At 38.4% G+C, this 288358-nt stretch overlaps 1 protein-coding gene across 1 annotated transcript; it reads left to right on the forward strand.

Moving 5' to 3' along the window:
* The first annotated feature begins 59785 nt into the window (after positions 1–59785).
* On the forward strand, positions 59786–180961 carry CDH7 (cadherin 7). Its single transcript, XM_042962757.1, has 12 exons — positions 59786–59832; positions 71571–71977; positions 114535–114829; positions 118551–118670; positions 125691–125858; positions 128759–128946; positions 144326–144579; positions 156942–157078; positions 157880–158001; positions 158656–158773; positions 161848–162099; positions 178351–180961. The coding sequence occupies exons 2-12, from the start codon at positions 71768–71770 to the stop codon at positions 178842–178844; spliced, it is 2358 nt and encodes a 785-aa protein (XP_042818691.1). The 5' UTR covers positions 59786–59832; positions 71571–71767; the 3' UTR covers positions 178845–180961.
* The last annotated feature ends 107397 nt before the right edge of the window (positions 180962–288358 follow it).

The raw sequence follows: 288358 nt of genomic DNA on the forward strand, positions 1-288358 counted from the left end.
GTGGTTTTGATTTGTATTTCCCTGATGATGAGCGATGTTGAGCATCTTTTCATGTGCCTGTTGGCCATCTGGATGTCCTCTTTAGAGAAGTGTCTATTCATGTTTTCTGCCCATTTCTTCACTGGATTATTTGTTTTTGGGGTGTGGAGTTTGGTGAGCTCTTTATAGATTTTGGATACTAGCCCTTTGCCAGATATGTCATTTGCAAATATCTTTTCCCATTCCATTGGTTGCCTTTTAGTTTTGTTGATTGTTTCCTTTGCTGTGCAGAAGCTTTTTATCTTCATGAGGTCCCAATAGTTCATTTTTGCTTTTAATTCCCTTGCCTTTGGGGATGTGTCAAGTAAGAAATTGCTGCGGCTGAGGTCAGAGAGGTCTTTTCCTGCTTCTCCTCTAGTGTTTTGATGGTTTCCTGTCTCACATTCAAGTCCTTTATCCATTTTGAGTTAATTTTTGTGAATGGTGTAAGAAAGTGGTCTAGTTTTATTCTTCTGCATGTTGCTGTCCAGTTCTCCCAGCACCATTTGTTAAAGAGACTGTCTTTTTTCCATTGGATGTTCTTTCCTGCTTTGTCAAAGATGAGTTGGCCATACGTTTGTGGGTCTAGTTCTGGGGTTTCTATTCTATTCCATTGGTCTATGTGTCTGTTTTTGTGCCAATACCATGCTGTCTTGATGATGACAGCTTTGTAGTAGAGGCTAAAGTCTGGGATTGTGATGCCTCCTGCTTTGGTCTTCTTCTTCAAAATTACTTTGGCTATTCAGGGCCTTTTGTGGGTCCATATGAATTTTAGGATTGCTTGTTCTAGCGTCGAGAAGAATGCTGGTGCAATTTTGATTGGGATTGCACTGAATGTGTAGATAGCTTTGGGTAGTATTGACATTTTAACAATATTTATTCTTCCAATCCATGAGCACGGAATGCTTTTCCATTTCTTTATATCTTCTTCAATTTCCTTCATAAGCTTTCTATAGTTTTCAGCATATAGATCTTGTACATCTTTGGTTAGATTTATTCCTAGGTATTTTATGCTTCTTGGTGCAATTGTGAATGGGATCAGTTTCTTTATTTGTCTTTCTGTTGCTTCATTATTAGAGTATAGGAATGCAACTGATTTCTGTACATTGATTTTGTATCCTGCAACTTTGCTGAATTCATGTATCAGTTCTAGCAGACTTTTGGTGGAGTCTATCGGATTTTCCATGTATAATATCATGTCATCTGCAAAAAGTGAAAGCTTGACTTCATCTTTGCCAATTTTGATGCCTTTGATTTCCTTTTGTTGTCTGTTTGCTGATGCTAGAACTTCCAACACTATGTGTTGAGAGTGGTGAGAGTGGACATCCCTATTGTGTTCCTGATCTCAGGGGGAAAGCTCTCAGTTTTTCCCCATTGAGGATGATGTTAGCTGTGGGCTTTTCATAAATGGCTTTTATAATGTTTAAGTATGTTCATTCTATCCCGACTTTCTCGAGGGTTTTTATTAAGAAAAGATGCAGAATTTTGTTAAAGGCTTTTTCTGCATCGATTGACAGGATCATATGGTTCTTATCTTTTCTTTTATTAATGTGATGTATCACGTTGATTGATTTGCAAATGTTGAACCAGCCCTGCATCCCAGGAATGAATCCCACTTGATCATGGTGAATAATTCTTTTTATAAGCTGTTGAATTCGATTTGCTAGTATCTTATTGAGAATTTTTGCATCCATATTCATCAGGGATATTGGCCTGTAGTTCTCTTTTTTTACTGGGTCTCTGTCTGGTTTAGGAATCAAAGTAATACTGGCTTCATAGAATGAGTCTGGAAGTTTTCCTTCCCTTTCTATTTCTTGGAATAGCTTGAGAAGGATAGGTATTATCTCTGCTTTAAATGTCTGGTAGAACTCCCCTGGGAAGCCATCTGGTCCTGGACTCTTATTTGTTGGGAGATTTTTGATAACTGATTCAATTTCTTCGCTGGTTATGGGTCTGTTCAAGCTTTCTATTTCCTCCTGATTGAGTTTTGGAAGAGTGTGGGTGTTTAGGAATTTGTCCATTTCTTCCAGGTTGTGCAGTTTGTTGGCATATAATTTTTCATAGTATTCCCTGATAATTGCTTGTATTTCTGAGGGATTGGTTGTAATAATTCCATTTTCATTCATGATTTTATCTATTTGGGTCATCTCCCTTTTCTTTTTGAGAAGCCTGGCTAGAGGTTTATCAATTTTGTTTATTTTTTCAAAAACCAACTCTTGGTTTCATTGATCTGCTCTACAGTTTTTTTAGATTCTATATTGTTTATTTCTGCTCTGATCTTTATTATTCCTCTTCTTCTGCTGGGTTTGGGGTGTCTTTTCTGCTTGCTTCTATTTCCTTTAGGTGTGCTGCTAGATTTTGTATTTGGGATTTTTCTTGTTTCTTGAGATAGGCCTGGATTGCGATGTATTTTCCTCTCAGGACTGCCTTCGCTGCATCCCAAAGCATTTGGATTGTTGTATTTTCATTTTCATTTGTTTCCGTATATTTTTAAATTTCTTCTCTAATTGCCTGGTTGACCCATTCATTCTTTAGTAGGGTGTTCTTTAACCTCCATGCTTTTGGAGGTTTTCCAGACTTTTTCCTGTGGTTGATTTCACGCTTCATAGCATTGTGGTCTAAAAGTATGCATGGTATGATTTCAATTCTTGTATACTTATGAAGGGCTGTTTTGTGACCCAGTATGTAATCTATCTTGGAGAATGTTCCATGTGCACTTGAGAAGAAAGTATATTCTGTTGCTTTGGGATGCAGAGTTCTAAATATATCTGTCAAGTTCATCTGATCCAATGTATCATTCAGGGCCCTTGTTTCTTTATTGACCATGTGTCTAGATGATCTGTCCATTTCTGTAAGTAGAGTGTTAAAGTCCCCTGCAATTACCACATTCTTATCAATAAGGTTGCTTATGTTTGTGAGTAATTGTTTTATATATTTGGGGGCTCCCATATTCGGCACATAGACATTTATAATTGTTAGTTCTTCTTGATGGATAGACTCTGTAATTATTATATAATGCCCTTCTTCATTTCTTGTTACAACCTTTAATTTAAAGTCTAGTTTGTCTGATATAAGTATGGCTACTCCAGCTTTCTTCTGACTTCCAGTAGCATGATAAATAGTTCTTCATCCCCTCACTCTCAATCTGAAGGTTTCCTCAGGTCTAAAATGAGTCTCTTGTAGACAGCAAATAGATGGGTCTTGTTTTTTTATCCATTCTGATACCCTATGTCTTTTGGTTGGAACATTTAGTCCATTTACATTCAGTGTTATTATAGAAAGATATGGGTTTAGAGTCATTGTGATGTCCGTAGGTTTCAGGCTTGTAGCGATGTCTCTGGTACTTTGTCTCACAGGATCCCCCTTAGGATCTCTTGTAGGGCTGGTTTAGTGGTGATGAATTCCTTCAGTTTTGTTTGTTTGGGAAGACCTTTATCTCTCCTTCTATTCCTTTGATGGACTTGCTGGATGAAGGATTCTCGGCTGCATATTTTTCTGTTCATCACATTGAAGATCTCCTGCCATTCCTTTCTGGCCTGCCAAGTTTCACTAGAGAGATCACTCACGATTCTTATAGGTCTCCCTTTATATGTTAGAGCACATTTATCTCTAGCTGCTTTCAGAATTTTCTCTTTATCCTTGTATTTTGCCAATTTCACTATGATATGTCGTACAGAAGATCGATTCAAATTACATCTGAAGGGAGTTCTCTGTGCCTCTTAGATTTCAATGCCTTTTTCCTTCCCCAGATCAGGGAAGTTCTCAGCTATTATTTCTTCAAGTACACCTTCAGCACCTTTCCCTCTCTCTTCCTCCTCTGGAATACCAATTATGTGTATATTATTTCTCTTTAGTGCATCACTTAGTTCTCTAATTTTCCCCTCATACTCCTGGATTTTTTTATCTTTTTTTTTTCTCAGCTTCTTCTTTTTCCATAATTTTATCTTCTAATTCACCTATTCTCTCCTCTGCCTCTTCAATCCAAGCTGTGGTCATCTCCATTTTATTTTGCAGCTCATTAATAGCATTTTTTAGCTCCTCCTGGCTGTTCCTTAGTCCCTTGATCTCTGTAGCAATAGATTCTCTGCTGTCCTCTATACTGTTTTCAAGCCCAGTGATTAATTTTATGACTATTATTCTAAATTCACTCTCTGTTATATTGTTTAAATCGTTTTTGATCAGTTCGTTAGCTGTCGTTATTTCCTGGAGGTTTTTTTGAGGGGAATTCTTCCATTTCGTCATTTTGGATTGTCCCTGGAGTGGTGTGGGACTGCGGGGCACTTCCCCTGTGCTGTCTTGAATAACTTACGTTGGTGGGCGGGGCCGCAGTCAGACCTGATGCCTGCCCCCAGCCCACCACTGGGGCCACAGTCAGACTGGTGTGTGCCTTCTCTTCCCCTCTCCTAGGGGTGGGATTCACTGTGGGGTGGTGTGGCCCGTCTGGGCTACTTGCACACTGCCAGGCTTGTGCTGCTGGGGATCTGACGTATTAGCTGGGGTGGATCAGCAAGGTGCATGAGGGCAGGAGGGGCAGGCTCAGCTCTCTTTTCTTTCAGAGATCCGCTTCGGGAGGGGCCCTGTGGCACGGGGAAGGAGTCAGACCCGCCCGAGGGACGGATCTGCAGAAGCACAGCGTTGGGTGTTTGCACGCAGCAAGCAAGTTCCCTGGCAGGAACTGGTTCCCTTTGGGATTTTGGCTGGGGGATGGGCGAGGGAGATGGCACTGGCGAGCGCCTTTGTTCCCCACCAAGCTGAGCTCTGTCGCCCGGAGCTCAACAACTCTCCCTCCCGTTGTCCTCCAGCCCTCCCGTTCTCTGAGCAGAGCTGTTAGCTTATAACCTTCCAGATGTCAAGTCACGCTTGCTGTCGGAACACACTCCGTCCGGCCCCTCTGCTTTTGCCAGCCAGACTCGGGGGCTCTGCTTGGCCGGAGGGCCGCCCCTCCGGCCTGGCTCCCTCCCACCAGTCCGTGTAGCGCACACCACCTCTCCGCCTTTCCTACCCTCTTCCGTGGGCCTCTCGTCTGCGCTTGACTCTGGAGACTCCGTTCTGCTAGTTTTCTGGCGATTTTCTGGGTTATTTAGGCAAGTGTGGATGGAATCTAAGTGATCCGCAGGATGCGGTGAGCCCAGCGTCCTCCTACGCCGCCATCTTCCCAGAAGCCTCATTTTTAAGTTCAATTTCATGATGTCCTCTTTTTAAAATTTTTTTTAGAGAGAAAGAGAGCACAAGAATTGGAGAGGGACAAAGGGAGGGAGGGAGGGGGAGAGAGAGAGAGAGAGAGGGAGAATCTTAAGCAGGCTCCATGCTCAGTGCAGAACCCAATGCAGGGTTCAATTCCACAGCCCTGTGATCATGACCTGAGCTGAAATCAAGAGTGGGACGCCTAACCAACTGAACCACTCAGTCACCCCTATGATGTCCTTTTTTTAATAAAATGTAACTACTTATGTGTCCTTTTTTATTTTTGATCTTCTATTTTAGCCATGTCTTCCCTTCTGTGTTCTATTGGATCATTTGCTGACTCACAGAGTCTCTATATGAATGATGACCACAGAAATACTTCTTGCAAGGCTTTATATTCAGTTATATTTTAGAGACAAGGTGTCCTACTTAGATTTCTGTCATTCAACCATTATTAGATATTTTTAAAGGCTCTTTAATTACTTCCTTTACTTATGATGGGACTACAAACCCATCGTAAGTTGAAAATACACTTAATACATTAAACTTACCAAACATCAGAACTTAGCCTAGCCTCCTTTACACATGCTCAGAAGACTTACATTAGCTTACAGGTGGGCAAAGTCATGTAACACAAAGACTACTTTATAACAAAGTCTTGAATATCTCATGTAATTTATTAAACATTGTACCGAAAGCGAAAAAACAGAATGGTTGTATAGGTATAGATGGTTGTCAGTGAATCAGTCATTTACTGTCGTGATTACGTGGCTGGTCTGGACCTACACCTCGCTGCCACTGTCCATCATCATGAGAGAGCAATTGTACCTCATATCACTAGGTCAGGAAAGATCAAAATTCCAAAGTTGAAGGATTTGGTTTCCAATGAGTGAGTATGGCTTTTACGCCATTGTAGTCAAAGAGTAAGTCAAACCAACCTAAGTCGGAGACCATCTGTATATAAAACTGTGCTTTCTTTTTTGTATTAGTTTTCTAGGGCTGTTATAAGAAAGTACAGGAAAACAGAGTGGCTTAAACAAGAGAAATTGATTTTTCTCTTACCCCCAGAGGCTAGAAGCCCAAGGTCAAAGTGTCAGCAGGGCTGGATTCTCCTGAGGGCCGTGAAGGAAAAGTCTGTTCCAGGCCCCTCTTCTCTGGCCTGGAGATAGCTGTCTTCTCCCTCTGTCTTCGTGCCTTCCCTCTACCTGGGTCTGTGTCCAAATGTGCTCTTGTTGAAGGACACTAGTTATATTGGGTTAGGACCCACCCTGATGACTTCATTTTCAGCTTAATTACCTTTCTATTAAACACCCGATCGCTAAGTAAGCTCACACTCTGAGATACCAAGGATTGGTGCTTCAAAATATGAATTTGGGGAGAGACACAATTCAGTTCAGACACCGTGCCTTAATTCAGGCAGAATGGCATAATGAATAATAACATGTATAAAGTGTAATATAGAGAGTAAGACCAATTATTTGGATAGTTTCAGGGTTAAATAAATAAATAAATAAATAAAAACAAAAAAACAAAAAAACCCAAAACCTTGATGGTTAAACCAAGATCATAGTATTTACCCTGCAGTCGGAATCAGTTGAGAAGCATCATATAGTTGTTGTTGTTGTTGTTGTTGTTGTTGTTTTAGATTATTTTACTCTCTTCCAGTTCTATTGGCCAAGTTTAAAGCCACAGGAAATGCGTAGACTAACATCAAGTTTACACATTTGTTGTTAAACAAAATGCCTTCTTAAGAGCCACAGCAGACCTTTAGCAAATTATTGCTGAGCTGTTACACGCAGACACTGAAAAAAATTCAATCAATTTCTGCTATATTCAATTGCAAAAAAACAAAAATACCATTTCTGAATAGGCTTGGTTGAAAGCAATCCCATCCTATTTAATAGGGTTATTGTTTGGCAATATTTCCTACAGAGAATTGGTTTGGCTGGAAATAATCTGAACAGAATTGTGAAGATTCTTCAGTCATATTCCTTGTCATCAGTTATTAAATGATCAGCATTTTGCCATGTTGTTTGTAAACCACTGATAGCATTTAAATATAGCTAATACCTTTATTTATTTATTTATCTAAAAATTTTTTAAACATTTATTTTTGAAAGACAGAGAGAGACAGAGCATGAGCAGGGGAAGGGCCGAGAGATGGGGAGACACAGAATCTGAAGCAGGCTCCAGGCTCCGAGCTGTCAGCACAGAGCCCGACAAGGGGCTCGAACTCACAAACTGCGAGATCATGACCTCAGCCAAAGTCAGACGCTTAACTGCAGCTTAACCGCGGAGCCACCCAGGCACCCCCCTAATACCTTTAAATAACAATCCTTTCTCTGGATAGAAGACAGAATGCGCGGCATATTTTAACTAAGAGTGAGTCATCTTAACAGATTTATGTAGAACATCTCTAACAAATGTAAAATAAATGTGAAACAGCAGTTTTCTTTTGTCATTGACAAATAAGACTAATGGTCAGTCTTAGTATAAATTTATTTTATCTTCTGTTTGATATAATATAAAACCTCCATCTTATAAAACTTTTAAAAATCATAAAAACAATCAATTCATATAAAAAATTGACAGGATCATTAAATTTTCAATTCAGGGAGATCATATAGTTGGAAAAAAAACACATCAAGGATTGTATAATTTAGCTCCCTGTTCACTAATGAGATACATACTATGAAAGATAGAAAGGAGAACTTTATATAACTTGTCTTCCTTAAGAATTTATAATCTATGCAGGGGTGCCTGGGTGGCTCAGTCGTTTGGGCATCTGACTTCAGCTCAGGTCAAAATCTCACAGTTTGTGAGTTTGAGCCCCGCATTGGGCTCTCTGCTGTCAGCTGGGAGCCTGGAGTCTGCTTCTGATTCTGTGTCTCCTGATCGCTCCGCCCCTCCCCACTTGTGTTCTGTCTCTGTCTCTGTCTCTGTCTCTCTCTCTCTCTCTCTAAAATAAATACACATTAAAAACATTTAAAAAAAGAATGTATAATCTATGTAGAAAGGAAGATATAAGTATGTTACAAGTTAAATAAGGCAAAGATAATCGTCGCAAAGTGAGGTAAAAGTAAAATCTTTTGGGGCGCCTGGGTGGCTCAGTCGGTTGGGCGGCCGACTTCAGCTCAGGTCATGATCTCGTGATCCATGAGTTCGAGCCCTGCGTCGGGCTCTGTGCTGACAGCTCAGAGCCTGGAGCCTGTTTCAGATTCTGTGTCTCCCTCTCTCTGACCCTCCCCCGTTCATGCTCTGTCTCTCTCTGTCTCAAAAATAAATAAACGTTAAAAAAAATTTTTTAAATAAAAGTAAAATCTCTTGAATCACATATATTCAATTTGTTAGAAAATGAAACAAACGTAAGTCATTTCTATACTAATCTCCTAATTAAGGCACTAGGGTTAATATATTAAAGAGTGTTTTTATAGATTGTCTTGGCTACAAAAAAAAAAAGTAAATGGGAAAATGTCAGAGATTTTAAAGTCTAATCTGTCCTCACATTTTAAAGATATCAGATTACATGGCTTGTCAAAGATCAAAAGTTAGCATATTGAGAACTGTCAGGATTGGAAGAAATCATCCAGGCATTCCAGTTACTGACAAACTTCTCAATGGCTGAACTGAAACTGGATCATTTGACTTCTAACTGAGCATTTTGCGTTTGTTTTTGTTTTTGTTTTCTGCCGTAAAGTAGGTTATAGATAGTTGCTTTGATTTGGGGAGGACCAAATTGACTTCATCTGAAATGCCTTTCACCTTTGTTCTAGAATGCCCTCTAAAACCCCTGAAATAGAAGACATAGGAACCCCTCACTGTCCACTTTCAGTTGCCATAACAACTGTGAAATTTATCCAAACCTCAATGTCTCCTGCATCAAATCTGCATGCTCATGCAAGGCAAATATTCAAATTGGGTGAATCCAAGGAAGAGGCTGTGAGGCGAGCTACAGTCATAGCTCCTATGTCCTCCTCATGGGATCGCATCTTTTATTTGTGCTTTTGTGCATTAGTATTTTTTAGTATTTTCATAGGCCCCTTATTTTTAAGTAAAAACTTAAAAAAAAGTTGTATGAAGGGTAAAGTCCTGAGAATAAAGTGACCTAGAGAAACTGATTGAACCGACTAAAATTTGGTAAAGAAACTTATTGAGATGAAACTCATGTAACATGGGGGGCCAACTATACTTCCATTAAAAAAAATTATTGAGAGAGGTGTGTACCCATGAAGAAGTTTAGCCGTGCACAAGTTGCGTGAAAGTTTTGTTGATTCTGGATATTCTCTCTAAGATACTTGAACACTTTGTAATATTTTTGAAGCCCCAGATAAACATCATTACAGAAGATTGAAAAGCCATAGGCAGTGGGGGTACCATTGTATATCTTGTGGATGTTGGAGCAGACATGTTGGAAAGACTTTGAAGAGCTGAAAAAGAAAAAGGTAGCAGAAAGAAATGATTGAAAGACTGAGTTCCAAAGCAGCTTTGAGATGGTTTGGGAAATTTGAGACTACTTCGTGATTATAATTTGAGGATCACAGGTAAAACAGCTTATGTACAAAATTAAGCTACACCACACTCTCCCAGTAGCATGAGTTGGCTGCACTGCAAAGAAGATATTCTGATTTGTTAATAGAGGGGTCTTTGGGAATATATGACAATTTTTTTTCTGATAATATCAGAATGTGAAAAAAAGTGTTGGCACCTTCAATGCCCAAAGATAGGCTCACCCTGCTCTCGAGTAGAAATTATGAGGATGGACGTAAAATGTTTGTTGGTATATAACTCCAAAAACTGCAAGACCCTTTAAATAATATTGTAGAGCACACAGCCTGTTATATAGAATTCAAATCATAAAGCCTAAGTGACAAAGGAGGTCATTCAATGTTGAAGAAATGTATAACACAAGAAGGAAACTCTTAAAGCTGTACTCTTTGACAATAGCACTTCAAGGGTGTATTGATTTACAAAGGATTTATTGATTTACAGAGATAATACTGAAGTGCATTGTTTTCCTCATAATACACGATTATCGTAGCTCTTTGGACCAAATTGTCTTCATAACGTCCACAGCATATTCTAAACTGTGGTTCAGCTGCTAATGGAGATGATACTGATTCAACGAAGAATTTACGAAAGAGCTTGGGTATCAAGGAGACACTTTAGGCTTGAAAGAAAAGCAGCAGAATAGAAAACAGAGAATAGGAGAAACTATTTGCTGTTTTCTTGATTTCCAAGGTGTTGAGGAACTGTCTGCCCAGCCTACTCTCAAAGAATTGAATACATCTTAGATCTGGAAATGGCCGGATTTAATGCATGGGGGGGGGAACATGTTGCAAAACTGTTAACATCAAATAATGAAGAACTCACTCCTGGGGTATTCACTTTGATTCATCTCAGTGATCAGAGAACAGGAAGATGAGTAGTCATGAATACTGAATGCCAATAATTTAGTTGAAATTTTAAGTAATGAAAAAAAATCTTAGTGAGCATCATCATAACATGAGCCGATATATCACATTTAAAAAACTGTAATGACAAGTTGGTCTTAAGCTATTAGGATTCTTGGAGTTATCAAGAGTCTTGAGTATAGGTTTCTTGGATTTGATCATCAGTGAGCCTCTGGGATTTACTGTTGGCCTGCTTCCATCACTGGCACTTAATCTGCCACCCATATGCATTGTGACTGTTTACTTTGTCTCTCTCCTGTCATTACCAAACCTCATTGAAGCAATTCCACCATCATGAAGTAGCAATTTTACTTAGTGTTATTTGAATCCTTATGTATTCTTAACATGTTATTTTGACTTTTAATAACATTGGTGTTGGATGACTATCCATCACAGTTTATGACTATAGTCTTAGTGTAATTTTAATACCACATCACACTCAAAACTGATGTGGTTTGTGTATTAAGTGACAAAATCGTAGTACTTATGGCAGGTATTTGTTGTATTTTAGGAAAAAAGTGAATGTGTTTGATCGTTCCATGCCAACAACAACAACAACAAATTTCTAAGTTCATTAATTGATAAATAATTGGGTAATTTGTGTTTTATGGCTCCACTGTGGGCTTTGCACAACTATTTTACAGTGTTTTTAAAAATCTTTTTCAATTTGTTTTTATGTATTTTCAATGAGAGGGAGAGCGTGAGCAGGGGAGGGACAGAGAGAGGAAGAGAGAGAACTCCAAGCAGGCTCCATGCTGTCAGCACAGAGCCCGACATGGGGCTCAATGCCACCAACCGAGAGATCATGACCTGAGTCAAAATCAAGAGTTGAACGCTTAACTGACTGAGCCACCCAGGCGCCCCTGTTTTATAGTGTTTTTAAGCTATTTGAAAAAATTTGAGGTTTTATGTAGATTGGAAATATATGATCATCGTTCCTGTTCAAATGAATGGTATACAGATGGAGATGACCACTGTCTGAAAATTCGTTACCTAGTTAGTTTTCAGGAACTGATTAATTTTGATACGTGAGGAATACTTGGACTACCATTTGATCAGAAGGTGAATCACAGATTTATAAAATAAAATCACGGCTCACTGATCCGTATGTATTGCAATGGAGCATTATTGAGTTTGTTTTGTTCATGGAAATAAAGTCCAAAAGGGATGGGAAGTCCAATCCTTTTTACCCAGTATCTCTGACTCAGTCAACAAATAGAGTCAGGGTTCCTGGTCAGCATCCTGAGGTGAAATTGAGGGATGAATTGTATTTATGGATAATTAGATTAAGACACTGTTTGTTTTTATCTAATTTGTGTGACATGCTATTTTTTTCTTTCAATTATAGAACTAGTAAGGGCAAATTTATTAATCTTCTTGGAAAGAAAATTATTTTGTTTTGTTTTCCTAACGTGGCCTGGATTAAGTCTACTGGCATGACTAACAGAAAGATAATTGTTATAAAAATGTAATGGGTTATCAAGATTAGTATTATTGAACTACCGTTATACGCTGACACAGCTTTCATTTAAGTGCACAGAATAAATGAATAGATCTCTTCTGTAACTGAGATTCAGCTGGGCTTTTATTTGATCATCTCATTGCCTGTAATAAACTAGGGCTTATTCAAACAGAGTGAGCTAGCTCTTCTCTTTTTAAATCTGAATTAGGAAGCATTTTAATGGGTGAAATCATGGAGCTTGCATCTAGGATGCACTGCTTCCATCGGTGGGGGAAAAAACCTGATGCCGATTGAGGACATAGATGAATTAGCAATACTTTCTCCTTTTATTAAAAAAAAAAGAGAGAGATTTGCATTTGCATCATAAAGACATGCATATTTGAAATGGATTCAACCTTCACATAAATGTTGATGTTTCAAATTTCATAATTATTTTATTGAAGAATTAACGAATCTACTCATCACATGAAGCAAGAATATAGGTGCTGCTTTCTTAGGGCTAAGCTTGAAGAAATTATGGCCGATTTGTGATCCCATTAACCATTCAACTCGTAAGATTCAGTGGAGGTATCTATCCATATCTCGTACCTGTATCTGTATCTGTATCTATCTCTATATCTATATAATCATCTATATCTATATCATCATCCAAATCTATATCATCATCTGTATCTGCATATTTAGTTAGCTAGCTAGATGAGATTGGTAATCATGTATGAGTGGCACTTCTTGCCAGAATTTGACTTGTCCCATTAGGTAAATTGGTGACCACTGGCAAAGAAAAAATAATATGTAGCCAAGGTAGAACTGAAAATTATGTTTTAAATTAAAACATAAAATATCCCCTGTATTCCTAAAGCAAAGCCTATAACCAGGCTCTAAATTTATTTGTTTCTTTGTCAGGTTCACTGATTCACTTAATGTGACAGTCAATTTCCGACAGGAAGTGCTATTCATACATGATTACTAGTGTGCTTAATAGTCACCAAATAATTTCAGCGATCATACATTTCAAATTTCCAATTGAGGGGCGCCTGGGTGGCACAGTCGGTTAAGCGTCCGACTTCAGCCAGGTCACGATCTCGCGGTCCGTGAGTTCGAGCCCCGCGTCAGGCTCTGGGCTGATGGCTCGGAGCCTGGAGCCTGTTTCCGATTCTGTGTCTCCCTCTCTCTCTGCCCCTCCCCCGTTCATGCTCTGTCTCTCTCTGTCCCAAAAATAAATAAAAAACGTTGAAAAAAAAATTAAAAAAAAAAAAAAAAAATTTCCAATTGAAATGTGTTGGACAAACAATTCATTACAGAGTACAAATGATGATAACAAATCACCTTTTCTTCTGTTGTTCCTCATCACCATTTTCCTTTGGCCAATAAGCCTATTTAGGGGGAAAAAAATAAGTCGGTTCACAAATAAATAACCAATCTTTAAAAAGACCTAAGGAAAGTATCACATCTGTTGATATAAATGTATAAAACAAAGAAGAGAAAAATATTGTTATTAGCTCTATATACATATATATTAATTCACTTATTCAATTATTCTTTCAATTGTTCATTCACATCTTCTGTCAATGAATATTTGAGGAACCCTACCATGTGTAAGCCATTGTGCTGAGTGTTGTGATATAAACCGAAGTCTGCCATATACCTAAGCTTTTAGGTTTTCCAGATTTGAGCAACATAAATACATAGGCAATTTTAATATACTAAAATAAGCACTAACATAGAGGTAAACTCAGGGAAGAAGCTACTCCATGAGCATAGGTCACGTGTTTGACTTGGGTCCGCCTGGGCTAAAATCAAGATATAGTTGGGATGTGTTCCTTTTTGGAAGCTCAAGGTTAGGATGTGTTTGCTTGTTTATTCTAGTCATTGTCAATGAGGTCCCCAGTTCCTTGGTGACTGACATCATTTCTCAGCTTCTAGAAGCCACCCACATTCCTTGGTTTGAGGCTTTCTTCACTTCAAAACCAATGACACAGTCCTTCCCATTGCTCATCTCTCCTGTTTCTTCTTCCATCATCAGATATCTCTGACCAATTCTTTGTCTTCCTCTTCCACTTTTTAGGGCCATTGTGATTACAGTATTCATAGATTATAGGGATTAGGGCATAAATATCTTCACATGACTATTAATCCGCCTATCACACTATTCCTGTTCATTTTCACTGTATATGCTCTTAGGAAGATATAATTATCTACTAATGCTTTAATATAAAAATCACATATTCTTCTAAAGGTTGACAAACTTCTTACTTGAAATAATCTCTCATAACTTCACTGCACATTATCCCCTCAAATGCAAGAAGTGATTCTGCTTCATTAATCATTTGGTGTCAAAAAATACTTTTTTTAATTTATGGTTTTTTAAATTTTTTTAACGTTTATTTATTTTTTGAGAGACAGAGACGGACAGAGCATGAGCAGGGAATAGGTGGAGAGAGGGAGTAACAGGTTCCAAAGCAGGATCCGGGCTCGGAGCTGTCAACAAAGAGCCTGACCCTAGGGCTCAAACTCACAAACCACAAGATCATGACGAGAGCCGAAGTTAGACTCTTAACCGACTGAGCCACGCAGGTGCCCCAAAAACTATTTTTTTTGTATTTTAAAGTTGCTTTCCCGAGTTCCTTCTGTTTGCATTACCTCAAAGTAGTATTGATTGCATATATTATATTGCATATATTGCATATATTATATATTGAATAATATATTTTATTAATATAATCTTCATTACTCTGTAAACTATTCATATAACCTTTGATTTTTACACCCTCTTGGAACAAATTAGTTCTTATAATCTTAATTAGTACATATGTGCTTTTCCCATCTACTTTTATAATTTCAGATTAATTTTGTTTTTCTCTCTTATCGAATCATTGTTTTTGTTGTTATTGGTATTTGTTGAACACCAGGTCAGTCTACCCAACCAGAATGACTTCCTGTCAACAACAGCATTCTGTCAATCACATAACCGCTTTCTATCTTTCGTGTATAGATTCTAGAAATTAACCAAAAGCTATCGTTACTTGAGAAAGAGACATTTTGACAGTGTTTAATCAACGCAGTAATATAACGACACCCTGTTTTGGGAATCTTTGCCACACGGAGTAGAAATAGGATGGTTACATCTGCAAGCTTAGTGACCTGAGAGCATGTTAGGAGGACTGTCCAGCTGCAAAGCAAGAAGGTCCTAGACATGAAACACAGAGAAAGTATCAAAGAATGTTTTAGATACCAAAGCGGGGAGAGTCAGTCATTTCATATTTGATAAGTGGGGAAGAAAGGAGTAAAAGTTGAGTCTCATGTCAGTGCGTAGTTACTGATGGTGACTTCTCAAAAATAAGGTCAGAGAGGAGCAGGCTCTTGCGGGTTAGGTAAATCGAGTTTGCGACATATTCGGGTTCTGGTGCCAATGAGAAATGCAAGTTGAGCCCTGGATTTGGGAATCATCCATTCAAATCCATTCAATCCATAAAAGCAATTAAGATTATGCAGGGAGACAGAGCAGAGGAAGAGAGAACATGGGGAATGCTGATATTTAATGTAGGGGCAGAAAAAAGAGAATTCAGAATGGCATATGCAGAGCACAGTCTTAGGGTGGTAAGTTACATTGTAGGCAAAAGTAGGAAAAACAAATCCCAGTAGACGCGATCTTCTACTGAAGGTTTCAGTTAGGTCAAGGAATTTGAAAATTAGAATGTAATTATGGACATTGGTAAAGCTCGGGAGCTATTAGGTTTTTATCATCTTTGGTAGATGGACTTAGGAAGTTTAAGTAACATGCCTACAGTTACCCGGCCAATAAACCAGAGAATATCATTTTAGCCAAGGTTATTTGACTCCTTGATCTTAAACCTTAGAGAAAAAAAAAATGCTCAAATAAACACAACGCTAAGATAAAGGAGTGACAAACATTTATTGGTTCCGGTGGTGGAAAGAATTTTCTAAATGTGAAAGCTTTTGAAGAAAGCTAAATTAGAGGGGAAACTTTTTTTCATAAAAATTGATTCCATATATATATATATATATATATATATATATATATATATAATGGCAACCTAAGAGGGAAACATTCACATTTTTAAATGACATACCTGTGAATTTTAAATTAAAATGTACTGAGCTTCTCCCAACTTTTTAAAGCACCTAAGGTGACTCAGACACACCAAATCTTGCAAGAATACCGAAGACTCTCTAGCATTACAATAATCTGAGAGGAAGTACAAGGCCTACGGGGCTGAACTGAGAATCACAATTGGCAGCTGACATGGGCCTTGCCAACTGGAGCAGATGGTACAGATATGATTTGGTTCCGTGCCACAACCTCCCCCTGGTAAGAGACCAGACTTCATGCCAACGGAAAACTTGGAGGCTGCCCTCCCACTGCACAGATAGAAGATTTTCAGGGGATCAAAGCCGACCCGCCTTCCTGTTGCGACCCTGTGGCAGGCAAGGAAAATGGAAAATTCTAAAAACAGGAATGAAGGCGGAGAGCCTGGGTTTGGTAAATCATATCCTGTGAGGCATTGACACAACGTGTTCAATTCCGTGGGAAAGATCAACAGATATGCCACTCGTGGTATCTGCTGGAGGCAGAAGTTTGTTGTTGTTGTTGTTTTGTTTTGTTTTTATGTTTCGTTTTCTGAATTCTTTTTGCATAGTGACAGAAAAAGATGCCATGGCTTTTTGAGAACATCCACCTCAGTCAAGTAGAATTAAAGAACCTTAATATATATAATATATATATATATAATATATATACCTTACTATATATAATATGTATATTATATATAATATGTATATTATATATAATATGTATATTATATATAATATGTATATTATATATATAATATTTTTATATATTATTATATATAATATTATTATATATATAATATATAATAATATTATATATTATATATATATAATATATATTAGCACAGGAAATAGGTCTGAGAAGCCTGTCAACAATCTAATGTATACAAACCAAGAAGCACAGCGTTGTTTGCTCTCTTCCTTCCTCTCTACCAGACAGGCTGGTGTGTGAGTTTTCTGGTCAGAAAACAAATGCTTGGTCTCCCTTAGTCCATTGGCTTGAACCACACAAAACTTCGCCAAATTGAGGCTTGAATATGAAAACATAAAGCTTTAGTCCAGCAATTCTTTTCTGATGCGATCTGAGAAGCATACCCAATGGACAGTGAGAAAACACAGGATAAGCCAGAACACTTTTGTTTTTTCTTTTTTAACTCGAAACACTGAATGTGCCAAGCAACGCTTCATTTTATGCAAGCAAACAAAGCCAAAGCTCCATGTGAGACTTGGCGGGGGCTGGGGGGTGAAGTGTGGGGCCGTGAATAAGGAACAAAGTGCCTTTAAGATTCAGAGGAAGATTCTGTACACAAAGATTAACTTTCTGAAATCATACAATCAGACATCCTCTACATCCCGATGTTTCCCGCTGTTCTGCCCCATCATTGCCTTTACTCCCGATTTTCATCCTCATTGAGGATGAAATTCCATTTCCTTCCTCTAACGCAGTTTTTCTTCATTACTTCCTATCCAGTATGTATACATATATGAAGAGTATGAAAATAAATCACATCATTATAAATATGTATTTATCTCGTTATAAATATGTATTTATTATGTATACCATATATATGTCACCTTATACATACATTATATGTATGTATACATATATTTATGTTCCTACTCTTTATATAGTTGTTTCTTCCACATAGAGTGGAGTGGTTTAGCCATTAAATTAAATTTAGTCAACTCTCTTGAGACTCATCCTGATCTCCCCCTCCCTCTCGGCACAGGACCTTGCTTTACAAATTGATGAGTCCTCATCAGATGAGAACATGTTCCACTTTTTATCACCAAACTTAAAAACTGTATTGTCATTAGTCTTTATTTCTTCTTGTTGTAGAGGGAAAAGTGTCTTTCTTGTCCAAATAGGGACACACAGTGGGAGCAGCACCACTTCTAAGACGGATTGGATGTTTTAGGGGATGGCTATGAGTTGTCATGGCTGATGGATGAATATTACTAGCATCCACTGGGTAGAAATCAGTGAAACAGGAAGTTCTAACATTTTTTAATGTTTATTTTATTTTTTTTTCAAGAGAGAGACAGAGTGTAAGCTGGGGAGGGGCAAAGAGAGAGGGAGACACAGAATCGGAAGCAGGCTCCAGACTCTGAGCTGTCAGCCCAGTGTCCGACGCGGGGCTCGAACTCACGAACAGTGAGATCATGACCTGAGCTGAAGTCGGACACTTCACCGACTGAGCCACCCAGGCACCCCAAGACGTTCTAACATGTTAAGGGAAGTCCCTTCATCGAAATGGCCCATCTCTTGCCATGACTTTCAAATGTCTCTCTGGAGTTCAAATAGGTGAAAAATTTGTTTATGAGCATAGAGCCTAATCTGATTTAGGTGTAGCACATCACTTCTTGCAGGTGTATAATATACTGAGAGTTCCAGAAGTACAACTATGATAAGTGTCCTGGGAAATTTTATATGTCTTGTTCAAATTTTACTAAAAATTGTTCAACTTTTCCTTTTGGGGTGGATGTTCTGTTCTTATTATACCTATGGATTATGTGAGAAAATGATAAGGGCAACAGAAAATAAAACTAAAGTCAGGAGAGTGAGGAATCCTAGAGATTTGTAATTTAAATGGATGTCGGTTTAGGCCTAGGAGAAAGTGACTTTTGAGCCCGCTTTTGAGGAAGTGGAGGAGGTATCCATTTATGAATTAAGGAATGCACAAGAAAGAATAACCTCTAGTAGGAACCTCACACACTCATGCCCTTGAAGGTCTCAGTAATGACAGCTAGAATAGCTCTTGTTACTGGTACAGTTAATAGGATAATCTCGGTTTGAAAATAGAGCGTGTCCTAAAAGGAATCTGTACATTTATGTCATTCATCACAAGAAATGTGATTACTCTGCAAATACTGAAATGCTTAGTTCAAGTATTGTAATAAAATATAATAATGAAAATTTGAAAACAATCTAAATGCCCATTTAAAAGCTAAAGTATTATGAAGTAATTGCAGTTTTGTTTAATAAACTTTGAGGAAATAAAATATGAATTTTACTTTTTCTATAGTTAACAGAAGTTGTTGGCTTACTACAAAGAGCAATAATAAAATATTTCTAAATGGACTTTAAAATTTAAATGATAAAGTAACAACAAAGTTTTCTCGTTTTATTGTAAATGATTGTATTAGGTATTTATATTTTATTAATATTTTTGGTTTTCATTTTATATGGTTAATTTCATATTATAAGCATAATATATATGTATATATGTTATTATATATCATTATTGTACTTCACTATTTAAGTATGTAAGGACTATGAATAATTGAGACCAAATGTTTGTAGACATCCTATTGACATTTTCATTAACCAATAGGATTATTCCTATTGTAATATTTTTTTAATTTAAATTTTTTTTACATTTATTTATTTTTGAGAGACAGAGCACAAGTGGGGGAGGGGCAGAGAGAGAATGAGACACAGAATCCAAAGCAGGCTCCAGGCTCTGAGCTGTCAGCACAGAGTCCAACGTGGGGCTCGAACTCACCAACCGTGAGATCGTGACCTGAGCCAAAGTCGACGTTTAACCGACTGAGCCACCCATGCGCCCCTCTATTGTAACATTTTTATTAAAAAATAAATGGATACCTACTCATACATTTAAATAACAATGTTTGCAAATTGCAGAACACTGAGACTACATAATAGATCATACATTTATAAAGATTGAATTTCAGGTTATATTTTTGTATTTTAAATTGACTGTGGGTGTATTGAGGGGTGATATAAAAGAATGAGGAAAAAGCACCCCATCATAAAGACTTAGAAATAAGCACCCCATCATGAAGTCTTAGCAATAAGACGTAGGAGTTATATCTGCTTCCTCACCGCCATTGTTTTTTACCCAACAGTTAAATGTTTGTAAGCATTTCAAAAATTTCTCAAAGGATGTCTGTGCTCCCTAAAGTAGATGTCATTTGTGAAATAAAATATAAATATTCATAAATTTAGTGTGTGGGTATATACAATATTGATTTTTTTAACAAGATCTCAAAGTAGACCATTGTTGAAAGAATAGTGAAATGCCAAAGGAAGAAATGTTTCATTGTCTATTATACATTGGCACAAAAAGAGAGGTCACCGATGTGAATACTCTCTTTTCTTGTGGCCAAAGAAATTTTTAGTAAAGAAAAAATAAGCTAAAATGCATCTGTGAATCTTAATAGAGATTCAGGGAGACATTTTACAGTTTGCTTAATAATGTTATGCAAAGATCCTTCTTTAAATACAAAATAAAAGTGTAGCAGATTTATTTGTGATCGAGATGACACTGATTACTCATTCAAATCAAAATTAATTTCTTTCAGAATGAAAACATACCTTTTGCGTATAGTAAGTGATAATTCTGTTACAGTTGTCTGCAGAATCTCAAACCCCTGAGTGAAATGTCTCAAATTCTAGTGGTTTGGCCTCTTATAAATATTTTTAAATGTTTATTTATTTTTGAGAGAGAACGAGACAGAACATGAGCAGTGAGGGGCAGAGAGAGAGAGAGAGAGAGAGAGAGAGAGAATCCAAAACAGGCTCCAGACTCTGAGCTGTCAGCCCAGAGTCCCATGTGGGGCTCGAACTCATGAACTGCGAGATCTGAACTGAAGCCAGACGCTTAACCAATTGAGCCACCCAGGGGCCCCTGTTTGGCCTCTTATTAACCAAGCTATGGATACAACTGATTAAACTGTTCAATTTTCACTTAAATATTTTACAATTAACTAATACTACTCTAAGTTAGTGCGTCATGGGTGCTATATCCCGCTGCTTATATTTTCTTTAGAGTTTCAAGTGTTTTTGTTTCCAAAGTACTGATATTTTCCCGAAGTGTTCCAACATCCTGTTATTATCTTTTACTTGCTAATGTAGAATGTACACACGATGTATATGCATAGTGTTCTTTAAACACTCATTTTTTGCAACAGTGCTCTATAAATAATATAATTAAAAATAGATATGTTTTGTGTTGAGCATTTTATTTTAACACATTACTGTACCTTTTTGTTTTCTTTTGTTTGACCTTCACCCACCTTTCAATCATCCCTTTTTAGTTGGCGAAATGAATTTCGTTATTCACGTAATCATTTCATTTACTTAGCAGAGCATTCTTTTGGTAAAAAAACTTTTCTAGATATAAAAATAATTGATGGCATATGATCATGTTATCTCCGAAAGTCAAGTGGCTTTAAAATGAAGGGGACCCTTGAGAGGACACTGGAGGCAGTGTCTGAGAAATTGTGCAGAACTGCTGACTGAATGGACTGAGTCTGCTGTGTCCCTGTCAATAATAAGGGTATTGTGGATTTTCACAATGGGTCATGTGTTTGAGCCGAAACCGAGCTAAACAATGGTTAACTCAAACTGTCTGACTTACTGCTCAATCATTATTTTTCACTGTAGCTATTTTAGCTGTAATTGTAGAATTAGTTGTTTAACTGACTAACCCCATTAAAGGGTAGTACGTTTTAACATATAAATTTATTTATCCCCCCCTTTTTTAAATTAATTTTTATTTTATTCCAGTATGGTTTCAGGTGTACAATATAGTGATTCAACAATTCTATACATTACTCAGTGCTCATCATGACAAGTGTATTCTTAAACCCCATCACCCATTTCACCCATACACCTACCTACCTCCCTTCTGGGAACCACCAGTTTGTTCTCTAGGGTGAAGAGTCTGTGTTTTCAGGGTGTCTGGTGGCTCAGTCAGTTAAGCGTCTGACTTCGTCTCAGGTCACGATCTCGCGGCCCGTGAGAGTTCAAGCCCCGCATCAGGTTCTGTGCTGACAGCTCGGAGCCCGGAGCCTGCTTGGCATTCTCTGTCTCCCTCCTTCTCTGCCCCTCCCCCACTTGCACTCTGTCTCTCTCTTTCTCTCAAAAATAAATAAACATTAAAAAAAAGAGTCTGTGTTTTGGTTTCTCTCTCTCTTTTCCTTCGCTCATCTGTTTTGTTTCTTAAATTCCACATATGAGTGAAATCATATGATATTTGTCTTTCTCTGACTTACTTCACTTAGCACAATACTCTCTGACTCTATCCATGTCATTGCAAACAGCAAGATTGCATTCTTTTTTGTAGCTGAGTGATATTCCACTTCTATAAAGAAGCTGTAGTAAATACATAAATTTATTTTTTGTGGTTTGTTCCTCTTTATTTTTAAATTTCATTTTTATTAAATTTTTTAATGTTTGTTTATTTTTGAGAGAGAGAGAGAGAACGTGAGCAGGGAGGGGCAGAGAGAGGGAGACACAGAATCCGAAACAGGCTGCAGGCTCCGAGCTGTCAGCACAGAGCCCCATGTGGGGCTCGAACTCACGAGCAGTGAGATCATGACCTTAACCCAAGTCAGACGCTTTACCAACTGAGCCACCCAGGTGTCCCTAATTTATTTTAATAAAAATTGCACATATTTAGATTTTGATTATGACATGTTCAGAAATTTAAAAGTCATTTTGAGAATTCCAGTTATTTTGGATATAGTAAATGAATATCAGTTTGCGTAAGTTACTGTTTTTTTAATGTTTATTTATTTTGGAGGGAGACAGAGAGACAGTGTGAGCAGGGGAGGGACAGAGAGAGAGGGAGACACAGAATCTGAAGCAGCTCCAGGCTCTGAGCTGTCAGCAGAGCCAGATGGTGGGGCTGGAACCCACAAACCGTGAGATCATGACCTGAACCGAAGTTGGACGCTTAACAGACTGAGCCACCCAGGTGCCCCAAAATTAAAGATAAATATTTTTGCTCTGATGACATGTTGAGAACATTTTGCAAATGTTTTTGATAAATTCTAGTTATTTTATAAATAACAAATAAGTATTTATTTGGGGAAATGTTTTAAATATATATATTCCATTCTCTGTAGCTACAATACACTTAGTTTACAAATAGGACAGCACTCATATATTAATATTTACATAGAATATATGAAGGTTTATGTGAATTAATAAAATTTGATACTTCTGTTTATGAATGCGATATGATCTCAACCTGAAACATGGTATTAGAAAAGGGATTAGTATAAAATGATGAATATTTTATTGACTACTCAAGAAATAAATATCAACATCTTACATTAGAAAAATATGGTCTTAATATTATAAACTTTAGACAGTTCATATTTGCTTTATAGGGAACCTCCCTTTTGGATTAGTTTCACATATCAGTTGTAAAATTTTACAGCCCTTCAAATCTAACCTTCTAAAGGAAAATATTCATTAACAGGAGCAAAGAGAATTTTATGAATAAATGCTAAAGAAGGTGGCTTCAAAACTAAAGTAGCCTGTTAAAGGCCGTGGAATTTCATTCAAGTACATTGTTAAATTTGCTTAATTCCAATGAATTGATCAAAGTTGTATTTGCAGATTGTTCGTAGCATCCATGAATGGCTAAAAAATGGAAGGAAAACTAATAATGTACTAATTTGGCATTACTCCCTTCTGAAACATAGGAAACTTTTGATATTTCAGTAAAATGTCTTGAAAATCTGCCATATTGTACACAGAGATTATGTCAATCTTAATTAAAAAGGGACACAAGTCCCTCCAAAAGTAATGGGTTCAGAATGATTTTAATAATTTAAATGTCTTGGAGATACACCATTGTAAGATGCTGACATAAAAACAGAATAGACAGATGGAAAACAATAGAGAGTCTAGACATAAAACCACACATATACGGTTAACTGGTCTTCAACGTAAGTGCCAAGGACACATTGTGGAGAAAGTATGGTCTCTCCATCAAATGATGTTAGAAAAACTGGATATACGTATGCGAAAGAATGAATTTGGAATAGTATACTTACACCATACAAAACAAACTCAAAGTAGATTAAAAACTTCACCATGAGACCTGAAACTATAAGACTCCCGTAAGAAAACGTAAGAGAAAAACTGCATCACCTTGATCTTGGCAACGATCTCCTAGACATGACACCTTAAAAGCACAGCAATGAAAGCAAAAATAGACAAGTGGGATGACATCAAAATAAAAAGCTTCCGAACAGCCGAAGAAACAATTGGCAGAGTGAAAAAGCAACCTTCAGAAGGGGAGAAGGTATTTGCAAACCACATACCTCGCAATGGGTCAACATCTAAAATGTATAAGGAACTCATACAGCATAATTGTAATCACAAACAAAACCAAATGACTTGAATAAAACATGGTCAAAGGACTTAACTAGATCTTCTCCACAGAACACATACAAATAGCAAACAGGTCTATGAAAAGATGCTCAACATTATTAATCATCAGGGAAATGCAGAGCAAAAGCACAGTGTGATGTCATCTCTTACCTGTCGGAATGGCTATCGTCGAAAAACACCTGTTGGTGAAGATGTGGAGAAACGAGGTGCACTGTTGGTGGGAGTGTGAACTGCTATACCTGCTCTGGAAAACAGTATGGAGTTTCCAACAAAAATTAAAAACCAGAACTGCGATGCAATCCAGTCATTTCACTTCTGGGTATATTTCCAAAGGACTGAAATCACTATCTTGAAGATATATCTGCACTCCTGGTTTTATTGTAGCGTTGTTCACAATAGCCAAGACGTGGAAACAACCAAACTGTTCATTGACGAGTACATAAACAAAGAAAATATAATATATATACAAATGTGACTGGTGGTTGTAGGGACCAGGAGGTGGGGAGAATTGGAGTTCAATGCGTGTATTGAGAATTGAATGGAGAATTGAGAATGGAGAATTACTGTTCAATGCGTGTATTGCTTTAATTATACAAGATAAATAATTTTTAAAGATCTGTACAGCACTGGGCCTGTAGTTCACATTAGTGTATTGGGCATTTAAAAATTTTTCCAGAGGGGCCTCAGTCTAACTGTCCGCAACACAATATAAATGAATGAATGAATGAATAAATGAATGAATGAATGAATAATAAACATTTTAAAATTAAATACAACTATGTAATGAGAACACTCGAGAAAAATGCAATGATATAGGCATTCTACTTCACAGCTAGTAACTGTATAAACTAGTATGCTTTTAGAAAAAATTATTTGGTAACATGTCAATATGTTAATTGAATTAACATACAGTGTTATATTAGTTTGAGATGTATAACATAGTGATTTGATATGTATATGCGTTATGAAATGACCACCAGAATAAGTCTAGTTACCCCCGTCACCATGAAAGGTTGATATAGTGTCATTGACTATATTCCCTATGACATATATTACATTCCCATGTCTTATTTATCTTCTAACTAGAAGACTGTACCTCTTAATCCCCTTCACCTATTTTGTCCATCCCCTAACTATCTCCCCTTTGGCATCCATCAGTTTGTTTTCTATATCTATGAGTCTGTTTCTGTTTTGTTTGTTTGGTTGGTTGGTTGGTTATATTTTTCCATTCCACGTATAAGCAAAACTACAGTTTTTCTCCACCTGACTTATTTTACTTGGCATAATACCCTCTAGGTCCATCCATGTTGTCCCAAAGGCAAGATTTCATTATTTTTTTTTTATAGCTGAGTAATATTCCATTGTACATATATTTCACTTCTTTATCCATTCATCTATCAATGAACATTTAGATGGATTTCGTATCTTGACCGTTGTAAGTAATGCTGCAATGAACATAGGGGTGCACATTCTTTTCAAATTAATGTTATCATTTTTTAAATAAATACCAAGTAATGGAATTACTGAATCATATGATAATTCTATTTTTAACATTCTGAGGAAACTCTGTACTGTTTTCCACAGTGGCTTTGCCAATCACATTCCCATCAACAGTGCAAGATGATTCCTTTCCTCTATATCCTCAGCAGTACTTGTTATTTCTTTTGTTTTTGATACTAGTTATTCTGACAAGTGTGAAAATAATATCTCATTGTGGCTTGATTTGCCTTTCTCTAATGTTAGTCATGTTAAGCATCTTTTCACGTGCCTGTTGGCCATCTGTCTGTCTTCTTTGAAAAAATGTCTATTTAAGTGCTCCACTCATTTTTTTAACTGGATTTTTCGTGTTAAGTTGCTTGTGTTCTTTATATATTTTGGATATTCACCCCTTATCATATACATCATTTGCAAATATATTCTCCCATTCAACAGTTTGCCTTTGTGTTTTGTTGATGATTTCCTTTGCTGCGCACAAGCTTTTTATTTTGATGTGGTCCCAATGGTTTACTTTTGCTTTTGTTCTCTTGCCTGACAATGCTAGAAAAATATTTCCACACCCGATGTCAAAAAAATTGCTGTGTGTGTTTTCTTCTAGGACTTTTACGGTTTCAGGTCTCATATTTAGATCTTTAATCCACTTTGAGTTTATTTTTGTGTGTGGTATAAGAAAATGGTCCAGTTTCAGTTTTTTGCACATCACCATCCACTTTTCCCAACATTGCTTCCTGACGAAATGCTCTTTTCCCCATTGGATGTTCTTGCCTCCTTTTTCCTAGGTTAATTGACCATATAAGCATGAATTTATTTCTGGGCTCTGTATTCTGTTCCACTGATATATTTATCTGTCTTTGTACCAGTGCCATACTGTTTAATTACTATAGCTCTGTAGTATATTTTGAAATCTGAGTGTGTGATACTTACAGTTTTCTCTTCTTTATTAAGATTGCTTTGGCTATTCAGGATCTTTTGTGGTTCCATGCAAGTTTTAGGATTATTTGTTCTAGTTTGTTAAAAAAATGCCATTTGTATTTTGATAGGAGTTGCATTAAATATGTAGATTTCTTTGGGTTGTATGGACATTTTAACAATATTAATTCTTCTAATATATAAACACAGTATACCTATTTGTGTCACCTTCAATTTCTTTCATCAGTGTTTCATAGATTTGGGGGGATAAGTTTTTCAGTTGCTTGGTTAAGTTTATTCCTAAATATATTGTTATTTCTGGTGGAATTATAAATTGGATTGTTTTCTTAATTTCTCTCTCGGAGAGTTTGTTATTAGTGTATGGAAAGGCAACAACTTTCTGTATTTTGATTTTGTATCCTGCAACTTTACTAAATTTCTTTTTTAGATCTAACAGATTTTTGTGGAGGTAGAGGGTTTTCTATAGATAGCATTATGTCATCTGCAAATAGTAACAGTGTTACTCCCTCCTCTCCAATTTGGATGCCTTTTCCTTCTTTTTCTTGCCTAATTGCTTTGGCTAGGACTTGCAATACTGTGTTGAATAAAAGTGGTGAAAGTGGATATTGTATTATTCTTGGTCTTTAGAAAGAGCTTTCAGGTTTACTGTTGAGTATGAAATTAGCTGTAGGTTTGTCAGTTATGGTCTTTATTATGTTGAGGTGTACTCCCTCTACATACATTCTGTTGAGAGTTTTTCTCATAAATGGCTGTTGGATTTTGTCAAATGTTCCTTCTACATTTATTTAAATAATCACATAAATTTTATCTTTTGTTTTCTTTTTTTAAAGTGTATTTATTTTTGAGAGAGAGAGAGCAAGCATAAGTTGGGGAGGGGAAGAGAGAGAGAGGGAGAAAGAATTCCAAGATAGTTCTGCACTGTCAGCACAGAGCCCAGACAGAGGGCTTAGCTCACAAACCAAACACTTAACCAACAGAGCCAGCCAAGTGACCTCTTTGGTTTTCCTCATGTGGTCTATCATGTTGATTGAGTTGACTCATGATTATGTTTGTTGATAAACATAAAGGAATTAACTGTAAGTTAGAAAATTACAGACCTGGAAAAGGAGACGCTAGCAGATGAATGTAGTGGCATTTGGTCATAAAACTCATGAGAATCCACATGATTTACACATTGGCTTACTTAGTCTTTACAATCTTTTATATTGTACATTTAGTGTTAGAAACCAAACAGAAAATGACTTATATAATAAAACTGATACCAGACAGCATTTAACTTTTTTCATTTATAAATATGTTTTAATATCAATTATAATACAATAATAATATTCAAATCTCATTAAAATGTTACACATATCAGAAAATTTTAGAAGAATTATCTTAGTCTACAAATAGTACTATTTTCCCTTTAAATAGGCATTCATTAAAATTGCTAATTTGAATTTGGAGAAACTAAGACATAAAACATTCAGAAAGTCAGTGATATAATTATCAATAAAATGGAAAATTATTATTTGATAATATTTAGATTTTCATAGTGCTTGATAATTCAGTTCACTTGTCTGTGTATAATAAGGTGATATTGAAAGTGGGTGTGAAATTATATTTAATAGACAATAAACTGGGAAGAGAGCATTTCATGACCAATTCAGTTTTAAGACCTGATTGTATAAAAAAATGACAAGGCAATTAGCATTATAGATTTCGTTCAGAGTACGAAATCCTGAATGGCTGATTCTTCCCAAAATACAGAGGAGTGTTGTAAAAATTGGATTCCAGAAATTATAAGCCATTCCATTCCCAATAAAAGTAAGATATAAGTTAAAAATTCTATAGGATTTCAAATATAAATGAGCAAAGTGATCATAAAGTTATGCTATTTGGCATGCAACATATAAAGGGATGCTTTGTAACAACATAAAGGAGGGCTGCAGGACAGAGGTATATAGGTTGGTTCATGGATTTTGTATGCTATTGAAATTTAGTTGGTATCTATTTTAATTGGACTATGATTAATTTTGGATGTTAAATGTAATCCCTATGAAGATATATATATATATATATATATATATATATATATATATATACATACATAATATTTTTAAAATATACACAAAAGGAAGTTTGAAGGAAATCAAGGGTTCACTAAAAATATCAACCAAACACAAAAGAAGGCATTAATAGATGAAATAAGGGACACCTCCCCCTAAAAAAAAAAAAAAAAAAAAAAAAAAAACAAAAAAAACAACAACAAAACAACTATAAGATATATAGAAAACAAATAGCAAAATGGCAGAAGTAAATCCTTCCTTATCAGTAATTGTTTTAATGGAAATGGGTTAAGCTTTCCAACCAAAAGATAGGGGTTGGTAGATGAAATAAAAAATTAAAAAAAGTAAATAAATATATGCCATCTACGTCTACTAAAGGCATAGTTTAGTTCCAAAGACACAAATTGATTAAAACTGAAAAGATGGAAAAACATTATATACAAATAGTTACCAAAAGAGAGCCGGTGTGGTTATACCAATATCAGACAAATTAGATTTAATAAGGGAAAAATTGTTACAAGAGAAAGGATATTATACATTGATAAAAGTATCAATTTATCAAGACAATATAACAATTAAAAACACATGCACAAGAGGATTCTGGGACCTAGGAAGCACCAGGAATTTGTCTCCCATCTAGACAACAATTGTATTAGCAGAATCTGTCTAATGTAACTCTTTTGGGACTCCTCTGGAATGTATTGGAGGCTTGGAACTTACAGGAGATGTCATGGAGGGAAGACTGCAGTTAATTTCAGTCAATTTTAGCTCTGAGAACAGTTGTAGGTACAAACCCCCTACCCTTCAACCTCCTGGCTAGGAACTATGCATGTATTCCTGGATCAGCTTGCACACACTTCGCAGGAGCTAGGGTGGGCAAAAGGATCCTGTCCTAAAAATGTGTTGAGCCTGTGCTCTCTTTGGTGATTGCTGCTTCTGATTACAGAGATAATAACAAAGAGGTCAGGTAGGCAGCCACTTTTGTTTGCATCTGCCCCATTGTTACAAGCCCCTCCCCCTTCTGTTAAAGTGACTTCCAGGGAATTCAAAAGGTCAGTACTCATTATCTGCCCTTTCATTTTTGTCCTTTTTTTTTCCTGTTGGAAGCCAGACTCTGAAGACTAGACCATTCAAAAACAGCTACGTATACAGGATAAATTAGAAAGTGATTGCATACGCCCAGAGCAAAATACCAACTCAGAAGAAACTGAGAAGACCTATAGTTTACACCTCAGACTGATTCTTGGAACAGAAACAGCCTATAATAACCAAACAAATACAATTTTTTTTACACAAAACAGCACGGACGATGTGATTTCCAGAGAAACATAATTAGATTCAAATATCTAATATTAAAAAAAAATCCAAGATATACAATAAAACAGGAAAGTGTGCCCTATTTAAAAGAAAGAATAAATAAATTAACAAAAAACTATCCCTGAAAAAGACCCACTGGCAGATTTACTAGACAAAGACTTTAAGACAGCTCTCCTAAAGATGCTGAAAGAACTAAAGGAAGATGCAGAAGAAGTCAAGAGTACAATATATAAAGAGAATGGAAACATCAGTAAAGAGATACAAAACTAAAGGAAAAAGAAGAAATTCCAGAGTTTAAAATATAATAATGAAATGAAAAGCTCACTAGAGAGAATCAGAGGCAGATATGAGTAGGCAGAAGAAAGAATCAGAGAACGTGAAGACAGGATGATCGAAATGATCAATTCTGAGGGACAGAAAAAAGACAGATTGAAGAAAAGTAAACAGAACTTAAGGTAATTGTGGGATACTATCAAGCCAACCAACATACACATTGCGGGAATCCCAGAAGGAGAAGAGGTGGGGAAAGGGGCAGAGAGGATATTTGAAAAAAACTAATAGCTGAAAACTTCTCAGATTTGATGAAAGACCACTAATATAAACATCCAAGGAGTTCAAAACCCAATATGAAATAATGTAAATATTGAAAAAGGTCAAAGAATTGCAAGTAAGATGAACTAAAAGGGTTTCACCTCAGGAAACACTATAATCAAATTTTTGAAAGACAAAAACAGAAAGAGTTGAACATCGTTGGCAGGAATGAAAAATGGTACAGCTGCCATAGAAAACAATGTGGTAGTGCCTTAAAAAGATGAAGATAGAATTACCACATGACTTATCAATTTCACTATTATATATTTACCAAAACAAAACAAAACAGTTATAGATGGTCTTGGATTTACAATGGTTCACTCAACGATTTTTCAACTTGACAATGATACAAAATTGATACACATTCAGTAGAAACTGTACTTTTTTTTAAAAAAAAATTATTGTTTATTTTTGAAAGAGAGCATGTGCAGACCTGCCTGAGAGTGGGGAGGGGCGGAGAGAAAGGGAGACGGTGGATCCAAAGTGGGCTCTGTGCTGACAGCAGAGATCCTGATGTAGGGCGCCAACTCATAAACTGTGAGATCATGACTTGAGCCGAAGTCAGACCCTTAACCAACTGAGCCACCCAGGCGCCCCCTTTCAATTTTGAATTTGGGTCTTTTCCAGGTTAGTAACATGTGGTCAATACTCTTTCATGATGCTGGGCAGTGGCAGGGAGCTGTAGCTCCCAGCCAGTCATGCAAATCACAAAGGTAAACAAAGGATAGAATTACAACTGTTCTGTCCCCATACACCATTCTGCTTTGGTTTTTTTGTTTTTCGTTGTTTACTTTCAGTATGATATTGTTGCATGAGACATTCAACACGTTATTACAAAATGAGCTTTGTGTTAGATGATTTTGACCAACTAGAGGCTAATGTAAGTGTTCTGAGCACATTTAAGGTAGGTCTGCCTAAGCTATGATGTTTAAGTAGGTTAGGTGTATTGAATGCATTTTGTACTTACAATAACTTAACTTATGGGATTATTGGAACAGAACCCCATTGTAAGTCAAAGAAGATCTGTACAACAATGTTAACTGCATGATTATTCATAATAGCCAAAAGGTGGAAACAACCGAAGTGTCTATCTACAAATAATAGATAAAGAAGATAATGTATATACATAACCGATACCAGCCTGAAAAAATGAATGAGATTATGATACATGCTACGGCATGGATAGATGTTGAAGCAATATGCTAAGTAAAATAAGCCAGATACTAAAGGACAAATATTTTATGACTCCGCTTATATGAAATATCTAGGCGAATCATATAGATAGTAAATTAGAGGTTATCAGGTGCTGGGGGAAGGGAAGGATAGACAGTGATTTTTGTTTGGGTTCTTGATGGAACCTTGGAGATAGTGGTGATGTTTGCACAACATTGTGGATATGTATAATGCTACTGAATTGTATGCTTAAAATGGTTAAAATAGAAAAATTTGTGTTATATATTTTGCGCCAATAAAAATAAATGAAATCCCCCAATTTACCAAAATATAACATAAGCAAACAAAACAACAATAGCAACAAGCATGGGAATCAAGAATTAGATGCAACAACATTAGAAATCTTTGACTTATAGAAATGTACCTATAAAAAAATTTATTGACAGTTAGGGTGGTTGGGTGGCTCGGTTAAGCGTCCGACTCTTGGTTTCAGCTCAGGTCATGAGCTCATGGTTTTTGAGATCAAGCCTGGCATCGGGCTCTGAGCTGTCAGCGCAGTGCCACCCTAGGATTCTTTCTCTCCCTCTCTCTTTGCCCCTCCCCTGCTGAGGGTCTCTAGCTCATGCTCTGTAATAGACTCTGGGACTGGAGTTCTTTCTTATCCCGTAAGAAAGCAGGACACAGAACTAAGAAGCGAGAGATGGCTAATGTCCAGGATGAGACAAGAGTCCCGATTAAGGGTCCTTGCTCCGTTTTTATTAGGATCAGGAGGGTTACAAACATGGTGATGGACATGTGCAAAGAGACAATGAATCGGTGATCATTCACTCATGGGCGTGAGGGAAAGGGCATTTTGAAGATATAGGGTGTTAGGAGCTTGGGTCAATATAAAACAAAATCCTGGCACCGGGCAGATGCTTGTTAACAGCAGACATGAGGGGCCATGTTTATCTTAGCTGGCCCAGGGGATGAGACCAAGAGAGCCTGCTACCTCAGGGTCCACAGGGCACCTTTCTTTTGCTAATTAGCTCTTCTCTGGGCAACTTCACCCCACAGCAGTCTATAGCCCTACTTACCGGTTTACCTAATTTGGTCCTTCCTTCCTGGGAAAGCAGCTTTCTGCTATTGTACTAAGTTGGGGGCGTTTCCCCCCTGAATACCTAATCTCCTTTACATCATATACCTTTGTCCTATACTGGGGCCTTTGCCCCACCTGCCTTACCTATTCTTATTTACCTAATCTTGTTTACCCAAACTTGGGTGTGAGCATCCTATGGCTTTCTAATTCTTTATGCCTTGTTAACCCATCTGTGCAAGCCCAGGGAATTCCTCAGCTTATTCCCCATAGCACGCTCTTGCTCACTCTCTCTCTCCCTCTCAAAAATAAATAAATAAACATTCAAAATATATTTTTTAAATATATAAAAAATGAAGTTATTTAACAAGAATAAAAAAGGAGTTGATTAACAAGTTATTTCATCAAATGTAATATTTCACATGAAACAAAAACAAAAATTATCTCCTATGAAATCTGATTTTGCTGAAATGCATTAAAAGCATTACAATGCATGAAATGCATTTTAAAAGCATTAAAAATATGAATTCAGTATAAATAAATACATAAATATAAAATATACTAGGGGTGCCCGGGTGGCTCAGTTGGTTAAGTGTCCGACCTCAGCTCAGGTCATGATCTTATGGTTCCTGAGTTTGAGCCCTGCATTGGGCTCTGTGCTGATAGCTCAGAGACTGGAGCCTGCTTTGGATTCTGTGTCTTCCTCTCTTTCTCTCTCTCTGCCCCTCCCCCACTCATGTTCTGTCTTTCTCTCTCACAAATAAGCATTTAAAATTTTTTTAAAAATTTAAAAACATAAAATAATCTATATTCAATAATGAGCTTCTAAGGGCAGGAATAGTTTCATATTTTAAAAATTATTGAAGACCTTAGGAACTTTCAATAATGTGTGTTATACTTACCAATATTTGCTAATTGTAAATGTAAATAGACATTTAAAAAATATGGCTGTATTAACTAATTAAAAAAATAGAGATCCATTCATGTTAACCTAAGTACTTTGTGTAAAAATATTATTTGAAAAAATATGGACCTCATTATTTTACATTTTTGCAAATCTATTTAATGTCTGGCTTTAAAAAAAAGACACAGAAATTCTAATATTTGCCTCCGTATTCTATTTGTTACGATGTGTTGTTTTGCTTAAAGAATATGAGAAAAATCCAACCTTACATGGATAGGTAGCCCGACAGGGAGAATCTAACTGACCCCAGAAAATGTCTCAGAGACCCCAGGGGACTTCCAGCCACACTTTGAAACCACAGATCTATCTGTAAACAAAGTTATCCAAAAGTCATCATCATTTATGACAGAGACAGATTCTAGCTAGAGTTATACTGATTCTCCAGAACTTAATACGAATGACACATTTGTCTGGAGACAACCTCAGATATTCATATTTCAGGATAGCTAAGTCTCTTCTGTTTTCCCACAAATCCTGGCTTGTCTCCATCCCTACTGTATCATAAGCAATTTTACTTAAGGTTCTTCTCGCTCATCAGACCGCCAGCTCTCCGGGGACTTCAGAAATACTGTCCTTTCACTAGTTGGGATCAAGTCACAAGCGAAAGGCACAATGAATCAGTCTTTAATGAATGCACGAGCTAGCAGATGAAGGAAAATGTTTGAAATTCTGTTTAAAAGAGAATACGATGTCTTCTTATAGGATTTGGAGATAATAGAAGTGTCCGTGTTCTGAGAGGATTGGGAAAGACAGAGAGTGAGAAAACTGTATTCATTGACACTGGTGAAGAATTTGATATCTTCCAGACCTCTGGCCGTTATCCCAGACAGTTAAAAACAAGTTTTTGTTTTGTTTTGTTTTGTTTTGTTTTGTTTTGTTTTTTTTCAGTATGCTAAGGTGGTTTCAATGGTAGATAGCACTGCTTTAATATTGATCTCAGTGTGTACAATCTGAAAAAAAAGAATTATAAAAACAATTTAATCTAAAAATAATTCTCTAAATTGAAATAATATGGTAGAAGAAATAAGAAAGGGAAAAAAAAACAACGTATAATAAAAAAATACTCTGTCTAGTCCTCCAGCTAGATATCTAATAGTAAGACTTCTTACACCTCCATCCAACCCCTGAAAGGATGATTCCATCATTGTGTTTCATTTATTTGTTCCTTTTCCTGCGGTTTTGTATTGACTGTAAACTTAGGTCTCTGAGTTTGTGTACACGTGCGTGCACATGAGGAACACAGGAAAAATAACATGCGGCCTACAGAACACACATACAAAATCTTGCAATTTTTGTAGGAATTTTACCTTTTCCCAGTTATGTTATTGTAAAGTTTGTCATTTCTCTCCCTACACTAATACATGAGGAGGGAAAACATAACCCTCTATGTTTTAAAGATACGGAAACAGGGGTCACATGAATTGTCCAAAAGCATTTAGCGAGCCTAGAGTAAAAACTTCTGCATCTGTAGTTTTGTTTTCACTTCACTGCTTGCCTCTTTCCTCCTCCTCTTACCGGTCCAACTTTATTAACCTAAATGTGTGTTTCCTCTTCCCTATCATGGTTTGGATGAATGCATAGCTGACTTTGTAGATCTTCTTGTATGATGAAGCATCTGGTGGTGGCCCCGAAGCTTCTGGCACTCTGGTGAGTTCGCCCCACAGCTCAGTGCAGATGGCAGAATTATTGATGGGAACGACAGCCTCCTGTGTGAACGGCAGCCACAGGGACAGCTTCTGTCCTTGTCTTCAGCACCAAACCCCACTCTCTTACTCATGGGAGCTGTTCACCAGGCAGCCGTTGGGTGGGGCAGAGGTGAATCCTTTGTAAGAGGACAAGGACTTAATTGACAAGTGTGATAAAGTGTTGTCCCCAGTTCCTATCTGGAAGCAAACTGGCAGTCTCAAATTCAGATGCGGAGTTAATGTCCCAGGTTTCGTTATCTAGGATACCTTCTGTATAACGCGTTAATTGCAGAGATCTTTATTGTGTCACACACACACGCTACACAGTCCAAGGACTAAACATAATCATTAATTCATATAATAGCGAGCAGAATGCCAATTTATCGTTGTCATTGATGATAAAATTTTCTTTCTGATAGATCTTATTCGCTGGGCCATTTTTGTCTCTTTGAGTATGTATGTGATAATTTTGCTTCAGTGTGGCAATTTACAAAAATGATAGTTTATTGCATTTTTTCTCCTTACTTCTGGTGCTTTGTGATTGTTGGAGTTACATTCATCAAACAGCACATTCATACGCAGCAACATAATTGTGGCCGTTTAGTATCTATAATCACTTAAAGAGAATGAGTGGGGATTAGCCCTTAGCTGGAGTGTTTAAAGAGGGAAAGAGGGAGCTTTAGTGTTTAAAAACAGATGAGCCATTTTCTACCTCCAGATTTCTTGCAGGATTTGTGCCTCGTCTGATTTTCTTTAGATTGAGGAAAATGCTTGTATCTATGAAGAATTTAAATGAGTACATTATACAAATGTTGGATTCAGGTGGAATGTAGTATTATATAGTAGTCTATTTAGGGGATTCAATGCCTGGAAATCCAGCATGCTGGAAAGTTCCATACCCTCAGACTTTTGTGTTTTAGAGACAATGTGAAAGAACTGCTTGAAAAATTCACCTCACATATAAGAGAAAGCCCCCCTCCCCGCCCTTCTCATGCATGCTTGTAACAAGTGTGGAAATAACAACTGAAAATGGTAATACCACAAGAATATTGGCGTCAGATTATAATCAGGTGATGTTCTAATGGAGAAACATCAGTGAGTGGTGTTGCTGAATGTATGATTTTGTGTTTGTTTGATTTTCCATCGGAGACACAACACTCTACCGTCTTTTCAATGTGAGGAGAAGGGTGCAGGGGTATTGGAGTATCTAATTTGGAAAAAGAGGTCAATTTTGAATGGTTTTTTCTTTTCTTTTAAAATTGTCTTCCTTGGGGTGCCTGGGTGGCTCAGTTGGTTAAATGTCTGACTCTTAGTTTTAGTTCAGGTCATGATCGTGCAGTTCGTGAGGTTGAGCCCCACTTGAGGCTCTGCGCTGCTTGGGATTCTCTCTCTCTCTCCCTCTCTCTCTGCCTCTCTCTGCCTCTCTCTCCTCTCTCTCTCTCTTTCTCTCAAAGATAAATAAATAAACTTTTTAAAAATCTTAAAATACAATTGTCCTCATTTGCTTATTGTCAAGAATGCCAGCTTTAAGATGAAGTGTTTCACAAGAAATATCTTCTTTTTTTTAAATCTTTTAATGTTTATTTAGTTTTGAGAGAGAGACAGAGACAGAGACAGAGAGACTGTGAGTGGGGGAGGGGCAGAGAGAGAGAGAGACACGCAGAATCCGAAGCAGGCTCCAGGCTCTGAGCTGTCAGCACGGAGCCCTATGAGGGGCTCAAACTCACAGATTGCGAGACCATGAGCTGAGCTGAAGTTGGACACTTCACTGACTGAGCCACCCAGGTGCCCCAAATCCCTCTACTTTCTTTTTTTAAATTCTTTTTTGTGGGATAGAGAGCTTTATCAATAACTATAAGCATAGTGAGCAAACAAGATATTCAGCTTTTCCATATATATCTCATTTTGCTTAAGCATGTTATGAAAAGTGTCGGAAATAGGTGAAAATTGCATTTAGCAATCAAATGCTATCTTCAACATTTTCACTATCCTACTGCAACTGAATGGATAGCATGGTTCTTCATCTGTCTCATTTATGGCCACTGCGTAATTCTACAGGATGCTTCAGTAATAACTTCGGGATCTAAAATAGGAACAAAATGACCCATCCAAATATATCATGGAAATGTGATGACTATAAAGACATGAATAAGGAAAACTAGAAAATAAATGAGGATTTAGGGAAGTAGTGGTAGGAGTAATAATAATAATAATAATGATAATGATAATGTCTAGTTATTCATTGAACTCTGTGCCTGCTTCTATACTAAGAGATGCATATGCCTTAACTTTAACCCCCATAATTCTCCAATAAAGGTTTATTTTTTTAGCAGATGGGAAAGCAGTGGAGTGAGGAAATGCAGCTTGCCTAAGATTTCCCTGAAATGGAGTGACAGGAGACAGATTCCAAAGTGCATTTATTATGACTATGAAATTGAATGTAAGGAAAAGTAGATATTTTACTCTTGTCCAATGCCCTACAGTCCACAAAGTGCCATCATGCTACCATTTGCTCCTTTCAAGAACTCAAGGATATACAGATATGACTACCCCAGTTGTACAAATAAATAAATACTTAAAATAACAATAATCACACGCTAATAAGGCACCAAGCCTCAAGTAGAGACAAGTGCACTGTCTTCTGTATGAAGTCAAGCCACTTGGCCTAGAGAATGGACTGAAAGTAAAGAAGAGAGATATACAGGGAGAAGCAAGATATACATTCTGGAGGCCAATTCAGTTGAGGATTTGTGGGTTTGTGTATTTATTCTTGTTCTACGGGTTACTAGAAGAAATGTGCCTGGAGGGGTACCATGGGAAGAAAAAATATTTGAGGAAATAAAGGTGGCTTACAAAGGCTTTGTGTGTCGGCAGCGTTCTGGAGCAGCTAAATCCGCCCCCAGTGAAGGGAGGCAGTGAGTTACGAGGAGAAGAGAGCACTGGGTCTGACGGCAGCTATGGTGGGTTCCAGGCCGGGCTCAGACACTCCCAAGCTGAGGGATCCCGGGGACTTATTCTCCCTGCTCGTAAAACGAGAGGGTTGAATTCTATGATGTCTAATGAACTGGACGGCTCTAAAAAGTTGTTTCGACCCTAGAGTTTCATTATATTTCAAGCCTCATTAAGAAGTTATCGCAGATATCGGACAGCTCAGCGGGCTCTCCAGAGAAGGAAGAGGCCTCTGAATATCTCCCACCTGCTATCATGGGGCCTCCACCGAAACATCAACTTGAAGCCAGGGTAGGCTGTAGTATTAGCCTGCTACTTTGTCCCCAGTGGTCTGCCTTGCCATTCATTCTGGTGAAAACAGAAACATTCAGAGGAAATAGAAAGATCAAGGAGAGAGAAAATGGGGTGCAAAAGACACCCCTTGATTTTGTAATTCTCAGAGGATTATCTGCAGGCTGCTTTCACACAAGACCATAGACCTGTAGAAATAAACAAGTAACAGCATATTCTTTAAGGCGGGCGAGTGGCGGTGTTTGGACAGTATGTGTTCTTCCCAAACTTTCTGATGATCTTAACTCCAGGAAACCTCCGTTCTCTCTATTCAAGGGCTGATCAGGTACCTCTCTGCCCTTAAATACAGCAAAGAAAGGGCTGTATGTTCTTGAGACTCAGTGTTAGGCACTGTGTTTCTTCTGAATGCATCACAAAAAGCCAGGGATACGTTTTCTGGATCCCCCAAAACACAATCCCTCTGCCCTTCCGAAATGCATCTAAATCAATCACTTGCCCTGTAGGCACGCTGGAACTGGTGAAGCAGTCTTGCCCCACCCCACCCATTTCCGTATGGAAATGTCCATTATTTTAGTATAAATTGCTTTTTCTGTCTCATTTACTTTTTGTTGGAACATCATATCGATTTTTTTTTTTAGTTATTATAAGTGTATAGGTGGGTTTACCATCTATGAATTTCATTTCAGGATATTAAATGACCATTAGAAAGCACTTATTCAGGAAGAAATCACTGGGCCTCATAGAAGTCAGGCTCACTGGTATAGAATAGCTTACATTATTTACTGGAGTTTTCCAAGTTGGGTAGGCGATGCCTCCGTGAGCTCCAGGGTTTCCTTAACATCTTTGATTAGCCAGCTTCCTAATTTCCAAGCTTAGCTGGTCATCTGATTTTTTGTTGTTGTTGTTGTTCATAGATTAGGAACACATGGGCAAAAAAGGTTGAAATCAGAGTTGTCCCCTTCTAAGCCCTGTAATAATCTGCTTAGCTAACATTTACTGAAAACATACATTGTGAAAGCTATCTGTTCAAAGGATACCACGTGGTCACTATCTCAAGAAGGTAATACTTATCGTTGGCAGGGTAGAGAGAGACACGTGAACATAAACCATAAGCCATATGTGAGAAAACAAATGACATGCTATAAAACTGCAGGAGAAACAATTCTTACAACAGCATTCAGGGTAAGTTTTAGGACAGAAATAACATTTGAATAGAGGCTTAAGGGTCGAATGAGGTTTTGATATAGTAGGAGAGCAAACAGTCTGAACAAAGTTAATTGCCATAAAAATGTGGCCATGTCCAGGGAATAATAAGCAGTCAATATGAGCACTGAAGTGTGTTCCCAGATGGGGCTCACAGGCAGGATGTGGCCAGATCTCGGGCAGTTTTAAATGCCACACTTAGGAATTTTAACCTGTCCCCTTGGACAATAAGGAGATCCTGCATGTTTTGGGGAGAAGGTGCTGGCATCATTGAAATTAGTTTGGAGAAGTTGACTGGCGGCAGTGTAAGGGATAAAAAGGAGAGCAAATGAAAAGAAAAGGGGCAGGGAGACGATGAGGGGTTGCTTCCATAATCCAGCGGTGGGATCACCTGGGTGGCCCAGTGGGTGAAGCCGACTGACTGTTGGTTTCAGCTCAGGTCATAATCTCATGGTTCTGTGAGTTCAAGCCCCGCATTTGGCTTTGCACTGCCAGCATGGATCCTGCCTGGGATTCTCTCTGTCTCTCTCTCTCCTCTCTCTCTGTCCCTCGTTCCTTATGTTTACTCTCTCTCTCTCTCTCTCAGAATAAATTTAAAAAACAAACAAACAAATAAACAAAACCACACATAACCCAGAGGTGAGTTAACACAGCAGGACTGAAGTTAGGCACTGAAGCAAGAGTGGGAAGGAGGAAGGCAGATGGGAGGGAAAACGACATATCCTAACTGTGGGTGTAGGGGGCAAGGAAAGCGAAAGATGAGGAGATGACCCCAAGCCCCCTCATATGGATGATATTAATAAGTGAAGGAGACAGTTATCACTCTGGAGGACTGAATATTTAGGAAAAGGACAATGAATTTGGTTTGGAACACACTGAGTATCCCCCAAAGAAGCTTTCCCCTCAATGGAGGTACCATCAGCACTGAAAGCAAATACCACCCCCCAAGTCAATACTAACTTGTTTTCATGGCCAGTCATGGCTGGCTTAAAAAGTCACTCAAAATATAAAGGGGGTTCTATTAGGATTTACAGAAGAGGTCATTGAATCATGGGGGCATCAGCATCATTGGTGGACTTGATGAGCAAATATAAAACAAAGTTCTTGAATGAATGCTACCCTCGAAAACATGTATTGTGTACATCATCTGCCAATAAAACGCAGCTGTTCACACTCCTTGACGTGGTGGGAGGGGGGATGTGACAGGATATGACACTATGCTGAGGAATACAACAAAGTTCACGCCAATGGAGCAGATACTAATGTGCGGGCACATCCTCACTCCGCTTTAAGAAACTCGCTCTGAGGGTAACATTCTGTCCATCACCAAGTGTTAATATTTTCTTTTTTTTTTTTTTAAATTTTTTTTAACATTTATTTATTTTTGAGACAGAAAGAGACAGAACATGAACGGGGGAGGGGCAGAGAGAGAGGGAGACACAGAATTGGAAGCAGGCTCCAGGCTCTGGGCCATCAGCCCAGAGCCTGACGCGGGGCTCGAACTCACGGATGGCGAGATCGTGACCTGAGCCGAAGTCGGACGCTCAACCGACTGAGCCACCCAGGCACCCCAATATTTTCCTTTCTTACTCTTGTTCCTCGGAAGCATTTCGGGGGCCCCTCACTGAGACAACAAGACTTGTTTTTCTGTGATGGCCTAATTTTACTATCCTATAAAAATAAGTGACTGCAACGATCTGGCTTTTATATCCGAAATGACCTACCGTCTCTTCATCTCACAATCCCAGGGAAATGTTCTTGCTCGGGCTTCTGGCACTGTTCTGAGTGGGCGTGGTGGGGAAGGAAGGACTTCGGAACTGGAGACCCCCCCCTCCCCAGCACTCGGTGGATTGAATTAGTTGAATTAGATATCAGCGAAGCCATTTCGTCCATTTATTTTTTTTTAATTTATTTTTATTTCTTTGGAGAGACATAGAGCAAGCAGGGAGGGGCAGAGAGAGAGGGAGCGAGAATAACAAGCCGGCTTCACACACTGTCAGCACAGAGACCAACGTGGGGCTCGAACTCATGAACCGTGAGATCATGACCTGAGATGAAATTCAGAATCAGGTGCGTAACCAGCTGAGCCACCCAGGTGCCTGTGAAGCCATTTGAAAGAGAGGACAAGAGCACCCAGATGAGACAGGGCTTGGGGAAAACAACACGTAGCTGATGGCTGTAACTAGAGAAGTCAAGTGTTAATAAGAAAAAAAGAGGCTAGTCGGAAATGGAAGCACAGTGGTAAATACTAAGCTATTGGGGTTGATACGCGCGAGTCTATTTTAGCCAGACGCCTTTACACTTTTAAATCCCATATTCACAGTCTTCAATCTGACTTCATGCTCACCAAGTAGCAGGCTGATAATAATGTGGCTTCCTGTGTGGTATGCCGGCAGGTAGACTGTCTGGTTGCCTCTCCAATTAGACGGCTCATTATAAATTGATAAACTGGTGTACATCATTCCTTTTGAGCCTGGAGAATCTGAGATCACCCCTGCTTCTGGTATGTTGATAAATCAGCTTTGTAAGCCACCTACACTTAGAGCCAGTCCTTGAACCATAATGAATTTAAGGCTGCCTCCCTATGAAGCTTCTTTGGAGATAGATAGAAATGCGTTCCTTTAAGGCTGCCAATATCTCATTGAGCACAACTTTTTTTGAATTGAAGTGCAATCATTGTCACCGTTGGTAGATTGAGAGTCAGGATTAGATAAACTACATAGCGGCACCTCGGACCCAGTACCGTCTTAAAGCCAGGGTAAGCGTGCAATGTAGAGTTCGACGGCAGGTCAATTTGAGGGTGAAATGGAACACTCACCAAATTTGAGAATAGGATAAAAAGAGAAAACAGTTTTCAAAGAGGACTGTTCTAAGAAAACAATGGTATATGGCCACCCTACTCAACTCAAATCAATCTTGAGACTGAAGTTGAGATTTTTCTTAGGATTCTTTTGTGAATCTATAATGAACCAGTACCGAAAGATACAGCTTTTTCTCTCTCATCCAAACATGAACCTCGCTCAAAACTTCCTGGGACAGCTCCCTTGTGGCTTCTGCACTTGGCATTCCATAGGACAAGCAAAATTTATCCATTATGATGACCTCCCAACCTGGTGACCTAAGTTGTGCACGTAGGTTATTCCCTATCTGCTATGTCTTATCTGAGCACATCTATTCTCCAGGGAGAAAAAATCAAGTTTAGGTCTATACAAAATTGCCAAAGATTTAAAAGTGGCTTTCTTTGGAGAGAGGCAATGGGAATCCAAAGGAAGGTGAACCATTTACTTTTTATTTATAATTTTTGTACTACTTGAATTTTCTTGAATCATTTGACTTTTTTCTTGTTTTTTTCAAAATGTTTACTTATTTATTTTGAAGAAAAGAAAGAGTGCATGGGCGAGGGGCAGAGAAAGAGAGAGAGAGCGAGAGCGAGAGAGAGAGAGAGAGAGAGAGAATCCCAAGCAGGCTCCATGCTGTCAGCACTGAGCCCAATGAGGAACTCAACCCCACCAATGGCAAGATCATGACCCAAGCCAAAATTAAGAGTTGGATGGTTAACTGACTGCACCATCCAGGAGCCCCTTGAGTTCGTTTGGTATTTTAATGACAGTCTTTAAAGAAAAAAAGTCACCTTACCCTTTCTAAAATTCTTACGGACTTGTGCAACTGTGCAATAAAGGCCCCTATAGGAGGCCCTCGTGATTCTGAGGAGAGCGGAAGAAATAATAGGGTTTATTATTTTTAGTATCCCAGGGTCTTACAGAAGGTTTTAGTAGAGAGAAAAATCATATCTTAAAAATAATATAATATGTATAACAAAATACTAATATGCATTATATACTTAATTTTATTTATTTTACTAGCTTATTTAATTATAGCAATGTATGTATATATTTTTGTCTATGTGCATAACATATATTACATATATGTAACATACTCACATATTATGTTATATATAAATGTATATAAGCACGAATACATATGCAATATATATAATGTAGGCTATATATATTATATATATGTATTCAGATTTGCTACCTCCTACTGTGTCATTTCTACACTGGATTTCCCTTTCTCTCCTGATTATCCTTAGTTCAGGTTTATCTCTGAGAACAGTCATGCTGACGTCCCCATGGTATGTAAAGTGAGATGTCTGGATACAGACTTCATTTGCTGAGTAAGATTCCTCTGAGCATACTTTACAGATGGAGACAGCTGCTATAAATCATGTGGAATTAAAGAGTACATTTTAAATTTCTGAAAATGGAATTAATTAAAATGAAAATATAAACATGTGGGTGCATCAGTATAGAAAAGCAATTTAAAACTCAACAGCAAATTGTTATGGCTTAAAATCAACTCCATGTTCAAGGTTGCTTTCGGGTACCATATCAATGATGGTATAAAATACATTATGAAGGTGAAATCTAAGGAGAAAAATTCCAGTATAAGTGACTCTGACAATGGAAATCATGGAGATCACAGCCAAGAAATAAGTTGCATACACATCTTCTTGGCTTCTAATGTAGATACTGTAATTCCTCTGAAACAAGTCGTCTTCCAAACTTATTGACTTTCAATATATGCCCAATCTTAGATAGATTGTGATCAGATTAAGAGCACCTCAGTCTAGTAGTAGCAAAAGCAGAGGAAGAAATTTAAAAGGGAAATACTAGAAACTAATTGGGGAGGATATATTTAAATGTAATATGTTGCATATATTTAATGCATTTTTCAAAATATCACATTTAACAAGTAAATAATTGTATTGGTACTATACTTACAGTTGTTTAGAGATTTTGAATTCCTATGACAGAAAAACAGAACCTGTGAAAATGAAAATTGTTGATGCATTAAGATAGATAGGTAAGATGATAATGGAGAACACCCAAAAGCCACGGATCAAAAAGATAGAAAGTTATTTGTCTTTCATGTTTAGAGAAGATGAGCAGGTTCTGAGCAACAAAATGAGCCAGTGTCCTGGGCCCACAATGGCTCTGCCGTATTTACCACAGCTTCCAAGGCCACTCTGGACACAATCCTTTCAGACAATGGGAAGGGGAAGAACAGAAGGGTAGAGGCAGGGATTCCCTCATACGCAAGAGAAGTGGACGTTACACAAATCAGTTCTACTCACATCCCATTGAGGAGACCTTTGGGCTCCTGACCTTGTGCAATTCAAGGCAGACTGAAAAAGGTACCCTATTCAAAAGCTTACTAGAGGAGAAAGATCAGCATGGGGAGTTGCCAGTCTTAGCCTCACGGGCAGGGTGGATATTTTTCGTCCTTTCCTTGTATTATTAGTATTTATTCAGTAAAGTAATAAAAAGTCAGTGGGAATTGGGAACCATCTCCAAAATAATCCACGATTTGTTCCTTTGGGTCTTCAGTGGAAACTCAGAAGTCTTTCGGAGTTGAGAATCGGTTGTGACATAAAAGTAAAGATCACGTGACTTCAACTGCCATATGCAATCCTTTTGTGAGAAAAAATATGAGTTGCCATTCTAAGCAGACAGAGGGTGCATCTCATCTGGTGGCCAATACCAGATGTTTCACTAAGAGGAATAAACCTCCCATCATATACTTAATTTCGCAATATTATACCATGGGGGGGCATATCTTCCTGACCCATCTGGTGAGCAGTTTCTGCCCTCAAGCATGAAGATTGATAGCGGGTGTAATTCTATCCTAGCTCGTGTACTGTAACTGCAGATGCCAGCCTTCCTCACATGAATCTCTAATTATCTTTAGGATCATTTTTTCTCATTCGCCTTCGCTTGCCTGGTATACAGGTTAAAAATGTTGCTAATTCTTGAACATTATTCTAAAAAAAAAAAACTACTTATGAATGTTTAATATATTATTCTGTCTTGTTTTATTAGCTACAGGTCACCTGTGTCTTTTTTTTTAATGTTCTATTTATATTTTATATTGCCCCCAGTGATTTGAGAGGTGCATTGACAAAATAATTTTTCTCAAAATATATCATTGTCTCCATTTCACCTATGCCGAATGTCTTTGTTTATTTTCCATGACAATTTATAGTCATGAACTAACTTCCTTGCTGCTAATTTCACTGTAAATTTCATTGTGTTACCAGACACCCTCTGGACTCAACTCTAACAGATCAATACACTGAATTTATATTTGGTACGGAGCTATTAGCACCAGTATCAGCAGGGTAATTAACTTCCCAAATAGAGATATCATTCCCCGTCCTCATTATTAATAGCGTGTATATCTTGAGGAAATACTTCTGTTTCCACCTAACACACATCAAAAGAACTTGTGACTCAATTCCAACGTCCATGTGAATTCTAGACTTTGGGGACATCATTTCTTGGCACAGGATAATTTTAAGATCTATTAGGACAGGAATAGAGAAGAATAGAGAAATTGCCCGTCATGAAAAGAGCTACACACAGAAACAAACTATAGAGGCCGCATGGAAGAAAGAGCTCGATATGAAAGACTACTCAGCATTTTGATCATCCTTCAGAAATAATAGTCAATCCCTATCTAAATGACCATGAAATTCACTTGAAGGTCAGCATTCACTTTGGTAAAGCAAAGGCCGATGACTTCTCATTGACAAAATAAGTTGCCCTTCATAATTTAAGAGGTAACTACCTTAGTTGAAAAATATGCTATATGCTTAATGATAGTTGGAAAAAATGTGCAATGTCTTCCACATATGTGCATCTGTTTCTTTTTTTGTGTGATGGCATTATATACTAATGTAGTATAAATTAATATTTAAACATGCTTCATGTAATGAGTGCATAAGCTATGCAAGATTCTCTACTGAATTCTTTGAATAGAACTCAGCAATATTACCCATCCTCGTCGGGATAAGAAGAAAAATATTCTGAAGCAAAAGTTCTAACATATAAAAATTTCACCACTATCTATGGATGGGAGATCTGGGATTGAATTGGGCTCATGGAATAATTGCCCTGAACTCTGACTCACTAATATATGTTGAAAACTGAAAAGTGTGGAATTGACAATACGAATTTAAGGAATATAATTCCACCAAAAAAAAAAAAATCTCACTTATACTTAGGGAATATTTGCCTAATGTTTTTATCTCAATGAATGGGTCAGGAACATTTTATATTAAAAGTAAATACGATTTGGATGTAAATTAAAAAACTAAAACTAAAAAAAAAAAGTAAATATGAGATCTTTGAAACAAGTCCTCCTAAAATTTCTTTCTTCCCCCCAACCCTTTCAAAGGCCCTGATTTAAAATGAGAGTGCCATTTAAATCAATTTATGCTCATTTTCATGTAATTAATTTCTGTTGTTATTCGACAATATTTTCCTTTACTCTTTGTTTTTGGAATAGATTTATTAGGTTTAAACTGCTTATATACTCCTATGCTTAAATTGGGAGACAATCCATCCAACTTTGCCTAACCATTGCTTTGCTTAAGATCGCTTCCTGCCTAATGGATTTTTTTTTTCTTGATAAATGTCTTTAGCCCTCTGCATGTGTCCTGTGCACATAATGAGTTTGTTGTCGAAGTGACAGTGAGAATTCCACAGATGTCACGAAGACACAGAAATGTAAGGCGCTTGATAATTAGTTGTAACTTCATAAACGCCCAGGTACTGTTTTCTCTTATGGTCATTCATAGAACTATCTTGTGTCATATTCTTGACATATCTTGTGACATATTCTTATGTCATTATGGCCTCCCTCTCAATCTGGCCATGTCTTAATATCCAGTGTATCAAATCTAATCCTACGGTTTATTGTGGGCCACCCCAGTTGGTCTGTTCTGAGCTCTTTCCTCCCTTCTGAATGAATAGGAGTTATACTTATGCCCTGCTGGTGGCTTGAATCACCTCAATTTGTTCTGGCAATCAGAGGCGGCCACTTCACGGGAAAGGCGTGAGGACCACTGAACACCACATTAAGATTGACCTCAAGCTAAATGTAAAAGGCTCAGTCCTTTCTGCCAGGCCAGCAGAGCATGTGCAAACAGATTGGCTCAAGTGCGAAATGGTCCAGTGATGGAAAGCAAGTCTTGGTCTCTTTTCTCTGTTTCATTCTCTCTCTCTCTCTCTCTTTCTCTCACTTTTCTTTCTTCCTTTAAAAATGAAACAGGATAGTGGACAGGCTAGTATAATCTTTGCAACATCTGTTGCCTTTCACAAGGGTCTTAGCTAAGGACAATAGGTTTCAAAAGGGGACTGAGATCCTGTTGATGGGGTAAAATAAAAGCTCTCCACTGAAAGGAATACATGTTTCCCCACACAGTTGAGCCCTTTTGTGCCTTCGGTAAGAATGGACACGAAGAAACCTTTTTTTTTTTTTCCTGATGAAACTGCCAGGAAAAAAAAAAAAAAATCTTTCCCAATTAGTGCTTAATGGACTTAAAGAAGTGAAGAAAAGTTACATTTCCCCCCTCCTTGCTTTTAGTCTCAATACCTCAATCTTAAGCTTGGTTAATCAGAAGTGTGAAGGAATTTATGCTTTCCCTTCTTTCACATCTGTTCTGTTACTTCTGAGCTTTCTAACTTTTTTATACTAAGTCCAGAAAGTTTAGAGAGAGAATGTTAGGCTCTTACATTTTTTTTTTCTTGGCCAAAATGAGTATTTCACAGTGATTATTCTTTCTTTTGAATTTGATGTGTTCATCTGACTCCAATGATCATCCACTGGGCATTAAATTTACATAATTTATATAGTATCAGTAACCTGCTTTTTGTTGGCAAGATATTTTTCATAAGCAATTTTGTTCACTCCAACCATGGCATCCTTTCCTATAAATGAGATACGATACAGCTGATGTGTGTGTAACTCCTGCAGCCTTCTGTTTCTTAAAACAAAAAAGCAAAGCAAACAAACAAAAGTCAATTGCAATATCTATACTTTTATTGACCTTGTGTATGTTTCGGAACCCTTCTTATAGTTTTGAAAAAAAAATAGAGAATATCTAGACTTAGAGATTTACATCTATCAAGAGAATAATAGGTTTGTATAGATTTTAATGATTATGATCCATGTTTTATTTATAACAAAGATATATAAATAATTCTGAACAAGTGTGAACGAATTCAAGTTTTTTTTAAAAAAATAATGTAGGGGCGCCTGGGTGGCTCAGTCGGTTAAGCGTCCGACTTTGGCTCACGTCATGATCTCACAGTTCGTGAGTTCAAGCCCCGCGTCGGGCTCTGTGCTGACAGCTCAGAGCCTGGAGCCTGCTTCCCATTCGGTGTCTCCCTCTCTCTCTGCCCCTTCCCTGCTCATGCTGTGTCTCTCTCTGTCTCAAAAATAAATAAACATTAAAAAAAAAAAATAAATAAATAAAATAAAAATGTAATGGTGGGGCACCCGAGTGGCTCAGTCGACTTCAGCCCAGGTCATGATTTCACGGTTTGTGAGTTAAGAGCCCCACGTTGGGCTCTGTGCTGGCAGCTCAGAGCCTGGAGCCTGCTTCGGATTCTATGTCTCCCTCCCTCTTTACCCCTCCTCTGCTCACACTCTGTCTCTCTCTCTCCTTCAAAAATAAATAAACATTAACAAAACTTTTTTTAATAAGATAAAATAAAACAATATAATGGGTCCTTTGACACTCATATGCTTTTACCAACATAGTATATTCATACATGATATATGTAATAAATGTTTAAAATGCCCTTTAAACATATTAGTTAAAATGGGTATAATTTATTTTATTCCAAAATGATAATGTAAATGCCTCAAAAGTTTTAAAAATATTCCTTGTAGTTTAAATGCATGATTATATATCCAATTCTATTTACATAGGCACTATTAAAAATATAAAATACAATGTTGTATCCATATCTTGTATGATTCTTATTACTGATTATCAAGTCATCCTATTTTTAAAAAAGCTTTAATGTTTACTTATTTTTGAGAGAAAGAGACAGAGGGACAGAATCAAAGCAGGCTCCAGGCTCTGAGCTGTCAGCACAGAGCCCGACGCGGGGCTCTAACCCATGAACCATGAGATCATGACCTGAGCTGAAGTCAGATGCTCACCTGACTGAGCCACCCAGGTGCCCCTCAAGTGATCCTGTTTTTAAACTCAAAGTAAAAATAACAAAAGAAAGTCAATGTAAGGAGTGGAATTTAGGAATATAAAGACCATATATTACAAATATGGAAGAATATGCGGGGCATGATTGAAATGACTATATTTTGCAAAAAAAGGGATCTTTATAAACTGGGCTTTAATTAACATCTGATAATCCCATGAGGATAGGGGAAACTAAAATTACTTGGGAGTATTTCAGAACTAGTCTTCATGAAATGAGATAAATCGCGTTTTGCTTTTCTCGCTTCTGATACTTTTATGTGGATGCTAAGGTCCCATTTAAATCAATAGGAGTACCAAGACTAGAAAACATTGATAGCATAAATAAAATAAGGGAAAAAAATAGATCAGAAGTCTTTTGCAAACTTACATATAATAAGGTAGATATGTCCCAGTGGGTGGTACTAAGATTTTGCAGGTAATGTAACAGGGCAGATAGACTAATACTGAGGTTTTCACTCACTTCCAATATATCCTACAGGTAACTTCTATCACAAGAATGACAAAATCTCATTATGTCTAGTGATTAAATGAAAAAAAAAATGTCTGAAGACTTCTTTAACTTTTTCATTTTGTAAAATAAGACACACTTTATAAAAATTCTTAGACTTTTAAGTCTGCCTACTCACATGCTATGCTATGGACTGAATGTTTGTGTTCCCCGCCCCCTACCCCCCAAATTCATATGTTGAGGCCCTAATCCCCAATGTGATGGTGACTTTGGAGCTGGAGTCTTTGGGACATAATTGGATTTGGATGAGATCACTGGGGTGGAGCCCTCACCATGGGATTGATTTCCATGTAAGGGGATAAAGAGGGCATATCTCATTCTTGGCTACATGAGGACACCACCAGAGGGTGGCTGTCTCTAAGCCAGGAAGAGAGCTCTCACCCGAACCTGACCATGCTGATGCCTTGACTTGAGACTTGTGGCTCCTGGAATTGTGAGAGATTAGTGTTTGCTGTCTAAGCTACAGTGTGTGGAATTTTCTTATAACAGCTTGAGCAGACTGAGACATTGTACCCTTGACACTAGGGATCATTATTTGTACACCCATAAACTGCTACCAGTTAAATTAAGGACTCAGATGACTGTGGTAAACAGGACTGTACACGTCCCATCTCGAGGAAACAGAAAATGCTCAAGTTCAATCATACTTTACAATATGAAATTGCAGCCCAGCTTGGTCAGAATTTTGGCGTATAAAAGAGAAGTCAGAAATAGGGACCTGGATGCATGATCTTCCAATAGCAAATACGGGAAGATACTTATGTAAAAAATGAAAACAAAAAACTCTGTGGGCCAAAGTCATGTGGAAGATGGGCTCCGTGTAAACCAGAGGAACCCTCAGTTGGTACACCTTGGTTACACAAACTAAAACATCTGAAACACTATTGGCCTTGCTCTTTTCTGGTATTCACACAAACAGGAGACACAATCTAAGCAAATTTTCAAGAGCAGTTAAGGAGCTGTTTTTCCAGAAATTTAGAAATATTTATTTTGTCTTAATCTATTGGGGAAAATTGGAATGTTTAAGGGAATCTAATAATTTTCTATAAAGTCATGGAGCTATTTCTATTCCTAACTATGATTTAAATAAACTTACTTTTTTGTTTAAATTTGTTAACTTTTGGGTGGAAACTACTTGACATTTCATATGATAATGGAATTGAATTATCAATAAATATGGATTCTAACAGCAAATGGCTTTCTTGCCATGAGCTAGTCCTTTGCCTTTTTAATTCTCCACCATATAGGCATTTTGCCCTGAAGCAAATGGCTCATTCAATTCTTATTCTCATAAGAATGAAAATTATGATGTATATTTGTATTTAAATAAAATTTTAAGGTGTGATGGAAATCCATGTTTTCAGATTTATAATATACATTCAATTTTTGTAATTATACAGTCACTACAGTCTGAGCTGTAAATATCATATTAAAAATGAGAAAGGCTACAACCAAATTATTTTTCCATTGCTTAGACACACTATGAAATGTAAACAAAAATCTTTCTTGGTATTTGAAATGCAAAATATCAAATAATTAAGTACCAGTATCTAAGATCTTTAAGAATCCTGCTTCGGGTATTGCGGGATAGACCAATCAGCATGCTTTCATTACCGGGTTTTGATTCTTACTTCCATACTTGAAATTTATCCTAAGAGTATGAACCAATCTCGTTCCCTCTCTGAATTTCAGTTTCATCATTGATAAAGTAAGGGAATATGATTAAATGTCTTCAAAGGTGTCTTATGTAGGTCATTTCATGCATAAGGTATTGGTTCCAATTATCCTCAGTGACTGGTGGTAATTTAGTGGCTTGCCAAGACCCATTAACCCTTTCAGACCAGCATCGGTATCCACAGATATATTTGCAAGGAAGTCTTTAAATTACTTACTATAACATTTTTTTTGTCTGTCAACATTAAAAGTAAAAATCCCTAGCTAACAAACATGGCATAATGAGAACTCATTTCAACCACAACTGTTCTCACACGAACACGTGAAGGCATTGGGAAATATCGTGCCTTATTTCGCCCATGAAGTATGTTTGTTCCTATTGGTCCTAATGTAACTGCATCAGTCTGAATTGGGTTTGTTCTTTATTTAATCATTTGCAGTCGGGGGACCTCCTTTAATTTGGACTTTAGAGTGACCATTTTGTTAGATGGGGAATGAAATAAAACGGAGACGCTTGTTCTATTCATTTTTAATCATTCGGCCCTCAAAGTGGAAAGGGAAACCATTTGTAGTTCACAAAGATAATGACTGCTTCAGATTTTGCCTTTGTGCGTGTAGTTCAAGTTCATAAAAAGACTACTGCTCTCCTTAACCCGAAGTATCTTCTAGGGCGGTGGTTCTTCACGACTTTATTAAGCATGCTTGACTTCTTAAAAAACTCACCTTCGGAGAAACTGGCTCATTTCATCTAAGCTTTCTCACTGAGGTATATAGTTTCCTCTCCTATTTTCTCAGATTTTCCTTCTGAACATGAGGGTGGCCTCAAAGTCACGTAGCTCCATGCAGCCGCTGGAGGCAGGGTCATTCCTACATGCACAGTTTATGTGTGTTAGGAGAGCACTAAGTATAATTGAGTGGCACCAGCTGTAAAATCTGCAGAACCTAGGGCACGCCCATTCTCTGGACCTCCATGCAGGGAACAACCAGGTCAGCGTTGAGCTCAGTGGGCTTGGGCGGAGGAATAGTGTCCCAAATACAAGTGGAACAGCTGAATGCATGCTTAGGGAGCCCTCTTTCTGTCTCGGTGAGAAGAGGATTACGTAGAATCTAATTTTATCTGAAATTAAAAAAAAATCCCTTTGCTCCTTGGAGATGGTTTCCAGTTCTGTGAATAATGTCCTGATTTGCTGTTGACTCCTACTGGCTCTAGTCACGTCCTAGACCCAAGGGAAATGCCATACTTTTTTCTTTTTAATTATTATGTATATATGTATGTATGTATGTATTTAGAGAGGGAGATGGGGGAGGAGTAGAGAGGGAGGGAGAAAGAGAAGCTTAAGGAGGCTCGATGCCCAGCAGGGAGCCCCATGGCGGGGCTCGATCTCACAGTCATGAGATCATGACCTGAGCCGAAATCAAGTCAGACTCTTCAGTTAACGCTCCAGTAGAAACTATTATCTCCGCCTTTCAAATCTGGTAACTCTCTGTGTGTGCACTGTACCCTTCCTGAGTTTAGCTTCATCTCTCCCTTCTTTTATATTTACGTGCCGGGAATACAACTGTGGGGTCTTGGCCTTTCTTTCCCTTTTGGTTCCTGCGGTGTGTGGCACTAAACCTGGAGCGCAGTTCATACTCAAGAAATATATTTGAAATGAGTTTATTGAGAAAATCCACATTTGTCCAGAGATTCTATTGCTTATCACAGAAAGTGCACTGTTTAGCAGAAGTTTGCATTGTTGCTTTTCTCTCTGAAGGTTTTCGAAGGCTTTTATGGAACCACTGTGATTCAACAGACAGCGCAGGCCTCGCCGTATTATTTCTGACAATTTTGATTTGAGCTGCTTTTTAAAAAAGTCATTTGTGTTCCGACTATTTTCAACCCTGAGATACAACTGCATTAGTATATGCCATTTAAAGAAGTAGGTGTTCCCTTGCTTTGGCATTTAATACCAAATCCAAATCAGATGTTTATCTGCTAGAGTTTGTTCTTCAGAAAGAAAGTGTTGAGAAATTTGACATGTAGCAGGAGAAAATTCTGCTTCTACTTACAAATCATACCCAATGGCCGAGAACAGCTCAGCTATTCTCAAGCCTCGACGGGAAGCCCTGGATATCTGGAGGAAACTGGATGGATAGTCAGGACCACCTCCTTTGCTTAGATCTGGGGAAACACGAATTCATCACTTTTGTATGCCATTCCTGCTACGTCCTTTTGTTCCCATTTTCTCTCTGTGGGTGTTTTTGTTTTTGTTTTCTAAATGGTTTGCGGGAGGAGTGAGCCACCTGCAAGGTCACAGCCAACATGGAACCTTTGGCGGCACAAACTGAGAGTCTCAGGGAAATTTTCCATGTAGATTTTCACTTGCTTCCTCCCAGATCACGGACCATTGAGCATCCTGCATTCTTTTTCTTTTTTTTTTTTTCAAATTTTTTAATGTTTATTTAGTGTTGAGAGAGAGACAAAGCTTGAACAGGGGAGGGGCAGAGAGAGAGAGGGAGACACAGAATCTGAAGCAGACTCCAGGCCCTGAGCTGTCAGCACAGAACCCGACACGGGGCTCGAACCCACGAACCATGAGATCATGACCTGAGCTGAAGTCAGACGCTCAACCGACTGAGCCACCCAGGCGCCCCGAGCATCCTGCATTCTTAAGGATTCAGGCTCCTGAAAGTCCTGTTGCCCTCCTCTCCACACGGAGAAACTTCTAAGGGATGACTTCCTTTGGCCCCAATAGACATCTTTGTATTTTCTAAATAATTCTGTGCTGACTTCGTATCTCTCCTGTCCGCGAATCTCTTCAGGGCCCTTCAACTGAGTGCCACACCCTGCAAGTATTCATTTTTGAACAGACTGACTTTCTGGATGATGAAAAAGGAGCCCTTGAGAATAGCCTAAGCAACAAAGTTGTATTACCTCAGACTTTGGATTCTTCCAGCCCAGTGTTCTGCGAGGGATACTGTCACCAGTAGGAGGTGATTGGGGGCGATTCCACGATGCTACTTGTAGGCACATGTCTATCACCTTTTAGTGTTCATTTATGCTCCCTTATTGATAACTATATATCTATAGATAGATGATATAGATAGATTTAGATACAGATTTTCTGATTTCAAATCCAAGAGATATTCAAACATTAGTGTCACAAGTAGAGTCCAGGCCCAGATGTTTCTTACCCGGATTTCTGGAATAATTTCCTAAACATTTCCTAACCTCTAGTCCAATAACGTCTTCCAAGGCTGCCGGAGTGTTCCTTCTTCTACTGGAGTTATGGTAATGACTCTCCCTCATAAAACTCTTAGTGATACCTTATTGTCCTCATGGCACACCCCAAATTATTCTCGCATTCAAGACTTTCTGTCATATGGCCCCTTTTATGGGCTCCCACACTTGACATTTATGCATGCTTCATCACAACGTTTATCATGGTATATGGAGATGTACCCCCTGCCTGATTTTCACCACAGGTTGGAAGGTTCCTAAGGGTAGGAACTACATCTGAAATTCATCTCTATAGTCCATCCTTCAGCGGGGGTTCAATTCATGCTTACCTAATTGGCCAATGAGTATATTGAGCTAGAACCTCTCCTCCTAAAACCTTCATTTTCTAGAAGATGGAAGCATGCTTAATTACATAAAATAAATTGAAGAACATAGACACCCTCTGGAAAATGCTAAGCATTACATAATGAAAAAAACCCCATATTTATTAGCCACTGGCTTATGTTGAAGAAACTATAAATTCCTCTACTTGACAGTTTGCCTGATTTAGGTGCTTCTTTCTTCCTGTCGCATCTATGTTTTCCTACCGGAACCCCCTGAATTTCTACCGCTACTCAATTCTCAATGGTTAGCTGTCTTCAGCTCTTAGCTGCAAGATCCCTGAGCCTCATTTGGTTTTAGAGGAAGTCTAGGATAGAATGAATATAACCTTATCAGCAATCTCATCAGAACCTTCTTACTTGTACCAAATCTGCTTTGAGAGATAATATATGTAGGGAAGTACCTTCCATGGTGACACAAGACATGACAGAGTTCGCCTACCTTTTCTGACTTCTCCTTTTCCAAAATATAGCTCTGGTACAGCTGATTTTATTGATTTCATCAAGAGTAAAAAAAAAAAAATAAATTGAAAGGAGGGTTGCTTTTTTCAACAGAGAAGGGAACATTAATCAAATTTGTGTATACCATTATATGACACTGAAGAAATAAAACCTTCCACTGAAGGGATTGGAGAAAGGTTATTATATATAAGAATAGAAATATGAAAACATAAATTTGAAAATTATATGGAAACATTATGAAGTTTCTTAAATAAGCATGTGCAGTTATGACTTACATTTGTATTTCATGGAATCTTAAACATTTGCCAGGCACCTTAGGATTTGTCTAGTACAGTGAATTTTTATTTGTGTTTCTCAGGAAACTAGGTTTTCCAACCAACTAGAGTTTTAGGAAAAGGAGGGGAGAGTAAAAGAATCTAATAAAACAGGTCTTGTCCCTGGACTTGACCACAGCCTAAACCTGCGGAGTTCTTGTCTTACTGGCCATTCAGAACAAATGTCAGGCTTCTTTCTGAGAATAAAATAACGAACACCTTTCAGGGACCTAGAGGGACCTGGGAATGTGTCCCTGCCCCAGCAACCCCTCCCCCCATCCCCTCCCCACTTGATGCATCTAGACTTTCCCCTTCTTACAATACTTCAGGTTTCTCAAACACGCCCAAAGCTTTCCTTCTGTAGATATTCGACTTTATTCCGCCCAGGTTTTTTCCTTCAGATCTTCACAAGCGCGACTCATTCGTATCATCACCTCGAGCTTAAGTGCCACCTCTGCAGAGAGGTCATCCCAGATGTCCTAGGAAAAGGGGTGTCCACGATTCTTTATCTTGTCCCCAAGGTAGAGAGGCACTTAGACCTTCCTCTATGATGAATGGCTTGTGACTCTAAGGACCAGAACTGGTATTCTGTTTAACTGAGCTCATCTCACCCCTTCTACAATCCCTGTAAAAGTTATGGCTTCAGGATTGTTTTGTTTTGTTATTTATTTGAGAGAGAGAGAGAGAGAGAGAGAGAGAGAGTGAGCGCGCACAGGAACGAGCAAGGGAGGCGCAGGGAGAGAGGGGGACAGAGGATTCAAAGCGGGTTCCATGCTGACAGCAGAGAGCCCAAAGCAGGGCTCAAACTCAGTAACCAAAGCCCAAGTTGGACACTTAACAGACTGAACCACCCAGGTGCCCTAGTTTAAGAGATTTTTTTTTTTTTTTTTAAAGAAGGCAGATTACATGGAAGCATGTGGTTCAGGATAGAAGCCAAATTTGTGATCAATATTTATGGGGAGTCACAAAAAAAAAAAAAAAAAAGAAAAGGGTAAGTTGTGGGAAAAAAACTTAAAAAAAATGATCTCCAATTTGTTTTCCTTTGATTAAAACAAATATGGCACAGTACCTATTTCCTCATATCATCTCATAGATGAAAGACCCAGGAGATCAATGAGCAGGTTACAAATAGCATGGTGTCCTCAGGCTTGTGGTAATTGCTGGGTGAGATACAAACATTCTCTTCTTTATTTAACAGATATCTATCATGGCCCAAGTCTGTGCGGTGTCTTGATCCTACTGAATATCAATGTGAAACCTTTGTTCTCCTGAGTCTTTTAGTCCAGAACAGTTATAAGAATTGGTCCCATCCCAGCAATGCGTTCATAAGACAAAGCAAGGCGCATGCACGTATGGCCGTCAGAAAAATGTAAAGTTCTAGATTGTATGGTATTAGCCAGAATAATTAAGGATTTTAATACAGGAAAAAAACAAAACAAAACATGTCAAAGGCCTCAAAGATGAAGCCAATGTTTAATGTCTGGGTACCTGGAAAATGATAATGCCCTTGACAGAGAAGAGAATACTGGGGAAATCCAGTATTCAGATAGGTCTGTTCTGAACATCCTGAGTTTGGGTGATGACACAGTTGAGTGGAAGTGAACTATGAAATGGCCACCCAAGCGGGCCTGGAGTTGGGGAGGTTTCGAGTGGGAGATCGAACTTTAAAAATGAAGCAATGTTTAGTAAACAGCAACGCTAGGCATCTGGAACTCAACAGGAGTTTAAAAAAAAAAAATTGCTGGTGGAATTGTTAGCAAAGGACTGTTTTAAAGACTAAGAAGATGCAAGCTGAACGGGCAGGATGGACCGGATGGGGGAGAGCCAGTGTGCCTGAATGAACAGGAAAGCAGAGGGTGCTGACAAGGACAAGCCTTGCACCCACATTCGCTGTTAAGGATGGATAAGAGAAGCAGGGCACGTTCCCCTGACAGAATAGGAAAAACGAACGCACTCAGAAAAGATCTGTTCACCTCCCGAACCCTGACGACAGAACACCTAGCCGTCAGGTGAAATCAAGCACCTGAGCCGAGGAAAACAAAGCGGGCTCAACTCTCCTGGCTGCAGCGCGCTCTCCGCACAAGCCCGGATCCCCTTCCCCACCTCCCGAGGGTCCTTCCACCCCACCCCGCGCGTAAATCGCACCCCGCAGAAGTTCTGCGTTAGAGAACGCAGCGGGGAAGAACATTTTCTGCAAGTAAAGAAAGTAAAACTAGGGCAGTCCGAGGAGATTGAAAGGGCAACACTATCACGCAAGAAAACTGTAAGTTCTGATTACTTTCATGACTTTGCCTTCATGCCTCAGGAGCTCAATTGATCACGGCTTCCACGACAGGTTGGGGGTGGGAGGGGAGGGCGCTCGGGAAAAAAAAAAAAAAATCTCAAAACTCTCCTCCAGCTTCCGCGCTCTCAGATGCAAATACCTGGCGGAGAGATGGATGGGCCGCAGCCCCTCCTACTTTCCCCGCTCCCCTTGATTTCCCCGCGAAGGACTCCATCTGTACGGAGCCGTCAGGAGGGCGCTGGAGGAGGGGTGCGCGAGTGTGCGCGCGCGTGTGTGCGCGCGTGGCGGCGGAGCGGCTTCCTCTCCAACAGCCCTCACCGGGTCTCCAGGAGGTGCCCAAGTCTCAGTGGCTCCCCGGGCCGGGGTCGCCCGGCGCCGACCGCAGGCCTCCGCCGCCGACCACCCTCACCTCCTCGCCTCCCTCCTGCGCTGGCCCGGCGCCCTCTCGTCTTCTCTCGGGCGCTCGCCCTCTCGCCCTCTCTCCGGACGCGCGCTCCCGCTGGCTCCGGACCTGGCGTCTGAGCCGCTCGGGGAGAGGCGGCCGGCCCCTTGGAGCGGGCGGCGGCGGGCCGGGGGCGCCCGCGGCCCGGGCCGGGGCAGGGGCCCCGCGCCCCGCGCCCCGCGGAGAGGGCTGTGATTGGAGCAGGAGCCCGCGCCCGGCCGGCCGCAGCCGGTGCCGGGCGGGCGCCGCCAGTCCGCCCCGCGCGCCGAGCTGCGCGCACTGGGTCCCGAAGCGCACGCGGGCGCCCGGCCGCTGAGCGCGCGCCCTCTCGGATGCCAACAGCCGGGTCGCTGGCGCCGGACGCCGCCGGGAGGGCAGCGAGGCCCCAGGTGAGTGCGTCCGCCCGCGCGGGGCCGGGGAAGGCGCCGCCGGGCAGGAGCGCGCGCCCTCGCCGTGCGCCTCCGGGGGCCGGACTCGGCGGTGAGCGGCAGGCGGGCGGGGGGATCCGTGCGGAGTTTCCCTCGGCGTCCCCAAGTTTCCGCTGTGCGGCCGGGAGACGTGGCTCGGCGGGGCAACACAGACGTGCGTACCGAGCCGCGGGCGCTCGGCCCCCCGAGAGCCCGAGCCGACCGCCGCCGGGGGCGGCGCGTGTTGGCGAGTTCGGGGCGAGAGCGGATCCGCGCACGCTCCCGACGAAGCGGTGAGGCCGGACTCTTGGACCGCCGTCCTCCAGGAGGGACGCGAGTGGGCCGCCGCTGACCTGGGGTGCAGGGGGGGGGGGGCAGGACTCCGCGCTGGCGGGGCCGCCGGCTCCGCGGCGGTCTGAGACTGGAAGGGGGGTGTGCGCCGGCGTGCACGGGAGTCCTTGTAGCCGTCCACGCTGGACTCCTTTTACCTTTGGAGAAGGTGCCACTCGTCTAAGGGTGTTTTGCTCTTGCCTGTAATTAGTATTCTGCTGCGACGGTGCGTCTGCAGGGCTTGCCTCTGCTCGGCGCCCCCGCTTCCCCTCCGCCTGGCGGTACCTTAGGTTTGCGCTGGGAAAAGGGCACCCTGTTTCTCTGAATGCGCGGTGGACGTCTTCGTGGGTGCACCTGCTACGCGGCTAGTTGCCGGTATCCAACCTCCCTGCGTGGATTAATGAGAAGGGACCTTTGGTCTGTATTGGCTTCACGTTGTAGATCGTTAACCTTTTCGGATTTCATAGATATAGTTCAGGTGAGTAAAAGATTGGCCGTGAGTTCACCCAGCCTTGGGCAGTTGAGAACTGTGAAGAAATCATCAAGGACTGGGTGTCTCAAGGCTTTGGAGATCTGCAGATTGAACCGTGAATATACTTAGGTTGCAAGAAATATCTTCCTTTTATTAGATGAGTGAAGTGAAATATCTTTAAGTAGGAGCCATCCTTCCTAATTCCTGTAACCAGACAGGTGTTCAGCAGATCATTTTCCATACAGAAGTAGATAAACAGAACTTTATGACAAGCGTACATTTAAAAGATCAGGTTCACGGCACAAAAGGACACATTTTAAAAGAGTTTAGGGGCGGTAACATCCCGTGTTTTAAAGGAAAGTTTGCATTGATTCACTGCCAGCAACATCTAAATAGTTTGTGTCTTTATAAAGACAAGTTGGTGGGCGGCGGGGGGGGGGGGGAGAGCTAAGGAAAAAAAGTAATTACGTTAGGAGGCTTTCAGTAACTCACCAGGAATTACTTTTTTTTCCCCAAAGAACTAGTCAGACTTTATGTTTACCCAAGCTCTTGGCTCGTTACGGTATGTGACAGGAAAATACATCAAGAATCAGTTTCTTCATTTTTAGGGCTATTTGGAATAGTATGAATGAAAATGCAAAAGAATGGAGACCACGTAGCGAAACTGACAACTTTGTGGAAGTCTTGTTTATAGGTTAGTGTTTAATAAGGAGTGGAGTGGGAAAAGCAATTAGGTGGCCTTCAGTGTTAATAGTCTTATCTGGTAATGTCTGTGGACAGAAAAATAAAACAATAATCAGTAGTGCAGACCATCACCCTGCAAAAAGCTATTTCGGATTGCAGCTTTAATAAAAGGGCATTGTGTGCTTACAACGTGAGATATTATTGTAATTAAGGGCTGCAATAGGTCATTGGAATTGTGTGGACAATCAGCTGACAGGCTCACAACTCTCCTTCAGTCTACTTTTGATACAATAGCACAGAGCTTTTCCCTTTTTTATAAAAGGGGAATTGTAAAGCATCTGTATTACTGCAGTTTACCCTTGAATTGACTCTAGTTTTTAGTGTCCAATGAAAAAGACAGGGTGGGGAGCATACTGAGTTTTGGCTACTGTTCAGCCTTCCCTAAATGTAAAAAACCAACCCCACTGTGTCTCCTCAGGCATGATTTCTTTGCTGGTCTCCCTATCGTTCAGCACTGTAGTTAATTTGACGGCAAAGCTGTTTTAAACTTCTCTGCATAGAGTCAGATACTTTGTCACGTCTTTCAGAAATCTTTTATAAAGTAAAAGCTCATAGATTGTTTAGTGTTGTGAGTATTTATGCCTCAGTGATCTTAAGCTTCCTTGATTTCACAAGGTTTTGCATTTGTTGTGCTAGGGGTTTGTATCCTATCATGGTTCTCTCTCACACGCGCACACAAACATTTTTTTGCTTGGTTGGAAGGCTTCAGAGCCTTAGTTTAAAATGGGAGCTTCAGGAACTTCTAAAATAACTAACACGCATTAGCGTGTTGCAAAGGGATTGTGATGGGAGCTTTTCTCCTTGGCGTAAAGGAATCCGTTGCTTCCAAATGGGGGGATAAAGGGGAGCTGAGGACAAGGAAAAAGACATGTGATCAGAGTCCTGTGTGTGACCATCTCCTCAGCCTCTGACAAGCAGAGCACATTTAGCTGTAACCAGCAATACGCGAGTGCCTCCTCTGGGGATTTGCCGGTTTTGCAGAAAAGCTACCCCTGCAAACATTTTCCCCCTTGTTGTTCGCAAGACTCCTCCCTGACAGAATTATCAGTGCAAATGACTATGCAGACATCTGTCCATATATTCATCTCAGATTATACTCTAGATTTTCATTCTGGTAGAATTTCTTTTAGGTTGTTTTGCAAAATGTTTATTGAAACATGGTGCCTTTAAAAAAAAAAAAAGAAAAAAACATGATGCCTTTTATTGAAGTCACATACATCATACCTGGCTCAGTGTAAATGCTAAGGTAAATTACACAGTAAAATTGAGATGGCTGGGATGTTGTAGAAGATGGCTGGGATGTTGTATAAAGGAAAAACACTATAAGTATATTTTCACTGTTATAATTGTACATGCATACGTATGTTATGTATAACATATAAATAGCTCAGATGGACTGTGGGATGTCATTTTGTTTTCTTTTTAATTTGCATGGGCTTCTTCTAGTTAATTATAAACTCTTGCTCCTCTTTTCTTTTTCATTCCTTTTACCCGTGACAAGTTATTTGTGCTTCGTTGAAATCGACTCTGTAATCCACTTAGAGAAGTTTTCATTCCATGTCTGATAGCCAGATGCACGCTACAGGCTGTGTGATTCATTTCCAGGGCCCCTGCCTGAATATTTAGGCCAGTTAACGGTGGGAGGCTGTGGTCTGTGGTTGTAATGTTATCTGGCCCAGGGAGCTAATGGAGTTGATCACAGTTTCTTTACGTGAGAAGTCGCATATCACGGAGGGTCCCCAGCCTCACTAATTAAAATGTAAAAAATTATACCTTTTAAGTTAAAAAAAAAAAAGAAGAAGAAGAGGGCTGTTTCATCAGTGTTAGCATTACTGAAGCTAATCCTAAACTTTCAATGGTATATGGATAGAGAAGTTAAATGATAGTATGTTTTATAATAGAAGCTAAAGATGACACTATTAAATCTAAATAGTAAATGGCTATAGATAGGAGCAGACAGTCCTTTCAAAGTATAGGATTTGTAGCAACAACCAAATAACCATACATATACATCCTTACATCTTAAGATATTGAGTTGGTAGCCTATTTCTACAACATTCAAAGAGCTATTGTTTAAACTTCAGTGGACATCTATAGTGTCACAGTGTGGTAGGTATTCTTTGATCACCAGATTTGGAAAGGAGAGGAGATTTTAAAGTTGGATCTTCCTCAGTGTGCCTTTTGGGTAATATGGAAACGACAGTCCTAAATGGATCTGTTCCCCCTTATTCTCACCCTGCACTCATGACCCTTCTGGATAGAATAATCCTGCTTGGAGAATTCCAACTCATGGTCCTATAAAAATTGGAGTATGATTAAACTTACTTTTCTTGGCTTTTGAAGAATATAATCTATTCCAAAGAATATAATCTATTCCAAAGATGATAAATTAGAAGGATCTTTAGTATCAGAATGAGAAATGTTTAACATTTTAAGTTTTCTGGTGTAACCAATGATGCCCAGTGCCATTAAGAACTTGTCGCGTGACCTTGGGCATTTCACTAGAATTCTGTAGATACCGTTTTTCTTAGGGAAAAAAAAAAAAAAGAAGAGGCCACCTTAGGTTTTTCTAATGTCTGTTCCAGTTTTGTGGTTCCACCACTCAAGGAACCTTCAAACATCAGGAGGAACAGAGGGTTTAGGGACTTCTTTATTTATTTATTTTTTTCTTTTTGCAGCATGAACCCTCAGGAGAGCCAAGCGATTACCTTCCTCAGCACTGAAGTAACATTCTCTCTGTCCCATAAACATTATCCTTGAAAGCTCTGCTTATATGTGGTGGTCGGAAAATGTGGCCACAGATCTTGAAATGCTCCTTGCCCTGGATTACTTTCTGTCTATTGTGGAATTATGACATCTGCCCATTCATGAACAGGAGATTAGACTATCTTTTCTTTCTTTTGTATTCCCTCAAATGTATTCAGTGGTTCTACTTTAAAAATAAATACAAGTAACAATGAACAAGTATTATCCTTTTTACCAAGCAGACTGCTCTAACTTTATGGACAGAGATAAGTCACAGTGAGGACCTCAGTGGTGACAGGTGGCTGCTGTCCTGGGGAAAGCAAGGGCAAAGGAAAGTCTTTTAAGAAGGCCTTGGGTGAATCAGGAGGCAGTCTTTTCGTTGAATTTAAATAATGCTATTAAATGCTCAAGGACTATTTTAAAAAGGCATATTTTTTTTTGTCAGACAAAAAGGTACAAAAGAACAGATACATGGAAGGTTATTCTTAAGGCAATGGTAGTATTTTCATAGTGCCCTCTAACCACTGCTGTGAAATGGTATCATTTCCACTTTTGAGCATGTATATTGTTCTCTCTTCATAAGGATCCATTAAAAATATGTTGCTTGTCAGAATGTAGTTCCACTTTCAATCAGTCTGGGAAATGACAGTTTCTTCCCAAAAGGCCAACAGCAAGATTTTAAAAATTTTTGTTACTGTTGCAACTGTGATTTCTGGTACTGTTATGTTTTGTAGATTAGCGAGCAAAACATCTTAGGGAATATCAGTTAGAGTCGAGAGATGTTGGACAGTCATCCATTATGGATTTTTCGCATTCTCACTGATTATTTTCTGTCAAGTACACGGAGTCCTCGAATGTTATTCTTACCACCGTTTTTCTAGAAAATGCAAGTAAGAATTTACTTTGGGGATATCACGATCCACATAATTGTGAACCGTACCTGTTTTTAAAGGAGAGGCACAAGTTGTTCGAATCTTCATTGACTTACCAGGAGATAAGAAATTATGTGTTCATGTGGTATATAGTCAGTACATTTCAAAATAGTTTCAGACCCGTGTGTGATGCAGCTCCAGACACAGAGAGCATGAGTGTCTGTCCCTTGCTTGTCATTTAGAGAAACTGTTGATAGTATTGAACTGAGCTAAGCCAGCGGTTACTTACATTGAGCTGCAAAGAGAATATTCCACCCTAACTTTGCCACAGAACCTAAAATACGAATATGTTTCCCTTTAACATAACTGCTCATCCTCTTTCATAGCTCAAGTGATTTCTAGAAGGCATGTAGCACTTGGAGAGAAGCAGTTTAGCATGTATAAGTTAATTGGTAATCAGGCATGTGTTGAAAACTACTCTTGTGTTTGTATGTTAATGTGACTGGCTGAATACGATCCATTTCATGCGATTTGTCCTGCTTTTAGCATGTCGCCTGTAATTTAGATGGAGCAGGTCCGGGCAGATTTATGCTTTTGCTGATTAGCACTTGGGATGCTGATGCATACAAAATATTGTTTTGTCGTTAAGGGATTTTTAGTCCTTGTGTTGAGGTATGAACCAAACATTGTTTTGAGCCTATGATAGTCACTTGCTCTGATTTTGAAAAGTGGTTTCCCCGAGATGTTAAGTAGAGCAGAAAATCCAAGAAAATTTTATACTAATGAATTTGTTTGGGTAAAATGATAGGAGCTATTAAGGTTAAGTGAATAATAAACCATCTACTTGGAAATAATTCTTTGCCACTTAGTTGAACAAAAATAATTGGAACCAAAAAGTAGCACGGTAAAAGTGGTGTCAGGTCAAATAAATGATGTTGACGCAGTAAATAACTACTTGACGGATCCTTACCACGGACCTTTTTTTCTTTTCTTTTTTCCTTTTTGCTTCCATCCACTTAAAATTTCCTTTTGGAGGTTCTCTCTTCTGTTCTTTTGATTAAGGTGTGTTGTGTTGTGTTGATCCCACTATTATGATTTTCATGTGCTTTTAGTTTGGCAGAAAAAAAGAAGTTATATGTTAAAAAACACGGGTTTTTATCAGTTTTATTTTCTGATAGGGATTGCGTTCAGTGTGTAGATTGCTTTGGGTAGTACAGACATGTTAGCACTATTTGTCCTTCTAGTCCGTGGGCAGGGAATGTCTTTCCATTTCTTTGTCTCCTCTGGAGTTTCTTTCATCAGTGTTTCATAGTTTTCAGGAAACAGGCCTTTTGCCTCTTCGCCAAGTTAGGTTTTTTTCCTAGGATATTGGGTGGTTTTTGGTGCAGTTGTAAGTGGGCTTCATCCCTTACAAGTTTTAGCTTTAAAATGTCAAGAGGAAAACATTTTAAACCTTACTCAGATATGTGTGTGTGTGTGTGTGTGTGTGTGTGTGTAATCTAAAATTTAATGTATGTATATATATGTATATCTTAAATTTTAGATTATATATATTAGATATATATGCATACATTAAATTTTAAATTACCAGTCCGGTAGCAGCCACTACTGTCTTTCAAACATCTGGTTGGCTCCTATTCAGTTCTTTTCTCCTGAGGTAGAACCTGTTGTTTTTCTCCCCACAGCTATAATGCTACCCATTTGTAACTGTCTGGAAGTTGACATAGATCTGTAGAAGTTACCCAAAGTGTGTATATATCCCAACACATCGTTGTTCTGCACTGTCTTTCTTTCTGAGCCAGCAATAGTGAACAGGTCAGACCTCCAGTGGGTCACCACCCCAAGCTTTCCCACGTAGGACATAATGACACATAACACTGCTTGGATGCAGGGGTCTCTGCTTGTTTCTGAGGGGACTTTCCCTCTGTTAATGGGGACTGTTTCTGATGGGGAAACAGTGGGGACTGTTTCCCTCTGTTAATGGGGACTGTTCCCTTGTTTCTGATGGGACTTTCCCTCTGTTAATAGGAAATTCAGGAGGTGGAAAGAAGGGAAAAGACTAGAGGGATGGAGACCTAACTAGGCAGGGTGCAGGGTTTTGTTTTGGCGCACAGATTTGCGAGTCCAAATTTAACCCTTTGTGAGAAATGGCAACAATTGTGATTGGTTGTGTGCTCAAATTCATTTAAATGTAAAAAACAATGTTATTGGGGTGCCTCTCTAAGTGCGGACACTTGTGGGATGATAGGAAGCCTATTTGCAGTAGGGAATCTCAAGTTCATGCTTTGATGACTTCTCTTTGAAGACCACGAATAACGGAAGGTTTTTCATAATGCTTCAGAGCCTATCATTTCCTTCATCATCTCTCAGGTCAGGTCAGGATTAGTTGGGTTGACCCTCTGTACTGGTCTTTACCTTGAAAACCAGATCTGGTCGTAAAGGAAGGCAAGGATTTGGGGAAGCCTCATGATGAAGGGTCATCTGCCCTGTGACTTTCCCCCTGCTGTTGTCAGTTGTTCATTCCAGGCAGAGTTATTAGTCACTGTCAACAATGTTGATCAACAATGAATCTCCCCTAGTCCAATCACAATCATTCACATGGGAGATTCTGACTATATGAGTGCATTTCACAGAGGGTATTGTAGAATCATCTGCTTCATAAAAATGAGAATTTTATCCTCCAGTAATGTACACAGAGTCCGTTAAAATATTCTTGTACACTATTAAAGACCTTTAAAGAAAGGTAAATGAAATTTGGGTCAAGAGCCTTCAACTACTGCAGAAAAATATAATGGACTTTTTTTTTTCCAAAGTGATTTTGAGTCATAAACATGGAAGAGTTACCAAGGAATTTATATATTGACCTACATGGTTAATTTCCCATATTAAAAACATGAAGTTGATCGTAATGAAAAGAAAATTTGTAAATATGTTCTCAGCGTCAATTGCGTGTGTCTACTTCTGTTTCTAGATACTAGGGTGGGTCTTCCTGTTCACCAAGGTTTTTATTAATCCCTGCTTTTAAAACACTTGGTTTTAAATAGGAAAATACAGATCTCCGGTCTCTTTCACAAATATTAACCCAGTGACTATAAAGTAACCCATGGTGTGTTTTATAACTCACTGCTTTTGTATGTTCTGGCTCGTTTGGTAACTTCACAGTCTTGGGTGGAAGAGAAAAGGTCTTCAAGAGGCAAGAAGAGTAATTTAAACATCTCATGTTAAAATTCCTGCTAAATTTCATAAATGTAAAAAAATGCTTTTATATTCCTATGACTTTCTTATATCATTCTGCCCTTTCATTAACAATGCGTGCTTTTTCACAGCTTAAAAAAGGCCAGCAAAACCAGTTCTATATAATTGTCAAAAGCAGAGAAGTTACATCTGTTAAAAAAAAAAAGACTTTATAATTTAGTTCATCTCCCTCATTTTGCAAATGTGGAAAATGAAATCCCAGAGGGATCTAAGGTCATATGGCAAATGGTGGAGGTTTTAGGGCAAAGACCCCAGTGATCCTGTTCCTGGTCCAGATTATATTTCTTTTTCTTATTAGTGAACATTTTGAGTGAACTCAAATCTCTCCAATTCTGATACCAGTCTTTGACGTATAAAAATCACAGAGGACATGCCTTTAGGAAAGAAAGTACTGCATTCTTTTTTTAAAAGTATTTTGGTGCCATTGTCCATATTCATCTAGATTTTTGGGTTCATGATCCATATAGTTCTCTGGCGGTGACTGGAACTATCGAGAGTGTTTTCATTCAGTGTTAAGAGTTGTCTAAAACATCTTCCTATAAAGAACATTAACATGAAAACTAACATTACTTCACAAACTAACTTTAACATAACCAGTATTAAACTAAAAAATATCATCACAATAATAGATAATAACCCAACAGCTTTTTTTTTTTTTTTTTAAGGCTGTTAGTTGCATCAGGGATCATCCTTAGTTTTTCATGATTTGCTTATTTAATCCTATGAAGTAGATGCAGTTGTTATCTGTTTTGTAAGTTAGAGGCTTACGGCTTCCTCTCTGGAACGCATGTTAGAATTGAAATAATGTGTCCAAGGCTGCATAGCTAAGACAGGGCAGACTCGGAATTCGAATCCTTCTCTGGTGTAGGTGCCCACACTTTTTCTGAGTGTATAATTTTAATAACTCCCCAAATACTGGATTCCATTTGCCACTCAGGTTCTTAGAAGTTGGATGTATTTAGGGGCGCCTGGGTGGCTCATTTGGTTGGGCATCCGACTTCAGCTCAAGTTGTGATCTCAGGGCTTGTGAGTTCAAGCCCCGTGTCGGGCTCTGTGCTGACAGCTCAGGGCCTGGAGCCTGCTTCGGATTTTGTGTCTCCCCCTCTCTCTGCCCCTCCCCAACTCATGCTCTGTCTCTGTGTCTCCCTGTCTGAAGAATAAATAAAACAGTAAAAAATTTTAAAAATAAAGTTGAATGCATTTCACCGTGTAACAGTGTTCTCAAGTTCACTTGAACCATAAAGCGGCCTTAATAATATAACTTAACTATGTTACCTTAAAAAAAATTGTCTTCAGGACCAAAGTATTTATCTCCTTGTTTTTCTGAGAAAACACATTCTCTCTTGAGGAAGTAGAGCAGCGAAACTGGAATATTCTTTGGCCCCAGGTCTCCTAAGCTCGACAGTCCTGTGACCACACTCTAACCATCCCCCTCCGCCCCGGAACATGGTTTTTTGCCACTGGCATGAAGGGAACCACATGACCTTGGCCCTCCCCACGATGACAGCCATTCCCACAAAAGCCACTCAGTATGAGTTCCTGGCTCATCGTAGACTAGTCCATACTAGTTTCTGTTTCCCAGCAAAGAAAGAAACACCTATGTGCCTTCTTTAACTACAGATAACCTGTGTCTCAGGTGGGTTAGCTCAGACCTCCCTGCAGTGAACTTTCCGCCTGATGGGGGAGTGTGGTGGCTACATGGGAATACAAAGATACGACCTCACATTACTTCTTGTTTATAATTCTAAGTCTTAGAACAACTAACCCTTCCAGAGTGATTTCTAAATGGACCTTTTTGATGCTGAGATGACCGATCTGGATTTTAGGAGAAGGTGTTCATTGCCCAGGTTATGGTGAATATGCTCCGATAATAATTGGCCTATTCTGGTAGTTCTCCACATATGTCAGCCGTATGTTGGATTATTCTGCAGTGCCCTCTGGAATTTCAAAAGTTGATAGACATAGTTTTAACACGAATGTGTTCATTAGAACAGAGATCAAAGTGCAACCTGTTTTTACAGGTGGGTGGACTATTTTAATGTATTTAATACGTTTAATGCATTTCATTTTTCTTCTACAAGATAAGACATTTTCCATAAGCAGACTTTACTGTCAGAAATCATCGAATGAGTTACAGACACTCTTGTTACAGGAGAGACAGGTAGAAAGATGGAAAAGCTTATAAGGTAAACACAGTGTATTTTCTACTTTGATTGGGAACTATCTTTTGGCTTCATGTTCCTAAAACTGTATTTTACCTCCTCTCCCTCAAAAAAAAAAAAAAAAAAAAAAAAGAAAAAAGGCAAATATTAGCCTTCACCTTCATTATCCTATTGATTTATTTATAGGTAGTCGAATGAATTTACAAACCAAAGTGCAGCATAGTGATTTAAGCATTTTGCCAGAAATCCTCATTCCTCTGTGTTTTGGGGTATGTTTGGAAGTTTCTCTTGTAACTGACCTTGTATCTCTTGCATCGTCAAGAATTCTGCATCCGACACAAGTGGACTTTAGAAGAAAAGTTATTTTATTCCCATGCTGCTGCTGACGCCTTCTGGGTGCACGCTTGCTGTGAGTGGGGCTCACAAAGACAGCTGAGTCTTCAGACCCCTCTAATCGCTTCGTAATCTGTAAATATTTAGGCGAGAAGGCCCTACTGTGTGCACAAGCCCTGCTCTAGGATGTTCGATAAATATTCGTGGGGTAGCAAATAACGGCCATCCTATGGCATAACGTACCAGGCCACACAGCCGACGTGACAATAGGTTTGAAGGGTGGAAAATGGAAACCACTGAGCTTTTCAGCTGATCACAATCAAATCAGAACACATCAAAACAGCTGGTGTTCTGTGACTCAGAATCAATCAACCGGTTTTGAATCACCTCATACCTCTTTATTTCTCTTTACAGTTTCACAGAAGAGATTTAAGCCAGCATATGTCCTTCCCATTTGGTTAAATCCCTGCTTTGAGCAGCTTGGCTTTCATATTCTAATACCAGCGAATGAAACTGACTGTAACATAAAAGAAAAAAAATAGTGATAAAGGCTGGCATTAAGATGATTTCTTTAACCGGCGTTGCTCCATTTGTATTAAGTAAACCGGGTAATCCTGCATGAGCAGTCTTGGTGTGGTTTAGAAATATGGCACCAGTCGTTGTACGTCTTGAAGTTCATCATCAATATTTTAATGATTATCCAACTCCCGGTATCTGGGGCAAGATCAACAGTAAGTTAGCAAATGAGAGTTAAAAGTTATGATGTATTCTGGTTTCTGACACTGGCTCTTCCTTTTGTTCTGCCAGGTACCTATTACACCATTCTTTGGCGAAGGTTATTCAGCAGCGGTGACCCCTTACAATCGAACACTCTACAAATTATTATCTCTGGACTCCCAGCTGACACCCTGCCGGAGGCAAGAGCTGCTGAGCCAACTGGAACTGTGCCTTTTCTCTTGTCAAGGTTTTTTTCTTACACAGGAAAAAGGAAGAAAAAAAAAAAGATGAAGTTGGGCAAAGTGGAGCTCTGCCATTTTCTGCAGCTAATAGCGCTTTTCCTGTGTTTCTCGGGGATGAGTCAAGCAGAGCTCTCCAGGTCCAGATCAAAGCCCTATTTCCAATCAGGGAGGTCCCGGACCAAGCGCAGCTGGGTGTGGAATCAGTTCTTTGTGCTGGAGGAATACATGGGTTCAGACCCTCTCTATGTAGGAAAGGTAGGGCATTTGGCCTTTCAAAGTCGCAAATGATTATTGTGAGTGTCTGCGATTGGATGGAGAACTGCTCTTTTTGCTTTGGGGATGGAACACGTAAACTTGTTGCTGCTGTGAAATAGTTCGTGAAGTTTTTGGCATTCGTTCCTCTGAAAGGAGAGCCTGGGTTGGTGTCCGTACGGTGAAGCCATAATTTAGGGAGTGATGCTTTAATCCTGCATCCAGATGAGTCCGCAGATGTCTAGTTTACCAGGATTGTGGCACACTGATAAAACTTTTATTTCCAAAATTAGAACAAGAATATTCGCTAATAAACGAAGAGTGGTGGGTGCTTCTAGCCAGTCGATTTGTTTTTTAGCTTCATTTTTGGGGGTCGGTACGGTACACACAACTAACTTTATGCGTATCTTTCCTTTTCTGATACTTGCATTTGAAAAACCGCCAAGTGACATTATTGGGTCTGTTGTCCCTCAGTCATGAGCGGTTCTGACCCCCCTTTCCTTAGTGGTGGTCTTGTGTTGGTGGATCTGTGGTTTTGTTTTTTAGATTTTCTTTTTGGTTAAAAAATGAATGCGAACAGAAGTCAGTTTCTAATGGATATTAGACCAAAGGTGGGCACCTTGTGGTACGTGGGTTCGGTGGTCACGTCCTCGTCGGAGCCAAATTGGGATGTTTCCCCTCCCGCCACAGATTCTTTCCCTTTGAATACTTGGGCATGGGATTTGCATTCAAACGCTTTCTGAACTGAGGGGCCTTTGGAGAGAGCATGGCCTTTCCCCCTACTATCCTTGTATCCTGTTCCCAGTCTCTAACCTACTGCAGGTTTGGTAATGTTCATATTTGTAAAGATATTTGGAATTTCTCGTTTTGGTACTGGTAAAAAGTTTCTAAGTAGAATGCACTGGCAAGATGTCTATACATCCACGTTTCTGTACTTTGCCAGTTTTATGTGTCTATTCTTGATAAAATGGAGCGTAGCACACTGATGAACTTATCTGAGAGAATTTTCAATTTTGAGTGCTTGAGGAAGAATCTTTGCCGTTTATTCCACGGATCATTGTTTCCTTTGAACTCACCTTAAATAAGAGTGAAACATCTGTTTTTGTTGATGAGTATCTATATAAGTCAAGGTAATCTTCATTATGTTATTTTTCTTTTAATGCCTCTATATTTTACAAATACCGATACTATATTATAAACAAAAAGGATGAACAAGTTAAGGGTTTCCAGGGATGTGGAGTAGGATATGCCCAATTGTAGCATTTTTCTGACCTAACAAAGAATATGTAAGTACACAGAGCCATTCTGCCTTAACCAGTAGGGTACCATCATATATACTGTGCATGTACTAAATCTCTCTGTCTCAGTCTCATCCATATTCTCGTAAACGAAGTGAGAGCAGTAATCATTATGCGGTGTTACTGACGAGGAATCTAGCTTTTAATTTCATTCATTTGTAATGAATATTTAACAGATTCATCAAAGTTTGTTTTCGTTAGATAGGTGTATAAAAATCAACTAATTCATAAAGAATCAGTAGTTATTAGCTGAAATCACACTTTTATGGGAATGTAAAATTTTCTAAAGGCAACGAAAATATTCCCATTAATTGAGTTTTAAATGGAGTTGCTTGAATGAGGTTGAGATTTCGAAATCAACATTACTTAAAATTTTAAAAGTGCTCTTATTTTAACTTTTAAAGTTTTCACATCATAATTGAGAGTGCGTATATCGAAATAATCCCTGTAAGTCCATTTCGAATTCTGGAAATGCATGCCCCTAGGTTAAATTCCAAATGCACATAAAGCTACTGGGCAATGCTGATGTCATTTTTCTAAGAGAGATTGTGGGATTCCTTGATTGGTAATGTTATCTGTGCTTCTCTTTCAATTAATCAGCGACCATTGTTTAGTAGATTTTATGTGACAGGAAGCAAATTTGTGTTTATCTCTTGCAGGCTATATTGTGGGAGTTCAGTATTGCCATTCACAGTAAAAGAATGTCCAGGGTGGTGAATAGGTTAAAAAACCAATCAACCCATGACTGAAAAAATACAGAAAAAAAGACAGTAAAATAATTTGAGATGGAGAGGGAATTTATAGACAAAGCACCAAAGGCTTCAAAGGAACAATTTACATTTGCTTAGGAGGAGGTGGCAGAGAACTTGAATACTTTTGGATTGTATGTATGAGATGCCAAAATGAATCTCCTTGGTTTGCTGGTCTGAATAAGCAGTTATAACAATGAGTTTGACCTTGGTACATTTTCGATCACTTGGGGTATGTGGAATAAATAGATTTTCCTTTTTTTTTTTTAACTTGAGGAAGGTAATGGGTGTGACCAAAAGTTTTCATAGGACATAGAAAATGAAAAATTATAGATGTAGACGTGGAAGAATGGAGAGACAGATGTTCATGGAAAGGAAAGAAGGAACGCAATCGTTACTTTTTCTGGATGCATATTTAACCTGTAGTAATTGGATGGTCAGACTCTTCGCCTTCCTGACACGATCCAGCTACTTAATTTGGAAAATATAAATAATGACTTTGATGAACGTGATAGTCTAGTTTGATCACATAATGGATAAATACAGTGTGTGTCAGATCGACTTCAGTTTTATTGCGGACTCTATGACTTCCTACTCATTGTGGAACTTTGGATAAATTGCCCAATATTACTAAATTTTACTAATATTATTAAAATTTACTAAATATTACTAAAATCAGCTCTAAAATGGGAATAATGAAGGGCGCCTGGGTGGCTCAGTTGCTTCAGCATCTGATTCTTGATTTCAGCTCAGGTCATGATCTTGTGATCATGTGATCGAGGCTTGCGTCAGGCTCCATACTTGGGTGTCTGTCTCTCTCTCTCTCTCTCTCTCTCTCTCTCTCTCTCTCTCTTTCTCTCTTTCTCTCTTTCTCTCTTTCTCTCTTTCTCTCTTTCTCTCTCAACCCCGTTTCCCCACTCATGCTCTTTCTCTGTCTCTCTCAAAATAAATAATAAACATTAAAAAAATAAAGACAGTGGGGTTAATAATACCTATAATCCAAGTGTTTTTCTGAGAATAAATGAGATCAAAATATTTGGAACATATATTAATTTAATCTAGACATTCTATTTATCTACTTTACATATACTGTTTATAAAAACAACTGCATTCCAGATGATCTATTGTGTGTCCAGGGTTGTATTTGTTATCCTTCAAGTGAAAGCAGACATCATTTTATGTGCTAAATAGTACTTAAACTTTTTGCAGTCATTTAGGAGAATGGTCTGTGTAGGGTGTGCTTAGAAATACAGCACATCTTCATATTTCTTTCTGAGTAGACTATGGCAAAAATATGGTTAGTAAGCAGGTGATTCTTTAAACACTGGGAATTCACATGTCAGAGAGATCGTATCTAATTCTTTAGACCTTCAAATTTGGAGACCATATTTATGGATGGTGGGCAACAAGATGTGTTAAATGAAATTTGGTCATTAGGACATTGAGGCTAATGTGGTTAGAAGATGGCTGGTGCTATTATTATTATTTTAGGCAGTTTCCTGGGTTTGTGTAACATAACAAGTCAAGACCAAAATAGAACAGTCTGTGGAAGGGGACCAGCAGTGCTTCTAGAACCCTCATCAAGAGACCTCCTTGGTACATACTTCTGGGCTGTGTTAGAATCTGGCATTTAGCATTAGCATCCCACTTTATTCTTGTGATACAAATTGATAAACTCGTGGATCTAAATATATAGACTTAAGGAAAGAATCACTAGATGTTATTGTGGCAGGACTTTTTTATTGAGGCGTAATTGATATATAACGTGTATGTATGTAAATATATACACATATATACATGTGTACGTACATATACATACATATATATAACGTATTATATTGATATATAATATTAGTTTTAGGCTTACAGCATAATGGTTCAATATTTGTATGTATTATGAAATGTTCAGTATAGTAAATCTAGTTAAAATCTGTCACCTTACACTTTACATTGCTACAATTTTATTTTTTTCTTGTAATGGGAACTTTTTAAGATTTCCCCCCTTAGGAATTTTCAGATATACAGTGGAGTGTCATTAGCTATAGTCACCATGCGTACGGAGTACCGTTTCAAAGACTAATAGTGTGCCCTTCTCTAAGAGTAGCTCTTAATTACCGTCATGACTGTTTTCTTGTCCTTTTACAGGGAGAATTAGGTGGAGAGTCCTCCCCCGCCCCTCCCCCCCCCACCCCGTGACTTAATGTCACCCTGAACTGGCTTATTTGAAGTACACAGGAAGTAGCAGTTTCCAGCCTTCTCATTGCATCACAATGCACTTTTCTAGATTAGTCTTTTCCTTGCCTTGGCATTTCTCACTAAATGTCCCCTTAACCACCTGACACACAAAAAAATTTGTCTTCAGATCCACTCGGCCTCTGTTCCAGGTATTAAGTGTTTTTCATCTCTTCTGCCCATAATGGGCTGCTAGCTGATGGCTGTGCTCCGGGCTGTTACTTTCCCTGAAATGTGTGCTTCGTGCCTGTTCTGCGGTCTGCTCTCTAGCTGTTAACATCACTCTTGCCTTTTAGGCTACTCCCCTCTCTTCCCTCCTCATTCAGGCAGAATTTATACCTGTTACCCTGGTCGAAATCAAATATATAAGAAATGCAGTGTGGGATTCACTCTGCTTTAAATTTAAGCTTGCTGGAAAGCATCGGTGAGCATTTTCCGTGCATTTGATTGCACCTCAGCAGTATCTCCTACCAAGAGATTCTCTGTCTCCTGATAACTGAAGCTATGTTCAGCGTTCCAGAAAAGAAATATTCATCTTGAAAATAGGTTGTGTTTAAAAACTGAGTTCTGCATTAGATTCCTTAATGGGGCGAATTTATATTAGATGCACAAAAAGAAAATAATCACAAATATTAATTCCTTAGGAAAGAGCATGTTCATCATAGTCAAATTTCTATTTTATAGATTTGGGAGAGCAAGAATGCAAAAGTGTCCTCCAAATCTATAGATGACTTAAAGTTGGCTCCGGTCGTAGAAGACAGCAAAATACAGTTCGTTTGCCCTCTGTATGTATGGAAAAACCCCCTTTTCGTATTGTCTTCATAAGCAGAGTGAATTAAGAAGACTCTTGTTCTTATCTTTTTGTTTCTTTGCTAATAGAAATGGAGGGCTCCTGTGGCTTCAAAATGAATTTGGACTTGGATCAGCTCTATGGGATACAAATACGTTTAGATATTTAGAAATACTCTTTTGACAGTTATTTTTAGCTTTTATACTCCAGCATAACTAGTAAGTAGTAAATGCATTTTCTTCGCATAAGATCAATGATTCAGAGTCTTTGTTTATTTCCTTTAAACTATGATGGAAATAAAACATGTCAGTTTTTGCCACTAAAATGAAAAATCCTACCATTAATTTAGTTTAACATTGGTCGTTTTCTCTTTAAAGTTATCTTAGGTTAGAAATGAAGGTTACCATTGCCAAAGGCTTTGTCAGGGGAGGCTGCACAGCTCTAGATGGAGGAGAGAGAACTCACAGTTATCAGCCTAATAATAGTCAAACTAGATAGTGTAGATTGGCTCTAAATTTTGTGAGTATCTGTGTTGGTCAAAGTCACTTAAAAATGCTGTCATTTTTAATGTGGTTTTTTTTTTTTGGTACGTATTTTACTCGTTGCCCATTGATGGGAGAAGCAAAAATTAACGTTCATTCTATACCACTGTGTTTTTATGTTGTATGAAGCTGTGTTTTTAAGTGCAAACGACAAGAGATAACGTAAAATGATGTTATCAGGCACTTTCTATACTAAGTGCACTGTAATTGTTCGACAAGCTCTATATGCAGGGCTCATTGATAGAGTCACAGAAATTGCAGCAGTCTCTGTAACTCACCAAGATAATTGACAGATTTAGATAAATAGCAGGGCGGTCACTGAACCTTTGCTGGTTCAAGCATATGGATAAGAACTGTATTGGAAGAAATTTCATCCTGATCATTTTGCATGATTTGTATTGATTATCTGTCATAATGATTATGGTCACTAGAGCGAAATTATAGTTTGTATGAATATGCTTAACATTATCTCCCCCAAACTCACTTTGGCATGCTATAAAGCCTCTTACGTTCTCTTCTTTTTTCTCTCTCCTTTTTCTTCTTCAAATGCTTACCAAGGGCCTATGCTATGATAGGTATTGTGTTAGGTAGAAGAGTTAAAACACACACGCACGCACACACACACGCACGTGTGCACATACACACACACACACACACACACACACACACACACACACCCCACTCTTCTTCATAAAATTTAGTCTCGTTGATAAGCCAAGAAGGTAACCAGATGGCATGGGGAAGCAGTAAATTCTACAGGTAATCTACAGCTGTGGAGGTGGGAGAAACAGAGGAACTAATTCATGCATCCGTGAACAAATGCTTGCATGAGGATACCTGACATACCTCTGTGATTTCACAATCCTTTTATACAATCTTCAAACCAAAGCAATAAAAAATTACTTTCTTTTAATGTAGGACAGAGTCTTTTAAAATTATATTGGGGGGAAACTTTATGCAGTAGAAAGATCAATAAATAGAAACCCTAGGTTATCTACTTACAAGTTCCTTGTTTTTGAGCACTGTTCTAAAACATAATAAAATGTTATCCTCACAAATATAAAATGGAGATCAAATAGGTAAACACTTTAGAATTTTTATTTTAAAATAACTTCGGACTTACAAAAGGTTGCAGAGTACTTTTCCCAAACCCAGCCTTTCCAAATGTTAGTATTGGACATGACTATACTTAATATTTAAACCATGAAATTAACATGGATATATTACTATCTACAGCAAATTGTAGTCAAAAATTTCCAACTATTACAATAAAGTAAAGCAAAAGTTTGGAATTGCGAGTAGCTTGTTTTGAGAGTATCCTGCAAGTCGAGCAAACGTTTCTAACAAATTTTAACTTGATAGATGAGTGATGTCTTGCAATATGAGTAGTGCGTGATGCCGAACATCACACGATCACAACTGTGCCAATGGTTCTTGAAATTTGCTTTTGCATACAAATGCTTTGGATTACAAGCATGTTTCCAGAACCAATTAGGCTTGCAAACCAAGGTTTTACTGTACTTTGTCTGATAGGAGCCCACCTAGTATCACATTTCACACTTATTTTGTGATCTGGGTCTTTTCCAGTCTGGGATGGTTCATCAGTCTTTCATTGTCATTCTTGACCAGTGATTTGGTAGCATATTTAAAAAAAATTTTTTTAATGTTTATTTTTGAGAGAGAGAGAGAGAATGGGGAAGGGACATAGAAGGAAACAAAGAATCTGAAGCAGCCTCCAGGCTCCAAGCTGTTAGCACAGAGCCCGATGTGAGGCTCGAGCCCACAAACTGTGAGATCATGACCTGAGCTGAAGTCAGACGCGTAACCAACTGAGCTACCCAGGAGCCCCTTGGTAGCATATTTTCTGATCTGGCTTAGTTTCATGTTTCTTCCTCATGGAGATATTTTAGGTGAGGTATTGACAAGGATGCCACAGAGGGGATGTTGTTCACTTCTCAGTGCCTTTTGTCAGGAGGACGTTGATATGATTCATTAGTGTTGATGTTGACTTTGGTCACTTGGTTAATGTGCTGTCTCTAGGTTCTTCTGAAAATACATGTGAAAGTTTTGAAATCTTAAAGGAGGTATAAAATTATTTAAGCTGTCACTATGGATTAGAATAAATACTACCACTGGTTTGAAGGGGCTTCTTGGGTGACGGTCCGTTCATTGTCCATTTTTAGGGATGAGGGGGTCGTTTCATGGGTCGAATTTAAATCTATAATACAATCAGGTAATGTCCACAATTTTACATAGAAATTGATCTTATTCTCCCAAAGCACATCAATTTAGTATGTCTCAGGGAAATTGATATTTTTTTTTCTTTTCAACCAGGCAACAATAATCTCTAAAGTCCAGGATTCCAATAAGATGTTTACTGACATAGAGTTACAACAAGAGCTTTCTCTCCCATTGTTTACAAAAAATAAAGAGCTGTTTTACATTGGAAGGTATGCCACAAATACTTAACCCTCATAATTGTAAATTGTAAATTGTAAATATCGTTTGAGAAAATAATAGATACTCAGGTTTGGCTAAGGTGGAAAAAGTAGCTCAAGAGAGTGCCATCAGATGTCTTACATTTTAATATATTCACAGGAGAATTGAAATCTAAACAGTGAAGAGAATTATATTTAGTGTTTGAAAAGATTTAGAAATGACAGTTTCTTCTAATGATTCTCTTAAGAGCCTATAAAATTTCTGTTTCATAGTGAATGCTGATTAAATCTTCAGCATTAGAAAGGAACCATTCTTATATCAGAAATGAGATTATTGATACATTTGGAAGTAAAACAAGAAAGGGAACAACCATTAGAGCTATAATTTAGAAGAGTTAGAAAACAAATATGGATGCTTATATCAATTCTCAGAAGTAAATTTCTGGAAAAATGTTAACAAGATATTTTAGGTCTATAAAACATTTTGTTTTCTTACAAAGTATCAGATTCAGTTGTGCTACCGCTGAGCCCTTTTAACAAATGTGTTTGAAACTTCTGCCTTTAAAAACAGCACGTGTTCAAGAAGGAACAAATACATTTACAGTGCTCTCAAATCATACTACTTACTAAAATTTAACAAATCTTGAAGGTGAATATGGTTGGAATGATAAGCAGTGGTAATAATGGAGAGATTACGTGGTATTTAGTCAGGATGCAGAAATATTAAAAATGAACCCTAGAACTGAAATCTTCAGAATAGGGTTGCAAAGAGAACAAACTATTGAGAGTCTGGGAAGAAAATGTTTAGGACTTTTATTCCATTTTATTACAAAAAAAACTGCCATCCTTCAAAAAATCTCATTTTTGGATACAATACACTTCGGGAGTTTTTAACTGATAAAAGTACCATTTCAAACAAGCGGGGTGACCATTAGCCCAACCCAGAAGGGGTTGTAAAAGGGAGATCAAGGAGTGTTTGTAACCAGTTGGCCCTACCTACACTGCAGCACAGTATTCCACTCCATGGGACGGGCTCGTGGAGCATTTGTTAGGTTGGCCTGGACCAAGATAGGTTCCCAAATCGACGTAGCTTACTTTTGCATCTCATGGCTTAACATTTCACTGGAAGGGAAGGTCTGAACATACCTCAGTCGGTGGCATCTAGAGAAAAGGAAATGGCCGGGAAAATACTCATGCTGGACTCAGCCAGCCTTGGGTCTTCTTAGGCCGAGAGCCTGGGAGTTGTCTTTAGAACTGTCACCACACAAGCAAAAGAGAGCCCAAAAGACGCGTGTTTGGTTGGGGGGTGGGGTGGGGCAGTGCAATAGAGTAAGGTGAGGCCATCTCCATTCCTCGTTAAATTAGAATCCTTGTCTTCTGTAAGATAAATGCAGACTAATTTCTCAAGATGGGACTGTGTTACCGGAATGGCAATTACAAGAACCAAAATGATTAACATCATTCCGGCAAGTTTTGTGTGTAAACAGTGTGCAATTATCTGATAAGAATGCTTCCCTTAGAATATTTACTTATCTTCTTAGTTAAAATGCTGACATGTTTTAAGGTATTTAACTGAAAACACACAATCAAGATTTGGACAACACATACATAATGCTCTCAACAGATGTGGGTTTGAAAGATTTGTGATGATCATTAGTGAAATTAGTCAAACCCTACTTAAATTAGATTTTGCTCATTTGTGAGTCATCTAAGGGTCCACACTGGAGCAGAATGTGTGTGGCGAGTAAAAGATTACACATCCTGCACTTGGTTTGAAATGAAGAAGAAATAAAAGTCAGCATTTCCTTTTTCACAACATATTGGAAAAACTCAGTTCTGTATCTCACACCCACTCTATCCTTGACACAGTTTATATAATTTTCTCAACTGAATCATAACAGAGCTGAATTTAGGCCGCTAGCTAATTTTGCTTATTCAGGGGAAGCAGATACTTGTGAGCCATAGTCTTTGGGATTCAGTGTAATTATATATAAGAGAAGTGAAGCTATCAACAGTTAAGACTGATTGCTAGTCACACATGGAGTCTAAAGAGACCCAGAGCCACGTCGAAAATAAGGTGACTGGAGTTGTGCAGCAGATGCACGACCTCGGAGATGTTGTTTTTTTTTTTACAAAGATTGGTATCGAATGATGGCATGGCATCGTGAAGCTTGACACTGAAATTAAAAACACAAGCTTTGTTGCAAAGGCTAAGTTACCTTTTTGGCTGATCCTTACAACATCTGCAAGTAGACTCTTACCTGTGGCATAACAGCTCTGTTCGGTACATTTGGAAGAGCAGTTGTGGGGTGTAACGATCCGAAACAAGGCTGTTTGTCCCATTGATTAGATCGTGTGTTGGAAACGTGAGTACAATTGATGATGGAAAGTATATGCCAATGAATGAGGACTCGCAGTAAGGGTCAGAGGGAGGCGATGCGTTCGGTTTCCGATCCAATTAAGATTTCACCGTGGCACCGATGCTGAAAAACATAGAGACTAATATTCAAACTATTAACATCTTGTAACATACGCAGTTGAGTGCCACTCTCTTCACACCCTCTGTGGCTTCTGACTTATGTTTAAGTTTGAGTCTTCCATAAATTCTGGGCACACTGACCGAGTCCAGTCTGATACAGTACTCCATTTTTTGTGTTCTAGCCAGAGCTAAAAGGATGTGTGGGAGAAATGGAAGCTTTAAGGAGGAAGGATTTTAAGTTACTCGAGAGGCTTCACCAGTTATGCAATAGCTTCTTTACTGTTTTTCCAAGCCATGACCTCTCTTGGAATTTAGCAAAAAAAAAAAAAAAAAAAAAAAAAAAAAAAAAAAAAAAAAAAATCTTGTGTGTAATTTTGGCTATGAAATATGCATTATCGCCTTTTTTTACATGCATCACGTGTATCATTAATGTGGAAATCCAAATATTATGTAAGTATCAGATATTTTCAGCAAAAAGAAAATAAGACCCTTATTTTTACTTGTTTTTCATATTAGAGCTGCCTGGGGCTTTCAGGCCCGTTTACTATAATCTCTGAATTTAGAATTTATTTTTAATGTTTGTTTATTTTTGGGAGAGAGGGAGAGAACGCTGGGGGAGTGGCAGAGGGAGACAGGATCCCAAGCAGGCTCCGCGCCGACAACAGAGAGCCCCACGCGGGGCTTGAACTCACGAAACACGAGGTCATGACCAGAGCCAAAGTTGGACGCTTAACGGAGCCACCCAGGTGCCCCAGTTCAGAAATTTCTTATACAGTTTCTCTGATGGCTGATCAGGGAGATCAGGTAGCTTCAGGTCTCTTTTAGTTGGGGCAGGAATGGTGGTGGAAACACACATTTCAGTCCTGTGCACTGGGTTTGAGTCCTGACTCCCACCCCTGGAGACTGGTGGCTTTGAGCAAATAGGTTATTTTTTTGATTCATTCACTTCTAAAATAGGAACAAAATATTCATCTCACAAGGCTTTTGAAAGCATAAAAAGTGTTAATATGAAAGCATAAAATAAAGTATGAAAGTCAGCGAATATATTTACAGAAGTGGCTGAGCTTCATGAAGAAAGGGGTCTTGTCTGCTCCAAAAGTCATTGGCAGCTATTAAATGTGCTGGAAGCTTCTGGAATCGTGAGGTACCAGAGTTGTATTGAGGAGAGTTTTAGGACCAATAATACGGACGACGCTTATTTTTAGGAACCTGAATTACATCTGGCTATTGAAATGTTTGAAGGCAGGTATTTCCCAGCCCACCTCCCATTTGAAGTAATGCTTGAAAAGATTAAGTAACGTTATCTCAAGCATTCCTTTTTTTGACATTATTTCCAGAATTTTCCTCAGACTTAGCTCTCCTTGTTTCTCAGTGTCTCAAAATTTGACAACCAGGATTAAATGTCAGTAATTCATAACTGATCCATTAGGTTCAAAACAAGAAAAATTGAGATTTTTATTCCCGTTGGTATGAATTCCGTCATCAACACAGGCCATGATTGTATTACTTTTCTTTTTTAATTTTTTAATGTTTATTTTTAAGAGAGAGAGAGAGAGCGTGAGCAGAGGAGGGGCAGAGAGAGAGAGAGAGAGAAGGAGACCCAGAATCCGAAGCCTGTGAGCACAGAGCCTGATGTGGGGCTCAAACTCACATATGACAAGATCATGCCCTGAGCCAAAGTCGGAAGATTAACTGACCGAGCCACCCAGGTGCCCAGCATTACTTATTATTCTTATTACTAGTATTATTATTATCGTCTCTTAGAGAAAACAATGCAGAAAAATCAGGGTTTAAAACTCAATGTATATGATCATAAAATAGTGAATATACAAAAGGAAGCTCTAATAAAATTGAACATTGACTAGGAACGCCAAAGTTGATCTCTCCAAATTGTGTTCTCCTCAGAAAAGTGTTAAATGAGCCTAGTTTCTCTTCTTCCAGAGCATACACTGAAAACTTCCTCCCAGGCTGCCGATGCGGGCTTTCTCATACGCTTCCTTTCGGGTGTCTGCATTTTCCTTTGGTTTTATGAGTTATACCTCTATAATTCCTATGATGGCTTGGCCCTGCTTTAAAATCTGCCATGAAACTGGAACAAGAAATACATAAAGAGAATAGAGGTGAGGGGAAGGAGATGGGTTATTTTGGAGCTGTCTGGAGGTTAAGTGCAAAAGATAGAAGGAATAGTTCAGTTGGTTTTCTTTTTTTTTTAATTTTTTTTTTTAATGTTTATTTCTGAGACAGAGACAGAGCATGAGTGGGGGAGGGGCAGAGAGAGAGGGAGACACAGGATCCGGAGCAGGTCCAGGCTCTGAGCCATCAGCACAGAGCCTGATGCGGGGCTCGAACTCCTGAGCCGTGAGATCATGACCTGAGCCGAAGTAGGTCGTTCAACCGACTGAGCCACCCGGGCGCCCCCAGTTGGTTTTCTGATAAATATGTAGAGGATAAAAGGAAACTAGGGTTAGACTCCACAAGCAAGGGCTTTATAAGAGTAGGATGGCAATTGTTGTTTGTTTTTTTGTTTTGTTTTCTCAAAGGGAACTGGAAACTCTGCAGCTCTTTACACATTATGTGGTCTTCTTTGGGTAGACTACCTAAAATGAGTGGTAATGAGTTGATAAATTATGCTAGGGCATAGGGAGGAAGTTTAGCCTAACTGTTAAATCCTACTTCAGGCTCATAACTCGGGAAGATCTGAGTGGGAATCTCAGCAGCAGCATTTACTGGGAAATTAATCCGTTTCTGTCCGCTTCATCTCTGTAAATGGGTTAATAACAGGCCTCCTATAATACAGTTGTTAGAACTAAATAAGGTAAATATAAGTGCTTCCTGTTTGAAACGCGGGGAGCACTAAGGGTTATCTGTTATTGTTAATAATAGTGAAAATATTTTTACTCCACTTTCAATCTCTACTTTCTCAGTTTGGTGTTTTCTTTTTAAGGAATATGTATTTTAAACAAACTATAGTCTAAGGAGAAAACAAGGAGAAACCCAAGCAGGATTCATCACATTGTTGTACTTTGTGACCACAGCTAAGTCCTTTATATATGTTTTTGTTTGTTTGAGAGAGAGAGACAGAGAGAGAATCCCAAGTAGATTCCACACCTGGTGCAGAGCCCAATGGGGCTTGATTTCAAGACTGTGACATCACAACTGAGCCACCCACAGAAAGGTCATTTAAATCACCTTCCTTATTCTTTTATCTATCACAGAGGGACAGACAATCCCCCTGGGCCACAAAGTAGACCCCAAACCTCCAGCAGATGACCTGTATTAAAGTGCTTTGAAATATATGAAGCATGAAACTTGAAAGCTATTTCTGATGGGGAGAAAAATTACCAGTTATAGTTATAAAATATTAGGGTAGAAACGGAATTTGCAATTCCTATGGATTTTTTTTTTTTTTTTTTTTTTTGGTAATTGATAAGTGATACTTTGATAGGTACTGTGAAAATGCTTTCAGGATTTTGCTGCTGTTTTAAATACTATATATATTCAGGATCAAATCAGATTTAAAATTACATAAGACAGCTTTTCAGACCGTACATTAGCCGAAAGGTTAGAGCGTACACACACACACACACACACACACACACACACACACACACACAGGATTGCTTTATTCTCAAACTCTTTCCAAATCTAGAAAGTTAATGACATTTTTGAGAGTTTAGGAGGCAAGAGATTCCAGTGGCATTAGAATTCTACTGAAGAAGAGGGATGTTGGATGGAACTAGGTAAATGAGGTTGCTTGTTAATCTGCTATTTTTTTCCCCAATCGGCTATTTTTTTGACCATGCTTTGGGTTCGAACTTCATTTTTATTTGGTCGGAAGTTTGGCTGGAACCAATTGCTAGGGTGTGCCCATCTATTACTCCATGGAGTTCTGAATGCAAAAACTAAGTTAAACTAATTCATTTTAGTTCCAAAAATGGTCGCATTTACACATCTCCAGCTTAAGTATTGAGAATACTGCTTGCATAACATTTTTGGAGTAGTAAAATTCTGACATTTTGAGAGAAGAAAAGGTATTGGACGTCTTGATGTAATTTGAATATTTGTATAAACATGTATTTTTTCCCTTCTTATCATTGGATAAATAGAAACCAAATGTTTTGCAATTCTGATAGTTTTGCCAGGGCACAAGAGGTGGGATAGAAAGTGTTCATATTCGGAAATACTACCAGCTTCTAGGAACTGCCATTGCAAAGAATCTGTTCAGGCTGGCAGGTGTTCAAGAATATGATTAAAGAAAAAAAAAAACAGAGGGGAAAAACAAGGCCATAGGTTATGTTTCTTTTTTTTTTTTTATAAATTAAAAAAAAAGTGAAAGACGAGATTTTGAAATAAGTGATCCAAAGGATATGTGTTACAGAGGGAGAAGGGCGTTTTTAAATTCAGTTCTACAATATAAAGGTGAAGAAATGCTTCTGTAGCTAGAATTTTTTCATGTACAGAAATCATGATTTCAGTTCACTGTATCCAAATGAAAGCCATGTGAGTTTTAGGGCAAGTTGTATACAGTTTAACCATGAAAAACCACAAGGTTTCTAGATGAAATGAATGCTAAAGCCACCCAAAAGCTCCTAGGATGCTTATTGATGTTTGCAATGAGGCTAGCTTATGGGCAAAAAGAAAAACTTCTCAGGCTGGAGCAAATTCATCCATTCAGAGGGATAAGTTTATGTTTTATCCATCCAAACATAAGCATCTAGTTGAGTGGAGAGAATACATATCTGGACTTCACAAACTCTTTTTTTTTTTTTTTAATTTTTTTTTAACGTTTATTTATTTTTTTTGAGACAGAGACAGAGCATGAATGGGGGAGGGTCAGAGAGAGAGGGAGACACAGAATCTGAAACAGGCTCCAGGCTCTGAGCGGTCAGCACAGAGCCCGACGCGGGGCTTGAACTCACGGTCTGTGAGATCATGACCTGAGCCGAAGTCAGACGCTCAACCGACTGAGCCACCCAGGCGCCCCTCACAAACTCTTTACTACAGATTGACCCCGTGACTTAGGGTAATTTTTTTCCTTTATCCCCTGCCCGGAGGAAGTGAGAATTCTACTAAGGCATAAGCTGCTCTCACACACCACCAGACTCTAACTGTGACTCAAGTTAACAATAAGTGTACATAAAACGTGACACGTTCCCGTAAAAATAAATGCACACAAAACTAGTCAAGTGTCCCTTTTGGTGGATCTGTAACAGTGTCTGCTTAAAGGAAATAAATCCTTTACTTGTGTCTATTTTAGTTTTGATTATATCTCCTTGAAAGGTGTCATCACCCTTTTAGTGATTTTAATCTGTTTTTTTTTCAGGGAGTCAGTGACTTTTCCTTTGTGTTTACTTTATGCTGATCTGCAACTAAATGCTATACCTAAGTGTCTGTTATTGCTTTAATTGAGAACTGATGCTGTGCTGATTCAACAGTACCTTGCACTGAACTCACATACACCTGCACAGAGAAAACTGTTTTAATTTTGTTGCCAGGAATATACGACCTCCCTCTTTTTTTTTTTTTATTCTACCACCAGAACTCGCATGAATGAGAGTAAGCACTTCTTTATTTTTTTATTGTTTTTATTTTTCAGGGAAAGAGAGGGGAAGAGAGAGAGAGAGAGAGAGAGAGAGAGAGAGAGAGAGAGAGAGAGAGAGACACTGAGTGGGAGCGGGGGAGGGGCAGCGAAAGAGGGAGACACAGAATCCAAAGCAGGCTTCAGGCTCTGAGCTGTCAGCACAGAGCCCGATGCAGGGCTCGAACTCGTGAACCACGAGATCATGCCCTGAGCCGAAGTCGGACGCTTAACCGACGGAGCCACCCAGGCTTCCTGAGTGAGCACCTCTTTAAATGTTGTGCCCTTGGTGCCTCATCCTTAGGATGGCTCTTGCTCGCAGGGAAACAGAAGGGCAGGGTTAATACTTGCCTAAAACTGAGAGTGAGTTGGTCCTTAAATCGTGTGCCCTTAACTGCCTAACTCGCTTCCCGCTGGTCACGACCTTTTGGCAGAGAGGCAAAAAAGAGGACTTTCCTCTCTCAATCTCTGACTCAGTTGCACTAGTGTGGTCTACGTTTGAATCACATATGGTCTCACCAAAACTTGTTGGAAGTCAGTGGAACTATAAAGTATAAGCACAGAACTGCTTAAGATGCGACAGAATGGGAAGCATTGACCGCCTCTTTCAGTGTTTTAGAAGGAACATCTGCCAGGCTCTAATTCCGTCTCATGGATACACCATTGCCGTTTTATCAGAGAGTTGACAGTGAATCCTCCGATTTGATGGACCTGTCTAGTCCCCTTTACTTAGATTGGCCCCGTTCAATCTTTTGTTTTCTTCTGTCTCAGACGTGCTGAATTTTATAGCAATGACAGTCAGTAGATGATAAAAAATAATTGAGAAGAGAACCCTTGACTTAAGTAAGAAATCAGGTTAATAACACTTAATTCTTTCTCTCAAGTCGCATGAATATAATCTGACTGTACGTGTACATTTTATGTAAATCTATGCAAATGTACATAGAATAACTATTTTTACTATGAAGTACTATTTGTGGTTTCTTGGTACAAGTTTAGAGCTATTTCGCTTGAGAAAAAAATAATTTTGTGTTTACAAGTTAACCTTTTACACATTTTAAGGGGCAGTGCTGTCAGAAAGAAGGAAATATACAATAGAATAGGTGGAATTCAAGCTCATTTTTAAGCTCTTTTTACTTTCGCCATTTCCACTCTTCTCTCTTCCCTCTGTCCATCCCTCGTTTCCTTACACCCTGTCTACCGCATTTTAATATCTGACACTCAGGAGAAAGAGTTACTATCTTAAATAGGGCAAAGGACCTTGCTTTCTACCCTGTTGATTAACTTTTATCTGTATGTAGAAATGGAATTTAACATTAACAGAAGTCTTAAAGTGGAACACAATTTTCCATTGGATGGGTGGTTATGCAGTTAATGCTTACTATTTATGGTAATTAAGTTTTTTATAAAATTGCCACAAACACCGAATTAGAAAATACTGAACCATTGCTCCTGGGGAAACCACCTAACTGGTCACATTTTCATCTTGTGGTCACCCTGTAACCTTGTTTTATGAGTTTCTGTTCAAAGACACCTAGACAGATAGATATGTAGTTGGTGGATCATTAGCACTGAGCACATGTCCAGCGGCACTAACTCCTGCCTTAACAAAGCTTAACTAATGTACATTTTTTGCCCCTGAGGCACATCATAGCCCTCTTGCATCTGGAAACACTAGACAGCACTTTAGCAGTATGTGGAGGTGGCGGGGGGGGGGGGGCAATTTTAAACCTCAAAGGCACCAACGAAAAGCACAAAATATGAAAATGTGGTACTATATAGACCTGAAAAAGTACACTTGTTTGCAACATGAGAGCTGAAACGGGAAGGCAGAGCAGTAACTTGTTCAGCCGTAGTCGGGCACCGATGAACAAGGAGACTCCCAATTTATTGCTGCTCGGCGCATGTCCACGAATGACCAAGAACATGTACATTTTAGTGAGGAGGCAAGTTCACAAATGCAGAATCTGGGATATTGAAGAATCACTGTATCCACTGTAACAAAGAGAATACGCACAAGTCCTATTTTGAGCACGATGCATGAACACTTTAATACTGTCATTAGGCAACACGTTTCTGCAAGTAAACAAACCAGAGGAAAAGTAAATTGATAACGATGAAGATAATTTAAATAGTTATGAAAGAAGTAGCAGTGGGAAATTCTGAAAAGCCCAAAACATCGCTGACAATACATTATCCTTTCTGGAAACGGTAGGGTTTTCAGTTAATTACGTGCGAATATTCGACCTAGGAGGTTGGCAAAAATGTGCTGTTTCATAATAACCACATTTCTTATAGAATGGTGTGTTAGAATCCATAAACGATAACTGTATTCTAATTTCACTGTATAAATACCAAATTTATTTAGGGGCTAGTACTAACCCCTAGTGGTATAAAAGTTTGTATGGAAAATTTAATGGTACAGAAATTCCTACTGAAATTCTGACCCATCTCCTTATGGCCCCTCCAGAGAAAGTTGGTGGGCTGAAGAAAATACCTTGAGGATCTTTGACTTAGACGCTGCAAAGAGTGCTCACAAATGTCTGATGTCATATTTTATCACCTTGGTCTTTTTGGTGGAAATCCTGAGCAGAGTAAGTCAGGCAAGAGTGATATCAGCTGAAAGTACCCACGGAGAAAGGCCCCAAAAGTGTAATGGAGCGTACATCCTAGTAGGGGACAGAGGCAAAATCAAGTAAAAATAACGTGACCGATCCTAATATATCATGTAGAGAAAAATACATAAGGGGGTGGGAATCAAGAGTATCCATAAAGCGGTGACCATTTTTTAAAGGGTAGTGAGCTTGACTAAAAAGGGCATTTTTACAAAGTCCAAGAGGAGATGCAGAATGAACCCAGAGGACACCCAGAGAAAGTAAATTCCAAACAGAGAAATAGCAAGAGTAGTGTCTTTTAGCCGAGAGTGGCCTGATCCGTTTGGGGAAATAGAAGGGGCCGAGGTGGCTGGTTGAAGTGAGGAGCAGATGATGGCAGAGAAGAAAGGGGAATCGGATTATCGGGCCGGCTGTGCAATCCCTATGTAATTCCTGTCCTCTGGTGTAACTGGTGAGCTGCAGTTCAAATATACTATGAGAAAATAAGTCCTAGGAAACCTGTCCGTGTGTCTGCTATGGAGACACTGTCCTTGACCTGCCAGAATGCTTAGAACTTAAGTGGTTACCAAGTTTTGGTAGCATCTTTTAACTCCTTATTACTGAGTCATTTCGTTGGCACATTGGGTTCTCTGATGCTGCCTTGCTCTTCTCATTATATCCTTATGAGCCATCGTATGTCCCTTCTGGAACAAGGTATTCAGTAGATAGACAGGTAGAGAAATAAAAAGATGATAAGGGAACTGAGGCTTGTGTTCTTTCATGGTGGTTGCAGCAACTGCAGTTTGGTTAATGGCTCTTGGATTGAATTTTGGCTAATTAGAATTTGGTTAATTTATTATAACGATCCTATTGCAAAGCAGTCCTTTTAAACTATTATTTGACTGATTCCAAAATATTATATCTGACCTAATGTTTATGAAATTAATTATTGGAGAACCATGGCTACGTTCAAAACAAGCACGTGTGTCGTACGTCCTTTGAAAATACACGTGAGTGTATTGGGTACTTCTCAGCCCAAAGGGACATGTATATAGTTCTCTATAGAAGCAGAATGAAAACTGGATCATCTTCTTAAAATATGTGGCCAGCATGGTAGAGAAGATTATATACTGTCTTTAGTTCAATTTAGTTAAAATATGTTTGGTTAAAGTGACAGTGTGAAATTCATTGCCTCAATTTTCAGGCAAAGTCGGGTCATTTGATCCAACTTGACATACCTATTTGTAGAAAATTCATTCATTCTTAGCCTTCCAAGACCACCGTGCCCAACGTAGTAGATATTATATAAAGGAGAAAATATAAAACCCTTGGAGGTGAGGAACAAATGACAAAATTTAACGAAAAAAATATCTAATGGTGTTTAGGGAACTTAATATAATTTTCCTGGTGGCATTAGTTTTAGAGTTCATTATACACATCATGGGTGGTGTACTTACTCATTTTATTCTGATATTGGGCCTAAGAAAAAGCATGAAAGTTAGGATGGTAAAGTACTATGATTTAGAAGATTTATTTCCTACACAAGAACCAGGATGAGGATTACAACAAAACTGAACTTTTAAGTATACAAAATGAAATTTGTGATCATAAATAGAGCAACAGAAATTTTAAATCACATAGACACTGTGAACATCCACTTTAAAATGTGTTATAAATAATGGTACTGCTCATTGCAAGTACAAGTCTCTCCTACATTGATTGGCGCGTGAAATCTTTGGTTCTCTAGGTCCAGAGATGGGACTTGGCATAAAGTAAATGAGGGCCGTTAATCTGAGTTAAAGCCGCCCATTAATAGGATCTGAATTGGTACATATAACATGAATTGGTAATGACGACGTTCTCCGTGTAGCGTTTAACATATTCGGGCTTGTGTTTCTACGGTGAATGTACCTGACTATGTCATGGAAATTAATGAGGAAGTCGTTTTCAAGCCAAACATTTTGGTATGACCTATGACATTTCAGGAGCATACCTAACATTGAAAAAAAAAAAACAACAACATGAAAGATCAGAGTTTTGTGGGTCCTAAAGCTTCTTAAGAAAAAAAATCTAAAAATTGCTTTTGGATGTTTTACAAAATTGTGATTCCATTTGTGTGCCAACTCTCCCCCCGCCTTCCCCCCCCCCCCCATCCCCACCATGTCTGGGTCTTGGGAATGGCTTGTGCAGGTACACAGCCCTGAATCTTAAGGTGCATTCGCTGCAGAATAAATCCACCTTTGCATCGCAAACCATAAATCTCTACTGAAAATGTTTAATTGGATATATTAATATCTGTCTGTGAAGGGCTTGGTTTCTTGTTCCGAATGATGTTGTAAAAGGATAGCTTTAAGGGTTGATAACTCTCTGGGTCAGATAATTTCCTTGGTTTCATGCCCATCAATGAAAACCTATTATTTCTGACACGAGACTGTCATATTTTATGTGTTTCTGCTAAAACGATTTAAGGGTCATTATCATAAGCAACATTTTTCTGACACGTGCAGGTCGAGAGCCATGCATAAAATACTTAGAAAAATTTTATCAGAAAATATTTTTAACTTTCAGAGAGATTTTATACTTATGTATATATATGCATGCATATGTAAATATGTAAAGCCATTTACATTTTTTTCAATATTTTTTATGTTTATTTATTTATTTATTTTGAGAGAGAGGGAGAGACAGAGCGTGAGCAGGGGAGGGGCAGAGAGACAGGGAGACACAGAATCCGAAGCAGGCTCCAGGCTCTGAGCGGTCAGCTCAGAGCCCGACGGGGGCTCGAACTCACAAAGCGCGAGATCATGACCTGAGCTGGACGCTCGGCCGACCGAGCCACTCGGGCGCCCCTGCATATGCAAATATGTCAAACGAACTTGTCCAGCAAAAATACTTGTCTAACGTTTCGAATTAAATTGTGCCACATATGTTTAGATGCCTGTAGGTCTAAGAAGGATTACTGAAACTTCGATTTGGAGTGGCAGTTGTCAACTATTCTGCATTGCCGTTTCCCTGCTATGGCTGTGGCCACAGGTGCTGGTGCTCCTGCCACTGGTAGAGTGGTCTCAGTTCAATGTAACCGAATAAGAATTGACAGAGTGTTTGTCGTTCCTTCTAGAAGATACGACAGGAGTCTCCTCATCGTCCTCCCCTCTCCCCCTCCTCCCTTCTCCCCTTCCTTTCCTCTCCCCCCCTCCCTCTCCTCTCCCCCCCTCCCTCTCCTCCCACTCCCCCTTCCTCTCCAGCCCCCTCTCCCTCTGGCAGTCTCCCCCTCCCCTCTTCACCCCTCCTGAGAGAGAAAGAGAGAGAACACAAGTCCGGGAGAGGGTCAAAGGGAGAGAGAAAGAGAGTCTCAAGCAGGCTCTGTGCCCAGCATGGAGTCCAACGTGGGGCTCGTTCCCATGATCCTGGGATCATGATCTGAGCAGAAATCAAGACTTGAAAGCTTAACCTACGGAGCCACCCAGGCACCCCCTATAGGAGTATTCTTTTTTTTTTTTTTTAAGTTTGTTTATTTGCGATACAAAGCACTAACCGGGGAGGGGCAGAGAGAGAGGAGGAGAGAATCCCAAGCAGGCTCAGCCCTGTCAGTATGGAGCCCGACACTGCGCTCAAACTCATGAACCGTGAAATCCTGTCCTGAGCTGAAGCCACCCAGCCGCCCCTGATAGGAGTCTTCTCAAAAGCATGAACAGGGAGACTAGTTTTCAGAGGTCAGTAGCACATTTGAAGGAATTCATAGTCTAAATTTCAGGAGATTTGGGCTAAGTGTTCAGGGCGTAGGTGGAAGAACAAAATTAGAGCTGCTTTAGTTTTGAATTCTGTGCCATGAAGGACTGGATATACTGTCCAGATATATAAAGGCAGGGGCAACAATATAATAAGGCAGAGCTGTAACTACCTGTTTATTGAACTGGCTCTTCTCTTGGATGAACTCTTCGAGGGAAAATGTGTGCCTTTTATTTTTGCATTCTCAGCACTGAGCAGATGGTCTGATGTAAGTATTTTTGAAATCTATTACGCAGATGAATATAGCCAAGAAACTACAGTTTCTAAGTAGACTGAGACTAATCGAACTCTGCACTCAGGAGATATATGGGTAATATATTTCCTGAATAAGTTGGTGAAATTCAAGGCAAAATAAGCAGTGTGAAGAATGGAGAAGAGTAAATCACATTTGCTTTTTAGCGGGCTACCTCTTGGTGAAACAGAAACCCTGAAACCGTGCCTTAAAATTAAGAAGAAAGGCAGATAGCAGCTGCCAGGATTTTTGTGGTTTTTTTCCTGTATTTTTACTGAACTCTGTCCTCCTCTTGAACACACTGAAAGCAAGCTCTTATAATCAGGAATTGATTCAGATTCATTAAGTGGACAGTGGATTAAAGTTGAATCATCTGGGCAGTGGCTGGTTAGGTAGAGAGGTCCAGTTACAACAGGCATCCGGAATAACGGGTGGTTATTTCAATAAACGTTTATTAAGTATCACTAATGCACACAGTTCTTTCCCCTCCGAAATCTTTGAACACGGTGGAAGTTATTAGAGCCACTTTACTACGTGCCAGATTCTACACTGTTGGCTCAAACCATTACGTAGGTTTAAAGACCCAAGCAGTTAAAAACAGGCAACCACTTGAGATCAGCATCACTTAAATAGCTGGCTTTGGAGTGCTTTATGGAATCCATGCATCCTATATAACACACAGGATATCTGAAATTAAAGAAGGGTGGTGAGGGGAGAGGAGAGAGAAGGGAAGAGGAAGGGAGGGAGCTGAGGGAGAATGGCGGGAGAAAGCCTATCTGTCACAGTATGTGTGCAGTTCAGTTGTGCAGGTGTTAGTGGGTGTATGCACAAATGCTCCAGAGTAGAACTCCTCGAGACCGTGTGCCGTCTGCTCAACTAATGCAAATGCACGAGTTCCCAGAGGCTCGCAGACTCCTGAAGTTACCAGCTCACTGATGAGACAGACCTTTCACATCATGCCACTTGCCAGATACCTGTGTAATCCAGAGAAGAGCAGAATGAACGCCGTTTTTGTGTGTCCTGCCTGGGAAGAAAGAGAAGTGTAGTTGTGTCTGCTTTCACTAAGATGCAAGTCTTAGCGAGTCTAAGATGGTTAGCTGGGTGGTGAGGGTCAAAGCCTTCAATAGGAATCTACTCGAGACAGTTTCGCCCTGTTCACCTTTAGATTTTACCTGTAGCCTAAGATAGTTTGCCTGTTGAAAACCAAACTTACGCGATAGGGAAATGCAAAAAGAAAAGAAAAAAAATTCATGGTCTGCAGTTATCCTGGAAGAAGTCATGTCATCATGATGATTTTAAGCTATGCGTTAATTCGCTCTTCGTTCAGACATTTGTACGTGGGCTGTATGCTCCTGTCGCCATATACTGGGGATACAAATATACAAAGAAAGACTCCTGTCCTTTCTGTGGGTCACAATGACATGGGGCAACTTACAGACAGGCTCAGCGTTGTCTGGTAGTGGATTTTATAAATGTGCAATGAAAGATTAAAGGCAAGAACAGGAAAATCAGCCTGGGGAGATCAGGCAAAATCTTTAAAGAGGGGATAATTTTTCAGCTGAGGCTTAAAGGATGAGAAAGTGGTCCCTAAACAAATGGGATATGAGAAAAAGAGATTCCTGTTCCAAAGGAATGGTTTGTGCAAGGCATGGCTCTGTGAGATAATATAATTTCTTTAGGGGTCTGTAAGTGATTCAGGTGGCCACAGAGGACAAAAGAATAGTGGCATCCACGAATCGAGGGCCACGCTGTGAAATGTCAGTATCCTTGTTAAGGAATTTTTTGTTGGTTTTCTCTTGGTTCTTGTGTGTGTTTTGGTACATCAGATGGTTGGTTTTGAGCCAGTTGGGATTTCAGAAAGGCCAACTTTACTAATGTTAAAGACTTTTAAATTAAAGGAGGCCAGCCGGAAGGCAGAAGACTGAAGACATCAAGTCAGCAATGATCAACTACTCCAGGCAAGAGATGGTAGGGACTGAAATATGGCAGTCGGAATGAGGATGGAAAGGAGAAAATGGATAAAAGTTATTTGGAAGGTGGAGTAGGTTTGATGTCGAGACATAAGAGCGGAGCTAGGAAGGTCTGGAGGGATACAGAAGGGGAGAAGAGACGTTGCCCGTCTTAGTCACCGGTGTGTCTGCAGCATTAGCAAAGGTACCTCTGACACGGTGTTGTACGGTGAGTGGTGACTCCCTTGTTTCTGGCGCAAGACAGGAAATAATCTGATTAAGTTGCAGTCTGACACTGTTGAATTTGAAATTGCCTGAGGGGTATCCACCTGGAGATGTTCATTAACGAAACATTCAAATCCCGAAACGTAGAAGACTGGTGAGAAAAACAACTTCTTGCACCTGGTTGGGGGTGAAGCATGTAGGATTGACGTCTCAGCGACGAAGAGCTGACTCTTACGCTTGATCACAAACAGGACCTTGGGGAGCAAAGGGTAGAGGCGAGTGCTCTACAGCACGCTGAGTTTTACATTCACTCACTGGCTCTTCATCGTCTCTGTTTACCCAAGTAGCCAGAAATACTTTAAGAAAACAAACGCGACATTAAATCATCGTACTACGATTTGTAGAAAGCCCACTGTTACGGACTATTTCTGAAAGGCAATTGGTTAGTTCAAAACGCTTCCGCTAAATGCTGAAGTACGTACTGTATGTAGTCACTGTGTGTAATATAGTACATCAGTTAGACACCTTGAACAGAAGAAATTCTATTTATTTACAAAAGGGCTCTCAGAACGATGAACAAAAGTTTAAAGATTTCGTTAATGTTCTTGATTTTCAGGCAGTGATCTTATAAATTTGCAAAATGCTTCATGAAGGATCTAATCTGAGAACTAGGAATGAAATGTCTTTTTGTCTGTTCAGACCTTTAGTCCTTATCATCTCCGTTTGAAACCTAAAACTCTGAGTTTATGTATGAGTGTATGTGTGTGTGTGTGTGTGTGTATTGTGTGTGTGTGTATGTATATATAGTGTGTGTGTGTGTGTATATATATATATGTATATATATATATACACATACACACATGTATATATGTGAGTGCATATATTTATGTGTATAATTTGCATGTGGATATATTCCCGTGGTGCACATCTAATCTGCTTTTTGCATTTGTATATGCATACAAATTGGTAAGGTATTTTGGTCCTGAGACTGTCCTTCATATGTGGAGTTCTTAAATAGCACTAACCTAACAAAAATTTGCTATTTATTTCATATTTTGTAGTTTGTAAGCTATATTTTTGAACCCATTCTCTCACTCGAGCCTTACAAAAACTCTTTGAAGTTGGGGGAAACATGAGTGGCAGTTAACTTCTATATATGAGAAAATTAAAGCTAGAAGAAAGTTACGTACATAGCTAATAAGTGATGGAGTCTGGCCCTGGCCCCAGGCATTCTGCTCACAGACCATGCTCTCCTTTCCACTGTTAGCCACTGTCTGTCTAGATGATGCCAGACATGGCACTAGAATTCTTAGGGGATGTGCTAAATGATGTAATATGTAATAATAATTTAAAGTTCACTCTGGGAGTCTGTCCAAGGAGTCCTGTCACAATTTTTTTTTTAATTTTTTTTTTAATTTTTTTTTAACGTTTATTTATTTTTGAGACAGAGAGAGACAGAGCATGAACAGGGGAGGGGCAGAGAGAGAGGGAGACACAGAATCTGAAACAGGCTCCAGGCTCTGAGCTGTCAGCACAGAGCCCAACGCAAGACTTGATCTCACGGACCGTGAGATCATGACCTGAGCTGAAGTCAGACGCTTAACCGACCAAGCCACCCAGGCACCCCAATTTTTATAATTTGTTTAGAATATGACAGAATTATTGGGAAAACAAACGCAAGTCGACTCATCTGGATTCCTTCTGCCCTGAGAGTTGTATGTATTCTCCACTCTTTCTTTCCTCTCTCTCTCCCTCTTTGGCCTTTATTTTCCATTGATGTCTCTGGCTTTTAATTAATGACATATGGCTTTCTCTGTTTAGCGTGCTAATTTGTGTATATGGTTCTTGGATATTGAGTTTTGTAAACTACATTAACTAGTTCTTTTAGGGTATATGGTAGGTATTTTTCTGAAGTGCCCCTGATGCTGACATTCTGTGCACTAAAAAACGACTCTTAGAAATTCTAGCCACGTTCCGTGGAGCCCCAGCTTGGCTGCTGAGGCCAATCTTTTCTAAAGAGTGGTGAAACATATGGAAGACTTCTTAGAGAATTTGGAAGAGAGGAGAAAAGGAAAAGGAGGGTTTTCCAGGCTTTGTACTTCAAAGGACTGAATTGACATGGCCTCTAGGGCTCAAAAGGGGGTTAGTGTCTGTCGAGTACAAGTGCAAAGAATGAAATGCCAAAAGGGATACGTGTGGCTTTTCCTTCTCTCTTCCTTCATGGATCATCCAGCTGTGATTTCTCCTTCTCTTTTGTTTGTATCAAGGGAATTAGTAATTATTCTTTATCACATGGGTGTTTGTGAGAAAGAGGTAGATGCCTCAGTCTTTTTCCCACAAAGATTTTGAGACATTTCCTCGACATAAATACAGTTGTGATAAATGCCAGTGAATACACATTTCATTACAAAGCATTTTTCACTGGATTAAAAGCCTGTATAACTGTATTATCACGGTCCAGTTTATAGATCGGAACCCCAGGTATTAGAGTTTTCATTAATGGTGGTAACTATAAATTGCTTACAACATCGGATCACACTGTACTTGTCACAGAAGTTTACTGCCACTTGGTGTGATTGCAGTGGAGACTTGATTGTGTAAAGATAATAAAAATAAGATTATCTTAAAAGATGTTCTAGAGAAAATGCATGCTGTGGCAGTACTAAACAAAATGCTACCATTTATTGAAGCTTTTTCATTATGTTTCTTTGAGCAACAGATCATATTCAATGCTTCGTGTGCTCTTTTTACTTTTACTTGGCTTTCCTTGATTTTCATGTTAGATAAATGTGAAATAGGGATAATTTTGGCCTGGGATCTGATGGATTTGATTGTAGAAAGCCTTAGGCAGTGTGTTCTTGCTTTGAAAAGCCCCTTGCGTTTCAGAAGGGGGGAGAATGTGGGACAATATAGGAGAGTTTGAAGTAGGAAGTAAGAGACACAAACCAAAAGGCAGCACATTCTGCATATTTTAAGATGCATTTTTTTTTTTCCACATTTTGCCCTCAGAAATTGGAGTGTCAGGTAGAATGAATGACATCTTAAAATTATAATAGCCAGGTTTCTTTTTGTGTTGAAATAAAGGATTATGATGCATATTACGGTCATTGGGGTCATACCATTGGAGAAAGCGAATGCTAAGCTAGACATCGGAGTGGAAAGTTGTAGGGAACCTTCCCGTAACCACGAGCCAGAGAACAGTGCCATGAGTGTGGTGTCGTCAGGTGCATGTGGCAGCCAGGTGACACTATGTGCTAGAGATGGCAGCAAAGGGGAGGACAAGTGAGAATCTGCACGTTTTTCATAAAAGTGAATTTCTTTGTTGTTGTCATGTATAAGAACTAATGCAATCCAACCCGGGGCCGTAATAGGCGAAGCAGTGACAAACGGACAGAATTGGTGAACCATTGAGGTGGAATATGGGAAATCGACAAGTAGGGGTGGGGCGAGGACGCAGATGCCTCAGACACAGAACCTGGAAAATTGGGTAGCTGTAAATTCCTGTTTTGACTTACTAATCGCCGGGTTTTTCACCTAGGGGAGGGCAAGAATCCAAGATCTTCTAGGCCATTCGTCTCTTGTGGGGGGAGATGGGTAGGTGCCAGTGCAGGATAGATAAGAACGGGTAGAGTAGAGACTTTGTTGTTGGGAAGATCTCCCATCAAATCTGGGACATTGTCGTGTCAGCTTGAGTAAAGCATTTAATCCTGTTAAATCCCAGTTTCCTCCTGTGTAGAACCAGGCCGATCACGGCCACCGCAGACGGCTGGTAAGTGAATTAAAGGCCCCTTTACCACAGTGTCTGGCACATAATTACACTCAATAAATATTAGTTCTCACTATCAGCTATTTGAATAAAAGAGCTATGAAACAATATGTGGAGCAGGGCGGCTAAGAGGACTGCAAATATAAAGCAAAGAAACGTAAGGTTACAGGAGGGAATCGAGAAGTTATGTTCTTTAACGGGAGTCATAGCATTTTGAGTTAGACTTGGATGAAGCCTGCAGGAAAAAACTTCTGTCGTAACTCCGTGGTCAAATAGGTCCCTTTCACATAGTATCACAGTCCAGAATTAGCTGGCCGTAGTGGTCACTGTTTTATATTGGGTGTGACAACACACATCCGTTTCATGATGGGATTCTTTATTTACTTCAATCACACGGAGTATAAAAGGAGGGCGATTCAGTTGGCTGCCCCTTCCCCTCAGTCTCCTCCTCCTCCTCCCTCTTCTTCTCCTTTTGGGGTCCACCGCAAAGGAAGTTTTAGTTAATAGGAGCAGCAGAGAAAACAAGGGCGGGGGGATAGCCACCCACAAAGATGCCCTCCAGGAAGGTTTCTCTGTATTAATGTCTCTCAGTAGCAGGCTTCTACCAGGAAATCATTATCGTCACAGTACAGCTTTGTACTCTTTCAGACTGAAATATAATAATACATCTGGACCATGTGTCTGTAATATGACAGGATGAAGTACGGGGAAGATGTATAACATTGTAAATCTCAGGGAAAGAAAGAGCAAATGGGTTTTTTTTTAGTGTGTATATATTTTAAGTGATACTAATTGAATTTGTGCATATCAGACAAATGATAAATACCATGACTCTTTCCTTTTCAACAGATGTACTTGTCCAAATGGTTGTGTTTAGGTAGCATGTTACTTTCCCATACCCTTTAAAGATACCTTGTGCATGTTGTTGACACAGATCTTTAAATGAAAAACTAATTCTCTTGAATTATTTTAACCAAATTGCAAGCTGTTATACGTACATAGGACGAATTCTCCCAAGTGCCCGGAAGTAAATGTCTTAATGTCTTTTTTTTTTTCCACGAGCCATTACAAAACAGACATTTTGAAATTATAGAAAAGAATCTTATAACCTAAATCTATGGGATTTTCTGAGGATATAGTAGTCTGAGCGTGTCCTAAAACACTCCCAACTTTCCCAAGGTGGCATAACTACGCAATTCTTACATGTGATCTTATAGATTCGTTTAAGCTAAGGCATTCTCATATACCTAAAACTTAAGTCTCAATGTCTTGTGCGGTCCCCAGAGTAGACAGCATATGTTAGGAATCTGGATGGATGCCTGTGGGTCACTCGTGTTTACTTAGAGGTGATATGTAGAGTTTTAGGAACGAAAGGGGAGCTCTGAAGACCTCCTAGTTCAATCCATTTTGTAGATGAATGAACTGAAGTTCCAAGAAGGTACCAGTTTAGCGTTGTCCAATGTTAGGGCAGTAACCCGTGGCTCTAGTCGCAGGTTCCCTGATTCTCGTCCTGTGCCGTGGTGCTCCACGCAGACGTGAATCGGTTTCAATAGGCTTCTGATTCACTTTCCCGATTGTGATTGTGCTGCCAAAGAGCTTCTTTTATTCCTTTTCAATCCCAGGCCTGTGAAATAATGGATAGCAGAATAGAGTTCCAAAATTTAATACCCTTTTTAGGAGAAGGGATAAAGAGTCATAAATGTGGCTGTTAAGAAAGTACTCAGATAACTGACTGCATTTTGAAAATTAGAACGTCTTCGGTTTCAAAGCTAAACGGAACTGCAAAACTCATTTTAGGCAAGGTAATTACTCATCTTCCTTCGCTGCACTTTAGCAGGGAGGAGGGAGGACTCAGCCACCTGTGTGTGTGTGTGTGTGCGCGCGTGTGTGTGCGTGCCCACATGCATGCCTGTGTGGGACGGTGGAGTCCTGCTGGTAATACCAGAACAACCTGTAAACAAAGACAGATAGCCTCGAGCGGTGTCTCCTGGGAAAACCCATGAGGCCTTTCCAGAGTCTGCGACGCTAAGTGCTATTTGAAGATGTCTTGCTCTTGTGTCAACTGGTTATTGACTTGGCTTTCTTGCTGCCTGTCCTTCCACCGCGCTCTTCCTCCCTTTTTCTCTTTCCTCGTCTTCCAGCTTTACAAATGTTGTCACATTGGCTCGTGGGAACTTTTATCCTTCGGGCCTTAAACACTTCCTGGAGATGGTGAGCGGTAGGGAGCCGGGGCGTCGTGGCCCTGTGGTTGTAGTGGGCCCAAGAGGGCTCTGAAGGAACGTTGTTTTCCTCCTTTATTTCCGAGGGATCTCTTGCTTTAGAGGCGAAAACATGGCTTAGCTCTTCTTAGGGCACCCGAGCTGGAGAAAGGCCCTCTTACTTCTTAAACCCGCTATATTTTAGATGAGGCAATTACATATCCCAGGGAGAGTCCTGTCATGTGAAACCAGTGTACTTTTTCATTTTAGGAAGCTTTTGTGTTCATTGAAATTTCGCCAGGGATTTTTTTTTTTTTTGAGGTATGATTTTAAAATCTGCCACCCTTTCAGCAAATTATTGGCTAAGCTCCACAGACATGCTTCTTTTCTTTTTTTTTTTCTTTTTTTAATCTACTTAATAAACCTCTTTTTTTCCCCTCTTTCAACGTGATATCAGTAAAATGGATGAGCGTTTTCCTCAGCTTGTATATTTCTTTCTTCCTTTTAGGCCAACGATTCTTACATTGGGTGTATAATAGTATGACCTGGAGAGCTTCTAAAAATAATTAAAAAATAAATAAAAATAAAAGCCTGGGCCCGTGGACGCGTATTCTGCTTGAACTCTTCTGTAGTACGTCTGGGCATCATACCGCTCGCGTGAACAGAAGTCACTCGCCCTGGGTGTGGAGAACAAGCGTGTTGTATGAGGAGAAACACACGCGGACTTAGCTCTGGGCTCACTGAATTAAGGACATTCTGCTTCCTCCTCTGCTCAGATAAAAACACAGTGAGTCCTCCTCTCTCTGGTGACCTGTTCATGCACAGTATGAAGTTTCTAGAAATCAAAGCCGCTGGGAGCCCGGGGGGGGAAAATAAGCGTATATCGGGTATAAACTGAAAGAAACAAGGAGCGCTCTGTCCAGGGTTGTGTCTTTCGTGTATGTGGCTGCCCCGCGGCTTCTTCAGCTGCTGCTGCTTCTGATCTGCAAGTGCACACCTCTCAACAGGTTACGGAAATGCGCTTCTCACTCTCCTGTGCGTTGTAGGAGACTGTGTGGGATGCATGAGGACAGATGTCTGCAGGGAGCTGAGCCCCGCCACTCACTAGTTGCTGAGTTAGTCTCCTGGGGGCATGCTGCAGGTCAGGTCACGGGAAATGGCCTCGGAGACCCGGATTTGCCTTGAGGGTAGTTATTGGAGGGCGTTCTTGGAATTAACACCTGGAAGGGGGGGAGGGAGGGTTGGGCAATACAGTTGCAACCTACAACTTGGCTGACCTTTGGGGAGCAGTGGAGCTGGAAAGTTTCTTCACGGGGTTCCTGAAGTAGGAGAGAAGGAGGCGCGTTAAAGCCCCCCATCACTAGTGTAGATGTGGGATGCCCCCAAGACCGAAGGATTACCTCTGACGAGGTGGCTCTTTTTGCCAATTTTGCAACTTGTCAACTTTGTAAACATCTCAAGAGTGGCGATTTTGGGGGCAAGACCTAGTTGAGAAAGGTCAGTCGGCGACACTTCCCGTGTTGACTGATTCGGGAAAGGAGTGGACTCAAGAGGCTGCCGTGACATCCCTTAGAGGCCACCCCTGCCCCACTAACATCCCTTTGCATCGTGTAGTCCATTCAGAGCACAGTTCCTAGGGAGACGTGTTATATCTCTTTTCTTGGAGGAATCTATAAGACGGTTAGTAGGATGAGGTACAGCCTATGTTGTTGCAGCTGATTTTCAGGTTAACACTGTCACCCTTTTCCCCTGTCCCAGTCTGGGGTCTTGCACTTCCCCTTACCATCAAAATGGGGCAAGGGAGTCTCAAGAGACAGCTGATGTCCAGAGGCGATGCTTGCTCTTTCCCATTGTGTGAGAGAAGCCCACCTCTTCCTGGTGAGCGAGGCCAGTTGCACCTACTGGGATGTTGTTCCCGTGGTAGTGGGAGTTCAGAGACAAGGAGAGAGCATGTTCTAGGAAGTGGAAGGCACACAGTCCTCAGGTGGGGCGGGAGAAGTGAGGGATCACATGGCCGGGTCCACTCGACCCCTTTATTCTCTGGTCCTGTCTATTCTCCCTGCCCCAGGAAGCTCTATGGCATTAGATGGGGGCATTTTTCTCCCGGAGAGAGAGAGTTTTCATAAAGCAGGTGGCGATGGGCCGAGGACGCGAGGATTCCAGGACCTCCAGCACTTGAGGAAGTGTTTCTGCCCATAGGGTGAAAGTGGGGTGCGGGAGGGGTGCCACACCACAGATGCCTAGACGGATAACCTCTGAGGTCTAATTGAGATCATAAGTATTTTCTTTCTACTATTAGTTTCTTTGTTTGCTTTATATTTCCAGCCTTTTAATAATAAACACATGGTAGTTGAAACTATTAACTTTTCTGAGCCGACATGGACTATTTCTTTAGGAAAAATATAGTTACCACCAGAGGCTCCATGGATGCCATTACTTACAGTTCTTGCCCCACCTTGAGTGTTCCCCTTGCCTTTCTGACTCCAACCAATGGAAACGTGTAAAATATAAGCAGGACATTTTATTATTCTTAGTTTATCTTTCTGGCCCCAGAGGGATGCATGCCGGAAATCTAAGACAATTTCTGCATCTTGAAAAGAAGTCTCACAGGGTATTGGATGAGGACATAAGTATATACTGTGTACTTTTCCCTTGTAAATGCATAATTAAATCAAGACAGAAAATTTTATTCAATCATCTTATATAGAATAAGTTATACATACAAGCTAATTGAAAGTACTGAACTGTTTTAAGCCATGACATTATTGGTCTAAAGAGGCTGCTATGTGAGTGGTGATATTTATTAGACCAAAGGTTTTCTATCTGGGATGCTGGTTGAAAATCCATATTTTCAACATGCTGGTTGAAAATCCATATTTTCAGTGGTTTCAACTCAAAGACATTCTGATTCCGTAGATTAATACAGAGCCCAGAAATTGGCATTTTAAACCAACATCTCAGGTAATGCCGATGCAGGAAAGCTACATACTGAACTTCAATAAATATTGACTTCAGCATCCAAACGGTAAGATCAGTGAACATTCTGTAGCCTTTTAAAAACAGTTATTTAACCAGATGTTTACAGGATATTGGTTGTAATATATTTACCCTATAAAGACTCTTTCTGCGTATCACATGCCAAAACTATCCTCTATTATAAATTAATGGATCCTGTGTATTACTGTGTGACTATTCCTAAAAAGAAATTTATTCCATCATGAGTCAAGTGCCTTTCTGGAAATCAAGCTCTGCCCTTCATCGTCAGACTATTTCTTAGTAGTCGTCAGCTTGTCTCAACTTAAATATCATTTCTTTAAAGAACACTTCCCTGAACCTCTGAACTCCGTTTGATTTTCCTGCCACATGATTTCTTGGCATTCTGTGGGTGCTTTTTCAACGCAGAAATGCGATTGTTTGTTCGACCTGGTCCCATGCCTGCTGCATTGACAGCCTTTCTCTCCGTGAGCTCATGAAAACAGGCCACTGTTGGCTCTACACTCTAGGCTCCCCTGGGCCATCTTGTCTTCATTCAGACACACGCACACACCTGGCCCATAGGAGATACCCGGGACTCATTTGTAATACATGTTTAATATAGGTGGAGTTTCTAGAGGAAGACAGAAACAGACTGGATTCAGTCTCTGTTTCTCCAGGACAATTCAGCTTAGGCACGAGGACCATGTCGATTGTATCCCTTTAGTTCGTGCGTAACAGCTGAAATGCTACTTCTCACGCGGTACGCGGTGCTTTTAATAACAGCTAAAGGGATACTTGTGACTTTATAAAGATGCCAGAAAAGAGTCACTAGACGAACTTTAAATACTCAGAATATTTGAAAACAAGTGTACCAAGTAGATATCACAAATTACAAGTAATGTACATTCTTACTGTGGGTATAAAGTTTAACCATCAGCCCTCCTTACTAAGGTCTTACTAATAAGTGCATGTTGAATGACTACTTACTGGCTGTTCTCTTCTTGGACTAGCTCCTTTCCTCTGTTCACCCTCCTACGCTCATGTTATCTCTGAAATTCTGTTTCTCTGGATCTTTCTCCACATACTGGCCTCCATCAGGTTACATTGGACCTATACTATGCTTGTGTCAGAGTTGATACGATAGTGTGGAGTATTCTCTTTTTAGATTACACGAGTGTCAAAGCTTTCTTCCCCAAATGGAGACTCCAGAATTATATTTCTATTAACTGTTATCGTTTCATACTTTTGAAGGCACAAGGCAATACCCCTCAGAGGACTTCAGGAAATACTTGGCAAACACGTGCCGTTGCCCGCCGCAGCTTGTACACGAATGCCTTCTCCAAGATGCCATGTGCAAAACATCTGTGCAAGTCTTCAGGCTGGCCTCCGGCAATTGCCCTGTCCCTCCCTGGGGGCTAGCATCCTCGGGTTTTGCACATGTGAGGACAGTAAGAGAGTTCTGGACTGATGGTTTATTGCCTAGAAGCATTCAAAAGAGCTTTCACATAGGCGTTATCCACTGACCCGGTGCTTCTCAACTGATCCGGAGGGAAGGGCCAAGTTTTTGTTATTTGCAAGCTTAGTGTTTTTTGAAGAACACAGAACATGCTCTATTGTAACCCCCTAATAATTTTGTAACTGTGTTAAAAATGAATTATTTAGATATAAAACTCAGCCCTCATTTTTCCGTTACTGTTGGGCTCAGCAGACATTAGATTGCTCTGTAAAACAACTCTGGAAATTGCTAAGCTCTTCTACTCATTTTCTGTACTTGCCTCGACTTGGACAGATGGCACCCAGTCCTTGGACCCCGTGTTGAGTAGCACTGCTTTAGCTTCCTGTGACATTTTCTGCTCAAGCAGCCCCATTTAAAAAGCAAGATTGAAAATTATCCTCTTGAGCAAAAAGCTTAACGTTTCCAGGGGTTTGCTTTTTATCTGCTTCTGGTTGACTACTTGGAGTTTAGAACTCAGTGAGTAAAGTACTACGGGGGAGCCCCGAAGCAAAGAACATGATGTGCTCACAATTACCTTGGACGAGGAGCCGGTTTTGATCAGGAGGAGTTTTGATCAGTAACAATTTGACTCAAGGCAGATTTCCTAAGTTGTTTGAAAGTTCTCGATGTGGCCTGGAGACAGCAATCGGAGAGAGGATGAGATGAACGCTGTGGAGATCTCTTTAGGGAGGCGCATGTAGCTGTGTGGGATAGAAAACACTTTTCTGAGTTGGTATCGTTGGGTCCCTGATGAAAAAGATGCAGCCCTTAATGTGAAGTTCTCAGTAACCACGCCCCAGGCGTAAGTGTAGAACCTTTGCAAAGAAAAGGAAGATTCCCCACCCCCACCCCCCCCCACCCGCCTCCGCCGCCTTAGGGGATGCAGCTAGTTCTTTTGTACCCCTTCTGTGTAGATTTGCAGATAGGGAGAGAAAGTTACATTTTACAGAATACGCCCAAGTGCATTACTTCATTTTATCCTCATTTCAACGTGCAAGGCCAACTGTACCTTTATGGATGCTGGTCTATAACAGATGAATAAACTGTGATTTGGGAGTGATCAAGGGATCACATAAGGGGCAGAGTGGAGATTCAGTGGCCATACTTCTGGCTCCTTGGCAATGGACACCTAACAGTTGTCCCTTTCAGCTACTAAGTAAGTGAACTAAGACCCCAGGAATGTTCATTGCCACTGAATTAGTGTAGACTTTTTCCAAGGGGGGAAAAAAAATCTGAATAGGTCTTCCTTTTTACTTATAGTTGGCTAAAAAAAAAAAAAAAAAAAGATTTTTTTTGTGTGTGTGACAATTTTAACCTTCGCTAAGCACTTCCTGGATTGCATCCCTTTCCTCTATTACTCGATGTGCTGTAATTAATACCTTTACTTTATAAACTGTGCATCTTCATCAAAAGATGCTTCACAAGTAAATTGTGTTCCGTTACCCTGGACCACAATGATACGTATAAATTGGAAATACTTCAACCAGAAAGAAATGGCTCATACACTTGTTTTCCTCTATAATATTTCTTCAACAACCTGGTAATTACACGGTATCCAGTGGCATGTGGAAAATATCTATTAAAAAGCATAACGAGAAAAGAAAACTCACATGGAATATGTATATTCAAGAGGCTTTATTTCCACCGGTCATTGTTTCAATCTGTCCTCTATACTTACGACTTCAACCTTGAAAAGTTTAGTGAATCATGTGAGTCCTACCAATATGTAATGTATTTTTAAACTTAAAAACAAATCTAGGAATCTATCATCAGTAAACCAAGGCTGGGAAGTTCACCTTAGAAATCCTTTACTAATATTCAATATAAATCATCCATAGATTGCGATCAACTTGCTACTCCTCCATCATTGCTCTATTTTTGTGTACAGGTGTAGTATGAACTTTTATATTGTTGTAATAATACATTTTGCGCTCATTCAAATGTTTGTTACAAGGAACATTGAATATCAACTATGATTATTTCCATCGTCATCACACATAGGTCAGTGAGGGTCACAGAGACATTTGTTGACGTTAGTTTTATTTTTTAGTGTCAAAGCTTTCATGATAAACACGATCTCTTTTCCAAGTAGTTTCATCTTCTGTCTAGATTTACAATTTTTTTTTCATGTGAAAATTTTGTCTGTTACCTTACACAGCACAATCCTGATACTAGAACCTCTCCAATAGTTCTACTTCCGTATGTGTTCTACTCTAGCCTCTCCAATAGTTGTCACAATTGTTCAGTGAACTCCAAGTACAGGTGTTTTCTGCTTCCATTTTGCAAAGGAGGTGACTAAAAGGCAAGATCATTAGATCAAAAAACAAGCAGAATTTAAGCTGTTCATAGAGAGAGGAAAAGTTGACCAACATATTGATTTTTTTTCCCTTCGCCTTTGCTGAATTGGGATTTATGCACCATATTAAGACTCTTCTTTAAGCAGATAGGTTGACAGTTCTACAACCAGATAGTTCGTATCAGGCCCTCTTTGATTAAATAGATATAAGAAATTTGTCAAAACTGCAGGGCATTGATCTATTTTTAGTTTTGGTCTTTATAATCTTAAAAACTAAATGGTGTATATAAAGGTTAAGGACATTAAGATTCTTCCATCCAAAGGGATCCAAAGGTCTGTAAAACCCTCTACCAGCACGTGTGTGTGTGTGTGTGTCTGTGTGTGTGTGTGTGTGTGTGTGTGTGTGTGTGTGTGTGTGTGTGTGTGTGTGTATGTACTACTGTGTAAGACTTGGGAAACAGGAATAAGAAAGTGTCTGGCCCTACAGGGTTCTGTCTCCTGGGGAACACAAATGTGTAAATTTGCAAGTACAAAATAATGTGCCAAATGTTACCATGGGCATACAAGATGAGGTATCTGAGCTCAATCTAGGCAGTTCAGAGGATTAGGGAGAACAGTCCAGAGATACAGGATGTTTTTGTTTAGTTTTTCTTTTTGCCTAATGCTATTAAAACTTAAAAGGATAGAAATTGAGGAAAAACAAGCACTGCTCTTTTACAAAGTGGATTATGAATTGACTCCATTTAATACAATGAACTGTTTATTGAGAATGTAGATTTGGTATTAAAAAAGAACCTGGCTCTTAAGGAGTTTATAAATCAAAGGTTGGATATGAGAACAACTAAACCAGATTTTCAATATAAAGCAGAATTAAATGCATTCTGCCACAGAAATGCAAACAGCAGGCCATGGGGAAAAGATAGGAAGATTTTTAAGACTTCAGTAAAGGGGATTTTGCATTAAGCTGAGTTGGAGGTCGGTTGATGGAGGTCAGTTGGAGGCAAGATGATGAAGGATTTGTGTTGAAAAGGATCGTGCTGCCTGCTCTGCATAGCCGGTGTGGTCCTCGTCCGACATGCCTGAAACATGGAGTGCCTTCTGAGATGTGATGCAAAAGAGAGACTAAAGAGATAGCATATGGCTACATGGAGCCCCATGCTTAGAGTTTGGGGTAAATCCCTAGACCATGGAGAGCCATTAAAAGTATTTGATGAGGGGTGTGATATAATTCAATATGAATTTTAGGGAGATAATTTCTGACACACAGAAAATGGAGAGTAACTGAAGAGTTTTGTAACTAGTGAAAGAGTTTAAGATTCCAAATTAAGATTATTGTTCTGAAGACTGAGAAGAAAGAGTTGCTCTATTGGAGGTAGTGGGTAGGTATTCTGTCAAGGGAATGATGGAACCATAATGGATTATTAAATCTATTACATTTTAGGGTGCATGTCGTGGGTGCTTTGATTTTCCGGCATGTGTGGCTTATAAAGGATCCAGTACGGTGTGATATGTTCTCACATTGTTACCATACACAGTGCTGACATAATGACATAGAGAAAACCCATAATGATTGTACCTCCTTCTCTACTGATTCTTTTGCCTTACCATGAGGTAGACCCAGCCAAGAGGTGTGTGCTCCTCACTGTGTTTATTTGGAAAAAAAAATATTAATGTAAACGTCTACTTCGGAGTCACAACAAATATTTTTAAAGGGATTTAGGAATCCATGCACTAAAGGTGAGCTTTGTGTGGTGATTAATGAATCAAGGTGTTGTTGTTATTGTTTAGATGAATCACAAGATCATGTTTACAAGGGTATTTGAAAATGAAATAGACGTAACATTGTGAAGTTCTACTCTGCCCAAAATATGAGAACAAATATTTGTTTTTGAGCGTGGTTTTCATTTATTGTTAATTCCATTGCCATATGGTGGGACCATGGAATGCTTATCTATTTATTTTTCTGCACAGAGGTTTTTGCTATGGAGAATAGTGCTTCTTTAGTCTGTAATAGTCATTCACAAAGATCACGTGTACCTGTGTGTGTGTGTGTGTGTGCGTGCGTGCATGTGCGTTGCACACGGGCATGTTTTACCTAAGCATGCCATTAAGTCATTCTGCACTTGCAAGTTTTTCTTTGCTGAGGTTTTGTGTGGTTTCTTTGTTTTTGTTTGTTTTTTGTCTTTTTAGTAGAGGAGAATAGTAGTTTTTCCCTAATAGCGTGGGTTTCAGTCCACCTCTTAAGATTAGTATTAGCGCACAGTGTTTCACAGATTAAATGTCTGAATGCATCTGATAATCGGGTAGCCGTCTTAACATTTCAAAGTTGGTCACCCACTTGTAACTACAGATGCTTACACGAACCTTGCGAGGACACTCGAAGCAATTTTCTGCTTGTGAATTCTGGCAGTGATTACAAGCGTAGTGATGCTCCAGAGAGAGGGGTGTGTGTGTGTGTGTGTGTGTGTGTGTGTGTGTGTGTGTGATGGTGGTAATAATTGTGGGCGGGGCGGGGGTGTAGACATCTGATCCTCTAATGATTAGAGAAACCAGCGATAGGAATCATTTTTTCCTTTAAGTTCTTAATGCTGTCGGTTGACCATCAGCTCAGGATTTAATGTGTGTTATGTATTGAAAAGGAATGCGCCTTCTCTCCCTTACCACAGGAGCATCGTACCCCCATGCCATGGAAACAGCAACTAGTTGACAGGAATCAGTTAAATGAATCGTAAGGGCTGGTTCTTCTATATATGGTAGTCCCTAATGAGACTTAGAGACACGGCAAGCCTTTGATTAAAGACACGACCTGTCTATCCCTTGAGGGTCTCTGTGGTCATTGGATCATCCTCTGTTGTTTCACACCAAGGTCAGTGGGAGCGTATAGACTCTTCTAATCCTTGGAGGCAGGGATGCGGTGAGGAGGGGATAAAAAAGTAGCCGGGAGAAGTGCGCGGAGCTGTGGGGGTCGCTGAGGTGTCAGCAGCTTAAAACAACCTGTTTTCATCCATCATCAGCGCTTGTCTCGGGACTCCAGTTTTTTGGTCTGTGTTACTGAGGGTGGTGGAGCGTTTTGCTGTTCCAGAATGCCAAGGAAGGAGCCTTCTGCCGAGTTACAGAGTGCGTTGACGGAAACCACTAGAAGCGCTCAACTTCTTTAAGACTTGGGGGTGATCAGGGTGGGGGTTGCATGCACCCCTCTTTCTCTGACTTGTCCTTTGGCTGCAGCTTTTGATATGTCCACCCCACGGGACAGCGGCTCCTCTCTGGATGCAGGGTCTTGTTGCCTAAAGTGGAGGTTGAGCCTTCCAGCAGCCCCCCTCCAAACCCCCTCCCCCGATGTCATGATCCTGGTCGCAGTATCACCATGTGACCTCAGGCGAGCCACTAAGCCTTTCTTGATCTCAGTGTCCTTATCCGTTACCAGGGAGAGTGAATCCATTCAATGTGAGCGTGAAATGAGTTCCCAGGTAGAGAACATTAAGAAGAGTGCTCGACCCCTAGGATGCGCTCCGTAATTCAAACTACTGTGATTCCCAGCTTTCCTGAGAGAGAGAGAGAGAGAGAGAGAGAGAGAGAGATGGAATAGTAGCCCTGAGGATGACTTCAGAAAATTAAGCAATCCCCCGTATTTCAAGAATGCAGCCTTTCCATATGGTGGGTACACATGCGGTACAGTGACCCGCCAGATAATTCCGCACTGAGCAGGGCTAAATTGTAACTTGGCGCCAGTAATTAATTTTTTTGTATGAGTGAGTCCCGATATAAATTACAGAAACTAAAAGGTGAATCAGCTATTTGCGTGTTCTGAAGCAGAGTATAAACACAGCTGTCACAAGGTGGTAGATGGAAGGATCGCTTACAGAGACAGTGGTGCAAAAAAGCGATACCTTCGGCACCTACCGCGGCAGTAAGGAAACGTACCACGGGCACACTTCCCTAAGTAGTTTCCCGCATCTTACATTTTTGAAAGGGTGCAAACACAGTTCTGGGCGGCAGTGAGAAGCCTTGTTATTTGGTAAATTGGCTGTTTGCATTCATATTAATCGAAGTCCAGATGATAGCGGTTCTAGGGGATGAAAGATTGTGGAGATGACAGATTGGGTCCTGTGTGTTGCGGGTTATGAAGTTCAGGAAAATGTGTAATTATGTCTGAGTTTCCTAAGGTTCTTCTGTTCAACATAATGTTCTGACATACAGTGGGGACGGTTCCGGATATGAAATGCAAATTAGTAGGTGCTGGCCGTGCTGCTGATGCCGGGGTTAATCATGCAAATCTAATGCAGTTCTTGGTATTTCAAGAAAGGTTTGAGCTCAAGTCTCAGGCACATACTGATTTAACATTCCTACTTCAGAGAGCAGTGTAATTTTTTTTTTTCGGCTTCACATTTTCAAATATAGAACAGGATTTGGAGGCGGATTTAGTGGCTGGACATCCATCCATACTTGTTAATCATGAAAGGGGGTGGGAGGGAAGGGAACCCTTAAAGAATGTGGGGATTTCTAAGCAGATTACATATTTTATTAGATCGAAATTTACAAGTGTTCTGTAGCAAGTCCCTTTGCTTGGAATAAGATCAAATCAACCGATTATACATGTTTACTGAATGCTCTGTTCAAAGAAGATGGCCAAAACTGGCAAGGACAGATCAAATAAAAATTAACACCACCACAAGTTCCTAACTTTGGGAATTCTAGGAAAAAAAAATACCTTTGGAAATGAGACTGTTTACAGGAAGAAATGAAATTGTCTTGCTCACAAGTGCAAGCTGACGCATTCTAATAGCCTTTCTGCTGTGCACAATAAGCATCAGCTTATCTTTCCAAGAACAATAAAATTTCATGTACTGCTGCCTGACATAAGAATTATTTTTACCTATCTCCATATCGCTGACGCTCTTGTAAGTTAATCTCATCTCACATGAATTTTTCACCAGCTTCACTCTGATGTTGATAAAGGAGATGGTTCCATCAAATACATCTTGTCAGGCGAAGGGGCAAGTTCCATTTTCATTATCGATGAGAACACGGGGGATATCCATGCCACCAAGAGGCTGGACCGAGAGGAGCAGGCCTACTATACGCTGCGAGCCCAGGCGCTGGACAGGCTCACCAACAAGCCCGTGGAGCCCGAGTCCGAGTTTGTCATCAAGATTCAGGACATCAATGACAACGAGCCCAAGTTCTTGGATGGCCCATACACTGCAGGAGTTCCTGAAATGTCGCCTGTGGGTAAGTCAAGGCATGCTGGTCTTCAGTGTCTGGTCTTAGGGAGTTTGTATTAAAATCATACCATTGGGCGGCTCAGTCGGGTAAGCGCCTGACTTCGACTCAGGTCACGATCTCACAGTTCATGAGTTCGAGCCCCATGTTGGGCTCTTTGCTGACAGCTCTGAGCCTGGAGCGTGCTTCGGATTCTGTGTCTCCCTCTCTCTCTGCCCCTCCCCTGCTCATGCTCTGTGTCTCTATGAAAAATAGATAAGCATGAAAAAAATGAAAGAAAAATCAAATCATTGTAGGTACTGAAAAAAAAATCACATTAGTATTGGTATAGCAGTTGCCAGGGAGGGTGAGGGGGAAGACTGAGATGTGTTAATAGCCAGTGCCTACATCTAATTATTCAAGTCATTATTTTATTTGGAAAATTAGGCAAGTTTTTCGTTTCACACAGAGATCTCAAAATCTTCAGTAAATTATTCAAGCCTTGCCTTTTCCTTTCAAATGTAATATTTAACTTTAAAAAAGATTAAAATTACACCTAAGAAGTTAAAAAAGAATATGCTTCCAGACTTTGCCCTGCGATAATCTCTTCTTTCTCCTGATTAATATTAATGATTCACTCTTCTGAGAATGCTTCTGTGGCCGAGGTATCAGGCAGGCCATCTAACGTTTAGGTCAGCTGGTCTACTTGCTTGTAGAGTGTGCTTGAACTCAAAAATGCCCCTCCATATGCCACCACTAATTTTTTTTGTAATTTCTCCAGAAACTTAAATGTATGAAAATTTATGCTGAATTGATCATAATGGTAAAGCGATACTCCGTTTGAGATATATAAGAGAGTCATGAAGTCTATTCTATTCGAAGGCCTTTTCACATTGCCCCATTACTGGAAACATAGAAAGTAAAGTACTATTGGTATGTACTTTACTTACATCATATGATATAATTTCAGTTTTAAACTATTTATTCAGATACCTTTGGAATATTTTTTTAGCCGGTATGTAATTTTAGATGATCTTGTAAAACAATAAAAAAAAAAAAAAAAAAAAAAGATGGGAGCTTAAATAGACCAGTTGAGTTAGGTATTTATTTCCTGTCATTTTCAGTTTTGAAACAAGACATGCATTTAAAGTAGTAATTGGCCTTGTATTTTAACATGTAAAAATTTTACCCATTGTGATTTGTTTTATTAAATAAAGGCCACTTTATTCATTCCAGCATCAGTCAACATGTCTACCGTGGTAGTGGAAAAGATGTGTATTATGTGTGCCCTTGAGGAGAATCACAATTTAGTGCCCCTAAATTTCTGTGTCTAGCAGATGGAAAAGGAAAATTATTTGGGGCACCATTGCTCTAGCTGCTAAAGAAATAGAAACTGAAAATGAGCCAGAGGAATACCATGTTCATGGTCAGGAAATATTCTGAACTACGACGGCAGGATCTCACCATAGTCAGCTTGCATGGAGGAACTTCTTTAACCAAACAGGCATGTTCATACTTTCTCAGTACTGCCCACGTCTTCGGAGTGCTTCTTGCCGTTGCTTGACCGCACAAACAACTAGGACAACAGCAGCCACAACAAGATTTTGGAGGTTTTAGAGAAAAGAGAAGGCGCATTGTCCTCTCCAAAGCACTAATGTTTGGAAAAACAGGAAGCTTTGAGGCGTGTTTAAGCAGTTTGGTTCAACTCTACAATTTTCACGTTGACATGTTGGGCTTTCTTTGTTGGCTTGCTAAGGTTTTCCTTTGCTACATAGACTGTAGCCACGCAAACTGGAGTAATGTGAACTTTTTTCTTTTAGAGGCTAAATAATGCACTGTAGTTTTGGTTTCAGTGGTACCACTCTTATATCAGACAGCATGATTATTGTGCGCACATGCAAGTTATTTTAGCTCTTTGACTCCAACAGGTTCAGGGCCTTTTAGGAAATGATTTTTAGTGTCTTCTGGATTTAATTGACATTAATTGGGACCACTAAAATAATATCAGAATTTAAACTAAGAACAGTAGATAGCTACATTAAATATGTTATGTGGATCCATAGTGAGCTGTAGTTTATCAAAGTGTTTAATTCTAACCAAATACTTGTATATATACAGCACAAGCATTCATTGTTTAATATTCATGGGTGTGGTTTTCAATGGATGCTAATTTTAGATTGAAAACCTGCTAATAAGTCCTTAGGATAGTTCATCTTCTCCAGAAGAGCATAGATAAGCATGGACAATTAAAATCATTTAAAAGTATGTGTGCATGTGTGTTGGGTGTGCGTATATATGAGTCTATATATAAAGTAAGTTTCTTAGTGAACATTTTAGAAAAAAAAAGTCATATACAACCAAATTTACCAAAATGGTTTTATTTTGTTTAGGCTCTTTCCCTTTCAAAAGAATTAGAAAATCAATACTTAGGCATATTACCAGAGTAAATATTGCTGTAAAGCTGGTACAGTGTAGAGAAAATAGAGAATATCAAGGTCATTGGTTCTAACATTTTAAAATGATCTCAATTTAATTCTTAATATTTTTATATACACATCATTCACTATTTGGTTCTGCCAGGCATCCGCACGGCACAATCAACTAAGTCTGTCAAATTAAAAAAAAAATCAGAATTTAAACAACAGTGCCATATACATAGCTTCGTAATATGCACCTGTTTTTTTTTTTAAAGGAAATGGGATTGTTCATGAAAATCATAGTGTTGAAAAGACGATAGATTTGTAACAAAATGGACACCAATGACTTTTTTAAAGGGCTTAGAGAGGGAAATCTATTTATAAATATATCAAGATGAAATTTTAGATTAAAAAATATTTTCAAAACATTTGAAACAAACTTAGAAGAATACATAAAGAGATTTGCCCCATTGTCATCAATAGGACAGAAATGATAAAACAGCATGTGCTTAAATATATAAACTAAGTAAATGTTTTTAAGATTATACTCCAAATGGAAATAAAAAGAACAGATCACAGTAAGTGCTTTCCATGTGGAGTAAGTGAATATATAGTAAAATGAGGAAGCCGCAAAGCATTCTATCACTCACACACACACACACACACACACACACACACACACACACAACCCTGCTGATGCAATTTTTAAAGTTGCTGTGCTACGAATTTTCTTCTTGGGGCGTGTGGTTTGCATTTGATTTTATGCTTTTGTTTTTAAATCAATTCATGGAAACAATGAAAACTAAAGCTGAAGAGATGCCACCTAATATCCAGTTAAGTGTATCCATCAGAAATTGTTTATTCAGTGAGTGAAGTTTCCTTTTCTGCCTGGCTCTCCTCGGCTCTAACAGTGAGACCGCCTCAGCGACTTGGGTGTCAAGATGCTGTTACTTGTCACACTGCCTTCTGGATGGTAACTGAGACTTGGAGAGATTGCTTTTGATAAAAACTTGTTACCTGCCCCTGATGGATGAGAGGCCGAAAATTTGAGTCCCATCCAGTTCTGAGTATACTCGTAATGTGCATCATCAATCTTACTTTTTTGCTAACATATTTTTGTACCCCTTAAATATTTCTGAGGGCTTCATTAGCATTTATCATCGTTTTGGGTGTGTCATCTACAAACCACATGTCCATTTTTCATTTGGCTTGAAGTAAGAAAAAAAAAAGAATTCAAAACAAATCTAATGGAGAATCTTCAGCAGTGTGTGGGTTCTTCTGTGTTGTGGCATTTGGAAATTTTTAATTCATTGGTTTTTTGGATTGGCATGTAGGGACCTCAGTGGTACAAGTGACAGCAACGGATGCTGATGATCCTACATATGGCAACAGTGCCCGAGTGGTCTACAGCATTCTGCAAGGACAGCCATACTTCTCAGTGGAACCAAAGACAGGTAAAAAGTGAAATGTGCCTCTTCGTGTAACGTCATCTTTTATCTGTTGGCATAGAATTAATATTAGTGATTTTTTTAAAAAACCTTTTATTTATTTTTTATGTTGATATATTTTTGAGAGGTGGGGTGGGGAGGGACAGAGAGAGAGGGAGACACAGAATCCAAAGCAGGCTCCAGGGTCCGAAGTGTCAGCACAGGGTCGGATGTGGGGCTCAAACTCACAAACTGTGAGATCATGACCCGAGCCGAAGTCGTATGCTTAACCAACTGAGCCTCCTGGGTACCCCATTAGTTGTTTTTATGCGACATACTTGGTACTGATAACGGACACTACGTTATTACTGGGCTTTTCTCAGTGGGTGTCCTGTGGTAAGAAACAGCCGATGATTTATAGTGGCATTAACATCTTTTAAGAATATTTTATTACATTTATCAGAATTTCTAGCAGAATTAAACAGAGTATTATGTATTTAAAAAGTATTGTAGGTGCTGTCTCCTGACAAGAGAAGAAAATCTTGATTATTTATGTCACGTGTTATTTTTGTCTTGCCTCCTCTAACTCATTCACAAAGGAATCGCAGGCAGTTAAATTTAAATCTCAAGCAAAAATCTCCCTGCCAGGTAGTGGAGTAGGTAGGTTCTGTTTATCTGTCTGGAGTCTGGTTTACTCAGGGAAATTAGTTTATGTTTTTATTTTTTATTTTTGTCAATATATGGAATTTATTGTCAAATTGGTTTCCATACAACACCCAGTGCTCATCCCAAAAGGTGCCCTCCTCAATACCCCTCCCCCATCCTCCCCTCCCTCCCACCCTCCATCAACCCTCAGTTTGTTCTCAGTTTTTAAGAGTCTCTTATGCTTTGGCTCTCTCCCACTCTAACCTCTCTCTCTTTTTTTTTTTTTTTTCCCTTCCCCTCCCCCATGGGTTCCTGTTGTTTTTCAGGATCCACATAAGAGTGAAAACATATGGTATCTGTCTTTCTCTGTATGGCTTATCAGGGAAATTAGTTTAAATGTAGCAATTTGGATGATGAGCTGCCCAATCAAAAATTAAGTTGATTCTTTTTTTTTTTTTAATTTTAGAAAAGAAACATATTTTTATGAGTTGCGAGCCTGATTGTGTGGAATAGGTGGTTGGTTGGCTAGGTGTTCTGTTTTGCTCTGGAGCTGGAATAATTTACATTAAGTAAGACCATAATTTGGAGCGCTGTTATCTTGGATAGAAAATAATGGTTTATCTGTTCTGCTTTTCTGGCTCTGGGTGTTGGTGGGGGGGGAGGTGTGGAGATGGGTGGTTTGAGCCGATGATTTTCCTCACCACCATGAAATCCAGAATTTCTCCATGTTGTAACTGTTTTGTCTTCATCATGAAGAAAATTATTTTTCAAACAGCCAAGCTTATGATTAGGAATATTGGAGAGTACCTGTGACCTTCGATGCTGATTTGAATGCTACTCATACTGTGTTCCATATTTGTAAATGGTGATATTGATTCATTTTCAAATCACTATGGAGGATCCATAGTGTAAGTGTCTTCTGAGAACGACAGGGGTAAGGTGCAGGAACAGAAAAATAAAATTCGATCCTAGCTCACCATTAGGATTTTTACAGAGACCGCGTTGCGTCTTTCATACCAATATGGTGGTAGAGTGTGGAAGCCACCTGGACAGTCTAACAGAGAAGAAACAGTTCCGATTAAGCAAGTATTGATGGAGAAGTAAACAAAAGTATTCGATTGGTGATATGAATCCTGTGACTATGGAATATGTGCTTGGGGTGGATTTAACGATAGATCTGAGAAGCCTAAATTCACACACCCACCCATTCCCTTATATATCTACTCTTTACAGCCTACAAAGACATTGACAAGTTTCTGACAATTTGCTCACAAATTATACACTTCTGCATTATATAACCTGTCCAAAAATAGCAGGCACTAATCCCTAGGGTTCAATATTTTGCGGGAACTCTTGATTGGCCGGTGATTTTAGGTTTGTGGTAAGATAACAGTTTTTTTTTTTTCTGAAGTCCAGTGGGGGTAAGGCCTCTGATTAAGTGGACAATAGTCTGTGTCATGGGATCACATGATTAGTACTTCAAATTAATTTTAATTTCAGAATCTCAAGGATCGTGTAGAGTAGGAGATGAATTTAGTTTAATTTTGTTTAGACTTTTTCATACTGTAATTATGGTAATCATTGGGACTTCTCTTTCTAGAGTCATTAGTGCAGAGAGATTCTGGGAATTTTTATCCTCTGCTAATTTCTCGTATGGATAGTGTATTATTTGCACAAATGTATTTTTTTTGACAGAAATGGAAAGTTTTCAATCCTTAAGGGCATGGAGATCTGTAAATGAAGTTTGACTTAGTCTTCGTATTCTGTGTCAGTCTGATTTGTGTCTATGTGAGAAATAATGTGATTTTTCTAAACCTTTAAATGGAAGAGTTTTTGAGAAGAAAGTAAAATGTTTAATAGGAAAAACACTGAAAATATGCTAACTCCAGTATTTGTGAAAATAAGGCACAGAGCATCACTATTAGGTACATTTCCATAAGTTTAACTTCGGTTTTCTCTTTTCTAATATTGACAATACCCACTACCATTTATTAACCACACATCATGAACCTAGCATGGCTAAAACCTCCAATCACATATTTCACCTGTCGTACTACTCACAACCCATGTGACCAGAGGGTAGCTGTATTTTCTACCTTCATTTCTCCATCCATAAAACAAGAACGCAAGTAGCTGCAAAAGCCAATGTTAACAATTTGCTCTAACAAGCGAAAGGAATGGCGCTAAGAGGAGGATAAGGCAGCATTAAAAGGACTGTAGAGATGCCCATCCCCTGTCTCCATGATGGCGACAAACTTCTAAGAAGCTTGTGGTCATTCTGAGGTGTTCATCTACTCTGTCACCTGCAAGCAAATAGATCCCGTGTTTCTGCCTATTTGATATGGGGCAGGACTGGCTACATAATTTGCAGTTCAAAATGGAAATGCAGGCGCCGTCTTCTAAAATTAATAGGATTTCAAGATGTTACCAGCAGAGCAAGAAACCAAGCATGGGACCTGTGTGGCTGCAAAGGGCACGTGGCCAACGAGGCTGGCCCTGAAAAGTGGATTGAATGGGCAACGCCACTTGTCATTTACGAGTTTCTTCTTAAACGTGAGAGGTGTGACTGCGCATGCCTACTGGTTAAGTCGTAATTTTACGCAGGTAATTTAGTCATAATGAAGCCTGCCTCCCAAGTATGGCCTTCGACTGCGTTCCATTCTGTGGTGTGGCTCAAGGTGTGGAGGGCCCTCACTCCCATCAGGGCTTGCTGAGGACATCCTCTCACAGGTTGGAAGAGTCCATTCCTCAGCGACTCTTCATTTGAAGTTTACTGCTTCAGAAGCTTCCATGTTTACTATCATTGGCTCTTCTCTGGCTTTTTTGGTTCTGTTTCACATGCTTCGCTTATCGATAGACCAACCTAATATAAACAAGGCCTAGAGGCACAATTTAGGAAAGAGTGTAAACTAATAGGAAGAGATTCAGCAGGTACATCTAATGCGTCCCAGATCCGCACCGCATGAAGCCCCGCAGGCCCGGGTCACCTGGGTCATGTGGTTGCCGAATCAACTGAGACCAGCCCAAGGCCTGAGTGTGCAGACGCCCGTGGCCTCAATGATTGTTTGGTTCTCTAAACTGGGGTCGATTTCAAAACCGGCTCTTATCTGTTACATTTAAGACATATATAAATTCTTTAGAAGATTTCATGGTAAAAGAATATGCTTTAAAAAAACCAAAAATCATCAGTGGCTGGTAGGCAGAGAATCATCTGAAAATTTATTCCCAGACTCAAAAGCCAGAGAGATGTTCAGCAGTAATGAGGATAAATTTATGTTTCCTATGCCCAGTACTTTTTGTGACCATGGATTATAAACAAATGAAAAGTTCTGGGTGATTGGGTCAGACGATACATCTATAGAAAACTGATTATTTCAGGAAGCTTAACATCTGAGCTCATCTCTCTTTTGAAGAGCTACAGGATATATTCTCATCATAAGGGGGTTAAAATGACTGATTATTGAAATTAAATAATATCGTCTTCCATGAAAATCTCATGGAGCTATAGGGATCTGGTTAGAAAAGACTAGCCTTTACGACTTCAGAGTTACAGAGTGAACAATTTGCCATATGTGTGTGTCCCTAATATATAGCAAAGTGCAAATCAAATCCAATGTATGAGAATTCTTTTCCAAATATAGACAATTTTACTTAAAAGTAAAAAGCCAGCAAAAGTCATCGAACTGGAAATATATTTTGCATGTCCGGATTTAAATTCATTTCTCTCCCAATTATCCCAGTCTTGTCAAAAATATGCTTAGTATTTGAGGTATTTGGAAATTACCTTTACTACCTGGATTACTCTGCAAACGTTGTGATGATTTTTGCTTTAGAAAAGTGCTATTTATAGGATTACATGTAAAGAAACAATTAGAGGTGTGAAAAATCAGTGAGTAACTTTGAATACCAGACTTTCTTAATAGTGCTATATTTCCTTACAAACATAATGCCACCAAGCAAAACCATGAAAGGATACAGTGTTCTCCTTGTTGAGTAGTTGAGATATTAAGGGCTCTCTCCACACGATAATAAAGGTTCAAGGACGAAAGTTCACTTATACCTATTGATATTAGAAGGAAAAATAAGAGATTCATAGAAATTTAAAAAAAAAGAATGGGAAATGATTCTAAACATAACTCATTAATATTTTGTCATCTAATGACACACACTTAATACTCCAGTATTCAAGATGGCCAATCCTCAATTTATTTAGAAGAAAAAAAAAAAAGGTTAGAAATAAATAAGGGATGATTAACATGAGAAACATAAGAAAGGAAAACAAAATGAAGAGGTTTAAGTCCCAGAACGCTTAGACAAAGATTATTTATGCTTATTATTACTGAGATCAGTGCTCACTGTTTTATGAATTGGGGTTCACAGAAGTATTGAAGAACAAATATATAATATTCATAGAACTGTGATGACACCAAGAAAAATATGTATTAGACACTTACCAAATGACTGTTTCCTTCGATTTTCATGTCTCTTGGATATGTCCTATATTAAACACAAGCAGTATGTAGAGAGCCAAAGACTTCAGTGAAGGAGTTACTTAAAGAGACCTTGTATTGCTGTGTTTGTAGCAAAGGGGCCCAATAAGAGAAAGTGGTTAACGTTTAAAAACAAAACAAAACTGCCCAACTCAAAGAAGTGTAATCTAAGCACTTAAAATATGGATGTGCTGTTGATGTGTGTATGTGTGTGGGGGGTGTGTATTTGCTATCTAGTGCTCAGACTAAACAAAAGTATGGTTACTTAAGATAGTTTGAGTGCTGTTTAACTTGGAATCTTGGAACTGATAACAAATTGCTCAACTTTTAACTATACTATTGAAAAGCTTTTCTCGTCTGTTTCCCATGCCTAGAACAGTTACCATACTGTAGAATATCGTAAAGTATAGGGCAGGCCTAGTTTAGTGTCACCTAGGCTTATACTTCGTGCTAAAATATAACACAAACTGTATATGAGATGTAACGCGTATTATATATAAAATGTAACGCGGCATTATTACATGTGTACGTTGAATTAGCAGCCTTTAAACTATTTAAATTGGCAGCCCTGAAAAAGTTATAAATTTGGAGAATATAACTTTTTGTGCTAACCATGAGGAAAGAAAGAACCTCCGTCCCAATTTAAAGAGCTGTTTTCAGTTATTTTATTTCCAAAGAACCGTCCTCCATCAAGCAACTTGGTATGAGAAGTGCAGAGTACTAGAGTTTCTCTTTGTCAGGTCTGAATCAGTGAGGATTTAAATTCTGACTTCCCCCTAAAAGGTAGATTCTGTTTAATAAAATACATTAGACATCTTTCAAGCTATGGTCCTACATGGATTAGTAAGACAGTCTGTGGGAAAAGATGAAGCTGCAAGACATCTTAAAGATGACCTCATATTGTGAGTTTCAAGGTCTATATAGATCATTTTTAAATAGGTTTTTTGTTGATATCACCTTTGAGTACATGTACTAAGTATGTTAGGTATATAACACACATATAATTTGTATATTTACCTATACATGATTAAACTAAATTCCACCCCATAATTAAATATTATTGCCTAACATACCTATGCAATAATTAAATAGTTATTAATATAAAACAACCAGTTCAGTGCAACAATGATTATTCTGTCAAGTTTCTCCATTGAGTACCATGAAACCCTGGAATCAATTTCTCATACATCTGAAGCCTTAAGGGTGATCAGTATTCAATGCAACTGATTAGAAGCAAATAACAACAAAACACATGAATGTTTTCAGTGTTGCTGATTTATATTAACATAGTTGTTCTCATCTGTAGTGCTTTGTCAGATCTTTCAGTATAGCATAAGATCATCCTGCATCATAACCACATCCACAAACATAGCCATAGGTTGAAATGGTGTTTTTGTTAATAAATGTAAATCATTCTCATTTTTTGCTTTGTAGACTATTTCAGTTGTTTTGCTCAAAGAGAGGTGGTAGGAACCATAGCTGAAAGGTTTTTGGTGATTTCACGTCACCTGTGAATGAAGTTGTTAGAGAGCGTGAAAGAGAAGAAAAGGAGAGTTTCGTGACCATGTACCTACATGGGTAACTGCCCATCATTGTAGATGAGGACTTCATGTTATTTATTTATAAGCTGGTATTTCCCGAACCATATTTTCATAAAATCTAAACATCATCTCTCTCTCTCTCTCCAGTATCTAGAAGCCCTGCTTGTCCATGTTATAGCATTCTCTATGTTTTGTAATATTGTATATAATTATTATACCCCCTGGTCTTTAATATGTGTTAAGATTATTTAAAATAAGCAAAACAACAAAAGGCAACAACTCAAGAGCGACTTGCTACCTCTGTCAGTGTTCTTCGCCAGTATAAATGCAATGATTCATGATGCGTTTTACTGGGATTTGAAATTTTACAGGAGTCATCAAGACCGCCCTTCCAAACATGGATAGAGAGGCTAAAGACCAGTATTTGCTTGTTATTCAGGCAAAGGATATGGTTGGTCAAAATGGAGGACTCTCAGGAACTACGTCAGTCACCGTGACCCTAACTGATGTCAACGATAACCCACCTCGCTTTCCTCGAAGTAAGCTGGTTTGTTAAATGTTCCAAGTCCCCTAATTTTCCTTGCCGGTCTATACAAATGTCTCTCAAAGGGAATTTTTCCAAATGCTTTTCAAACAAGTAATTATCTTATTACAGGGGCGTGGTTTTAATTCAGAAGTGTGGAAATCCTATCTTTGTATTACTTCTGTCTTCAATATATTATGGGTTTTCTTTGGTTCACGTTTTTAATACCAGACAGTTACCTAGTTTGTTTATAGATTCATCTGTTCATTCTAAGATCTTCTTTGCACACATTCTGTAATTATGAGATTGTTGCCAATTAGTAACATTCAAATACATACATTCTGTACACCGACAGTATTGATTTATTTTTAAAGAGAAACATAGAAGAACATGCAGCATTTTCATTTTTACTCTACACTTTTTTTTTTTTTTTTTACCATTTCATGCACATTAAACATTCCTACAGCAATTCGACCACCTCTTTCTTGTGCAAACATTCAGTGTTTCAAAAGTCAGTTCAAAGAACCAGAAAACCATATGGCCTCAATTTAGTTTCTATGACCAAAGTGGCTTTTGACTCAGCCAAGGAAAAGGAAAAAAAAAAATCTAGGTAGATATGTCTTGATTATATAAAAGCATTTCATCTCAGTCTCTTTTAGTTTTTTTTTTTCTTTTTTTTTTTTTTTGTGTGTGCAATATTTCTTTACAATGCTCAGGAAAATTAGGGAAATTGTATAGACTACAATATCTCTAAAATGTTTGTTCTATAGCAATGGGAAATTAAGCTCCCTTACAAACAGATCTCAGAAGCCAATAAACTCAAACAAGGAAGCTTTCTCTGTAAACATGAAGTCACTATATTTTCCAGCAAATATTCCATCTGTCAATGTTTCATTTTTATTTTACACATTTTTTATATTTATATTATTGTACAACAGGCATTTTAAATTTTTTTAATGTATGCTTGCTTGTTTGTTTATTTATTTATTTATTTATTTATTTATTTACTTACTTACTTACTTACTTACTTATTTTTGAGAGAGAGAAAGAGCATGAGGTGGAGAGGGACAGAGAGAGACACACACAGAATCAGAAGCAGGCTCCAGGCTCCAAGCTGTCAGCACAGAGCCCGACGCGGGGCTCAAACCCATGGACCATGAGATCATGACCTGAGCTGAAGTCGGATGCTCAACCGACTGAGCCACCCAGGCGCCCCTATACAACAGACATTTTAATATTTTCTTTTTTTTTTTTTTTTTTAAATTTTTTTTTTCAACGTTTTTTATTTATTGTTGGGACAGAGAGAGACAGAGCATGAACGGGGGAGGGGCAGAGAGAGAGGGAGACACAGAATCGGAAACAGGCTCCGAGCCATCAGCCCAGAGCCTGACGCGGGGCTCGAACTCACGGACCGCGAGATCGTGACCTGGCTGAAGTCGGACGCTTAACCGACTGCGCCACCCAGGCGCCCCTACAACAGACATTTTAATGCCTCCACACAAAATCAAGTGAAATTACTCAAAATTCAGCATTCATAAAAAATGAACTTACCCTTAACTGTGCCTTTGATACCTTATAATGGGAGAAGAGAGGAAGGTTGTAGAATAAACAAAACAATCATATAATTATATTGGACTCACAGTCAAATTAACTGTTCTTCTTTAAGCCTACAGTGATAAGAATTGATACTTAGAATTTGTGTTATTCCAGTTGTCATGATTGGATAAGACACAGTACAGGTTTTCTAGCTTACTCTAGATACTCTCCTGCTCATTAAAGTGAGGGAAGGCAAGGAGGGAAGGCTCAGATTTTCTGGACTGCCTGTAGCTACTATTCTAACCTTGAAATTTCTGGATTTTACTAAGGTCTCTTACGGATGTGTGAAAGAGATCACTTGAAAGTCATCAGCATCTCTTGTCATTATTTTTTTTAATCAGTAACTTGTCACAAAATTTAGAAAATTGCCAACGATAGTAATTCTGAACTGAACACGTGGTCCCTTCATATGGATACATTTTCCTTTTTCAGTTCCTCTCGAAGAGAGTCTTTTCATAAGAAAGTGAAAATGCACCGCGTTTAACAACCAGAAGGGAATGGAATAGGTGGAAAAGGCAGGAAAAAATAGAAGATCAGGGAAAACTGTTTCTGAGGAGTTTTCTAGTTTCAAAGGGATGGTTCATGGTCATGGTCATCTGCTTCCCAAACTTTTTTTTTTTTTTGACTTTGAGGATGGTGAAGAGGAATTTTTACAAATGAAAGTTTGAAAAGCTTCTCTGTTTTTGCTTCTCTTTCCTTTTGTTTGAATAATACGGCCTCTGCTCTCGTACCGTTGTGTTCCAAATCACTTCTACATAAACCCACACAGGTAATCCTTCCTGATAAATCTATGAGCTAAAACAAGACCAATATTGTCTTTCATCAACTCCCTGGCCCAGTTTTCTGACACTTTCATAGTAACAGACACTGTGATGTAAATTCTAACAATAATTCATCGGTACTATTTAGGCCTGTATTTGCCCATTGGAAGCCTAAGCTATACAATTTTTGTTTTTAATATTTACAGTAATTATATTTTAATTATGTCGATTCAATGGTTATCTAGTAATCTTCTTCATAATTGTTTTAAATATATGTTATTATTCAAAGAAGCGTATTTCCCACCACTAGAAAAACAGGAATCGAGATTCTTCTCACACCTTTCCTCAGACTGTTTCTGCTGTTATATAGTGATTATCTGACCATCACCATGAGATTTCTCGAGTCTCTATGAAACTCGTCATTTATCTGATATTGCCTCAGCATCTTTTTTATGAACTATGAACACAAATTAAGCAAAGATGATGCAAAAGAACCAAATAGGTTTTATTGGTTAGCTTTTGTATAAAGCTTGTTCAATTCTTGATTTGAATTTCACAGGGTCTTACCAGTATAATGTCCCAGAATCATTGCCAGTGGCCTCTGTTGTGGCCAGAATCAAAGCAGCTGACGCAGATATAGGAGCTAATGCTGAAATGGAATACAAAATTGTGGATGGTGACGGATTAGGGATTTTCAAGATTTCTGTCGACAAAGATACACAGGAAGGAATCATTACTATACAGAAGGTAATATTTTCTTTATTCTTATTTTCTGGGAGGGTGACACCACAGAGCATGCTAAGAACCATGTTTACTTTGATTGAAGAATGTATTAGACAAAATGAATGGCCATATGGAAATACTGTTATGTTATCTTTAGGAAGAAAGCTATGCGTTTACTTTTAGGTGTCAGAATCATAGAGAATCGCGAATGGCATTCGTAATTATGCCCTGCAAGTCTGTTCTCTAAGTAAGAGAATAGACTTATCGTAGTTCTGTGACCGTAAGGCTCACTGGCACATTAACTGCAAACTGTCAGCACAAAGCCTGCCACCAAGTTTGAACTCACAAACCATGAGATCATGACCTGAGCTGAAGTCAGAGGCTTAACCAACTGAGCCACCCAGGCACCCCACAAATGTACTGTTTCAAATGTCCTAATGGAGAGGGGAAGATGTTTCTTTGTTGACTATTCCAGGAATGAAACCCTAAAATCAACCACAAGTCTTTGTTAGCAAACTAGACAAACACTCCATCTCTGTGAAAAAAAGTATAAACTTGGAAATAGCAACCAAAGTGTTGAAGACTTGCTACATTATCAGTTCTTCCTTTTTAAAGTTTATGCTAATTGAAGTACTTAAAGAATTCATACAAACAGAGCATGAAAAGTTGTGAAGCCTATCATAATCCCTTAAGTATAAGTACAGAGGAGATAGAAAATTATTATAATCCTAACTAAAGACTGTTTGTCATAGTATATTTAAATTAGCTCCCAACACTGATTAGATATGGGAGAAAATGAGCTGTTTACTCCCTTTGCTCTGTATAGACATGATCTTTGACAACTGTTAAATTAAAAAAAAATGGAAAAAGGAATTATTACAGAATATAGTCTTATTGTCTCAACTAAGTACTGAAAATTAAAACGTGAAAATCCCACCCCCTAAATAATGGAATTTCATGCTGGTCTGACAATCCAGGTGTATAACTCTGTAATTAACACTCCTGAATAATTAACACATGTCAATAAAGAAAGTTATATTTTTAGTTGTTACCGGAAAACATATGTTTGATTTCAGGCCAATGGGCAAAACATTTCTGCAATTATTTCCAGTGGACAGCTGCTGTTTTAGCTCAGCTGGTGACAATCTGTGTAAAAAAGTTTTAATAACTAGGACAGGCCAACTGTTGGCAAATGTTTTGCTGTCTAAAATAAAAGAAATGCAGTAAAGTACAGTGCTGCTCAGAGATTTCAAAGATTCAGCTGAAATATTCATCTGAAATCAGTCTGTTCATACTGAAAAAATTTTAATATATAGAAATTATTTTTGTTGCACACGTGCATTTCATATATTATAAAGAGAGCCTAAATCGTTGAAAAACATATACACAAATATATATTTGATATGTGTTGCAGTAATAAAATTATGTCCAATTTCTTAATATTTTTTGAAGTTTTAGAGAGTTGTTAATTCTGGTCACAGTCAAATAGGATACTTTTTTTGTTTTCTTTTTTAAATTTAAAGCTCTGAAGTCATTTCTAACTTCTCTTCTTTCTCCTTTTTGAGCCATATTAGCTCTTGGCTGTAGGTTTATTTGTATTTTTCGATTGTCTTTAGCACTATCCTAAGGTTGGTCATCATTACTCACTCCAAAACTATTTTAAAAGCTCCCAAGCTCACAACCTGTTTCTAGCTTCTCAAATCCATCTTTTGTTTAAATTGCTGTTCAAAATTCAAAACCACTTTATTAGTCCAACTAGATTGAAAACCGTCTCCCTTATACTAAGGAAATAGGAGACAGTGATGCGACAAAGTGATAGGAGGCAGTAAAATAATCATTAAAGAGGTTATATATTTAGAAATTCCAAGGAATTCATTGAAGGATTTTTAGAATTAACAAGAGCTTTCAATATGAGAGCTCCAGTAGTCAGTCAGTTTCAGTGATATTGGGGTCTGTATTGCATTCCAGGTAAAATGCTTCCAGAAGTGCCTCACAGGGAGTACAGTGAGCAAAAACCTGTATGAGTCCCATAAATTCAGTATTCTTTCTGTACTAGAGAGTAGTGAAATCATCTGTGAAATCCAGAATGGATTTTTGAAACTGACTCTCAAGAGCATTCTTACTAAAACCGGGAAATTCTGAAAGAAGACAAAGGAAGCATTCTTCCGTTGTTCTTAGACTATTTTAAAATTTTCATTTAGAAAAACAGTAGAATGCTATGGGGAATCCATAAAAATGACCCTTGTTGTGATAGGTTTTTTTAGTCTCTCCTAACTATAGGAAAACATTTACAACCAGGTGCTGCTGAGATTTGATGTATGTATTTATTCTGATGATTGTGAACACCTCTAAAGATTATTTCACATTTGGACAGCCGAGTCCCATTGTCTCCATTCAGATAGTCATTTCTCTTGGAATTCGGTTATTTTGTACCTGTGAACCATGCTTCATAGTCACCTGAACTTGTTTTCTCTCGACTCTGTAGTATGATAAAACTTCAGTTATTTGTTTTTTCATAAACAATGCACTGTCATGATTATAATGGGATTTATTCCAGTTTGAGAAAATTGTTGTCATATTTTGAGACATTTGCATATGTTACACTTTGCACAGAGTGAACTTAAGAGCAGAGAGCGAAGAATAGGAAAACTGTCTTTTTAAAGAAGATACATTAGTAAAAGAGAAATATGTACAGAACTGTGGAAGATTACTTTAAGTTATGCTATTATTGCCCCCATGTCTTGTATAAAAAATGTTTATAAATAGGACCAAATAGGCAGAATCCACAAGGCTAAAGGTTTTTGTAGGTATTGCCACAGAATTAGTTTTCCGCAACTTAAATATTCCCTCTATACATTAGGAATAAACATGATTACATAGTTTAAGTGTTGTTTAAAAATTATGACAAAAATACAGTGTTTCACAGTTAAAGTGCCGTACAGGCTGGTTCTTTGGCCATTTATGAATGATTTAATGATAACCTTGGCGAGCAGTTCTACAGGGCTTCAAAATTCACCAAGTGTCAACATAAATATTCCTCCATGTGAGTGAACACGGTTTTTTTCCCCACTTAGAAGTTTTTCTGCTTGCAGTCTCATATCCTAATTTACAGGGGGTGTCCTTTAGCTTTCTACTTTTCCTTTGAGATACGTCAGTCCTGTCTCTAACGTACTTCAGTTTGCAAGACGAGACCTCAGCAGGGGTTAACGACGCAGTTTTGCTTTTCTAAAATTCATTACCATAGAGTCACAGTGCAGTAGAAAAGGATGTGTGTTCAAGACGCATTTCCTGTGAAGGACAAGTACACATTCCTCTCTGGCCAACAGATGGTGTTTGGTGGGTCACATGGTCACTGTCAAACAGCATATTTAAGCTTCTTCTGGCCGATTCTGTGCTATCTTCATAATCTCCTTATATTCGTACCTTAAGAAATTCAGAATGACGCCAAAGCCACGAAATAATAAAGCATTACTGTAGAAGGATCCTTAAGGTGGCCCGCACCCATCCACCGCTGGGGAGCAAGAGTTCAAATACGCAGTTTCCTTTGAACCTTCAACTCGGCCGCAAGGATTTCTGAGCTCCCGGGTTTACCATCTTGTTATTGAAACGTGTCCTTTGTCGACTACTTGAAGTGCTGAGGGGCTAATCCCCAGAGTCAAGTTTGTATTTCAGCATTTCATACAAGGCTGTTGATGTATAGTGGAGGAAACTGACAACATTCACAATTCTTCTTTTTTCTTATTATTACATTTTTCTTTCAAAGATCCAATTCAATTAATCCCACTGTGGAGGCATGTTCCTCAAAATGGAACAAAGATGTTTCCCTTATTTGACCGTGAAAGGCACAAATTTGGAATTAAAGGCTGACTGTCATAAGGTTAATACAGTAACTCTAGTTGACTTCTGAATTTCAGATTATATTTTCCAATTAATTCAACCCATTGTTACTGTATATATTTAAGTAGATCCTTCTGTCATTTTAATCATTATGCTCATGTGTGCATATGTATAGGCTCTCTGCTTATCAACGTATAAACTTACCTGTGTGTGAATAGCCAAGAGTAGAGATGAATTTAAGGTCTTAAAAAGGAAGTAAGAAATTGACAGTCTCTGAAGGAAGTTGATAGTAATGTACATGTCAACGCATGATAGTCTTGATCAAAGAGGCAAAGGCCATGTTCGCTTGGGAGTATTTTCTGTTTGCTTTGATTTTTGATAGTTATCAGAGCAATGTTCTTGGAATATATGTATGTCAAAGACATTTTTCAGTGAGTCCATCACTATTTTTTTTTTTTTTTGCTTTGTATAAACAAGTCACAGATAACGTACAAATTTTTCCTTGACTTCTGTCTTTTTTTCCATGGTGTGTTGTTTCCTAAATTAGCTTCAGTGGGTAGGCTTCCAAGAAAGAGATATTTAAGAAAGAGATAAGAAAGGATTTAGTGATTGTGTAAGAAAATTGGAGAGAGAATTTAAGGAGAAAACTAATGTTTCTAGCATGGGTAACTGGGTAAGTGTGTCCTTGAATAGGGGTGTGCAAATGATTAATATGGTTTGGAATACACGTGAAGTGCCTATGATATCTGGATAATAATGTCTAGGAGGTCATGAATAAGGATTTGCAGCTTAAGGCAGAGGCCTGGAGTACAAACTTAGGTCTGGGAGGCATTACCATATGCATGACAATTACAATTAAAGGGACACTGGAGAATTCCCTAAAGCATGTATGGAAAGTAAGGGAAAGAGGTGCCTGGCTGATCTCAGGGTTGTGAGTTCAAGTCCCACAGTGGGCATAGAGCTTAGTTAAAAAAATAAATGAATCAAGTGAGGGAAAGAATGCTTTAGACACTGGTGAAACTGAAAACTTTAAGTTAGAAGGGCAGAGAATAATTCAAAAAAGGGAAATTGTTTTATTCTTCCAGCATTAAGGTATTTGCAGAGAGTTTAAAAATAAGTAGTCAAAAAGCAAATTAAATACATATATATATACATATATACATATATGTATATATGTATATATACACACATATATATACATACAGGGGTGCCTGGGTGGCTCAGTTGGTTGAGAGTCCAACTTCAGCACAGGGCATGATCTCACGGTTTGTGAGTTTGAGCCCTGCATTAGGTTCACTGCTGTTAGCACAGAGCCTACTTCAGATAGATCCTCTGTCCTCCTCTCTCTGTCCCTCCCTTGCTCGAGCTCTGTCTCAAAAATAAACCTTAAAAAAAAGTATACACACACACACACACACACACACACACGCACAGAAAAGTAATTGCATATATTATCAATAGAGAAGGGAACTGATGGAGCCTGGAATCTATTTTAGGTGATAAAGACAGAATACAACCAATCAGAAAATGATTAGAAGAGTCAAGGGCCTGGAATTCAAAGAGATCACATGTCTAGACATGACCCCCTCCCACCATTTCATTTGGTCATTTCAAGGCTAGTTTGATTCACTTTTACTGGCTATGCTGTCATCACCTGTCACAAACTGAAGCCACCAACTTGTATTCTGTGTCTCTCCACAATTGTGTCAGCCATCCATTGCGACTTAACCAATTACCCCCCAAATGGACTACTTTAAACAACAGTTTTTCTTTAGGTCATGACTTTGTGGGTGAGCAATTTGGTGGGGGGTTAGCAGAGTGATTTTTCTGCTGGTCTTAAGTAGGCTCATCTAAGTGGTGAGCTCTTGGTCAGCTTGGTGGCTTCTCCATGGAGGTGGCTGTCTGTCTGCTGGGACAACAAGAGGGGAAATGTGGCTCACATCATCCAACAGCTAACCTGGATTTATTCCAAGAACGGCAGGAAGAGAAGCTGCAGGGACTCGCGGCGCCAATGTCTAGAATTGGCTCATCACTGCTGCCACGTTATATTCATCAGAGCAACACAGGCCAGTCCAGATTTGAGCAGTGAGTGGGAAACACACATATGTACACACGCACACGAAAAGAAAGGAGCTATAAAACATTGTGGACGCTGGCAAAGTAGAAAAAAGATTTTGAGTCCCAGCTGTGCTCCAGAGAGACTCAGCTCAAAAAATCTTCACGGTGCACATAGAAGGAATGGTGGAAGTAAGAATCTCAGGTCGGCTGACGTCTACTCTCGCCTTCTCTCCTGTGTCAGCTTTGCTCACAAAATAATTGCGTGGATCAAAATAAATCAGTATTTGCCACCGTTTGGTAAAGGCTCCCAGGAAAACACGAGCTAAACTGCCTTTGGGTCATAATCTGGGTTCAGCTTGCCTGAAAATGCGTGAGACCCTTCTGTAGGGCGTCCCTTGGTATCCTCAGTCGTGCATGCTGGGAAATAGAGACCTCTGCCTGGGCTGTTGCGTGAACCAGGTGTTAGATGCCGGGCAGGAATGTAGTCTTTTGCAAAGGCTTGTTTCCTGTTTTCTGCTTATGAAAATCAAAACAGTCTAGTAAATTCACAGTAGGAGGTTCTGGTACACAGAACCCTGTGCCTTCCCAGAGAGATCTCTACATCCTAATCTCCGGAACCTGTGAATAGTTTATATTACAAAAGGAATTTTGCAGATGGGATTAAATTAAGGAACTCAGGATGGGGAGATTATCCTGGATTATCTCCTTGGGCTCAATGTAATCACAAGGTCTTTATATGAGGGATGCAGGGAGAGTCAGAGTCAGAAAAGAGATGTGATAACAGAACCAGAGAAAGAAGTGATACGTTTTAAAGATGGAAGAAGGCAGGTGTGGGGGGGCGGGGGGGCGCGTGCACCTGGGTGGCTCAGTCTGTGAAGCGTCCGACTTTGGCTCAGGTCGTGCTCTCACCGTTGTGGGTTCGAGCCCCACGTGGGGCTCTGTGCTGACAGCTCAGAGCCTGGAGCCTGCTTCGGATTCTGGGTCTCCCTCTCTCTCTGCCCCTCCCCGAGGCCTTGAGAAGGAACACATCCCCTGCCAATACCTTGATTTAGACTTCTGCACTCCAAAGTGGTAAAACAATACTTTGATGTCTTTTAAGCCGCTAAATTTATGGTGGTTTGTTACCGCAGTAGTAGGAAATTAACACATATGTCAAATGGAGCATTTCTGTGAGTGGAAAAGCTAATCCAGACAATAACATAAAAGAGGAAGCAAGACATTAACTAGTCTGGGTAATTCCTGATTTAGGCATTCTGTGCTCAAGTTGAAATAATGTACAATGGCAGTGCACATTTTGGTGATAACAGCCCTCACTTTCTCTCACTCAAATCTCACCCGCCCCCCAGTATGGACTGCTTGTTTCCAACGTCAGTTTTATAGGATTTCTCTCCCTTTCTTCCTTTTGTCATCGTCCTGAGATTAACTCCTACTACTTTTGTGTGTTTGTTTTAGATGATCTGATTTATACTTCCAGTTCATTCTGCTTTTCTTTCTTAGTCTGTGGGAACAAAGACACTGGAGCCACCCTGTGTGATTAGGAGCAAGAAAGTCAATCTGTCTTGACTCAGTTCTAGATTTGTTAAAAAGATCTGTTAGAAGCTGTATTATCTTGTGAGAATCAATGATGTTAATAATGCTGTTAAACACTTAGCATGATAACTTGCATATGGTAAGGCTATATAAATGTGTTGTATTTTTATTTCTTTTATTATTTTATAAATTATTTTTTAGAGAGAGCATGAGTGCAGGAAAGAGGCAGAGGGAGGGAGGGAGGGAGAGAGAGAGAGAAAATCTTAATTAGGCTCCACACTCAGAGCAGAGCCTGACATGGGACTCGATCCCACGACCCTGGGATCATGATCTGAGCCAAAATCAACCAACTGAGCCATCAAGGCGCCCCATCAATGTGTATGGTTAATGGGGAATACATCGAGCAGCTTACAGTTCTACCTCTTTGTGGATTAGTTCAACTAAAAATCTGAAATGTATGTGCATTTAACTGATTGTCTCAGATTTTTTTAAGTTACAGAATGGAGATGTGTTATGATGCCTGCGTGAATTATCTCTTTTTTTTCATATCAAGATTAAGATATGTTAATTTAATTACTCATAGAAGTCAAAAGACATCTGTTTGGCTAGATAATGGAGATAGTTACTCCCGATATGTATGTCTTTATTTTATTCCTAATGGGTTGACATAACTTAATGTTTCGGGCTTAAACTTTTCTGCAATTATTCGTAAGATCTTTGGTGGGGTACCAATTTACCTATAGAGTACCAAAAATTTTCTGTGTAGTAATAATAGTATATTAGCAAAATGTGAATATTTGTATCAAGTACCTGATAAAGAGCTGCGTTAAAGTATAATTTTTTGAAAAGATAATAATTCTCCTAGAAACATAAACTGGACATGGTGGTATCTCATAATCTTTTTTTGCTTAGTCTAAATTTGCTTATACTTATTTTGCGACATTTCGGATTATTTGTCCTTAAATATTTTTAATGCATCAACATAATGCATCCAAGTATAGAATCATATAACAACTTGAAACCTGTGTTTCCCTTCTCTTATCCTCTATAAAAAAAAAAAAAAAGTACTCTATTGTCCAAATCTGAACATAGGTTTTATGATTCACAAAAGTTTTCAAGGCAAATAAAACCTTCAGAAGATGCTAAAATCACTTGCACCTGTCAGCAAAAATTGCACTGGACAAATTTAAACAGCTTAAGACAGACTTCAAGGATATTGCAGTAGGAGAAGGAGACCATAATTCAGTCTAAACTCAAGTCAGAGGAGGGCGCCTGTGTGGCTCAGTAGGTTGAGTGTCTGACTTGATTTCGGCTCAGGTCATGATCTCAGTCTTGAGATTGAGTCCCATGCTGAGCATGGTGCCTGCTTGAGATTCTCTCTCTCCCTCTGCCTTCCTCCCACTCCCGTGCACACTTACTTTCTCTTGCTCTCTAAAAAAAATTTTTTTTAATAATAATAAACTCAAGTCAGGTGAGAAAGAGGGCTACCGAGTTAGAATTTAGTATCTACGAAGAGAGATAACGACATTTGTCTGTCCTGATTGGCTTTACCCAAAAGAAAAGTAGATTTTCATGTACCTTTATGACAGGGGGTAGTTTTACAACTTGGAGTAAGGCTTAGACTGAAGGTTGGCTCCTACCCTCCACAGCAGCCAGCAGCTAGAGGGTCGGTCTTCCTTGATAATGACATTTCAAAGAGATGCCTCCCCATTTCTTGAGGAAGACATTTCTGGGCTGTAAAAATGGCAAGATTTTTTTTTTTTTTAATTTACCTCTCAAAGGGGCAGAGAATGGGCTTATGATACAAGCTGTCTAAGAAAAGGGCTGTCAGGGGCCAAAGTCAGGAAGAAGCCTACCTAAATTTAGGCAAGTGGGAAACATGAAGGCCTCCTTGGGCACAACCCAAGAAAGGGTGAAAATAAAGGCAATAATGCAGTTGCACATGATAAAGGTGTGTTTTGCTTTTGAAAAGTACTTGGGGGGAGTAACTTTAGAACTCTTATCATTGTATTTAAATGCTATTTAAATTTATCCTTGCTGAGAGACCTTTTTCAAGGTTGTAGGCCATTTTTAAGGTTTTGGACAGTAGGTTTATTTGAAATCATTGTAAAGGGAAAATTGTGAGTGGGGTTATTTTTCCATAGGTATGGCTTCATTTAGGCCCACTTACTAAAGGGAGACAAAAGGTTTCTGTTGGTTTGATCAACAAGTAGGGAGGATATTGAATACAAAACAATATGCTTTGATCCAAAAGACGGCTGGAATCTCCAGAGAAAGAAGTGTTTTACAAATGACAGTCTTCGTGCTTTTGCACAAAATCAACATTAAATATAAGACACTAAATATATAGACAGGGGGACACACACACACACACACACACACACACACGCTCTAATCAGCTCTTATGACACCACTCCATGTTTAGAAGAGCAGAAAAAGAACAATCTGCAAAGGAAAAGGTTAACCTGGGGGGTGCCTTGGTGGCTCAGTTGGTAAAGTGTCCGACTCTCGATTTCAGCTCCGGTCGTGATCTCATGAAACATGAGATGTCATGAGACCGTGAAGCCCTGCGTCAGCACAGCCTGGTTGGGATCCTCTCTCCCTCTCACTCTGCCCCTCTCCTCTGCACGCATTGGTGTGTGCATGCACACGTTCTCTCTCTCAAAATAAATGAATGTTTTAAAAATATTTTTTAATGTTAATTTATTTTTGGAGAGAGAGACAGAGTGTGAGTGGGGGAGGCGCAGAGAGAGAGGGAGACACAGAATCCAAAGCAGGCTCCGGGCTCTGAGCTGTCAGCACAGAGTCCGATGCGGGACTCGAACCCATGAACCATGAGATCGTGACCTGAGCCGAAATCAGACGCTCAACCGACCGAGCCACCCAGGCACCCCAATAAATATTTTTTAAAAAGAAGAGTTTAATGTGAATCAATTCCTAAACATCAACTTCTGCATTGCTCAAAAGAAGAAGAGCTAAAAGGAGGCCGTTGAGCTTAATGAGAGCACCTTTGGCTATAGACCAGTAGCCAAACTATATGGAAAAGAAGAATGTAGTGCATTGATTTTATTAAATGAATTCATGACTATGTTTTAACTTAGGTTCTACTATTAAAAATGCTAAAAATGGCAGGGGGAACTATGGAGACCCCACTCTATATATTTTTTTAAAATCCAAGCCACCATATTATAAAGTGATTTTACTGAAGGTGTAGGTGTCATGGGGGTGTCCTCTTCCAGAAGAGGAAGGCATGGTCTTAACTGTCATTGGATTTGCTCATAATCTAGCAGGAAATAATGGCACTAAGAATGATAATGACCAAGTGAATATTTGTACAGCGATTACTCAGTGTCGGGCAGTGTTCTACGTATTTTAAAGCAAGGAATACTTTAAAGCAAACCTTTGAGGTCGGCGACGTAAGCAGGTGCCTAAATTTGATAATGCCATACAATACGAAGCCCTAATTGCTCTTCAAGCCTGCTTTTTGTAGCAAGAAGGGAATAGGTGGTGGGTGGACATGGCCTTGAGTTCACATAATGTGCCTGCCCTTCTACACATGTAACTTTACACTTCCATTGTAACTCCCTGCTGTTTGGTTTTCACATCAATTAATAATACCAGCCTTGCATCGTTTTCAATGTACGTTAAAAATGTGTATAAAACTTCTTGTTCATGGTTAGCCTTCAACATAAGGTTTATTATGTGTTAGGTACGGGGATTCTGGGAACACTCATAAAAGAAAAGGTGATCACGAGTATCCTTGAGATTTCAATAAGAGAAAGAAGACAAAATTATGTGGGAAAGAAGGGCCAGCAGGCGATATGAACTGGAAGACGAAGTGTGATGCTCGTAGTGAATAGTTCATTTTAATTGTAGTAAAAAGGATGGGAGAAAGAAGGGTGAGCATCTAGTCTGGAAAAATAAGCTTATTCTGTTGGGCTCCCTAGATCAGGGGTTGACAAACAACTGCCTGTCTGCTATTGTACAGCTCCAGAGCCCAGGGTGGTTTTGTGTTTTTAAAATGATGGAGAAATCGGGAAAGACGGATGTTGTGTGATATGTGAAGGTTATATAAAATGTAAATTTCATTGCCTGCAAATGAAGCGTTATTGGCTCACGGCCACACTAATTCATTTGCAGGGGGCAGAGAATGCATACCCTGCAAAGCCTAATTATTTAGTATTATTTCCTTACAGGAAAAAGGTTGTTCACCTCTGCCGCAGTTATACTGCTTAGTGTTTAATTACGCTTTTTATTTTCATTCCCGTATAGTTAACACGTAACATAGTGTCATATTAGTTTCAGGTGTACAGCCGGCTGATGGGACAGTTCCGCACATTCGTCCGTGCTTGTCAAGATGAGTGCACTTTTCAAGCCTTCATCCCCTTCGCCAGTGTCACCACCCCCACCCCACCTGCGCTCTGCTAACCATCAGTTTGTTCTCTGCAGTTTTTTTCTTTTTAATCCTGAAGTTTCTCATCTCTGATGGCAAAAACAAACAAACAAACAAAAAACACAGCCCTATTTTATAGTCTAGGAGATAAGATACCCAATAAGCTGCTTCTTTCTCTTGGTGTCTCCGACATACAGGTCACTTGACAGATGAAACAGCGGCTTCTACAGGTCCCAGATATGTCTCTATGACATCACTCGTCTGGGTCTACGTGATTTCCATTTGAACTCAGGTTCTCATTAATCCCACATCTTGCTTGCTATTGTGGGCGACAGCATGAACAGTGTTTTGGTTTGATTTCCAGTGACATACGGTCTCCAGTGATATGTAGCTTCTAAGATCGAACATAATCTCTTCAGATGTTACCTTCATCTCCTTCCTTTTACTTTGCCTTTCCTCACCTGTTGCTTTAACATTTCTTTCCCCAAGTAAAACCCTGTTCGTTAAATCTAATAGTTACGGAATATGTTGCTTACATAGAAATCAATAAGAAAAAGAAATAGGAATCAAAATTCTGTTGCAAAAGCTTTTTCTTCTATGTGTTTAACAACTCTGTCTGTTACCCCACACCTCTCTTTGAAAAATATTGTCTGGCTTATTCTGATTTGCTCTGAAAATCATTTTGTGTAGCAATTCTTTTGTCTGTAATCTTGATTCATAGCCTTTCATATGAATTCTTTTGTTGCTCTATTTTCATAATAGCTCTCAGGCAACCAATCATCATGTGTGATACTGTGTTTCATTATGATTCAGTGGCATCCAGATGTCTGTATCTCATGTTGTTGCCTTTTAGACAGATTAAAAAAAAAAGTTGCTATAAAATAATTGCATTCATTTGTGTGGTAGATTTTAAATTATTGTTTCATATATCAGTCACACTTTTCCTTGAATACAGAAATACTTGTTACCCCTTTTGATAAACCTGAATGAATATCTTAAAAGTTGTGGTTTTGAATTGATTTAAAAGGAGATGATAAACAGGATTTTTAAAACACATTCTACATACACAGATACATATTATATAAAAATAAGATTCCTCTCATCATTTGTCAGTTCTATAAGTAATAGAAGCACAAAGTAAACAGGTTAATATCTGAGCTGTTTGTGCGTATGTTTACAGTCTCTAAGTAAATGCATTTAGGTACATTTTTTTTTTTTTTTATTCTCAGCAGTACCCAAATTAAATAGTGGATTGTATGTATGGTGACAAGACCGTGTTAATGCAAAGATCAGGCTTCTTACAAGAGGGTTTGCATCACAATTACCCAGTGAGCCTTTTGAAAATGCGTATGGTTGGGCTTCATCCTGGATCTGCTGAATCAAAATTTTCATTGAAGGAGCCACACGTGTGTCAGAAAATTCCTCTGGGTAGTCCTAAGTCTCACATTTGATTGAGAATTATCGAGCCAGAAATATTTTTAGGTAATAGACAAAAAAGGTAGCCTCATAAAAATATCACTGAATTTGCTAATAAGGACTTGTTTAGAGCACTGTCATGTGCCCCTGAATTTTCATATGAAACTTCAGAAAAAATTAAAACTGCATTTTCCTGTAGCAATTCTAAGAATTTTTTTTTCCTGTGGTAGAATACCAATATACCTAATTGTTCCTTCCCCTCACCCCCTACTTTGGCCATCGGGATTCTCTGTGGCCAAGTGTCCTGGCTATCTGTGGTCTAGTTTTCTAATCCAACAAGAATTTATTGAGCCCCTTCTATGTACTGAATTCATAATAGGCACTGGGAATGCTAGTAATTAACAAAACAGTCTGGAGCTTACAGTCGATTGGATGAGACCGATGTGAGGCCAGTAAATAGTTCAGTAAGTTCTCCTTTATCTAGATATTGTAAACCTATTTTGAGAATTGATCTATATATTTTTTTCTCGGTATTAACCAGAGATGAGCCATGGAATCTTTTCATGTAATACATGTCTGCAAATACACATGAATGTTTGTATATTTTGTACATACATGGGTTTATGTGTGTATGTGTATTATGTTTTGTCTAAGCGTGTGTAGATGTATATATATGTATACATGTATATATATTCTGTACATCATATATACATATATGTGTATATATATACTTTCAGTGTGTGTTTATATGTGCATCTCCTAATTTATATTTATAAAAATTTTTTTTTAACGTTTATTTATTTTTGAGACAGAGAGAGACCGAGCATGAACGGGGGAGGGGCAGAGAGAGAGGGAGACACAGAATCGGAAGCAGGCTCCAGGCTCTGAGCCATCAGCCCAGAGCCCGATGCGGGGCTCGAACTCACAGACCGCGAGATCGTGACCTGAGCCGAAGTCGGCTCCTTAACCGACTGAGCCACCCAGGCGCCCCTAATTTATATTTATATGACTACATTGGTTTTTTTTTTTTTAGTATCACACCTTTTGGGATGGTTGGAATGTATGCATACCTTCATGTATGTAACACTCATGTGCCCACTTACATAATAGATGAAGTTGGATTATAATTCGCAACATTACGTTTTTGCCCCTTTTCATAATACTTTTCCTGTGACATAACCATTAAGTAAAAACGAGAGTTACATGTATCATGTGTTATATTTCATACCATGCCTTTACTTTTTTACACCATTATTTTTGTCTTATTGAACGTAAGTGATATTTGGGGACAGCTTTTCAGTGGTGAGACTGAGATCGAAAGTCATTAAACTCTGAGGCTCTGTATCCCTTGAAGAAAGAGCATTTTATTGTCACAAACAACTTCAGCATGTTGTGTGCGGCATTCTTTTTTGTTTTCCCCCCACAGATGGTGCGTTTCTAGGACAGCATTTAATTGCCCTTACAACTTTTTAAAGCTGCCAAATGGTTTAACTTGGGTCACTATTTTTGAGGAACGCGTTAGCATGTTAATCCTCTAGGAAAGTTACAGAATGGAGATTCTGGAATATAACTCTCCACCATCAAATACAGAGACACAGTGTGCACTGGTAGAGGGATTGTGGAGAAAGAAACAATGCGTGCTTCGTCGAGAACTGGCTGTGTTTTCATACGGCACAAACTCAACGTACCACCTATCCTGTGTGGCTGGCTCCCTTTGGAGCATCCATAAAAGCTCAGGACTGGAATGGAGTCCCTGAAATCAATAAAGATGACCTTTTAAATAATAAATTCAGTGGAAAGTTGTATTTTTCTTTCTTTTTAGTGTGCACCCCTGGATAGTGCAGCTAAATTACATGGTTGAAGAAAATTATATTGATATCCCTGTTGGAAAGATTTTTCAATCTTATCAGTTGTCTTTCAAATAATATTCAAAAGACTTGCATTTGCCAGCGGAGTGGATTAAGTTAGCTGAAAAGCACTTACCATTGTCTGTGAGCCAGAAAAGCAGCAAGGAGTCTGATTGGCATTATTATTTATTATTTGTGAATGCTGATGGTGCATTTTCGTGGCGGAGTCCTTTCTATGCGTACTGACATTCATAAATGAAAAGGCTCTGCTTAGCTGACTATTTAATTGGTAATTTAATTTTCCTAATAACTTTCTTTACAGGACCTGGATTTTGAAGCCAAAACAAGTTACACACTCCGGATAGAAGCTGCAAACAAAGATGCCGACCCTCGCTTTCTGAGCTTGGGTCCCTTCAGCGACACGACCACAGTGAAAATAATCGTGGAAGATGTGGATGAGCCCCCTGTGTTTTCCTCACCCTTGTACCCCATGGAGGTATCGGAGGCTACCCAAGTTGGGAATATCATTGGCACCGTCGCGGCTCATGACCCAGATTCTTCCAACAGCCCTGTGAGGTAAAAGCTCATTGCTCTCCTTTTATGCGATTTTACAAGAGTGTGCTTTGCTCACAGTTCGTGTCTCTGCGTTACGATGCTTTTGGTTCATGGCAAATGAAGACCAGTTTTGTATATATATTGAGCCATAGAGGCAGAAGGAACCAGGATCAGAGCGGTGCAACATTTTACTAATTTAAAAATGTTTCACCTGATTATCTGGGGCCATTATTATGTAGCAATAATTTTTAGGCATCCGTTATCATCCACAAGCCATAGCTGATGTTCCTATTCAACCAATTATCCTGAGCTCTTTCAAAGCAAACCGTGTTCAAAGATGAAGTGATGCGTGTCCTAGTTATGGGATATATGCATATATTAGAAAACTAATTTTATAAAAAATTTAAATTAGGGATTGACTTTCACGAGATCATTTTCTCATATTGGCCTGTTTGGTTAGCATGTATTTGTTTATTATTTCCACTTATAAAAAGTATAACTGTATCTGTATCTAAGGACTGTTTTAAAGTGTTTTATCAATAGTCCTGTATCGAGACTAGACACACGGTTCTAAGCAACTGATCTCTTCGCAACTAACAAAATGATGATAGGTAAGCACGTCAAAATACCATGATATCCAATTTCGCACTTTTTACATAAAACTTACAACCTATGATCTACATGTATGGTTTTGTGTATGCATGTGTTAGCATGTGTGTGCATACGATACATTATGTCTTTTTAGATAAATGTTATAAAGACAATATATTTGAAATGTCTTTGTATTGCATGTCTTAATGTGGGTTCACTAGTAAAGTTTCTCAATGTGACCTTTTGGATTTTGACTACAAAAACGTAAAGGTATAAAGTACAAAAATCACTCAGTATTTTATATATATTCAACTAATAAGCTAACCACATTTAGATTTAACTGCTATCTGGCAATGGTGAGAGCTTTGAGCTGACTTCTGAGCTAAGTCTGGACGTTGACTGTAAACTGTCACGAAAAATATCCGTAATTTAGACGATGATTATTGTTAAGAAAAGCTTATAATCTTTTACCTCCCTAAATAATAAGCTTATTTAGGGATATAGATATGGTAACACACACACACACACACACACACACACACACCCCACTCTCCTTTCCTTCTATCATGTCTGACATTAATATCATAGTCTAGTGAAGAATTTATTTAAAATAATTGTTCAAAAATGAAGTCAGACTTGGCATCCCCCTATCTATACGATAAAGTCAGGCTATATGGACGGCTATATTATTTTGAACACAGTGATCACAAACCATCTCTAGGAATATAATCTTCCGTGCAATAGAACATTCGGAAGTCGCAAATGTAGCAGGTAGAGCACGCCTTCCCCTTCTGCCTAAAACAGTCCATCCTTCGTTGTCAGAACAGTTTCCTAACTTAAGCTCAGCTGCATCCACCAAATCCCGTTGACTTACACACACTTGAACTTGGGTTTGCTATAGCATCACATCTCCTACTGACACATGTAAGTCTCCTTCCCTTAGGAACAGTCAGACACAGCATGATTGTAGGCACAGATCAGCTACTCAGAACAGTCAGACTTCTGCTTAAACCATTCAATGGGAAGAAAGAGAATGCTTTCGTGACGTTAGGGGTGTAAAAGAAGAGACGCATATATATCACGATTCGGGCCTTGAGTGAGAGGAGTCAAGGAAAATTGATAGATTGCATTGCGTTTTTATCTTGTTTCTTTCTTATTTTTCCTTTACTCGTTTGCTTGTATGTCATCCTGTTAGAGCCTCGCCACACAAATATTTTACTTTTTATAGTACTTTATTTGAAAAAAATGCAGTATTATAATTTGGGGAGGAAGGAAGAGTAGGGCTAGGAGGGTAGTGACCTGAGGTAGAGATGAAGTGACCTCCAGGTCTATTCCCTGAAGTACAGAGAGAGAAAGGGTCAGAAGGTGAACTCTGTTGGTTTTGAAGGTACAGATCTCTGTGGCTTTCGTCAATAAAAGAGGCTGGCCAGGAATTTATTTTGACCTCATTTTCTTTTTCTTAAGACTAATGAAGGTGGCCTGGAAGTTCAGCTTAGTGCTATCTTATATCAGTTTTTGAACACCTAAGTCTCACAACTAAAGAGGACCGCCTTTGTTCAAAGTGGACTAAAATGTTGTCGTGTGTATTTTTTTTTTTTTGCTTTTGTAGAATTCATGTCATTACTTAATATTTTTCAGAAAATTTTAACGTTTATTTTTGAGAGACAGAGTGTGAGCAGGGGAGGGGCAGAGAAAGAGGGAGACACAGAATCTGAAGTAGGATCCAGGCTCTGAGCTGTCAGCACAGAGCCTGACGCGGGTCCTGACTTCGTGAACCGCAAGATCGTGACCTGAGCCAAAGTCAGATGCTAAACTGACTGGACCACGCAGGTGCCCCTGACTTAATATTTACCACTAGTACTTTTGAAGCATTTTTACACTATTTTTTATAAGGTCAGTTCACATCCATAGCTGATTTTTTTTTTTTCTGCATCTGTCTTTCATATCCATTTGTGATACCCACCTTTGAAAGGCCAGGCTCCTCCTGTCAGATTCTAGTTTGATGAATAGGTGTTCACTGATGTGCATTCTCTAGAAGACTAGTTCTCTTCTCAGCACTGATATTTGCTGAGTTACCTAGGGGATGCACTTAGTCTCCTAAGTTCCCATATACCCAGTAAAAAGGAAAAGTAAACCCTATCCCTGCCTTCTCCCAAGTTCTTTGAAGATTAATAAAGGGAAAGTAACCAATGATTTCAAACTGAGAATCATGACTTAAGCATTAGAAAGCATTATCATGATACATTGCTATTATTACAGTTTGTTGTGTTTCCCTGCCATCTTTATTTCAAGGTCAACAAGCCAATGAAAGGAGACATACTCTACAGGCAACCGTATTGGCAGTCTGTAGTGAAGTTTATTTGGTATTCACATAGGTTCCAGTACACAGACAATATTACATAGTTTAATGGACATGAACACGTGTTTGCATTGGGCGCTCAGGTACCTATCCAAATGTAAGCCCTCCTTCAGCAAATGCCACTGGTTGGGTAGATGTCACAGTCTTCTGAGATCTTAGGAAAAGTGAATTTCCAGATTGAGTTAGATCCCGAAGCGTCTTAGAGTTGTGAACCTTGTGCTCACACCTTTAGAAATGGTGTGGTTCTTAGAGGAGTGGAAGAGTAGTATTTGTTTTATTGTAACTGCTTGAAATGAGGCCGATAGTGTTTGAATTGTAAAACAGGATGGGAAAATGGATACTTCGCATTTAAATTTATTGACAGGTTTGTAGCGTAATACTAAAATCTAGCATAGGCTACTTATATTTGGGATGTTTACCAATATGTGGGGTATGAGACTAGAATTCTGGAAGGAAACACATTCACTTTCCTCCAAAAAGACAGAATTGAGAGCCTCGTCTCATATGATCCCTTCCTTGCTCAGCACTTTTTATTTTTACCTACCTCTGGCACCAGCCAAAGCGATGAGTAACTCTTCTCTATGCATATGCCCTTTCTTTAAAAGAGGACTGGGCATCTACATCACGATAAAGCATTTTGACCATCTAGAAGTATAGTAGCGATAGGTGGAAAGGTTAAATGAACTCTAAGCACGGTACTTAGCCAGAATATAACACCATCGTGAAATGTCATATCTTCCTTGTAGCTTGCCTAGCATTCAGATAGGGCACCTCCCCCATCATGTCATGTATACATTGTTTTCCTCTTCCCATATAGAAACTAGAAGCCCAAAATGCAAATTAGGTGATAGTTAAGATTACTTAGCCAGAAGAAAAAAAAGGAAGAAGAAGAAGAGGCTTTTTTGAAAGCAAAAGTAGATCATTGAGGTCCAGCATATACCTGGCTCTTTATGTTTTATGTAGTTGCTTACTGTTTCATGTAAATTTTGTCCCAGAATGCCAAATATCAGGGTTTATCTGTTGAATTTGGAAGGACAGGTCACGTTCTGATTTTGATCATCTTTCTGAATGTTAGAAACTTCGCTTCTGCGCGTCTCGTCAACGAGACGGGAGACACTAGGAGAGCAGCCTAGAGCCTAGAACACTCTTCACCCTTCATGTCAGCACTTGGAGACCAAAGCACTGCATCAGCATACATTTATTGAGAACCTGCTTTGTGCACAGTGCTGGGGAGAATACTGACAGGAAAAACAAAGATGAATAAAACATTTCCTCTGTCCTCCAGGAACTTCCAATCCGGTTGAAGAAATAAGATCCCATAAACGTTAAACAAAATGAGGGGGGAAAGTGTCAGAGCAAATCATGAGATAAATTGTAGTCACTCTGAGCTGACTGGACAGGAGACTTCGTTTGAAGGAGTGATCGTGTAAGCAAGGCCTTGAGGGAGGGCAGAATTTGGACAGACCACGAAAACGTTATGCAAAGTCTGTTTATGTTTTATTTAGTTACATCTTAAGAGTCGAGTGCTGTTTTATGAAATCAGAAGTACTTCTCTAGGCAGCACAAACAGCCCGAAATCCCTATGCTAAAAATAGCCAATGGATTGAAACATGATATCATCGCAAATAAGATTAGATGTGAAGGGGGGGGGTCATAAAAATTAATGGGGATTGTTTTCAGCATTTCTAACAAGTTAAATACAGAACTACATTTGGACTTATGTTCAAGGATTCTAAGGTAATATTACTTACCTGCAGGCACTTTTGGCATTCCTGGTATTTTATGTTCTCAGATAAAAGGTGATAAAATAGTATCAGATATTACATTATGTAGTGTGACTAGTATGAACGCATTTGGGATGTTTGAATAATTCAGTGTGCAGGTTTTTTTTTTTTAAAGTAGCCTGTATACATGCATATATTTGTACATATTATTTTAATCTAAATTATTTGGTAGTATCTTATTTTGTAAGAAACTTAGCCAGTAACATAGAGGAAAAATAGTGGTTCATGTGCAAAGTAGCAGAAATCTATTCCATCGGGAAAATATGAGCTTTAATGTCAAAATGCTGCCCAATTGAATATAACTATCACTAAAAATGAAAAAAAAAAGTTCACATATGGTGAAGATAAAAAAAAGTGTTTTTATTATACTAGCGTATTTAATATCCAGAGATAATTTTCAAAATGTGAGTAGAAATTCCTAATATATGTGATCAATTTTTCCATCTTTTATCATATTGCCCTAGAATTAGAACTCTGCTTGGAGTTCTGAGTTAGCTTTTGGAAGACTGCAGGTAATGAATTTATTGAAGATTACATTTCTCTTGATTTGTCCCTTATATTATTTTCCACATTTAAAATGCTTATTGAAAAGTGTGATGAATAGAAGAATACTAAATCCATAATGTGTTTCGGTGTGAGTCTCAGGGAACTATCCATGAGGAAGAAAGATTAAGGAGCTATACTTACACTGAACTGTACTCTTAGCATTGTTTAGTTGCAATAATAGAAATTGGCCATAGATAACTGAAAAAAAGGATTTATTGAAGTAATTGGGGATAGCTCACAGAATTAAAGAAAACATTGCATAGCCAGTACTCTGAAAACAGAAGACTAAGGTTTTTCTAGAAATATGACCAGCAAGAATGAGCAGATAGTCTTTTGAGGATGGGGCAGTGGGGTGAACCCGTGCCAACCCTGTTCTTTTCTCGTGGCCCTCTGTTTAAGGTTCACGTTTCTTGGAAAGTTTTTTGGCCTGTCTTAGGACGTGTGCCCCGTCTCTTACCCAGGAAGTTCTGGGCATCTTGATTGTGAGTACCATCAAGATTGCATGAGATTGGGAAGGTTTAAATCTCCAAGGAGAATCGAGTTGCCGTTATCAGCAGGGGGTGAGAGTACAAAGAGTAGCATCTCTAAGTGCTGAACTCAGTAGTTTATTTTGAAGAAATTTCTTGTTAAAGTCCTGTAAGGCAAGCATTATCATTCCTGTGTTATAATACATCTGCCTCCTGGTCACACAGTTAGAAAATGTGGTTCCAGGATTTTAGCAAGGTCTGTATGAGAAGCTGCCCACTCCTTACAGCAGTACACACACATGCACGCACACACACAACACACACACAGGCACACACAGGCACCCACCCACACATGCGTTTCTTAAGATCTCAACTCGAATGACTCAGCTGTTTCTGCGTTCAGAATTGTTCGTGTATATTTATCACATTATCTTTTGCCATTTGGGGAGTAGCGGTGATACATTTGTGTTAATCTAGCTCACTCACCCACACGTCCTCTTTGTGAGTGTTCACATGCATCTCAGTAGCTGGGCGATAAGGATGCTGCTGGAGAAGAACATTTCGATTGATCTCCATAGCTTCTCAAACAGCAGCCATGGTAATAACAGGCGTTTATTAAGGAATTCTTTTCATTGCAGATGTACAGAGAGCCGAGCGTATACAGATGATTAGATGAGTTCCCAACCCTCTTGTTATCTAGCTGGAAAGAGGTGGTACACAAAATCTTACTTAAAAAAGCAAATGTTAAATCTGGAAATGATAAACCATCTTGTAAAACTGTCTCATTTTGCGGCGAAAGAAACAGAACAGTATAAATAGTGATTCGAGAGCCCAAATGAGTACAGGAGGGCAGTGGCAGGGTCGGGGCCATAAATCGTGTCCTTTATTTCCTTGCGTGTGATTTGTGGTGGGGAGCACCAGGTTCACAGATCCTAACTACTGCAGGGTTTCTTAAAAAGGCATAACTTGTAAATTGTTTTTGCTTTGGTTTTTGCTTTTAGTTTAAAATATTTGTTTTGAAAAAAGTTGTAAGATCTAGAGAACAGAGAGATCCAAATATGTGTCCTCCAACTGTTCCCTACATTAAACATTAAGGGATTTTAGTGACAGCCTGTATTCTTTATACAAACCAAGAAAGGCCCATTATGGATTATATGCATGTATCATATTTTTAAAACAGAGTGGCTTTAATGAACTAAACTTCAGAGATGTTGCTTTGACTATGAATTGTTCTTTTTTTTTTTTTTTCTTGGCAATATACTATAGGAACAGCCTTGATTTCCCAGTACCGAGTGCCCTAATTTTTTGTTTGATCCTAGGGAAATTAGAGTTACAAAAATATGCAGTGACTCTCTGTGATAATGTAGGATAATTGCTGAGATCAGATCAGACACTTACAAAATTTTGGAGATCTCTGTTTCAACTCACTTATTAATAAATTTGGGCTGAGGGATTAAATTACTGGTAGTCCCTCCAGGCAGTCAGATCAAGCTTGGTGCTAATATCCCAGGGTGTCCTGACTTCGAATCCTGGGGTCCCACAGTCACATCACGTCATACTACATTATTTTTTAAAGACTTTTCCAAAATTATTACTGGCGTGATTTAACAGAAACTTGATGCTGGGGGCGGGGCATGGGTCGAAATGAAGAACACTCTTGGGTTGGCAAAAATCCATAACACGTTAGCTTTTAGGTTTAAATCTTGCTGCTTTCTGATGTTGTTCTTGGGCTTTCTTTCTGAAACCGGTACCCATTTTCTTCAGAATGATGTATGGCAGGACCCTGTCCCATGAGCCTTCCTTTTCCTCCCAAATAAATCAACCACATTTTCTGATTTGCTCTTCTCCACAAGCAAAGCCCCAAACCTCTGAGGCCTGAGGGTCTCTGATTTGAGGCAGGAATGCAATTCTCCAGGATGGCAATTAAGTCCCATGTATCCAAAGCCAGGAAAATGGAGATGAGTTAGAGCAGAAGTCAAGACAGCTCCTCTGTGCTTGCTCCACATCTGGCGCCTTAGAGAGGCCCCGATTGGGGGGAAAAATTCTTTCTCTTTTATGTAATTGGAAAGGCTTGCTGCTTTAATGCTAGAGGACCGTCTTCAAGGAATCATAGGACTAAAATAATTGGAAAGGCGGAAACACGGAGTAAAGGAGGACCAACACGAGGAAAGACATCAGAAATGGAGAGACACATGGCCTTTTAATTAATCCGTTAACATCAGTTTGACTGGCTTAGGGTTTTAGATAAGAGAGCATTGGGGAAAAAGCGAAAAGAAGCTGAATCGTAAAGTTGTAAGTGACAGGGACTAAAAGCTCGTTTATGGGTAATGTGGTACATAATGGACAGGTGGCTCAGATGACACGGTTCTGAATCTTGTCTCCATCAACAACCAACTGTGAGATGTTAGTATCTAATTCTGAAATACCACCATAATAGTACCTGCTTGCCCTTGTTTGAAATTGTGCTTGGCTAGTTGCAACAAAGCTTAACACTAATGACTTACTAATGAGAAGTCTGGAGCTATGCACCCAAGGACTGACAATTTGGCAGTATAATGTCATCAAGGGCCTTGGCTTCTCATGCCAAGCACTCATCACCTCCTATTTACAAGATGGTTTTTGGACCTCTTCCATTGTGTGCGTGTCCCAGGTGAGACGGAGGGGAAGGGGCGGACATCAAATGCAAGCTGAATTATCAGCGCTTTCCTATCGTCTGTAGGGGTTTTTCAGTCATGCTCGACTCAACTTTCTTCATCTCATTTGCTAAAATGTTAATATAAGGAGATTGACACTGCATCAGCATGGAAGACTAGTAATCCCAGTTGTTCAGCTGAACACATGGCTGCATCTAACAAAAGCAAGGTTCTATTAATAAGAATGAAGGGTAAACGAATATTAGACATGTAAGTAGAAGTCTTTGTTACACATGACCCTTCACAGTTGAGGATTCAGAGAAGAACGTCAACTCTGCTTTAAATACTCAGCTCGTTCCGAAAACGGGAAAGTTACGAAGAACTGATAGTTTTGGGGAAAGGCCGCTGGATCTGCTTTAAATCTACTGAATTTGAGTTCAAGACATTGCAGGAGTCTGGAGCAGTTCACAGCTCTCAAGAAAAGGACTGAGGCTGGACAGTGAGATTTCAAGCTGCCTGCCTAATAAATGGATAGAGCAGAAGCTTCAACTGCGGCGGATCACAGAAGTGATCTCTTTCATTGGTTCCTCCAACATGCATTGAAAGAGGCCAAGTTTTCTTAGGCTGTCATTTGCAGAGAGTAGAGGGATCATTGTGAGTCCAAACACCACTAACAGCATGAGGAGATGCACTGACATGCACTTCAGTTTGTGATTAGAGAAACAACCTATGCCCTTCCTTTCTGTTCAGCCTCTAATTGACTCGGGCCATCGAACATCTCAGGACCTTGGCCCGTGGGTCCAGACCTGTACAAGGTGCTCCTCTGAACTTCTTTAGGCTCTTCCTTTTCTTTTGGCTCAGTCAGTCCTCCTGAGAGACATCTGGCACCTCTCACTTAAAAAAATGCCCATGTAATCATTACTTCTCTTGATTGAGGGGCTGCTTTTCTTAGGTAACTTTATATCGTAGTGAATGTCTCCTATATAAAATCTAGGTTTTTGTATGCCTGGAAGGACTGGTTGAAAATAAGGAACCCCTTTAAAAAATTAACGTTTATTTATTTTTGAGAGACAGAGAGCATGAGCAGGGGAGGGGCAGAGAGAGAGGAGACACAGAATCCGAAGCAGCTCCAGGCTCCAAGCTGTCAGCACAGAGCCTGATGCGGGACTCGAACCCACAAACTGTGAGATCATCACCTGAGCTGAAGTCGGATACTCAACCTACTGAGCCACCCAGGCGCCCCTGAAAATAAGAAACCCCTTTAATCCTCAGTGATGCCAAGTCCTTGTGATGAAGAAGTATGACCACCACCCGGAGTGTTCTGGACAACCCGTGTCCTCTGTGTCCTTGCCAAGACCTTCAATCTCAAGCCAACAGCTCATTCTTTCCCCACATCTGCTGACTCCCTCCGCCTTAGCCTCGGAGAGCAATTTGTTAGTTTTCTCCTAATACGTTGATAAGGAGTAAAATAATGCAGAATCTAGGCTACAGTGTATGGCCATTGGAACTGCTTGTACTTGGAGGTTGCTGAGAAGCTGGATGCAAGAGTAAGTGAGAAAAACAAGTGACTGACCAGTTCTAGATTTTCTGATCGAACATTCAAGTGACTGGTGGTGTCATTTACCCGGAGGAGAAAGAGTAGGGGAAGTAGGGGCTTGGGAGACTGTAGCAGTTACAACATCAGTTGGGACATGTTACATCTCAGTTCATGTCGTCTATCCATGTGGTGACATTAAGCAGGCAATTCAATGTATAAGTCTAGTGGGCCAAGAGGATTTTATGTGAATTTTGGAGTAATCAAAAATACACAAGTTATTTAAGCCATGGGACTGTATAAATTTGCAAAGGAAAAGAGTTTTATATAAAGAACCTAAGAGGACTTGCAGGAGAGTTTTCAGATTTTAAGTAAAGGGCAGTCATGAAGAGGAAGGTGAAGCACAAACACACACACAAACACACACAGGCACACAATATCTTCTGTATCTATTCATCAGTCAATGGATCTTTGGACTCTTCCCATAATTTGGCTATTGTTGACAATGTTGCTGGAAACGTCGGGGTTCATGTGCCCCTTTGAATCAGTGATTTTGTATCCCTTGGGTAAATACCTAGTAGTGCAATTGCTGGACTGTAGCGTAGTTGTGCTTTTAACTTTTTGAGGAACCTCCTTACTGTTTTCCAGTGTGGCTGCATCAGTTTGCATTTCCGTCAATAGTGTAAGTGGGTTCCCCTTTCTCCACATCTTGCCTGTTGTTTCCTGAGCTGTTAATTTTAGCTAATCTGACAGGTGTGAGGTGGTATCTCATTGTGGTTTTGATTTGGGTTTCCCTGATGACGAGTGATGTTGAGCATCTTTTCACGGGTCTGCTAGCAATCTGGATATCTGCTTTGGAAAAATGCCTACTCATGCCTTGTGCCTGTTTCGGTTTCTTGGTCTTCTTACCTCCAGTGATCTGTTTTTCTGCCTTGATTTAGTCCTAGATTCTCACGAACATACTTGTGACTTGTCAGCTCTCGTATATACGCTACTGTTGAAAATCTACCTCGAGGATCTTAATCTTTGTCCACTACTTTCCACTTTAGAAATTCCGCATCCTGAAAGAGATTTATAATGTACTGATGCAATAAGAATCTTGTCAAATCAGTCTATCTTATTTCCTTAGTTCTTCCTTACCAACTTATAGATCATGGGCCTTCCTTATTATCACTCTTATGTACATGCCCCTGTTGTCCATACCCACCCCCCCGTCCATTGTCCGTGACCAGTTAAAATAACCCTATGCTCTTTATGCGCCTTTATGACAACAGAGCAAGACAGACACATAGAATGACTGGTTTCATATTAAATTGATGAACATAAATCTCAAAGTATCAATCCACAATGCTTAGCTCTTCTGTTATACATTCCCTGGTCTCTGCATGTGTATTTATATTTATTTATATTTCTGTCTCTTCTAAAAAAAATGACTACTCTTCTCAAAGTACCTTCACCCCTTTGCTCTCTCAGCTGATAATCTTGTTTCATATGCCATCAAGAAAATAGAAATCATCAGAAAATAAGTTCCTAACATTCTCAGTACCCAAACACCTACTATTGCTGGACAAAGACGATATTTGTTGGTTTGCGGTTAATTTTCTAATATTTTCTGATGCCTCCTCTTACCTTGCTATGTGTCTAGCATTTTGTGATACATCAGACTGGAAGTAGATGATTCTATTTAATAATAGTGTTGGAGAACTATGGAAACATAGAATACTTTCTTAAATTGGGTATGCGTTTATCTGTTGGTTTTGTCTGTTTTTAAATGAGATCCCTTTACTCAACTAGAATGACTTGGGGGTGGCATTTAAAGACAGTCATTAATGGGAGGTGGGTGAATTTTGTATACGGAACAAATAACAGCATAATGGATTAAGAACGCAGGTAGAACATTTTTCACTCATATTTGGATAGCAGATATTTTGAGAAAATGCTCCTATACACCAAAATATTCATGTAATTTTAGGGGTTCTACCTTGAAACTTCTCTATGGAATCCTGGTCAAGATCCTGAGGGATTTCTTTTAAGTTTGGGGGGTTAAGATCTGGCTGGAGTTGTCAAGACAAAAGGTCTATGTGAATGGTCAGGATGTCTGTGTATATTTCATTTTAGAGGGACCTATAACCATGGCAGGGGCTACTAAGTCTATTGTAAGTGATTTGGGGGAACTAACATAATAATAAAATAAATTTGAAGCTTATAATATCAAATCTGCTGTGAAGAGAACTATACTAGGGTGTTTATTTTTGACTGACAGAAAATCAAAAAGATTACTGACAAGAACTTATGAACCAAGTATAACTTTGGTGAAGTTTTAAGCTAAGCATGTATTTGTACTAACATGACAGATTGTGGCGTCAGCAGGATTTGATGAGTGGCCGTGTAATTAATGAAATGAATTTAGCAAATGGTAATCAAACGTAAATACTGAAGTGTTCTTCTTCTTTTTTAATGTCGCATTAGGTATTCAATTGACAGAAACACAGACTTGGAGAGATACTTCAATATCGATGCCAACAGTGGAGTTATTACAACCGCCAAATCTTTGGATAGAGAGACAAATGCTGTTCATAATATCACAGTGCTTGCAATGGAGAGCCGTAAGTTGCAAGGTTTAGTATTCAGTTAGGATGGGGGACACTGAGAGTGGAGAGTGGGTTGTCACGAGGTTATCATTTCTACTTGAGTCATATTACGTGCTTATTCAAGCTAAGCAAAACTTTGAAAATCCTTAATTTCCAGCTGTGAAATAAATTTATATTCATTAGCTTTATTTTCCAATGCTCAGAAAGTTAATGAAAAGAGAGGACTATAAAATAATGGGCCTGAGTTACCTGCAGAGGATTTCTTGTTGCTTTGTAGTCGTATTTCATAAGCTACATTTATGCTGATACAGAGTTGGGCCAGTAGCTTCCAGAAAGTAGTAGGTTGATCTCTAGCCAAGACACTCAGATTTGCATATTAATGTCGAACTCATTTGAGTCTCTGATAAGAAAGACATCGACATAATGCGCACTTCTATGTTATGCATATTATGTACATATATATGTGTACATTATATACGTGTAGTCCTACACACCTGAGCTCTAGCTTCAAAGAACATTGAAATTCATGGTTTGTCATTCTTTCAATGATTTTCTTATCAAGGACTAAAAAAATGCATATACTGTACGTATATATGATGCTTGGATCAAATTTTCTGTTGCTCTCTTTGAAGTCTACAGTGTTAAGTTTCTAGATTTCTTTCAAAGTTTGGTCATTTTCTTACTAGGGTCATGCTTTAGAGAGGCCAACCCTTTTGATTGATCCTAATTATTTTTAATAGGACTTTCTTGAGTTAAATGGCAATGGAATAACAGCTTTACTCTGAGTAAATGATAAGACATTTTCCTCTTTATTAGAGAATCCGTCTCAAGTTGGAAGAGGCTATGTGGCCATTACTATACTCGACATCAATGACAATGCCCCTGAATTTGCTATGGACTATGAAACCACCGTGTGTGAAAATGCCCAGCCAGGGCAGGTGAGAGCTTTCAGAACACCAGCCTCCTAGCTTGTGATTTCTTTTAAAATATCCAGCAGCAGTTGCCCTTGAAATTCTGTCAGCTTTAAGATAAAATATAGTCAGCATGTCTCAGCAAAACTAACACTTTGATGTGTAGTATAAACTAATATTGAAGGAACTTTAAAATTCTGGTTTAATTGGGATGATGAAATTTCTCAGGAAGAAAGATAAACATTGTAAAAGCCATGGCAAATGGTTGAGGGCTTTGACTCCTTTAAGAAGTCTAGCATATTAAGCTTGATTGAGCTGTTCCCCACTTTACACAGCAGGGCGTAAGTACCTTGAACTTCAAAGAATTAAGTGTAGTTTAATCTCGGTCTGGTTTGTTCTACTCATCCATTTTGTTCAGTGTTTTGTAATGTTTACGGGGATGGTGTCATCCGTTGGTACAGCTTATGTCTCAGGTTCACAAAAGTAAATTCAAACACAGCGTTTGAAAAGGACACGGCTTGTTTTTCAGAGCCCTTTTTAGATTGAGTTCATATTAGCTTATCTGCTCCTTCCTTCCAGAAGGATGGTGTTTATTATAAGGTATAAAATTGCTCTTCTCTGTCACAGAAAACAAAGCCGAGCACAACAACATATTTTCATGTTTTACTTCTCCGTCCCTAGGTTATCCAGAAGATCAGTGCCGTTGATAAAGATGAGCCATCCAATGGACACCAGTTTTATTTCAGCTTAACGACTGATGCAACAAATAACCACAACTTTTCATTGAAAGATAACAAAGGTAAGGGATTATTATGGTCACCAGTGGAGGCAGCAGGTACAAACTCTCTAAACAACTACTATTTCTTGCTCAGGGATCCTGATTGTGGAATACATATACATACACATATACCTACACATACAAGGACATTAATTAAAGGGCAGTGAGTGGAGTGCCTGGGTGGCTCGGCCAGTTAAGCATCCAACTCTTGAATTCGACTCAGATCACGATCTCACAGTTTTGTGAGTTTGAGCCCCAGTGGCACAGGGCCTGCTGGCGATTCTCTCTCTCTGCCCTTTCCCCGCTCGTGCTGTCTCTCTCTCTCAAATAAACTCTTAAGGAGCTCGTTGCCCTTAAATTTTTTTTTTTAAGTAATTTTTATCTGTGGATTTGCTGTCATTAAGAAGCAGCTAAATCACTTCCGGCCAAAATCCAAATCAGGGAAAAGGCAGGTCCACCTTTCTCTTTAGTCCTAGACATTTGAGGGGCCGGCGAAATGTATCAATAAAGCTATCCTGTATAGGCATAACTGACACGTTAGGAAAATAATTGGTATTTCCAATCTGATTTCAACATAAATCAATTTTGACCTAGTACCTTCAATAGCAACATCAGTTATTCCTTTATTTTTACATAAAAGTAGTCCATGCAGATAATTAAAAGATCTACTCCTCATGCAAGGAAATATAAAAAAAGAATTTCCTGTCATCCTCAATCTCATTTCTTTGCATCAGAGGTGAACACTCTTACCAGTTCCCTAAGTGTCGTTATAGAAACATATTTACAGAGGCCTGTAAGTATATTCTGATTTTGCTTAAATAAATAAATATATATACAATATTTATATTTTATAAATATATACAGACTTACAGGCATATATAATTATATATAAACAACTTATATAGACAGTTATATATATATATATACATATAAAATTATAGACATATACACAACATATAGACGATTATAAGAACTTTTAAGGGAAGCAGAAGACCATTCTGTTGTCTAATTTTGAATCTATTCACAGGTGATTTCATTCAAGGTATTTATTTTAACAGAAGGGTATTTGCAACTGATATATCGAGAAGAGTATTCCCCCACCAATACAGAAGATGTATTTCTTTCAGCTTGAATATGTGAATCAGGCTTCAGGAACAAAAAAAACAAAAAAACAAAACGTAGAAACAGATTTGCTAGTCAAACAGTGGCTCATCTAAAATGACTTAGAAGGTGGGCATTCTACCTCCATCCTGTTTAGCGCAGAAAATCCAAGTTTGACCTCAAAACTTCAATCTCAAAATATTTTTCCTGATTCCATCCTCTGCTTAAATGAGAACACTATCTTGTCCCTTCTGTAACATAAAAGGAAGAACATTCTCTATGTGGGTAATCCCAAACTCTCTGGCTTAATCATATTTGCAAGGGACAGTTCTCAGCACTTGGATTCACCCAGCACAAATGCAGAGAGGGGAATTTATGACCTTTCCAAGAAGAGAGTATCTCCTCCATGTGTCATCATCATGTAGTGCCATGATTTTTGGACAGTAAACGCACACTTGAAAGACTTCCCTAAGTCAAGCCCAGAGCGTCCTAGCATGAACCATGTAAGAATTAGGAGATTAGTTCTTATATTGGCTTCCATCATAGGAACTGCATAGAGAACATCACACATCTTATGATATCTTTCCTGAGCACAGGGCTCCCTTCTCATGTATTGGGCATTTTTGCACGTGTTCCTTGATTCGGCGTGTGTGTGCGTGTGCACAAGTGTGCTCTCTGATGCCAGGCATGTCAGATTAACGTTCAGCAACTCTGAAACAACTTTGTGTATCACATCATGAATACATACATCTGAGTGGTTGAGAGGCCAAGAAACAGACGTCGCGTTACTATTAAGTGTATAGAGAAACATACTGAAAACAATATCCTTCAGCCGCATGTGTGGGTTTTTAATGAACACCTCAAATTCACGTTTTAAAACAGAAGATTCGTTTACATAAAAACTTACCGGATGGAATCCAAAAAGCAAACAGTTTCTCTTGCCATATTTGTAATTGCAGGATATATGATTTCTTTGGTCTCCTGTGAGCTTGCTGTTTGGTGCTATTTGGATAGAATAGATTTCAGCTTGCTCTTTCACTAGAGCATTGTTAATTCTTAGATAACATTGGATAAATGTCTTTTTGATAGCTTGGAAAGGAGATACAATATTAAAGTACACTGGATGAAACTAGCATCCTATTTTCCTTTATGTGTTAATTGCTGTAAGTTTAAAGGACCACATACATTCTCTAATTAGTTAATGAAGACAAGTTAGTTGGGTAAACCGCTAGCAGATAAGAAAAAATATTTCTGATCTAGAAATCACATTTATGTGATACAGACTTATTGATCACCGTTAAAAGTTTCATAATTACTTTAAACGTTCAGATGAAATAGACTATTGAATATAAATTAAACCCAAATGACCCATTTTATCACTGACACAATGTTTATACACATGGGGCCTGGGTCACGATATATACCGATATGGATTTTTGAAAACTACAGTGTCATTTCTCTCTGATAGCTATACTTAGATAAAGCCGGATCGACTTATTTTAATTGTTTCTATATTGGGTTTGAGACAGGTGGAGATTTTTGGGCCATCTCATGATTCTGCAAAGATACCCTGTTCATTTGCATCATCCTCTTTGTAAGTGTGTGGTTCGAAACGTAAGAGAAGTAAGAGGGTAGACTGCATGGATTTTTCACAAAGCTGCAGTTAGTAAGTGATGAATAAAAATTTCCATATTCAGTTTTACTTTGTCACTGTTCCCTTTGGTCATAACTCCATAGCATGAGGTAAATGTATTAAACTGTACTACAGTGAACCAGTATTGGGTAACATATAGCGCTCAGTCTAAACACACCAAACAGAAGGACTTAACTCACATACATCGTGCGTGTGTGTGTGTTTCTTCCAGAAGTTTGTACTGCTTAAACCCCCTCACCTATTTCGCCCCTCCTCCCACCCTCCCCCTTAAATGGATACAGTTTGGCAGGACTGAGTCTGCCAGAAATCTTGGGTTACACGTTTGCTTTCTTTATCCTAGACAACACGGCTTCCGTTCTCACCAGGAGAAACGGCTTCCGGAGACAGGAGCAGTCTGTGTACTACCTGCCCATCTTCATCGTGGACAGTGGTTCGCCTTCGCTCAGCAGCACGAACACCCTCACCATCCGCGTCTGTGACTGTGATGCCGACGGGGTAGCCCAGACCTGCAACGCGGAGGCCTACGTCCTACCTGCCGGCCTCAGCACCGGAGCCCTGATCGCGATCCTCGCCTGTGTCTTGACGTTACTGGGTGGGTACAGTTTCCAGTGCTTTCGCTGCGAGAGCAGTCACGCCAACCCTGCATGGACCGTGACCCTTCTCTTTCCTTTGGCCTTGGGTACCTTTTTGAGAACATATGCAAATGTTCCCTTCTATTGTGTTTTGTTCAGTGAGCAACCCATGTTCCTTTGGCCACACTTTCCCATGGTATATTTAAAACACAGCTCAGAAAAAAAAAATACCAATCTCTTTTTTAAAATCGCAGTGAAGATACAGGACTGTTTAAAATTGATTTTTTTTTTCAAATTTACCATGTTGTTTTACAGTACCCTACAGAGTCATCTATTAGACCAGAATCTTCTCTATGTTGTTTTTTTTTAAATTTTTTTTTCAACGTTTTTTATTTTTTATTTTTGGGACAGAGAGAGACAGAGCATGAACGGGGGAGGGTCAGAGAGAGAGGGAGACACAGAATCGGAAACAGGCTCCAGGCTCCGAGCCATCAGCCCAGAGCCTGACGCGGGGCTCGAACTCACGGACCGCGAGATCGTGACCTGGCTGAAGTCGGACGCTTAACCGACTGCGCCACCCAGGCGCCCCTCTATATTGTTTTGATAAGAAAATTACTTCAGAAATTTTGGCTTTATATGCCCCCTCTTTTCAGAAAAGGTGTAAGGAATATTTTATAATTATTCACAAAGCTAAAGAGATTGTAATTCCAGCAGTGCAAAAGTTACAGTTTTCCCCAGAATTAACATATTTAATTGTACTCTCCTGGATTATTTCATTACATGGTTAAATAAGATTTACAACTTGTATTAGAATTACAGTTTTGTAAGAGATTATGCAGTACGCTTTTAAAAATTGGGAGCTAGCCAACATGGGCATTGAGTAATGGGTTTATTCCTTAGCTACACTCTCTTTCACAGTGTAACTTTCCACAGCAAGGACAATGAGCATTTACGATTGCATTTGAGACCGTGCTGTGTGTTTTCTAAGGTAAATGGGTCTGATATAATTTGTGAACCCATTTATAATATATTTTTATAAAAGCAGAACTTGGCGATGTGAGTCATCATTGTGTAATCTTTAAAAACAAGATTTATGGAGTTAGGTAAACCTAGTGTTTATTACTGCTCCCAACATACACTGGTTTTTCACCAGAGGAGCATTAATTCTTCTAAAGCTGGCTTCTTAATCTATGAGGGGAAAATAGTAGAACTAGACCCATAAGGTTATTGTCAACCTTAAACGAGACAGTCATGTGCCTACCACATAGTGGACATTCAGTAACTTTTAAGCGTTATTGGTGAAGCAAGTTCCCAACCCGTGACCTAAGCTAAGACCTAGTTACTAACACACTGTCAATGATCTCACACAAATGTAAACTATGTTTTCGATAACTTCAGCTAACCAAATAACTTCACACAGGTGGCAGAAAGTCTCAGAAAACCATTAGACATGGCAATTCCCAGTTAAAGCCTGATGAGAATTGAAAGGACTAGCCTCAGTTTTGAAAAAGATGGAACCATTGCAAAGGTAAATGGTATGTGGATGACTCTTCTTGAACTTAACTTGGCTAGTTTATCACACACCATTTAGATTACATCGGACTTCAAAAGAATAAGGTAAAATTGGATTTCCCAGAATTTAATCATACCCAGCAGTCAATTATCTTTTTTTAAGGCTGTCTAATGAAGCCTGATTCATTGTTAGAACATACTTTTACCTTGGACTTAGGGGTTCCTTGCAATTTAGGTTGCTTGGTTCTAATTAGTTAAGAATCATTACCTAGCTGTCACTGGTAAGTGAAATTGAGTATTATTAGATTTCATTTTTGCATATAATATATATGAGGATTTGTATGTGTATACGTATATCTTAGGGTAAGTTTATAGGTTTTTGTTGATTTCTTCAAAATTTAAGAACTTGGCTCAGTAATCAGCATGTCCAAAAACTGGTTTTTCTGTCCAGCACTGAGTCTCTTTGTGCCTTATTTCCTGAGTCTTTAGAAGCAGATAGTCGGGACTTTGCATGTTCTTTTGGTTCTGTCTCCTCAATCGTAGACTCTAGGTTTTCACACAGTATGTACCGAAGTCAATGTGACTGAGTATTTGGGGTGAGGGTGGTGTGGATGGGACAGCCAGCCTGGCACGGATCATAGCTTCTAGTGCACAAGTAACACATTCTTTCCACCTCAAGAAGTAAGATGAGTCATATTCCTAGACACTCAATACCAGGTTTTATAGTTCAGCCTTTTTAGGCTTCTGAATAAATATTGCAAGAAAAAAAGAAAGGTAAAAGGGTGGAAATAGGGAAGAACTCCTTGAGAATCTAGGTCACTTTAGGGATGTTGTGGTCCAGTGAGGTTTTAAATTAAAGCTACTTATAAGATGAGAGAAAGGGATGCCCTGAAGGTTCCAGAATGCTCCTACAGGAAGGCATCGCAGAAATCAATTCCAACCCAAACCTCTGCATGAGGTACAATGAAGTTCAAGGATTTCAGGAGTTCATATAACAATGGCGATTATGGCATAAGATTCTAGGTCTCCTTATTCTCAGTCACTGATTTTTGGATTAATCTACAAAGGAATTGCACCTTGAAAATACATTTGTTTAATGTTCATATGTAGTCCTTTCTTAAAATTGGAAAGTCATGTTGTCTGAAGTTGGTTGTGTTGACTTCACCTCTGTGTCCTTTTAATTTCATGGGTGAAATCTTTCCCGACTCTTCTCCCATCCCCACTTTGTTCTCACCCTTTCTGACTTATTTGTGTGGGAATTCTCTGAATGAAAGACATGATCCCACAGTTAGAGCCTGAAGCTTCCTTTACTTCCACTGAATACAACTTGAATGAGAGAGATTATGGTCATATTCAATGTTCATGAGAAAGTTATCAACGAGATGCAGTTATTTTGCCAGTAAAAACATTTCACCAATATATGGCAAGATCCTTTAGTATTCTAATGTCTAAATATTTTGCCCCAAAATTGTTACACATTTTGATCATAAACTCATAATTGTTGACATATATGCTTATTTTTCAACCAGGCTGAAAGCACTTCAAAAAAATTTTTATGAATGACACTAACTTACTACTTCAGTGGATTTTGAGAAGTGAGCAGACAGAAAGAATTTCAGTTGTTTTAAATACGGATTTGGGGCACCTGGGTGGCTCAGTCGGCTAAGCATCCAACTTGATTTCAGCTCAGGTCATGATTTCACGGTGGTCGTGAGACCGAGCCCCATGTCAAGCTCTTTGCTGACAGAGCAGAGCCTGCTTAGAATTCTGTCTCTCCCTTTCTCTGCTCCTTTCCTGCTTGTGTGTGCTCGCTCACTCTTCCAAAATAAACAAAAAAATAAAATAGGGTTTCAGTATTATTGCACGTCTATCCAAAGACTGTAATAGCCAGTTTCTTCATTAGTCTGCACAGTTACTTTGTTAGCTTGTGCATTTTCCTGCACGTTAAAACTGTCACTGAATTTACTATATTCAGTTTTGTTTTTCCCTATTTGGACCATTAGGTCCAAGTAATTGAAGTCCTATAACACCCCCTCTGGCTCTTTGCTCTTCAGCCACAATTGGGATTTGTTAGACTGGCCCAGCTTCAAGTGCAATAAGACATTTGTAGAAAACACTGCTTACCACATGGAATTCAAGTTCAAGTTCTTCCAGTGTGCCCAGGATGGCCAGCTTCACATTCAGCTGTCATGCATCTTTTCACTTTTCCTTCCTGATGTACGAAGTGCTTAAGTGTACTTGCTCCCCTGTGATTCTGGCCACTCATGATTTTGTTCAACAGGAAAATATATTCCCAGTTTTGTAAGTGACAATATTACCTAACTAAAAAAAAATGCGGAGAACAATATGATAGCACTACGTAAAAGACTGAGCCCCATCATAATCTATAATGATCAAAAGTACTTGATACAGCAGTCCTATTGATAATAAAGGACTGAAGTAGCCAATTTACGATGGCACATGGTTCCCCTTTCAAACAAACGCAAGCATAGTAAAAAATGAATTGCATTCAATAAGCTCATACTAAGAGCTAGCCATTAGTTATGTGCTTTACAAGCATGGTCCGATTTAATGCTCGTAACACGCATTTCCTAGGCAGGTGTTAGTAAGCAGTCGTATGCCCACTTTTTTATATGAGAAAACTCTAAATTGGAGGAGACATGCACAAAGTTATAAGGTGTCAGAGCCAGGACTCAGACACAGGCGGGCCTGGCTTCTGAATGTCCTTTATAAGGCATGTTTCCCTGTGTGTTTTCCCATGTGAAAGACTCGTGTGTCTCTGGGAAATGCCTACAGATCTGTGGGTATCGCAGCCCACGTACTGCCAAATTAGAGCCAGCAGAATCTTTGATCTGCTTTACACAGCAGCTTTATCGCTTCTTTGGCTACCTCTGAGTGTCTAATTTACAGGATCTTCCAATTACTTCCAACCTTGAGAGAACGCGTCGAGAATTGTGTATGATAAATTTGAGATGATACTGCATTATCACCAAAACGTACAGTATACCAGTTGTCTTTGTACACACGATATTCACTTTACTTGGGTCAGTTTTATCGCTATCTTGAGACTCAACTTGCACACTTAATGGAGAGGCCTCTGTGATACTTTTGGGGAAGTAATGGGAAGTTTGGTTTGAGTTATAATGAAATGTTTCCCTTTCTTGAGACATGGAAAACAATGTCTCTTTTGTGCAGGTGATTTGCAGAACTCTAGGTGGGCACAGTCATTATTCTAACGGACTGCTGGCATTAGCAATCGAATAGAATTATTAAATCCTGAACAGTTTTCCTATATCCTTACCTCTCCTCCCAATTTAGTCCCTACTTCCATGTTTTTTTTTTGAGGGGAATCAGTCATCCTTTTCTTTCTTTTCCATGCCCCACAGCCAATCACCATGCCCCACAGCCAATCAGTATCCCCAAATATGAATTTTACTTTATGGATCCTTGAATCTATGCTATTCTCTGCCTTGATGTTGCACCTGATTTTGCCCAGGGCCCATCGTCGCCCTTCTGGATTATGGCAGTCATTCCAGTCTCTACCAGATGCCAATCTGTCAACATCCCAGGCAGAGTAATGTTTTGCAAAGCAAATGTGACTGTGACACAGCCCAGCATAAAATAAAATGTCCATGGCTCCCAATTGTCTACAGACAAAAATCACAGACTCTGTGACCTTACTGCTCCCTCCCAGTTCAACCTTCAGCCAAATGGCAGAGCTGCTCTTAGACTCCTCGTGATTTGCCTTACCTACTCTTAAATGACTTGCTCCTTCTGCCTGGAACACCATTCTCCTTTTTTGCATTGGAGTCGACTTTGGGTACTGTTCCTGCATACCCCATAGCACCTTGTTTATACAAGAGCATCCTGCAAGGCTGACTCACCTGTTTCATTAGTTTGTCTATCTCCTCGAGTAGATTCCTGCTTTTAGAGGCAGGGGCTGAGCATTATTTAGTCATTATATATGTAGCATCTCATAAAATGCTGATATGACATGTAGAGGGTGTTCCATACCCTCCTGTTGAATTAGACCATGGACGATTTTAATGTACTCATTAGTGGAAAAGAATGTTTGATTTACTTTTGTCTTTATCCGTAAGTAGTATCTCCATTGGACCCAGATTTTCCCATTTCCTTAGATGATATGATTTTAGGGGCGCCTGGGTGGCTCAGTCGGTTAAGCGGCCGACTTCGGCTCAGGTCATGATCTCGCGGTCCATGAGTTCGAGCCCCGCGTCAGGCTCTGTGCTGACAGCTAAGAGCCTGGAGCCTGTTTCAGATTCTGTGTCTCCATCTCTCTGACCCTCCCCCGTTCATGCTCTGTCTCTCTCTGTCTCAAAAATAAATAAACGTTAAAAAAAAATTTAAAAAAAGATATGATTTTAAGGCATTTTTTCCCCAAATCCAGCCTATTTTTTTCTATAAAGTGGATATGGCACACATTTAAAATATTTAAATTCTATTTTCAGTGTAGTAATCCCAAGATCTATAAGGGCTCAAGAAAAAATAAATCCGAATATATGATTTTCCAAATCTGTCTAAAGACAGAGAAAATATTGCAGCAGACATTTCAAGGATACTGCATTTGTTGTTAAAATTCAGTTCAAATTTTAGTTAAAAATGCTATAGTTGATAGCTAATTTACCTCAATCACATGCTGGGATTTTATCACATATAAATCTTCATTTATTCTTTGTGACTATAAATAATAGAGTGGGTTCATAAGTACAAGTTCAAATTCTAGCCGCCTATTACTGAGCATCTGCATATATCTCTTATTCTACAGCACATAGATCCAGACAAAATGACAAGTTGAATTTTCTCATCCCTTAGATCTTAGCTTAGATGTCACTTGCAATGACATCCGCCTTTGATCACCAGACTGCACTAGTACCCCTGTATTTTTCCTATCATTTCACTTTTTTAAACATAAATTATTTCTTTGCCTGAAACATTTCAGAAGCATCAAATGTACCTACATAAAACCCAAATGGTTCTCATGGCCCACAAAGCAAGACATGTTCTGACACCTGCTTGCCTCTTGAAGGTATCAGGCTAAGCCTTCACTCAGCCTGTAGGAAGAGATGCACAGCTGCCTTTCCATCCATTTCAAACATGGCACCCTGTTACTGAGAAATTCTTCCCGAATCCCTTCGCCTGCTGGGCTCACACGCCCCTTTATGTCCAGACTCAGTGTTACCTTCTCAGGGGGACTGTCCTCACCTACTGATTAAATTAAGAGCCATTCACAACCAGATTCTTTTTTTTTTTTTTAATTGAAGTATACTTGACCTACAGTGGCCTATTAAAGTGTACATTATAGTGATTTGATACGTTTCTATGAAGTGAACCCCATGATAAACGTAGTTGCTGTATATCACCGTAGAGTTGTTACAAAATTATTGACTGCATCCCCTGTACATTTCCACGCCTTAATTTCTAACTGAAGGGTTATTTGTACCACTTAGTCTCATTCACCTATTTTGTCCACCTCCCAGTCGCTTCCCACTCATAACCAACATTTTGTTCCCACCGAGTCTGTTTCCATTTAGGATGTAATTCTTTTTATGGCTGAACATTCCATTGTGTGTGTGTGTGTGTATTTTTTTTCCTGTGCGAGAGAACACTTCCAATGTGGAGGTTCCTCAAGACATGTGTCTCTTTGAATTGGTGTTTTCATTTCCTTCGGATAAAGACCCAGAAGTGGATTTGCTCCATCTTCCGGTGGTTTTAACTTTTTGAGGAACCTCCAGACTGTTTTCCGTAATGGCCGCACCAGTTTGCACTCCCACTCGCAGTGTATAAAGTTTGTTTGTTTTTCTCTACATCCTTACCAACAATTTTTTGTTTTTTGTTTTTTGTTTTTTTGACAGTTGCCAATCTGACAGGTGTGAGGTCGTCTTATTATGGTTTTGAATGTCATTTTCCTGGTGATTAGTGATGTTAAGCATCTTTTAGTGTGCCTGCTGGCTATCTGTAGGTCATTTGAGAAAATTATTCAAGTTTTCTACCCATTTTTATTTTATTTTTTATCTATTTATTTATTTGAGAGAGTGGGGAGAGGGGCAGAGAGGGATAAAGAGAATCTTTTTTTTTTAATGTTTAGTTATTTTGAGAGAGAGAACATGAACAAGTGAGGGGCAGAGAGAGATGGGGACAGAGGCACTAAGTGGGCTTGCGCTGACAGCAGGAAGCCCGACATGGGGCTCGAACTCACGAACCACGAGATCGTGACCTGAGCCAAAGTTGGACGCTCAACTGCCTGAGCCATCCAGGCACCCCTGTTGTAGCTGTTTGTTCTTTTATAGGTTTGGTTTTGGTTACCATGTGTTTCACATACACCAGTGTTATAGCAGTCTATTTTAAGCTGATAGTTGCTTAATTTCCAATGCATTCCAGAAGTATGACATTTGAGGGCCCTGGGTGGCTCAGGGAAGCATCCAACTCTTGATTTCAGCTCAGGTCATGATCTCATGATTGGTGGGATGGAGTCCCTCACTGGGCTTTGTGCTGACAGTGTGGAACCTTGGGATTCTCTCTCTCTCCCTCTTTCTCTTCCCCTCCCCTGCTCATGCACTCTCTCGCTCTTTCAAATAAACTTTAAAAAATATTAATAAAAATAAAAGTACATTTGTACTCCCCCCCAACACACACACATTTTATGTTGCTGATAACATATTTTACATCCATTTTTTTTTTTAATTTTCATATTAGATTTTTAAGTGGCTGATTCACTACCTGTATTATTTGCCTTCGTTGGTGAGATTTTTTTCTTTCATATATTTTCTAATATTTAGTTATGGCCTTTTCCACTTAAATTTGTTTTTAATTCCTTTCTTTTAATGCGTATTTTGAGAAAGAGAGTGTGAGTGAGGGAGCAGCAGAGAGAGTAGGAGAGAGAGAATCCCAAGCAGGCTCCACACTGTCAGCAGCCCAATATGGGGCTCAGTCCCACAAACCGTGAGATCGTGACCTGAGCCAAAATCAAGAATTGGATGCTTAACTGACTGAGCCACTCAGGCATGCCTTAAGGAAGACATTTTAACTTTCTTTGGAAGTCTGTTTTAGTGGTGGTGAACTTTAGTTTTTGATTTTCTGGGAAACTGGGGATCCTTGGTCACGTCATGTCGGGGCTGCCTTAGTGGGATGGCTGAAGCTAGAGCAGATGTGAGCTGGGGGGATCCCTGGGCGTGCCATGCTTGGGGCACCATGACCCGAGAGTTGAAGCCGGAGCAGGGGGTGCCCCGGGCAAGCTATACAAACACCTGCGATTCCTTGTCATGAAACCTGTGTATTTCTTTTAGATCAGTTATCACAATTGGTACATCTGTTTATTTGCTTTGCTCAAATTTAAGAACACCTTGAGAGTACTGATCTTAACCTTTCTTTTAATCCAGTGTATTCCCAGGGCCTAATAGAGCAAAGGTAGGAGGAAATTCCTTTAGGGATGAATTTGTGAATAGTATTTAACACGTCCTGTTCACTTTCCTGTCTTTGCCACTTATGTTAAGCTTCTCGAGAATCGTTCTGGTGTCTCTATTTTACCATCCAATAAATAGAATAGTATAGATAGCAAATAACTAAATAAATAGGGAGTTAGCAAAATCACATGAGTACAAGTAAAATTTGCTTTTGCTTTTAGTGTGCAAGTTATAGGACTCAAATTTTAGCAAGACCCAGAGATACAGGCATTATGTTGCATAAGACTTTGTTATAGTAGTTTAACACATATCACCTATTATTGTGCTTACTGTATATATTTTTAAGACTTTATAAACGTAATCTTTGTAAAGTTACTATAAGATAATTTTTATGAGTTGATTCTATTATCTCCATTTTGGAGAGGAGGAAACTGAGGCAGGGCTAAGTAAAATATTTTATATAAGCCCACATATTCAGTCAATAGGGGCAGGGATTCAGTGTAAATGTGGATTTAGGGACAGGATTTGAGGTACATTCCAGGAGTTACACTATATAATAATTGGTTCATTACAGTGGTGGAATGAGCAAGAGGTAAATACAGGGAGGAAGTGAAATTCAAGGCAAAGGTGACCTGGAAGTTTCTAGTTTGGGGTTCGGGGATCTTTCTGAGAAAAGAGCACAAAATATGAAACAGATTAAAGTAAATGGGTTTAAACCTGAAGAGAGACATTTGTACAGAAAGGTGTAAGCTAAGTGATGGTAACATTAAAACATTATAATTGCCATATAAGAAGTATTTACCATAGTCCAAGCAACCCATACATTTTCATTCATAAAAATCACAAGCGGTCATTTATGAATATGATCTGATTCATTTAGAGAGACAGATGGGAGGTTTATATGTCAGAGAACTCACCAATTGCCATATATAGAAAGTAGTCGAATTCTTGGGTTTCACTGAGCTCATGTAGAAAGAGTATTGGATGAAAAGGGAAGAAGCCAAGTACAGAATTTGAGGAAGATTTACCATAAGTATTACCCTAGAGAAGATCAGCTACCAACAAACCATGATTTGAGAGGAGAGAGTAAAAAAAGATTTTTTTTAACTATAAGAATTTCTGTAACATTGTATTAAAACAAAAAACTCACCCATATCATGTTTCTGCATTGAAGTTCTACTTCAAATATGATAGATATGCCATGTAAACATAGAGCTGACTAGTGCCCACTGGATTGGGCAACCGTCAAGGTCATTGGTAACCTTAGTCTTGGAGATAACAGAAAAATTCAGATTTCTCTGGTTTCAGAGCAATTAGGATATAAGAATGTGGAAATATGAAATAGGCTGCTTTTATAAAAAAAAAAGTCAATAAAATTGAGTGCCATTGAAGATAAATCATTGCTTAGCAAACTGTCAATGACCTATTTTTTTGTGGTGGGAGTATGGAGCTCTGGGGGAGTTCCAGGCATGGAAAAAGTGGTGGGAACTTGGAAGTGATGCTGAAAAGAACTAAGATGTTTCTCTGTCATGGTTGTTTCTGATCTGAAGCCACCAAATTAAATGAAAATTCATGAAACGTAATTAGTGCCAAATAGAGAACATGTAACAGATTTTCAGTAATAGTGGTGCAAATCGAGAGGATCAAAAGACAGTGAAGAGTTAAAAAGTAGTTATCGAAGGGCTAAGTTCTACTCGCACATGGATAGAATAAGCATTTACAAATTAGTGAATGTGGATATAGATTATACTAGCAGATTTTCCATTTAAAGTAGTCACTTTTCAGTTACACCTAATAGACACAGTAATAATTGTAGTGCAAGAGCTGTTTTGCTGTTCAATGCATCATTTGGCCATAAAGTTTTAGAGTAGCGTACGTCAAGATCGTACGCAATTAAGATTTTTCTAGTATTTTTGAATCTTTATTTTGTCCGAAGACATAGGTTATGGTTCACAAGTGTGAACTACGTCAATTTAAACTTTCAGGGAGTAGCCTCATTAGTAAAAATAACAAGAAACACCTAAAATAAATGCTAACAACAAATTGAATGAGCTATTAACAAACTAGTATAATTTTAACGTGTTACCAAAATATGTTTTTTTTTTTCACTTTAACAATGTCTTGAGTGTCACACGTGCATTTTACACGAAAGCACATCTCAATCCGTGTTTCAGATAGGAACAGCCAAACTTCAAATGCTCAAAGCCACAGGCAGCTAGTGGCTGCTGTGTTAGCAAGCGAGGATTTAGACAATTTTATTGACTAATAAGAAATTCTGATGATTCAGAGAGATCCGTAGAGAAAGTAGTGTTTCTAAGTGATGGTGGTTTATCCTTCAAGTCTTAAATCATGTTTTCTCTTTTGTGAGACTTCTCTGAACATCGTGGGCAAAGTACACCTTTCCATACGTATTTACCTAGCATATGTTACTTTGCTGTATAATCTATTGCGTAATAGTTATTTGTATACAAAATACTGAACTTCATAATGCCGAGATCCATTTGCATCTCTCTCCAACCCCTACTTTATTAATTTAACAAGACTTATTGACTGCATATTTACTATCAGATACTGCTTTTTGTGCTTAAAATACAACTGTGGGGAATAAACTCACTGACGGTATAGGGATTACAGTTGTGGAAAATCAATTGCCCAGTGGAAAAAAAAAAGGAATTAAAAGTAATTGAGGTTTTAACCTTCGGTGATAGTCTCTAAACAACAGGTTAAACTTTACAAAGTGATGCCGAACAGTACAAAGACTTCCACTTTGATGTACAAAAAGAACCTTTCATCGAGGTCTCAGATGGAAAAGAACTGATTTGATGGTAGTTTGCACGACTGGGTGCTTTAAAATGACCTTGGCTCAAAATTTGAAATATGCTAAAAAATAACTAAATACATTCAGGGAAATGGTTTTCCTTTAATATAAGTAGGCTTATCAAGCTGTGGTAGAACTTGTACCACATCAGCAGCGTTCTGCCAGGTCCTGGGGACCAACACTGGATGTTGAGAATTCTGGTGTTTGCAAGCTTAGAACATCCCGTGCAGGGGATTCGGGGATGACCACTAGGTGTTGAACTCAGTAGCTGAGAATACCCTGTAAGCGTTTCAAGAGCTAATCTGGATGACTTTTCAAGCGTCTGCCGTCTTTCAGAAAACAAGACACTTGATGATGCAAGTGTAGTAGAGAGGGGGCCTCTTAATCACAGGGGCCAGTAACGCTACGGTTGACCTCTAGGAAGCGTGGCTGGTTCCACTGAAATGCTGCCAAGATGATTAAGTGAAAATGAATATCTGGCACAGACCACGGTGACGTTGAGACTGTAGGAGCCCGCTAGTTTATAGGATGCTGTGTATTTTACACTTCTGTATTTTTGTCCATCTTCCCTTTTCTTTCTTTCAATGTGGGAGGACGGTGCTGTTCTCGTAGGTATGCTTCTTTGCACTGGTGGGTGTCTGCACTTTCCCACAGTGAACTGCATTATGATTTATACTGTATTTCTCTTTGTAAAGATACAGCTACCAAGTTGGAGCTGCGTGGATGCAGGGATCCTCCCTTATCAGGATTTTGCCAAAACCCAGCACCCCAGCCGACGTACCGGGATACTCAGAAAATGTTGAATGTTATAAAACTGAATTCTAAAACCAGAAATTTTAGTTAACAGTCTGCTTTTGCTGCTGCAACAGCACTGTAATTGCTTTGCTAACATCTACGCTGCCCTTCTTCCTATCCTCAGTCCAATCTGAATTATATTGTTTTTGAAAAACTAATGTGATCATACCATACCAGCCTCAGACCGCATTGGTCATCTCCACCTTTCTTTGCTCCACAGCTTTGTTGACTTCCGACCTTTGCTGACTGCTCGCTTGTACCAAGAGTAACCTTCCATATCACCCCTCCACCGTCACCCCAACCCCAGCCTTCAGTGACCCTCACTTAAATCTGCCTTGCATGGGTCTGTTTCTTCTGTGGATCTTGGAAAGATCATGTTTCCCTCTTTTGCAATCATTATCCCAGTTCTACATTGACATTTAGTCGTCTCATTATTTGATGGATATCTGCCTTCCCATTCAATTATAAGTTCCTTGAGAAAACTTATTGTGTCTACTTCTGTGCTCAACATTATATCATCCTACCTAATGCCTACAAGAAATGGTTAATGCACATTGGTTAAACATATATAAATTCATGAGCCACAGACCCATTATAACTTCCACGTGTCTAGACTAAATCTTTCTTTATGCCTGCACTCAGAAGTATCCTTCATATGACAGAAAAGACAGATGAGGAAAACCTCCTAAACTATATAATCTTGTGCTTACTTAAGCAGAAAATATTCTTTTTAACGCAGGGATTATCTCCATAGACCCTGAAGAGCAGTTAATACTTGTTCTACGTAAAGGTTAAATTTTATTTTTTATATGTGCTCATGTAGTTAGAAATTAATATTCTCCTAAGTCATTGAAATGTTAAATTCTCTAACCTTCTAAAACACTTCATTTTTTTTTCCCAGCTTGAGGCAAGACTGAGAAATGAAATAAACTCTATAAGATACTAATATCCTTAACAGGTACTGAACCTACGAGCTGACAGATTCCGTGGGTTCTGTCATGTTTCACTTTTACTGAACACTACACTTGAGCATCCAAAAGTAAGTTTATCAGCAGAAAAAACAAAACAACATTTACAGGGGTGCCTGGTGGCTCAGTCGATTGGGCGTCTGACTTCAGCTCAGGTCATGATCTCATAGTACGTGAGTTCGAGCCCCACATTAGATTCTGTGCTGACAGTACAGAGCCTGCTTGGGTTTCTCTTTCTCTATCCCTCCCCCACTCCCGCTTGCCTGTTTTCTCTCTCTTTCTCTCTCAAAATAAATAAACTTAAAAAAATACATTTACAGCAGAATATAAGAAATGGTGGCTTTATGTTATTTATATATAACGTATAAATCTATATAACATATGTATATAACATAAAACATTATATATCATATACCATATATATAAATGACAAGGTTCATTATATGAAGAGAATTGAGAATTTTGAAATATTTTGCCTAAATACTGATTTAAATTAAAAGTGCATCTAATTATCACCTAATTCTTACCCTCTTCATAGCCTCATTCACTCTTATGCCCATCCATTTCTTCCATCCTCTGCATTCGGTTGGATATTTGCTCTGCCTGTTTCCTTCCGACATGTCTTAGAGATTTCTCCTGTCCCTCCCTTCACCTGTCCCCCAATCATGGCTCTCTCGGATACTCACTTTCCATTCTCTGTCTTAATCTGACTTCTCCAGTGATATGATATGGCCCCTCTTTCTTTATGTTTCAATTACCTATATTTGGGTGTAGGGGAACTATGTAAAAAAGTTTCAGAAGCTAAATTTATACAGAAATCTAAAGTTATTTACTCGTATGTGTTAAAAGGTACTGGTGTGCCTTTCTCGGAACTAGCAAATGGTCACTTGAGCTCTTGGCTTGTGTCTGAATTACCGTCTATGGAAGTACTAAGCTCCTAGTGTTCTAGAAAGTGCACCAGCTTTGAGGCAGATGGAACTAGAGAACACATCATTCCTACCTATTGCATTTATTTCATGACCACAGGCAGGTTGTTTCAGATGCCTAAGACAGCTGTCAGACAAGAACATAACATGCCCCAGAGAGCTATTCTGAGGGTCAAACGGTAGACCTTGTTTGTAGACCTTCCTTTTTTGCTCTACTGCCTTTTCTGTCTCTCATTTAATCTTTAGTGCACGTGCCTTGCCATAGATTTGCTGCACCTTCTACTTTGTACCTAACTTCATTATTTCTCCTCGGTCAGAGGAGAAATTTTCAGTTGATGTTCTTAGTTGACCAGAAGATAACAATGAAAACTTCACTTTTGCACACAAACAAGTACCTGGCATTCTGCTAACTCTATTTACATTCCCTCCCCTGCCTCCTACCCCCACCCCCTCCCAGTCTCTACCCTGGGACCATTTGCCTATAATTATCACATGTGGCTAGACTCAGTAAATTTGAGTACTGGCCCAAGATCACCCAGCTAACTAATATGTGAAAAGGCTGGGCTTTTATTCAAGGCCCATGCCACCACGTTACAACAGAAAAGGACTTATTTAAAAGTAAGTGCTTAGAACTTTGTTAAAGCAGATTGAGACAGGATGGACTAGGTCTCACCTAGTCATTGCTTTTAATCACTCTGAATTACAGTGATGTCCTCCTTGGTTTTATTTATTCTTTTTTATTTTCAAATGTATTCTTAATGCCAAACTAAGACCTCTTAAGATATTGTAAATATAAATATTTCAAATGTCTTTTTTTAAATAGGCTGAGAGTAATGGTTACTTTGGGCCTTTTAGATCTTCAAGAAACAAAAATTGGCTGATGTAATAGAAAGGTAATTTAATTCTTTAATTTATATATTTTGAACTCCAAAATTCAAGAATACTTTTTTTTTTCACTCTAACTAAATCAAGTACCGAGGAAATCTGTTATGTTCCCAATCCAGCTAGCATTCTGTCACTCGTAGCCTGAGCAGAGCAGAATCTTTCTTAGTAGCATGTACTTATTGAAAATACAAGGAGTATATTCAGGTGGTTTAAAACCAGTAACAGCCAGTGTATCTGTTGTCCTTTGCTTTCCAGTATAACCATGTGCTTTATTACTTATTCTGATAAATCTCTTTTTGGCTAAGCTGAAAATCTCACAAGCTATAATCTCTTTCCAGGTCTAACGCTTAAAGACCAAGTTCAGTATTTCATCCTGAAAGTGAGACTCAGTTTACTAGAGAAAAGCTTTTTTAATCTTCATATATGGTCTGACATACTGGATTTTATTTAACAGCGGAATTTCTTAGACAAGTACTAGGCATTTCTTCAAAGAACCTGACCAAATGCTAAAATCCATTTCCTTCTGAAATTGCCGTTGTTAAATTAGACCTAAAACATTTATGAAAGTCATTTTGCCTTTCCAGCAATTAAAGAGTTCAAAAAAAAATCACTTTGTGTTGCATAGCTTTGAAATCATTATAGTTCTCCTGAACTGGCCCTTCAATTTGCTCTATCAAATATTTTGCAGGTTGCCTTAAAGCGGGAGACATCAATTCCGAACAGGTGTGGAAAAGGGTTTCTTGATGTCTAAAAGTGTCCTTATTTTAAACGCATTTTAGCAATTTTAGCACGTCTGCCGCTGTGAATTCCCATGCACGTAGGTGGCCAACTCATTTCGCTTTAAAGAGCAGAAAATCTGTAAGTCGGGATCATAGGCCTGATTTCACCATGATGAAGGGGCAGTTGGCCATTTACTGAAACCTGCTCCTTTCCTGTCTCGTTTTAGTGTTGATCCTCCTCATCGTCACCATGAGAAGACGGAAAAAAGAGCCTCTCATTTTCGATGAGGAGAGAGACATCCGAGAAAATATTGTGAGATACGACGATGAAGGTGGGGGAGAGGAAGACACAGAAGCTTTTGACATGGCCGCACTGAGGAACCTCAATGTCATCAGAGATACCAAGACCCGAAGGGATGTGACTCCAGAAATTCAGTTCTTGAGTCGACCGACTTTTAAAAGCATCCCAGACAACGTCATCTTTCGAGAATTTATTTGGGAGAGGCTGAAAGAAGCTGACGTGGACCCCTGTGCTCCCCCCTATGACTCCTTGCAGACGTATGCGTTCGAAGGAAACGGCTCAGTGGCTGAATCGCTCAGCTCCTTAGATTCCATCAGCTCGAACTCTGATCAGAATTACGACTACCTAAGTGACTGGGGGCCTCGCTTTAAACGACTCGCAGATATGTACGGCACCGGCCCCGAGAGTTTGTACTCATAGCCCCGGAACCTTAATCTGAAATGTACTGGAGAAAAAAATAAAGAAACAAAAGCAAAAACGAAACAAGGCAAAACAAAGAGACAAAACAACCCACTACATACAGAAAACAAGAACTCGACTTACTAGAGAGAACGGTTGTACATATTTCTCCATTTTTAACTGTTTGGGCGTTGGCCTTGGTGAAGTGTATCTCCATTAGACTTACCCAAGGGACTGCACTGACCACAGACTCTGAGCATTCGAAGGCTTTTTGATAAAACGAAACGCTCAGTGGTTTGTGAATAGATAGCAACTCTCAGATACCTGCAAAGCACCTAACCTCTATGAGCAAGTAGTGCCCTGTGTTGTCCGTGACCCAAGCGTGCCCTGTACAAACCTTCACGGTACTGCCAGTGAGAAGAACGACACACGATGTGCCATTGAAATGTCCTAGAACTTCTCGCGACTCAAAACTCGGGACCAGTATAATTTGCGGTGATGCTTTTCGCTTGCTAGATTACAGGATCCAGCGCAAGTTTACTGCTGCTGGTTAGCAAATATATTTTATTTAGCAGTATATAAATTCTTAGAAAATCCTCCCCGGTCCTCCAATACAAACCGATAAAATTTGGTTTCAGGCAACATAAACCGTTGTTTAGCAAATAAATTACGAAGGGTTCCAAATAAGAAAAAAAAAAAAAGGTAAATCATTCCTTTTGAGCTGCTTGTGGAGGTATGAAAAAAAGTTGCTGTCTATTCATTGATTTTTATTATCTCTTCTGATTTATACAGGAGACTATCTTTTCTTTTTTTTTATTTCATACATGGTGTTCTATTTATTTTGGAGCTCCAATCTCCACGAAATTCAGGTCCATCTGACTGCCTCATAGAACTAAGCTCGTCAGAACATGCTGATTTTTCTCCAGGCTGAGCTAAATGAAGGGAATGAAGCATGGATATGGAGAAGAAAATAGAGCAGTTGAGCCCTTTTCACATCTCAGAGAGGATCCCAGCTACAAGGACATACAAGATGTTCATCTGAGCCATTAGAATGTACCAAACAGTGGAATAAAAATATTTGTATTTTGGAAAGATTTCAGAATTGAGATTTGTTTTGGATGCAAGATTTATTTTTCAAGGTCACAAGTTCTCTATGCTCCAAAGACTTTTAAGAATTTGTTTTCCCCAACCTTTTTGGCTGTAACCGTATTGACTAAAAGACTGTTTATTTTTGTTTGTTTGTTTTTTAACACTACCTTAATGTGATGTTACAATTTTCAAAATCCGTCTTTAAATTCTGACGCACACACCTTCCTCAAGAACTAACCAAGCAATGTAGAAGGTCCATACTGGTTTAGAGGGTGCCAAGATGAGGAGACCATTTCAAGTGATCATGTGTGTTTAGGATGGGATTCTTAGAATACGAATTCTATGACTAAAATAATATTTCCACCTATCACTTTTTCCTAGAATAGTACTAGCTCAATGTGCATATATTGAAATAAGAATGGACTTTTTTCTTTCATTTCTCTCTTTCAGAATAATTTATTGGGTTCCTAATCAATCTACAGATAGCGGACCCTGTAGAGGAAATTGCATTTTAAAAGTGCTTCTTTCTGAAAGACAAACACTGGAATCAGAATATTCATATTTTGATGACGTGAGGAGAAACCAGGATTCTGTAGACTCATGATTCATCCTTAGAAATAAAGTAGGTGAAGGTGGCCTTCAGCCTCATCACAAAAGAAATAAGTCCGTCAAGCTGACCATCTGCACTCAGTCCTTTCATTTGAATACAGGTTTGTAAACATTGTTGTGGGACTAGATAGATATGCTTCTTGCTGTATTAATATACATGTATGTGAAAAACTCATAACAGTAAAAGATTCTGTTCATGACTTTTAGTCCCCTATGTAAGTGTTTCAAATAAAAAAAAAAATACATAGTACACGTACCCAAGTCAATAAAAGCAGAGTGTGGTGCAAGAACTATGTAGGCGTTAAATCAGCAAGGTGCTGAAAAGACAGTTTTGTAATAATCCCCTGTTGTCTGCAGGAAGACAAAATCGTTTAGTGCATTTGGATGATGATGTCAAAACTGTTGCACAGATCACTAAATGGAGGTTTGAGTGTATTTTAGAAAAGAATAATCACATCATTCACCTTTGTCTTGTTTTTAAGTATATATATATATATATATATATATATATATATATAAACATCTTTTTATTTTTTTTTTTCATATTTGCTGATCACAGATTGGGAAAAGAAAAGCTTAAATTTAAATAAAGATTTGAAATTCTTGCCTATACCCCCTTGCTCTTTTATGCGTGGACAATGACATCAAGACAGATACTAAACTTGATTCAGTGGGATTGTTAAAAAACTACTTGAGATGGCTGAGAGTGTGTCCTTAATTTAGATGAAATTTATATGAGGCTTTCTATCTAAGCTTACCGGTAACAGGGGTGAGTTTGTTATTTTAGTTTTTTGGGTTTTTTTTCCCCCTTCCGAAATCCAGTGCCATATATGATTATCTCCATAACACTTGAGAGGCTGGGTTTTAAAACCAGACCCTGTAATAATTGATTAAAAAAAAAAATCCATGTTAAACCGAGTCAGGAGATTCTCCAGAAGCATTTAAGTAGATCCCTATTATCTAGTCACTAAAATTCAGTGGTGTATTAGAACCAGCCAGAACCGGCTCCCAAGAACCAATGACGTACGTCTCTTCGCCATCCCCCTTCTGGTGATATCATTTGGTGGGTTGAAGTTAACCATGTAGTAAGATTTAGACCACCATGGAAATAAGCAAAAAAATTTTTTTTTCCTGAAGAGCCACTTATTAAATGTTCACCAACATTTCACTGATTAAATTGCTTTATAAAGGCAACTTTATGATCCTAAATATAGTATGAATGGAGTATTAAATAATAATCCTTGGAGCTACAAATAGGACCCACTTCATTATAGGAAGCAATGGCTTGATAATTTCAAGTGCAGACAGTGGTCTGGAAAGTCCATAAATTTAAATATTTTCCATTTGTCCATATAGGGGCACCATTAGAAACTCAAAGCACACCAAGTAATGCATATTTTTGAACAATTCAATTTCTTAAAAATTTTTGTATTTTATGGGGTGCCTGGGTGGCTCAGTGGGTGAAACATCTGACTTCTGATATGGCCTCAGGTTGTGATCTCGTGGTTATGGGATGGGAACCCCACGTCGGGCTCCATGCAGAGCATGGGATTCTCTGCTTGGGATTCTGTCTCCTCCTCTGTCTCTGACCTCCCACTCATGCTCTTTCTCTCTCTCTCTCTCAAAATAAATAAACTTAAAAAATATATTTGCATTTTACTTGTTACTGTTTATGTCAAGGAGATATGTCCAAGCCCCAATTCTGAATTATCACGGCATATTTTAAGTCAGCGTAAAGAATACGAAAACTAAATCTTATCAAGGGAGTGGGGCTTTTGCAGATCAAGTCTGAATTATCATTCTGGATTCACAGGTCAGTTTCGCTGTTAAAGCAATACTCTAAGGTCAACTGCAGACCCAAATTAAGAAGGAGAAACAGAAAAGATCAGCTCTGTGGAGGCAATGAGTAGATCCTTCTATAAGCAATTACTTAGATGAAGCTGTTAAACTTTCCTTTGACAAGAAGCTCACCGGAGGCTCGGTTGAGGTCAGGTAGCTGCCAAACACAGGCAGGAAGTAATCATGTTCAGGTAACAATAGCTGCCTTTTCACTCCACCCTCTGAGAATGTTTTAAATTATTTTAACTTCATGCACCATTACATTTACTACACTGGATGGTGAGCAGGATCCAGCAATTATTGTCATGTAAAAAGTGTAGTTATGCAAGATACGAGTATTATTTGTGTCACGGGCCACATGTCCAAAGAACTTACGTGCAAATAGTTACATCCAAATCTAAAATCCGAGGGAGCTTAAAATAAGTAGAAATATGTTGCAAAAGGCAAAAACCATCTAAATATTTTACAGTTTTTAAGCACTAGCTGTAAATATCAATCTCCAATTTTCAATTTTGATTTGAAGTCGACTGACAAACTGTTTTAATTAACCTCATTGTTTTTAAATCACTATTGAAAGGTTTATTTACAGATGAGCTCATTAAAGTTGATTAAAAGAGAGCTTCAACTTTTAACTCTTTCCAGTCCAGGATGGCTGGCGGCACAGTGTATATGACAATTAGCAGGGAATGAATTTCATTTTCTGTTAGTCTGTGTTGGTTATCTGGTCTTCATTATGCAGTTTTTAAAAAAGTATTCGTAATGTATATTTTATGTATATACGATGGTGTGTGGAAAGCTTGGCAGGCAAAACAAATGCAGTTGCGTGAGCTGACTCCTCATCGGTACAACCCAAAGAGCAAAAGAAGGAGTAATTGCATTTACGTGTTGAGTGTAATTGAAATTGTTTCAGAGATGGGGATAAGCCCTTGAGAAAAGCGAGACTTGATGCTGATTTGGCAGCCATTGTAAAGTCCATTTCCAGGGGTAATTTTTCAAGCGTGTGGCATTCTGACACTTTTTTTGTTATGCTATCTTGTACAGGCTCAGAGGTGAACTGTAAAAGGTAACGTGAGTGTGTGTACGTGCGCGTGCGCGGGTGTTTGAGATTGGAGGGGGTGGGGCATCGGAAAGAATGTCTGAAGCAATCTTAGAAAACTGGTCTAACATTACCTTGTTAATGCCAACATATTACTGTCATTTGGCAAATTCTTAATAAGCCATAAGATTAGAATATCTGATATTGACTGAAGGGAGCAATATTTTATTCGCTTTAAAATTTTAACTTGAGAAGGATTTTGGTATTAAGGGGAAAGCATTTAGCTGAACTATCTAAATAATTGGCTCACTTTCTTTTTATTGTGTAGATGTGATCTCATTGTTAACACAGACTATGGAGTTTGAATTATTTATTGTGGAATGTCACTGAGCTTTGGCCTTGAGTATCAGTGTGTTGTACTACGAAGTAACCCTGGTCTGTGGTTATAAAATCTGGGTCAGAAGGCAGTTCTAGCACATTTCTGCTATGCCCTGGATGCCATTCTAATTCTCTGAACCTTTATATCTTCATGATTAAAATTGAGTTAATTACTATCCTGTCTCAAAGGCTTGTGAGCTGATTAATTGAAAGTGCTGTGTAAACTGTAAAATGCTGTAAAAACAAAAAAATGTACGGCTTTATTATGGAAAATTATGGAAATTATATGATAAGGTTGATTATATGTATTGTTACGTAGTAAATACAGATAATGTCTGTTTTTGGAAACATGCATTAATGGAAAAAAAAAAAAAAAAGTATGCAATTAGTATCCTAAATTGGGAAAGCATTTTCAGAGAAAATTGGCATAATTGATTAAAGCCACTCCTCAAAAACAATCATTTTTGTAAGATCTTTAAAGGTTGAGGTATAATTCAAACCAATTCAGTCACTAATAAGAATTAAGGATAGCCGTATGGGCAGGGGATTACAAATAAATAACAATATTCCCTACTCGTGATCATGACGGAGTGAAAGACGAAGGCCTTCCACTGATCCCAGCCTCATTACAGATCACAAATATACGGGAACAGAGAAGTACACCATCTTCTAGAACATCCAGAGGAAATACAGTGTGGTTCTAGGGAACCCAAAGGTTTTGTCAGTCATGAGCGACATATGTATAATTAATAATTTATACACTTCAAAGAACTAAGGTACCATAATATTGACTACATGAAAACTATCCTGTGCTCTTGTTTTGATGACCTAAAACCACTTCCAATATCTTACAGAAGCTTGCTTATTTTAGCCTTTTATAAACAAAGAAGCCATCAGAGATTAAAAAGTAACATGCATAGGATACTATTGCTTTGTCAGTGATAATCTACTCATAAAATGAGTGCTAATAAACTTTCTCCTCAACTTTAGATATTAGTTATCTGGTTATTTGAAGCTCGTATGAACAACCATTCTAAACATACGCATTAATAGCTATGGAATTACTGAGAGTGTTGAGAAGTATGGCATACTCATACTCAAGGACATTAACTCTTGCATTTTTATTGCATTAATTCATGAAATTTTGCTAATCGTTTTTATTTTTATAAGCCATAAAAATGATATGCTCCACTACTGTTTCAAGCTGTATTTTGCTTGTGCGTAGACACTATTTTTTTAACATCAAGATCTGGCATATACATCAAATATGATCAATATTTCAAAAGTAATCAGTTTTATAAAACAGGTATGTAGAAATTGCAATTTATCTGCAATGATTTTATAAGGCAAAAAATAAAAAGGAAAAAAACTCACTAGACAAATTTAATGTATATTATGTTTCAAATTGCATATACATATTTAACATTATATATGAGCATACACACATGCCCCCCCAACACAATCTAAATGTTACCTGCTAAATGGAGTAAATGGCTTTTAACATTCTCTCAAGGTAATTATGACTGCTAGATGCAATCTCCGTAATTAAATTATGTGGGAATGCTGAAAAATGATACTGTACATTTGTAAAGCTGTTCTTAGATTCCAGTTTTTTTTTTTTTATAAAAAGAGAAATGAGCAATTCATGTAAGTAAAATATACAAGATAACTTTCAATGAAACTATTAATGACTATTCATGAGGCTTTATTATAATTATATGAAAAAAAATTGAACGCTTTTTCTGCAATGTTTTGACTTACGTAAGAGTCGGTTGAATAAATGGATATAACCTAGTTTTAAAAATGCTAATTCAATTAACCACAAAAATCCATCCTGAAAATGTAGTTCCATTTAGCCTGGGCAATGAGACATCATGCAAAAACTTGAAGTCTGATGTATGTCACAACCTGAAGAGATGATTTTTGTTCAAATCAAGCACTGCCTTTCAGGCAGATAGTCTGCTTGAGTACTAAGTACTTGAGATTTTTTTAGTAGATAAAGGAAAGTACAGTTTCGTAACTATACAAGTGAATTGCTGTATACAAAACGCCCAATGAATATGAATCAATTTGGGAAACCAGGCAGTGGCATTATGAGAGTTCAGTTTATTGCCACGATTTCTTGATGTGTGCTTTGCTGGGTTTAAAAATATTAAGAAGCTGTGTTGCAAATTAATTGATCGCCGAATAAAACAATTTCCCAAATTCCTGACAAACATCTGTGTCTGCAGTGGCTCACTGTTTAGTCCTGCTCCTCAACAGTGATGGTAATCCCAAGCTGGCTTCTAATTTTTACGTCTTGACTTCCTGGTACATAAAATGAATTCTGTTGTAGTTAAAGTTTGATGTTTTCTTCTAAGTGACTGATTTTTATGTGAAATCTTGTTAATAAAAGTGTTCCAGAGATATGTCATTTTAAGTTTCAGAAAGATCTAATGTAACATGTGGTTTCAACTTGCTTCTAAGCCTGTGAATCGCCCAAGGAAGGCATCGTTATCCTTTTTATAATGGAGAAAAATTGAAACCCAGAATAATTATAACTTATCCAAGAAAATGTGAAAAGTAAGTGGTAGAGAAAATAAGAGAAAAAATATTTTGCCCGTTATATTTTCTACTGTTGCAGACCTTCAAAAAAAACAAAAACACAAACAAAAAAAAACGTGTTCTGGTTTGTGAGGGTAAGAAGACAGTTGAAACTCATTTCAAAATCAGACTCGCCAATCTTAATTAACCTTTAGATTCCTTGCAAAGAGTGTAAGACTTCTTTATTAAAAAAATCTTTTTTTAAATCTCTAATTGGGGAAATGACATTAAATTGTATGTTTAAAAGTAGCAAGAAAACAAATACTGATATTGTCAGTAATCTAACATTTCAACTCTATTCATCCCCTATTATCTCTCTGAGGGGGTCCATCGACCTAAGAATGTACCAGATTGTAGCAGTATGGCAAACTAGATATTCTGGGGGGCACCCTCTCTGCAGATTTCTATACTTTTTACGGCATTGTTGGCTCTCAGGAGTGTAAGGAAAATCCTGAAAAGCCTTATACTTTCACAAAAAGAAAAAAAATAAAAAGAAAAAGCTGAATACATTGAAGATGAACTGTAAGCAAACATGAACGCTGAAGTTGCCCTGCAGACAGCTGTCACCCAGTGCTGAGCTTGGAGAAGGTAGCAAGACACCTACAATGAAGCCAGCACCCACGAAGGTGTTAATATCACTCGAGGCCAACTGTGCCCTTCGTTCCAGATTGTTGTTAGCCAAATATGAATGAACAATGAAAATCACCAGACGCATGAATGAGAGGTTTCACAGAAACCCCCAAGAACTTCAGATACTGTAATTATCAAAAACAAAAAGCGAGCCATATATAAAATGTTTTGGGAAATAAAAGGGAGAATAACACATGAATAAAGACATTGCCAATCATGGAGGTATACTTGCAAAGGAACCCAAGCGTCCATCTCTAAATTAATAATTCAATCTTGAAGCTAGAAAGCAGATGGGGTACCTGTACCATTTAACACTGCACAAGAGAGACTCAGTAAACTAAAAAATAGGTTGGAAGAAATGACCTAGGCTGTGGCATAGTGAGAGGACAAAAAGATGTGATCTATAAACGCAAGAGGGATAAGGATAAAATGTGGAGGTCCAGCATCCCTTGACCCATGGTGATCTCTGTTACTCAGAATTTCAACACGATGTTCAATTGCCTTTTTGGACTCCCATCTTCAAATGATGGTTTCACTTTGCCAGAGGCTTCCTGTGCCCCTGACTCTACAACAAGCTATACACTCTTTGTGGTTCACAGCTTCATTTATTCAGCTTGGTGGTCCACTTAACAAATATTGTTATAAATGAAGCCTCAATTCCAGTGAAAATAAATTGTGCACCCTCATCAAAACTTGGGGCATACCTATGAAAAGTGAGCAGGATGCCTAAGCAATGTGAGTTAAAGCTAGATAAATTAAAATTAAGCTCTGTGTTTTAATTTGTCTCCTCTCTCTAGGGAGTCCAGATGATTTCATCTGTGGTTACTGAAGATCAAAGTGAAACGTTAAGTCTTTCCTCTGATACAGGGAGTTTGTTTAGATTTGGACAGAAAAGATGCAACGTAATAAGGATATAAGTGACATAAATGAAAATGGTCATTATGATCCTTCCAGGTACTCTTTCCTGCCCCCCTTAGCATCCAAAAATCCTTTTATTAATGTGTCCTACAGCCAGAAACACAGCCGGGTGTGGATTAAGTCATTCTTCAACTCTCTGGTGATATGTCAGTTACTAGTTTGGCCCTGTCACAGATGTATTCATTTATAAATTTTATAAATACAATTGAACCGTGCTTTGCCATTTCACAATTTGGGAACCAAGTGGATTCTGTCAGTGCTAGGTTCACGTAAAAATCACTGCTACTATTTTTGTCTTTTCTATTGAGCATCAAAAGAGGGTCAGAGGTGGGTGTGGTGTTACTAGGACTTAGTCTCATAAGAAGGTAACAAGTCCAGGGTTTTATGCCAGAGATCCCTTAACCTTTGTACTCGAGGCCACTTATTTCCCTCAGCAGACAGAAGAAATTAATGAAACTTAGTCTTTTAGGTCCTGATGGGGCGGTGGAATGTACGTATGCCTATGATCATATGAAAGGGACCAAAGAAAAGTCTCTTTTGTATAAGCCTAAAAATGGGTCATATTCATTTTCCTTAGTCTGAAACTTAGGCTAATATCTAGCCTCTAAATTGAAGATAATTAGTGCAATAGTGTATAAAATTTTTTAAAAAATGAGAGTATTTCTTATTTTAAAAATTTGTTTAATGTTTATTTTTGAGAGAGAGAGAGACAGAATGTGAGTAGGTTAGGGGCAGAGAGAGAGGGAGACACGGAATCCGAAGCAGGCTCCAGGCTCTGAGCTGTCAGTGCAGAGTGTGACGTGGGGCTCGAACTCACAAGCTGTGAGATCGTGACCTGAGCCGAAGTCGGACGCTTAACTGACTGAACCACCCAAGTTCCCCAAGAGTATTTCTTATTTTTAATATGTATTGTGGAGTATTACTTTCGTTATACATAATTATATCAGGAGAGGCTTAAATCACATAAATGCTCCTTAAGAAACTTATTTATATGAAGTAAATTTTACCATCACTGCACATCTATTTTCTGAGGATGTGTATTATTATCACCATTTCACCTACAAGGAAAATGTAACTCAAAGAGTTTCGATGAGTTCGCCAATGTTCCAAAAACTTCATGGGATGGACCAGACACCTGAATGAGGCTAAGACCATTCTTCCTTAACACTATTACAATTGCTCATAATTTGAAGCTTAATATCACAATACTATCATTTCACCAATGTATATGTATATTTATTGTGCATCCAACAGTACGTAATTATAGGTGACTAAAACTTATTGCTTCCCTCTAGGTTAACATGTGGCCAGAGGGAGTAAATCTATAAAAACATGATTCTTTAGCTCTGAAGTGTTTAGGTGAGAAAGTATGTGAAATGGGTGTATAGTCACATTTATGTAGGCAGATCTTTGTTAAGTTTTCAATATTATTTCACGACAGGGGTGTATACGCAAACACAACAGGACTGCAAAGGAATTCCCGATAGACATTTGGGCAGTTGTAAAGCTTAACACTGGAGATTTAAGTGTTATAGATAGGGGTTAGAATAAGAAACTCTGCCTTAAAAATGAACATCCAGTACTGACCACACTGACTTAAAAACAAATGCTACTAACATTAATAGGCAAGAGATAGCTTTGCTACAAAATAGTCTTATCACATGTTTGTAATTGAAATCCTCTTGAAAACTATTGCTCTACAAGCAAATAGGGGCCCCTGGGTGGCTCAGTTGGTTACGCGTCTGACTTCAGCTCAAGTCACGATTTCATGGCTGATAAGTTCAAGCCCTGCATCAGGCTCTGTGCTGACAGCTCAGAGCCTGGAGCCTGCTTCGGATTCTCTCTCTCTCTCTCTCTCTCTGCCCCTCTCCCACTCACACTCTCTCTCAAAAAAATAAATAAATAAATGAATAAACATTAAAATAAACACACACACACACACACACACACACACACAAATAGGAAAATATGCCTATAGTTCTTGAACCTATTCTAACACTGTTAAGGAGAGATGCAAAAAATGCTGGTCAAAAGTAGAGTATTAATTGAAAACTGTAACTCAAATTAGTCTTAAGTTATGTCAAAATCCCTCCTCCCTTTTCAATTCGGCTTTCCCAAATCTAAACATTTCTTCTTAATTTTAGAAGTGCTCATTGAGCTTCTACTGTAAAACAGGTTCTGGTGAGACAACAGCTGAGTTAGACATTATTACTGCACACCTGCTAGACAATTTTCTCTGGATATGATTCCTGAATTACTAAATCATTAAGAAAATTTATCCTTGCGGGCTTAATGATGTACACCTCATCAGCATTTCTGGAAGTGGAACCTTTACGTTTTGGGATACCCTCTTCTGAAATGCCAAGAGCTACCATATGAGTGTGCAACCTCGTAGCTCTGTCCGATTCTCTGCCACGGACAACAGCCGATAAAGTTCTTTACATGTTCATGTTAAAAATATCGGTGGATCCAACTGCTCTCTACATTGGGTAAGAAAGTTTTATAATTATCAGTGATTTTAAAGCACTTCAAATCGTCTTCCAGAATTTGAATATCAAAATGAGCTAAGTTCTAATAATATGGATTATAAGCTACTAAATAAAATCCATGAATTCGTGTTAGTATAAATTAATACAGAATTAAATTAGGGATATAATTTTGTTTAATGTTCATGCTACCAAAAGCAATCTACAGATTCATTGCAATCCCTATCAAAATGCCAAAATGCTAGTTCTTTTTTCACAGAACTAGCATAATCTTAAAATGTGTGTGGAAACACAAAGAGCCTTTAATATACACAGCAATCTTGAAAAAGAAGGACAAAGTTGGAAGTATCACAATCCCAGATTTCAATATATACTACAAACCTATAGTAGGCAAACAGTATGATACTGACACAAAGATAGACACACAGATCAGTGGAACAGGTTAGAGAGGCCAGAAAGTAACCCATGCCTATATGGTCAATTAATGTATGACAAATGAGAAAAGGCTATACAATGGGGGAAAGATAGTCTTTTCCATAAATGGTGTTGGGAAAACTGGACAGTTACCTGCAAAAAAGAGGAAACTGGACCACTTTCTGACGTCATACACAACAATAAACTCAAATAGATTAAACAGCTAATTGTGGGACCTGAAACCACAAAACTCCTAAAAGAGAACGTAAGCAGTAATCTTCTGGAAATGGGTCTTAACAACATATTTATGGATCTAGCTCCTTAGGCAAGAGGAACAAAAGCAAAAATAAACTATGTGAATCACACCAAAATGAAAAAAAAATCTTTTGCACAGCAAAGGAAACCATCAACACCACAAAAAGGCAACCTAGTGAATGGGAGGAGATATTTTCAAGTGATGTATGATATCCAAAATATATAGAGAACTTCTACAATTCAACACCAAAAGAAAGTAAAAAAGAGGACTTGAATAGACATTTTCTCAAAGAAGACTTACAGATGGTGACAGATGAAAAGTTGCTCAATATCACTAATCATAGGGAATGTAATCAATAATATAACAATGTTGGGGCGCCTGGGTACCTCAGTCGGTTAAGTGGCCGACTTCGGCTCAGGTCATGATCTCGCGCTCTGTGAGTTCAAGCCTCGCGTCGGGCTCTGTGCTGACAGCTCAGAGCCTGGAGCCTGTTTCAGATTCTGTGTCTCCCTCTCTCTGACCCTCCCCTGTTCATGCTCTGTCTCTCCCTGTCTCAAAAATAAATAAAACGTTAAAAAAAATTAAAAAAATAATATAACAATGTTTACATTTCTTGTGGTAAACATTGAGTAATGTATAGAATCATTGAATGAATACTACACACCTGAAACTAATATAACATTGTATGCCAATTATACTTCCATAATAAAACAAATTAAATTAGGAATAAATAAAAGTACTTCCTTGCAATTGAATGACAACCAATACACGGTGAAGAGATAAAGTTAGGAAGTTATCTATGGATACTAAAATTAGGGTGTAATGTTTGATAATAAGCATATTATTTACATACTCTCCAGGTTTCTTCCACAAAATATTAACTACAAAGGAAAAATAATAACTTTACAGTGGAGAAATCTGGCAGACACTGTCTTAATCAGCTAATGATCTGATCACAAACATTAGGACAAACCGTTCCCAAATGCCTCTTGACATTATGCACTGAGAAGGACACAACATCACTTCTGTGGTATTCCTAATGGATAATGTGTTTCTAATCAGGAAATGCATGATGTAGACCCAAATTGAGAAATAACCTCTGAAGCAGTGAGTGTGTAGGTTTCAAAAAATATCAAGATCAATAAATTTTTAAAAGCTAGAGGATATTCCAGATTCAAGAAAAATAAAGTGATATATATGCAATACATCTATTTTCACAGTTAGAAGATATATATATATATATATATATATATATATATATATATTTTTTTTTTTTTTTTTTTTTTTGAGAGAGAGAGAGAAAGCGACCACACAAGCATGTAAGAGGGGTACAGGGAGAAAGAACGAGAATCTTAAGCAGTCTCTACACTGAGCACAGAGCCCAAAGCGGGCCTCAATCCCATGACCCTGGGATCATGACCTGAGCTGAAACCAAGAGTTGAACACACAACGAACTGAGCCATCCAGGAACCCCTCAAACTATATTTTTATGAGACTATAACATGAAAGCCAATTTAGCCTCTGCCAGACCACAAAGTGATATCATGTTTACGTATTTTGTGTATGGCAAATGGAACTTTTGAGTACAGTAGAAACAGAATATTAAACAGAGGTGGCATTACCTTACTGCCCAAGTAAAATTAAAATAAAAGGCAAAACACAGTATGAGATTTTCACATGGAAATGCTAATACATATAATTTAGACTTAGAAGTCGTTTCTATGGTGATTGCCAAACTTCTACTAATCACTGTTTTTTTTTCTCATATACCAGTATATTCTTTGTTATAAACTGCTAAAAAATGCTTTATAAGGTATTTATATTCAACCAATAGAATATAAGTAGGCATTAGTTAATTTTCCCAGAAACCCGTTAGTTTTTTCAAATAAGTGTCTGTAAAGATTGCAACAAAAGTTATCATTTTTCTATGATATGAATGACAGAGTACCTAATTGGATTGGGATAGATTCACTTGGTGGAAATCTATATATTAAGATTAGAAATTTTCTTTAGAAAATGTTAACTGTGGAATTATAACTTGTAACAAACATTATGAAGTGATTTTTTAAATGGTCTATTTATCATTCATTGTACTTAAGCAAATAATAAATGGCCTAATAGTTTGAGCCACTGTTAAGTAGGTGTTCAATTATTTGTTGTTAAAAACTCTGATAGAGGCATAGGGTGTGAGTGAAGCATTTTCTACACTGAAATATTTTTAAGAAATTTAAATTATTGAATTTAAGCAGATGATCGAGTTGAAAGACTATTCTCTAACAAGTAATGTTAGTAAAATAGGAAGATCCTATACTTTATATGTTTTAATGGATGGCAAAGATACCATATAATTATAATGTTATATGTAATCAACACTATTAATATTGTTAAGTATTTTTTTCTCTGAAGAAGCGTAAACTATCTCTTAGCCTTTGAATGTATTCTCCATGTGTATAATTTACACATGATATCTCTGAGGTGAGAGACGAAGGGATCTAGTGCCTAAAGGTTGGCCTTGGTTGGATAGAGAAAAAGATAGTCCATAACTCATATTATGAAAGAAGATAGGGCATATTGCTACCAACATAGGTAGCTTAATGTGGTAGTGGGATCATGTCAAAGTTCTCTCCTAATTGTTTTTGTTTTTCTTGGTGAACTAGAGAGCAGTCATCAGCAGAACGTGATCAGGTGGAAAGACATCTTGATGATGAAGGAGAAAAAAGGTAAGAAGCAGACTTCTAGGGAGAAAGAAGAGTGAAAGAATTAGAGAAACAGAGCAGGACCTCTGACAGCAGAAAGAGCTCAGCACCCTTGAATTTACTGATTATGACCAGAAATCAAATAAATTGTCCCTACCTTCCCAAATCCCAACATACTCAATACAGTTTTTAAACAAAGGTAGATAATAACTTTCTAATTGCTGATTTACTAGGGTTATCAAGCTGTTAACACACACGCATGCGCGCACACACACACACGCACACACACACATGCACACACACATCTTGAGGTGGAGTTTTCAGAAGTAGTCATTAGGAGGGACAGTGTAGTATCACTAGGCAAAGCTTCTATATGTAAATTCCTGGATTGGGCCAATTATCTGAGTGAGTCTGGACAAGAGACTTGCCTCTGTGGCTCAAAATTTTCATCTATGTAGTAGGCTTAGCAATAGAATCTACTTTATACGGATGTTAACAGAATTAAATTTGTTAATACTTATAAAATACTTAGAACAACAGCAGGCACTGTGTTTGCTAAATAATCTTATCAAACTGAAATCGTACATCGTTTATTACTGAGTTGCTTTAAAAAAATAAAGTCAAATGGGTGAACCAATAGAAAGAACCTATCTTCATGGCCTATTTGCTGAAATGATTATTTCCGGTGCTTCTTTAGACAATCTTTGCGGTCTGGGCACTGGCTGACAACTCGAATGACTTACATCATTGTACATCAACTCTGAGGCCATTCGTGAATGAAAGCGCTCTTTCCATGGGCTCAAGCATTCTTGCATCATTTTCTAAATTATGTCTAGAAGAGTATTAATAGAAACATGTTTTAAAAGTTGGAGAAAATTGCAGTTCCAGATATAAAGCAACCAATTATAAATACAGTAACAATTAATAACTTGGCTGACAATAAGGTGAAAAATGCATTCTTACCTACTTTATTTCTATTAGAAAGAGAGAGAGATCCTATGATGGGACATAATTGTGGGACAATTATATTGTCCAACAACTCTCTACACCCACCACCAAAATAAAGCCCTTTAATAACAGATGATCTTATTTTGAATGTGTCCACTTAACGGACATGTTCTTAAGGATTATCCTGAGATATCAAAGGACAGCCCCGATGTGAAAGCCTAAATTATTACTCATTACTATTAGACTGCTCTACTTTCAATATTAACATTTGAATTGTTAAGATATTTATTTAATGGTTTTCACGCTTAAATATTTGTTTTTATATGGTTAAAGATTTGTTTAAAAAGAATACGTGTTCACAGATTCTAGGAAATCAGGACTACTGAACGAAAATCATCGCTCACATCTATAAAATTCAAATAATCAGAATTCCAAAAGAAAATATTTCTCGGAGGGATATTATTGATCCTGGCACTCCAAATATCTACAAAGTCTTGAAGTAAAACATTATGTGGTAATTTTATTAAGTATTTGGGGCTAGCAATAAAGTGACCAAGTCTGCCTATGTCAGAAGTGAAGCATTAAGTCAAAGAAAGAATAGAGCCTCAGAACTGCCTAGAAGCTTCACAGGAAGATGTGGGGTCCACCTAGGAGAAATAAGTTTCTATTAAAATACAACAGGTATTTGGCTGCACTGATCTACTCTCTTTGGAGATACATTCGATGGGAAGTATTAGTGATGGAGCTCTTTTTACTTTAAAAAAGGCTGTTCAAAGCTTTTTTCACCTCAAAGAATTTTGTCTTGCTTTACAGGCCATACCCACAGAGAAATAAAAGTTACTTTGTGTGATATTACATTGCATTTTACATTCAAGGACACTGTAAGGATTTATGAATTGTATGAAAATTAGAACATTCCTTTTCTTCTAAGAACAAATAAAAGGTTGAACAATGTCTTGCTTTTGTTCTTCCATACCTATTCCTCTGCCAAGGCTAGAGATGATGGCAAACGTATTCAGAAGACATTATTTCAAAGTTGTTGGTAATTATTCACTCATCTATTTTTGTATGTATAGAAGAAATATAACTTAATTAGATAACAAGTTTCAAATAAGGGAATAAAGAGAATATTTAGGGGCGCTTGGGTGGCTCAGTCGGTTGAGCGTCCGACTTTGGCTCAGGTCATGATCTCGTGGGTCGTGGGGTCAAGCCCTGCATCAGGCTCTGTGCTCACAGCATAGAGCCTGGAGCTTGCTTCGAATTCTGTGTCTCCCTCTCTCTCTGCTCCTCCCCTGCTCATGCTCTCTCTCTCTCTCCTTCAAAAATAAAAAAAATAAATAAAAACATTTAAAAATTTAAAAAGAAAATGAAAATATTTAATAATTTTAAACCCTCTGGGGGTTTGCAACCTTGGGATTTTGTCCTCAAGGGAAAAAAATACTTTTCTAAACTACACAAAATTACCTTTCTGAAAAAACGAATTAAAAATGAGAAATATCACCTGAACAAGGAAATAAAAGGCAATTTAAGTTCTTTCAAATATTTAATATTGAGAATTAGTTTAATTTTTTAAGCTACAGATAATGAGCCAATGTATTTTTTGCTTATCAAACTATGCCAAGCACTGGGATAGAAAGTTTTTTAATGTTTTAAGCACCGCCAGAATTACTCATGAAAGAAAAATAGCTAGATGTCAAGTATCCATCTCCTTAGGTGTATATGTGTATGTGTGTGTGTATAATGTATTATGCCATTATACTTAAACTGGATTCCTAGAGTCGATTCTAAATAACAAACACGGGAAATTTTGCAAGGCAAGAGATTATTATCCCTTTGAAAATTGCTAAAATAATTAAATTATATTTCATGGAAAATAAAGCAAACTCACAGTAAATGTTATACTGAACCTGGTCACATGAGTGTAAAGGGCATTATGTAAAGAATATTTTTTTAAAAATGTCCTTTAAGATATCTTACCATTTTTTATTTGTAGCAAAGTGATTTGTAGAATAGCTTTCCATGAAATTCATTTTATTATTTAAGAATTTTTGAGATCTTTAGAGATAAACTTGTGCATCACACTAAAAAGATCTTAGAGGAATACTTGCCCTTCTAGTTACTTCTGTACATTAATATGAAAGAAACTCCTTTATTTTTATTTCTCAAATCTGTTTTGAGGCTGTGTTTATGGCTCACTTTTAGAGTTCCTTTCTCTATAAAATGCATACTATTTCAAGTAGCATGCTTATTATTTTTTGCAGAGCAACAGGATGTAATTCAAGAATTCATATAATAAAACCACCTGAAAATGTATTAAGATATTTCCATCAATATTTTCGCAGGTATCCTTAGTCTTTAGTATTCAATTTCTAAATGTTCTGTTTTTCAAGAGTTATAGTTAAAGCTGAAATAAAATGATTTAATTTTAATTATTTATCATTTGCAAGCAACAGAGACATTTTGAATAAGGTGTTCATATAGTCCCAGTGTCATGATTCTAGAGTCTGTGCTATAACCTCTGAACAGCTCAGAAATAGGATGTTGTGTTGACAATTGCCTGTATTTGTTGGAAAACTGCTAACTTAGATTTATTGCACTTAGTGCACTCTGGAAAATGTAAAATTGAACACAGGAGACTAAAATATAAATTGTATTCTACAAGCAAATAAATACAGCTCTTTTGAGCTTCCAAAATAAACATAAAATACACAGAGGGGTGAAGAGAGACAAGTTCAAGCACAATAGCTGGTTTCACAAGGCTGCCTAACTCCTTAGCAACTAGAAAATATATGGTGGTTCATATAACCCATGATTCTTTGGCTCTGTCTTGTGCTCTTTCACCTTTTACATGAGATTTTCACACTCTAGTCAGTGAAGAGCTAAGTTAATTTGAAATAAGTTTGATATTCATGGTATAAAATGTGTTAAAAGGGAACTGAGTTAGATGCATGATACATATCGTGCTCTGAATCTGTCCTTGCATTTTGATGGTGCAATATTACGAATAAACCAGATAATCATGTGGAAGAAAGACAGAGCATCCTAGAGAATGGCAATGAACATCAGGAAAAAGTATAGTTCACAAGTACCCAGTCCATTATTTAGAGTGGAAAACTGGGTTTTAAGATTAGGGCTATATCTACCAAGTATATTTCAATCCTGGATGAAATATTTTAAATTCATTTGTCCATGCAAATCCTTTAGCTCTCTGATAATCGTAACATTTAACTAACCAGACATAGTATGAAAAATAAATGCACAGTAAATGTATTGAATACTATTCTTATGTTTTTTTGTTTGTTTTTATGAAGATAATTGTTACAATTATCTGAAAAATCCAGAAAGGTTATAGACTACACCACACTGTTTCCAAACACACATATACACTGATACACACATACCCACCGAGCAAAGAAAAGCAAATATATCAAAGTGTGAAAGTCTGATTCTGTGCTCTTGGGGATTTTCTATGAATTCATGTAAAAGCGTTGAAGTTGTTATTTCAACTCAAAATGGTTTTTTTTTCAGTATACCTTTTGCATGGATCCAAATTATTGTACCAAAATTCTAACTACTGAGTGGTTTTCAAGAGTCCTAGTTTAAAAGCTACTTTAATTTAGAGCAAGAGAAGACAGAATGGTGTGTTTAAAATAGAAATTATCCCCTTTGCTCCACCTTGTGACCAATAAATGTGTACTCTCCTTGTACATTTTCTTGCTAGGTTAAAAAATCTGAAGGTTAGTTTAACCTTTTTGACTTACTCAACTATGTAGCAAACTTCCTTGAAGGAAAAGAAGATGCCTTTTCTTCTCTTCTACTCAGTAAACATGAAGAATTGCAAGTAGCATACCCCTGAAATTTATTATTTTGAACAAACTAGCAGAAGAAAAGGTAAGGCTACTATTATAATTTGAGTAAACATTCTGAATGATTGATTAAAGATTCATTCAATCTTGAGTATCAAAGCAGTGTATCTCAGATCTAGAATAAACATCATAATGTGAAATTAAAAAACAAAAAACAAACAAACAACAACAACAAAAACAAAGAAAACCTCTGTGGAGTAGTCCTAACAACATAGATATTGATATATTTTCTGTGTTATTTATTCTGGAAATTCTAAGCCCAGTAATTCTACTAGGTATAAAATTAAATGAGGACTTCCATTTCTGGTAGTAGTGGAACAGCTTATATCAGAAAAATCATCCTGCAGATAACAGTTATACACTATAGAAAATATGTGAAAAGTCGCTATTTGAAGGTGCAAATAGGTAAATGAAACTAAAGAGAATTCTTTGTTGAAAAACAAAAGGAGCACAATGAATAAAGTGTGAAGTAATTAAATTTTAAAATTAAGTAATCTGGCAAATTAAAGTTGAATATTATTAAGCTAGCATAACTGAAAACTATTATAATAGATATGACTAAAAAACCCAAATATGAAAGAAATGGAATGCTAAAAATAATGAATAAGTCAAGGGAAGGTGAGAAAGATATAATAGAAAAACAAAGAAGAGAAGTAACGTGTGGAAACAAACATTAACGTTGTTGACTTCAACCAAATAACATCAAAATTATATTAGATGTAAATAGAAAAAACAATTCAATAAAAGGCAGAGATTTTCATCCTGGGCTTTGAAACATGAAGAAACAACTCTATGCTGTGTATAAACAATGCACAGTATAAAAATATAGAATGAAATTAATAATATAGAAAAAGGTACATCATGTACACTTTCTGCTTACCAACTTGTATGTTTACATCAATATCAGCAAATGCAGACTTCAAAGTAATGAGTCTTAGGAGAGATAGACACTTGTAATGATAAGAAATATCAATTCATCAAGATATAACAAAAACATTCTTGTCAGTGTTTGGTCTTATCAGTGTTCTCCAGTTTGGCCATTCAACTAGGTGTGTATAGTTTCTAATTTGCATTTCCCAGGTGATGTAGGCTTTGGAACATTTCTCATATTCCTATTTGCCAACTCAACCGCTTTTTTTAATTCACTGTTCTTTCTAGGACTCTCCTTCTGTCTCACCTTCATTTCCTTGCCTTTTGTTTTTAGAGAGAGAGGGAGACAGAATCTTAAGCAGGCTCCGCACTCAACATGGAACCCAACGTGGCACTTGACCCCATGACCCTGGGATCATAAACTGAGCCAAAATAAAGAGTCTGACACTCAACTGACTGAGCCACACATGTGCCCCTCCTCACCTCTTTAAATAAAATGTTCCTCAGTGGTCTTCCAGAAATCTCTTCCCTTCTCTTTCCAGGATCTTATTTTTTACATCTATATGAAGATGTTTCAAATCTATGTCTCCATCTCATTCTCTATCCTGAGATCTTGACACACACTTTGAACTCACCCGTTAATTTTTAAAACCAGATGCCGCAATAAACTTCAAATTCAAAATGTCAAAGGAAATATATTCTTTCATAAGAATTTGTGCTACAAGCTTATTATTTTGATTTGTCACAATTCCATTAATAATATCATATCCATCCAGTCAGCAAAGCAGAAATCCTTTCTTCACTTTCAACTTTTAATTTTACTTTGCCTCATATGTACTCTGACGCCACATTCCGTTTTACTCAGGGATGTTTTACAATTTCAAAGTCTACACGGGGTCCTCATTATTTTATCAGGAATACCACAAAATCTTCCTAAGTGGCAGTCCCTTCCATTTATTAATCTCTGTGTCCATAATGATTTGTTATGTATAGAATGATGCCCACAGCCTTATTAAGGGATCAAATTATTGTATACACTCGTGCCTAAATGACTATTGTTACAATGATCTTATACATGAAACAATCACATAATTTTTCTAGCATCTGAATAGAAGTGTTCATTGGGAGTAAGTCTGGGGTCAGTGGGATTTGGTTAGGCATCTCCCCTTGATCTTATGTGAGATTGCTCCCATGTGGAAGGTTAGGCAGCAGATCGATAATCTAGTCTGCCCTCACCAGGGACAACCTGGTGGATTCAGCTTGACACCTCCTCTCCCTCACCCTCCAGCATGTTTTCACGGTGATATATGAAGCACAAGAGATGAGTCAGAAACACAGGCTATGCTCTCCAATACAAGTCCATGATTTTCCACCATATTCTATTGGTCAAAGAGAGTCAGACGAAGGGAGCAATATTCTCTGTCCTTATGAAAGAAGCCTCAAAATCACACGATAAAGGTCACTGAAGAACAAAGAATTGGAGACGTTAATAAAATCAGTCTATCACACGTGGTCTCTTACCCTTCCTAGAACTTTCTTATAAACTAGGTCAGCCAGAAAAAATACAGGACACTTAAAATTTGGATTTCAGATAAAGAAATATAATATAATATAATATAATATAATAAATATAATATAATAAATATCATATATCATATATCATATGTCCTATATCATATATAATATAATATAATATAATATAATATAATATAATATAAAATCCTAATGCCCTATATTAGTCACGATTCTCAAGGAAAATAGGATACTATGGAGAATTCTTTCCCTCTCTCCCTCTCTCTCTCCCTGAGGAGTTGGCTCACATGACTGTGAAGACTGTCATGTCTAAATTACTTAGGGTAGACCAGAGAGACAGGATGTTGTAGTTCAAATCTGAAGGCCCTCTCTTGGAAGAGTCCCTCTTCCTCAGGAGAGATCAGGCTGGTTTCTACTAAGGCCTTCAAGTGACTTGATGAGTTGTTATCACATGATGTCATATTGCCTCACATTATACACGGCAATCTGCTTTTCTTTTCTTTTTTTTTTTTTTTAATTTTTTTTAACGTTTATTTATTTTTGAGACAGAGAGAGACAGAGCATGAACGGGGGAGGGTCAGAGAGAGAGGGAGACACAGAATCTGAAACAGGCTCCAGGCTCTGAGCTGTCAGCACAGAGCCCGACGCGGGGCTTGATCTCACAAACCGCGAGATCATGACCTGAGCCGAAGTCGGCCGCTTAACCGACTGAGCCACCCAGGCGCCCCTGCTTTTCTCAAAGTCTACTTGTTCAAGTATTAATCTCCTCTTTCTTTAAAATTATTACTCATACATGAAAGGCAAAATTCTAGAAATCATTTCCCCCAAATAGTTCACAGAATACCCTCTACTGCTTCTCCAAAGCTAAGTTCTGGCCCCCTTAAAGGTACTGATTTTCCTGCCGAGGCAGCTCTCCCAAATGATAGAGCAATACAAGGCGCTGAAATTTACCACTGACTTTAGGCTCAACAGTTCTAGTTAACACATGTGAAGAGATCCACAAATAGCCGCCATTGTTTCATCTTGTCTCTGGGCAAGTAATGTAACACTTAAAGGTCAGTCCTTTCAAAGAACTTTTCCCATTCAAATACAAAGCTGGGCGAAAGTCGCATTTTAGAGTGTGCATTGACAATGCTTTCAAAATTAAAAGTACCAAGCGTGTGCAACCTCCTTATTAGAAGACACTGTTTCAAACAAAAATCGCACTGGTAGTTAAACAGGAAAGGGAGACTGTATTCAAGCCTAGTGAGATAGGGAGACAGGTCAGAACTTCCTCTGAGCTCAACCTCCCTGAAACAAAGGTCAAAAAAAGATATTAAGGGCCAGGATCAGGATAAGAAAGGACATTTGTGTTTGCTCATTGGCCTTAGCAACTACTTAAGAAAAAGTAAACTCTTCCCTCTTTTCATAACAGCAGGTGATTTTTATAACTTGGAGCAAAGTGCCTCCAAATTTAGATTACTAGGCTCAGACAGATACTGGAAGATAGGGATGCTTATTTTTCAAAGGATGGTCCAGGTTCTTGAGGGGGGGAAAAATGTCCTGGGTTGTAAAATGATCAAGAGGTTTTTAAAAACTTACATCTCGGGGTGCCTGGATGGCTCAGTCGGTTGAGTGGCCGACTTCGGCTCAGGTCATGATCTCACAGTCCGTGAGTTCGAGCCCCGCGGCGGGCTCTGTGCTGACTGCTCAGAGCCTGGAGCCTGTTTCAGATTCTGTGTCTCCCTCTCTCTCTGCCCCTCCCCTGTTCATGCTCTGTCTCTCTCTGTCTCAAAAATAAATAAACGTTAAAAAAATTAAAAAAAAAACACAAAAAACCTTACATCTTAAGTAAGAAGAACAATTAAAAGTTTTCTAATGTAAATACTCTGAGCAAGGTGATGCCTAGAGTCCAGAAGAAGCCTGTGGAAAGTTTAGCGAAGCTGAGAACTCTTAAAAGGCCATCTTGGTCACTGGCTGTAACTAAATAGGACTTTAAAGACAGAATTTTACAAGTGGAGGGGAATGCATATCTAAAAGATAAGAAACCAGCTTCCCTAAGGGAGACTGAAGGTTCAGATCTCAGAAAACAGGATTAAAAATTGGCAACAGCTAAACAACAAACAAAACTAGTTAATGGAGATTAGAAGTTCAACTGTCAAAATCTGTTATTCCTGGGAGGTTTCTTATTGCCTGGTGCTTTTAATGACTAAATGTTCCTATTTAATGACCTCGTACCATTATTAGCATCAGTGTGTTAATACATTTAAAATGCTTATAGCCCATGGTGGACATATTAGCAGCCCTCAATAGCAATTATTTATTTATTCAGAAAAACTCCTTCCTTCCTCTCTGGAAGTTTGTGTGAGTAGTGCTTTAGGGTATATGCTCTTGACTTCCAAAAATAATGGATTTGCAAATGTAAAGGATTTTCCAAACTAGCAGGTGAACAGGCATCCACAATTCTTGCACTTGCCTTGAATATACTTATCGTCATGGAAGGGAGATGAAAACTGAAGCATTGAAAGAGAAGAGTCAGTATTTCTAAATCCTGTGATTCAGGCTTTGGAATTTTTTATATGTGTGTATATAGACACACACACACATATGTAGAAAACTCTTTTTGGAATATTGGTTGAATATATCTTGAGAATGCAGGTGCATTATTATCATCTTTTCTCTAAAATGAATTTTAAAAAATTATTGTAAGGTTTACTTTTAGAAGATGAGTTTCTCATATTGAGTCAGCAGGTGCCTAGTGCAACATTTCTCAAAACCTGCTGGTCCCTGGGCAGTTTTGTGACTTTGTAGGGGACAAAAGGTTTGAAACAAAAATTTACGTTTATTTCACATATTGAAATCAAAGGTTTATTATACGTTTTGTGGAAACCCTATCACATTTATAATAATAATTACTTATGCTATATAACCTACCTTCTTGATCTGGTTTTGGGTAATATCCAAGTAACAGAAGAGGTTTTGTCAATTTTGTATCTTTTTTGTGGCATTTTTTATTTTGTTCAACACACAGTTTTCATTGTTACTATTGTATTATATTAAATCCTAAATTTGTTAGTTGGATTATTAGTGAAAAAGTGGGTTATTGAGGTATAAATTCAGTGATTTTAGTAACACAAAGACTACAACTTAAATTTATTAACAGATATAATCAGGACCTGGTGTCCTGGTATGAATACAGAATGTAAATCTGTATGTTCTTGGACAGCCGACTGTGGAGATGATCATTCACACAAGCGGCTAAAGAGAAGGATAAGTAGGATATAAAAATTACATTGTTTTGGCCTATGAATTCATAGAGCTCCAGTTCCCACAGAAGTATCAGATATGAAACTTCATTCAAATAGCATGAGATGAACTATTAATACTTCAACATTATTTACAGATTTTTGGATAAATCAGTAACTTTTCCTCAGAAGAAGAATATACCCCTCCTTCATGGAATTCGTTAACATCAAAAGTTAGAAAAGTAGACCAAATTACCAAGGTGCAGTCAAAGTGGCATGCCCCATAACCACAATGGAACATAGAAATACAATTTGTAAACCAGTAGAAATGAGTTATTGACAGGGTTGTCAAAGGGCACTAAAGGACCCACACCAAAGTTACGTCATGCAAACTGGAGAACAAAATCAGTCACAGTTGTGAGCTAGGACGCATCTTTTTAACACTTGGGTGAAAGTAGTCATATACAGAGGATGAATTCACACTTGATTCACGCGGTATATGTAGAGGGGAAAGGATTGGTCATATTGATTCAAGGTACACTATACTAAATGTGAAAATAAATAACAATAGTGCAAACTTTGGTAAGACGGAGCATTGGGATCAATACACTACGAAAACAGAGCACCACCATGTTGAAAGAGGAAACAGCCAAATGTTGATCTGTGTTTATCGAGAAAGAAATCTTAGAAACTAACAATGAGTCAACTGCTCTGGAATAAAAGTTAAAAGGATTACTGACCATTTTTCATACCAAATGGCCAATCCAACATTAGCTACTGGGCGTTCTTCTGTTTAGAGTGCCACAGAATTCAATCTACTCTTGGGGAAATCCACATTTTTACTCTGAAGTACACTAACTAGAAAAGAGATGTCAAGGGTATTAACTGGGCAAAGGAGAGTGGGCCTCTTTCTTTGCTTTTTTTGATTACTTCATTCATTATTCATAAGATATGCACAAAAGGTTTGCAACGCCCAGTTATCTCCAAAGTTTGTTCTACTTTTTTTTTTAAATTTTATATGCAGAACAATATTAAGTAATCATTAATTAACTAAACCAGACACGGTTTTGTTGAGAGTCCGGTGTCTTAGGAAGCATAAGCCGAGAAAGCCTGATCTGCAGTCATTCCCATGGATTTAAAACGATCACTGTTCATGTCAAGGGGTTGTATTGCCTCTTCTTAATGAAAACGATTATAACTTTTTGCTATTATTGTTTGGGGAACTGAGAAACTGGCTTTATTTACTCTGCAATATAAATATTTTTAGGTCAAGGGGTGTCTGGGTGGCTCAGTCCATTAAGCATCTGACTCTTGATTTCAGCTCAGGTCATGATCTCACGGTTTGTGGGTTCAAGCCCCATATTTGGGCTCTGCACTGACAGTGCAGAACCTGCTTGGGATTCCTTTTCTCCCCCTCTCTCTCTGCCCCTCCCCTGCTCTCACTCTCTCTCAAAATAAATAAATACACTTAAAAAAAATAAAGTTGCAAACACCGTAATTCCTTAGTAATATTGATGTCTTTTGTAAAACAATCTATGTTTTGTTTCCTGTCCTTTTTCTAATATTTGATATATTTCTCACTTAATTCTACCTATAATTTATAAAGGTTGTATGCTAGACCCTTTAATGCACAATTGCATCCTTTTTTGCAATTTTACCTAGGGCAGAATTTAAAAGACAGTGGGTCAATATAATGAGACTATTAAAATAATGACATCTTATTAGACACAAGCCAAGGATGGCCAAGCATAATGGGTACTTTAATCTCTACAGCTCCTTTAAGATTGCTATTAATTTTATACATTTTGCTGTGTGTGGAGTTTTAAATTTTAAACTCTGTGGGTTTTGTCTTTTTTCATTTGATCCAAATTCGATTGATTTACAAACCCTCTATGTATATCCCAATTGACTTCAGCTTTTTGGGTTCAAGATGATATATTTACCCCTAGATGTTTTAACCAAGATATTATGAATTCCTGAAGAGCATCATTCTCTTTCAATTAATAAAAAGCATGCTATTAATTGGTCTTATTAGTTATTATCCTTGCAGACACTTTAAAGTAATTTTCAGTGGTAATCAAATCATCTGAGGAAAGAATTATTTTCTCCCACTGTCCAATATACCACAAGATATTTCTAAGAGCAATAATAGATTTTTTATCAACATTTCAAAGAGTGGGATGCTGTTCTGAATAGAGAAATAAAACTACCAGTGAATAACGCTGTACAACAAGGGGCACAGAGATGGCCAACAATTACGCCTTTAATACAATCGCTTGAAACCACCAGTTTCAAGATGAACTTTGTACTCTCACCAGTGCAGAGATGAACTTGGCAAGCACGGGACACTGTAACTTCCCAGTCATATCTTCCCTTTTTTCACACAGGTGGGGTCTCACAGTTTGTCATTCCAGAACAACTGAAGGACAACTTTGATCTGACTTTCTTATTAACTTCCCAGTTATTTATAACTCTTTTTCCTGCCAAAGTCATCAAGTTGTATCATTTGTTTTTGAAAACTTATGTCCACATTCTCAGTCATAAAGTTAAGATTCAGTTTTGTGAATCCAAAGATGTAGGTCACCGGGCGGACAACTCTTTGGAGTTCTGCAGAAACAAAGGTTCTTGCATTCTGAACTATGGTTATCACTCTGTGTATTCCTACCACCTGCCCCTCCTACCAGAAAAGTTTACTCTTCCCGATAGAAATAGGTCCATATCGTAAAAAGAAAAGTCATATCTGCAACGTCTTATGTATGAAAATTACTTATTATTTTACAGGTCTACATTTTTTACACCTTTAAGATATAATTGAGCTGCAATATCCAGTAAATAAAGTATACGATATATCTTCACACACACCCTTCTTGTGTGTGTGTGAATTTATCACCATAATCAAGAAAATGAAAATATCCATCAGCACCCCAAATTTCTCTGTTCCCTTTTGTAATTTTGTTCTTCTGACTTTTTGTGCCCACCATCTACAGGCAACTGTACGTCTTTTAATTTCTGTAGATTAGTTTGCATTTCTAGAATTGCATATGAATGGAAACCCATATTTTCTTATCAAGCTTCTTTCATTAGGTATAAACATTTAAATACCACATCATTGTATGTATGTATGATACTTTCTTTTTATTCCTGAGCATTATCTCATTGCACTGATATACCGCAATCCTGTGGGTGGACATATAAATTGCTTCCAGATTTTGGCTACTGCAAACAAAGCTGCTATGAATATTTGAGTACATGTCTTTGTATGGACATATGCTTTCATTTTCTCCAACAGTCGACTGTCTCTGTCATGTGGTGGATGGATGTGTTCATTTATAAGAATTCGCCGACTGTTTCACGTATAGTTTTACCATTTTGCATTGCCACCAGTAATGTAAGAACATCACAGGCGTTCCCTACCCTTAACAATACCTGGTATGGTCAGTCTTTTTGGCTTCACACATTTCAAGAGACACATAGTAGGAATTCATTGTAGTTTTCATCTGCACTTAGCTCATCACCAATGACCTTGAGTATTTTTCATGTGCTCTTTTGCTATCTCTGTATCTTTTTGGGTGAAATGTCTGGGAAAACTGTATGACTCACCTAATTTGTTTTCTGTCTCTCAGAGATCACTGTACATTCTCTGATGGCTAATGTTACGAAAGCTGTTGCTTTATAGGTTTTGTCTGGTTCCGAAATTGTTTCAGGTGGGAGAGTAAATCTAGTTGTATCTTGACCAAAGAAGAAGTTCTTATCTGCACAATTAAATGTTTTAGCCTTCTTGCAACGAATCCGTGTATATTTTACCCACATAGCAGTCATTTATGTCTAAGTAAATATTTCAGTAGTTTCTTTCTCCCTTCCATGCTTGTCAGTCCTGCCATCAAGGGGCTCCAAGAGCCATACTCTTCTGTACATGGAATTCTATTTTTATCATGTTTATTCATTTTCCTATACTTGAGATAACTATATAAATTCATCTGGGGTTTCTACACTTATCTGAATTTCTCTGCTACTAAAGATGTGGAATTTACTCTCTAATACTGCTGGGGTTGTTATAGTATATATTTTTACTGTATCTGCACACATTTCCCCAGCTGCTAGCTTTGGATCTATTTTCAGAACTATCATTAGCCTTTGTTTCAAGTCACTGGTTACTCCTCTAACTACTACAGTTGAACAGTTTGGTGTTTTGTACCATCAAATGTATTCCCACTTGGCCCAGGCAAATGACTGGGAATTAATAATTAGTATCTGTTGCTAATCCGCTTATGGAACAACACACATCTAGGAAGTGCCAAATACCTACGTTGGGGTTGCTTCCCTCATCACTGTAATATTCATTGTGCTGAAACGTTTTCACACTGTAGGACTATATAAAAAGGGAGCTGGGTGATTCTGGTGACATGAATTCATAGCTACAACCTCAAATTATAGAAGCCATCTGCACAAGTAACAGGAATAGAGGGACAGAGTTGTAAAAGAAAACCAGAAGCTTCCTGATTACACGTTAAGACTAAATTATATTTCCCATGATACTGATCAGCTACATATTAGGTATGTTCTGGGCCTTAAACACTATCTCTCTGTTTTGGGTCTAGTTCCCCGATAATTAACTCATAATTTGCCATTTATTTGGTCGACGGAAATTTTTAGTTTTTTTTTCATTCATCCTTTTGTTGAATAATGATTTTAGCAGGGTTTTTTTCCCTTTAATTTGCTAACCCCAAAATTGTAAACAAGAATTAATTATAGAAGTTCGCCTTAAAGTAATAAACTTACCACATTAATATTTTCCCTTAACGATTCAAGTATATTTTGTTCAAATCTACCTTCACCTCCTCCCGTTGTAACAAAGATAAGCTGAGACAGTCTTATTTCATCAAGTCCTACCATATTGATTATAGTCAAACACATGTGAGGGAATGGCCAGCTGAACCCCTGTGTCTTATCTATTCTCTGTGTTCTGCCAGTTTTATCTCCCAATCAAGAAGTTAGCTGATGTGAGAGACTCATACAACAGGTCACAGAAGACCAAAATCTGTCAGGTTATAAGATTAAAGAAAAATCTCAGAGAGAGCAGAAGTAAATGAATAATTGTGATTTTTGTTTTGTCTTTCTTATTTATTCTTTCTTTTTTCTTTCTTTCTTTCTTTCTTTCTTTCTTTCTTTCTTTCTTTCTTTCTTTCGTCATACTGACTAAACGTTGAGTAGAATACCACTTGCACTTTTGGGTTTCATGCATCCCAATGTTTTAGCCTCACTGCTTAAAACAAATTAGGTCCAGCTTAGAACAAATTAGACCTGAAAGTCAACACATGGCCAGAAAAGACTCATCTGTGTGGTCCCCTCAAATGTGACTGGTCAGCTGAAAGAAATAGCCGATATGTTCATATCACAACATGTCTTCACCTGATGGTGAAGGTTTGGGGAATCATTCCATTGTAAATTTTAATTTAATTAAAATCATATTTTCTAATATGGGTTCACAATGGCTTTACTATGATAGGCTTGGTAAATTTTGTTGTGAAATATTTTACAGAAACTCGTGAGGCTAAATACCTTCAGTGGCTTGTCTACTGTAGTGGTTCTCAAAGTAAGGTCATTCAGCAGAAGCAAGGTCTTCTTCTGGGACTTATTAGGGATGCAAATACTTGCTTCAAACCCTCTCACCCTGCGCCTTGTTCCAGACCTAATGTTTCAGAAACTTGGAGCAAGGCCTAACTATCTTTCCACAAGCCTTCCAGGTGATTCTCAGCAAGCCAAAGTTTGAGAACTACCACTATACACAATCTTACTTTGAAACTCAACAATTTTGAGACTGCCATAAAATGAAGTACCACGGGAAGTGTCTATTTATTAACTGATTTAATTCAGATATTAGCCTTATGAGTCTATGTAACTGATGGTGCACACAAAACTCCTTGTATCAAAGCAACGTAAAGATATGGTAGAAATGTGTCTTTATAAACATGAAACTCTATGATGTGAAATGTAGGATGTAGGATAGGCACTGAGGATATAGTAAATATCACATCTTGCAAAATAAGTTTGAATAGTTGTTTCTGAACATTTTAAGCAAAAGAGTGGACCAATAACTATATTTCTTCGTAAAATCGATTATTTAACCTTCTTATCAACCTGTATTGAGCGTATTTCAATATTAACATAGAAATAACTGTAATAACGAAACTGTTCAATTTAAAATACATGGATTTGTTATTATTAAATGTACCCTAAATAAGATTAAAAAAAAAAAAGTTTCCCAGTGAAAGTGACAAAGTTAATCATTCTATAAATTTTTTATTTTAAGATAATATCTTATGTCAGAGTTATTTTAACAAGTTAATGATCTTTTCTTTACCTATCAGATATAGTTTATATTTATTCCTTCATTTAGAAAACAATAATCTCAAAGAATCCAATTCAATATACTGTAATAAAATGGTAATGTTACTACAGTTGATTCCAAGACTTAGTAGCTTTCAATATGCTGAGAAACGATAGCTATAGAAATTGGAGCTCTGATCAATCCATCAGCGGATCCCCTCGGATACATGGCACGAGCATGAATCGACAGGGACGATAATAAGAATTAAGCCATGTTTGAGAGACTCCAAGAATTAATAGATGTGAATTACGCATGGGAGTTGCCTAATCATTTCCGAAGCACTATATACCCTCCCGTTTTCCATGTGAATGTGCCTCTGCGTTCCTGTCTGTATAAACAACACAGGCAGCATAGGAAAATCACGTATCCTTTGCCACAAAGGAAAATTTTCAACAGCAGTATAATTTTGTTTTTCTTTTTTATTCCATCACTCCACTCATCTTGGAGGACATTTGTTTGGAAGCTTACATTAGAGAAGCTTGGAGACATGCCATGGTTTTCAGGGGACAGAATCCTTAGAGCATGACCCAGCGTTAGCACTCCTCATGCGTGTAACAAAGTGGCAGAGGTGATATAGTGCCAACGGAAGACCGAGAGGGCGAGGAGTCCATTTCGAATCAGAGCAACTTGGAATCATTGTTCTGACATTCACTATTCTGTTGGACTACTAAATGAATCTCTCGGTATCAGTTTCATTGTCTGTAAATCAGCGTAATACTTGAAATGGATGCCGTGAGATTTCGTGTTCATGTTGGTGTCTCTCCTTTTCTACCCCCACTACCTCCTGTGGTGAGTTTATGTGGTTGTCAGTAAAAGCAGTTTACTTGCAAGGCAATGATCAGTGCATTTTCATTAGTCATTGTTTTCCCTGCTACAATGATTTTAATTTCTGATTCTCTTACTTGTGGTGGTGCTTAGGTTCTGCAGTCTTAATGAGTTTTCGCTGTGTTCTTTAGTGCTATGTGCACAGAACAGATGTGAACTTTTAACATCCCTTTAGTATTAAATATTTAATAATGTTTGAACACTAACTTCTTAAGGATGTTTTAAATCTTTCTGTAAATACACCAGTACAAATCATAAAGGTTTAGACTTTCACTGGATACTGAGAAAAACAAGGAATTAAATCAACTACAAGCTAAGTTACATAGGAGATTTCATATGGTAAGGAGGCCAAACAACATATTTTCATCGATTTCCCTCGAGTAAGAAACTTTAGCTGCTAATTGCTAGTTAATGACCATGAAGTGCACTGAAAATATGTAAGAGCCGTATATAATGATTGAAACTTTATGACTCCTTCAAATACTATGATCATTTAACAACAGTTGAAAATTCTTTATGCTAATTGCTTCTCTTACTCATTTATATTGCAGGGTGACCGCTTCTGTTTGAAAAGAAAAAACAAATAGCATTCTTTCAGCCCTCATCCTACCCCTAGTGCAAGCCCTCTGGTTTTCATGTTTGACTTTAGCTCAAATATTCTTTTTGCTACTAACTTTTCTCTATTCCTTGAAGTGTGATGTATAAATAATGGCAGTGGATGGTTTCTTCCCTTTAGTCTCTTGTTTCAAAATTAGGTCGTCTAAACGTTGTCAAATGCTGAAGTCTCTAAAACCCCAATTCTGTATTTCTATTTCTAACCTTACGTGCCCTTGATTCTGGCCAATTGCCACATTTCCTATCTTCTCTCCCTCTGAAGGCGCAAGTTCAATTCTCCTGTGTATGGGTTGGCAGCACATTTTGTGTGCATTCTCCAAAGACTGCCATAACAACATAAAATGAGAACTTATGCTTATATCAACTTTCATGGGTTGGAAAAATAAATGCTTGGCATGACATCAATAGTTTGTCTATATCTGTTAGTTCTCCACTCTGGAATAATATGAAAATTATGAATAGGTTGTCTCTTTTATCTTTTTTCATGCATGGAAGTCCAAATTAGTTGTTGTGATTCATGCTGACCTTCTAACATCGCTTTGTACTCATGGTCCCTTGGTGCTCTATTCTGTGGCTGAACTGAGCAGCAATCAATTTATTACTGAGAACAGAAGACAGAAATGGAGAAAAGTGAAGGCTGTGCTAAGGGGATGCATGTGGTTGACTGTTATCTAGATATTTCTCTTTAGAATCTGAAGTATAAACATAGTGTGTTAAAGCATACAATGATTTATAACAAGTTGTAGCTTATCTCTGGGCCTGGAATAAATTATTTGTTAACATTATATATGTTCCGCAATCTCTGAATTATCATTGTTTCATTTAATCTATTTATTATTACCACAGGAATTTATTAAGGGCTAAATATTACTCATGTTTGAGCTTCTTTTCAAGGTAATTCAACATTAGAATTTGTTTTTTATAAGTTTGTTTTTATAATTCTATAGTTCTATAGTTTAGTATTTAAAACTAATGTTTTAAACGCTCTGTGGAAAATTAAATGGCAAAATAAATATGGATTTACCTATGCAAGGGACCTATAAATAGACACCCAGGTATTGAGAAAATATAAGATTATTACTCGGCATAATCCAAGTACTTGACTCCAGTCGTGATGCATTTTTGTTTGAAATGAGAAAGGGTGACACCTCATGAGCCACGGGAGCCAGAGATGTAAAGTCCCCCTGAATTTCTACGATCAGAGCCCAGAAGGAAAGAAGATACCCTTCGCTTCCATACAGTAAGAGACTTTCCGCCATTTTCGTTGTTTTACCTGTGTTAGAGAAGCAGCCCACAACCGTCGTGCCCTCTGAGGCCTTCACAACAGTGTTTCATCAGCTTGAAATCTGCTTCCTGAACTTCTGTCCCTCATTTGCCCACATCCTACTTCTACTTAGCCTTCTCAGGTAAAATGCCATTCCCACAGGGTGGCCTTTCCTGACCCCAGACCCCCAGAAGCACCCCATCACACTCTGATGGCAGTCTGGTTCTCCTCTTTCATGACATTTGTCATGACCCGGTCAATGAAGTCCTACCTGCCAAGTAGAAGAATGAAGGCAGAGAGAGTATTGAATTCTGATGCATAGTACAAACTAAGTAGATGTTTTCAGAATATGTAAAGACTAAGTTACAGGTTAAAGAATTGGTCATTTAAAGTATATGAAAGGAGCCCCTGGGTGGCTCAGTTGGTTAAGCAGCCAACTTCGGCCCAGGTCATGATCTCACGGTCCGTGAGTTCGAACCCCGCGTGGAGCTCTGTGCTGACAGCACAGAGCCTGCAGCCTGCTTCAGATTCCGTGTCTCCCTCTCTGTCTGGCCCTCCCCCACTCACACTATATCTCTTTCTGTCTCCAAAAATGAGTAAAAATGTTAAAAAATTTTTAAAATGTACAGAAAAGCTTTGTAGGTTTTAATCAGAAAAGTCATGATATGACTTGAAAATACAACTTTACCATAACTTACTTTATGACAAAGTAGCCCCAAATCAAATGCTGAGAATGAACTAGTAAGTGCTGGGGGAAAACTGGTTTGTCACAAAGAGAAAATGAAAACTTAACTCTTACTTTGGACTCCACATGGATTAGAAATCTAAATGTGACAAGTATTATCATACAGGTAATATTACTTGAAGAATGTCCTTGTGCCCTACATTACATGGGACTGCTAAACAAGATAAAAACAAAGAAAATCACCCTATAACATAAAGCTAAAAAGTAATGAATTTGATTATATCAAAATCAAAGAGTTCTGTTTCAAAGGATAGGATAGACAAGGTTAAAATGTCAAGAGCTGCTTAGAAGATGCCGTGTGCACGTGGAAGGTAAAGGAACAGCTAATATTTAGAATCCAAAAAAAAAAAAAAAAAAGTCCCGGAAATTCGCAAGAAAAGGGTCAAAACCTAAATTTATAAATGGCAAACTCTAAATGATTCAAACAAAACATAAAAGTCATCGCAACTAATTTTCAATCAACACATGCTTGCTGAAACATACAGATTTCAACCCCATACCCTTCCGATTGTAAAAAAACATGACAGATGGGCCAAGTATTGCTGGAAATGCAGGGAAGCGGGGGCCACAGCACTGCTGGTGGCCATGGGAATGGTGTAGCCATTTACATTTTTTTTCTAATGTTTACTTATTTTTTTGAGAGAGACAGAGGACCAGTTGGGGGTGGGCAGAGAGAGAGGGAGACGCAGAATCCGAAGCAGGCTCCAGGCTCTGAGCTGTCAGCACAGAGCCTGATGCGGGGCTCAAACTCAGGGACCGTGATACCACGACCTAAGCCGAAGTTGGCCACCCAGCCAACTGGGCCACCCAGGCGCCCCTGGTGTAGCCATTTGATAGAGCAAACTGGTAGTGCTTTGTCAAATCATTTTTCTGAACACTCAGTTTTGGTAGAATTAGAGACCATAACTCTGCTCTGATTTTGCAGTGCTTTTCATGAAAAAGGAGAAGCCTATGTGACTCAACTATTAATTAAAGCCATAGTCACGTGATGCCATTTAGCCAATGTAATGTGAGCGACTGGCTCCAGACAGAGGTTGAGGAAGCCTTGCATGGCTCACGTGGTCAGTCAAGAGAAGAACATGCCCCAGGTAGCCACAGGGCCTTCAGCCTGATTACCTCCGCGAGAGACGTAGCAAACACACCTCAATCCAACACACAGCCTGAACGCTAGGCTCCTGTCTTCATCCACCAATCCCTAGGCCAGGCACATTCTTTCCTTGATAAGACCTGGGATATATTACCTTTTCTCTATTACCATTAATGATAATTTAGTTTTTGTACCTATTCAATTGTTAGAATAGCATCTTTACCAATATTCCTATCTGCTTCCCTTTCCCCACACCCCAGCCCAGCCAATTCATCCTGAAATCTTCCATAATTATTTTTTTATTTTTTTTATTTTTTATTTCAGAAAGAGAGAGAGAGAACAGGTGAGCAGGGGAGAGGGAGGGAGAGAGGGAGAGAAACTCGCCAGCCTCAAGGTGGAGCCGGATGTAGGGCTGGAACCCATGACCCTGGAATCATGACCTGAGCTGAAATCAAGAGTGGGCGCTGAATAACTGAGCCACCTAGATGCCCTATAATTATGTTTTTAACGTAGATCTGATCATATAGTGCCAATTTCCTGCTAAAAATCCTTCAGAGGGTTTTTATAGTTTCTGCAGTGAAATAAAATTCACCTCCTTAATATATCGTGCCCATCAGGTGGACAGCTCTGGCGATTTGTCCACCTCTTCTCCCAGCGCTGCCCCACAGGTATACCCTTGACTCCCGTGCTGGAGGCTGTCTGCTGTTACTCAGAATTATCCTGACACTGGTAATTAGCCCTTCTTCTGTAACTCAGGAGCTAGGAACTACATTTCTCAGACACCACTGCCAGCAGTGGTCCAGTAGAGAAACTGTCAATGTAAGGCACTGGCGAAAGATTGGGATAGTGGAACAGAAACCGGAACCACCAATGTTCCCCTGACATCGGCTGGCACGTGGGTGAAATTCAGCAGACACCAGGTCGAGATTTCACAGTGACTAAAGCAGACGGATTTCATAGTGACTACGCTGGCTCTCGTAGGTATCTACTTCTGCGCTGCCTCACCTGAAATCCCTGGGGTTGGGCTCTGGCAAAGATTACAACATTCTACTTTTCTAAAATCCCTGGAAGTCTCCCTTGTCCTTTTGGAAGCTCACTCAGTCCGAACGTTTTGTAATTAGCGACTCTTTATATTAAATACTTTACCCGAAATCTCTAGTGTGTTTTCTGTTTTTATAATTCGTGGCAGAAACAGTCTAGGAACGAGTCAGGCGATCTCATCTCATACATTTCTGCTCTTTAGCTCCGATTTTGTTTACCGAAGATCCCTTACCATTACTGCGTTGCTTCATTTCTACTTCTCTTTCAAAACTGAACCGGAAAGTCACTTTCTTTGGGAGGCGGCTGAACAAACTTACAAATCTGATAAACATGATCCCACTTCAACCTGACTTTCTCTCTCATCATTCGGAATTTTGGTTGTTTCTTAACTTGTGTCTACTTTCTACTTAGTTCTAAGCCTCAAAAGAGCAGAGACTGCCAAAGTCACTAAATAAGTATGTGATCGGTGCTTAAAGGATAGTTTAGAACAGGCGAGTATTAACACATGATGTGAATCTTCCAGATTGTATAACAGAAATGAGAGACAACCCAGCTCAGTGTTTTCTATTATTTATGTTGAAGTTACACACACCTGAGGATTGAAACAGCCCTGTCACTTGTTGTCTGTGTCACCACTGAAAAATTACTTCACCCTGCTTTGTGGTTGTTTTCACAACAATAACCACTAAATTATAGGATTTCAAGATAATAAGTATTTGACATAGTGTTTACATACAGCAAGTAATAAAGATTATTTTGCTATTGTTGCTGTTGTTGGTATTATTATTATTATTATTATTATCACCTGTAGTTCCAGGAATCACTATTCAAATTTGGGACCAAATACATTTTTAAGTGAATTGCTAGATATCTTTAGCTCTGACTACATACTATTTAAAATTCAGGAATCTGGGCATCTGGGTGGTTCAGTCGGGTAAGCATCCAACCCTTGATTTTAGCTCAGGTCATGATCTCACAATTCATGAGATCAAGCCCCATGTTGAGCTCTGTACTGACAGCCCAGAGCCTGCTTGGTATTTTTTCTCTCCCTCTCTCTCTCTCCCCCTCCCTAGCTCATATGCTCTCTCTCTCTCTCTCTCTCTCTCTCTTCCTCCCTCAAAATAAATAAACTTAAAACAATTCACATAAAATAAAATTCAGGAATCAAGGACAATTAAATGTATTCATTGCAATCAAAACAGCATCTGAACTCATTATTTGTCAGATTTGAAATGGAATAGATTTGGATTGTGACAGGTACATGTACATACAAATACACATTTTCTGCAATTAAGAGTATTGGAAAAATTATTAATGGCTTGATATTAAGCTTTATTCAACTAATCAGTACCAGGTCTAACCCTTCTTGAGTGAAAGAAACCTTACAAGTCATGTATTAAAATTTTTGGGAAAAGAAATGAATCTAGACCCACATAGGGAGATTTCAGAAAAACAGAACACAGCCTTGCATGCCTCACCAATACACAAATAAGTATCTGTTTCTCTTACACTTATTATATTTCAATATGGCATATTATATTATAGCAGCCAGATTATAAGTACACATATCTGTACATATATCTATATATTCATATAACTACATATATCTAGATTAATATACATTTATATTCCATACAGATTAATAATAAATGTTATATATCTGTATATATTATAATTATATGGATGGCATCCAGATTTCAAGTTGGGATCATTTGAAATTTAAACATTTTTATAGATGTCACACTTAACTTTTATATGAAAATGCCATTTACTCTCAGGCAAAGAAGTTAGTCAACTTTGTGAAATACAGACTATAAGGTTTTTTTTTTTTTTTCAAGCACAATAGTATGTTTCTTTGAGGTTCTTTGTATTAAAAGATGGTTTTGAAAATACTTCACGACTTTTTTTCTTTTTGTGGCTGGGAGGAAATCATTTCTGAAGCATTTACTCTAAATGTCTTTGCTAAGTAAAACTTCCCTATATTTTAGAGTAACAATTCAAACTGTGTAGAGACAAGGTGTTTATAAATAGCCATGTTCTTACATTTATCATCATTTTCTCTCTCTGTGTGTTAAAATTAGCTATGAAATGCACATGTAGAGTGGTTTTTGTGAAGGGGCTGGACTGTATCTGTAGGTGTGCATGTTGTGTTAGTCTTGAAGCCGCATGAATTTTTTGTACGTCGTGCTCTTTGGTTGGGAGCATCATATTCTACAGGACTTGTCTTTGATATGCTAGCAATGAGGTCGCACAGTCTAGGATTCTCTAGAACAGATCTGCAACAATGATGATGACGCTGTTAATGTATTCAGTGGATAGTAGGCTTCACATATGTTACGTAATTGAATCTGCACAACAAATATATTAAGAAGGTATTATTATCCTCATTGAATAGGTGAGTTAACTGGTTTCCAGAGGGTGTTTAATTGATATCGTAGGCGAGAGCTGCACCATTAATCCAGTCTGTCTGACACTGGGATTTGATTATGATAGATACACACTGACTACAGAACAATGTTTTCAGTGCGTGATACCTGGCTACAGGCTGGCTCCGACCAGCTCAGGAGAGCAGATTCCGTGCATGTCTTTTTAGTCCTCTGTTCAGTGATGTCATGTGGCTAGCAGAAATTCGGACCTGGCAAAAGCGCATTTTACCATGGGAATAACGAAATGGTACAAGTCAGTGCTTTTACACTTCAGAGAGCAAGTTTTCACGCATACCACTGGCAATGGATATTCTGTTACTATGCCATTAAGTGGCCCAAAATATGAATTGATCCTTTTTGTTTTGAATATATTCACAAAAATTCACTTTAAAAGATTGTTTTTAAATTTAAAAAATTTTAAATAATACATTTTAAATAAAAATTTTAAATAACAATACATCTTAAATCACAATTTTAAATAACAATACATTTTAAATAAAAATTTTAAATAACAAAATGTTTAAAATTTTTCAAATGTTTATTTTTGAAGGAGAGAGAGCAACAGAACGTGAGTGGGGGAGGGGCAGAGAAAGAGGGAAACACAGACTTCGAAGCAGGCTCCAGGCCCCAGGCTGTCGGCACAGAGCCCAACGCAGGGCTCAAACACACAAACCACGAGGTCAGGACCTGAGCTGAAGTCAGACACCCAACCGACTAGGCCACCCAGGCGCCTCACAAAAATCCACTTTCACCTGTAACTAAATCTTTACTAAATCTAAAGCAAATGAGTTTTTAAAGGTCAATTATATTAGGTGTTCATAATTGTGGAGTGTTTAAATATATGTTTACTATATATGTTTACTGAGTATTCTAAATCAGCATTCTTCTATCAGTTTTGGTTCCCATACAAGTATTAGCAGGTGTGTGACTCTCACTGCAGATGGATGGATGGATGGATGGATGGATGGATGGATGGATAGGTAGAGAGCAGACCCTGGAAATTTTAGGAACTCCTATCAGTGCACTGTAACTACAGTCTTGAGGTGTTTATTAAAATGTCCTACTTTTGCTTTTTAAATGATAATTACCATTGGTTAAATGTAATTATAAAAACTAGTGTCTTCGGTTTTTGCTGATTGTGCAATGTATACTCACTCATGTTTTTATGAATGGTACGCTGGGCTTATACTTTAATAATTAGATTTTAGTACATATGTGAATTACAGCTCAAATATGAATCTTTTCTATTCCTATTTCTAAGGTCATTGTAAACCAATCCTCCTATCCTAAATACAATGTATAAAACGTTATTATGACTGATTTCTTACCCTACTAGACAATGAAAAAGAGTGGTCTGCGTTCTTAAAGGTCTTTTTTTGCCTCCTTTGAGAGAATGAGTTAAAATAGCTTCAGGCATATGTGAGAGAGGATCATTGTAACATCCTGATGGTTAGGTGTTTAAAAGATAATGACAGAGAAAGGAATCTATCTGGAATTTGGAAGATAAGGAAAATCCCAAAAGAGTTGCTCAATTTTAATCATTTTGAGTAATATAAAAAACTGCCAGGTTTTGATATTTTTACAAAAATATATATTTACAAAGTTTATGAGTGGATAAATGTCTGTTCCCTCAAGTGTGTGGGAGGAAACTGAGCTGGATAACTTGGAGGTATAAAAGGATGCTGGTCTACCCTAGAAAGAAAAGCCCAGTGAAGCAAAGGTTAAGGGATGGTTATAGACAAAGTATTGAATTGTGATGGATTTTTAACATAAATTTTACCTATTTTTTCTTCTTTGAAAACACAGTTTTTATTACAGGCAATTATCTTATTCATGGTGATATCTTCAGATAAATTTGTTACCATAAAGTGTCCTAACACTTGTATGGAAGGCTGAATAATGGTCTCCCAAAGATGCCCATGTTCAAATCCCCAACACCTATAAATGTGTTAGGTTATATGACCATGGGGAGTTGAGGCAGTAGATGAAATTGAAGTGTCTGACTAGCTGACCTTAAAATAGGGAGATTATTCTAGATTATACTGATGGGTCCAGTATAATCACAAGAGTTCTTCAATGTGAAAGATGGAGACAGTGGCAGGCATCAGAGTGATGTGCTCTAAGAAAGATTCACATCACCGGACTTTGCTAGCTTTGAAGTCCATGAGGAAGGGAATATGGGTTGCCACTCAAGCCTGGAAAAGATAGGATTTTCACCTAGAGTTTCTAGAAAGGTATCTAGCCCCGCTAACAATTTGATCTTTGCCCAGCGGAACACATTTTGAACTTCTAATATCCAGAATTAAAAGAAAATAATTTCGTATTGTTGTAAGTCACTACATTTGTGGTCATATGATAAAGTAATAATAGGAAATTAACATGGGCAGGATGCTAACATGAGAAACCATTCTGAAATGCTAGTCTTTCAAAACTTAATTTGAAGGCATAGCTTCTTCAAAGAGAAAAAAAAAAAGCAGGGATTCAATTACTGTTAGAACACAGGAGAGGTCAAAGCAAGGCTGAACTGATGCTAAGACACTCGGTAAGAAGGTCTTAAGATTCCGGGTAGGGGGTCAGATCCAGAGAGAGAGGCACACCTTCCCATGACAGCACATAAACCATATGGTCTAGCACACATGGCCCAACACGAATGATGTAGGGAGTCAGGGCCCTTGGTCAGGCATTACAGAAATGGTCTCTATGATCAAAAGTAGACAATCTTTACAAACTGGATCCATGTCAGCCCTTCCTTTAATATATTTGACTAATCTGGAAAAGATTTTGTGTTCTGTGGTAGAGAGAAATTAATAAAATATCGGTTATTAACATACGCCTGGCTTCTTGAATTTAATGACCAAAAAGCAGCTACTCTGGGTTGAATAATTCTCATCAGCTTGTTAGTTTCGTCAGCCTCCTGATAAACGAAACAGAGCAAATGTAGTAAGTTTTCTCTGAAATCCCGTGGCTCTGATGGATTTGAGGGATTTATAATTTGTGTGGTAAATCATAAATGACCAAGCAATTAAAGCTATTCTGAAGAGTTTCAAAACATTATAAGACTGGTTGAATTCCCTCAATCCATTCTAATTATTTAATTATTTGTAAATTGAGTGCGCGTGCACACACACACACACACAAGAACGTCAATAATAAGTTCTCTGACACCCATCCAGTATCTTAGTGCTGTAAACAGAATGGCCCTCTGAAGGTATCTGTGTCCTAATCTCTGGAACCTCTGAATACATCACCTTAAATGACAAAAACAATTTTGCATAGGCAATGAAGCTTACATACTTCCAATAGTGAGATTATCATGGATAATCATAGAAGTCCTAAAAAAGAGAGAGAGAGAGAGAAAGAGAAAGAGAGAGAGAGAGAAAGACTTTCCTCTGGTTCAAGTCAGAGAGATGGGGCAAAAGGAGAAATCAGAGAGATTTGAAGCATAAGAAGGTCTTGTCCCCCACTCCTGGATGGAGCTCCTCCACAGCGGATGGGGACAATTTCTAAGAGCAAAGACTAGCAAGCATTATGAAGGTCAGCAAGGACAGGATCCTCCCTGGAGCCTAAACGAACTTGATAGCAGATGCTGTCCCACCGACTCCAGTGAGGATCCCGATCTTGCCAACTCCTTGATTTCAGGCTTTGTGAGATGCTAAATAGAGGATCCGCTCGAGGTCACCAGACTTCTGACCCACACAAGCTGTGAGGTAACATATCTGTGTTGTTTTCAAGCCCTGCTCTTGTGGGAAGTTGTTACAACGGTGAAAGACCACAAATCACCTTGCTTAAGGAAGCAGGCATTGGACGGAGTCCCCAGGACTCAGCAAAGCACCCGGCCCCAGGATGGATCGGATGCCCTGGCTGGGGAAGGACTGAGAGTCCCAGAGAGCAGAGGATTATTAGTGCACCGATTTTCCTCTCAACTGGAGCGTTGTCTCTGGAATCTCAGGACCGTTACAATAACTACAAAGCTAAAAATAAAATCCACTCAAAACTCGTACTTCTGTGTGGACTAGTGCCCTGTGTTTTTGATTCACCTAGCATGCTCCTAGGCCACCTGGCTCATCCTGGACCGGGGCTGTGGCGTGTAACTTTGACAGTCACAGTATTCTGTTGCCATGAGATGTGTTAGAGGAGACGTTGCAAAATCACCCTTTTCAACCCTGCCAGGTTCTGACAGTTTGCATTCTAGCTCAGACCTCACACCTGAATTGCCCCCCCTTGCAGGACTTCTCCTGAGATTTTAAATGATTTTGTTTTCATTTGAATAAACACGTGAAGAGATTTTTGTGCAATTTGATTACCATGTTGCTTGTCAGATATCTGTAAGAGAATTATTCAGTTGAAAAATTGCACTGTTTTTCAAAAAGATGTGTTATATCTGAAACACGTACAGGAGTATCACGAGCATGCTAAGTTCTGTGAAAAGTACTCCCTCACTTGCTTTTTTGCCGCTGATAATTTCCTCCGAATTTTCTAGGTTTCTTCACATATATCCCTCACCTTTCTTCCTCTACCATTACGTGTGCTCACGTAAATGAAACAGTTGCTTGTCCTTGGTATTAAATGGCACCCTGTCCTAAGAATTTAAAGGCCTCCAAGTAGCATATCAGAAAGGTTAACGGCAAATGAGATGATGCATTTCAGTGATACTGTGGACTTCATTAAAATTTAGTATTCGTTATTAGTCTTTTCTAAGATTACGAGTTCCATTGAATCATTTGATTCTGCCCTTGGAGTTTCACTAATAATTCAAAAACTTTGTTTCCAGTATCTCTTGTCAGCATCTTTAAGCCTCACGCTAATGACCCAGGACCACCCAACTATCAAAGATGGGAACCGCTGATAGACTTGGGGCTTATCTGTCAGGCTGAATTGATCTCCTTTCAACATGGCTTCCCTCGTGGATGCGGTCACCATTTATATCCACGCCGCCTGTATTCTGATCACGTGTTCCCTAATAAAGAACTTCAAGTACGTGTATGATATGGTGTTTGTGTCATGGTCTATAAATAATTCATTAGTTACCAAAAATTTGAAATATGGAAAATGGAAACTGAAAAATAAAAGACGTGGATGATCTCTTTGCCTAGAGATAACTACCACCATCATTTTGGTATATTCGTCTCTAGTAATTACACACAATGAATATTATACTGTGGATATAGATTTTCAACATTTTTTTTTCTGCCTAACATGATGAGTGGTTTCTATTTTCATTAGTTAACATTAAAATTGAAATGTGAATCGACTATCATTTGGGTGTAGCACAATTTGCTTAATCATTTATTCGTTACTGAATTCAGTTATTAAAGTTGTGCTATTGTAAATAACACCGAAAGACGGGATGTTTGGGGTGCCTGGGTAGCTCCGTTGGTTAAGCAGCCAACTCTTGCTTTCAGCTCAGGTCATGAGCTCACCGTCGTGGGATCCAGCCCCACGTCGGGCTCCATGCTGAGTGTGAAGCTTGCTTGGTATTCTCTCTCACCCTCTCTCTCTGCCCCTTCCCAGCTCGTGGTGTTTGTCTGTCTGTCTCTCTTTCTCTCTCTCCTTCTCCCTCGCTCCCTCTCTCCCTCAAAATACATAAACATTAAAAAATATACATGATGCCTGCACAAAATGTATTTTCTACCATTGACAGGCTGCTAGACATCTATAAAGACTGTGAAAGTTCATGACACAATCAATTGCTTCCCAAGTCCAGGAGACAGTGTCACATGCCTGCCTCTCCATCATTTAATATTACCTGCCAATTCTGCTAATTATATGAAGAATAGTATTTCATTATTTTAATTTGCATTGCTTTGATTTCTAGTAAGACCATATGTTTTCAATCTATGATTCATTATCTTTAAAAGAGCTGATAATATCTGTCTTGTTTACCTGACGGATTTATTTAAATGATTAAGTTAATCTTCTCTATTATCAGCCTTCACGATATCACGTGCCTCTCCAGCACAATAATATTTGCACTGATATATGTGCTGTTCTCCACTTCCTGTCTCTCCTTCACACTCAAACACTGTGTCATACTTTGAAGCATGGGCCATGACAGCTTTTGCTTATGCCGAGTGGCTCTACGTGTTATGGGTTCTCAAAGCAGGATGAACTGGGAACCTTGCAGGGGCTTAATGACACTTTAATAAAAATGAAGCGGGAGAAGTAAAGCAACAAGGAGACCAGGAATGCCCTTATAGGCAAAGGAAGGACCATAGATTCTGTCCAAGTAAACCAGTGAGTGATACTAAATAAACATCGCCTTACATCTTTATTTCAACTAACCTCAAGACCAAATATAATACATGCAGTAGTATTTGAAGAACATGGGTCTTTGTCATCAAAATAAATCACAGATATTTTCACAGAAGGACAATTTGCAGCTAAGCAATAATGGGTGAATAACCTTTACGCATAGTGTTGAAGGTATAAGATGCTCACGGATGCAGAAAAAAAAAAGCATTTGACAAAGTAAAAGACTCATTCAAGATAAGAAAAACCCTCAACAAAGCAGGTCTAGAGGCAACATACCTCAGCATAATAAGGGGCATATATGAAAAACCCTCCAGGAATATCATCCTCAATGGGGAGAACTGAGAGCTTTCCTCCTAAGGTCAGGATCAAGACAAGGATGTCCGCTCTCACCACTTTTATTCATCATAGTACTTGAAGTCTTAGCCACAGCAATCAGACAAAAGAAGTAAAAGACATCCTGATTGGTTGGGAAGAAGTACAACTTCGACTATTCGCACATGACATGATACTATATACAGAAAACCCGAAAGACTCAACCGAAAAACTACTAGAATTGATAAATGAATGTATTGAAGTCATGGGGTACAAAATCAATGTTCAGAAATCTGTTGCATTCCTATACACTAATAATGAAGCAGCGAAAGAGAAATCAGGAAAACAGTGCAGGGGTGGCTCAGTGGATTAAGTTCTGACTTCAGCTCAGGTCAGGATCTCACGGTTCATGACTTCGAACCCCAGGTTGGATTCTGTGCTGACTGCTCAGATCCTGGAGACTGATTCAGATTCTGTGATCCTGTGTCTCTCTCTCTCTCTGCCCCTCCCTCACCCATGCTCTGTGTGTCTCTCTCTTTCAAAAAAAAAACATTAAACATTTTTTAAAAAAGAAAACAATCCAGTTTACAATTACACCAAAAACTATAAAATATCTAGTAATAAACTTAACCAAAGAGGCAAAAAACCTGTACTCCAACAACTATAAAACACGGACGAAAGGAGTTGAAGAGGATGAAAAGAAACGGAAAGACATTCCATGCACATGGTTTTGAATAACAAACATCGTTAAAATGTCTCTACTATCCAAAGCAGCCTACAGATTTAATGCGATCCCCCTCAAAATATCAACAGCACTTTTCACACAACTAGAACAAACCATCTTAAACCACAAAAGACCCAAAATAGCCACAGTAATCTTCAAAAGGAAAAACACAACTGGATGTATCCCAATTTCAGACATCAAGATATACTACAAAGCTGTAGTAATCAAAACAGCGTGGTATTGGCACAGAAATAGACACATAGATAAATGGAACAGAAGAGAAGACCCAGAAACAATCCCACAATTATATGGTCCATTAATCTTTGACAAAGGAGGAATGAGTATACAATGGGAAAAAGTCTCTTCAACAAATTGTGCTGGGAAAACTGGACAGCAACATGCAAAAGAATGAAACTGGACCATTTTCTTTCATGAGACACAGAAAATAAACTCAAGATGGACTGAAGTCCATCTGACCTAACTGTGAGACCTGAAACCATAAAAATCCTAGAAGAGAGCACAGACAGCAATTTCTCTGTTATCAGCTGTTGCAACATTTTTCTAGATATGTCTCCTGAGGCAAGGGAAAGAAATACGAAAATAAATGATTAGGACTACATCAAAATTAAAAGCTTCTGCACAGTGAAGAAAACAACAAAACTAAAAGGCAACCTGCTGAATGGAAGAAGATATTTTCAAATGACCTATCCAATCCAGACAGATCTCTATCACATAATGGAATATTATTGATTCAAGACGCTCAAAGTAGTCAAAATTTGAAGACCAGGTGGAAAAGGCACACCTGTGAAAGTGAACTCCTAGGGGTCGCCGTACTTGCAAATATATGTGAGCTCAAGGTGCTTCTTACTTAGCATTGACATAATAGTGGCTGATGTTTACTCATGGCTTCCTATATGCAAGATACCTTCCTATATGCAAGATACCTTCCTATATGCAAGATATACTTCCTATATGCAAGATACCTTCCTATATGCAAGATACTTTCCTATATGCAAGATGCCAAGTACTTCTGCATAAAGTGACGCATATGAATGTCACAGCATCCCTGTGAATTAGACGCTGCCATTCCTATTTTATACCTGAGGAAACTGAGGCACAGTACATTCATCCCTTGTTCACAGGCACAGAACACATGAGGAAAAAAAATTAGGCTTTGAGATTAAAGAGGCTCTCTCTCTCCAGAAACAGATGGAGAAAAAGTTTGGGTCCAGATGCAAGCATGGAATAAGACAAAGTTTTACTTTTGTGTACATAATTGCCATTTCTCAAAGGGGGACTCTGTTCTCACCGGTTTCCTCACTGTGCTGTCACATGAACTGTTTAAAACTTAGACATTCCAACTTCTGCAGTCGTGCTGACAGATTTCCTGATCCCATGTGCTTTAATTCGAGCCACCTTCTAGGCTTATTCTTGGTCTCAATCTCCAAAGAGCTTTGGACGATCAAGCTCACGAGGAGCCCTCTCTGCTCTCTGCTTGCAAGGCCCCCACACTCAGTGCTGCCCTACTATGGATTCCACCGCTTTCCATTTTACCAGCTTTATGACATTTCAAGTTTTTTTTTTTTTTCCACTGACTATATTAATGATTCTTTGGTACGATAAGCAAAAGTCATTATTTTTTGATTAGCAGTGATGGTGAACCTAACATAAAGGAACATATCTGTTCTCTCCAATAACCTGCATCTATTGAAATTTATTTGATAGCTACAATGACTGTATTTTCAGCATAAAAGTGGCATATGCGGCTAACACAGAACAATATAATTGGAAGGAAAACAGACATAATCAGGGTTGCATGGTTTTCGTATTTATATTTACACCTGCATCTCAACTAAAGTAGCACAAGTTTTGCTCCCAGAATATGAACATAAATATTGTGTAATTATGATCTCTCTATATACCCAAATACAATTTTCATATCCAAAGTGTATTTTATTTAGCTTTTCTGCCTATCGGCTTCTTAAATCTAAGTATTTTTTGGGCGCCTGGGTGGCTTGGTCGGTTAAGCGTCCGACTTCGGCTCAGGTCATGATCTCACAGTCTGTGAGTTTGAGCCCCGCATCGGGCTCTGTGCTGATGGCTCAGAGCCTGGAGCCTATTTCAGATTCTGTGTCTCCCTCTCTCTCTGCTCCTCCCCTGTTCATGCTCTCTCTCTCTCTGTCTCAAGAATAAATAAACGTTAAAAAACAATTAAAAAAAATCTAAGTATTTTTTGTTTATCCCTTACCTCTTTCTAAAACCTATTTGAACTCACATTTCGCAAGAAGCTAAAAATTAAACAATGACAACAAAGAAATACATGGACAATGCGAATAAATAAGCTGGAAAACTATCCTTTTTCTTCAGACTGTGTTTACAATTTGATTGTGGGATTCGTTAGATTCTGGGCAGTAAGGAAAACATGATGATTTATATTAAGAATTATTTTTTTCTTGCAAATTAAATTGGGAGAAGAAAGAAGATGAAATGGACTTTTTATTTTTCATTATTTTCCTAAACATGCAAATTCAGCCCTCTAGAAAGGCACGATTTTCCCTCGGTCTAGACCAACTCAATTTACTCTGCATGTTTGTATGAGAACCATATATTGATTTTGAGAGCGATCTTATTCTTTCTTCATTACATGTGCCCGAGCCAGGAAAATCAGTGACAATGATGATGAAGCCAAGACAGTACAGTAAGGAAAAGTGTAATTTATAATACTTGCTTGCCTTCCCCCCAAAAAATCATAATAAATATTATGTCTTCATTTAGAGTAATTCTTATAGGTTTCTTGTTTAAAACTGTGATTCCTAGGATGCTGGGGACCATGCTGCAGAGTGCTTTGGGAGAACAAAAGAAAATGAGGCTCTGAATTTCTCATTTGAAAGGAGTCTGCTGAATCCCCAGCTCATCTGGGATCTTCTCCTTTCCTTCTCCGGGGAAACCAGCAGGCAGCGGTTGTTACGTAAAAAGTACAAGCTGTATTATCACCTTCAGGACGGGAACTAAAGAGCATCTAATCACACAAGTGATTACAAGTCGTGAGACCTTCACCTACCAAGAGATCATGTGTTTGAAAACAACATGTCTCTTGATGGTGATCATGACCCTGAGACGGGACGCAGTTAGAGCTCCGGTTCCATGCCTTGGAGAAGCCTGGTGGAACGCATCCCAGGACTCTGGTGTGCCCTCCCCAGTCTCCCCCTCAGCGGGAGACTCGGCGTTGTCTCCTCTGTCACCGCCAATAGCAGGGAACAGGTCTTTCACTCTACAGAACTAATGTGGAAATACCATCAAGGAAAAATTCAGCTGATCAAGAATTATTTGAAGACGACTTTTCAAAGTACTTTTTAAGCAAAAGCAATGTAGTTCACGAGCAAAGTACAGAGACCCTGCTGCCCAGATGGTGCCTGGGTTCGAATCCCTCCACGACTCCCTGCTTGTGAGGACACCTGAACCAGGTATTGTTACTTCTTGGTGAGTTTATCTTTAAAACAGAGATAAAAGAGAAACCTACCCTATAGGAGTTTGGGAGGATTTAATGGTCGAGGGATATAAAAACTTAGGAAGGTACCTGGCAAAGTGTAAGCTTTCAGTTAATGACCGTCACCTTCATACATGGAAAGATTCTTAAATGTGGAAAACTATTCCTGACTCCTAGGAATATGTACAAATTCAGAAGAAGGGAAGGTATCACCTGGTATGACTTTGGCCAGGTTAAGTCTAGGGAGGTAGAAACGCTTTAGTTTACCAAAGTTCTGTTTTATTCAGGTTTGATTAATTTGCTTACACCATAGCCTGGCCTTTTACAAGTGAAAGTGTATTTCCCACTTTCCTTAAATAAGGATATTTAAGAATAATAGAATTTCCCTGTGGTCTAAGACGTAGGTGGTTTTGGGATATGGAATAAAATAATCCAGACAGTTGTAGAAATATACATAGGGCTTGGCTTCATTTAACTTACTAAGTCATCAAGTGCTTTCCTGATAGAGATTAGTTTGTTTGTTGTAATTTTCACTTATTAGTGTGAAGAATGTGTCATTAGTGGAAAGGATGATTTATGATGATAACAGGCAGAGTAATTAATATGCATACACACATTTACTCAAAAGTAAATATTTGAGGCATTCTTCACCATCTGAATCGACCTTAAGGAAACAAACCATAACAGCCATTTCATCAGTTTCATCCATGTCTCTGATCACTGCCAAATGATACATTGCAACAAAAATGTCCAAATATCCATTTTAGAATAAGGGGAAATATTAAGTCTCAACCTCGCTAAATTGCCTAAGAAGGTGATTTTTCTGTTCTCTAATGTGTCTCATTTCTTACTATGATAAATATGACAAACGAAAGAAGCTTGCTACCCCCCGCTGAATTCTTTCAAAGGTTTCTACGAGTTAAGAGAGAATGAAAAAGCCTTTGTGAAATTGAAATGTTTAGCTCAGCAATTTAAAAATCTTTTGTGCTGGGCTGTAGATTATAGTGCTAGCTTCGAAAGGGGAGAAGTAGTTTTCCTTTTCCAGCAGCTATTCAGCTTTTAGATGCCACATTTAAACAAATTTCAAACTGCCCCATGAGAGATTAGGGTTCGTTATAGGGAAGGCTTTCCCCGAGAATTTAGGATGGTCAGATGGGAGACCTCCTTCTTAGTTTAATGTTGTTTAATGATCGGCTTCCCTTTCACGTTTTATTTTCTTCAAGTCCTCAGAAGGAATTCTCTCTGCAGTAGCTATTATGACTTGTCACCCAGAGTGCCCCCCTCCCCAAGCCCCTGGAATGAAGATTTATTCCCCACCATCTGAGAGTCACCTTCCAGCCTTTTCAGTCCCTCCCACACAGGGCTGCTGAGTTCTTCACTGCACATCACAGCTCACCATGTTCCTCCATCCAATCCAGTTCATCCCCCTCCTACACCCAAGGGTGTAGACCCCCGGAGAACCCTCAGAAACGTCTCTGCTCAGATTCAGCTTCCCAGCCTGCTACCTCAGCCCCCATGCTGCAGCACACACATGACCCTTTAGATCTTTTCGATTTTTTTAATAGCTAAGCATTTTTGGCACAGGCATATGCAGAAGAGGGAGTTACAGCTCAATGACTGTTCACCACGCTCACATTCCACTATTCGTGGTAACTAGAAAGAAAACAGGAGGTTACCAGGTCCCCAGGATCCCCGCCCCCATTCTCAGGGCAATGGGCTATTCTGACTTCCAACACAATAGACAACCATGTCTGGTTTTGGACGGGATACAAATAGAATCACAAAATCTTTGTACTATTTGTGTTTTGGCTTTCTTCGCCTTAACGTTTATGAGATCCGTCCATGTTGCTAAGGGTAGTTCATTTCTGCTTCGCAACACGGTATTAATTGCGTGACTATGTCACATGTTGGCCATCCATTTATAGACATTTCTTTCTCATTCGGCTGTCATGAGTAGTGCTAAGAATATAATTATAAAATGTCCTTTGGAGAACATACTGATGCACTTCTTTTGGATGTCCTCGCGTCTTGAGAGTTGCTAGTTCATAAGGAATATGTCTTTCAGATTCTTAGAAGGTGCTAGTTTTCCAAAGTGGTTAGGACAATTTGCATTTCTACTAGTAGTGTATGAGGGACCTGGTTGCTTCGACAGGTGATCTATGCTTGCTGACAGGGGATATATTCTGCTTCTTTTCGTTTATCCTTTCAGATGAATATATAGTAGCATCACATTAGAATTCCAGTGTATATTTCACTGGCAATCATTTATTTGAACATCTTTTAATGTGTCGATTGGCTTCTAGGTACTTTCTTTTGTGAAATTTGTATTTTTTTTCAACTATTTTGGGGGTACCTGGTGGCTCAGTTGGTTAAGAGTCCAACTTTGGCTTCAGGTCATGATCTCACGGTTAGTGAGTCTGAGCCCTCCACATCAGGCTGTCTGGTGTCAGCACAGAGCCCACTTTGGATCTTCTATTCCTTCTCTCTCCCTCAAAAATAAACATTTTTTTTTAAATTTAAGACAAATATTTTATCTTTTTTGGGTTGATATTTAGGAATTATTTATTCACCTAAGTCACTGATGAATATGCATTTTTCAAATATTTTCTTCCACTGTGTGGTTTAGATCTTTATTTAATGGTGACTTTAGAAGAACAAAGTTCTTAATTTTAATGCAATACATTTTATATTTTTCCCATTACAGTTAGTACATTTCATGTTCTGCTTGAGAAAATTTTGCTATCTGAAGGACGTGAAGAGATTTTCCCATGTTTGCCTGTAAAATCTCTATTATCATCATTTATGTTTCACATATAATTCTACACTTGGTGTAGATTGCTTGTGTGTGTGTGCGCATGTGTGTGATGTGAAGGTGGGTTAATGTTCATTTTTCAGGAAAGTCATAAAATTAACTGACCATTTAATGACTATAATTTTATAATCAGCCTTGGCATATGGTAGTGTAAGTGCTCTAGTTTTGGTCTTCTCAGGATTCTCTTCAATGGTTTTGGAGCTTTGTCCACATCAGTTTAGATTGAGCTTGTTAATTTACACCAAAAAAAAGGATGGGGCGGGGGAGATACTGTTGAGATTGGGATTGGGGTTGGGATTGGTTTGAACCTTTAGATAATTTAGAGAAAATTAACATCTTTATAATATTGCGGCTTCCAATGTATGGACATTGGAATAGCCTTCCTTTTCTTTAGATTCCCTTCAATTTCTTTCAATTACAACTGGAGTGTTCTTAGATTTGGACTTTTCTGTATAAAGTATTTTCATGCTTTTCCAAAAAGCATAATGTTAAAAATTTGACTATTTCTTTGTTTCTAATAAGTGGGTTTTGCTTTCTATTGACTTTATATCTCACTCCGTGTAAGGTTTACCTATTAATTCTAACGCTTTGCCTGTAGACATTTTAAAAAATTTACCACATACCCTGCTTTTCATTTATGAACTATACTGCCTTATACTATCTTTTGTCTTTGTGGGTGGGGACACTTTGGGTCAGAATGTACTGATGCGGGTTTCATGACTGAATATGGAGTGGATATTGGTGTTGTGAGTACTCATTTTGTAAACGTTATATTAAGTCCAGAGTGAATTCCTTGCAGGAAGAGACATATGTAGAGACATGGTTGGACACATGAATTGTTCCTCAATAGGTCTTCCTGTTCCCTATGGGCTGGTCAAAAAGAAGCATTAGATCACCCAAGAGGGAAAAAAGAAATCACTGTCATGATTAAAATCCACAGGTGTAGTAAACTTTGATAAAACTTTGTGTGATTTTCCTCTCTGCTATGGGCATCCCCATAGGGCACCCAACACAGAGCTTGTGTGTTTATCAGAACCCTACTTGGCAAAATACCTTGGTTCTAACCATTCCCTTATTATCACAGGAAGCTTCTTTAAACTCTGCTTTTCACAGACTTTTTGCTTAGTGTTTTAGTCTTCTTCCCTGCTTGGTTTCGGGAATCAGTAAGTATCTTGTGGAGAAAACAGATTTTATCTTTGAGAGACCCCCAAAATCCAATTTTTGTCTCTCCAAACTTTCAGTGATCACAAAACGTCCCTGTCCTCAGTCACAGCCATCTGCTGTGGCAAAGCTCAAAGTTTTTGTCTCTTACCCCATGCCAAGATTTATCATTTGCTCCAGGGAAAGATCTACCTCAGGAAGTCAGCTCACCTCTCTGAGGCACTTTCTCCTTTGGAATCTCAACACCATAAAGTCTTTGCTTCAGTAACCCTGATCTAAATAGATTATTTCTAGTTAGTTTCTTCCTTCCTTCCTTCCTTCCTTCCTTCCTTCCTTCCTTCCTTCCATCCTTCCTTCCTTTTTATTTGTGTGTTTTGCCAAATGTTGATGAATGTGTGTGTGTGTGTTTTATGACTGGCCTCATACTGCTCATACTGGCATGGTCGTTTCCATCAGATGCAATTGTGAGCATAGTGGACTGTTCGACGTGGGATGAAATGGGCAGATTTACTATTTGTCAAAGCCAAAACAACAAAAACAAAAACAAAAAGTAAAACCTGAAACAGAAAGAAACACAAGGAAAAATGATAGCTGCGTGTTTCAATGATTGTCTGAGACTTGGGAGCATATTAGAGTGCAAGGTCAAAGCATTAGATAGATTTGCTCACAAACATAGCTCTGAAGACGAACAAATTGCAGAGTATTAAACGGATGTATCTCCTAGTCCCTCTGAGTGGTTGTTGCCCTGCAGTCAAGATTGTATTGTAGCTGCTGACTCACTATTTTTGTTATGAGGCGTTTAATCTACATGTTGCCAGAAAAATCTTTCTATCTAAAACTGTACTGAAACAAACATGAGTTGCCTCTATTTTTTCTTATAAAGTCATACCACTGATGTAGAACATTCGAGTTGGAAGGGATAATAAAGGTTATAAACTCTGTATCCCCTTTATGGATATAATGAAATTCAAGCCAAAGACCATTAAATAATTTACTAAACACCATATATTATTTAGTGGTAGGATCAGCACTGCAATCAAATTTCCAGACTCCTGGTTCAGGATCTTTGCTTTCTACAACCAAGATTCACTCCGGATAACTATGTGCATGTATCTTCTCCATTTTCAGGTTATGTGCACTTAGTTTCCCTCTTTGATTTAAATCGAAACCCTGATTAATGGTGCTCAGCCTGTCTCTTTCATGTTTCCCATCCACTCCCCTTTTTTTTTTAAGTGTAGAAAAAATGACCTAGTTGAAAAGAGAGAACATAATGCTTTAGACAGATGGCAGGAACTGCTATGGAAGGATATTTCAAGGGGAACGATTTGGCAAAATTTGTGTGGACTTTCTTGTGTGTAAGTGCAGAGGGGAAATGCTACATGAAAAAAACAATTACAACAGTAGTCCTGTTTGTAAACCCTGCTCGAGGATGAAGCAGCACATCATGGGGCAGGGGGGGGGGGGTGGTAATTAGATTGAGTTTCCTTAGTTCCTGTTCCTTCTACAACATAGACACAAATTTGTAACAAAACATTCTGTTGAGATTTTTATTAGCTAACATGTGTCAAAGGTGTCACTATTTAATGAAAAAATAAATCAGAGCACAAGACTTGTACCAAAATAATATACTCTTACATCGGCCAAAAATCCCTTTCTGGGAGCTTACGAATTGCTAATATCATACTCCAAATCCACATGGAAAAACTGTATTATAGGTAAAGATGAAGTTCTCTTGTTATATAAATGATACCATATCACCTTAGCACCTTACTGGCTCATGATATTTATAATAAGATTCATTTGATGAAAACAGAATACTGAGTCAGGGAAAACAAAGTAATATAGCCGGAATCATCAATCAAGCCATTTATAATAAAGTTAGGATAGCCTTAAAAGAATTCAGGCTGAAAAATAATTGTCATTTTAGTGAATCTTGAACTCTGTTCAATGGTATAGTTGTGATTTTTCACACTAAAAGACTCCTATGAAGTGGATGCCTTCTAAAATATTGATGGAGAGTAGGAATGAGAAACATTTTTTGGAGTTATATGGATATCTATATTGTTGTAGATCACAGAGATAGATATAGATTATATAAAACAGTATTAGTGACATTCGCAAATATCAAGGTATTTCTTACTGTGGTATTAAAATTGAAGATATTTATTATCATCACCCTTCTAGATGGATTGCTAGAATATAAAAGCTGGATTGGGGCACCTGGGTGACTTGGTCGGTTAAGTATCCAACTCCTGATTTTGCCTCAGGTCATGACCTCGTGGTTCTTGAGTTCAAGCCCCTTGTCAGGCTCTGTGCTGACAGTGCAGAGCCTGCTTGGGATTCTCTCTCTCTCCTTATCATCCTCTCTCCGTCTCTCTCCCTCTCCCTGTCTCAAAATAATAATAATAATAATAATAATAATAATAATAATAATAATTAATAATAAAATAAATAAAACTTAAAAAAATAAATAAAAGCTGATTTAATATAACAAGGTATTTTCTGTTTATGTTCTCTATTTTTTCCTCATAATTTGAAAATACTTTAATCATCTACTACTTTAGCTAAATATAACATTCTTTTAGCACTGTTCAATTTTCATTATTTCTATTTTAGATTACAACCTGTTTAGGATTATTTTTGTCAATGTTTGCCTTTGCTTAATTGCTGAACCACATATGTATAAGGCTAAATGTAATGATATGGAAAAATGATACCCTCTAAAAACCACACCATATTGTGCAGAAATGATGTTTAATCAATTTTCGTATGAAAACAGAGTTTTCAGAATTTAATAATCGCAAAAGTTGTGTAAAATCTTTCATTAGTTTTCACCAGGAGACTTTTACTTAAATCACATATTGGTTGTGAACCTCAATAAATAAGCTGATAATATCTGGAATACTTTTTGGTGTATAAAAGCTAGTCACTTAGATCCTGACGTAGGTTGCTAGGTTGAAACAGTCTTGAAAAGTACAGAGAAGCAAATTAGACACACACATACACTTACTATAATGGAAAGACTATGTCCTTCGGATTTGGACAGACCAAATGTTAATCATTATTTTAGCCATTTTCCAATTCCATAGACTCAAATTATGACTATGTACCTCTCCTACATTTGGTATTGTGCTCCAAACTGTCACTGAGTTCTAGAGAGTTCCGTAGTTGTGCTATGCAAACAAAGTAGCTATATATTTTTGACAATACTAAAGATAATAATAACCTAACATGAAGTCTCAAAACAGAATACCCTGACACCTATCTACGCATATGATAATTGTCTAAAAAACCAACTTAAATGAGCTACGGATGCAACAAGCATCCTTGAGTACCTACTTCCAGCTAGAACTCTACTTTCTAAAGTTATCTCACTGTATGCCTAGAGCAAGCCTTTCATGTAGGTGTTGCTTCTATCTTGGACATGTCGTGAGACCCAAAAATGTTAAGAAACTAACAAAATTCACACTTTGAAAAGTGGTTGGAATGGTACTAACACTTGGTCTAGCCGAACCCAAAGTACATGTTCTTTCCATTACACTGGGCTAATCAATACTTGACTAGCCTGCTCCAATTCCCCATAGGAAGATGCTTTTTTTTGGAAAAAAAATATTTGTTTTTGAGAAAGAGAGACAGGGCGCAAGCAGGGAAGGAGCAGAGAGAGAGGGAGACACAGAATCTGAAGCAGGCTCCAGGCTTTGAGCTGTCAGCACAGAGCCTGATGCGGGGCTCGAACTCACGAACCATGAGGTCATGACCTGAGCTGAAGTCAGCCACTTAACCAACTGAGCCACCCAGGGTCCCCTTATGAGGATGCTTTTTGACTATAGCACTTTACATTCTCTAAACTGTATCCACATGAGGTAGATACTCTGCATTTTCTAAGAAAAAGAAAGATCCACATTTACTGAGCACTGATATGTGAGTGACAACGTAAATATGTATAATGTCTAAACTGACGTATGCATCAAAGTTAGATATGTAGATATCTATAAACTATACTAAAAGTGAATACTGAATGTATAAATGTTGATGGTTCATAATTTTACTTCTAAAGATTTTCTTTCTCCATTTACTCAAGACTTCTTTGATTCTTGATGTTGACTTGGTAAAGAGAATTTAGGAGTAAGAACATATGTTTGATCCTAAGCAAAAACAGTTTAGCGGAGAACTATGTTTACAAACAGTTATTATAAAAAGTGGTCCCTCTTCCTCCGTGTTTCAAATTTGTTTCCTTCATTTTTTCTAACATATGCTCCTTATAAGTAAAGAAAGTCAACAGAGTTAAAAAAAATGAATCATTTTCAACTCTTGTACAATCTGAGCAGTCCACATACATAAAGAATGGCATGGAACAAACTCTATATTGTATTTCACACAAAATGTTATCAAGTATAATATTTGATAGATTGCTTTTCTCAAAGAAATCTGGCATCAACTGATCTCTTTGGATATTGTCTAGTATCTTTTCTTACCGAGGAGATATTCTGAAAAAAATAATTCTAGTTCTTTTCTCATTGAATAAAACTGCATCAACACAGCATAGCTCTTTTTACCAACCCCCTGGATCATGTTATTGTTTATAGCCCAGTGCCTGACACTTAGAAAGCCTTCTAAACTATTTATTGAAAGATGGGTCAGAGTAGACTGCATTCAATTCCTAGAGGTTTTGTCCTTTAGCCTCTGAGCCTGTATTTTTTGGACTTTTTTACCAAAACATCTGAAGCATGAAGACCAGACTCCAGAAAAGGTATAAGCAATTGGTCTTGTCTCGGGCTGCTCTTATATAAACTGACCCATAAAACGTTACTGATACAAAATACTGAGTAATCAAACAGAAAGGCAATATTGCGTCATACGGCGTCTCATCTCTATCACCCCCAGGGGTCTCTAGTTCCCAAGCTGGGAGTTAATATTTGACTTTGAACATTGGTTGGCCTCTACCAGAAAGTGGATGGTTATAAAAGAAAATTGTTCCAACAGGTGATCTGCTGTTTAGCTGTACCTCCAGGAAGGTCAGGGTGATGTAGGTAGTTTTACATGGCAGAGAACAGACAACGATTTTTAAGCAAAGCATTACGAGATTACCAAAACCCTACCAGAATGAGATATTTTAAGTTGTCAACTTTCCAGATAAAGTTAATTTAAGAACTTTATGGGAGGTTTAGATAAATAAATAAATACATGGAACACGAAACATGACTTTACTGGCTTCTTTTGAGACTACCTTACGTTTTTTAAAAGTTCTAGCAAATACCAGCTTCAGAAACATTCTTTTGACAATTCTCTTTAAACTACATCTCCCAGACTTGATGAATTTTCATAGCAAATAAAAGCAGACTATGAAAAAATATTAAACTTGTCAACTTACTTTTATTGAAAAGATAAGCAAAATAGTAATTAATCATTTGCATGACAGTCTGTCTTTCCCCATAGCTTCCTTTACAAGACCTCAGAATAAAATTAAAGAAAGATCCTAAAACCGAGAACAAGAAATCCCTTTCCTCCTCTACAATATTCTCTGCTCATCCCATTAACTTGATTGGGTTGGTTAACATACTGCATCATGGGATGATCTCCTAAAGGGACAGGTAATTATGGAGTTTATCTCAAATCAGCAAATATTTATTCAGTATCCACTGTGTGAGAACTGGGTATAGAAAAGAGTCAATCTTTCAGCTCTCAAGAACCTGAAGCAACTATAGTTTTTTCCTTAATTCTTATGTTCTTTCTCCTTAGGAAGATTAATAAGGATCAGGTGGTTATTTTTAAATTAAACGAACTGTCTGGTATACTATCTCAGTAGGCATGATTTTTGGTGGTGACTCTGACATTTGAATGTTACATGGTAAGGGTTTAGTGTAAACCTGATATCATTTCTGGGTTTAATCAGGATAATGACATTTTCCTAGGAAAATCTTCCTGCATGGTTATTACAAAGAGGAATTATTTCCTTTTTCTATGATACATGCAAAACTTCCAGTAACCACGGAACTCCTTTGACAAATTATCCCACAGTTGAAAAGAATAGTGTTAATCTATACATGTGGGTTTCAGGTAAATTTTAATTTTGCCCCTTTAAGCTTGTTTCCACTAACAAAATGTTTACATGAGCTCAATCTATAGCTCAGGGAACGAGGCTTATGATAACAGTACCAGAAACACTACATTTTAAAGGGAAGTGATTTACCATACCCATGAATGCACTTCCTAGCATGCCGGGTGCGGGTTGACTTTTATCGGGTAATTATGTTGAATCTTCTCCTAACCCTTTTGTTCCCCGGGCAGCAGCATCTTCTGCGGAAAACATCATCAGTATGCCTTTCTCATACATCATCCGTGTGACAGCCTCAATGGCATGCCGAAGGAACAGCTCATCAGAACAGCAGTGCACTGCGAGGATGTATCACGGTAACATATCATCGGAGAGAGGCAGCAGAATAATATAGGGCCCGAAGCATTCAGGAGTGTTATGCAGAAACATATTTAGTTGCGCAAGACGATCCAAGAAAACCTGAAAGCTTCACTTTAGCAGGCATGTGTCCTAATCCACATAGGAGGGTGTCTGTGGGGAACACATATCAGTTACTCTACGTAGAGTCGGACGGCCGCCTCTAGTTGGTTGTCCCAATATCTTCAGTATGTCCTTATAAACTCTTTGCAAATACAATTGAGATTTAGTTTTATAAGAAAATTTGTAGTCATTAAAGGTGATATAAAATAGCAGATATGGTTCTATATTAGGGGCACTCTGGAGTTTTTCCCTACAGCGTCTTTTAGAAGGATGCAGGGCTTTAATACAAAATACGCTGGAAAAACCGCTCTCTTCTATGAAATAAGTCTCGTCCATAAGTGACTATTTCAACTTGAAAATTTATGCAAAGCTAAACGCTCTGCAATTGTTACACGGTGGAATGCTTAAAAGTTCAGGTGTTAAGGAGAAGAATTCACCATTTTAACGTGGTTTACAATGACTCTGTCATGTGATTTCCAAGGACAATGTTTGGTGAAATTCTCAGGTCTTAAAGAGTGTCTTATGTAAGCTGAGATACTAAGTAAATTTTCAAGCTTTCAGAAAATCCAATCTTTTATTTTCATGAATATTTGAAATGACAAGATTAAAAATCTTCATGGGGGACATTCATTGTATTCATTTTTGTGGATAATGCAATATGCAATGCTCCTAGTCATAATTTTTTTTCACACATGATGTCTGATGGCCTCAGTTACCTCTGAGATGATTAGCAGAACATTAAAATAGGTCCAGTTTGGGAAGCATGACATCATCTCTGCTAATGAGTTCTACTTTTGGAAGGGCAGACGTGGTCTTGCCCTGATTCTGATGTGTATGCACGCCCTGCTTCTTGGAGGTGCTACTCGGTTAGAAATATCTCTTGGCAAACCTCCCAACACAGCATTTGTCAAGATCTTATCAATCCTTAGTCCCAATTGGAAGGGAAATATTTCTTGAGTGAGTTATTTCTTCTCCATGCAACAGAAAGCTGTTGTCACCAATTTTATTGGTCAGTAAAGAAGAGGCTTTAAAGAGACTCAACCATACGTTTCGCTGCCAGTTTGTATTTTTGATATCCTCAATATGTGGTACCTTTATTTTATGAGTTCAAATATAACATTTCCTCAACTTTTTCCTGGCATGTCTATGAGCCTATCAAATTATTTTTGTGCAACTTCGATAGCACTTATCCTTATGTAATACATCACTGTAATGTATCTATTTATGTATGTCTTTCCTCACAGGCCTTGAACTTCTTGAGAAGAATTATGTTTTATCAGTCTTTGTATTCTCAAGGGTAGCACATAAGTGGCCAATGGATTCGAGCTGAAATTTAACCATCCCTCACTTTTGAGAGTTCACATTACACAACGCTGCTTTTGCAAAAGACCCACATTAATTTCTGTTTTCGCCATCCTCAAGAAAACCACGGAGGAGTTTCTCTTTTAGAAGAAAGGTGAAAGGTGGGAACAGCATTCAACGTTTGTTCCCTAGGGCGCCCTTCTAAAGGCCAGACACATCTTGAGCAGTGAGAATGGCGCCGCCCAGCGCCTTCCCCCGGAACTACACCCACCATCTCAGCAGCAAGCCTCCAGGACTTGGAACTGTGTCTAGAAGCATTTGTGCTTTGTCTCCATTTATTTTCTGCACCCCCATGTCCTAAGGCACCAGGAAAGCTGAAGGGTGATTATTAGGGTGGGTGCAAATGCTCAAAAATATATAACTTAATAGCAGTTGCTTTTTTGCTTCACAAAATTTCCATAAATTGTTCCACTCTTGGATAGTGAGGGAAACTTGTAATTTTGTTGTTACTTATGATGACTTAAACATATGAATTCCTATTCACCTGAATGTGCTTCCATTTATATAGGTCTCATATTTATTTTGCTTATACCCTGCATACTGTATTTTTTCTGTTTGGTTGATGATATACAGTAACTGAATTTAGTTCACAAACACTAATTGAAAACACACTATTTGTCAGGGTTGCTGTTATCGGTCAGCCTAGGAAGAACACAGATAGGGAAACATACCTGCAACGTACTATGTTAAATGTGGAAATAACAGCCATAATAGTGATTAGTCATAGTAACAAAAATACCATTACAAACAGTAATTACTGAATACGTAAGTAACAAAACACAAATTTATGTGTACAAAGCAGAATGCACTGGGCCTAAGGGTTTATCTTTGTTGTTGAATTACATACTCACACTCACCCTGAGGCAGATGTCATTACTGTCCCAACTTTACAGAGGCGGAACCTACTTTAAAATTGTTTTCTCACATTTTTATTAATTTTTGAGAGAGAGAGAGAAATTGCAGGGGAGGGACAGAGAGGAAGACACAGAATCCGAAGCAGGCCTCAGGCTCTGAGCTGTCAGCCCAGAGCCTGATGCGGGGCTCGATGTTATAAACTGCGAGATCATGACCTGAGCTGAAGTCAGTTGCTCGACCCACTGAGCCACCCGGGCATCCCTAGGTTAAACCTTCTTTAAAGAGGCTATGTCACTTCATCAAAGATATAAAATTAATACAAGGTAAAGCAAAGATTCAGTCCCACGTGAGCGTAACTTGAGCCTAAGCTCTGACTACCTCTAAAGTGTTTTATTAAAAATTATAAAGACATTCTGAGGATGTAGAGGAGGCTTTTCCACAGGCTAAGGCTTCCAGAGAGGATTTCTGGAAGGAGCTTACCTAAGCTGAGTCTTGGACTTTATCCTCTGGTTATGAAGATGTTATAAAGTTGTTGGCTTTTTTTGGCCATGTTTTATTCATTTTTGAGAGACTGCAAGTTGGGGACGGGTGCAGGGGGCAGAGTATCGGAAGCAGGCTCCATGCTGACAGCAGCAAAACCTGTGTGGGGCTTGAATTCACAAACCGTGAGACCACAACCTGAGCCAAAGTCGGACGCTCAACCAACTGAGCCACTCGGGTCCCAAAGATGTTATACAGTTTTTAAGGAATGTAATATCATATTTGTATTTTTATTGGCCAACTCTGGTAACAGAATTTATTTAGGAAGCTAAGAGTAGAGATAACATAATAGAGAGCAATAGCTCTTAGACTTCGATATACATCAATAGCACCTGGAAGATTTGCAAAGCAAAGTTCTGGAAACCACCTGTAGACATTCTATGGGTCTAAAGAGGGCTCTGGAATTTGCGTCTTTGTAGTTTTCTGGTGATGCTCATGCCTGCTGGTCTGGTGGCCACACTTTGAGAACCGCCAATCCAGATCACCACAACCATCCAGGACTATAATTACAAGGACAAGAATTTAGGCTATGCAATAAGGATTCAGAAGAGGAGGTGATCTTGATAAGTATTTAGACTGTAAGACAAGTTTAATTTCTAGGAATGAGGCAATAACAATATTGGAGTTTTTTAAAAATAGCCAACTTTGGTAGGATTCTCATATATTTTAGGTTGGGTGATGGTGTTGACCAGGATGGAGAAATCAATGGGGACCATGTTTGAAAGACTAAGGAAGGTGCTAAATTTGGGGATTTTGAGAAGCAGTTCTCTGTGAGTCTCTCATGTTTCTGCTCTTCCTACAGCAGTTCCCGTACGAGGTTGTGTTTTTAAGGATATATGTGTACAAAACATAGTGTATCCTTGTGGGGGCAGAGGACAGATGTGGCTACTGTTTAGGAAACTAGAGGCAATATGCTATCTGGGCAAGGATTTAGTTTCTGTAAAATTGGGGTTTCCTATACATATGGTGTAAGAAAGTTGTCCCGGTTCATTCTTCTACATGTCACTGTCCAGTTTCGCCAGCACCATCCGCTGAAGAGACTTTTTTCCATTGGATATTCTTTCCTGCTTTGTCAAAGATCAGTTGGCCATACACCGTGGGGCCATTTCTGGGTTCTCTATTCTGTTCCATTGATCTATGTGTCTATTTTTGTGCCAGTGCCATACTGTCTTGATGATCACAGCTTTGTAATACAGCTCGAAATCCGGAAGTGTGATGCCTCCAGCTTTGGTTTCATTTTTCAACGTTACTTTGGCTATTCAGGATATTTACTGGTTCCATACAAACTTAGGATTGTTTGTTCTAGCTCTGTGAAAATGCTGGTGTTACTTTGATAAGGATTACATTGAATGTGTAGATTGCTTTGGGTAGTATCGACATTTTAACAATATTTGTTCTTCCAAACCCATGAGCATGGAATGTTTTTCCATTTTTTTGGCGACTTCGATTTCTTTCATAAACTTTCTGTAGTTTTCTGAGTGCAGGTATTTTACCTCTTTGGTTAGGTTTATTCCTAGGTATCTTACGGTTTTTGGTGTAATTGTAAACTCAAAACAAATGAATGATCCAAATGTGAGACAGGAAAGCATCAAAATCCTAGAGGAGAAAAGAGGCAGCAAACACTTTGATCTTGGCTACAGCAACTTATTAGACATGTTTCCAGAGGCTAGGGAAATAAAAGCAAAAATGAAGTATTGGGACCTCATCAAGATAAAAAGCTTCTGCACAGTGAAAGAAGCAATCAACAAAACTAGAAGGCAACTGACGGAATGGGGGAAGATATTTGTAATGACGTATCGATAAAAGGTTAGTATCCAAAATCTATAAAGAACTTATAAAACCCAACACCCAAAAAAGAAATAATCCAGTGAAGAAATGGGCAAAAGACATGAACAGACACTTTTCCAAAGAAGACATCTAGATGGCAAACAGATACATTAAAAGATGCTCAACATCACTCATCATCAAGGAAATAACAAATCAAAACCACAATGAGATACCAGTCAGAATGGCTAAAATTAACAACTCAGGCAAGAGCAGATGTGGGCAAGGATGCAGAGAAAGGGGAACACTTTGACACTGTTGGTGGGAATGCAAACTGGTGCAGCCATTCTGAAGAACAGTATGGAGGTTCCTCAAAAAAGGTTGGAGAGCAGTATGGAGGTTCCTACCTTACAACCGAGCAACTGCACTACTAGATATTTATCCAAAGGATGCACAAATGCTGACTCAGAGGGGTGCATGCACCCCAATGTTTATAGCCGTTCTATCGACAAAAGCCAAATTATAGAAAAAGCACAAATGTCCACTGACTCATGATGAATGAATAAAGAAGATGTGGTTTATATATACAGTGGAATATCACTAGGCAATCAAAAAGAATGAAATCTTGCCATTTGCAATGATGTGGGTAGAACCAGAGTGTATTATGCTAAACAAAATAAGTCAGTCAGAGAAAGACAAATATCATACAATTGAACTCATATGTGGAATTGAAGAAACACAGCAGATGAACAGAGGGGAAGGGAAGGGAAAATAAGATAAAAACAGAGAAGGAGGCAAACCGTAAGAAACTGTTAAATTCAGAGAACAAATTGAGGGCTGCTGGAGGGGAGGTGGGTGAGGAATGGGCTAAATGAGGGATGGGTATTAAGGAGGACACTTGTTGGGATGAGCACAGGGTGTTAGATGTAAGTGATGAGTCACTGAGTTCTACTCCTGGAACCAATACTACACTGTATGTTAACTAACTTGAATTTAAACCAAAAAAAAAAAAAAAATTAAAAACAAAGAAAAAGAAAATTGAGGTTTTCTAAGGTCACAGTGCCTCAGTGGTAACACAATTCACCATGTCTACAGCACCTACCAGGGCCAACCTATATTGGCTCATGGACTTTGAAGGGGAAGGAAGAGTGACACAACCTGAAGTTCCTGCTATCTGCTCCACCATAACTAATAAAGCCCTTTGTCTCACACCTTCTACCAGGATCAAGGCAAATGTGACAGGCTAACTTGTCAACTAGCAGGGAGGATAAAATTCTAGACATTCCACAGTTCTTGACAGACTTATCTGTGGGCTATTACAGAGGATATGACCAAGAGGAAGACAGATGAGGGTCAGATGCTCAGGGGAACAGATTTGAGGAAATAATTTTGTCCATCTTCTGTGGATAGGTGGAAAGAGATTTTAATGGGATTAAAGAAGATCAGCCAAAAAGAGCACATGAGTTGATGTGGTCAAGAATGGAAATGAACTAGAGTTTTCCCTTTTAGGTTCTGTATTAGAACTGGAGAGTCACAGTAAAAATCCTATGGCCTTACCTCTTGGTGGGAGAGGGACAAGTCACAGTAAAAATCCTATGGCCTTATCTCTTGGTGGGAGAGGGACAAGTCACAGTAAAAATCCTATGGCCTTACCTCTTGGTGGGAGAGGGACATGGCCGCAGAAAGTTGGGAATCCTTCCTTTGGAGCCCAAACCAAAGCAACTGATTTTAAATTAATTATACCATGTACTTTAAAGCATTTTTACATAAAGCTATATGTTTCAAATATGGCAAGGAAGTTGGTAGAACCAATCAAACCGGTTAAATAGTTCCACTTATATGAACTTGCAAAATACACAAAAGCCTAGGGAAATACAGTTGACCAAAGTTATCAGGGGCCAGTAGGGACATTGCCTGCAGAATGACACAAACTTTTCCTGAGTGATAAAAATGTATAATTTCATGGTGGTGGTTACGTTACTGTCTATGTTTGTTCAAATTAGTCAAATTACGCACTGAGAATTTGAAATTTTTGTTTTATGTAATTTGTATCTTAATAAAGCAGATTAAGATAGAACTGTGTAATATTTTCAGGGTTTTGGATATATAATTTAATGTATATCTTCTTTATGAAGTTTATTAAAGTATCAAATCTTAAGATTTCAACATAAGTCTAACTTTTATCTGTGCCATTAATATTTTCTTCTTTTTGACCTTCTATCGCCTATCGTTAACTTTCTCTCATATTGAATTTATGGTGTTGGCATCGTGTCGATAAACTCAGTACATTTCTTTTCTTTCCCTACCTTGAACTGACACCGTGTTAGGTTTTGTATTGCTTGTTAATATATAAACTTTTTAATGGCCTTGGAATATGTCACCTTAAACTATTCAATTTTTATATTCTCTTTCAGCTCTTGAGATCTTAAGATGACAGGATCTTGATTATGTCCCACAAGAGAAATAAAAGAAAATGGGTACTAGTCCAGAATGCCAAAAGATATCATGTCAATATTTAAGTCAGGCTGTTTTTGAAACATGAATCTAGTTAAAAGGAAACTATATATTTTTATTATAATCAGAAATACCTGAGTGCTAGTCCTAGAGTTTTGCTTGGCTAAGTCATGTAACAACTCTGCTTCAGGTTTTGTTTTGTTTTTTTTTTTTTTTTTAATGAAATATAACTAAATCTTCACCCAAAAGTACATTCCACAAGAAAGAAAAATACTATTTGGGAAGGCAATAAATGAACATATTATTTTGGTAAATGACAGAGAATTGCATGTAGTGAATAATCAGAATTTCAGGGTAGTTTAATGGAACTGTTTCTCTCAAAATCACTAACCTCTCAACATCCTGTTTTGCAATGCATTAATTATTTTTTTCATTTATTTAAAAAGTTCTCATTTGGTTCCTATTAGCCTTGTGTCAGTTACTAGACCAGGGTTGCGTATTCAACATTAAGCATATCCAATCTAATCTTAATTCTCAGATTGACTACAGTCTAGTGGAAGGTAGGCATCAATCACGTCAGCATTCTGAGACATGGATTGTAGAGACTTCTTATGGAATCATAAGAAATTCTTCTAGTAACCGTTTCTGGTTATTAGAAGAAATACATTACAAATATTCTTAATGACATTTTTATTTTTCATAGGTATCATGTAGGTTCAAGTAATTTCATTTTTTGAGAGAGAGGTGCATGCAGGAAACAGAAATCATGTCAACTATTCATTTTCTCTTCAGATTAATTCACATATAATTTGGCACAAGTACATCATTTATATCGTGAAGCTTTGTGATTTGAGGGCGAGTGTTGTGTACTGTTCCATTTCTCCAGTTTGTCTAACGTGTTTAGGTGGGTGATGAATGATTTGTAAAAGTTGTGTTATATGTGACAAATATATGAGTGCATAACTAAGAAATAGCAATTCAACCAATAAGCAATTATCAAGAGTATGTCTAAGTGAGCACACAATGAAACATATCCGTGCACATGTTGAGTTATACTCTTGAATAATGATGTAATGGTATCGGTGTTATTCAGTATTATACAAAATTGAAGAGAATAAGATTGATTTTCAAATTAGCATAATTTGCCACCTGGTTCATCTAATTATAACATTGTAATAAGTAATTGTATGCCATCTTTATTGAAAGTGTTGGGCATATTGTAAGCCATCTGATATCGCAATGGACGTTATCAATGCAATTTATTTATTTCAGTATTTCTGTCATTTCTAAGAAAAAGAGGTCAAAATTTTATTTGACAAGTGTTAATATTTTTTAAATGCTTGGGTTAAAAAAACAGCCATTCATTTGAAAATTATAATATAGGTAATAAAATAAAATTATAGAACAGAGACTTAAAAGTTACATTAGAGTTCATAAGAATGCACGCTATTCTTGTAGATATAGATGGTTACAGTTAATATTAGACCTTCTGTTTAGTTAAAATCAATGCACCTCCGGTACAATTAGAGTAGCTAAACATATTGGTTTCCTACTGATGCTATAACAAATCGTCTCCAATTTATTGGCTTAAGGTAACAGAAAGTTATCTTACATTGCTACAGATTAGAAGCCTGTCACTGGCTGCACCAGGCTAGAATCAAGTTTTCAGCAGGGCTGGGTATCTTTCTGGAATCTCCAGGGGAGAATCCATTCCCTTGCCTTTTCCAGTTTGTAGAGGCTCCTTCCCTGCATCTTAAAACCCAGCAACATTTCATCTCTAATCATTTCTCCACAGCGACATCTCCCTCTGACTCTCTCCTTCTGCCCCTTATTCCATAGTTAAGTACCCTTCCTCATATCTGGGATTCACCAGTATAGTCCAGAATAATCTCCCTGTGTCAGGATCTATATACCCTTATAATCGCATCTGCAAAGTCCCTCTGGCTATGTAATGTAACATATTTAAAGGTTCAGAAAATTAGGGCATGGACGTCTTTGGGAAAAGGCATTATTCAAATCTCCAGGATCTTCAGGACATGCTTTTCATTAAAATGAATTTAGCTTAACACTGCCACTAATTAAATCAACAAACTTCTGTTAAGAGTTATTACAGTCAAGTACTGTACTAGGAAATGCAAAAGGATAAAAATAAATTATATTACCTGAATGGAAGAAAGTAATAGCAAGAACTATTAGTAAACCAACAACTTCAATGTATTCTAACATGTGAACATATAAATCAGACTCAGTTGAATGGAGATGAGAGGAGGTGTGGTGTGACATTCTTTAAACTATTTGGTCCCCAGTGGTTTAAATTGAACGTTAGAGTTCTAGCTCAACAAAACTCATCATTAGATTCATGAACATTGTTTTTGTGAGGAAAGTAACTTGGCAGTTTTCCACTACAGATGGAACGTAAACTTAACGTAAACGATCTTGTATTTACATTTTACCCACCTATTTAAGTCACTTCTTGATAGGGTATTCACAGTTATTTCCTTTTTAGCAAATTCGGTTCCATTTTAAGACTGATACTGCGGTACTGAGTGGGAGACGTGGCTAGAAAGAATCACTTTCATAGACAACGATTATATTGTCAAAGATCTTCCCAGAAGGTTCTCCTCATCTCCTCTCCTGTCTTCCCTCCTCCATTTCCACCACAGCTTCCCAAAATACACAATAAGCATGAAGATCAGTGTTCCCCACCCATAAGCTTCCAAGGAATCTCTCTCTTACCCTTCCTGTAACGTCTGATTTAACTCTCCCCACATGGTTAACTTCTAATAGACTTGCGTGAATCTCCAAATAAGCAGCAAACATTTTATGAATGGGCACACTATTTTCACCACTTTTATAATCCCATTATCTACTAGACTATCTATAAGCCAAATCCCACAAAATATTTTCAAAATAACATTTTGCAGAGCATATTTTGGTAATAAGAAGGTAAGTTCTATATGTATCTGTTTTCACAGATGAGGAGACTGAGGCTTGTAGGGATTAATCAACTTGCCTGTGTTCTTGGTTAGTGACTGCTAGACCCTGAATTCTATTCCCTACATGACTGTCTCTAGACCCTTTCTTTTAAGCCCTATGTCATTCTGTCTTACTGGGTTGGATGGACTGAGGAGAGAGAATTGGCAACCCCTTCCCAAACCACAGTGCTTTTGGGAACTCGAGCCTCCAAGATGGAGAAAGGATTCCTTCTATCAGGTAGGAGAGGTGTAGAAGGTACTACAGAGATGGATGGATTGTGATGTGGGAAATTCAGAGGTGGGAAAGTCCTCAAAACTACTGCAAACAATTAACCTGCCCTTGTCTCCTGCAACAATCTTAAGGAAAATGACATGTTACTCCATTCAGTGATCCTGTGTCTTTGAGACGCCCCAAAGTGACTTTAACAAATCTAACATTGACTACCCTTACAAATAAGTGTTTCATTTTGAATACCTTTTATTTACAAAAACAAAACTTGTAGTTGTATCATCTACATTGAAAATTTTTTTTTTTTCAACGTTTTTTATTTATTTTTGGGACAGAGAGAGACAGAGCATGAACGGGGGAGGGGCAGAGAGAGAGGGAGACACAGAATCGGAAACAGGCTCCAGGCTCCGAGCCATCAGCCCAGAGCCTGACGCAGGGCTCGAACTCACGGACCGCGAGATCGTGACCTGGCTGAAGTCGGACGCTTAACCGACTGCGCCATCCAGGCGCCCCTGTATCATCTACATTGAATAAAGAAAATGGGGTAGCCACTTAGAAAGGTGGCATAAAAGAACTAATAAATTATTTTCAGTTTTGGAAAATAGAGTCAAGCAAACAATCCCTCAACTGAGTATGCAACCTATGAATGAGGGCCCCAGGATGGCCCTTCATGTGCTGGGATGAAAGAAGTATTGACTTTGGGGTCAGGCAAAAATGCCTTGGTTTCTCCAGCCTCATTCTCTAGGCTTCCAGGCTTCAACACCCTGAGTATCAGAAGAGAGAGCAGATGAGAGCACGTCCTTCATAATTAGATTGTCCAGGGTAACTCAACATTGTCATCAAGAACTTTCTAGTTATTTCAAAGACTTAGACCCCACAGAGGTCGTGACTTCCCGTGCCTTAGAGAGAGGCCCTTTATTCATATAAGAATATAATTTGCCTGAAGAGTGTATAGTTTGTTATAAAAATACGAGAAGCTTCTTTACAACCTTTAATTTGATAATGACCTGTTAGCTATAAGCCATGTGTAGAAGATGACAGAGTTGAGGGATGAGGCCCATGGTCCTGTCTTATTAACAGTAAAATTGCCTGGTCCCCACACCCATTAAAATGGATTACTGGAGGAGAGGAGTGAAGAGATCTACATACTTAACGCTGGATGGAACAGGTAATCTCACCTCAACTTTGGAATACCACTGCTGTATACCTTTTAAATGCAAACTCATAATAAATTGAGGGGCTACTAAACTGATTTATAAATTAACCATTGGCTGAGCATACAATGTATAGATTTTTCAAAAGATTTTATGCCTCTTCCCTCTACGTACCAAATGTGCACTCATGCTGTCTTTGAGTTCACTAGAATCTCAATTAGAAACACATCTATTTATTACAAGTTATGACAAAAGATTATGGCAGATGGGGAGTGGGTAGTAAAAATTCTGTCATTTCGACTTTCCTCTTTCCCTGAGGATTTTTTTGAGTTGTCTTTTTTATTCCAGAGTTCCCTTAGAGATATCACTTCAAAAATCCAGGCTCTTCATACCTCTCTCAAATCTTTTCAGACAATTTTAAACAGTATCTCTGGTTAGGAGACAGAGGAACCATGCTTACATTCCAACATGAATTTCTGAGTTTTACCTTGTTCCTTCTATGCTGTGATTTTCTTTTTTTTCTTTTGTTAATTTCATGAATGACAGTTAAAAAGAAAACATTAAATTCTCAAAAGGTGCCCAAGAATTATTAAAGCATTTAAAGATGCACTTTTAAGACCTGGTTGGTGCTTTATGCCCATGGCAATCTTGGCTAATGAGGCCATTTACATTCATGAACTAAAAAGATGGTCTGCAGAAAGTCATGAGATACATTTTTGCACATTTAAATACATTAGTGGTATTATCTGGACATTATTGAACTGCAAGGCCAGGAGCCTCAATTATTTGAGAAGCATATTTAAAACAGCCAAATTCTCGTTACAAAGAATTTAAATTTTTTAAAGTTTATATTGCCATGATACCATTTACAATGGGTGTTAATGATTATTCACATTAAAAAATAAAGCTAGGGTAGTTCTCATGAGATGGACCATTAAAGCTTATTTTCATAATTTTCAGTTGCTGTAAGGTTAAAATAGAGTTTCATAGTTTTTAAAACATTCTCTGATTCCAATGAGTTTAGCCAGCTGAATTAGCTGTTTCAAGACATTAGGTGGCATTTGAATAACTAAAGCAGGAAGTTATTTAATAATATCCCAGCCTCTTTCCTCAACATCCAGTGGTGGCTTGGACGAGAGGAAAATGTAACTCAATATTTTACAAGTGATTTGCCTTTTTTAATTTTCGTCTTTGCATTTCAGCAATATCAGTGAAAATAGTACCCTTTTATGTCAAGGGCCAGGTGGAAATAACTTCAATTTTTCAATTTATGTTTCACTTCCTCCTGCACCCGGTTCACACTACTAGCTTCTCAATCCTCAGAAAATATATAGGTGAATCAGCATTATTTCCTTTTAAGAGTTTGTGCATACACACATCCCCTTCTCCCCCACACACTTCTTAAAATGATGATACAGCTCAAATATCATTTATTTCATCTTCAGAAAGGTAATTATGTGGCAAAATAATCATCACCCTGATGGCACAAGATTTTTCTAAGCTTTTCTTTAAGATAATATTTAGATAAGTTTTATATATACCCACACGACTTACTAAATGCTTTTAATGCACTGTAAAAATTTTATATTTAAATCAAAGATGTAAATTTTCAGAGATTGTTATTGGAATAGATTTTTTCTTCAGTAAAAAACTCAATAAAAATCCATTGGCATTTGAATGTTAGTAGATTAGGGACAGAATCAATCATATGTGACATATTTCTAAATGGTGAGGTAAAAACTTTTAATGTTTTCTTTTTATAAGATACCCTTAGATAATTTAACTTTATAACATGACAAAACATTTAAATTGTAATTTTTATAACATACTGGGAACTATTTTCTTACTTCTCTAATCTTATCTCTTGACAAAGTGCTCTATGGATGTTTATTTTTGTTAAATCTTTATTTGGAATCCCTAGTTTGCCTGACAATTAGTTGCTGAAATCACTCTTATCACAAAGTTTTATTAATTATATACGTCAAACAGTTTTTAGTATTAATCCTATGACCACCAATCACAATAGTATTCAACCCTCAATGAAAAATGTATTTTATCCACATATGAGATACACCTTTATTTAGATAGCATTACTTTATGGAGTTATATTTTATTTCCATATCTGAATTTTTAACTGTACATTTGGGCGATTATGGGTGATACTCTAATTTTTCAATTTTTCAATAATAAAATAAAACAAAATAGGTCGTTTTCATTGATCAGGTTTGTAAATTAGAGCCCATTTTACTATGGAACTCATCATTCACTTGTCACACAAGGAAGCAATAAAAAATGATAATGTTGATAATTTCTTTCATCTTCTTTAGCGATTGAAATCTTAAAATGTAGGCTTTGCTTTATATGTGCAATATTTACCAATTCAAATGTTAAAAAATATTTATTTTCTGCCAAAACTGGGGGAGAAAATTCAAGAGGACATGACTTACCCTATGATATGGAAGGAAGGAAGGAAGGAAGGAAGGCATAGAGGGAGGGAGAAAGAGGATGAGAGGAAGAAAAAAAGAATCCCTTACAAACTAATTACATGGTCCCATATCACCCAGATGTCATCTATACCCTTTTAGAAGCAGAATATCATTACTGCCAACTCCTCATCACTTCATAAGCCTTCACAATTAGGGGCACAGTTCTTCCATGGGCAGTGATGTTTGAGCTAGAATACCACAAATGCACAGAGAATAGGCTTTTTAGATTCTGGACAGAGTACACAAATGACATGTGGAGCCTACACAGATCAGGTATTAAAGGGAGAACACACAGTCTGGAGTGCCAGAGCATGTGGGAATACGTTGTCCACAAAACTACCAAGTGAGATGAGAGGAGAATGGGAAAAGCTGAGCGGGCCACTTTACGGACGTTGGTATTTATGTTTCCAGCATGGAATTTCAAAGAGTGATTTGCAAGAAATTACATCTGAATTTGTCAAAGTTACTCTAGTGTCAGAGTAGAAATTAGACTGGTGCATGGGGGCGGATGCTCTGTGTGTTGGTGCTTCCTCGGTGGGTCTCATCTACTGCTATTCTTGCCGCAGGGATAACAATAACCAAAATACTATTCATTGAGCTCTTAAAAGCAAGTTTATGCGGTAAGAACTATTTTTCCAATTTTGTTTTAGAAGAAAATAAAACTTAGGGAAGTTAAGAAAATTGTGAAGAGTAACACAATTCGTAAGTCAACCAACTAAACGTTGGACCCGATTCTTCAATTCAGAATCCCAGTCTTTGATCGCAAACACCACAACCCTTTTTGCCATGATCGCACTTGTAACTTGCTCTGACCAGCTGACTTGGGGTCAGGAGTGGCCTCTGCCAGTGGCCTGAGTAGGGTGTTGCTCTTCTGGGAGAGGGAATACTTCTATCCCGGTTGGATGCAGCTTCTTTGCACTTCTGCCCTTCCTCTGGAACAATTCAGGTTAAGAATTGTTCATATTCCTCTACTCCTTATATCCACTAGGACTATGAAAGGTAATTCTGGTGGCCACAATTCCATGTTCCCAAAATCAATGGTAAATTCTTAGCCTACATGTTATGTGTTCCCTCGGCAACATTTGACACCATTGATCTCTCCCTTCTTCAAACACTTACTTTACACATTCAAATCATCACACACTTTTACATCATTTGCCACTCTTTCCAATTCTCCATGACTGAATATTCCATGTCTTTCCCAAAACAAAGAGTTATAAGGCCTCAAGTCTTGGTATTTAAATCAGTGAAATAGTTTAGTATCATTGCTTAGATAACATCAGTTCACCAAATCCCACAAAGATAAATCCCCAGCTCTTACTTCTTTCTGAACGCCAGAGTCATGCATCCAACTTTCTATTCAAAGTCTCCATTTGGAAAACTAACTGCATCTCAAATTTAACATGCCCACATTTGAGGACCATTCCTTCCCCCCAAATCTGTTCCTCCTCTATGTTTGTTTTTTGTTGTTGTTGTTGCTTTATTTTTATCAGAAGACAAATGGTTAGGTCAAGACATGGAGTTTTCCCCAATTTTTTTAATTCATCAGAAAATACATTTGAATTTATAAAAGTATATTGAATCTGACCACTTCTCACCACTTTGATCTTTATTGTCTAGCCTCATATTACATACAGAAACAATGAAATACTGATACATCCTTTTTTTTTTTTTTTTTTTTACTGGCCTAATCCCCTTAAGAGAGGTCTCTACCCCATCCCCCTAACAGATGACCCACTGTAATTTGTAGCCATTTACTACTAAGTTTTCTCATAGCTCTCCAACTGAAACTCTTAAAATATACATAAGATCATGGGACTCCCAACTCTCTATCCTCCAATGGTTCCTCACACTGTGCCAAACAAAATCCAAATTCTTTTCATAAACTCAGTGTCATACATGGTCTGTGTTCTTATTATATGTTATCATTTTGTATTACCTTTACCCCTTTATCTCAGGGTCTTATTACTTGTTCCTCTGCTTAGAACATTTTTCTTCCCCTTGATGTTTTCATGGTTCACTATCTCATTTCCTTCATTCATGCCTTGCTCCAATGTTATCTCCTCAGGATGCTTTTTCTGTTCAGCCTTTCTATATACATGACTCAAAAGACTTTCACTTTTCTTGGTAAAGAATCAGAATATTTAATCAACTTGGGAAATGAAGAGGTTATGGAATTGGTTATCTACCCACTGGACTTTGAATGATTCTTATCTACTCACTCATCGCATTAGAATGTACACTTTAATATATATTTATTTATCTAGTACCTGCCTCCGTGAGTAGAATGTAAGCTCTCTGCTGATAAGGACTATGCCTCTTTCTCACAAATATTTTCAGCATCTAGAAAAGCATCTGACACATCCTAGGAGTGCGTTACATATTTGCTCAGTGAATTATTAAATAACGAGTTGGTCTTTGTGTCCACAGGGCTAATACCTACATATCTGCAGGCTAGAGTTTCTCTCAGAGGAGTTAACCAGTCTCTTTCTCCTTCACCCACTACCTCTCTGCACATCATGGAAAAGTGCTTGAACCTGGCAGTTTAGTGGTCCTGGACTCAAGCCCCAGGTCTTTGTCTTATTGACTGTGACCACAGGCGCTATGTATCTCACCTTCCTCACCTGTAGATTTGGCATCTTGTATTGTCAACATGTCTGCAACGTCAATCGAATGTGAGAAACTTCTTAAAGTCCTACAACTGGGCACACGGTAAGGGTAAAAAAAAAAAAAAAGGTATTATTTATCTTTTTATTTATTTATTATTTATCTTAGAAAATCTTCTCAGATTAAACTAATTTACTTCATTCTCATTAAACTTCTAAAACAATCTATTTTTTTTTAATTTTTTAATGTTTATTTATCTTTGAGAGAGCGTGAGCAGGGAAGGAACAGACCAAGAGGGAGACACAGAATCTGAAGCAGGCTCTAGGCTCTGAGCTGTCAGCACAGAGCCCGATTTCAGGGCTTGAACTCATAAACTGTGAGATCATGACTTGAGCCGAAGTCGGATGCTTCACCGACTGAGCCACCCAGGAGCCCCTAAAACAATCTATTCTGAAGTGCAACGCTAGAGCATGTTGTAAAGACAAACCCATATGTTATAACTGTATGCTAAAACATTCCCACTGGACTAATCACCATACCTTGTTTTATAGTTTCTGTCTCATTTTCCAAGTCTGTTATATGCCTGTGCATATAAGTCCTAATTCCTTTCAGTTATATGTAATTACCTTCTAGCAGAGAAAGAGAAGTCATTTATTGGTTGTCTCTTGTCCTAAATGTTCGTATGTTGAATTTTGTTGGAAGATGGCCCCTTTGTTAAAATATTCTTTTGCTGTCTGTTAAAAATTTGTATTATTCCATTTCCATTTTCATTGAAATGACTCAAATTAACCAATGAAACCTACTTTAAAATAATGTCCATCATAAAACTGTGCATGCAAAGCAGATGCCTAATAGAATGCTTATCTTTACATTTCATGTTAGATCTGTGGCCAATTATGTTTAGTCTTCAGCTTAATGGAGTCAATCTCAAGCAGAACAAGAGGTCTAAATGAGCCACTGAATGTGTTGTGCTTCCTAAGATATCTGTTTAGTTGACAGACGTTTCATTCATTGAATCATGTAAATGGATTTCCTATTTACTCATCAAATATCTCAGAAAATTGACGCTTGCAGGGTCAATAATATAAACATGGGACTTTTTAAATAGAAAGAATGGGGCACTGAGTCATACTGTTAGGAATTCAATACCTCTAACACTCATACTTCTGAGACTTTTATTGATCCCCTAATGGTGAGGATTACTATCAGCTTGTATTCATGCAGGATGATTACATTGTCCAATAATGCTTATCCCTGTATTATAAGCAGATAGTTTGGGAAGGTCTGGGGAGAGGTTTCACTGTCCTTCTGGGCTCTGCAAGCCCCTAACTGAGTAGATGTTGGAGGGCTATCATCAGGCCTCTCTCGACTCTGCCACTGATTATGAGGTTTTGGAAACCTGTCTAACTAGGCTCAACTTTTCTCTTTGAAAAGATGAGTTTTGGACTAAACTGTTCTTCTGCTGCTGCTCCTCTGACTCACCTATGCTGCTTCCATGTCTAAGGGGAAGCCTCTAGCACTGTGCCTATAAGCAAGCTTCTATAGGATAGGCCAATCCAATGATGAAGGATCTACTTAAATTTGGCATTTGTGTATTAACATTAGGGGGGGAAGTGTCAGGCATGTTCTTGAAAATTTGTGCTATAATATAGTCTAGTCAAGCATCCAGACTATTCTCGTCACACAAAAGCTGTAAGAATTTCATATTGTTCCCAGTATATGGAAGAGCCCATCTGAGGTCCAGCGATCACACCGTATTGATTGATTTGGTTCATCCTTCAATAAGCACAAAAAGTTTTTTTGGCACATGATATTTTTCTCCTTAGAGAAATGACCAGCGCCATCAGGAATGTGAACGTAACAATCAAGCATTTTGAGACGTTCCTGGAAACTAAATTCTATCTTCTTGCTCTCGGGGATTTAGGAATAAATAGGCAACATTTTAAATATAAAAAGCTATCTCTTTTTTACAGGATACATTTATTAGCAACCTTATCATTTGGGGTGCTGATGGAGATCTTAGAAAAGATAGCAGTAACTCACACGGATTTCTAATAAGTAAGTCTTAGTGACGCGCAAAGAGTCCACATTGTAAACACACAGCTCTCCGTTTAGACACGTTTCAAATACAAGTTGGTCCCTGGAATGTTACAGCTTTTTCTCTTGATTTTTCAGTTCAGCAGAGTGTGTCCTGATGGTAGTTCTAATTTACTATTGAGCCTAAATTAAACATGCATTAATCAGTTTACCTGCAAACACACTCAAATGTTTCGATGCGGTGGCCTTCAGGTTTCTATCTAAACACACATCTCTTTAGCAGTCCCTGATAGTTCTCCCGCCACAGGGAGCAATAAAACAGTGCAGATGGCTTAGTGTTATATATGGGCTTTAAATAAGCAGTGTGGCTTTCTTTTCTTTCAAAAAAAAATCAGCTAGAATTTATTGATTGCTCATTATGTGCCTGGGGGCAATTTTCACGTTGAGAACTGTGGAAATAACTTTTCTGCTTATAGAAGTGAGTCAGTTTCCTCTTATATTCTATAACTCAGCCCTTCCTGTTGATCACTTCAACTTGGCCTCAAGTGTCACATGACTCAAAAGACTTTCGTATTTCTCGGTAAAGAATCGGAATATATAAGCAACTCGGAAAACGAAGAGAGTATGGAACTGGTCATCTACCCATTGGACTTGGAATGATTCTTATTATCTCTTTCCACCTTCATTTCGGGCTGTGTGATCCTGAGATTCCACGTGTGCAGAGCATCTCACTTCCAGGCGAACTTGGATGTATTTTTTTTCCCCCTCAGGTTAAGTTATTACACGGATCCCCCACTTGTTCAAAAGTTCATGCTACTCCACTTCAGTTTTATAAGACCTACAACAGACAGCACCTGTTTTTGCTAGCTGAAAACAAGCGAGGGGCGCCTGGGTGGCTCAGTGGGTTAAGCGTCTGACTGCGGCTCACTCAGGTCATGATCTCACAGTTCACGGGTTCGAGCCCCGCGTTGGGCTCTGGGCTGACAGCGGGAGCCTGGAACCTGCCTGGGATTCTGTGTCTCCCTCTCTCTCTGCCCCTCCCCCACTCACACTCTGTCTCTCTCTCCCCAAAATAAATAAACATTAAAAACAATAAAAAAAAACCGAAAACAGCAAAAATGCCTTCAGCATTTGTTTTGCAGGAAGCACAGAGGCGGTGCTCCCCTGAGCAGTGAGAGGGACTCCACCAGCTCCCTCTCCAGGAAGGACACTCAACGTCTCAGCTTCAAGCTACCTGATTTGAACTGTTTCTGTGAGCACCTATGCCTTAGGTCAATTTATTTAGTATCTCCATTAGCAAGACGTGTCTTAAGGAATCAGGAAAGGTATCTTAAGAGAGCTTATTTCTTGGGTCTGGGAAGGCTCAAAAATGTTTCCATATCAATTAATGGTAACCGTTTCTTTGCTTTATGCCATTTCAGCTTATGAAAGGTTTCATAGAACGTGCTACTTTCACAGCAGTGGGGGAAACCAACGCTGACTTGTGGAAATTACGCCCAAGCTCAAGATTCAGGTTTACCGTGTGATCTTGGACAAAAAGAAGCTAAGTAAAAGTAGCCAAAGGAGGAAATGTATCGTGTGTTCTCAGTCTGGGTAAGGAACTAGATAATCTGGTGGACGTTGATCGGCTGGAGATCCATGTTACAGGAGGACGGAACACTCAGTTAAACTGCCCCCCATGTTGTGGTTTCGATGGCCTACTCAGTAACATTGATGGTCTTACGGTAACATTGGTGGTGCTGGCTCAGCCTAGACTCCGGGGGATGACACTCCAAGGTTAGAGCTTGGAACCACATGTTGGCTTCTTTGGCTGCCCTTATGAACATGTTGAGAGAAGGCTTGAGTTTACAAAGCTTTTGACCAGATTGAAAGCCAAAGTAAAACGACAACAACAACAACAACAACAAAAAGAATGGATATATGAAGATCCCTGGTAATTGAGGTCTTAAAGTTACAAACCCCAAGACAAAAGATAATATTTAAAAAGCCTCTGGAAGACAGAGCCTGAGCCAAATTACTCAGTTGAGTACAATGACTTGGGGAAAATGTTTTAACATAATCCAAATATTGTAACCACAGAAATTACCCAGTTTAATAAAATAATGCAGAGAAAAGATCGGAATTATCAGTGTGGAGTAGGCTTGACTTAAGGAGAGAGGGACAGAGAGAGGGAGAAAGAGAAAGAACCAAAAACAAAAGAAAGAAATGAAGCATACTTTCCAAATAAGAAACAGAAAATCTGGATATCCCTATTGGCAGATGGAAACAAATGATCTTGTACAAATCAAAGTCAATGTATACTTTGAGAGGATTAAATGGTCAAAACACCCACAAGCCTAGGTTTTGTTTTGTTTTGTTTTGTTTTGTTTTTTTAAGCCTCTGAAACTTTAGAGGCATCTGGGTGGCTCAATCGCCCAGATGAGCGTCCCACTCTTGGTTTCGGCTCAGGTCATGATCTCATGGTTTGTGAGTTCGAGCTCCGCATAGGACTTTGTGCTGACAGTGTGGAGCCTGCTTGGGAGTCTGTCTCTCCTTCTCTCTCTGCCCCTCCCCTGCTCACTCTCTCTCTCTCAGAATAAATAAATAAACTTAAAAAAATCTAAAAGCCTCTGAAACTTTAATCTTCTACATCCTGCAGGAACCCTTCCTCCCACTGGCAGGAGATAGCTAAGAAAGACGTATGGCTTCCTCAGATGGGCCTAATCCCAAATGCCTACTCAGACATGGTATAAAATCACGAAAGATGGGAAGGAATATACACAATGCTGAAAGCTGCTATAGAGAAAAACAGGCAAGATGAGGACAATATTATCGGCAGCCCCCCTCCCAACCACAGCAGGATATCCTGTCAGTCCGTTATTCTCAGGCTTACAACAATGCTATGGAAAAGTAAGTGGTGCTTTATTCAACTCTCTTACTTTCTTTTTTTTTTTTATTTTTTTAAATTTTTTTTAACGTTTATTTATTTTTGAGACAGAGAGAGACAGAGCATGAACAGGGGAGGGGCAGAGAGAGAGGGAGACACAGAATCTGAAACAGGCTCCAGGCTCTGAGCTGTCAGCACAGAGCCCGACGCGGGGCTCGAACTCACGGACCATGAGATCATGACCTGAGCCGAAGTCGGACGCTTAACCGACCAAGCCACCCAGACGCCCCAACTCTCTTACTTTCTGAAGCTAGGATTACACACTATTTCTAGACCTTGAACTTTAAGCAGAATTTGGTGACCGGCAGTGACTTTGCACCTCTCTCCACAAAGGGGTTGTTTTCTCTTGGTGGGACATTAACAAAAGGGTGCCCTGTAACTAGAGGTACAGCAAGGGATTATGAAATTACGTGCTCTCTGTCTCCAACTTCTTGGTAATTAGGTATGGATAATGTACCCAGATTCTGGCCAATGTGATCTAAGTGGAAGTAAAGGAAGACACTTCCCCACATAGTTCTCCAAACCATCTTGCAGAATCCTGCTGTTCCCTATTACTGGGCTACGCATCCCAGGTGGAATCTGTGTAAGATTCACTGTCCTATCCAGTCCTAATTGAACAGAGGTGAGCAAGGAATAAAATTTTATGAGTTTACCGTGTTAAGAATTTGGGTGAATTTAGGGGCACCTGGGTGGCTCAGTCGGTTAAGTGTCCAACTTCATTCGGCTCATGATCTCGTGGTTTGTGCATTCGAGCCCCGTGTTGGGCTCTGTGCCGACAGCTTAGACCCTGGAGCCTGCTTCAGATTCTGGGTCCCCCTTTCTTTGCCCCTCCTCTCTCTCTCTTTCTCTCTCTCAAAAATAAATAAACATTAAAATTTTTTAAAGAATTTGGGTGAATTTATTAATCAAGCTTCGACTAACCTGTCTCATAACTTCCACTGTTGCTCTCGAAATGACAACTTTATGCTCTTGGTTCTTTGAAAATAACCAGAGTTGGGGGGCTCATTTTAAAGATATTTGCTATTTGGCTCTCTGAAATTTTATAAGTTGTGAGTTTATTTCTATTATTTTTTATTGAATATGTTGCAATCTTTACATCTGGGAACCGGTGTTTTTAATTTGCACCTTCTATGACTCAAATATTGTTTCTGCCTCATTTCCACAATCCTTTTCCTAAGAATCCATTTAAACACATGCTAGTTATTCCACACCATCCCGTTTCTCCCCAACTCTGCTCTCTGCCTCTCTGTACACTTTCTCTGACTTGCCCTTAGATGTTTCAATTCGTGTCCACCCTGTTTAATTTGCTACTAAATTTATCCATTGGTTTCTTAACTTGTTATTGCAATTTTTCTCTTCTAAAAATTGTTTTTTTTTCTTCAAACGTGCCACCTTGCTTTTAAGGTTTCTAGATAATCGCTGGGGTTTTCAAGTTTGATTTTAGTTGTTTATTCTGTTTTCTGACTCTTGGTCATTTTGTCACGGGTCCGTTTGTTCCTGATTATCTTTGCTTCTATGCTAGATGCTGTATTTAAGAAAAATGGAGATAAATAACATGAGTCCTGAGTAATGTTCTATTCCTCAAAAGAGTGCTTTTCTTTACTTTTGCCACAAGCCTTTGAGTGCTGACAGTACAGTACTCTGAACTTCAAGATCAGCAGTGTTCTGGACCCTTGATAAATCATTAAGGCAGACTCCAGGTCTTGAGAGAACAGCTTTTCTTCTGGCCCTTTAACTACCAGGGGATAGTCTCTTAGGAGATCAGTCCCAAGTGTGGGTCAGATTACGTAGATTCCGGCTCTGACCGTTTATAGTTGGTGGCTACTTGATTTCTAAGTTCTGAGGCAAGAAACTTATGGGGCTTGGTCTCTTGGAGAAACTGATGTCCCAAAAGCCAGTAGAAGAGGTAGGTTGTACACAGGGATAGAAACACACTTTATTCCTTTCTATTATTTCTGGCAATTATTTAGTGAGGATACATTGACTCTAACATATCCGTCCACACCATAATTAAATCTGTATCTTAATGATAATTTTGTGCATTTATATGATAACTGCTATTTACTAAGGTGAATACGCCATTTTAAACTATGCTCTTCTGTTAAATTTTAAAGGACAAGTCATATACGTATATAATTTTACACACACACCTGTCTAAGTTCCACATTAATCAACACTGGTATGTGCAAAGAAAGATGGGACTTGGTTAAGGCGGGTGAGGTAAGACACGTGCCTCAGAATATGGTGACAAACGATGGCTAATTCTCTTTTGAGGACCTAAAATGATTACATCACTCATGTCAGCTCATTTCCTTTCCCAGATTTCTACTTTTATAGTTCCACAGAAATTCTCTTCCCTTTCAGGATCTCAGGTTTTTCTATCTACCCAAAGTTACTTGCTAAGAGGAAATAAAAAAAAAATCGTTTTTTTAAAAATTTTGTAACGTTGCATATTTTTGAGAGAGAGAGTGTGCAATTGGGGCAGGGGCAGATAGAGAAAGTCAGAGGATCTGAAGCGGCCTCTGCGCTGACAGCAGCAGATCCAACGCGGGGCTCGAACTCGCAAACTGCGAAATTGTGACCTGAGCTGAGGTCGGTTGGTCAACCGACTGAGCCACCCAGGTGCCCCCAGAATCATTTATAATGTAAAACCAATGAATACTTTTCAATGAACACTCTACAGTTTCAACTTTCTCTCTATGAAAAACAATAATTTTGCTTTTTTAATCATTCCAGGTTTTGCACTTTGGGTTGGTGGCCAGTTGTGGTCACAGGAGCTGGGAGGTAAGAGTGCCGGGCGCTTTTTTACAACCCATAAAATACTCCAGTGAAGACCGGGTTCGGCTGATTTGAAACCTAAAAATCCGAATTAGGTCACAAAAATGTCATTGTCAGAAAAGGTTCCCACGAGCCAGCACAAGAACAGTTGAAATTATATTAAAATGTGTGATGTGTGGAAAAGCCAGACTATTTTCTATGGCACGAAATAGAGTTTTCATTCATAGCGCTCACTGTCATCTGCTTAAGCTTTCCTCCTTTCTCCTTGCAAGAATTTATTTAGGAGGGATTTGCAGCTCTACTCTGGGATCTTCCTTTCTAACCAAAGGGAAATTTGAAATATTGAAAATAATTGCCATTTTGAAGGGTAAAATGTTAAATTCGTATCTAGAGGACACCGCCACTGTTAAAAATGTTGATATAGCATCTGTGAGGACGGCAAGCAGTGGTGTGCATTTTCAATTCAAACGCACGGAAAGGAAGTCAAAAAGGAAGTCTGTTCATAAGTCTTGTGAAAGCACAGAACCTGTGTCCTGCCTGGCAGAGAGAATCATTTTCAAAGTCCCCCAGAAGTGTTAACTGAACGTTAATGTCAAACTGTCAATGACTGCTTCCCCAAAACAAATTGCCTCTAATACCTCGTGTGTTTTTTCACACCTCCTATTCCCCTGTTACCAATTAGTTAATACTTGCTTTGACAGAGAGATGATGATTCTCAATAATCGAGGACTTCGGATATAGCATGAATAACTTTAATAATGCTCTTACAGGAGAAAATCTCTCATAAAGCCTCACTATATCAAATCCTAATTTAGAGAAACGCAGCGACAAGCTGCAAAGTGCTCTCAAGTTAATGTGCAAATGTTTATTGGATTCTCATTTCTCGTCAGTTTCATGTTTCACTGATGTTTCTATCCTCTCCCCGGGACACATTTCCTAAAGGAATTTATATTGTTTTTATTGATCGCCATAGAAAATTAAAGTTATATTCAGCAAGCATAAAATATATCATTCTTGAATCACTAAACAGTCTGTGCTGTGACACACATGAGAAGCATAGTTATCAGAAAACGAGGTCACATTTTAATGTGTCTGAAAGAAGTATTTATAGGAAGAGGTTGGAGATGTGGGCCGGGGAATAATAAAAATTATATATGAGTCAAGTAAACAAGCTAAAGAACCTTCAGACTAAATAGCAAGGCAACTGCGTCATAGGTAGCAGGTAAGAAAAACATTAATGTTGTGTCAAGGAACCTGGATGATTCCAAGGTATTACGCTATAATAAATATAAGATAGCTTTATCAGAATCAAATTTCAGCGAAACTCCAAGTTCATGATCTTTTACTTTTGTGATACTCTGGTTCCCCTTCCACTGGCCCTCTTCTCCCTTGCCGACCTCTAACCCAACCCAAGGCCATCATGCTGCTCCTGGGACCCTCAGGACACTGACTGGGGGGCACGTGTGTCTGCCTCTTCTCTGTAATCCTTCTCTTTCCTGTATCTTCTTCCAATACAATGTCAAGTTCCAGAGTCCACTGCTTTCACCATTTGTCATGGCCAAGATAGCTTTTGATAGAAAACCAAGCTCTCCTTAGTTTGTGATGAATACTTAGCAAGTGTCTGGAAGAAATATACAAATTATGCCTCCCAATTCTTTACTTCCTGTTCAGGCACAGCTGGCTGAGTGATCTTATTAAAGTAGAAGTCACATTATATCGGTTCTTTGGTCACAACTCTACGATGAATTTCTATCTCGCTCAGATTGAAAACTAAAGTCCTTGCCATACTGAAATGATCTACAAGACCCAACACCACCTGCAGTAGACAACGAGTCTCCTCCACCCACCCTGTTTGCACTGACTTTTCATCCTGTTGCTCACATTCCCAGCAACACCACTTTCCTCGGGGTCTCTGACATTCTGGGACGCTCCTGCCTCCAAGGCTCTGCACTTGGCCTTCTTTTTCCTGGAACGTTATTTCTCAGTGATCCACATGGATGAGCCCCTCGACTGCTTTAGGCTTTTATCCCCATATCATCTTTTTAAAAGAGCCCTTCTTGGTCACGCTATAAAATCGCATTCCCCGGTTTCCTCTCTTTAGATCCTTTTCCCCTTAGATCTCACCACTATCCAGTATACTATGTATGTGACTTTTTTTTCTTGTTTTTCTCTATCTTCTCATTAGAATGTAAGCACCAGGATGTTAGGGACTTTTGCCCGTTTTGCATACCCTAAGTGCATAAATGGCACTTGGTACGTAACATACAAAAAAAGAAAAATGCTCACCACAAGTAAATGAATATATCCCATAAGGCGGGCATTAAAAACTGAACCTGTACATACTGAGGCACAGAAAAATTGCTCAGGTCCCACAGTTGAACCAATGTCTTTCTGGCTTTTATAGCAAAGCAATTTAACCGTTTTTAAATCAGTGGGACTTTGTCATTTAACACCGGCTTTCTTGCAGCAACTTTTTCATCAAAAGCATTCTGTGTTACAGTTAAAGTTTCAGTTGCCATGCCAGATTGTTAAAAATCAGTTTGATCTTTTTCCTCAAATCTCACAAATAGAGGGCACTTTTCTAAGGAAACCAGGGCTCAGATGTGTTTATATCATCAAGCTATTAAGAGCCCGTGTAAAGGCCTAACATGGAATCAGCTGGTCCTTTCTTCTGTCCTTATAATTAAAAAGCCAAACACCCTGAAAATCAATGAACTTTTTTGGAACTATCCGAACACTGAGGTCACAGGACAAACGGCCACCCTGAAATCAGGACAGGTAAATCCAGAGTGCCACAGCCGAGGTCAGCTTACCTAGAGCAGAAACCACTGGGTCATAAACTGACAGGAACAGTTAGATGCTAATTTTGACAAATTGCTAGAGGCTGAGTGTGAACTAGCATGAGAATAAAACCTCAGAGCCACAGTCTTCAGCGAGGCTCTACATTTTTGTAGATTTTGCCTTTAAGGAGCCCCACTAAGTTCTCCCAATGAAAGCCAAGAAAGATCCCCTGCTGGCTGTGGCAGATGGAGACAAGGAATTACCATCATGAGATACACCAACAGTCTTTTCTGCAAGTAAGCCCACTCTACAAGGGGAAACAATTTGCCAGAGAGTTATCTCAGGGGGGAAAAGGCATTTCTCTGACTCTCCTCCCCTCCAGCCTTCCTTTCGCATACAAGGATGAACAAAGCTAAGACACTGCTGTGAAAGTCACAACCAAGGAATTTAGACCAACTGAAACACTGCAATTTAATCATAATCTTGTAAGATAAATAACCCTGCCTCTTTCCTCCACACCAACAGGACTCCACTAGAAGAAGAATGGGTTACAGCTGGAAAAGGCAGACTCTATTTAAGGAGTTTTTAGAGAGACTCAAAGACAACAAGAGAAACAAAAACAAGAGCACAAAAAGAAACTGAAGCCCCTGACATCTTCAAGGACAGCAAACACGGTCCAACTCAACATAAAATTTTACAGCAAAGGCTTATTACCACATGTACTATGATTGTCTAATGCACACACCATGTCTATCTTTCAACAACAACGAAAATACTATAAGGCAGGCTATCAAAGGCAAGAACCCAGTCTTCAGAGACAAAGCAAGCATGAGAACTTGCTCATACGGCACGAATATTGGAATTCTTATATAGGAAACAACTATGATTAATATACTAAGGCTTTAATAGAAAAAGTATACAGTATGCAAGAATAGATGGGTGATGCAAAGCAGAGAGGTAAAAACTAAGAATCAACAGAAAATGCTAAAAATCACACACACTGTACAGGCATAAAGAATGCCTTCGACGGGCTCATCAGTAAACTAGATAGAGCCGAGAAAAGAATCGGTGAACATGAAGAAATGTCAACAGAGATCTTGAGAACTGAAATGTAAAGAGAGGAAAGAATGGAAAAGAAAAGAGAAAGAAAGAAAACCAGAATAACCAAGAACTGTGGCACAACTTGAAAATATGCAGCATACACATAATTGGAACATTAGAAGGAGGAGGAAGTTCAGAGAAGTTCCCGGAACTTCTGTTCCCGGAAGTACAGAGAACACAGAGCAGATTAAATACCAAAAAAATAAAAATAAAAAGGTCACAGAGGTATGTCATATTCAAACTGCAAAAATCAAAGTCAATGATTTTTGCAGAAAACAGAGGGAAAAAAAACCCTTCCCTATACAGAAACACTTATAAAAATTACAGTAGACTCTTTTCAGAAACGATGCAAGTAAGAAGAAAGTGAAGTATTTATTTATTTTTTTTTTTTTTCAACTTTTTTTTTTTTATTTATTTTTGGAACAGAGAGAGACAGAGCATGAACGGGGGAGGGGCAGAGAGAGAGGGAGACACAGAATGGGAAGCAGGCTCCAGGCTCTGAGCCATCAGCCCAGAGCCTGACGTGGGGCTCGAACTCACGGACAGCGAGATCGTGACCTGGCTGAAGTCGGATGCTTAACCGACTGCGCCACCCAGGAGCCCCGAAAGTGAAGTATTTAAAGCACTTTAAGAAAATTATAAATTCCTAGAATTCTATATTAAATGAAATTATCCTTCAAAAGTGAAAGAGAAAAGGGACTCTCCAAAAAACAAAAATCCTAAGGGCATTCACTACTGCAGAAGTGCCCTGTAAGAAATGTTAAAATATTTTTAAGCATAAGGAAAATAAGAGTTCAGAAACTTGGGTCCCCGTTAAAAAAGGAAAAGTATTATAGATAGAAAAAGAAGTAAAATACATTTTTTCTTAACTGAATAACAAATAACTGTGTAAAATAATAGTAACATTGTATAGGATGATAACAGCATGTGGACAGTTAGAATAAACATCAGCAGTATTACAAACAGAGAAAAACTGAGCTATTATGTTATAAATGACCTAGAATATATGTGAGGCAGATATTGTTATTTTAAGGTAGACTTTGATTCATTAAAAATATACATTGCAAACTGCAGGGAGCACTAAAATAATTCAAAAGAAAATTGCAATGCTAAAAGAGGAATCACATAAAATACTCAAAACTAGTGAAGGCAGAAATAAAGGAAAAAGATGACACAAAATACAACAAATAGAGTTACAAACATGGTGATGTCAATCTAACTATCAATAATCACTATAAATGTGAATGGTTTAAATATACTAATTAAATGATATGTCAGAGAACGGGGCACCTGGTGGATCTGTCAGTTGAGCGTTCAACTTCAACTCAGGTCTCGATCTCACACTTGTGAGTTCGAGCCCCGAATCACGTTCTGTGCTGACGGCTCAGAGCCTGGAGACTTTCTCCGGATTCTGTGTCTCCCTCTCTCTCTCTGCCCCTCCCCAGCTCACACTCTGTTTCTCTCTCTCTCTCAAAATAAGTAAACACAATAAATTAATTAATAAAACGATATGTCAGAGCAGATTAAACAAAAAAATGAGACCCAACTTAGATGGTTTTCAAGGAAACCACTTCATTATAAATAATTCGTCTAAGGTATTTCATTTAGTCTTTAACGAATGCCATTGAGTCCAGCTTAAGTGCCAGGCCAACCATTGTGTCAGCATCAAGGATGAAATGAAGTGAAAACACACGTTGTCCTTGTGAAAAACTCATGGTTCCAATATTTCTTGTGATCAGGGTATATTATGGTCTAAATGTTTGTGTAACTACCAAGTTTATATGTTGAAATTCTAATCCCCCAATAAGACACTATTTGGAGATCGAGATTGTGAAGGGGTAATAAAAGTTAAATAAGATCAGTAAAGGATGCCTGGGTGGTTCAGTCCGTTAAGCCTCTGACTTTGGCTCAGGTCATCATCTTGCCACTGGTGGGTTTGAGCCCGGTGTCAGGCTCTGTGCTGACAGCTCAGAGCCTGGAGCCTGCTTTGGATTCTTTTTCTCCCCCTCCCTCTGCCCCTCCTCCACTCACACTCTATCTCTCTCTCAAATAAACTAAAAATTAAAAAAAAAAAGTCAGTAGGGTATGACTCTGATCTGATAGGGTTGGTGCCTTATCAGAGGAGGAAGACAGGTGCCTGGGTGTCTCAGTTGGTTAAGGCTCTGACCCTTAATTTCAGCCAAGGTCATGATCTCACAATTCAAGAGATAGAGTCCTACATGAGGCTCCATGTTGATAGTGCAGAGGCTGCCTGGGATTCTCTCTCCCTCACTCTCTGCCCTTTCCCCACTCCTGCATACAAGCACACACCCTCTCTCTTAAAAGAGATAAATAAACTTAAAAAAAAAAAGAGGAGAAAGAGACAACAGAATTCTCACTCTCTGCCATCATGTTAGGACACAACAGGAAGGCAGCTCAAGTGAAAACCAAGAAGAGAGCCCTCAACTAGGAACAAATTGACTGGCACCTGATCTTGGACATCCTAATCTCAAGAACATTGAGAAAATGAATTTCCGCTTTGTGAGCCATACAATCTGATATTTTGCTATGGCAGCCCAAGCAGACCAACACAGGACATCAGCATTTTTTTTTTTAATCACCAGATGCTTCTAACTTGTAGCCAGGATGAGAAATAATCCTCTATTATTTCTTACCATGAAAATAATATAAAAGCCAACATACACATTTTTTAATTGCCTTTCTCTTTATGCCTTTTCCCCCCTCAAATATTCCTTGTTGTGCCTCCATTTCCTTACATCCTATTCATTGCTTGATGTACTCACTCTGTCACCTTGACTTTCACTAAAGATTGCAGTGATTTTTATGACACCAAAGCAATGAGATATTCTGGTCCTCTTTTATGTAACATTTCAGCAATTCTGACATTCTTTTCCTCATTCTTTTCTCATATTTTGTATTTTCGTTTCTTGACTTTGTTTCTTTTCCCAAATTCTACTTCGTATCTTCAAATACTGCAGCGACATTCATACTCTCAATGGTCAGAAAGAGTCACATGCAAAATTTTGTCATAAAGACTTTCTTTTGAAATTTTTAAGAAAACAGATAATAGAATGAAAGTTGAAGCCTGATATCTAATGCAGGAAAATCTCCCTTTCCCCTTGCTCTAGAGATATTTCTTATCATAAACTATTAAAATTTATGATATTAGCCTATCCTTTCTGATCTCACACGCAAACCTAAGTACAGTGTATGTATTTATATATATAGATACATACGCATACATGCATACATATATTTACATATATGTGTGTATGCATGCATATATACACACAGAACACATATACACTCATTCGATGCTATTATTTGAATATTTAAAAAAATTTACATAAATTATATTGATAAGGACAAATGCAGACCCTCCCCTTTTACATCTACCTATTCCACCCCAGACAACTTCTCATTTTTTCTCCAGTGATTATTAGCTAAATTTAGAATCGTTTGTCCCCCTGAAAGAGAAAATACTTCCTATTCAGCTAAGACTTCCCCTACTTGCAGAATAACCATACCTGTAAACCATCCCGTCTGTAACTTGTCTATTCCTCACTATAAATATCTGTCCATGACAAAAAGCCCCTTCCAGACATTAATCTTACAATCTGGGGTGCTTTCCCATTGCAATGGCATCAGTAAAATCAATCTCACTTTTCTAGTGTCACTGCCTGTGTCATACCGAACGTAAATTGGCCTGACTTTTTACCAATAAAGGCAATTCATACTATAAAGAAACCCATACCATTTAAGGCTCAATGCTCTTTTGAGGTACATTTACACAGTTCTTATTAATTAATTCTGTATTTTTTGTTGAATTATAACTAGGAATATTTCAAGAATGAGACTATAAGCTCATTTCTAATACTGTCCTATAAATGGATAATTATACTTCACTGGTTCCCAATGCTGCAATGCTTATTTGTAAACATCTCCATATGCATATGTATTAGTTTCCCCTCATTTCTAATAAAAATAATATCATACTTCAAGCGTTTTGGATGCAACCACCCATTTTATACTAATACTTTTATCATGGACGCCAGTATTATTCTAGTTTTACAAATAGAAAAGGGAAAGAAAAGGTTAGGCAATTTGCCCAAAGAGAAACTATTTTCACTTCACAGGATTAAGCATCTCCAAGTGTGTTACATAACACCAAACTGTTTTCCCAAGTGGCTGATCCATTGTATTTGTTCAGCAGCAGGGGATGGATGCCTTTCCCCTCCATCCTTATCATTGATAGTCAGACTTTTGAATTTCTGCAAGAATGAGAAATAATATTTTATTGTGTCTATTTAATTTATCCTATTTAATTTATCCTGGATTTGTTTTCGCTTTCCTTTCTTTTTGTAGATTGTTTGTTATTGTTTTTAGCCAATTTTCTCATTTGGTTGTTTAAATTTTTACTCATTGATTTGTAGGTACTCTGTAAATATTTGTAGATATTAATGCTTTCTCCAAAAAAATAGGCTGCATTTATAATTTTGTTTCTTCTTTGTGCCAAAAGTTTTTTTAATGTTTATTTATTTATTTTGAGAGAGAGAGAGAGCGAGAACGAGAGAGAGAGCGCAAGCAGGGGAGGGGCAGAGAGAAAGAATGAGAGAGACAGAAAAAGAGAGAGAAAAAGTATCCCAAGCAGGCTCCACACTGTCAGCACAGAGTCAGATATGGGGCTTGATCCTATGAACCATCAAATTATGACCTGAGCCAAAATCAAGTCAGACTCTTAACCGACTGAGCCACCCAGGTGCCCCTATGTCATGAGTTTTTAATTTGGATGTTGTCAAATGAATTGCTGTCCACTTTTAAAATTTTGACATTTATATCTTAAGAAAATTATCTTCTCCAAGTTCATAAATATAATTTGTTAGAATTTAGAGATGATGATAAATTATCTTTTCCACAATACGTTAATAAAAATAATGAAAACAAATTAATAAAACAAATGAAATTGGGAAAGATGAAGGTCGTCAGAATAATCTACTTAAATTTTTTTTTTTTACATTTATTTATTTTTGAGCCACAGGGAGAGACAGAGCACAAGTCGGGGAGGGGCAGAGACAGAAGGAGAAAGAGAATACAAAGCAGGATCCAGGTTCTGAGCTGTCAGCATAGAGCCCGACACAAGGCTCGAACTTATAAACCATAAGATCATGACCTGAGCTGAAGTCAGATGCCTAACTGATTGAGCCATCCAGGCACCCCAGAATAATCCACTTATAAGCATAGTGGTGTGCTTGTGTTTTTACAGGAGCACAAGTTTCTACCTTCAGGTAGCCACCAGATAGAGTGTATAAGACTGCAACATGAACAACTCTTGCCAATTAAGCTTCGATTATAGGCAAGGAGGGTAAAAGAGAGAAGGCTTGGGTACTAACCTAAATATTTTTGCCAGATAGAAGGCAAAGCATAAGTAAATTATCCTGTCATATTTTTCCAAAATGTCTTTTTTGTACAATATTGAATAAATTCCTTTTTATTATTAATTTGCTAAGATTTCATCCAAGAAAGGATATGAGGATGAATTGTATTTTTTTAAGTATTGAAATGCACATAATGTTTTCATTTATTTTACCAATGTGGTGACTTAAAGTATTTGAGTTTTGAATTGTAAGCCAAATTTGCATTGCTAGAAGAAATCCAGCTTGGCGCTGATCTTCCAGTTCATGCATTTGCTCTTCTATTTTAAAACGCTATTATATCTATCTATTCAGCTCCAAGTTTCAATTAATGCATTATTCAAGTTTAGCATTTCCATTTGATATTTTGAATAGTATACAGTCCTGTGATGCAATTCTCTATCATTGCATTGGTTTATATAAACCACATGCATTTTAGAAACTGTGCCTAATCATTCTGATTAAAGGGTATGTTACATGGTCGGCTGTTTGCTCTGTTTCCTGCCATGTAGCTTTGTTTCCTGGTAAGAATGGTGATACTGCATTGAATGCTGGAGATTATATATAAAACACTATTCTGAAAAATGTCAATAGAACTAATTGTATTAGACTTTAATACATCATGGCATATTTCACTCTGTAGTGTAATCACTAAAAGAACAAAAGATGTAAAACTAACAAGCTAGAGTGGGGTCACCAAATGGAATAGTAAACATATTTAAATGACCCCAGGAAAGTTCTCTCCTAATGTCAGTTACATGAGGAGGAGGAAGCAAGAACTCTTCACCTAGTGTTGATAAGATTTTAAAAAGAATAAAATGCTCTAGTTTTCAACATTCCAATATTTAAACCTCAGTGTATAAATTACTTTTTTCATTCCACTATGCATTTATAATAGAATAGTCAATGTTTTGACAAAGTGTGTAAAGGTCACTGATTAATCATATATGTCCCATTGACCATTAAGACCATTTTGCACAGTTTCAGATCACAAGACCATTTTCACAGTCCCATACTACTGTGCAGAGTAAGGTTTAAACTATATAAACAAACCTTGCCATACTTGCCACTGAAAAGGAAAATAATTGCACAGGGATAGGAGAAATTCAAGTGCACCTGTTTTTACTGTTTGTTTCCTGAGGCATGAAGTATGTGAGTTAAGCACAAACACTGAGTGAATTTGATTCAATGGGAACGTGTGTGTGTGTGTGTGTGTGTGTGTGTGTGTATTATTGCATTAACCTTTTCCCCAAAATAACCTAGTGACTCCATTAAATATTAGATTAGTCATGTTTTCAAAAATATGAATAAGGTGGTAATTGTGAAAGATTTTCAGCCCAGACAGTAAATTCCTGTAGAGGTTTTGAATTCTACACTGTAATTTGATGCTTTGGTGACAATTCAAGCATATACTAATGCTACCAAACACTAGTTTATTTAAAGTCATATTTATAATAAACGTGTCTGAAAGTTTAAGGTAGGGTAACATTGTGGAAGGTCTTCAATGCCTCCTTGGGAATGTGCACATAATTTACAAGAAAAAAAACACCAGAATTGTTACCAGGGCTACTTTTAAGAATGTTAATAGCTGACACTTTATAAAACTTACTTTGTGTACTATTTCTTATTTATATATTATTTGGGTACTTATTTGGGTATTATATTTATTTATATATTATTTGGGTACTAATTTAAGCATTCCACACCTATTAATTTTAGTCTCATCTTTACCCAAGTATTAATATTATTATTCCCATACTATAATTGGAGAAACCGAAGCATAAAGAGACTAAATTGATGAAACAAACACAGCCAGGAAATGGGAATGCTGGAATCAAACCTGGACTTTCTGGCGTAAAGCATACTATCTCTTCTTGTACCCAGTCATACCATTATACATCATAAATTATGCCATAACACTGCATATTCCTCTCTAGGACTCTCTCCCAGGCCATCTCCAGAAGGTGCATTATGAGTCGAGATTATAAGTAGATGAAATTATGATAGCTGAAAAATAATTTTATTTTGTGTGAGTTTGAAGATTATATTAAAATTTCATATTAAAACAACTGATATCTGGTAAGACAGATTTGAAATACTACAATGAGAAGAGAGAAGATAATTCTTAGATCTAAATTTTAAATCATTATTCTCAAGTAAAAATATTAGTGCTTTAAATATTTTTAACATGTGAATGAACAGCATTATAATTATTTACATTTTTATTTGTCCTATTTGCATTCACATATTTTATCCATTTTTCTACTAGCCATTCTTATTTTTGCTTACTTTCTTTCTGTCTGTAGATCTGGTACTTATCATTTAAAATAAACTTTTAAAATATGAGGAAACTTATAATACTTTTTTGTTGGAGCGAGAGTCTACTTATCCATAATTTAACAATTTCACCATAAGGATCAATGTGTGTTTTTCTATCATTTCTAAAACAATGAAATATTCATATTTATTTTTTTGTTTATAATACTAATGAATAGCCTGGTGTATTATTTCTCTACGGGTGGTAGCAATATAATCTATGAACTCCACATATAACAAAAGATTATGTAAGAGAAATTGTGAAAGCTAACCTATTTGTTTTAATTGCGAGACTGGTACCTTTTTAATGTATCTTTTATAACGCCAAGACTCCTCAGTTATATGCAACTGTAGATACAATTTGTAATGCAATATTCTAATTTTTATACATCAAAATAAGGTATTACTTAAGAACAGGCAGGAAATAAAGCACCGAAAGTATCCAACCAAACATGATGATGAGTCACTCTAGCAGGACAGTTCTGGAAAGGATAGAGCTTGAAATGAGACTTCAGCTACTCCTATACATATGTTAAATTTTAAATCCTAAACCATAAAGCCTCTATAACAATTGCTAAACATGGCTGACATGGGTATGTGTGGTATATGGTTTGTTTTTTTTTTTTAATTTTAAGATCATTTTCCTCATCTTTCACAGCTTACTCCATCCTAGAACCCATGAAAAACAAAACAAAGGGTATTGTCAATGGTGGACACCTGTAACACAGAAGTCATTTGATAAGCAGTCGTCTTTCATTTTTATGTTATTTCCCCTTCCATACACACAGTGGTCAAGGATCTCGGACAAGAACATCAAACATCAAAGGATTTAGTTTAAATGGTTACTTGCTCATTGGTTTATTTGCCACACCTCTCCTCCTAGGCTGTGCTTAAAAGGCATATAACCTCCCTATTGTTTCTCTATTCCTGAAAATTTAGGGAGTAGAGTTTGTGGTGGGTAGGCCATGATAACCCAGATCACACATCAGTCTGCATATGCCTGTAAAGCCACTTTTTAGATGGAATTAACATTTAAAGGAAACATTTTAGTCAAAAGATTACTTGGCCGTTGGGTTAACAGCCTTCACTGAAAACAGGAAGTAGCGTGAGGAAGACAGCCTCCAGATTGCGTGTGTTTCAATATTCCCTCCAGGCTGGGTGTCCAGCCCACCAGGATCCCCTGCAGTATGCGGACTTCCCAGCCTTCATAATCATGAGTCAATCGCTTAAAAGAATATTCTCCCCATAGATAGATTAGATAGATATTCCCCCATATGCATACTAAATATATTCTATTGGATCTGCTTCTCTGAGGAACCCTGGCTACTACGTGGTTTCATTTAATTTTTGACCTTTACATTTAAACACATTTAAAGTACTGGAATCTGCCCATAACTTGTCACAAGATTCGTCCCACCCCATTATTTTGAATGCAGCTCTATAGCCAGAATTGAGCTTCTAAAATTCATTCTTTCCTAGCAGCTATGTCCCAATTTACTGAAAAGTCTCATAACACATGGGATAAATGTGTAACAATTAGGAAATTCAGACGAACCTCAAAGAAGATATACCTTGAGGCTATAACATCTCCACTTTCTACTGTCCAGTTAAGCAAAAGGAAGCCCCTACCCACTTAAAGGCAAAAATCATATTGGATTAATCAGTGATCGGTGATTCAAGCATCGACAAACTAGAGAGATACAGAAATGCGTTGAAGAGGGCAGACTTCTTCTTCAATTTTCAAATAGATTTATTTTTCAAAAGATCCTGGCTTGTCATTTATTTTCATTTGTGGAGTACATCACCACATTTCCTAACTAAACAAGTATCATTATCATTCAATATGAAAACATGAGACACTCCCACTGCCTTCCAAAATTAGAAAAAAATGAAGGCGTTAGAGTAAAACCCTGCTGTCTAATCACACATCATCTGATAGATGGGTCAATGTTATTCGAATTACTGACGTTAATGAGCTGTTTAGAATAGCTCACTTGAAGTAAGACAAGAGGCCAAATTTTTTTAGCCTTGTGTGGAAGGTTGCTGGATTGTGTAGTAATCCTTTTAAAAATATGGTTTTTTTCTTATTGGTTACTCTTCTTTCCCTAGTGTTTAAAAAATAATAGTAATGTTTGTTTATTTTTGAAAGAGACAGAGTGACAGCAGGGGAGGGGCAGAGAGAGAGAGAGAGAGGGAGACACAGACCCAGAAGCAGGCTCCAGGCTCCAAGCTGTCAGCACAGAAGCCAACGCAGGGCTCGAACTCAGGAGCAGGGAGATTGTGACCTGAGCCAAAGTTGGATGTTTAACAGAATGAGCCACCCAGGAGCCCCATCCCTAGTCTTTTCTTCCTACTCTTTCCTTATTGTTCTCTTGTCTGTCTCTTCCTTTTCCCTCATTATGCTGTTATTAATTCTGGCATTGAACAAATAGCCTTCATGTCTTTTTTCTTTTTTTTAAACCAGTGTTCTGTAATTCTATTTTTTTTTTATGTGTACTCAAGTACTCATCTCCCACAAGCAATTATAAGTGCCCTGTCAGCACAAAGTAATTACGTCTTTCCAGATTACCTGATAATCATTCCTTACATCACTAAGTACTTTCAGTTATTAACGTGTAATGTTTTCGGAACTAATGATATTAAAGCATTTGAATACATTTTTGAAATAGAAAGAAATCCATATAGCACAGCATTTGTACTTTATTTTCTCCATTTGCACATGAAAAAGCAGTGAGTGTATGTGTAACTAATAGGGATTTCTGAACACGAAATGACCCTTCGGTGAAAGTAAGTGGCCTAAATTTTCTCAAAGAAGAGTCGTATTAGCCACGGGTACAATTTTCTGAAGTCCGAAACTACTACTCCATTTTTATTGATTGATTCATTTGACAAATATTTATTGGCTATTTACCACTTGCCAGGAACAGTATTAAGTGCTGGGGATGCATTAGGAGACAAATATGAACTTGGTTCCTGCTCTATTATTTTGACCTGGTGGAAATAACAGAGATTGATCAAATAATCACATAACTAAAGTTGCAACTTTGGTATTTACTAGGAAGGGGTGTTACGTGATGCCAGATATAATATGGAGATCCGATCTTATCTATGTTGAAAGGAAAAGGGGAAAATTGACGATATCCCTCAATATTCAAAGGATGGAAAGGGAATAAATGGGTAAAGGGAAATCCAGGCAAAGACTTTGGTTCTGGAGAAAATGCAAGAAAGATGAATGGCGGTTTCATAGAAAGGGGGGGTTGGAGCTGACACCAGATGCAAGACACTGGAGAGGTGTGCCCACTGTGGGGCCTGCTGACGATTACGGTTACGCACAAAAGACTAATGGAGCATCTTTTCAAGGCTTTGAGCATGCTGGGAATAAGATCAGAGCTGAAAGTATCTAGGTGGATATCTAGGAAGGAATTTGAGAAGCTATTCCAGCACTTCAGATGAGAGACAACAAATTGGGATTAAGGATGTAGGGGTAGAGAAGGAAAAATGAGAATTACATGAGAGATACTTCAGAAGACAAGACTTGGTGAATTGGGGAGGGAGGAGTGGCAGGAACCTCTCACGTAATTCTGACATGTACAACTGCAAATACAGAACAGGAAAGACTGAGTTTACCGTCAGGATCATGGATTCTGTAACTTTTTGAGCATTTTCAGTTTGAAGGTACTTGACGTCTTCTCAAGCAGTCATGTCAAATACGTAGTTGAATCGTAAATGGAAATTCTGGGCCGGATTTTCATGGTCAGCAGGTGTTTAATAAATGAAGAAGGGAGAGTATGTGTGAATGACCCAACCTTAACGTTAAGCCAAGTCTCAAATATCGACCTCGTGACCCTCTACACTTTGCACTACACTATGTTGTCACTTTTTGATATTTTATTTCCATGAGGTAGCTCTTAAGCTGTCAGGCCAACTCATTGATAGTTGCCTCAATTTTGTGCTTTCTTGGGATAATAGATGCTTTGGTGATTGACCCAAGCCCATTGGCTTTTGTAAACACGGCGGCTAAGGGCTTTGTAGAGTCCTCTTCTACGAAGTATTTTCCTTGACCAGCTGAAGCCACCTCATCTGAGAGGTCTCCCACACCTCGCCTGTTGCAGTCACTAACTCTTTTTGCAGTTACGCTAGCTTCTTTGCCGTAAGCTGTGACACCTTTGCAGCGTAATTTATATTGCAGAGTCATCAGACTTGGTGTGAGGGATCAGCCTAAGGCAAGACAAAACCTAGTCTCAGCCCATTCTGAGCTCATTCTGGCTCAGCCATTTGTGGTTTCCTCACTCCTTTTCACCGTCTTCACTAGAAGAGCAACCCTCCTGTTGCAATGTTGTGTTACAAGCACCCTCAAACTGAGTGGCTTTAAAACAAGATTTATTTTGTTCACTAACCCAACTTTGAGTAGGCTTGATGGGAACAGCTCTCATCTGTGTATTCATTGGTAATCCCAGTGGCTAAAATCTCCTGAAGGCTGGTTCTTACAGATGCTGGTTAAGCTCCAATGGCTGCCAGCTGGAACAGAGATGTCATCTCTGTAGTCCTTCTGCATGATCCCTTCAGCATGGTGGCTTCAAAGGAGGCAGACTTCTTACATGTTATCTCAACACTCTGAAGGCATGAGTCACAAGAGGAAGGGCCAGGCAGAGGCTCTATCCTTCTTAAGGGTGAGCTACAGAAGTGACATTCATTGCCTCTACCACCTGGACTTGGTTGGAGCACTCACAAGGCTATCCAGATTCAAGGGGAGGGAAAGTGACTTCAACTCTGGAGAGGAGATTTGGGAAAGGATCTGAATGAATGCATTTGGACTGGCCAATTTGCCACTCTTCGGTTAATCACATTTATCTGAATCCCTATCTCAGGGTCCCTTTCTAGGGAACCCATTAGACGTTTTGGGGAAAAAGTGAATTGGTCTCCATGCTCCTAATATTTTCATAGAGTGCACATTTATTTTAGGAAATGCTTAGTAACTTTTATTTATCAAACTCGAATCCTATTAACATAAACTTGGTGTTTTTATTATGTGTGTTGACTCCATAGACAGCACCAATGAAAATGAATCAATCAGTAATTTATTCTTTTGCATCATTATGCATTTCATAGAGAAATTTTCAAGATATTTCTCATTAAACATTTGTGATTTTTTAAACAATTATCATAGCATACCAATGAAGTGTTTCTTGTCATAGGATTTGAGCTAGTTCTTAAGATTTGGAAAATGAAATTATATCACATAATAATGATGAAATACAACAACATGTAGTAGTTTTGACCTCAAAAAGTTGCAATAGGTTGCTTGAAAAAAAAAGAGTGAAGGTAAAGGGCTTTTATTTTTCAAGCATTAAATTGAAGATAATATGTGGGATCAAACTGTCTCCTGGGGAACAATTTTATTCCAATAGAGAGTGAGAGGAAATGGAATATACGAGTTTCTTGAATGCCCTGGAGCTACGCTGATGTGGGGTCAAAGCACAGGAGTTTGAATAGTTCTAGAAGAAGATGCAGGAGAAGGATGAATGGTTGTGAAAAGGGCTGAGAAACAGAAAAGAAAGGCAGTGCACTGCACATTGACTTCTTTTCTCGTGAGGCTTGCCGTGGGATTTATGGACAGGAGGATTGAGCCAGAAGTGGAGAGCTCCGTTGGTCTAGATTACCACATTTATTGATGGCCGCACCAAGCACTGATGTTGGTTTGGATGTTTCATCATTTGAATTTTAAATGAGTTATTTAGGAGTTATCCCCTGAGCCAGATTTTGCTTTCTTGTAGTTCACCGTGTTGTAAACCAAGCTATTTTCATACCAACGCGCATGGAAGTCATCTTTCAGTTTTGCAATCTGTAGCAACACAAGTTGTTGATGTTAATTACTCCTCTGCCACCTGTGTTTTCAGTAAAAGGCTTTGCCAACTGACTTAGGTTTAACCCTTTCGCGTTTCAACTTTTGGGTTTCTAACTTCTGAGATTTAACATGTGAATGACCTTGTGAGCCATAAATAAAATATTTATGTCTCAGTGCTCACTATGGCCTGAACCTGCTTTGGGTACTTTATAAAGGTGAGTGTAAGTGATTCTCAGGGATGGACAGGGAGACAGACATTTGTCCCTGTTAATGAGAACCTGAGAGGCAGAAAAATTAAGGTGCTTTTAATGGGTCAAAGAGATGATAAATTTTACAATCAGAAGGTTTAGCATCATGTTTAGTCATCGGTTGTTGCCATTTGAATTGAACAAATGATCAAGAATTCGGGAACAAATGATTTGGAAAATTTAAACAGTATTACCGAGGAAAATTAATTGATTTTACCTGGGGTCTCTTAACATTTTGAATAGTTGAATTTGCTCTTGTCTCATAGAAAAAAATTAATATTTATATATAACATATACATACACATAATATGTATATAAGATAAAATGTTCTATATACATTTTATTAAATTCTATAATACATTATATTAAATTTGTCTTAGCTTTTCATGTTCCTGAATAAGAAGTTAGTGTTTATAAGCAAAATCATAACTTTAATTTCCAATAAGTTTTTAAAGTTGTTTCACCTTCACTTGGATAATTAATAGTGACTATATTTTAATTCCAATTTGTTCTGCCCTTCATACACTGTGAATCAATTATAATGTTATACCAAGCATTTAAATAAAATATTAGAAGAAGCATGAAATTAACTCTTGTGAAATGTAATAAATCTGTGATTCAAAAGTAATCACTCCCTAATTATTGTTTTGTAAATGCATACTAAATGTGCAATATTATTTTGCTTTGTTCTCTCACTGACCTATATGGTTATTCAATTCTCTAACCCAATATTGTATATAATTTTGTTGCAAGAAGAGTCTCTGAACCAGAAGAATTATTGGGTGATATTAACAAAAAAACACCCCAATACAATATCATATAATAATCATTTATCATATGTAATTCTTAAATAACTAAGAGTTGGATATAGAACAATAGATGAGAAGTTGATATTGTTATGTGTTTACACAGCAGACCAACCCACTTCTTAGTTGTTTTTGAAAAGTGTCTTTGTTTTCTGCATGGGGAACATATTCTTTAAACTCATCTATGATGGCATTTATAAAGGATAACTCTTAACCGTGTAATTTGCCTCATTTTATTAATGATCTAATCAAATGATGCCAGTGGATTGTGAAGTAGGTTACTTACTTCTGGTCTGTTGAAAACACTCTTTTTCTAACATTCCCACTAAAGCTTTTTCAAATTCCACAAAATATCACAAATACCTAAATGAGAGCACTGGTTTTAGACTTAGACTTTTGCACTATATCAACAGAGACCAGCCAGTCGGTCAACAAATATTTAGTAAGGGCCTAGTATGGGTCACTAGGTATCCGTTGTAGGTGCTGGATACAGCCTCAAGCAAGTTAGCTGAAGAAAGGATTGGATACCAATTTCAAAATAAACTCCCTGCAACCCTAGCTGACTGCTACATTGTGTGTGATCAGGGGAGACCCCTGGGACACAGGGTAAAGCAGATGGAAACACAAGATTCTATCCTTGAAGGACAGAACAGAGTAAGGCTCTCTGGTTTGTTTCTTTTTGAATGCATTCATCAGCCTACATGCAGCTTATATAGCAGAAAATGGAAGACTTACTCCCTTGGGTGTCAGATGACAAATATTGAGGCAGACACAATAGCTGGAAATTTGGCTGGGAGAGCCTCAGAGGGGATGGGGAGCTACGGAAAATGAGAGTGCTCAATTCTGAATATAAATCGCCAAATCCTTCAGCCCTAAACTGTGCAGGTCCAGGGGAGACCACCAGGGGGTCACCATAGATAAAGTGACAGCCACAGGCTTTAAAACAGAGATACCACCATACTGGGATATCACAGGACAGTGTACCCAAGGCACCTGTACAATGCCAGGGAGACAAGAGTTTGTGCAAAGCAGCAACCTCTAGAACAAAAACAAGTACTCATTAGGTGGTCCCCATCCTTAGAGCAGTGATTAATGTATGGCAGAAGGTGAGAAAAAGAAAAATATATATATGAAAGGGCTTTCGTGAAATAAAGGTCAAGAAAAATTATCTGACTCTCTAATCGGGAATTCAGAAGGCAACATAGAAATTAGGGGGAAAGATAACATGGGAACAGCTAAAAGTTGAGATTTTTTTCCCCCAGATGAGGAAGGCCAACAAGTTGAAAACTTGGGGAGCACAGTGAGTAGAAAGAAAAATAACTCTTCTGTCTTTTTAGTTCTTTGTCCTCTTCGAGAGTCCCTCCAACTATGGCGGGCTCCAAGGCCAGCCACTGCTTGGCTCAAGTGCTCCCAGGGAGGACAGTGGCCTCCTAGCTCCTGACCAACTAGAAAGGCATGCACCGCTCTAGATTTTCTTTCCTTTAAGTCCTTTTCTCAACCACAGTTCTCTGATATCTTTGTAAAAATCAGATTTTAAATTTATCTGATTCTGTTAACTGTTCACGTTTTGTCATAAATTTCTACAACCAAACTGGAGACGGAAGTCCTATTTGTTACGTACTAGTTACACCTTTTTGTATATATATCACAATAAATTAAATATTTAAATAGTCAAGTAGATACTAACTATTTTAAAGTTTAGCAGTTAGGGTGATAATTAGGCTTTTCAGCAGAACACAAAGAATTAGTAACTTCACTGGGGCAAAATTTAATCACAAAAAAATGTAACTGGGTGATGGTGACATTAATGTCTGCATCGGCAAGAGCCTCCCTCTTCCGCTATGGATTTTCTTGCCTACAATATTCTTTTAAGATGATAAAAGCGTTGTTTATTTGGAGGAATTTCCCTACCCCTGTTACTTAAGGAAGGTAAAACTAAGAAATTTTTAAGTGTATTCATTTATTTTGAGAGAGAGAGAGAGAGAGAGAGAGAGCACAAGTAGGATACTGGCAGAGAGAGAGGGAGAGAAAAAAATCCTAAGCAGACTCTGCAAGGTCAGCACAGAAATCAAGAAGTCATGAGCTGAGTTGAAATCAAGAGTCTAATACTTAATCGACTGAGCCGCCCAGGTGCCCCCAAACTAAGAAATTTTAGAAATTGGATACTGACTGATCAGAAAACATTTATGTGTGAGAAATATAGTATCAAATCTCATAGCAGTTTAGATCAGTTAGATGGGTAAACCTGTTGCTTATTCATACCACTTTGAATTTCATGAAGGAAATTATGTGTTCTATTAGCTGCAAATGTGAAGACTATAAGGGTGTCAAAAATATCCTTTCCACTTCTCAAAGTTCTATTTATAGTGATTACAGACACACACACACACACACACTTTATATTTTTAAGAGATTTCTTTCATAGTTCTGCACTCTTTCTGTGGAATTTCAATTATATTATTTAATTGTGTCTTTAATATTTTTCTGAATACCTTTGTAAATGGGCATTTTTCTTTTTTAAGATTGATTCTAAATTTTCCAACATGGCCTTCTACTATTGACTTCTAACTCTTAATTTACAACCTTAACTCCGATATGCCTAACTCACTGCCTATTTACAAGGACATGATTTCAGTTTTCCACATTTTCTCTCTGCTTCAAATCCTTACACAGCCTCTTTCTAGTGCTTGAGAAGTTCTTGGCCCTCCTCTGTGCCTACTCGAATGCCCCTTTTCATCCTCTGGAAATTTCACCTCCCTAACTTCTCATGTCAAGCTTATCCTATTGTACATTCATATAACAAACTGTGCTTGTTGGATTTGTTCTTGATAGTGTACATCGCCATTATTATTATGCAACATATGTGCATTTTTGGCCTACTATCTTTCTTCTCCATTGGATTGTGGCTTAAGAAGTGTCTTGGAGCACATGGGTGGCTCAGTCACTTGAACGTCTGACTTCAGCTCCGGTCATGATCTCACAGCTTGTGGGTTCGAGCCCCATGTCAGGCTTTGTGCTGATGGCTCAGAACCTGGAGCCTGGTTTGGATTCTGTGTCTCCCTCTCTCTCTGCCCCTCCCCTGCTCATGCTCTGTCTCTCTCTCAAAAATAAATAAAAATTAAAAAAAAATTACCCGGGCATATAACATGATCTGGTATCCAACAGGTGTTCAGCAAATACAGGCCTAAGGAACACCTAAATCCATCAACCTAATTTTTGCCTTGCATTTGAGCAATGAAAATGATCTCTGGGTGTCACTCTAGAATTTTAATTTCCATCTTTCCTGTGACTGCCTCCGTCTTATTTCTCAATGGATTTTTCTGAGTTTTCTTGATATAAAATAAGCGAATCATGAAAATAAAATGCATTAATTTTCATTTTCTTAATCTGACTTGGATGTACTAGACTTTGCATTGATTATATTAATGTCCATGTTAGTACCATTATAATTTATCTGCTGGCCATACATCTGTGTGATCTTTGTTGTCACAGAGTTCAAGACAGATAATTTGGGTAAGATTATTAAAAAAAAGATGCATACAATTCTTTCTCCTGAGGATTATTTGATTTTAAAGTAAGCCAACAAATCTTCACTAAAATGAAAATCTGATGGTCAATTTTTTTTTTTATTTTTTTTTAACGTTTATTTATTTTTGAGACAGAGAGACAGAGCATGAACGGGGGAGGGGCAGAGAGAGAGGGAGACACAGAATCAGAGGCAGGCTCCAGGCTCTGAGCCATCAGCCCAGAGCCCGACGCGGGGCTCAAACTCACAGACTCACGGACCGCGAGATCTTGACCTGAGCTGAAGTCCGACGCTTAACCGACTGAGCTACCCAGGTGCCCCCACTTTCAAATACTTTATGTGAAAGTGTAAGTTACTATTATGTTTCTGGAAAGAACATCTATAATCTGTATCAAAAGCCTTATACATATCCATTATTTTGTATATTACTTTTGAATTTCTAGCAATTCATCCTATAGACAAAAACTATATACACCTATGGAGAAGTACATACATTTTCATTGCAACACCTTAAGAATGATATAACTTGGAAAATAAAGTACATGGCTATCAATATGGAAATGATTATATGAGATTAGTATATTCACACAGTATAATACAATGTAATGGTAAGCATTCATTTAAAAATAGCATTTATGGGAGCCCCTGGGTGGCTGAGTCGGTTAAGTGTCCAACTCTTGGTTTGGGCTCAGGTCATGATCTCACAGTTTGTGAGTTCGAGCCCCACACTGGGCTCCCTGCTGGCCATGTGGAGCCTGCTTAGGGTTCTCTCTTCCCTCTCTCTGTCCCTCCCCAACTTGTGCTGTCTCTCTGAAAATAAATAAATAAAACTTAAAGTGAAAGCTGATACAAAATGGTAGATTCAATAAAATACCAATTAAATGTGGATGTTAAATTATATGCATACACACATGCGACATGGTACAATACTAAATGAAAAAATAATTTTATGTAATGGTACAACTATTAAAAATAAAAGTATGTTGTAGATGAGTATGCACACCATACTTAGATACAGACACATACCTGGAAAAAACAACAACAGTAATATATCACATTAATTATATTTTTCTCTGCATAGGAATTATGGGTAACTTTTCCATGCTCTTTGGCATTTTCTAAAAATAATTCTATGAATTAAGGACTGCATGTTTGTTGCTTATATGATAAGATGGCATATTATTTTAAAATTTATCTTACTTCTATCTCATAAATTCAGCCATAAACGTGTTAGTGTGATTATTCCTACTTCTGATGTTTTAACAAAATTTTTAGCTACTCTTTGTTTAGCACTTCCAGTACAGATGAATCTGTGTATTTTCTTTACTTCGAAAACACATGCCACACCAAACGTTTTAAATGATTTCCTCCTCTTTCTGAGATTTCCATCCTTTTCCTTCTTTCACAATATGTTCAGAAATAGATTAAAAAAATAACAGTCTCCGTATTGTATTTCTCAGGGAAGAGGAAATGATGAGATCCATACATTGATTTTTATATGGGAGGTCTTCAAAGATGGCTGTGCCTCACTATCCTTTGAGAGCTAGAATTGGCCTTTGCGTTTTTATCCTGACAGAAAGATGCATGAAAAGTGAATTTTTATGTTAATGTTGCATTTCTGAAAGGAAGTATCTTGATCTATAAAGGTTTTATAGACTCAGATTTTTTAACATGTCCCTTTGTTACAAACTTTTGTGAATGAAAGAAAACAATGTGTTGATGAGCGAATAAAAACAGTCAGTCTATAGAAATCCGTAAGTGTCCTCGTCTGTTCATGCTGGAATAATCAACTTGTTAGTATTCTGCATTTCATGTCAGGGGATTGCCAGCTCTGGAAAAGTACAGAAAGACAGGTGCTGATTCTGACTTCACAGAAGAGTGGAAAACAGGTAAGCTTTCTATTCAAAGTCATGAGAATATAACCATAGTGTAAAATTTGCTCTAGAACCAAATAGTGACTTATGACATGGGACTGACCGTTTCTCAAAACATGTTCCTTGCTTGGCTTCTAGGATGCCATTTCCTCTCTGTTTCCCACCCTCCCCAAACCTTTCTGGCAGTTCCTTTGTGAACTCATCTTAGGAAGGGAGTCCGTGATAGAGCAGGAGAAGGAGGGCAACAGTATTATCCCAATCCATGTCAGGATAAAATTAAATTCTGTCCTGTAACTTATTCTGGGATAAGCCTCATCACAATTGAACTTGCAATTTAGACCAGACTCCAATATTGGACTAGCCTCCAGCAGTGCTATGGAATTAAATATCTAATACTGGTATTAGTTCCCCTTGCTCACAATTCCCTGCGTA

Source organism: Panthera tigris, chromosome D3 (assembly GCF_018350195.1).
Source record: "Panthera tigris isolate Pti1 chromosome D3, P.tigris_Pti1_mat1.1, whole genome shotgun sequence".
In the NCBI taxonomy this organism is placed as follows: Eukaryota; Metazoa; Chordata; class Mammalia; order Carnivora; family Felidae; genus Panthera; species Panthera tigris.

What these genes read in the sequence shown, in the direction of transcription:
- CDH7 (XM_042962757.1), top strand. Translation starts at nt 71,768, where the DNA reads ATGAAGTTGGGCAAAGTGGAGCTCTGCCATTTTCTGCAGCTAATAGCG. An exon ending in GAATCATTACTATACAGAAG is followed by an intron (nt 128,947 to 144,325) that starts GTAATATTTTCT and finishes CTTTCTTTACAG; the next exon opens with GACCTGGATTTTGAAGCCAA. An exon ending in TCTTCCAACAGCCCTGTGAG is followed by an intron (nt 144,580 to 156,941) that starts GTAAAAGCTCAT and finishes ATGTCGCATTAG; the next exon opens with GTATTCAATTGACAGAAACA.